We start from the raw sequence: 276664 nt of genomic DNA on the forward strand, positions 1-276664 counted from the left end.
AAATTATGGTGTAATTTTATGTGTGTGGTGTAGACAATGGAATAAAGATAAAGTGAAAAGAAAAGAATTTCAAGTGGAGCCTACCACTAACTCAAAATAATAGCCTAGACTCTTTTTTTTTTTTTTTTTCTCTCATTTTCTTTTTGTCACCCCGCTGAACTCTCTCTGCTCTCTAATTTTCTTCATTTTCCATTTCTTTTAGAGACCAACCTTTGAATCAAGGTATCTCACTCATTGTTTATCAGAATAAGGTGCCGTTTGAGGCAAAACGACGAGTGCGACAAGCTCTACGTACTAGTACCAACAATTTCCAGCTTTGAGCTCTCCTTGTAGTTCGAATTTGAGACCCATTTTCTAGAGTTTTGGTGCAATTTTGAGGTAGGGGCATCTTAATCCACTCCTTTCTTGTTCTATTGTGAATTATGACCCTATTGTGTGATAATATGCTTAATTTGAGAAAATACTTGCTTCCATAATGTATAAATTATGTCTAGAGAATTTCATTACTTTGATTATAACTTATATCATATGACTAACATGTTTAGATGATGACCTTGTTGTGTTAAATGTGTTGATGATTTAATTGAGGATGTTGAACATGATAAATGCCTAAATGTGTAGTGATGATGTATTGGAAAGTTTCTAAATGTTAAAATGTTGAATTTTTATGTCTACTTTGTGTTAAAATGCTAGAAATGATGTATGAGAGCATGTTTATTTAGATTGTGCCAAATTTTCCCTTTATCATAATATTTTAATCATTTATACATTCATGCACATGTCATTGGGATGCATAAAAAGGGAAGAATTGGTCTTGAAATGAAAATGAGGGATTTGGGAGATGATAGTTTTTGTGAAATGGTTTTGATAAACCCGGTCGCTGCGGAGTTACCAACGGGCCGGAGGTTAATGTAGCCTAGAGGGAACTAGGGAGAGTACCCTAGCGTGGTTGAGCTATTCGGGTCCCTCGACGGCGCTGCGGAGTCACCAAAGGCCTAGGGACGGTAGCCAATCCTTCTCTCATCGCGGCGGAGTTACCAAAGGGGGTTACATTAACATTTGGAAAGTGATGGTTTTGAGAAAGAAAATGGGGAGTGGCATTAGCATGTATTGCACTTCATTGCATTGCATTGATTGTGGTTGGAGTTGACTAGTATGTTGCATTGATTCCCTACGTTGCATGACCCCCATTTCCTATTGGCCTATGCTTTGTTTGAATTCACTAGGACACAAGAATTGTGTCTTAAGTGTCACCTACTGAGCTTTATGCTCACCCTATCATATATATCTTTTTTTCAGGTCTTGGAAAAGAACCGGTGGGCGACAACCCACCTCAACCATGAATGTTGCTAGAGGAACATTTTGTTACTTTTGTACTAGACTACACTTTTGTATACTCTTTATTTTTGTAAAACTTTGAGTTCTAGCAAAGTGTACCTATTTTGTTAACTAAGGAGATGTACTTTGGATCATGACGATGAATTTAAAATAATGTAAATTGGGACTAAGTGAATTTTCTTTGGTAAATGGACACGAACTTATCTTTTATTTGATGTAAATGAAACTAATGGAATCATGGTATATATTTCCACGCAATTGTATTATGTAACGTTGCAAGACATGGACCTTAGATCTTAACCATGTATTTTGGGACTATAATCATGATAATTTGGATTAATTAGTGTGTGGATGTTCCACCATGAGAGGAACTATCTTAAGATATAATGAACGGATGAATGGGATGCTGGAGTATATTATTTGTTTTGTGTGTTGGGACAGGTTGTTGAAGGACCATTTTTAGGGGAGGTCATGCCAAAATTTTTGTGTAAATGGTTTCAGTTTAGGGTCGTTACAGTGCAGAGGGGAGTTGGGTTGTTGAAGAATTAAGTTGGTTTCTAGCAATTTTTACCAATTTGATTTATTATTCCTTTTTGAGATTCTTTTCAAGGTTTGGTTTTTGATGAGTTTTATTTGCTGGAGGTCTTCTACTGGATTTTGATGAGTTTTGAGAGCTGAATCTGAAGAATTCTAATCTTTTTTTTTTTAAAAAAAAAAAAAAGTAGAATTCTAGTTTATGGTTTTATCCGTAGTGGGTTTGGTTTGATGTATGTGTTACAGAGAGAAAATGCATATATAACACAGAAAAATAAAAGTATAGTTGTCTTTAAGGGTATCTGAGTAATATTCAAATCAAATGTAAGGATGGAAATATTAGATAAGGGCAAATGTGGTATTTCATGCTCAAAATAGGCTGGCATCATCAAAAATTGATATTGACCGGCATTGACCATCACCAGAGGGGGTAAAGTGTTACAACTGAGTGAACTTTAAATGAGGTTTTTGTAATTTTTAAAATGTTAGGGGTACTGTTTGTAATTAAGTCTAACCTTGAGGGAAGTAAGTGATATTTTCTCTAAATAATAATACGATTTGGACAATTGAACGTAAGCTTATATGCTTGTCACAGAGGAGTGTGTCTGTTTGCTTGAACTCTTTCTGTATATGCATGTTGCTTTATAAGTGTTCTATTTACAGCATATCAGAGGATAGTATAATCGTATAAAACTCTTTGGTTTGTTCTGATCATTTATAAATTCTCTGATTCAATGATACAGGTATAATCAAGTAAGAGAATAACAACACAAACATACAGAAGAATCTTGTTCCAACCTCAGAGGAGAAGAGAGGGTGGGTTTAGGGGGGATTTGCAAGGATTGAAGGCTTCCTTCCAACATTTCTACCACAGTATTCATTGATGAGCGATCTGTTGGATTCGTCTGAATGCACCACAAACTCACTATGTTCATTTTCCTTACAGTTACTTTTTCTTCTTCAATTGCAACACCATAGGGTCTTAGATCCTCACCATCTTCTAACTTCTCATATATTAAGTTCGGAAAATATTTTTCACTTGAATGGATTATTCTGGCTTCAATATCATTTCTTCCACCAATCATTTCAAGAATCACCATTCCATAGTTGTAGACACTTATGAGAGACCCTTCCAAAATTCCTAGAAAGTACTTCTGGAGCAATGTATCCAGCAGTTACCTTTGCATCCTCCATCGACATAATACTCGTTTTCCTCTGGCCTAATTTTGCAAGGCCAAAATCAGTGATCTTGGGACATAAGTCATTATCCAAAAGAATGTTATGAGGTTTTATGTCAAAATGAACAATCCTTGTACTGCAACCTCGATGTAAATACTCTAGCCCCCAAGCAACTCCAACGGCAATTCGGTACAATATTTTACAATCTAGATGAGAGTTTGAATTCGGATGTCCATCATTATAGATGAACTTGTCCAAATATCCATTGCTCATGAATTCATAGACTAGAGCTCTTATTTTCCTCTCATAACAGAAACCTAAAAAGGTGACTACATTGACATGGGAAGTTCTACTAATGGTAGCAATTTCATTAATAAAATCCTCTCTGTTACCTTTGTTCTTGCTCAAGACCTTCACTGCCACAAGCTAACCATCTACTAGCTTTTCTTTGTACACGATACCATATCCTCCTTGACCTAGTTTGTTTTTGAATGAGTTGGTCATTATTCTAATATCAGAATAATTATACAGCTTTGGAACATAGGAACCATAATTCCTAAAAAATGCCTCCTCATTTTGATTTTTCATGGTTTTCTTCCTTCAGAAGTATTTTCTTCTAATGTAGTAGATCATTGGAATAGAGATTAATAGTATAAGTCCCATAGCAGAATATTTAGAAAGCTTTATAGTTTTAGAAACAGATCCGTGTCTTTCTAACTTTACTTATTTTAACAATTAAATAATTAATCTCATGCAAAATAAAATAAAACAAAGTAAAGAGTTAAAGATGACACAAGGATTTTTAGCGAGGAAACCCAGTTGATAAAATAGATCTAATAATCAATTTGGTCCCAAGGTAAGGATTAACCTGTTACACCAAAAATTGCAATTAACATAAGCTAGAACAAAGCTGCAACAATTTGACCTACAATATAGCCTCCGCCATCCCTCAGACCAGCAAGGGGTAGTATAGAAATATTCACATGTTGTCTATCAATTTCGTCTTTCATCTTTCTGCCTGATCGTAGGCCCCAACTCACCCTCCTTGCCTCCATGACGAGGGAACTCTCTTGAGAGTATTACTCTATTAAATTTATACAGCCAAATTTGATTATCTAAAAGACTTGTCCAGTTTATTTCGTTTGGGTGCATGAATCTATTTTTTTTGTTAGTCCATTCTTCTAATTGGAATTAATGTTGACATCGGCTTGCTCCTGTCGACTGTCCATGTATTCTTTGGCCCCCTAGGGACCATGCTGGTCTTCAAACCTGCATTAAATTGGTGCAATAATCAATCTTGTTCACATATTAACCAAATCATTCACTAATCTTCTACATGCTGCAAATTTGATGGTTCTTTTAATGAAATCTTGATGTAATCATCCACTAACATCTCAATGATCCTTGACAAAATGACAATGACATTAGAAAATACTTACTTGAAATTTGATGGTTGTTTTGAAAAATTCTTGATGGAAGTATCCACTAACATCTCAATGATCCATGACAAATGACAATGATATTAAAAAAATACTTTACTTAAAAGTTAATAATGTTAGCAAGCTTTGTCTACCACATATGGAGGAACGCAACAACAGAATCTTTCGTAATTTGAGTGGTGCTCCATCAAAAACACTCAATACAATTGTCAATTCGATAAGATAACAAACTATTCTCCATCAAGAAATGTTCAAGTCCACATGTTCAAGAAATTGCAAAAGATTGGAACCTACTCAGCTCATTCTACGAACCAGCCCACTCGAACCTCTTCTACTCATTTCCCCCACTTCCCAACCACAACCAGCACTACAATTGCCATAGCCAATTCCCAAACCTTTTATACACTTTAGAACTTGTTGATGAATTCCCGCCCATGCTTATCCATTGAGTTTGATATTTTGAGACTCTGATATCCACATTGGTTCAAAAAAAAAAAAAAAAAAATCCATATTGGGCCAACTACTTGGACAATCTGAATGTGTTTTATTACTTTGGACTTATTGCCTTTTTTATTTTTTATTATTTTTTTGTCATTTTATTTTTGCTTGGGCTTATGGCCCAATGTTTTTCTTTTATGCTCCATTTGGTGTTTAAGAATTGAATTGAATGCAAGTGGGAATGGAATGAGAATGGGAATGGAATGAAATGGCCATTCTCATTCTGTTGTTTGGTTGTAAATATGATATGTGTAGGAATGAAATGATAATAACCATTCTAAGTTTGGTTGACCAATTTAAATTTTAGAATGGAATAAATTTCAAATTGAATTTTTCAAAATATCCCTCTAGTAACAAATAAATTAAATTAACAAAATGACATTCTCCAATAATTTTTTAAAAATAAATGGTGGCAGTGGCGGTGGTAGAGGTGGAAAGCGGTAGTGGTGTTGGGTGGCGGTGGCAATGGTGGAAAGTGGCGGCGGTGGCATTGGTGGAAGGTGGCGACGGCGACAATGGTGGAAGGAGGTGGCAGTAATATGATGGTGGTGGTGAAAGGAGATAATGATCTAGGTGGCAGTGGTAGAAGCCCATGGAGGTGACTATGATAGTGGTGGAAGGTAGTGGAAGTGGTAGTGGTGGAAGGTGGTGGCAGTAGTGGAAAACTGTGGCGGTGGTGGTGATGGAAGGTCGTGGAAGGCGATGCAGTGGAAGTGGTGAAAGGCGGTGGTGGAAGGCAATGGCGGAGGCGGCGGCGGCGGCGGTAGTGGTGGAAGGCGTTGACAGTGGTGGTGGAAGGCGTTGACAGTGGTGGTGTAAGGCGGTGGCGGTGGAAGGCAGTAGCGGTAGTGAAAGGTGGTAGTGGTGGCGGAGGAAGGCGGTGGCAGTGGTGGTGACAAGCGGTGGTGATGGCAGCGGTGGTTGCGGCAAAGGAAGGCGGTGTCAGTGATGAAATGTGGTGGCAGTGGTGGTGAAAAGCAGTGGCGGGGCGATGGTGAAAGTCGGTGGTAGCGGCGGTGGTGGAAGACAGTGGTAGTGGTGGTGGTGAAAGGCGGAGGTGGTTGTGGTGGAAGGTAGTGGTAGTTTTTGGACTTGAAAATGATGGTTTTTTGGGAGATTGATTTTTTTAAAAAATTAACTTGGGAATGGAATGACCATTCCATAGGTTTAGTTGTGGAATTGATTTTCATTCTCAGGACTGGATTTTCATTCCAATGGAATGGTCATTCCCACTTTAAATGGTATTCCAAACAAAGGAATAGTTGGAATCGACATTCCATTCCATTCCATTCCTGCACACCAAACGTAACATTATGGAATGCCCCTATGTACATTTGTAATGTTTTCTCTTTCAATGCATACTTATTTACCACCAAAAAAAAAAAAAACATGAAAAATGCCATAATGTGACTAGAATTTTGTGTGGAATTAATTAATTAATTAATTTAGTGACATTCTCTTTCCTTTATTATGTTATAGTAGTAACTCATTTGAAAACACCTTTAGAATGGTCTGTTTTGTAGTTAATATAGTCCTAGCTACCAAATTTATGGACATTTTAACAATTTTGAATTGGATTTTGGATTCCATGCACTGTATGAGGCTGATTCGTTATTTATTTATTTTTATTTTTTATTTGAATTAAATAGTAATAAAATTTTAAAATTGCTCCCACAGAAATTATAAAAAAAAAATCACTATTGCCCCCACAACATAGGCCACCCCCTACCTAATTTTTTGAGTCGTCCCTGGTTCAAATAGATCTATTCTGATTTTCAAAAGAGAGTTAAATTGACTACAAAAAAAAAAAAAGAAACATAAAATTGCATAGATGTACTTCAAAAAGAGCTAGCCAATGTCACATTCCAACAAGGACCATTAATTTTACAACTTGAGTCTCTCTCAGTCTGATATTTGATACAAGCCAATGCCTAGCTGAAGGTAGTGACTCCATTGAACCGATTAAGCGAAGCACTTCATCGACAGAGCTTCAGTACAGAAGGAGGTATTTCACTCAGTGAAGACCTGAACTTCTTCAAAGAGTTGATATGGTTCTTAATTTCAACTGGTTTTTGTGCTCAGTTGAAAGAAAATGAAGAGAGAATGCTGAAGGAAATTCAGAGAACTTTTATTTATCTATTCAGTTAATAGAATTGTTGTAGTAAGCCAGACAACAATTCTACTTTTGCTACAATTCAAGATAAGAAAAGAGGAAAAATACAATCATGGAGAATCAGTATCAAGACAAAAGAACATCAAAAGGAAAAAATATAACCATAGAGCTCATTGGCATTAGCCATTCAATTTTAAAACTATGGTTTTTAGTCTGTACTAGAACTTTGTGCTAATGAAGAAGAACCTTGTTCCAACCTAGGAGGAGGAGCTAAGACGGGTTTAGGTGGAATTTGTAAGGATTGAAGGCTTCCTTCCAACATTTCTACTATAGTAGTCATTGATGGCCGATCTGCTGGATTAGTCTGAATGCACCACAAACTCACTATGGTCATTTTTCTTGCCGTTTCCTTTTCCTCTTCTGTTGTAACACCGTTGAGTCTTAGATCCTCACCATGTTCCAATTGCTTATAAATATAGTCGGGAAAATATTTTTCACTTGAATGGGATGTCCTAGTTTCAATATCATTTCTTCGACCAACTATTTCAAGAATCATCATTCCGTAACTGTAGACATCAGATTTATGATAGACACCTCCAAAATTTCTCGAAAATACTTCTGAAGCAATGTATCCAACAGTTCCTCTCGCACCCACCATGGACATAATACTCACTTTCCTCTGGCCTAATTTAGTAAGGCCGAAATCAGCGATTTTGGGACAGAAGTCATCATCCAAAAGAATGTTCTGAGGTTTTATATCAAAATGAACAATCCTTGTGTTGCAACCTCGGTGTAAATACTCTAACCCTCGAGCAACACCAACTGCAATTTGGTACCGTGTGTTGCAATCTAGATGACAATCTGAATCCGGAGATCTATCATTATAGATGAACTTGTCCAAAGATCCATTGCTCATGAGTTCATAGACTAGAGCTCTTTTGTTCCTTTGATAACAAAAACCTAAAAAAGTGACTACATTGACATGGGAAGTTCTACTGATGGTAGCAACTTCGTTGATAAATTCCTCTCCATGTCCCTTGGTCTCGCTCAAGACCTTCACTGCCACAAGCCGACCATCTAAAAGCTTTCCTTTGTACACGACACCGTATCCTCCTTGACCTAGTTTGTCTTGGAATGAGTTGGTCATTCTTTTAATATCTGAATAATTATATCGTTTTGGAATATATGATCCGTAATTCCTAAAAAATTCATCGACACTTTGATCATTCATTGTTTTCTTCCTCCATAAGTTTTTTCTTCTAATGTAGAAGAATATCAAAATAGAGATTAATATGAGTCCAGCCACAATTGCAACGATGCCGCCTGTATGAAATGAGTGGAGAAAGGTCACATATTCAAATTTATACTAGACATTCACCATATCTTAAATGGGCTTGTGGATGAGTAAATGGACTTAGAACTTATGCTGAAATATAGATTGCTTTAAACAATTTTTGGCGCCGAATAAAGGGAATTAGCTAGATTAGTTTATATAACTAAAAGTACGTGCAATATGTAAAAAGATTGTCTTCCCAGAAATGTTGAGCAAAATGTAAGGAGCAAAGAGACATTAATTTTCTATTATATTATGTTACCTACTATAATCTTCAGCCGACTTCTAGTCGATCCTGTAACATAAGAGAAAAATTAGTTGGATGAGTACTAACATTAAATTAACATCTATAATGCATTACAACTGCAAATGAAGATGATGCTGCTCACAACCATAACATAGAAGTACTTTGTGATGGATGGTTAATTTTGTATTTACATTTGAATAATAAAATTATAGTTAAAACTAAATAAACAAGTACTTTGTATGCAAGGAGCACAGACTATTTTTCTGTTATATATATATATATATATATATATATATATATATATATATATATATATATATATATCTCACCTGTTACAGTGTTTGGCTGGTTTGTAGAGTTGGGCTGATTTCCAAAGTTGGGCTGGTTTGTAGAGTTGGGCTGGTTTCCAGTTGATCCTGTAATGTACGCAAGAGAAAAATTAGTTGGATGATTAGAATCATAGTTCAGAACTCCGAAAATTAGTTAATTTTGTTGTATTTACATTTCAATGTTACAAAATTATACTTTATACTAAATATGGTAAATTGCAAAAAAACCACTTCAACTATTATAATTTCTTAGATATTCCCCTGAACTTTCGTTTTAGCACAAAATCCCTTTTAACAATTCTAAACTAGAGTAATACTATGATGGGTGATCAGAACCCTTGGCAAGTCTGTGTGTTACACCCTTTTTTTTTTTTGACACATTAGTCCGAATGGTATAAACTCTCCTTCCCAAATGGGGAGGTTGAGTGAGTGTTCAAGACTCGGAGCACGTACCGTTACTGTTGCAGTGGAATGCACGGGGCTGATCAGGGCAAAAGCAAGTAAACATAGTGGAATTGGAATCAAAACCGCACCGTCCACCTGATTTTACAAATTGTTCGCAGTATGTATCATTTGCTGTCTGGTACCGCAACCCGAAGCCACCATCAAGAGCTTCTCCTATGCTTAACGAATAATTGCTTTTTAAAGCCTCAACTGCTGATCTAAAAACCGCAACAATGACGCTGCCTTCGCATTTTCCCAGGAAAATGTTGGTGTTTGCCCTTAAATCCGGGGACACGTAATAAGCCTCGTTGTTGGTGGCACCATTCCCGGTCACTGTGCAATCAAACTCAATGATCGGCACCAGGGATTGGGATTGGGATGCCACGGCGCAATTACCATAGAACAAAGTCATGTTCTGTGTATCCGAAGTGTAATCGAAGAGTTTGCTAGGAGTTAAAGTGGTGTTATTGTTGGGAAACGTGCTAGTTTTAAAAACTTTTCGAGGGATTTAAATTCATAGATCTTGATTCATCACATAGAGACAAGTTTTATGCAAAAAAATAATAAAATAAAATATGATGTATTATTCAACTAAAATATTGAATACTTACATCAAGGTTTGAGTAAACCTCAGATCTCTCCTCTAAAGTGAATGTTCTCACTTATTGTAGATCACTTTTGCTAGACATCTTTTCCATGGATCTCCATCTTCTTGGTAATGGTCTTGCCTTTAGGAATCACTCATAAGCCTCCTTGAATGACCTTGGAAAACTAGGCTTGTGGGAGCCTCCATTAGATGAGAACATAAACCCTAATTTTCTAGAGAGAGAAAATTTATTCCTTATTCCTTCTCATAAAAATCACACCCTAAAATATACATAGACCATGTATATTTATAGGCAACATAAAAATAAAGAAAAGGAAACACCAAATCCTTCTCCATCTCTAATTCATATGTCTCAAATCTAATATGATTCCAATATCAAGTTGGGCTATGAGTGAGAATCCATTGGGCCTATTATTTTATTGGCTACAATGAATTAATAATTGGCCCGGTCCATGGACCCAATTCAATTAATTCATAAATTAATTTCTACTCCACTAAAAGAAATTAATTGAACTCCAATTAAATAATAAATAACCTCTAAGTCAATATTGCACTTTGACCACTCTATGCATAATTAGTTATCGGATAAATATAGCCATCAATCCGACTACTTAATTAATATATTTATTTTGGTACCTTTGATTATTTCTGGCTCGATCACAATAAAACATTTGTTTGACAAAAATAATAATTTAAATAAATAAATATATAATAAATCATTTTGTCTAAAAACACACGAAAGCCTTCGAATTTACTTTGTGATCAACCATAATCAATACAAAATAAATACAAGTAGCAATGATGCAAATATTGAAAATATAACCCTCTAACTATTAATTACATAACTACCCAAAGTGTCGGTCTAAGGATCCCGAAGAATCCGCCGAACAAATCAAAGTAATTATTAATTAATAAAAGAGTCTATACTTTTCTCATGCTTAAGAGTCAAATGCCATGACGGTGATAGGGAGTAATTGCATACGACGGCTCTCGCAATATATCTCAACCTAACGCGGATCCAGTTCAAGTCTTAATTAATTATGAGTCCATCCATAATTACCGACTATGAACAATTTATAATTACTATTTATATATCATGCATTGATTGTCATCACATACATATATATAAATATTTCTTGTAATTAACTGGACACTATCAATTTCATAGTGAATTGAAACATAATACATTGAATTCACCAATTATATAAATCATAAATATTTCAGATATGTCAGGAACATATGTCAATACAATCCAGATAGGAATTTGCTATGCCAGGGCATATAAATCCTAACAGTTATATGTGGGACAAGTATTGTGCCACAGGTCCTCTCTAGCCACGGTGAGAGTCTGTGTCGTGTTCTTGATTTCGAGAACTCGGTATGTGACGGACTCAATTTTGAGCTGTGGTACTGAGGCATCGCTGCTGCTGTTTTGGCAATTAAGCTCGAATTCGGGATGACCGCAGTATTGTGGCCGATTAGCTCCCCAGAAAGGATAGCCTATGTTGGATATGTTTCCACACTGAAAAAACTGACCACATGTTACATATTTCTCGTCCTCGGCGCACCGACATCTTGGTACATGGAATAACATTAAGATCAAGATCAAGATCATTAACCACAGACAGGAGGTTGAGTAGAAGTGGGTATGCATTTTTCATGGAGGAGAAGACAGAGAATGGAGACTAATGACTTTCACTTTCCATTGGTAATTTGGCAAAATGTAAGTATGTCGTCGAACAATAAAGGAGACTTGGTCTAATTTCCAAAGCAGGATAACCGAAGTCAACCTTCAAAGGCTCCGGTCTCTTATGAGAAATAGTGTTATGTCTCGTTTAGCTAGTGATGCAGGATAAAAAATAATAATAATAATAATAATAATAATAATAAATAAATAAAATTGTGATATTTAGTCTTACATCACAATATTTTCTCATTTATATTTTCTATTCTTACATTTTCATCTCAAACTAAAATTATAGTAATTACTTTGATTTATTTATTTATTTTTACTTCTTTTATTGAATGTGTGTATTACAGTATTAGTGTTCCAAAAATCTCTTCTTCGAATTTGTGGAGATTTTGATCCTTTACGAATCTATATTCGAAGTTGCGACAAGATTTTTATATGTTTTAAAAAAAGAAAAAATTGATTAATTCAATTAGGAAGAAAATGAGGGTAATGGGAATTGGCAAAAATGTTCTCTCTTTTATTTATTTATTTATTAATAATTAAGAAAGAAAGTTATTATAGTCTCTCTAAACTCTAAAGGAATACCATTTTCTAAAATTCCTAAAAATTTAAGAGCCATTTATTAAAAATAAAGGTATTTTTAACTCGATCAATACCATCAATCTCAAACGGACAGGCTAAGGTCGCCGAACAGATTTTTTTAGTGGGCATTGTGGAGGTCCCATGTTTGAGTCAATAGGACCCACCAAATGTTGGAAATGGAATGATAGAAAAAGGAGTAGTTAATTGCGTAATTTGCGTGCATTAAATTGAAGAAGAAAAATTCAAAACCACCGAAAAAAAAAGTAGTGAATTGCTTGCTTTAAATGGAGTAAGAAATTAAGGTTTGGTTGTTTAGCAATATGATTCAAAATTTAAATTATTAAGTATTTTTAACATCTAATCTATATATACTTAATTATTTTTTCATTCAAATTTAATATGGGACAAAGACTCTTCTTGTAACAGTGAGTCAATAGTCAAGTGTGAGAGTTCCAAACCCTCTACGGGCTTTACCTTACACGTCCGGAACACATGTTTGGGTAATACACACTCGGGCATATGCCTTTATATGCTGCAGTGCAGCACGAGTCGTGTATTTTGGTTCCAAGATTGAAAATGTCTAGAAGTCACGGATACTTTGATCTTTCAAAACAAGGAATCAAATGAGACGCTTTTGTGATTGAACAAATCTATGGATTTTTCCTAGACGTGTGTCACTTTGTCAACTTAAACTCAGCCATAATTGACGGCTCACAAAATCTTAGACTTTAATTAATGACATATATAACTAATACTATCCGGAAAAGCACACAAGTTAATAGAACCAATTACACATGATAATACGATTTGGGCATTAGCTCATATGGTACGTTCTCTCCTTATCACAAAAGAGTGTGTCCGTTTGTTTGAACTTTTGGTATGTACATGCTGCTGCTTTAGAAGTGTTCTATTTACAGCAGATCAGAGGAAAGTATAATCGTATAAAACTCTTTGGCTTGTTCTGATCGTTTATAAATTATCTGATTCAATGATATAGGTATAATGAAGCCAGAGAATAACATCACAAACATAGAACCACTTGAGGTGCAATTTGATGACAGATTACTTGATATAATTAGAGATACAATATATATATATATATATATATATATATATAGAGGACCACAACCCCGGAAGCTACAACGTTTTAGTTTTCTTATCAGGCTACTTATAGTAATGGTAATTTAGAGTTGATGAATCATCAGAGTAACAGTAGTTGAATGGCACAAACATGGAGTAACTACTGTCACAAGCCTAAAGCACATCAAAAGGTAAAAGGACAACCAAAGAGTTCATTGATATTATTCTTCCATTCAAATTGAAAATCCTTTTTTTAGTTGGTACACGAAATTTGCGGTAATTTACCTAAAAAAAATACAGAAGAATCTTGTTCCAACCTAGGAGGAGAAGATAGGATGGGTTTAGGAGGAATTTGCAAGGATTGAAGGCTTCCTTCCAACATTTCTATCACAGAATTCATTGATGGGCGATCTGTTGGATTCGTCTGAATGCACCACAAACTCACTATTGTCATTTTCTTTACGGTATCTTTTTCCTCTTCAGTTGTAACACCATAGGGTCTTAGATCCTCACCATGTTCTAACTTCTCATATATGTAGTCCGGAAAATATTTTTCACTTGAATGGATTGTTCTGGCATCAATATCATTTCTTCCACCAATCATTTCAAGAATCATCATTCCATAGCTGTAGACATCAGACTTATGAGAGACCCCTCCAAAATTCCTAGAAAGTACTTCTGGAGCAATGTATCCAGCAGTTCCTCTTGCACCCTCCATCGACATAATACTCGTTTTCCTCTGGCCTAATTTTGCAAGGCCAAAATCAGCTATCTTGGGACAGAAGTCATCATCCAAAAGAATGTTATGAGGTTTTATGTCAAAGTGAACAATCCTTGTGCTGCAACCTCGATGTAAATACTCTAGCCCCCGAGCAACTCCAACGGCAATTTGGTACAATATTTTACAATCTAGATGACAGTTTGAATTCGGATGTCCATCACTATAGATGAACTTGTCCAAAGATCCATTGCTCATGAATTCATAGACTAGAGCTCTTATTTTCCTCTCATAACAGAAACCTAAAAAGGTGACTACATTGACATGGGAAGTTCTACTAATGGTAGCAACTTCGTTGATAAAATCCACTCTGCTACCCTTGTTCTTGCTCAAGACCTTCACTGCAACAAGCTGACCATCTACTAGCTTTCCTTTTTACACAACACCATATCCTCCTTGACCTAGTTTGTTTTTGAATGAGTTGGTCATTCTTTTAATATCGGAATATTTATACCGCTTTGGAACATAGGAACCATAATTCCTAAAAAATGCCTCCTCATTTTGATCTTTCATTGTTTTCTTCCTCCAGAAGTATTTTCTTCTAATGTAGTAGATCATCGAAATAGAGATTAATAGTACAAGTCCAGCCATACTGGTTGAGATTCCTACATGAAAAGAGTGAAGACAGGTGTTGTATTCAGATTTATAGTTATATGAATCCATATCTTAAATGGACTTGAGAATGAGTAAACAGGTAGAGAGCTTACACTGATTATAGATTCCTTTAAACAAGTTTTCGGGCAGAGTAAATAGAATTAGCTTAGTTTAATTTGCTCGAAGTATGTGTTTTAGGAAAAAAAAAAAAAAAAAAAAAAAAATACTCAAACTATGTGCGATAATATGAAATGTTGAACAAAAATTTAAGGAGCACAGAGACACTAGTTCATCTGTTATTATGTTACCTGCGGCAATCTTCAACCCATGATTGAGCCGAAGTGTGGTTGATGCTGTAATATTTGAACCTGTAACATAAGAGTAAAATTTGTTGGATGCCTAGAGAACTTTGTTACTTAAATTAACATGTATGGTACATTTGATGGTGAATTGTGATTCTTAAAATGTAGAACGATTATGATTTTTTTTTAAATGTGAACTCCAGAAAATTGATCATAGCCCTCTCGATCTCTCTTGAAAGAACAGAGAGATTGAGTTGAGGCTACAAGTGTGGTATGCTATGCAGAAGAAAGCTTAGGTTTTCAGATTTAGCCGTTGAATATCGGTGTTTTTGAGTCTTAATGGTTCCTGGTGGGCTTTTGCTATCAATTGGGCTTCGTCCTCTTATGTTTGAATTGTAATTGGACTCTATGAGCTAGTTAAATTCTATTTGGAGGCAGTTTGGGGCTGAAGACCCTTTCAAAATGGTGAAAGTAGCTCAAAATCTGTCTCACTTCTTTGGGTGGAGGGGTGTACTTATATTTCACTATGAAATGATCATTTTGAGTGCTTGATGATGGGAAGATAAATATTTTAAAAAGCGGGATTGAGCAATGTGATCCGACGGTCCAGAAGTTCTATTTTCATTCTAATGGTGAAAGTAATCTAATCCAAGTGGAATTTTGAGTAATTTTACAGAAAATGACCTGAATTTCATTATGAAATCATCAATTTTGCGAGTTGATGATGACAAGATAAAGATTTAAAAGTTTAGAAATCTGTAAGGCTTCTATATAAAATGAACTGAATTTCACTATGAATCAATCATTTTAATTGCTTGATGATGGGAAGATAGAGAGATTTAAAAATTTGGAATTGAGCAACGTGGGCCCCCAGAACCTTAATTTTGCAATTTGATTTATCAAATGATACAATTCGATAAATTATGATCCAAATTAATGTTTTAAACCAATGATGTTAACGGCTGATCATCAGATTTGTTAATGGGCTCTTCATTGTCAAATTTCTGATGTTGAATGGGAGGTGTGGACTTCTTGGCTTCGCCTTCTCATCGATGTAGACTTTTTTGGTCGTGTTTAATCTTATATCTTTCTTTTCGCCAAAAAAAAAAAAAAAAATCCACCTTAGGGGTCATTTGAGAGACTCTAATTGGAGTGATTGATGGACACCTTTTGAAGTTTGGAGTGCGTTAGTGCCTCCGGTGAATTTTAGAGTGCCAAATTTCAACTCTTTACATTTACTAATCTAATTTTTAATTATTCTTGCCTCTAAAAAAAATAATAATTAAAAAATAAATAAATTTCTAATGACGAAAATATGCAAACTAGGGGTGGAGCAAATTGTGGTGTCTACACTCTTGGTCATTGGCCCAAATGGTTTAACCTTCCCTTTTCAATGGAGGGTGAGAGTTCTGGCCACATAGTGTGTTGATGCGTGGCTATTGAGTGGAATACAATGAAACAAGACCAACAAGGTTAGGGCAACGTACCTTTAATGTTGTTACACAGGAATGGATAGGGATGATCAGCGCAAAAGCAAGTAAACACGGTGGAATTGGAATCAGACCCGCATCGTCCACCGAATGTTTCACATTACTTACAGTATGCATCATTTACCGTCCACTGCAACCCGAAACCACCATCAAGAGCTTCTTTGAAAGAAGTCGAATTGCTTTTAAAATCCTCAGCTTCAGATCGAAAAACCGGAACATCCAAGCTGCCACTGCATCTTCCAAGTTCAGAGTTACTGCTGGAACTCTGACTCAATTCCGACGACACATAATAATAAGTACGGTTGCTGGTCAAACCGGTGGTGGGATCCTTCTTCACTGGGCAATCAAACTCATTGGCCACCCGTATTGGGCCAGAAATGGAGGGGCAACCATAGTATAGCTTTAATCTCTCTGTACTGGAAGTGTATATAAAGAGGGTGGGATCTAAAGCTTGGTTGTGGAGATATATGGGACAATTATTGATCCACTCTCTAACCACGGTGAGAGTCCGACTGGAATATTCGATTCCGAGGACTCGATAGGTGATGGAGTCAATTTTGAGCTGTAGTAACACTGATAAGGCATCACTGTTTTGGCAATCGAGCTCGAATTTAGGGTGTCCACAGTATTGTGGCCTGTTAGCTCCCCAGAATGGATAACCTATGTTCAAAAATTCTCCACATCGAATCAACTCATCACGACATTTTACGTATTGCTCATCAACCTCGGCACACCAATATCTTGGTACATGGATTAGGATTAATATCAAGATAATCAAGAACAGAGGAGAAGATGGGGATTGGAGACTAATGAATTTCTGTTTCATTTGGTAATTTGGCAAAATGTTTGTACGAGGAAGGAATGAATATTGAGACTTAGGTATAATTTTTTTGTTAGTCAATTGGTTCGTCAACTCAAAAGATTCCTAACAACCCCCTTCCTACTTTCCACCCACGAAAGTACGCACGAAAGTAGAATGAAAATGGCATTCAATCAAAAGACTTGAGCCAAAGTCTTTGGCTCTATCCTAAAAGGTAAATATAGTATTTTGGTCTTATTATTATTATTTTTTAATGTGTATTTGTTAAAAAAAAATCTGTTTTTAGATAATTATTTTAAAAAATAAAAATAAAAATAATATTATATTTTTTTGAATTCCTTAGAAATATATTTTAAGTTATAAATTAAGCAAGTCCAGTTTAATTTTTTTTTTTTTCCTTTGAAAATAGAAAACTGAAACAAACAGCCCAATTCTCACTCTCCTTTTTTTTTTTTCAATAATTAAGAAAGTGATAATACTCTCTCCAAAGAAGAAAAATACCAAATGGGGGCATTCAAAATGAGTACTAAAGATAAGCCTCTTAGTAAAACCAATGTTCACCCAATATATCGATTCGATACTCTTAAACATAATATTAACGATTCCTTAGTGGTTTCCAATTGGTATTGTTGCTCTATGGGATGTGGATCATTCAAACATGGTTTCTATGCTATGTTGGAAGAACATATACTGAGATTTGGTGTGAAGAAATGTGGAGCATAATTGTTGGAATGCTAAAATTTTTATATTTCATCTACACTTTAAAATGGTAAGGAAATTCAATGTAATGTCCCGAATTTTTCTGATTTTTTTTAAATTTTTATTTCATTTATTTTTTATGCATCGTTTTGCGTGTTACACGCCTCCAAGAGTCGTTAGATCATTTTCTTGAGCTAAGAGCTCTAGGAGGGTATTTTTAATGAGGTAACGTGATTATTTTTATAATTTTGCAGGAGTCGGGACGATTTCCAGGTTCGAGAACTCTTCTCGGTTTTACCATTTTTCTTGAGGGACATTATGGACTTTTCACATGAACATACATATGTTTGTAGATATATATTTTATTAGGAAGATATTTTGTGGGACATGAAGGGTATGAACCACCATTGAGTAACACTGCGTTGTGGACCAAGGCTTCAAAGCTGAACATACATAAAAGAGGGAATTCAGTTTTCAATAGATATGATTCCTCATTTGATCCTGTTCTTTTTGAGTAAATTTTGGTCTAAAAAGTATTGAATCATCCCCCCGCCCACCCATCTGATTCCCCTCCATGACCAAGTGTCTTCTTAGGGTTCCAAATGCCAAAAAATAGTTAGACATTCTATTAATTATTTCATTCCATGAGTGTCCGAATTGATTTTGGTTGTACATTTATTGTCACAGCCTCTTACAGGCCCAACAATGTTTCCATGTACAAGACTACAATATAATTTTTTTTTTCCTGATATATGTCGTTCTTCGGGTCTGTAAAGTGCAAAAAAATATAGGGGCATGACTGTCTCAATTGCACTTGCTGTCTGGTTTTAGGAGTACTTTTGGACGCTATTGGTTAGATTAGAATATTCCATATGTGACAAGTATACAGTACTGGGCTTGTCAAATGGGGCGTTTAAACTGGATGGCCCAGTCAAAGCCCAAATTCAGTCTAGCTTCATGCATACCTAAGAGCAATTTTTGTGTGTGCCTATGTAATGAGTATAAACTTTTATTCAAGAAAACAAAAAAGCATAAATCACTTGAAATTCTTCAAAACTTTCTACTTTTACTACAATTCATGATTAAGATAAGAGGGGGTAAAAAAAAAATCCGTAAGTATCAGCATTAAGACAAAAGCGCATCAGAAGGAGAAAAATCTTCTTCCAAAGAACATATTAATATTATTCTTCCATTCAATTTGTGGAGTCAATACTCGAACTTTGTGGTAATAATGGAGAAGAATCTTCTTCCAACCTAGAAGGAAAAGATGCGACGGGTTTAGCTGGAATTTGCAAGGATTGAAGGCTTCCTTCCAACATTTCTATGACAGTAGTAATTGATGGACGATCTGCTGGATTGGTTTGAATACACCACAAACTCACAATGGTCATTTTCTTTGCTGTTCCTTTTTCCTCTTCGGTTGTAAATCCATTAAAATCCTCATTGTGTTCCAACTGCTCATAAATGCAGTCCGGAAAATATACTTCAGTTGAATGGACTCTTTCAACTTCAACATCCTTTCTTCTGCCAATCATTTCCAGAACCATCATTCCATAACTGTAGACATCAGATTTATGAGAGACTCCTCCAAAATTCCTAAAACATACCTCTGGAGCAATATATCCAATAGTTCCCCTTGCACCCACCGTCGACATAATACTCTTTTTCCTTTGTCCTAATTTAGCAAGGCCAAAATCAGCGATTTTGGGACAGAAGTCGTCATCCAAAAGAATGTTCTGAGGTTTTATGTCGAAATGAACAATCCTTGTGTTACAACCTCGGTGTAAATACTCTAACCCTCGAGCAACACCAATTGCAATTTGGTATAATGTTTTGCAATCTAGCTGATGGTTTGAATTCGGAGATCCATCATTATAGATGAACTTGTCCAAAGATCCATTGCTCATGAATTCATAAACTAAAGCTCTTTTGTTCCTCTCATAACAGAAACCTAAAAAATTGACTATATTGACATGGGAAGTTCTACTAATGCTAGCAACTTCATTGATAAATTCCTCTCCGGTACCCTTGGTCTCGTTCAAGACCTTCACCGCCACAAGCTGACCATCTAATAGATTTCCTTTGTACACAACACCATATCCTCCTTGGCCTAGTTTGTCTCTGAATGAGTTGGTCATTCTTTTAATATCTGAATAATTATACTTCTTTGGAACATGGGATCCATAATTCCTAAAAAATAACTCAACATTTTGATCATTCACATTTTGACGATTCATTGTTTTCTTCCTCCATAAAATCAGAACAGAGATTAATACAAGTCCAGCCACACCGACTGCAATGCCTGCATGAAAAGAGTGGAGAAAAGTCATATATTCAGATTTATACTTAGATAAGCGCCATATCTTAAATGGGCTAAGGATGAGTAAATAGGCTATGAGCTTATGCTAAAATATAGATTGTTCTAAGCAATTATTGGGGCATAGTAAAGAGAATTAGCGAAGTTCAACTAAAAGTATGTGCAGTATATAGAAAAATTGGCTTCCCTAAAATGTTGAGAAAAATACAAGGAGCACGAAACGTTTATTTTTCTGTTATTATGTTACCTTCTACAATCCTCAGCGAGCTTCTAGTTAATCCTGTAACATAAGAGAAAAATTATTTGGATGACTAATCAATATTGTTACTTTAACTAACATGTATAACACATTACAAAGGAAACTGAAGATAATTCTGCTCACAGTAACTTATCAAAAAAAAAAATATTCTGCTCACAGCCACAGCATAGGAGGAACTTTGTGATGAATAGTTAATTTTGTATTTACAGTTTTATGTTAAAATTATACTTAATACTTGAACATACAAAGATCAAAACTAGAAAAATAGATTCAGAAATCGCATTTAAATAAGGAGTATATGTAATGGTAATTATGGTAGGACATGCCCCGTGTTAAATATAGTGAGAACCTTTCTTTAAAATGTATGCTGAAAAGTCATGTAGTTGGTGGTTTCACACAATTTTTCTTGCCCCTGCTATTAGACCAACTCAAGTTGTTTGTTTTCTTGGACTTCACAAGGAAAAACAAATTTATGATGAAACAAATTTTTGCTGAAAAATTAATGCCTACTATAAGTTAAAATACAAAATAAAATAAAATAAAATAGGCCTGATAATGAAACAAGACCAACAAGGTCAGTCAGGGGCACGTACCTTTACACTGGGATGAATAGGGCCGATCAGCGCAAAAGCAAGTAAACATAAGCCAAGTAGAATTGCTTGACGAAGAATTGCTTGACCAATAATCAAACCCACATCGTCCGCCTGATTTTACACATTGGTCACAGTTATATGTATCATTCCCTGTCGAGTACTGCAACCCGAAACCACGGTCAAGAGCTGCTCTTATGCTTAACGAAGAATTGCTTTTCAAAGCCTCAACTGCTGATCGAAAAACCGGAACATTGATGCTGCTATTGCATGTTCCCAAGTCAATGTTACTACCGTTAGCCCTTAATTCCGGCGACACAAAATAAGTACGGCTGCCGGTGGTACCATTCACTGTGCAATCAAACTGAAGGGGCAACGGTTGTGTTTGGCTATGATTGAAGGCCACGGCGCAATCATAGAACAGCGTCAAGTTCTGGGTATTCCAAAAATTGTAACTGAAGTAGCTGGAAGTAAAAGCAATGTTATTGAAAGATGTGGGACAAATATTGTGCCACAGGTCATCTCTAGCGACGGTGAGAGTCCGTGTTGCATATTCGATTCCAAGGACTCGGTATCTGATGTGTTGAATTGTGATCTGTGGTGGTGAGGCATCGCTGTTTTGGCAACTAAGACCGAATCCTGAGCGACCGCAGTAGTTTGGCCGATTAGCTCCCCAGAATGGATAACCTACGTTTCTAATGTTTCCGCATTGAAACAACTGACCACATCTTACATATCGCTCATCCTTGGCACACCAACATCTTGGTACATGGATTAACATGAAGATCAATAACAGACAGGAGGTTGAGTAGGTGTGGGTATGCATTTTTCAGATACATATACATATACATACATATGTATAGAGAGAGAAAGATGAGTTGAGAGATGTAGTTTGGAGACTAATGACTTTCAGTTTCATTTGGTAATTAGGCAAAATGTTAGCTATAACGAGATTTGGTCTAATTTTTCTAAGCAAGGAACTGAAGGAGAAGCTTCTCCTTCAATTAAAAAAAAAATACAGATGTATTATTAGTCAATTGATTCGTCTATTTAAAAACAAATCGGTCAACTTCATTGATTCAATAATACACCAGATAATGTAAATTAATATTAGCAGTACTATATACAGACCCGTTCAATTCAAGTTAATATTAATGTTTGCTAGTTCTGCATTTACTGGGGGAGGTAGTGGGTACAGGAAAATGGATAAGGGTAAAATTGTCATTTTACCACCTCCGGTTTTATCAGGCCTGGTATGCCAATATTATTCTTTTGCTTGTAATTATACTAGTAATTTTCTATGGTGGAGGTTATTGTAATTATCGCCTTTAATTTGATTGATTGGTAACATTTGTGAACACAGGCTTTCGATTTAGTTTAGACAGTTGAATCAATTCGATTCAATTCCATTTTTTTATAAAATTTCTTAAAATTGGTCGTGTTTGCATTTATTGTCTAAATCGAATCAAACCATTACAAATAATATTTAATATTTTGAGGTATAGATGACGTATCTTGCTGCATTTTGTGAGAATGGTAAAAGCTCAGTTTCATAGATTCTCATATTAGGTGACACACTTTACAGCATAGGGAGAAAGAAAAGTTACAAATGCAGAATTTCTTTAATTTTTTTGATATATTTTTGCACAAATAGATTGACGATAATTACTATAAAGAATCACACTCAAATAAGTTAGGAATTTATAGTTAGTGTTCATAAGTCATTTCAGAAAAAAAGTAATTAAATACTAAATTACTTTGGACAAGAGCTAGTGTAATTTTAAGAATGAATGCTTGCGTCGTTACAAATTTATATGTACTTGGTAAAAAAAATCAATGTATGCACAAAAGTTGGTCCATAATTAAAAATAATAAAAAAGTATTTTTATTTCTGGTCATGGAACATGCTTAGAATGAATGCGTGAATTATTTGAAGTACCCAAGTCATATTATTTTTGGTTTTATAAACTGCGAAAGCTTGGGCATTTCCTTTGTCCTCCTTTTTCCTTCTCCTCCGTGGGAAAAGAAGGCAAAATAGATTACACTGTTTGTCTCAGAGAATTTAAAATAGTAGGTAGAGTTAACACTCAACTCATATATATTAATGTCATTTTTCATTCGGATTCGATGTGGGACAAGACTTTCTTGTAATATTTTTCCCCAGCCAAACTTACAACGTCCTTGTTATAGTCAGCCACCTTACCTACCCAAGGTGATTCACCAAAAGCGTCCGAACTAGACGCCAAGTATGACACCGAATCAAGAATTGAGTCATTGTAACAATTACAATATTGAATTTTAGGAATGCTCTTGGACAAGACAATATTGGTTAGATTATTACACTATACCATGTGTGACAAGTATAGTACAAGTATACTGGGCTTGTCAGTCAAAAGCCCAAATTCAACCTATCTTCATCCTGTATGCCTTGGACCAATTATTTGTGTGCATGTGTTTTTATACCATGCATTGGCACAAATCAAAAATCTCTTGGACTTGGCCCAAATTTTTTAGGCCAATATTTAACGCGTCTAACAAATTTTTTTTTTTAGCAAGAAAAACGCGTCTAACGTTTGCTTGTGGCAAGACGAATTAAAAAAATAAAAATAGAATTAAAAAAAAAGACGAATTAAATATATGGGACCAGTTTTATGTAAGGTCTTGACCCTAGAAATGAACACAGTTTTATGTAATGTCAAATTTTTCATGCCCTAATGAAATTACAATTGCATTGAATATCAAATCTCACTTTCAACTGTTAGAGCTCGAACTTGAGCCGAGTCCAACTTGGGCACAAACGTGGAGTAACAGGAGGTTGAGTAAAAGTGGGTATGCATTTTAATAGAGGAGGAGATGGAGATTGGAGACTAATGACCGTCCAATGAATTGATAAAGAATAAAAATCTACGTCAATTCATTCGTCAACTTAAAAGACTCCATGGGTGTAAAGACAACGAACCCATTGTTACGTTTCCACATTGAAGTGATAGGACAGGAGAATGGTATTTACGCAGTAGACTTCAATGAAAGTCTTGGACTGTCCCAAAGTGAAATATGTGTGGTGTTGATAATTTTTTGGATACCAAATTTAATAGTCCATACCCTTAATTAGATTGCAATTGAAGTGAATCAAGTCTCACATTCAATTGTTTGAGCTCAAACTAGAGTCCAGTCGAACTTTTATTGTTTGAACTCGGCTTGGACATATGAAGAAATCGGGTTAGGAACGTGATTTTATTCCAAAGTTATAATTCTACTGGGGATAAATGTTGTCCTAGAGTGGGCTTATTGGATTTTGTAGCATAAGAACATATGAAGAAAATCGGGTTAGGAACGTGATTTTATTGCTGGAGTAAGCCAGCAATTCTACTTTTGTTACAATTCAAGATCAAAAGAAAAGAAATGAAAAAAAAAAAAAAAAAAAAACACATGGAGTAACAGTGCCAAGCCAAAAGGGCAAAAGATAATCAAAGAGCTCATCCCCCATTCAATTTTAATACCCTTTTCTTTAGTCGGTACTCGAACTTTGTGGTAATAATACAGAAGAATCTTGTTCCAGCCTAGGAGGAGGAGGAGCTAGGATTGGTTTAGGTGGAATTTGTAAGGATTGAAGACTTCCTTCCAACATTTCTACTACTGTAGTTATGGATGGGCGACTTGCTGGATTGGTTTGAATGCACTACAAACTCACTATGCTCATTTTTCTTGCTATATCTGTTTCTTCTTGGCTTGTAACACCATCAAGTCTTAGATCATCAGCATGTTCCAACTGCCCATAAATGCAATCTGGAAAATATTTTTCATTTGAATGGACAGTTCCAGCTTCAATATCATTTCTTGCACCAACCATGTCAAGAACCATCATTCCATAACTGTACACATCGGATTTATGAGAGACCTCTCCAAAATTTCTAGAAAATACTTCTGGAGCAATGTATCCAACAGTTCCTCTTGCACCAACCATCGACATAATACTAACTTTCCTCTGGCCTAATTTAGCAAGCCAAAATCAGCAATTTTAGGGCAGAAGTCATTATCTAAAAGAATGTTTTGAGGTTTTATGTCAAAATGGACAATCCTTGTACTGCAACCTTGGCGTAAATACTCTAACCCCGAGCAACACCAACTGCAATTTGGTACAGTGTTTTGCAATCTAGATGACTGCTTGAATTCAGAGATCCATCATTGTAGATGAACTTGTCCAAAGATCCATTGCTCATGTATTCATAGACTAGAGCTTCTTTTTTTTTTTTTTTTCCCCCTCATAATAGAAACCTAAAAACGTGACTACATTTACATAAGAAGTTCTACTAATCCTTGCAACTTCATTGATCAATTCCTCTCCGTTACCCTTGGTCTCGCTCAAGACCTTCACTGCCACAAACTGACCATCTAATAGCTTTCCTTTGTACACGACACCATATCCTCCTTGGCCTAGTTTGTCTCTGAAAGAATTGGTCATTCTTTTAATATCTGAATAACTATACCGCTTTGGAACATGGGATCCATAATTCCTAAAAAATGCCTCCACATTTTGATCATTTGTTGTTTTCTTCCTCCATGAGTATTTTCTTCTATTATTGAAAATAATCATAATAGAGATTAATGTAAGTCCAGCCACAACACTGGCTGAGACCCCTGCATGAAAAGAGGGGATAAACATCATGTATTCAGATATTCTACTATAGAAGCGCCATTATCTTAAATGGGTGAAAAAAAAGAAAAAAAAAAAAAGAAAAAAAAAAGAAGAATTATAGATTGCTTTAAACAATTATTCAGTTGGAGTAATGAGAATTGTGATACCCCTTGGATTCGAGATACGGGTTGATCAGGCCCAAGCCCGAACCCGAGGGAAATATCAAACAATTAATATTTAAAACGAACACGGATTACAAAAATGAAATAAGAAATAAATGATTAAGAGCTAAAAGAAATCTAAGTTTAAAAATCCTTGAATAAATAAAATTAAAAATCCAGAAATCCAATCCTCCATAAAACCTCCAATAATTAACAACTCGGGAATCCATCACTAGTGGACCCCTAATAAAAATTCAAACTGAAATGAAATTACAAAAAGAACATCCAAAGTAAACCATGGAGAAAAGTCCTACGTCGTCTGAAGAGTGAGTGATAGTCTCTGCTTAGCACGATCAGGTCTAAAACTGGAACTGGCAAATACCTGAAAAATAGAAGTGGGTCAGGCCCACGAACAAGTTATATCCTACTACAATCCGAACAGAGACTCGATACGTATGTACACCCTAATCAACTCAACAATAACTATGTAGTCCGTACATATATATATATATATATATATATATATATATATATATATATATATATATATATATATATATCCACACTATCGGACTCTTACTAGACTATGATGAGAGTCTCAACCTGAGTAGAAGGCATCATGCAAAACGCACCTTAGTGGGCATGACTACCTAAGCCTAACAGGGTATACCTCAACCAACATAGTCAGCTACGCATCCTACTGCATATACGCTCCCTAACTGTCGACTCTGAGACTCAAGCTCATATCGCGGTACCATAAAAATATATTTAAAGTCCTATCCTATCCATCCATAAGAAATCTAGTAAGCCGTTCAGCTTGTTCAGCTGCACTGACTTACACATCCATAGCAAGTAATCCAGTTAGTCATTCAACTTTGTTTCAGCTGATCTAACTTAAATATAAGTAAGATTTATTTTATAATCCATTCCCTTATTCTATATAGGTAGGATGTAGTATTTTGAAACTAATCCGTCCCTAGTATGCCACCGTCCCATACCGGTGCATACAATCCATACATCTAGCAGTTGACAAAACAAATATTAAATGTACATATCAACTGATCCATAATAAGCGTAAGAGAAATATATAAATTAACATGCTTATTCCAGTAATTGATGACTCTAAGTAAATGTATACATCAATTAATTTCATGACAAACATAATAAAAATAGATAAATTATCATGCTCATCCTAAACCACTGATATAGAATTATCTAACACATGGTGATGAGCGCTGAAAAGTGCGCATTTAAACCCCTTAAGCTTAGGTATTCTAGAACCTTTATCTATTTTATTTTCCCGCTTTATATTGATTTCATGTTATTTTCATTTTCAGGTACTTATCCCTAAAATATGCTAACTCAGCCAAATAAGAGCATAAATGAAGTAATTCTGGGATGAATCAAAGAAAGGAGCAAAGTAGAGCAAAAGGAAGCAAAAGGTGGAATTTTAGCAACTTCGATCGATCTCAAGAAAAGTTCAAACGATCCAACTTTCATCGATCTCAGCACTTCCAGATGGATCTGAGCCATGTTTGTCCCTATTCAAAGATCTCAGAGTTCGATCGATCTAACTTCATTATTTGATCGATCGAACCATCTTGTCCTTATCCAAATGATTGATCTTATCCAGCTGTACTACCCTACCAACCACTTTTGTCCTTTTCCCAAAAATATCTTCAAAATATCTCAGATTTGTTTTTATCCAAAAAGGCGCAGCCATAGAGTATAGATCCAGCTTCAATTCGATAGATCTCAGCCATGTTCGATCGATCTCACCACAAGTTTGATCGATCAAACTTCCCAAATCCTGAGAAAATCCAAATTCCAGCTCATTAAAAGTTGTCTAATATCCAATCATTGGAGGAATATTTGGTGTACGAGCCCAGCTCATTTTGGGTGATATTTGACCTACCTATATAAAGAATATGAGCCACTTTTTGAGAGAGACTTAAAGGGGAGATTTGGAGAGAATTCTTAGTGAGGAAGCAAAGGAGAAGAGGAGGCTAGAGACACCATTGGAGGCTCTTCATCAACCAAGGAGCAGATTTCTTCCATGGAGCTTGCCCTTAAGAGTTGGAAGACATCATCCATGAGTGACCAGACATCCTCTTGGGGTTAGAGTTAACCCTAAGCATACTTTCTACATCTTGATTTATGTATTTTTTAAGGGGATTTGTATTATGATACATGTTTTGACACTTTTATATATATATATATAGATCTTGTTTATTCAATGATTTGTATGATTTAATGCTTCTAATTGATCATTTTATTCTATCCATATGTCTATGTATGCTAGAATAGATGTTCATGTGTTTGTCTCTATTTCTTGTGTTGTTGGTGCATGTCTATGTGTATTAATGCTATAAATCTAGAGATTCTTAAGACATAGTGCTTAATGGAATGTTCTTGTGGTTTATTTGATGGTTCATACTTATTTCTTGATGGATTGTACCTCTCCCTTAGTTTAATTAGTTTAATTTCATGTCATTAGCTTAATTGTAGTGCAGTTGTAGTTTAGATGTTAAATAGGAGGACAATCCATGCTTGTTGTTGATGTTCCATACTTATGAAAGCAAGTAACATATATCTATAACCTTGTGATGTGTTTAGATTGTGAGCTTAAAGAAAGGATTAATGGCTTAATTTGATATGTTGTGCTATCCACCATGTTGTTTAGACAATATATGCTCAATTTGTCATCCATGCTTGTTGAAACAACTACACACACACATTTTGTTGCAATACATATTTTTCCCCTCATTAATCATTCATTAAGGGTATAGAAAAGTTATGCTTAGTGGTGATCTCTAAATCCCAAGATCTCTCTCTTTCTTTTATTCTCTTTATTACTTTATTGTTTACTCTAGTTTAAATTGCATCGTAGTGTAATTCAACCACCAACCAATCTTTTGATCACTCGACCTACTAACCCTAATCTTGATTCCTCAACCTAGTACGACTCATTAATCCCTTGGGACGATCCCTACTTGCCCTAGCTATATTTTTAGTGAAAGGTAGTAGTGGCAATTTATAAATGTAAAACTTGGCCACATTCATCATAGCTCTACACCATTATTTTTTAGGGTAAACTTTGGGTCGGTGTGCGACAAACCCACCAAGTTTTTGGCGCCGTTGCCGGGGATTGATTGATTGGCAACGTCGTATTTGTGGAATCAATTAAGAATTAGTACTCTTTTGATCGTGTCTTTACTTTGTTTTTTATTTTTCTTTTAAGTACTCATTGTGTTTGTTCTTGTTTGACTAGGAGTATTGAGTTAGAAAACAAGCAAAGAAGCATTCAAGCAAATGAGCTAAGCAAAAGAAAGAAAAAGCTAAAATCATAAAATAAAATAAAATAAAAAATTGTTAAGCTAAAAGCTGAAACTTGGAGTTGAAGTGCTAAAGGACCTTTGTGAGTTTTTCTTTACTCAATCCCTTAGTTAAATCGTCGGCCCACGTGGAGGCTTATATTTCAATTCATAGATAAATCGTGAGCCCGCGTGGAGGCATTTTTATTGTTTTTTGCATCATTGTTTACAAGCATGGGAGTATGGGATCATTATTTATGGAGGAAGTTTGATTATTGACTTGTTGTGAAGGAGAAGTGCTTGCTTGTTTTGTTGTTATTTGTGTGTTGCTAGAAGTCTTGGGTAGTCCTTGTCATATCATTCGTCCTAGGCATTCACATGGAAAATCTAGAGGGTAATCTTGGCTACTTAGACCCATGTTTCATGCAAAACCCCCCTCTTAATCAACATGGCCCCGGAGTTCAAGCTCCAATTCCTCCAATGGTCCTTCGTGATCATTACAATCTTCATGCATTGTGTTGCCTAATTTTGAGGCAAATCAATATGAAATCAAGCCCAAGACTATTCAAATGTGTCCACTCTTTTATGGCTTAGATGATGAGGAACCCTATAAACATCTTAATGAATTCTTTGAAATATGTTCCACCGTACGATATATGGATGTCCCGGAAGAAGTTCTTAGGTTACTTCTCTTCCCTTTCACACTTAAAAATAAAGCAAATTATTGGTTCAATACTTTTGGGGCAAATTCAATAATATCTTGGGCACAAATGCAAAATGAATTTTTGAAAAAATTTTACCCCCTAAGTTTGACTAATATAATGCGTGCTTTAATTAGAGAATTTTCTCAAAGGGAAGGAAGTGGTTACATAAGGCTTGGGAAAGATTGAATGACTTGCTAAGCAATGTCCACATCATGGCATTCCGAAATGGCAAGTGGTTCAATATTTTTATGAGAGCTTATCCGACATTTATAAGGATATAGTTGATACATCATGTGGAGGATCATATTTTGGTAAACATGAGGATGACATATGGCACCTCTTTGAGAAAATGAGCGAAAACTCTTTGCAAAAATATTATACTTCTCGGTTTGACCATAGTTCAAAGGAAAAGAAGAGAGATTTGCAAGTTTGTCAAATAGAGAATCCATTAGAGATTGTAGCCGAGGTTAAGACTCTCTTTCCAAAACTTGATCAATTCTTGTTGAGTTAAAAACCGGTTATAAAATCACCTTCTTTTCATCATACTTCTCATCTTAGTGAGCCATGCATGACATGTTCAAGTGTTTTACATATCACTTTCAATTGTCCCCATGGACATGCATTCAATGAGCACTTTGAACAAGTCAATGCTACGTTCGTTCACCCTTACTCAAGTGCATATGTTCCAATGTGGAATGAAAATTCGAATTTCTATCAAGCTAAAAAGTTTTAAGGCAAATATATTCCACCTCATAGAAGGGAAGGAGGTTCCTAAGGATTTATTTCTTCTTCATCTCATCAAAGAACTAATCACTTTTCACATCCTCAGATGTATGATTTGCAAATTTGCTCTCATTATCCTCATACACTTTCTAGCAATTCTACATTTGAAGATAAGGTCTTGATGGCCTTGGGTAGCTTAGAAAGGAATACCAACTTGTTGCATTCCCACTCTCAATCCATATCAAAGCTTGAATCCCAAATTGGGACCATAGCTAATGCATTGAATGCAAGAGAAATCGATAAATTACCTAGTTAACCCGAGAGGAATCCAAAAGCCCAATTTTGTGTGGAAGCAAACCCTACAACAGGGTGTTCTTCCCAAGCTCAAGTGCAAGCCATCACCACTTTGAGAAGTGGTAAACAAGTGGACAATAGGGTTGAACTACCAAAGGAAGATAGTGAATCAGTGCAACCAAAAGTTATCACCCATCCAATTCCCAATTCCATTCCTACTTCCTTAAATGAAAATGTTCCTAACCGAAATTCTTAATCATCTCCATCATCTCCTCAAATTGCAAAGTCTTATGAGCTAAAAGCTCCATTCCCTTATGCTTTAAAAGAAACTTCGCCTTATAGGAGGCAAGAAGGGAAAATACATGATATGATGGAAGTTTTTAAGCAAGTCAACATAAATCTTCCTCTTTTGGATGCCATTAAGCAAATTCCACCTTATGCAAAATTCTTGAAAGATCTTTACACACAAAAGAAGAAGACCAAGGGACCAAGCCCTAAAAAAGTGTTCTTCACGGAGCAAGTGAGCTCCATTATTCAATAAAACACTCCACCTAAGTTCAAAGATCCCGATGCTCCGACTATTTCTTGTGTAATTGGAAACCATGAAGTTCATAGAGCCCTTCTTGACTTAGGTGCAAGTGTTAATTTGATTCCTTACTCCGTGTATGTCCAACTAGGTTTGAATAAGTTGAAGCCAACCTCGGTGGTGCTTCAATTGGCCGATAGATCCGTCAAAACACCTAGGGGCATGGTTGAGGACATCCTCATCAAAGCTGATAAGTTTTACTTTCCGGTTGATTTTATAGTTCTTGATACCAAACCGGTTGCCAATCCCACCAACCACATCCCAATCATCTTAGGAAGGCCATTCCTTGCTACCGCAAATGCAACCATTAATTGTAGATCCGGGGTTATAGACCTTTCTTTTGGTAACATGATGGTCAAGCTAAATGTTCTTGAAATGTATGGAAATTGTGGGTTTGATGATGAAAAATCAATGAATGAAGTAAACAATCTTATGGAATCTGTTGCAAGCTTGGATTTTCCATCTTGGAAAACTCCAATAGAACCTCTTCCTCCACTCTTTAGCACTCTACCGGTCTCATCTTTAGTTTCTCCACCAACTCTTGAGCTTAAAACTCTACCTTCCAATCTCAAGTATGCATTCCTAGGACCAAAAGAGACTCTTCCGGTTATCATTTCTTCAAGTCTTGAAAAAGACCAAGAAGACGCTCTCTTAAATGTGCTTAAAGAAAATAAAGAAGCCATAGGATGGAGTGTGGCGGATCTTAAGGGAATTGACATTTCTATTTGTATGCATCGCATACTTATGGAAGAGGATGCAAAACCCTTTAGGGATGCCCAAAGGAGACTTAACCCCAACATAAAAGAGGTAGTAAAAAAGGAAGCAGTCAAGCTCTTAGATGCCGGGATCATTTACCCAATCTCCGATAGCAAATGGGTGAGTCCAACTCAAGTAGTTCTCAAGAAATCGGGGATTACCGTGGTTGAGAATGCAAAGGGTGAGGAAATCTCTAAGTGTACCGCCAATTCATGGTGTGTATGCATTGATTACCGCAAATTAAATGCTGCCACTAGAAAAGATCACTTCCCTTTGTCATTCATTGATCAAATTCTAGAAAGATTGGTCGGACAACAGTACTATTGATTCCTTGATGGCTATTCGGGTTACAATCAAGTAGCCCTTGACCCATTGGACCAAGAGAAAACCACCTTTACTTATTCATTTGGCACATTTGCTTATAGACGAATGCCTTTTGGTTTGTGTAATGCCCCCGCCACATTCCAAAGGTGTATGATGTCAATTTTCTCGGACATGGTGGAAGAGTATCTAGAAGTGTTCATGGATAATTTTTCTGTCTTTGGGTCATCATTTGATGCATGCCTCAAAAATTTGGATCTAGTGCTTAAGAGATGTCGTGAAACAAACCTTGTTCTTAGTTGGGAAAAAAGTCATTTTATGGTTCAAGAGGGTATCATTTTGGGTCACGTCATCTCAAGGAGGGGGATTGAGGTAGATAAAGCGAAAGTGGAGCTTATTGCTGCCACCTTCAACGGTGAGAGAGGTTCGCTCCTTTCTAGGTCATGCCGGCTTCTATCGCCGATTCATAAAAGACTTTAGCAAAATTGCTCGACCCTTGTGCAATCTCCTTGCCAAGGAAACTCCTTTTGTCTTTGATCAAGCATGCCTAGACGCTTTTCATAAATTGTGTGATTTATTGTGATCTGCTCCTATCATGCAACCTCCCAATTGGTCATTGTCATTTGAAATTATATGTTATGCTTCTGATTATGCCATGGGAGCTGTTTTGGGCCAAAGAGTAGGAAAGCTTCCTTGTGCCATATACTATGCAAGTAAAACTTTCTCGGGAGCTCAATTGAATTACTCCATTATCGAGAAAGAATTACTTGCCGTAGTGTATGCTCTTGATAAATTTCAATCTTATCTTTTAAGTTCTAAGGTTGTTGTTTACTCCGATCATGCTGCCTTGAGACATCTTTTGACAAAGAGAGAAATAAAACCTAGATTGATTAGATGGATTTTGCTTCTTCAGGAATTCGATTTTGAAATCAAGGACAAAAAAGGCACCGAGAATGTGGTTGCCAATCAACTTTCAAGATTATTGATAGAGCCTTCCCCTAACCCACCAATTCATGATTCTTTTCTGGATGAACAACTTTTTCACATTACGAATGGACAAATGCCTTTGTTTGCCAACATTGTGAATTATTTGGCAATTGGCAAGCTCCTAACTTCTTGGTCAAGGAACGAAAAGAACATTTTCTTTGCCAACATCCGGAATTACTATTGGGAAGACCCCGTCTTGTACCGTTATTGTCCAAATCAAATTGTGAGGAGATGCATTCCGGAGAGCGAAATTCCAAGTGTCCTTGTGTTTTGTCATACACTTGCATGTGATGGGCATTTTAGTGCAAAGAAGACCGCCTGGAAGGTTTTTCAAAGTGGGCTCTTTTGGCCCACTATCCGTAGAGATGCCTACAACTTTTGCAAGTCGTGTGAGAGATGTCAAAAGATGGGGTCCATGTCAAGAAGAGATATAATGCCCTTGACCAATATACTTGTTATTGAAATCTTTAACATTTGGGGCATTGATTTTATGGGTCCATTTTCTATGTCCTATGGTTTTCAATACATTCTTCTTGCCGTAGATTATATTTCCAAGTGGTTAGAGGCTTGTGCTACCAAAATAAATGATCATTCCATGGTTATTCAATTCATTAAGTCTAATATCTTTGCTCATTTTGGTATGCCTAGGGCTATGATAAGTGACGGAGGAAAGCATTTTTGTAATCAATTCCTAAGGCATTTATTTCTTAAGTACTCTGTTACTCATAAAGTGGCCACTCCTTACCATCCTCAAATAAGTGGGCAAGTAGAAGTTTCTGACCGAAAAATTAAGCATATTCTTGAGAAAACGGTTAACACCACACGGAAAGATTGGTCAAGAAAGTTAAATGATATTTTATGGGCTTACTGGACGACATATAAGAATCAACACATTCGCCGCAATACATATCATTTGCCGACCACTGCAACCCAAAACCACCATTAAGAGCTGCTGCAATAGTTATAGATGGCATAACGCTTGCCAAAGCCACAGCTGCCGATTGATTGACTCGAACAATTACACTATTTTCGCATGTGCTATTAATAGAGTTGGGTAATGTAACACTACTAGTCACTTAATAACTTATGGTGTTACTGCAATAAAACTGATTGGAAAGCACTTGTATGACAACAGAAGGACAACCATAATAGAGCGTTAACTCCTGTGAATTGGTGCTGTAGGTGCAATTTGTTGTGTCTAAGGTGGCGTTGTGGAGATCTGTGGGACAAGTGTTGTTCCATAACTCATTTCTAACAACTGCGAGGACCCTGTATGTTGTTGACAGGATTATGAGCAGGGGTGCATCGGTCGGGCAAGTGAGCTCGAACCCGGGGTGACCACAGTACTCCGGCCGGTTTCCTTCCCAGATAGGGTAGCCGATGTCCGGTATGCTTCCGCATTGGAGCAGCTGAGTAGAGTTCACATATTGCTCATCATCGGCACATGAAGATGTTGGGATATGGATTAAAATGAAGCTTATGAACAAGAATGCAAAAATGGAAAATTGGGGATTCATTTTTATTTTACTTTTTTAGTCAATTGATTAGAATAGGAAACAATAATGACACTGAGTCTAATTTTCGAAGCACCGAATTGAAGGAGAAAATTCTCCTTGAATAAAAATCTACCAATATTTTAGTCAATTGATTAAAATAGGAAAATGATATCTAAGCAGAAGTCTTGGACTGCTTCTAGCATATTCTCAAAGTGAAATATAATAGTAGTTTATATGTATTAATTTTTTTCTTTTCAGTTAAAATATTTTTTATTTTTTTATATTTGACAAATGTTTAGGTCCAAGTTGAAGTAGAGTCTATTGGATTGCCATGTAAAATGACCTTTCGGAAGTTGATGTATATGTTGTTTTTGTTAGGTTGTAAGAAAATATTTCTTTAAATTTTTTACAACCAAACATGAAAAAATAAAAGAATATTTTACATCCAAACAAAGCCTTAATGTGTAATATTTTACATCCAAACAAAGCCTTAATGTGTATTGGTGTTTCAAAACCCTGATTTGCATATTATTTATAAAAAAAAATAAATAAATAAAAGAAAAAAAATTAATTAATACAAATTTTTTTTTTTTTTTTTTGGTGAGGGTGATTAATACATTTCTTATGTACCCGTAGATGTTTCATTAGAAATTGCAATCTAAACAAAAAAATGAGAATAATGAGTAGGAGTGTCTTAAAAAAAAAATTGAAAGCATGTTTGAAAACTATGTTTTGATGTGAAATGTTTGGATTTGTGTTGCGCTACTATTATGGTTTTGGGCCATTAATAGTTATCAAAACAAGAAAAACAATTTTTTAGTGTTTTAGTTTTGCATCACTGTTCACGAAGTGTTTTAGCAATGTGTAAAATAAAACAAGGACGTACTAAATATATTTTTGTTATCAAAATCGACATTGTAGCAATCCAAAAATAAAAAAGCAGAAACAAAACTGTGGAGGGAAAAATCTCCCTTTAATGAGAACTGTACACGTCATCGCAATGTAAATACCCATCACAAATGTCAGAGGCCCATCCTGCTCAAAGCCCAGTCCAAGCTCGTTGACAGCCCAAAATCATAAGACACTAACCCAAGGTTGCTAAAATAATTGATCTCTATAGCATTGCTCAAGCCCGAAACAAGAGATCCAGCCCGTTAGCAATGTCACATGGATCAGGTTACTTATAGCCCAAATCCATTAAAAGGAAATTAGTCCTATTAGAAAAAGGATACAACAAATAAAGAAACTACTACACAAGGAAAATTATACAAAGGAAGGAGTTCTATTTGTAAAAAATTTCTGTAAGGAAAGAATTGGAGGACAAGCAATGCGAGTCCTATCATAATTCAACCAATCTTTTGTGTATAAATAGAGGCCCAGACCTCCAATAAAAGAATCAAGCAATTCTACGCTTCTCTATATACTGTTCTTGTTTATTTTTATTGTTTATTGAGTGAGTTGTGTTATTTCTCCTAATCATTATTGGTTGGGCAAAATTTTGCACCTACACTTTGGCGCCGTCTGTGGGAAACGTGTGCAAATATATTCCCACACTTTTTTTTGGTTTCACAGGTGAATCCTGTAGCTACCATCCAGAATGTCGAACGGAGGATCTTCAACGGATCAACAGACGGAGTTGATGCAGAAGATGCGTGAAGAGTTTCTACACCAGTTTGACATACTTCGTCAGGCAAACGAAGCAAGTGTGGCTCAGATCGCCTTGCTTCAACAGCAAAATAACACTCTGCAAATGGCGCTGGCTCAGTTGGCACCACCGCCACCAGTGGGTGACATAGCAGCACCCCCTAGTCAGAATATTCCTTCGATTATTGGACTTCCGCCTGATGGGGCTCCACCTAATGGGGCATGACCCAATGAGGCTCAGCCGAATGAGGTTCAGCAACAACGGAGGGCAAGATCCGAGGCTGTGGCTTCAGACAACATCCCTCGTCGCACACAGGATGAGCAAGTCGAATCCAGCCATAAGCTTACGGTGTGGTCCAATGGAATCCCAGATGGTGCAGGTGTTTAGGATGCCTTTGACGAGAAGAGACTCCTAAAGATTCAGACACTTGCCGAGATGGCTAGAGAACACAAAAATTCCTTGGTCAAAACTCCTTTCACTGACGATGTGTATCTGGTTGAGAGGCCCAAGAAATTTACCATGCCTTCTTTCACCCAGTTTGATGGAACAGGGGATCCTTCTCAGCACCTAGATCATTACGCTCAAAAGATAGATTTGGATGATCGTAATGACCCTTAGATGTGCAGAGTTTTTCCTACCAGTTTGACAAGAGCAGCACTAAAGTGGTTCAGGAATAAACCGCATAAGTCCATCCCGGATTACGTAACTCTATGCACCATGTTCCTGGCACAGTATTGCGGAAATAAGAAGCAAAAGAAGAGCATTGCTAGCCTCTTCACCATAAGGCAAAAAAGAGGGGAAACATTGCAGGATTTCTTGTCAAGATTCAACATGGAAGCCTCAGAAATAGCGGATTATCATCCCGCAACTGCTATAGAGACATTTAAACTCGCGATGATTCAGGGGACGAAGTTCCACACTTCTTTAGTCAAGTATTCTCCTTCCGACATGCAGACTCTCAATGCCAGGGCCCAGATCTACATTCGGCTTGAGGAAAATATAGCCCACCGAGCGCAGCACGCCACCCTCGTGACAGTGGAAAACAAGCCTCGAGAAAGAGTTCTAATTAAAAAAATTCAAAAGAGCCAACATTCCTCAACGCCAATCACCCAGGCACCTGAAAAAAGGCAAAGGGTAGAGGAAGGATTTACACCTCTCCGAACTACCTTGGCTCGGCTCTTCCAAGAGAATAAGGTGAAGTTCACAACTCCGCAGCCAATAAAGTAACCCCTGGAGCAAAGGGACAAAAGCAAGCATTGCGCTTATCATCGAGATTATGGGCATTCAACCAATGATTGCAGATCCCTCAGGCGACAGGTGGAGAATATGATCGCCAGAGGTGAGTTGACAGATTACCTCATGACAATGGAGTATGCAAAGCCCCACGAGGTTTATCCCCGCAAAGTGGAAGGTACGCAAGTAAAAGTCATCCATGCAATACATGGAAGGTCTGAAGATGATCAAGAGTCCGAGGAGGTATACAGATCCAGATTGAGGGCAGCCCACAAGCTCAGGAGGATATCCTCGGTCAATGCTATCGCTTTGGGTAACATCAATATTGGATTCGGAGATGGCGACCTATCCAGAGTTCAACTCCCCCACGAGGATCCATTGGTCATCAGTCTTTTAGTGGCCAATTGTATGATCCGGAGGGTTTTGATAGATCCAGGAAGTAGCGCCAACATAATCACAAAGACGGTCTTTGAGCAGCTAGAGATCCCGTCATCATCTATTCGACCTACCTCCAGCCCGTTGATGGGGTTCGATGGCACAAGAGTAGATCCCCTTGGAGTAATAGACTTGTCTGAAACCACGATGAAGAGGACTCTGAAGGAGAACTTTGTTTTAACAGAGATCCATCCTTCTTACAATCTCATTATGGGAAGAAGCTGGATATATCGGATGAGAGGAGTTCCGTCCACCCTTCACCAGGTGATGCGGTGCTTATCTCCAGACAGGAAAGAAGAAATTAATCTATGGGGCGATCAAGTCGCAGCGAAGGAATGCTATATGTTGACACAAGTTGAAGCAAAGAGGGTGTCGACTCACCAGTAACCAGGTGTGGCTTCCAAAACTGGACCCAAATAGCAATTACAGAGCCCTCTGCCCAAGTATCTTAAGGTAGAGAAGGAAGAGGAAATTGCAAAGCCCACCGAGGAAACCCTTGAAGCCGTAGAAGTTTTCCTCGGCGACCCTCAGAAGGTTACCTATCTAGGCTCTTCCTCCGCGTCCGAAGAAAAAGAGGCATTAATTGATGTTATCCGGAGCAATGCAGATGCTTTTGCGTAGGATCACTCGGACATGTTAGAGATCGATCCCTTAGTTTCCTGCCATAGTCTGAAGGTGGATCCGGAGTTTAAACCGGTTAAGCAAAAACACCGAAGGTTTGCCCCCGAACGCAATCACATTATAGCTGAAGAAGTGAGCAAATTGTTACAAGCAGGTTTCATTCGAGAAGTGCAATATCCACAGTGGCTGTCAAACGTGGTAGTCGCACAAAAGAAGAATGGAAAGTGGAGGGTTTGTGTAGACTATACCAACCTTAACAAAGCCTGCCCTAAAGATAGCTTCCCTTTGCCCAAGATAGATCAGATGGTTGATGCTACCACCGGCTACGAGAGGCTGACATTCCTAGATGCATACTCGGGATACAATCAAATTCCTATGAACCCCGAAGATGAAGAAAAAACGACTTTCATTACAGAAAAGGAGACTTATTGTTACAGGGTCATACCCTTCTGACTGAAGAATGCTGGAGCTACGTATCAATGCCTTGTCAACAAGATATTTGATAATCTGTTGGGAAAGACAGTTAAAGCATATATAGATGGCATGGTGGTTAAAAGTGTGAAGAAAGAAGATCATCTGAAGCATCTACAGGAAGTTTTCAATACCTTGAAGAAGTACAACATGAAGCTGAATCCATCCAAGTGCTCCTTCGCGGTATCATCAGGTCAATTCCTCGGCCACATAGTGAATAAAGAGGGATAGAGGTAAGTTCGGCTCAGGCTAAGGCCCTCATCCAGAATCAGGAACCAAAAAATCGTAGGGAGGTGCAGGTTCTTACCGTTCGGATCGCAGCCCTCAATCGGTTTATATCCCGATTGTCAGATAAGTGCAAACCATTCTTCGATACTATACGACCTAAGAATAAAGATATATGAGGACCTCAGCAGTAGGAGGCCCTCAGTCGGTTGAAAGGTTACATGGCTGAACCACCAATTCTATCCACTCCAAAACCCGGGGAGGTTCTTATTATGTATTTGGCAATTTCTAATATAGCGACAAGTGCAGCATTAATTAGAAAGGAAGGAAAGAGGCAATACCATGATAGATGCGGAGACACGATATAGTAAAGCAAAAAAAAGGAAGCTTCGGCAAGAGGAAGCTTCGGCATTATGCCAAGAGGAAGTTTGGGCATTATTTTGAATCTCATAGCATTATGGTACTCACTAACTATCCTATACGGGGTATACTCTCTAAGCCTGATCTATCTGGGAGAATTACCAAGTGGGCTATCGAGCTTAGTTCCTTCGACATAACTTATGAGCCAAAGGTGTCGCACAAAGGACAGGCCATAGCAGACTTTCTTCTCGAATATGAAGACACTCCCGAAGAGCCGATACACCCTGAACCACAGTGGGAACTTCGAGTCGATGGCTCCTCGAATCAAGCAAGTGCAGGGGTAGGAGTTGTAATGTCAACACCCGAAGGCACCAAGCTGCAGCAATCTATCTGTTTGAGGTTCCCGACTACGAACAATAAGGCCGAGTACAAGGCGTTACTTACTGGTCTTCGATTGGCCAACAACCTCCAGGTACGTTGCTTAAAGGTTTTTAGTGACTCACAGCTTGTTATAAATCAAGTAACAGGTCAGTACCATCCCAAAGAGGAAAGAATGAAAGCATATAAAGAAGCTGTAGAGAATGTTGCACGGGGATTCGATCAGATCGAATTCTATCAGGTACCTCATGTTGAGAATGCCGAAGCAGATCAATTGGCGACATCAGTGTCATCCTCAAATGAAAATCTGACTTGGATTGTGCCGATTGACGTCCTGGACGAGCCCAGCATTAATCCTCCGCAGGAAGTAATGGTGATTCCAGTTGTTCCTCAAGAACCATGCTGGATTGATCCATTGGAAGCCTACCTCAAGCATGGAGTTCTTCCAAACCAGAAGTCCGAAGCACGGAAGCTCCGTCTCACCGTAGCTAAATATGCCATCATTAACAATCAGTTATATCGAAAGTCATTTTCAGGTCCTTACCTGAAATGTTTAAGCCCTACTGAAGCTCTTGTGGTGTTAAAACAAATCCATGACAGAGATTGTGGCAACCATTCTAGGGGTAGATCCCTTGTGCATAAAGTCCTGACTCAAAGTTACTTCTGGCCGTACTTAGCCCGGAATGCAGAAGAGTATACTCGGAGGTGTGACAAATGTCAATGTCACGGTCCTATGAAGCATCAACCTGCCGAAGATTTGCATACAATGGAAAATCCATGGCCATTCACACAATGGGGGATTAATATGGTGGGCCCGTTACCCAAGACTGTGGAACAAAAGGAGTACGTTCTACTGGCTACAGATTACTTCACTAAATGGGTAGAAGCCGATGCCTACTCAAGTGTGACCCATGAGCAAGTAAAAACTTTCCTTTGGAACAACGTCATTTACCGGTTTGGGGTCCCAAAAGTCATTATGATGGACAATGGTAAGAACCTCGACAATAGAAGTATAAGAAAATTCTTCGTTGAGCATGGAATTATATAAAAGTTAGCTGCAGTTAGTCATCCACAAGGGAATAGACAGGCTGAAATAACTAATCGAACCATTTTCAGTTGTTTAAAGAAGAAATTGGAGAAACTCAAAACGAAATGGTATGAGAATCTCCCTCAGGTGCTTTGGGCGTACCGAACCACACCACGGCGACCCACGGGGGAAAGTCCCTTTGCCATGGCTTATGGATCCGAAGCAGTGATTCTAACCGAAGCGGCGATTCCAACCCTTCGGATATCCTTTTTACTTGAAGGAAACAATAGTCAGCAGCTCGAACATAGTCTCGACCTCCTCGATGAAAAAAGGGATGCTGCAGCAATTAGGCTTGCTTCATATCAGCAGCAGCTACGCAATAATTATAACAAACGTGTCAGATTCTGGAGCTTTACGGTAGGCGATTGGGTTCTGAAGTAAGAGACAGCTCATGTAAAGAAACTGGAACCTAATTGGACCGGACCCTACAGGATTACCGAAGTAGTGGGGAAGGGAGCATATCGTTTGGCCGAAGCTGACAGACGTCCCATTGCGCATCCTTGGAATGCAATACACCTTAAACGGTATTTCCATTAGTTAAGTTTGTCAATTTTATTAAGAATTCTTCACAAATAAAGCTGCGTAAGCCCACAGTCAGCTATGCTTTACTTTACTTTGCTTCTATTTGTTTCTTTCCATTAAAATGAGGGCCATACCACCATTCTATGATTATGCAATTTTGCGTCGCAGTATGCATTAGCAATTTTTATGCAAAAAAAGCAATTTTTATGCAAAGAAAAAAAATTTGAAAATTTTTATACAAAGAAAGAAATTTGAAAATTTCATGCAAAGAAATTTTCATACTACACTATGATTATGCAATTTTATGCTTTTATGCAAAGCAATGTTGGAAGCAAGTTATTAAAAAGCATGCGTTTTGACCTATGGTTAAAACTCTTTGTCCCACATCGGATAAAAATAAAAAGGAAATGTGGTTAATATATGCGTAGTCCATTATATTTGGTTGCCAAGAAGGGAGTATCAATGGAGGAAAGTCTCCAAAGTAAACAAATAGGAAATTTCCCAGCCATTGTTACTCGCTTTCTTGGCCTCCTATCATTTTTGAGTCCTCGGCAAGTTGTTTAAAAAATAAAAAAAAAATAAAAAAAAAACGATGAAGAGAAGAATATATGTATGAAAACCTCCCTCCGGCTCAGCGCCGGGGAGTAATTCATTCGCCTCGGACCCTAAGTGTCCGGCTTGGCAAAATCTTGCCTTGGACACTGAGTGTCCGGCTCGGAAAACCTCTTATTTATTTTGCTTCGGACTAAAACAAATAAGGAACCTTCAGGCAGAGTACCTTCCTTTTGTAAAAAAATAAAAAAATCTCTCAACAGAGTGAGTGCAATATCAGAAGCATATAAGCATACTCAGTCGAAGCAGAATAAAAGAAACACAGCTTAAAAAACAAGGTTATATCATTCAAATTTATCATTCTCAAAATTGTTTCATTACAAGGGAAAGGAAAAAATAAAAATAAAAAATAAAAATAAAAATAAAAAATAAAGAATTTGCTTGATCCTACTTCCTCTTCGGATTAAACGGGGCAGATTCGAAAGCATCTACTACAGCTGGACTTGTAGGTGGAGGAATTAAAGAACCAGGAGTTACAGGAGTTGATGAGCTTGGAAGATCTTCCGGGTGAGCCTTCACCATTTCAGCAAAAAACACCTCAGCCTCCTGAGCCTTCGGACCCTCAGTATAAGGGAAGGACACCCCCATGTTCACATCAAAGGCATCAGGATCCATCGTTTTGGGGCCTGAGCCTTGATTGAAGCAGGACCGGTAAGCTTTTACACTTGACAAGCGCACCAGACTGGAGTAACGACCTTGCATCTGCCTCCCGGCAACGATGCAGGTGCTAAAGGCATCATTCAAGCGCTGGACTTCAGCCTCCAGTGACTCGACTTTGGCATCAGAAGCAGCCAGACACTTTTTGTAAACATCCCGAGCCTCATATGCAATTTGTGCTTTGGCAATGGCATGGGATGCCTTCTTCTCAGAATTACTGAGATCTTTCTCCAGCTTCTTAAGAGAAAGAGACTGAGCCTCAGCAGTAGCACAGAGGGCCATAGTATGATACAAGCCCTGTGTCATGAGATAATAACAATATAAGAAAATTTGTAAGACAATTATGACAATGAAAATGAAGGAAGGAGCAAACCTCTATGGGTCGAACAAGGGCAGATGGGAGTAGCTGTTCCAACCCTATTCTGCCGATAATTTCTTCATCCTTGGGGAGCCACATTCCCCGAGCGACGGCCAGTGCTGCAGATGGGTCAGTGTTCATAGAATCACCAACATGGAGGATGGACTTGTCAGCCTTCGAGAAGAAAAGAGTCCAAGGTGCCCCAGCCTCGGAAAGGACGTAGGCGCTAACCTCATCCTCAGGGTTAATCTCCTCGGTTTTCTTCCCTTTGCTTTTTGGGTTGGAAGCACCCTTGGGTTTCGTGGTTGAAGAAGGGTTCAGCCTTGCCCTTTTGCTCAAAGGGACTTCGTCAATCTCCTTCTCCTGCTCGTTTGTACGCAATATAGTCAGCGGAGCATTCTCTGCAGCTTTCCTCTTCAAGGTTTCAGCCCTCTGTTTTTCTTCCTTAGTCATGGGGAAGCTGTCGAATGATGGAAATGAGAGGTCCATGAGATCAGCGGTTACAGCTCTGAAAGCAACTGCTTTAAGACTCGCAGAAGTAGGATCAAAACCTCTTCTTGGCAGCCGAAGAAGGAAACCTGCCCTTTCAGGAAGGAAAGCCTCTTCTTGGCAGCCGAAGAAGGAAATGTCGCTGAAAAAACACCAAGAAACTCATAAATATATCGAAAGAATAAGACTCGACATGGGAAACAGCCAGAACAATCTTCATGAAGAAAGGGGGGATGTTCTATACCTAACTTCCCGAACTTCCGAGGGATTGGGAGTTTGCTCGATTGGGGCACAGCCCATCTCCCTTTAACAATTATCATCCTCTCTTTCCACTTCTTCTCAGAAGTAGAGAGGTCTGTACATATCCTCTGGTGCAAGGGGGAAGTGAAAAAGAAACGACAAGGTTCGGTCCCATGCTTAGAAATAGAATAAGTAATCAGCAAGTCAGCCAGAGTCAGGTCAAGACTCTCCTGCCACCAGCGAATGAGAAGTGCCGAGATTACTCGAAGGACGTTAGGGTTTACTTGCAGGGATGCAATCCCCAATTTATTGAAGACTAAGTGATAGAAAGGATGAAGGGGGAACCTAAGAGCGTTGAGGTGCCCAACAGAGAGGAGCAACTCGTCTTCTCCGACGCCCTCGCCGGCGTAAAAATCAGCGCATTTGGGGTATTATGCAATTTCTACCCCCTCGGGAATCTCAAATTCTTCCATTACGAATTCAATAGAGAACGGGATGCGACGAATAGATAAAATTGCATTTCTTTCTTCCTTAGTGAGGATATTGTCCGACCCAGAGGTGGATGTTTCAGCCTGGATCGGGGAAGCACCCGGCTAATTAGCCGAGTCATTTACAGGTTTAGGGAAGTTCGAAACCCTAGGTGGGGGAACCCTAATGAGATTAGGGGAAGACGAGGGAGTGGACTCAGAATCTACGATCTCTATACTCTCAGGAGTAGTCGAAGTACTCATAATGCAAGATCGAAGAGAAAAAGATGAAGAACTAACCTGATAAGACGACGGAATGAAGAACGCAAGAAACGTAGTGAGAGCAAAAGTAACCCTTATGGAATCTCTTAAGGCAGAATGACAATGGGCAATCTTCGAACCGTCTTTTTGTAAAATAGACAACCGTGCAACTTCAATTCCCTTTTTAATAGGAGCCGCAATCCAATTAAAGAGGGAATTGGGGGCAAAGTGTGGAGGGAAAAATCTCCCTCCAATGAGAACTGTACACGTCATCGCAATGTAAATACCCATCACAAATGTCAGAGGCCCATCCTGCTCAAAGCCCAGTCCAAGCTCGTTGACAGCCCAAAATCATAAGACACTAACCCAAGGTCGTAAATAATTGATCTCTGTAGCATTGCTCAAGCCCGAAATAATAGATCCAGCCCGTTAGCAATGTCACATGGATCAGGTTACTTATAGCCCAAATCCATTGAAAGGAAATTAGTCCTATTAGAAGAAGGATACAGCAAAGAAAGAAACTACTACACAAGGAAAATTATACAAAGAAAGGAGCTCTATTTGTAAAGAATTTCTGTAGGAAAATAATTAAAGGACAAGTAATGCGAGTCCTACCATAATTCAACCAATCTTTTGTGTATAAATAGAGGCCCAGACCTCCAATAAAAGAATCAAGCAATTCTACGCTTCTCTATATACTGTTCTTGTTTATTTTATTGTTTATTGAGTGAGTTGTGTTATTTCTCCTAATCATTATTGGTTGGGTGAAATTTTGCACCTACAAAAGTGCATGCTACCATTGATTGAATTCAATTAGTGCCAAAAACTCCCTCTTATTTAGAATTCAAGAGATCCTTAAAATTCAGACATTTACAGAGAATTAATAATCAGGGCCTCTCATTTAAAGGATAGAGAAAAAGAGACAGGGGATATAAGAGCTTTTCTTTCGCATTTCATTCAAAATGCATTTCATTCAAAATGCAAAACGAGATCAATTCTTAATTCACAAACACAAACGAAGCTGCAATGATATAAAATTCGATTTGATGATTAGGCAACTTTATGTAATTTTCAATGTCCCCTCATAGACTAGAAAAATAATAATAATAATAATATATATATATATATATATATATATATATATATATATGACCCGTCATAATCTGTGCACCTCCAACAAAACTACTGGAGCAATACTCTATTTCTATTATAAAATAAATAAATTTAAAGTAAAATAGAATAAACAAAAAAGTTTAGAGAAACATGGAGGAGGAATTAGGTTAGGAATGGTTCAAGCCTGAAACCAAGTCTAACTAGGTTGGCGTTCAAATATATTCAAACGTGTATTCTCTCAAAAGACATATATTGACTGTTAATTATATTTCCTTTATCTCCTTGAGTGAAAAACTAAGAGTTTAAGTCACCAAAAAAAAATTGTAACATTAATTTTTTTTTTTTTTTTCCTTTACATGATTTTCAAGTTCAAAAAATAATACTAGATTATATAAACGATGTTTGGTACCATTTCTCGACTCAACTTATAATTATTTTCATTCTAGGACAACCATGCCAATTTATAATTTGATCAAGTTGCAATGCTTCTTCACATTTCAAATTAGTTAAAAAAAAAAAAAAATCCATCAATCAAAAAGCATTCACCACTCACTCACACACAAATTTTGCCCCTTTGAGATAGAGAAAATACGATTAAGTTAATCTGCCAAAATTAAATATGTTATTTGCATTATCCGTACATTTCAAATTACTTAAATAAGGTAGTAATTTATGGTTAATGTGAATGTATCATTTATGAAAATGTATGTAGTTGAATATTAAAAAAATCTCTAGGGTTTGATTCCTTTAGGTGAAGACGAACTAGAAAAGTCTACAATCTGGGCTTACACGGCAAGTGTTACGGGGTTGAGACTTCGCTCCACACATGGCCTAAGTTAGAAGGCATCTTGACTAGGCCCGTAACAGCCTGCATGGGGCACAAAGGGCTGTCAGGTGCACACTTAATGCGGCAGTTGCATTTTCGTAAATATATCAAAAAATGAAGTTTGTAGTTTGGTCATGGGAAAATTACGTGAGCTTCCTTGAAGTCTTAGAAGTCTACTGGTGGAGACGGATTTCAATTTGGAGGTACAGAGAATTTAACTTGCTCATTATGATTCCTCAGACATAAAGTATGTCTACTCATGCCAGATTGTTGATTTGCCCTTCAACATAATTAGAGGGTGTATGGCGCACGCGCTCAAGGGTGTGTGCATGCATGCACAATTGTGGGGGACGCCAAGGGCAAACAATGGGCATGGTGCGCGCACTCAAAGGTGTGTGCGTGCGCTTGTGGGGGAAGCCGAAGGCGGGCAAAGTATGCTGCACGCGCGTGCTGGTGGGCAACTCTGGGCAGCTGCGTGTGCACTTGTGGGCATGTTGTGGGCATTGTGCGCCATGCCCACAAGTGTGCACGTGCTTACAGCAGCAAACTTTAACTTGCCTATGGGCAAGGTCATGGCTATGACCGACTCAAGGTGTGGGCATGGCTCAATTCTATGTCCCAACACACTAAGACGCAGGCTAGGCTTGGTCAAGGCTAACATTGCTAACAAGGGTGTGTTAGGTTTGTAAGCATTGCTCGACAAGGGCGAACCCTGACTCAGTTGGGCTTACTCAAATGGTGCATGGGCGTGACTTGGTTCAATCAGTTGCTAGCCACTTCCCACTACTTGTGCAAACATGAGTTAGTGGGAGAAATGGGTTGCAACCACCCATGCAATGTGGCATAGTCTGGGCTTGCCAGCATATAGAAGTTGAGAGCAGTTCCACTTATTTTTGAAAATATGGGACATGCGTTGAAGATATGGGAATGTTGTGTAACTTCCTTGTAATGTGGCAGAGCTAGAGTGTGCCAGTTGTATCCTATAGTGGATGGGGTGTACGTCTCCACTACCTTTGTTATAGTTATAAACAGTTTTGTAAAGGGGTCTATATATATTGTAATGAATGGGTCTGTTAGTAGATCAGAGTGAGATACACTTTGTGAGCTTGTATCACACATTGAGGATCCTTGTACTATTTCGTGAAATAATAGTGAAGGTTGGAGGCTTTTGCCTCTGTAAATGTTGTGTGTCCCTTGTGCCTTATATTTATATGATGTGCATGTGTTGAGTGGCTGACTAAGTCAGAAATCGAAGGTGTTCATTTGTGGCTTAGTGCCATCATAAGGTGAGGATTTTAATGCGAAAAATTGACCCCTGTGAGAACAAGCCAAAGCATTCTAAGCTCTAAGTTAGGACATAAAAGTATACAAGAGTACCTTAAGTCCACAAATACTTGTCAAAACAATAATGGAAGCATCTCGAAGGACATCAAGTTGGGAGAGAAATTATTACATAGTCTTGGGTCAATCTGATATAGAACTAATTGCTTAACTCTATTTGACCCCTTTGGACAGCCAGAGGGCCAAATAAGTATTTTGATAGATTTTTTGGCCCGATCCTGAAGTGTGTTTTTGAATTAAAAGGAGAGTTTTTGGACTGAAAACCGCCTAACCATGACATACACTACTTTTAGGCCCAATACCATTATTTGGGGCCTTAAAATGAGATTTTTCTATCATATAGGAGGCGTGCTTAATATTTCTTAATTTTTTTTTCATTGTCTAAACTAACTCAGTTGTTACCAAATTTTAGATTTAGTAGTTTTATTCATTAGGATTCTTATGTAGTTTTATTCATTAGGATTCTTATGCTATTTTTTCAGAATTATTAGATAAATTTTATTTTTCTTATAATTTAGGGCTTTTCTTTCATTATAAATACATGAAATGCAGAGACCAGAATCATTAATTCAATTATCAATACAATATCAAATTTTTTCTTGATTTATCTTCTGCTTTGTGAATTCAAAGTTGTTATTTTGTTAATTTAAAGTAGTTTATCGTTCCTTGTGAATAAATCTAACTTTCGCTATGTCACAATCATGAACCAACGTGTAAGTCACGACTTTTTATACTTTTAAAATGGATTTTGTAACCAGAGTGTATCGAGAATAAACTTTTCTTCAAGAAAATAATAAGGCATAAATCACAAATTCTTGAACAGTAATGAGTATTACAAGATTGCTGAAATAAGCCAAACAACAATTCTACTTCAGCTACAATTCAAGATAAGATGAGAAAATAAAAAAAAATAATAATAAAAAATAAAAAACATACATAACATGGTGTATTAGTATCCGGCCAAAAGCACATCAAAAGGAAGAGAATAATTGAAGAGCTCATTGTTATTATTCTTCCATTCAATTTGAACAAAACTTTTAATTCAGTCAATACTCAAACTTTGTGGTAATAATGCAAAAGAATCTTGTGGCAACCTGGGACGAGAAGATAAGATGGGTTTTGGAGGAATTTGCAAGGATTGAAGGCTTCCTTCTAACATTTCCACCACACTAGTCATTGATGGTCGATCAACTGAATTGGTCTGAATGCACCACAAACTCACTATCATCATTTTCCTTGCTGTTTCTTTTTCCGCTTCAGTAGTAACGCCATGAGGTCTTAGATCCTCACCATGTTCCAACTGCTCATATATGCTATCCGGAAAATATTGTTCACTTGAATGGACAGTCCCAGGTTCAATATAATTTCTTCCAACAACCATTTCAATTACCATCATTCCATAGCTGTAGACATCAGACTTGTGAGAGACTCCTCCAAATTTTCTAGAGAATACTTCTGGAGCAATGTATCCAATTGTTCCTCTTGTACCTAGCATCGACATAATACTCTCTTTCCTCTGTCCTAATTTAGCAAGACCGAAATCAGCAATTTTGGGACAGAAGTCATCATCCAAAATAATATTATGAGGTTTTATGTCGAAATGATCAATCCTTGTGCTACAACCACAGTGTAAATACTCTAACCCTCGAGCAACACCAACTGCAATTTGGTATAATGTTTTGCAATCTAGATAATAGCTTAAATTCGGAGATCCATCATTGTAGATGAACTTGTCCAAAGATCCATTGCTCATGTACTCATAGACTAGAGCTCTTTTGTTCCTTTGAAAACAGAAACCTAAAAATTTGACTACATTGACATGGCAAGTTCTACTAATGCTAGCGACTTCATTGATAAGTTCCTCTCCGTTACCCTTGGTCTCGCTCAAGAGTTTCACTGCCACTAGCTGACCATCTAATAGCTTTCCTTTGTATACGACACCATATCCTCCTTGACCTAGTTTGTCTCTGAATGAGTTAGTCATTCTTTTAATAACTGAATAATTATATCGCTTTGGAATATGGGATCCATAATTCCTAAAAAATGCCTCGACATTTTGATCATTCATTGTTGTCTTCCTTAATAAGTGTATTCTTCTAAGCTTGCCTATCATCATAATACAAACTACTATAAGTCCAGCCACACCGGCTAAGATGCCTGCATAACAAAGAATGGAGACCATACGTTGGTCATTTATTCATATATTATTCTATTTATGTGCCATATCTTAAATGGGAGATTAAGGAGAATTACACATAGATTTATTTAAACAATTATATATTAATTAAGGCGCGCAGAGTAATGAGTATTAGCCTAGTTTTTAACTCAGAGTAATGAAAAAAATGTAGGGAGCACAGAACAGAGATATTAGTTTATCTGTTATTATATATGTTACCTACTGCAATCTTCAACCTATTATGTATTGTTGATTCGGTAGCATTTGTAGATGAACCTGTAACATAAGAGTAAAATTAGTTGGTTGATTATCAAGAGAACATTTTTACTTAAACTAACATGTATACGACATATATTACGACCGCATAAGATGATTGCTTTTGCACACAGCCATTACATATATGGGGGGAACTTTTGTGATGGATGGTTAATTCTGTATTTACATTTTTATGTTAAAAGTATACTCCATAAATACAAAATATACAAAGAGATGAGAACTACAAAAATATAAAATATAAAATAAATAAAAATCAGAGATCACATCTTAAATTTGGAATACTATATGCAATGAAAAAAAAAAAAAGAAAAAAAAGAAAAAAAAGAGAAAAAGAAGTTAAGAATTTGGTTTTTTCTTCTAACTCATTGGTGTAACCAATCCATCTTCAAAAAAGAGTTTTTGAGGGGTGGAGTTCGAGCCCACTTTGGGACAAACGTGTGTAATGACCCAAACTCTTACTTTCCATTTTAAAATATAGAGATAGAGGATATATCACTATATTACAATTTTTGATTATTTTTTACTATTCTATAAAGTACTTTTGGACACTATTGGTTAGATAAGAATTTTATTTTTTATTATTTATTGTTTACTTTTATGAGTTAGGTTAGAAAATACCATGTGTGACAAGTTTAGTACAGTTTTATTGGGCCCGTCAAATGGGGCATTTCAAAAGGGTGCCCCAGTCAAGCTCCAAAATCAGTATGGCTTACTGTATACGTTTGACCAATTTATGCGCGTGAACGTAGAAATGAACACAACTGTCAATGCCAAATGCAACTTTTAATGCAATACAAAAACCAATATCCAAACTTAACCTGGGCAAACTAAATTTAAAGCTGGGATATAAAAGTAGGACGAACTGCCCAAAAAAACAACTCCGATAACTCTTTAAAGCTGGGATATATCTGTTAGTAAAAAATTCTTCTTATGAATTATTTTAGCAAAAAAAAAAAAATTTCCCTCAATTAACATGAGAGGGTATTTTAACTATAGTCTATTTAAGAGATTATATTTTGAACAAAAATATCACTTAAACAGTTAATTGGTCACCGTCAACACGCGTCCTTACCAAGTGGTCTTCTCCTACCATCACCAGTATTTTACAACCCAATAAAAGTAAAACTAAGTTTAGGAATGAGTAGCATAAGTCCATCCACATCAATCAATCAAAATATATGTATATATATATATATATACCGGTGAGATTTGATAGGTGGGGCAGGCTAAGGGGTAAGCTCATGTCAAACCAAGATTTTAAAACATTAATATGGGCTAGCCCCAAATTTAAGTGCAAAAAATTCATCATGTCTTATCCCGTGCCATACGGTACAGATTTTATGAGTTTTTCAATTTTCTCGGCCATTCCAAATTTTAATAATTTACTAACAAATAAATATTAAAAAAAATAAAAGATTATGTTCACGTGCCAAAAGTGTGACAAAAATCAACCAAATTATGTGATGGATGTATAATTTAAATACCCATAATTAAGGAAAGATTACTACTAAATTAACGCCCTATTGAGATAGGCTCTGCAGATTACGATAAGGATTACAGATTAAGATAAGCTTTACAGATTACGATAAGGATTAAAGATTGTGATAAGGATTAAAGATTACGATGAGAATTAAGTCTACAGATTACAATAAGGTAATTCTACATGACATCTTAACCTAAGCCCTATAAAAAAGGCGGGAAAATCAACGTTTTGAGGTACGCAATAAATCCTAATTCAATTTCTCGATTTCTCCAGGGAGATTATCATTCACACTGACTTGTTCGTCGGAGCCTACTCCACCGGTAACACACCGGTGTTCGTAAGATCACTTTTTCTTCTCTTTATTCAGGAAGTCAGATCAGATCCAGGTTGCGCAGAATCCATCATCAACAGTTGGTGCCGTCTGTGGGAACGATTTTAGTTCTCTAAATAAAGTATGGTTCGATTGCGATCTGGTCTGGTTGCTGGCGAATACGAAGCGTTGCAAACTTCTGATCAAGGGGACTCGACGAGGCAACCCCCCGCCGTCCCAAACGATCAGGAACGCGTCACAGCGTTGGAACAACAGGTTTAAACCCTAAATAAGGGAATGAACCAATTAGTCCAGAAAAATTCAATGATTCTACAACGCTTAGCCGCCCTTAATGAGGTGGAGAATAATGAAGTACCCAAGAATGACTCCCGTAGGATTGACAACGACGCTGAGCTTAGTCAAATAGGGGGTCAACAGAGAAGCCATCACCATCGGTCTCTTGAACGGAATAATACCAGGCTCCGTGCAGGTACCTCTGGTTGTGTTGGTGACAAGACTGAAGATGTCACTTATTTCAATCTGTAGATGTAAGATCTGAGAACTAGGGTCAAAGACGTCATGCAAGCAATGAAAGGGAAGGGCCAGGCCACAGTGAACGATCTGGTACAGAAGACCAACCTAGCATTTAGTCTCGCTGTTATGTTATGAGTTGTCCTCTACCTAGCAAATTTAATATGCCAACTCTTGAGAGCTTCGATGGGACGCGGGACCCTCTCGATCATTTGGAGACCTACAAAGCTCTTATGTATTTACAAGTCGTACCGGATGAGATTATGTGCAGGGCTTTCCCTACCACACTAAAGGGTTGGGCTCGTCCTTGGTTCAATAAATTAAAGCTAGGCTCCATTGAAATCTTTAATGAGTTGAGCAAACAATTCATTGGACACTTCATCGCTAGGCAGAGGCATAGGAGACAGCAACACACTTATTGAATGTGAAACAGCAGAAGGGAAAGTCTCTCCGTGGTTACATAAGTCGTTTTAACGCTAATATGCTGCAAGTAGAAGAGGTGGACGACAAGGTTGCCCTCACAACCTTTATGGGAGGACTACAGACTTCTAAGTTCCTATTTTCCTTATCAAAAGAAGCCCCTACAAGCATGACAGAGTTGATGGTTAGAGTATGGAAGCACATGAACGCTGAGGATGCTATGAATGCACGAAAAAACAAAGATGGTGAAGATAAGAGGTCGGAGAAGAAGAGGCCAGCACCTAACACTAGGGAGGAAAAGGAATCGAAGTACAAGAAATTCTCAAACAACCAGGCTGACAGATCGTTTCGCCGCCCAGCGAGCCCAGGCAGGTATAATAACTATACCCCCCTAAATACATCTGTACAGCAAGTCTTTCTGCAGATTCAAGATGACGCATCATTGAAATGGCCACCAAAGCTAAAAGCTGATCCAACAAAGAGGTCTCGAGATAAATACTGTAGGTTTCACCGGGACCATGGACATAACACAGCGGATTGTTTCGACCTCAAAAACCAGATTGAGAACCTTGTTCGTAAAGGTCATTTACGCAAATTCACAACTAGAAATGGAAAAGGAGGCTCCAACCCAGCCCGGGAGGGCCGAGATGATCGCCCTCCTCAACACCAACCAATGGGTGAGATTAAAGTTATATCGGGTGGCTTCGCTGGTGGTGGTGAGACGAGTTCAGCTCGGAAGGCTCATGCTAGGAGAATTCGGAGTTTTTCAGAGGTGAATGAAGTTGGAATGACAAGTCCTCCAACCAAATTACCTCGAGTTGAGGAGCCGGTCATAACCTTTTCTGAAGAAGATGACAAGGGAATTCACCAGCCCCATGATGACCCTCTGGTAGTTTCCATGGTCGTTGCTAATTTCACTGTTCGACGAATACTAATAGACAATGGTAGCTCGGCTGACATACTATTTCTTAGGGCGTACGAGAAATTGAAAATTGGCCGAGAGAAGCTCCGACCCATGAAGTCACCACTGGTGGGATTTTTAGGCGACAAAGTATATCCACTGGGGGCAGTTACCCTTCCAGTTACTGCAGGAGCCAATCCAAAGCAGGTCACTGTAATGATGGACTTTGTAGTGGTGGACTGCCCATCATCATATAATATTATCCTGGGGAGAACGACATTAAATGCTATGAAAGCAATCACGTCCACTTACCATCTCCTGATGCGTTTCCCAACTGAATATGGTATGGGAGAGATAAGAGGGGACCAAACAATGGCTCGCGAATGTTATGTCGCCTCTCTCAGAAAAATAAAATCGCAAGAGGCATTTACGATTGAAGGGCTGGAAGGGAAAGATAGACCAGACTTTCATAGAGCGGAACCTACAGATAGACCAGAATCAAGACGTATTTGCATGGGTACATGAAGGCATACCGGGTATAGACCCCACTATCATGGAGCACCACCTAAATGTAAATCCTGACTTCAAACCTGTCAGACAAAAGATGAGGACTTTTGCTCCAGAAAGGAATCAGGCTATATCAGAAGAGGTGGAAAAGCTCTTAAAAGCCGACTTTATTCAAGAGGTGTACTACCCCGACTGGCTGGCAAATGTGGTCCTAGTGAAGAAGGCAAATGGAAAATGGAGGCTATGTGTGGATTTCACCGACCTTAACAAAGCTTACCCGAAGACAGCTTTCCTCTCCCAAGAATCGATATGCTCATTGAGGGAACGGCTGGACATGAACTATTAAGTTTCATGGATGCATATTCTGGATACAACCAAATATCTATGTACACCTCAGATAGAGAAAAAACGGCCTTCATCACTAATAGAGGTTTGTACTGTTACAAAGTAATGCCGTTTGGGCTCAAGAACGCTGGTGCAACATACCAGAGGCTAGTGAATGCAATGTTTAAGTATCAAATTGGTAGAACATGGAGGTATATATTGATGACATGTTGGTGAAAAGCTTAAAAGCTGAAGACCATTTGACTGACCTGCAGGAGACCTTCGAGGTACTTATGAGTCATAAGATGAAACTCAACCCCAGCAAGTGTGCCTTTGGGGTTTCCTCAGGAAAGTTCTTGGGATATATGGTAAGCAGAAGAGGAATTGAGGCCAATCCAGAGAAGATCCGAGCAGTCATTGACATGAGATCGCCAAGATCAACCAAGGATCTACAACGACTAACAGGGAAGATTGCTGCCTTTAGTAGGCTAATCTCTCGGTCAACTGACAGGTGTCTACCTTTCTTTCGTGTGCTAAGGAAGGCTTTTGAATGGACCCCAGAATATGAGTAGGCATTCAAAGAACTAAAGCAATACCTTAGTTCTCCCCCACTACTATCTCGAACCATACCGGGAGAGGAACTATACATATACTTTGCAGTCTCCACGACAGCTGTCAGTTCAGCTTTGATACGAGAAGAAGAAGAAGGGGTCCAAAGGCCAGTATACTTCGTGAGCAGAGCACTTAGGGGTGCAGAGGAAAGATATCCAAGGATGGAACAGTTGGCCTTTGCTTTAATTGTGTCCGCCAGGAAACTGAGACCATACTTTCAAGCGCATACGATAGTGGTCCTAACAGATCAACCCCTTCGATAGGTTCTACACAAGCCAGAAAGCTCTGGTCGACTGATGAAGTGGTCAGTAGAGTTAGAAGAGTTCGACATTCAGTATAAGCCAAGAACAGCAGTAAAGGCTCAGGTGTTGGCTGATTTCTTAGCTGAGTTTACCCCTCCAGAAGAGGAGAAACAACCCCAATTTTCGACAGAACCAGGTTTAAGTGAGCAGATGGGCCCAGAAGTAGTCTGGGACTTGTTCGTGGATGGGTCATCTAATGTTCAGGTTAGCGGAGCTGGGCTTGTTCTTGTTTCCCCAGAGGGAGAAAGTATACAGTACGCACTTCGGTTTGGTTTCAACGCAACCAACAACAAAGCAGAGTACGAAGCCTTGATAGCAGGATTAAAAGTGGCAAATGCCCTAGGGGTTAAGCAATTACACCGACTCCGAGCTGGTCACTGGACAAGTTCAAGCGGAATATGAGGCACGAAACGAGAAGATGAAGAGTTACCTACAAAAGATGAATGAATTAAAGAATCACTTCCAAAGATTCTTAATTCATCAAATACCACGAGAAGAGAATGGGAAAGCAGACGCTTTAGCCCGGCTAGCTACTGCATTGAACCTGAGATCAATAAGAATATACCACTGGAATATTTGGACGAACCATCTATATCTCAGGAGAGACAAATTGAAGTGCAACAAGCGATATTGAGTGTGGAATGGGCAGATCCTATCATCAGATATATCAAGGATGGGGTGCTACCAACAGACCGAGTAGAAGCTCGAAAGGTCAAGATGCGGGCAGCTAGGTATACACTTATCAAAGGGGTGCTCAACAAGAGAAACTTCTCCATGCCGTATTTACGATGCGTTTCTAGCGAGGAAGCTGACTACATTTTAAGGGAGATCCACCTAGGAGTTTGTGGAAACCATGCTGGGGGTAGGTCACTTGCTAACAAGGCCATCCGACTAGGATACTATTGGCCCACCATGCAGAAAAATGCACTTGACTTCGTTCAAAATTGCGACAAGTGTCAACGATTTGCCAACATCCCGAGACAACCGTCAGAGGAGATGACTCCCATGTCAAGACCATACCTCTTTCCCCCTTAAAAGAATGAAGGGTCAGCTTCATCTTCTTCCCTCGATAAAAAGATGAGGGGTTAACTACTTCCCTTGTTAAAGGGTGAGCTGAGTGAAGCTCATATTAATCTACTTCCCCTGTTAAAGGGTGATCTGGGTGAAGCTCGTATTAATCTACTTCCCTTATTAAAGGGTGAGATAAGTGAAGCTCATAGTAATCTAATTCCCTTGTAAAAAGATGAGGGGTTAACTACTTCCCTTGTTAAAGAGTGAGTTAAGTGAAGCTCATAGTAATCTACTTCCCTCGTAAAAAGATGAGGGGTTAACTACTTTTCTTGTTAAAGGGTGAGCTGAGTGAAGCTCATAGTAATCTACTTCCCCTGTTAAAGGGTGACCTGGGTGAAGCTCGTATTAATCTACTTCCCCTGTTAAAGGGTGACCTGGGTGAAGCTCGTATTAATCTACTTCCCTTGTTAAAGGGTGAGATGAGTGAAGCTCATAGTAATCTACTTCCCTCGTTAAAAGGTGAGTTGGGTGAAGCTCATAGTAATCTACTTCCCCTGTTAAAGGGTGAGCTAAGTGAAGTTCGTATTCATCTACTTACCTTATTACGAGTTAAGTGAAACTCGTCTTAATCTACTTTCCTTATTAAAGGGACTAGCCGACTAAAGATGTCAATAAAATCAAGTATAAAATAACGGTAGCATGTCAGCAGGGCAACTTGCCAAATAATGGGAGCATGCCAGCAGGACAGCTTGCCAAATAAAGGCAGCATGCCAGTAGAGCAGCTTGCCAAATAACGGCAGCATGCCAGTAGGACAGCTTACTAAATAAAAGCAGTATGCCAGCAGGGCAGCTTGCCAAATAAAGGCAGCATGCCAGCAGAGCAGCTTGCCAAATAACGGCAGCATGCCAGTAGGACAGCTTACCAAATAAAGGCAGCATGCCAGCAAGGCAGCTTGCCAAATAACGGCAGCATGCTAGCATAACAGCTTGCCAAATAAAGGCAGCATGCTAGCAGGGCAGCTTGCCAAATAAAACAGCATGCCTGCCAGGGCAACTTGACAAATAACGGCAGCATGCCAGCAGGACAGCTTGCCACGGCAGCATGGCATGGCAGCTTACCACATAACGGTAGACTACCAGCATGGCAGTTTGCCACATATACGAGCTGCCAATGTGGCACTACGACAAATATACAAGCTTGCCAATATACGACAAATATACGAGCTTGCCACATATATGAGCTGCTAATGTGATACTATGACCCCCGACTGTATTCGCGAAATGACAATATAAGTCAGGCTAATAGACAAGGCTCTGCAATTCTAACTATATATTATTATGTGATATTTTGGAATTAACGTTCCGGTGGTTTGACAAGCAATCCTCCGAAACGGGGGGCAACTGATGGATGTATAATTTAAATATCCATAATTAAGGGAAGATTACTAAATTAACGCACTATTGAGATAGGCTCTGTAGATTACGATAAGGATTACAGATTGAGATAGGCTTTACAGCTGACGATAAGGATTAAAGATTGTGATAAGGATTAAAGATTACGATGAGGATTAAGTCTACATATTACAATAAGGTAATTCTACGTGACATCTTAACCTAAGCCCTATAAAAAAGGCGGGGGAATCAACGTTTTGAGGTACGCAATAAACCCTAACTCAATTTCTCGATTTCTCCAGGGAGATTATCATTCACACTGACTTGTTCGTCTGAGCCTACTCCACCGGTAACACACCGGTGTTCGTAGGATCACTTTTTCTTCTCTTTATTCAGGAAGTCAGATCAGATCCAGGTTGCGCAGAATCCATCATCAACACTATGTATAAAATAATCTTATAACAATAATATGATCCCGTATGATGAATTCATGATTGATGATAGTATTAATAATCTAATTTTAAATATATGAGTTATCAATTATCATTATATTTCGGAATCTTTGGATTTTTTTTGTTCTTCAGGGTACTAAAACATTTGCCAAAATTTCATCCAAAATAAACTCGGGCCCTAAAGTTAAAATTGAGTCTCATCCTACGGTCTCAAGTACCTTACCCAAATTTGTTCTTCGGGGTACTAAAACCTTTGCCTAAATTTCATCCAAAATAAATTCGGGCTTTAAAGTTTAAATTCAATCTCCTATAAGTGGAATTCATGATTGATGATAGTATTAATAATCTAATTTTAAATATATAAGTTATCAACTATCATTATATTTCAGAATCTTTGGATTTTTTTTGTTCTTCGGGGTACTAAAAACTTTGCCCAAATTTCATCCAAAATAAATTCAGGCTCTAAAGTTTAAATTCATTCTCATCCCACGGTCTCAAGTACCTTACCCAAATTTGTTCTTCGGGGTACTAAAACCTTTGCCTATATTTCATCTAAAATAAATTCGGGTTTTAAAGTTTAAATTCAGTCTCTTATAAAATTTTTGGATGAGAATCGAATTGCTCGGATTAATCCCCACCCCATATATACATATACATTCAGAGCAATTCGATTCCCGTCCAAAATTTTTTTCTTAAATTCTAAATTTATTTTATTAAAAAAAATTTGAATTCTAAAAGGAGAATCAACATTTTCTTATTTTTTTGAAATGATTCAAGAAAAAAATATATTTTTTTGAAATGGACTAGGACCTTGGTTTTTCGAAAAAGACCTTTATTAAATGCGTAATCAAACATTACAGAATTATAAAAAATGACTTCTGAAAAACTAGAAGGACTTTTTGAGACACAGAAGCACCTCCAAACAGCTATTGTCAATTATTATTATGTTTTTTAAAACAAAAAATAGTTCATTTAAATCAACCTAGTTAAACCTAAGTCATACTATTTTTTTTAATAGGTGTCGCTCTCACGTTTCGAACACCCTCCCACTTTTACGCACAATTCTACCAGTCTCACGCTCAGGCTTTCAAATTGGCTCCTGCTCCCGCTTTATATCATTTAACTTGAACCTCCAAAATTCAGTGTATTATACACCATAATAAATAAATAAACCCATTAGTTAAGGCAACTGAAACGCACCTTTCCGACAGCCCAAACCGGCCGGAAACCCGTCACCGACGAACCCTTCTAAGCACCGACACCGATATCCCTTTCCGACCGGTGACTCAACCATACTGCAATTCGCATTTGGAGAACAGTCACAATCTCCTTCAAGCCACCACCCCAATTGAACCGCCTGAACATCAATCGACACATCTAAATTATTCCCCAATGACTCTAAAGAGATGGCCGAGAAAAGTGACACACAACCACTCTGTATCACCTTAGTATAGTCAACGAACCGACTCTGATTATTCTGCTCCGAGTAACAGCTAATATTATTACCCTTTTCCGAAACACAATCGAGCAATTCGAAGTGGGTTTGAATCGTGGTGGTCGGAATCAAACATGGCTTGATCGGTAAGCTGCAGTTTTGTAGCAGAATTCCGTTACACGACGTTGGAGCATAGTTCTGGCCGAAGAGGTGGTGGAGGGCGGTGATGGGTCGGTCGCATTTTGCCGGTAAATTGATCAGAATGACGTCGGGAGTGACCTTTTGGACCGGAAAGTCATGAATGAGAATGTCGCCGGTTGAGGTGCAATTCAGACGGAATGGGCAGCCGGCGGAGAAGCCGAATGGGAAAGGGAGGTGTTTGGCTGACGAAATGCCGCACGATGCGTTGCACTTGGTTGGGGTTTGAGCTATGATTGTAACTGGAACTATACATATAGCAAATATTATTATAATTTGGAGATTTAATAGCATCTTCAACAATTTGTAAACAAGCTTATTTTGATATGATGACATTTGAGGTTACTGGAGACCGAGTGAGCTGAGAGAGAGAATGCTCCTATAGAGTGTAAGAAAATAAGAATGTTGTAAACAATTGTATTTCACAGTGTGGATGTATTGTGTATCAGATACAAGTATATATGGAGTGCAAAGAAAGACTCTAGAAAGCACACGCAAGAAGATGCATGGTAAATACAATTAATTATATCCTATACGTATGAGACAGATTCCTGAAAATATGGCTTCATTGCTTGACGATGGTGATCTTCCTTGACTGATAAGGATCTTGCTTGATTGTAGACTGTTGTTAGCATTGAGTTTCCTTAATATAGAGGAAATATAGAGAGAGTTTTGACAGCCTGAAAGGTGGTGGGGGATTAAGTAAAAGGTTAAAAGTACAGTTAACACCCTTATATAAAGTAAATATATATAAAATAAATATATTTTTAAAAGGGTAGAAAGGTAAATAAGCATATTACAATTATTTTATGTGATTTGTTTTGCATAACTGAGACTGTTATCCACAAATTTTAAAAGATAAGAGGTGGTGACGTAGCACATTTTAAAAAGTAAAGGTGAAAGTTGGTTAATCATAGGCCAGAAAACACCCCTAAATAGGTTTACAGTTCATATCACATTCTGTAGGTAAATTTAAACTCTAAATTGATTAAATTATCCTTATTAAATTATTTTATAAAAAAAATAATTTTATAAAATGATTGAAAAGGACATTATTGGTGATGTCCTTCTCGTGCAAAAAATACCTATAAAGTTTCAATTTGGTGCAAATAAGTTTCTCTGACAAATTTAAACCATAAGTTGATTAAATTACTCTTAATGAATTATTTTATAAAATATATAAAAATAAATAATTTTATAAAATGACAGAAAATGATACTATTGAAGGACGCCGGTAATGGACAAGTAAAGATAAAAATAAAAAATAAAAAACAAAAATAAAGTACGAAAGGCATGCTTGGTTTGTATCTCTGAAAATAGTTCTCAGAAACTTAGAAAACTGAGAACTGTTTTCAGAGAACTATAGAAGACTGTTCTATAAAGACAGACATTTTTCTAACTAAGTTTTTAAAAAATAGTTTTAAGAAAACTAAAACAAACAGAATTTTTTGTACAGTTTTCTGTTTTCATTTTTCCAAGAACAAAAAACAGTTTTCATAGTTACAAACTAAGCAAGCCCAAAATTTTTCCAAACTCTGAATTTTTTTTTATTTTTTATTTTTGTTGGTTAGAGTGTTGGTATGAAAAAATATAAAAAATAAAAAATAAAAAATAAAAAGTTTAATAAAAAAGAGTAAACTAGATTCCCAAAAAATTCGAATTCTTGTTTGACAAATTCAAAAAAAAAAAATTATTTAGAGATATATATAAAGAAAAAAGTTTCAAATAATAATAATTATAATGAGGTAATGTGCACATAATACCCCTATATTATGAGATTAGTAGTATAAAGAGTAAAAAAAAAAAACAAATATTACGTACATCACTAATTTATGTCAAATGGTGTATTTTTGCATAATGTGAAAATAGTAGGAGTATTTTTTGCACATCTTTTTAAATATAGAATAAAAATATTACGCGAAATATACTTCAGGTGTGTTCTCTGCACTTTTCTCTTAAACATACTTAATTGTTGTAGTTCAATTCTTTTTGGGAGCATGAATCTATTATTTTTGTTAGTCCATCATGCCAGTTGGCATTAATGAATGCTGGATTAAATTGGTGCAATAGTCAAGTCATGTTCCCATATGGAATTCCAACTAGTGCTCCGTCGAGGTGCACATAGTTTGGTTGGGTGCACATAGTTTGGTTTGGATCGATTTAAGAGTGTTTTTGAAACCAAATCAATTCTAACGGATTCATAAAATTTGAAACTAAATCGAACCATTTGACCAAAGAAACCAAATCGTGAAAAATCGATTTGGTTCAGTTCGATTCCACTTTATTTATTTATTTACAGAAGTATTCATATTTCAAAATTCACGTACAAACTATAAACCAAGTTACCAACACATTCAGAATTATTAATATATTCAAAACTTTTAATTCATTTTTTTCTATCACTTCTGTAACTAAAGTAAATAAATTCAGAATTTCTAATAACCTAATAGATTTAGAATTATTAATTTAACAACAAACAATTATATATATATATATATATATATATATATATATATATATATAACACAACAGTTTGATTCGGTCTAGTTTGGTTTTAAACAGTATCTTTACGGTTTTACAAATTTAAAACCGTAACCAAACTAAACCATTAGCAAACCAAACCAAATTGTCCGATCCAGTTTGGTCCAGTTTGCATTTTCGGTTTGACCAAATTTTTTTTTTGCACCATGGTCCAAGGCTCAATTCTTTTAATAAATTCGTGATCTAAGCATCCACTCATACCACAATGATCTTTTAGAATAATAAAGTTCGTAGAATATTGTGGATTTGCAATTAAAACCATCTACAGTAAATAAATTAATTCATGATAATGACACATGTAAACTCGCATTATTTGACTAGAATTTGATGAAACCATATTGAGACTTGTTCTATTTTTTCATAGCAGGAACTGAAGGAGACTCATTGAATATAAAACTACATATTTTTTATTACTCAATTGATTAAAAGAGAATCCCCATTGTCATATATATTTGATTAAAGACTGGTTGGGTATAAAAGAGACCGCACGCGGATCTTCTGCATTTGGTCCCTGCACTTAACGGACCGTCCTTATCTGTTACTACTCCATCCAATAAATTTTAAACTCCTTTGGTTAACTCAGAATGCTCGAGTTAAGTTCCTCTCTCTTTCTCATCACTGCTTTATCTTTTTTCTTCCTAACATATAAATAATATAAACCCTATGAAGCACGGACAACCCTGGTTGGGTGTCCGTCCCACACGGACACACGTAAACCAATATCTTATTATTATTATTTTGAGAAGTTGGGTGTTCGTCCGACAAGAGTGTTTTTTTTTTTTTTTTCTAATGTTGTCCGACAAGAGTGTTGTCGTGGCGGCGGAGCTTTGGTATAATCCCAGACCAACATACGTTACAGAGAACTCTTAATAGCATGGCCATGGAGATTTGGTAATAATCTTTTGGTGTTAATTACGGACCCAAAGTCCATGTGTTGGGAACGTGGGTCCATGTGATATAATTTGTCCTTTAATATGAATACAGGTGTTGGAAATTCTGTAAAAGTTATTCTCTTGTGGGTTATAGTATTGTTTATTTCAAACTTTAATTATTTTATAATTTGAATGTAATAACGGTAAAATGGAAATATTTTAAAATATAATGCATTGATTTTAAAAATAAACAACTATTTGTGAGACTAATAAAACTAAAAATATGGACAAACGGACAAAGTTTCCTCTATATGCACTTCCAAGACGCTCAAGCTGAGGCCGGAGTCCAACTTTTAGTGTTTGATGTGGGACTAGCTCGAACATATGAAGAAATCGGGTTAGGAAGGTAATTTCATTCCAAAACAATTTAGCTGGGATAAAAGTTGTCCTACGGTGAGGTCATTGGATGTTTTTTTTTAAGTAAAACAGAGTGTAATGAAAAATAGTAGAGCAAAAATCACTTGAAATTCTTGAAAAGTAATGAACGTTACAAGATTGCTGTAATAAGCCAGACAACAATTATACTTCTGCTACAATTTAAAGATAAAATGAGAAAAAAACATACATAACTTGGTGTATTAGTATCAAGCCAAAAGCACATCAAAACGAAGAGCATAATCGAAGAGCTCATTGACATTCTTCTTCCATTCAATTTGAAAAAAAACCTTTTCTTTCATTCAATACTCGAACTTTGTGGTACTAATTATGCATAAGAATATTCTTGTGGCAATCTGGGAGGAGAAGATAAGATGGGTTTAGGTGGAACTTGCAAGGATTGAAGGCTTCCTTCTAACATTTCCACCAAAGTAGTCATGGATGGGCAATCTAGTACTGGATTGGTCTGAATGCACTACAAACTTACTATTCTCATACCCCTAATTAGAATGCCTGCAATTGAACCGAATTAAGTCTCACTTTCAACTGCTTGAGCGCAAACTCGAGTTGAGTCCCACTTTTAGTGTTTGAACTTGGCTTGAACGTATGAAGAACTCAGGTTAGGAACCTGATTTCGTTCCCAAGTTTTAATTAGGCTGGGGATAAAAGTTGTCCTAGCTAGAGTGAGCAGAATGGATTCTGTCGCATAAGAATACAGTTTGTATCAACCCAACTATTTTCTCTGCAAACTCTGGCACATCCACATTCATGATCGTAAATGGATTTTGTAATGAAACAGAGTGTAACGAGAAAATAATATGCATAAATCACTTGAAATTCTTGAAATGTAATGAGATATATAGGATTATTCCTGTAATACACAAAGCAGCAATTCTACTTTTGCTACAATTCATGATAAGATAGAGGACAAAAAAACAAAACACAAAGAAACAAACAAACATGGAGTATAGTATTAAGCCAAAAGCACATCAAAAGGAAAAAAAAAAAAAAAAAAAGACAACAAAAGAGCTCATTCTCATTATTCTACTTTCATTCAGTTTTAAAGCCCCATTTTTTAGTCAGTACTCTTAACTTTGTGAAAATGATGCAGAAGTTCCTTGTTCCAACATAGGATGAGAAGCTATGACGGGTTTAGATGGAATTTGCAAGGATTGAAAGCTACCTTCCAACATTTCTACTATTGTAGTCATTGATGGGCGATCTGTTGGAATGGTCTGAATGCACCAAAAACCCATTATGGCCATTTTCCTTGCTAATTATTTTTCCTCTTCAGTTGTAACACCATTAAGTCTTAGATCCTCTCCGTGTTGTAACTGTTCATATATGCAGTCCGGAAAATATACTTGACTTGAATGGGTTGTTCCAGCCTCATTATCATTTCTTCCACCAACCATTCCAAGAACCATCATCCCATAACTGTAGACATCAGATTTATGAGAGACCCCTCCAAACATCCTATAAAATACTTCTGGAGCAATGTATCCAACAGTTCCTCTTGCATCCACCAAGGACATAGTACTCCTTTTCCTCTGGCCTAATTTAGCAAGGCCGAAATCAGCGATTTTGGGACAAAAGTCTTCATCCAAAAGAATGTTCTGAGGTTTTATGTCAAAATGAACAATCCTTGTGTTGCAACCTCGATGTAAATACTCTAGCCCCCGAGCAACACCAACTGCAACTTGGTACAATATTTTGCATTCCAGATGATAGATTGAATTCCCAGATGCATCATTATAGATGAACTTGTCCAAAGATCCATTGCTCATGAATTCATAAACAAGAGCTCTTTTATTCCCCTCGTAACAAAAACCCAAAAGAGTGACTACATTGACATGTGAAGTTCTACTAATGCTAACAACTTCGTTGATAAATTCCTCTCCGTCTCCCTTAGTTTCACTCAAGACCTTCACTGCCACAAGCTGACCATCTAATAACTTTCCTTTGTATACGACACCATATCCTCCTTGACCTAGTTTGTTTCTGAATGAGTTGGTCATTCTTTTAAGATCTAGATAGTTGTACTGCTTTGGAGTAAGAAATCCATAGTTCCTTATTGTTGCCTCAACATTTCGATCATTTATTGTTTTCTTCCTCCAGAAAACCAATGCATTACCTGAGAAGTCATTTCTTTTACAGTAGTATATGATCATCACAACAGAAACAAATGTAAGTCCAAACACACCAGCTAAAATACCTGCATGAAAAGAGTGGAGGTAGGTCTTATATTCAGATATTTTAGTAGATAAGCCCTATCTCAATTGGGCTTATAGATGATTAAAGATGCTGAGAGTTTATGCATGGCCATTTGTAAATTTCTTTCAAACAATTTTTGGGGCAAACGTAAAATAATTTAGCTCAGTTTAACTCAAATTATATGCAGTATTTGCAAGATTGTCTTCCTGGAATGCTAAATAAAATGTAAGGAGCATAGAGACATTATTTTTCTATTATTATGTTACCTATGATAATCGCTAATCTATGCTTGTTCCCATCTCTAGCTGATCCTGATCCTGTAACAATATTAGGTTAAAAAATTAGTTGGCCGACTAGGAGGATGTTATGAGTTCCAAGTGTAAGTATTAATGCGAGAGGCACTTTAATTGTGACAAAACTAGCTACAATCGATCTACAATTTTATGTTATAAATTGCACCTACTAAAAAAAATTATGGGTGAGAACTAGAAAACTAGAAGCAGAGAACTCCCATCTCAAATACGCAATATATGTAATGAAAGGATTTGCCTGACGTCAAATATTTATTTTATCCAACTAAGCCTCACCTTCTCCAAGGAAAGGGGTTCTCCCGTTATCTCCAGTTGACCCTGTAACATTAGGGTAGAAAATTAGTTGAATAACTAAGAAAATATTTTGAGTAACTTACACATTTAATACATTATAATGGAAAAGGAAGATGATCTTGCAGACAATCATAACGCAAGAGGAACTAATTTGTTATGGATAGAGAATATTATGTTACAATCTAGGTACATTTTTATGTTATAATTGTACTTAGCAAGAAAATACTATTAAAGTGTTTCTCAAGTTCACAATAGTGTTTTATTTGAGGTGGAGAAATTTCAGTTGAAGTGGAGTTATGAAGAGATCCTTATTTGAGGTGGAACTATATTAGATAACATACGTGTAGGCATAGTTTGATCAAGTGTTGATTACGTAAAAAATTTGGATGCTCAAAGGATGATTTTTTATTTTTTATTTTTATTTTTATTTTTTTAATGAAGTTAAAAGGAAAGCTTGTAGATAGAAATAAAGTTTAGAATGTACATGAATTGCTACACTAAGCACCAAAGTTGACCCGGTTCAAGTGTAAGACTTTTGGCTACTTCCAAAGTTGAATCTCTTCAAATGGGGTTGGACAGGTTCAACTTGGATAGTGAGTTATTGGAAGTTGTCAGAAACAATTTCATAATCAGTTTTGGAAGCTAGAAGACTTGGAGAAAAGGCTGAAGATTTGGGGAAGAAGTTGTACCTACTATTTTAGAGTTGGAAATGGATATGGTAACTCCTTATAGTTGTGGAATATTTGTCCAACGTGGAATTAAGTTTTGAAGACCCTATAAATAGAGATGGGTTTAGAGAGAGAGAGGAGAAAGAAAAGATGTAAGGGGATTAAGGGTGAATGTTGTAAGGAGAGGGGAAAGTATATGTAATTCTGTAATGTATACATGTAGCCTCAAAAGAAATATTTAGTGAGTGAGTGAGATTTTGACATGTGGTTATATATTCACTTCATTGATTCATAATAGTGGAAATCGCTCTCCCCATGGATGTAGTCCAATAATTAGGTGAAATATGTAATATATTATGTTGTGCATGGATGTATTTGATTGTTATTTCTATACATATTTTTGTTGATGTGATGTGAATGTGGAATTTAACTTTCAATAATATCAGATAGTTGAGTCGGTTGATGGAAATTCATTATCCGCAACAAATACATGGATAAGAGAACTAAAAAATTAGATGCAGAACTTCCATCTCAAAAAGCAATAAATGTCATGAAAGGACATCAAATATTTATTTTCTCCAATTAGGCCTCACCTCCTCCAAGGAAATGGGTGATATTTATTGTCTGGTTATCTGCGAAAAAAGGGGTCTTCGAGTACCTTAGGAAACACCCGACCTCAAAAGCCCTACCGTATGCAGCTGGTACACAATAATATAAGTCGTCATGTGCCACTGTCAAGCAATATTGGCACCTACTCTCATTTAATGTTTTAATGCATTGTGCCACCGCGTACACTGCTGCACTACCACCAGCCACTTCACTCTTTGCTGCTGCAAATGAACCATTAATAATCTTGGGTGTCGCGACTTTAAGATCAGCTAATAATTGTTTTACAGCTGCATTAAAAGCAGTTGCCTGAGATTCACTTTGATTGCCACATTTCCGATGAGGAGCCGCCTCAGCCTGGACTGCCTGGTCATCAAACTTGTAGATCTCATACCTTTACAAAATAAGTAAATAGTGAGAATTGAGAAACTTTCGACCATGCAACAAATTTGCCTTGCTCATCATCACTTATTGAAGGCTATATATATATATATATATAAGTTTAAACATTTCAGATAAGGAAACTTGAATTCAAGACCGAATAATGTTAGGCTACCAATTGCCGTATACGAACTTAAGCTCTAACAAAGACACAAGTTAGGATAACTGTAGTCCAAGAATTGAGATTTGAGATTCGTTGCAACAACACCAGCAAAGCACAAACACCAAAGAATGGAAAGAAAATTAAACTTACTCGCAATGGCGGTACCAGTCTCGATGTAACTGAATCGGCCTTACATCGGGCCTGGATTCGCATAATGTAACGGATTCAATTATTGCAATCGTTAATTTTTTTCAACCATGCACATGGTGCTCAAAGTGCACTGATATGCAAAATTTTACAACATAATTCAACAAAAATCATTTTTTAATGAATTTTAGTGATTTTTATTGAATTTTAGAAGATCATTTAAGGCAAAAAAAGAAAGAAAATAAGAAAGGTATTCATGAATTTTTTTTGTAAATCAAGCCGTCACCTCGTCGTCGCAAATCAATCCCAAAATCATCCACACAATCCCAATCCTAGCCCCAACCCACCGATCTCGGACTCAAGCCATCGTGAAGCCATAAGCTTCCATGAACGGAGAAGGTCCTGCTTGAAGCTATATTGGTGTTTTACTTTTGATTTGTAGATATATATATAATATATAATATATATATATATATGTGTATATATTATAGAGAGAGAGAGTGGTGGAAAAAGAGGCGCAGTTGAGAGAGGGGGGAAGATCGGCGCGGTGGAAAGAGAGGAGATGGTGGTGGTGGAGGCGCTGTGTATTTCTGAGTAATTTTTATGATTATGATTAATATATTCTGTGGTATCTTCAAAAAGTGAGTAATATTTATTATTTAATGGTGGCTATTTGTAAACCGTTAAAAGAAAGAGTAATAATAAGGGGATCGAAAAGAAATTTACAAATTAACACCGAATATTTGTCATTGGTTAAATAATTATTTTTTAAAAACTGTTTAAGTATATGAAGTGGACAAAAACATTCGGTTAATTTTTTGATCTCCCTATCATTATTCTTAAAAAAATATATAATAATTGAGCAGGTTGATTTGGACATTTTACAATAAAGAAGGTTAGTTTTAGTATTTTATTTTTTTCAACTGACTTTTGATATGGATAACGGTCAACTATCTGTTTTGATTTTTTTATCCAGGGAAAAAGGAAACCTGAGAGGGTATTTCCCAAGTATAAAGTTGGTTTAAATGGAGAAAAAAAATAATAATAATAATAAAGTGGGTTTAAAAGATAGTAATTTACACTCAAGTGATATGGGCCAGAATTGGCCTGTTTTGTGCAATGGACTTGGGCCTGACTTCTGGGAGTGGGCCACATTTCATGTCTCTCAAGACCCCAACTCCAATGTCTATGGGCCCGTTTGGCGAAGCTTTTGAAAGAGAAGTGCCATCACTTTTATTTAGCTTATGTGTTAGTGTTTGGAAACTGCATTATTGAATAGATTTTAATGTTGTAAGAGGTTTTTTTTATCTGTTAGGCAAAAAGTTTATTGAAGCTCTTCTACTACTAACATAACTATTTTTCCTTCATTCAATTTATCTGTAACAACCCATATATAATAATAATAATAAAAAAGATTGCAAAACCTATTTTGCGTTTTAAGAAATTTCCTACCAGTGTTTCAATATGCCATTAAAAAATCAATCAAATGAGCATTTTTACGATGTAAACCAGTGAAACAAGTCCAAAACAATGGTCTAAATAACAAAATTAAGTTATTTTTTAACATGTAAACCATTTTTACCAAGTTATGTTTTTTTTAACATGTTGATGCCCATAAAATGATCTAAATAAATAAATTAATTCTACTCTAAAGAAATTATTCCTACAGTCAATTATTTAATTATTTTTCTTTCCTTATTTATTTTCAACATAATATATATTTAACTTATTTTGTAATTATTTTCTTCTATAGTGTTTTGATAAAAGTTCACTTTTTCCCAATTCAATTTTGAGGTGAAACAAAAATTAATGAAGGAATTTTATTTTCTTTATTTTGTTGGCAGTGATCGTCCGTCTTTTATTATGCCTTAGCCCTGGAGATTTTTTTCATAACTATCATCAAGTAAATCATATAAACACATATATTACCTGTATATACACCCATAGCTTCACAAGCAAAACTGAGATAAAATAAAATTGAAGTAAAAAAACATATGATGGTTGGTAATGAATCTGAGAGGCACCAAAAAAAAAAAAAAAAAAAAAAATCAAATTATAGATTGCAACATGCACACACACACACACACACACACACACACACACATATATATATATATATATATATATATATATATATATATATTGTTCTTATCCTTTAGTGGCTTACTTAGGATTCTGCAATTCAATGATTTTATTGGAGCTTAAACAACAAAGAAGAGAGCCAAACAAGAATCTTCTTCTGGGTTTTCCTCCAGTTGAATGCTCTATTATATCAGTCTTTTGAATATATATAAAGGGGATATGTAACAATTTTTTTTTTTTTTATTTGAAAGAGGAAAGGCGAGATTTGTAATACTAGGGTTTGGAAAGAAAAATAAAGGGACTTTTATAGGAATACGCTTGGAATTATATTTTTTTTGTTAGGTAATAAAAAAAGGTATGCTTGTCATTTAAAAAGTTTTATTAAAATACCAACTCTTCCCGTATTGTTTCAAGAAAGCGTTTTGAAAATGTTGGGTCTCAGCTTCTTTAAAACGCTCTTTCAAGGACCCAAAACTCTTCTAAATTTTTTTCCAAACACGGCTCAAAATAGCTTTTTACTCCAAAAATCTAAAAGCAACGTTTAAAAAACCTAATCCAAACGGGGGCCTATATCCATGTCATGTATAATATCTCAACACAACAACTCAAAAACTAACTTCAGGGATTAGAAAAATAAGAATTTGAATTAAAATTAGCTATTTTCCATATAATAGACCGTTCTCACTCAAAATATATATATATATATATATATATATATATATATTTGATGGAAAAAGGAGTAAAGAGAAGGAAAAACTCACAAGGGGAATTATATAATTTTCAAAAAACATACATTTAAAAGTAATTAAAAAAAAACAAAGATTTCAGGAGAGCACGTCCCTTCGCAGTGGGCACTAATTCCCTCTTGTCTATAATGTAACAGTGCTTCATCTAAAAGTAGAAGGTTGATAGTTGAACTCTCCATGTGGTAAGTGAGTGTGTGACTTTCTTTCCTTATCTCTCCTCTTTGATAATTAAGTCACACTTACAATTAGGCCGGTAAACGGATTAGATTCGGACTAAATTAGACTGATATGAATTTGATAAACTTATTTTCAATCTTATAACATGGCAAATAATTTATGAATAAATTCATATTCGATTTGTTATTAATAAGATACAATTCCATAACCCTATTTTATTTATTTATTTTTATTTATTTTTACACGATAACCCAATTTATTAAGGGTGTAATTTTTTTGTTTAAAAATTTAGGGAAAATTACAGAACAATTGAAATCCCTTAATTATCCCTCCTTTTACAAAAATGGTACACACGTGTATAAAATATGGTACCCAATTGCACAAAAGTGATACTTAATTGTACAAATATAATACTACATGTTTCAACTACCTGCTATCAAAAGGGTGTGTAAATTTTGATCATCGATTGTCATAGTGAGACTCTTACTAACATTTTATAGTATAACAGGTTATCAAAGTATTAGTTCTTTTATTGGTCACCGGTAGTAAAAATGTTATGCACAAAATATGGTTCCTACTTATACTAAAAATGATACCAAATTGCACAAAAATAATACATAAGTGCACAAATATGGTACCTAAATGCGTAGTCCGTTACAATGGACTCCAGCTTCTTCATTTACTCATCCAACATGGTACATTGTGCCACCTACTTTTGAACACCATTAAATATAGAAATACTAAACTAGACTATTTTATGGGGGTCACTGGGCTGGGTTTCTCATGGGTTGTGCTCATATATTGGGCTTGTTTCCAGCTTGCTGGGTTGTTTTGGCCCAAGGTAACTACTTTTAATTTATATAATTTGCTTAATTATTCGGAAAAAAATATATAAAAATAAACAAATGTGGTGTACAGAATTGACACCCATATGTACAAAAGATGATACCTAGTGCTGCAAAAGAAAGACCTAGTACAAATATGGTACCTCATAAAATATAGTTATAAAAAGGGGTAATTAAGGAATTGCAGTTGAATAGTAACTAGTAAGAGGGCATTTAAAGAAATGAAATGTGCACATCCATGTTCATAACAGGGGTGGCAATTCTTGTTCGTAGGTCATAATCGTATCGTGTTGATGTAAAGGTATTATATTAAATAGGTAAACTCAAACTCGACCTATTTAATAATTGTGCCAGGAACCCTCAATGCTAATCCAATCGGTTTATTAAACGAGTTAATGACCTGTTTATCAGAACGAGAAATTTAATATTCAATCAACTAATGAATACTAGAAAAAATTTGTTATAATTAATCCAAATATTCAAAATAAGAAGAAAAATCATAATGTACAGTCAAGGTTAATGTTGAAATGACTTAACTACTCATAATAATTAAGTTTAAATAGGTAACATAAAACATATGTCATATTCATGATTATGATATATTCAGTTAAATGGGTATAAACGGGTTGAACTCGTCAATCTTAACCTGACACGGTTAAGTAAACGGGTTAATCGTGTCAACCCGTTTATAATCCAAACCCATTTAAGGTCAACTCAAACCCGCTTATCTCGTATTATATTCTAGTCATGTCGTAATTTGTCACCCCTAGTTACAATGATTTGATTTTGGAAAGTACTATCGTAAATATGCTCCCAAAAGTCCACTATTATGTAATTTTTCTAATTTAGTAAATAAAAATTATTTAAAAAAAAACAGGGAAACCAGAGGAGAAAAATAAAAGAGAGCGCATGTTTACAAAGGAAAGCTACCTGAGGAAGCAGCCATCGTAGGTGATATGAGCACCTATGGAAGACGGGCAGGTACGTAACTCCGACACCGCGGTATCAAAGCAACCGACACAATCAGCAGCAGAGAGGTAGATCCTGCACTGAACCATGATATAGACTGTAGGGAAGTCACCAAGGGCAGTCTCTCTGATGGCATAGTGCGTGTCCTTATTGGAAAGCTCTCTTCGAATATCTGCGAAGAAGGAGTCCATGCTGTTCAGGTTGGTGAAGACCGAGGCAGGGGTTCCGCTGCATGCTTTATGGATCAAATAAATTTGTGGGTCAGAGGTTGTCATATCTAAGATCAAAGCAACCACCACGAAAACCACCATCATCAGCCGCTGCCAACACGACCACCATCTTATTTTCATTGTTCGCCCAACGCCTAAGGAGACCTTCAACAATCACATCTCAAAAAATTTCAACTAAAATTGTAAGTACAAAAATTAAAATATTAATTAACAGTATATCTATTCCGTATATTTTTTGAGATTAAATCCATTTGAGGATTCACATTCAATGGATTAATAAAATAACCTAGTTTACTTAAATTGAAGATATGCTGGGAACTCCATGATAACATATTTCATTTCAAATATAAGTAAAATATTATATGTATAATTAATTCATTTTATTAGTAAGTTTCATTTTAATTATTTATTTTGATAGAGTCTAAAAAAATTACTAAAATAATCCAAATATTATTTAATTATATAACTTCTCTAAAAACTCTAATTAGTTCCTAACTAATCAAGAAATAATCAAAAGAAAGAAATAAATAAAAACAAATTAATTAACCTGATTCTCACGTGTTCCCGAAACCACCACTCCCTTCTCTTTCTCCTTCTGATCTCACCGGTGAGAACTGAATTCTCTCTCTCTCTCAAATAAGAAAAGCCGAATCAAAGAGAAAACCTCCTAAGGTGAAAGCTGATGCAAATGCTAATAATTTATATACATGGCGAGTCTACACGTCAAGGCAGATTAAATGTATGGGAACCTGTAGCTTACATGCATTTGACTTTTTTGAAAGGAAAACAAATTGAAGTTTGATTTTAAAAAAAAAAAAATTGACTTTTTTTCAAGAAAATTAAACGAATATGAAAAGTAAAAAAGAGAAGAAATACAAAATTTAAATGAGAATTTTAGAAAATAAAAATTTTAGGGAGACATTGTATGAATTTTTTCATATATACACATAAAAATATATAAATTTAGTATATGTATTAAAGTAAACGGGGCAGGCGAGGAGGGGCATGTGCCCTCGGCATACACTGGCCTGCATGCATGTGTGTAAAAAGAGATATAAGTACTTGAGAGATGCAATGACATACGTGGAGGAGAAGATGTAGATGGAGATCGGACTTTAATCAGTTTCATTTGATAATTTGGCAAAATGTTAGTATGAGGAGAAAATGAGATCCAGACTTGGACTACTTTTTCAAAGCACGCGGGAGAAGTTTCTACTTGACCTTGACTAATTGCCAAGTTAGAGAATGAGCTCACAACCGAACAAATGAGGCAGTTTAATTACATTGTACGAAATCCATACGTATGAAACATATTATAATTGATAAATTTCGGTGTGAAAACAAATTCAATCGTAATTTAAGGTTGAATTTTGAGTCATTCGGAACTTAATTATTGGAAATTTGGAATGCTAAAATTTTTCTGTTTCATCTATATAATGGTAAGATGTAATTTTGTAATTGACAAATTTCGGTGTGAGAACAAATCCGATCGAATTGTAATTTAGGCACCGTTTATTTGAGTGTAGGTGTTTGTTAGTTCCAAATTCGGGAAAAAATTCTTTTACGGAGTTCGGTGTTGGGTTTATTTCCTTCTATATGGAGGAAAGCCCAAGTGAGTTTTATTAAAACCCAAAGCCTAGCTCTTTAGGGTGTATAACCCTAAGGAAGTGAAAAAAAAAAAAAAGAAGCCGTAGCTTTCATAAGAGAGAGGAAAAACACAGTTTTTCCATATATTGCCCAGATTTCATCAAACCTCTAATCTTGCTTCGTCCGTGGTCCGATCGAGCTGAAATTTGGAGGAGAGGTTCACGACTCAATGATTTAGAATCTGAACGGTGGAGATCGGATTTTGAGCTCGGGAACAGTGATTCGTACCTGTGAACAGTAACCGGGTTTATGGTATTTTCTCTTCAATTCTCTTTATATTTGCCAAGATTGTTGATATCTTGATGAGATGTATTGTAACCTCTAATTGCAATTAGAAAAGACTTTGTGTACCCATTATTTGGTTGATAGTGGAGATTTCAACTGGACTAGGTCCCGTGGTTTTTTTCTTCCTCACATTGGGGAAGTTTTCCAAGTAAAAAAATTGCTTGTGTTCTTGTGGCTTGGTGTGATTGATTATTTTTCTATTATTTTCAGCACATATAAAAGTAGAGATACACTATATTTGCTTGCATATAGGGAGAAGAGTTATTCCGTTGTATTTGTTTATTATTATCTCTCCCAACAAAGTGCTATCAGAGTGCCATGTTGACAGATTGCCAGGTTGGCAGTTTGAGTAATGGAAACAAATACGAGTAGAATGATTAATCTCAATGGTTCAAATTATCACATATGGAAATGAAAAATGGAGGATCTTCTTTATGTGAAAGATTATTACGTACCGGTGTTTAGTGCAGAAAAACCAGAAAACAAGTCTGATGTGGAATGGACTTTGTTACATCGACAGGTGTGTGAGTATATGAGGCAGTGGGTAGATGATAATGTTTTGAACCATATTAGTGGAGAGACAAATGCACGTTCTCTATGGAGTAAGCTTGAACAGCTATATGCTAGAAAGACTGGAAATAATAAATTATTCCTGATTAAGGAGATGATGGCTTTGAGATACCAAGACGGGACTCATTTATCTGATCACCTGAATACATTCCAAGGAATTATTAATTAGCTAGCTGGAATGGGTATTAAGTTTGATGATGAGATACAAGGGTTATGGTTGCTTGGTTCATTACCGGACTCGTGGGCGATGCTCAGAACTTCATTGTCTAACTCCGTTCCAGAAGGTGTAATCACAATGGATATGGCCAAGAGTTGTTTGCTAAATAAAGAGATGAGAAGAAAAACACAGGGATCCTCTTCACAGTCAGAGATCTTGGTTACAGAAAAGAGGGGAAGAAGTAAGAGCAGAGGTCCGAAGAACAAAGATAACAACAGAAGTAAGTCCAACAAGTTTGCAAATGTTGAGTGTTATCATTGCGGGAAAAAAGGACACATCAAGAAATATTGCAGGCAATTGAAGAAAGAAAACAAGAATGAGAAAGGGAGGGGAACGAAGAATGGAGATGACAAAGATGGTGATGACAGAGTTGCTACCACCACTCCTGCAGACTTCCTCATTGTTTATGATGATGAGACGATAAATGTTGCATACCATGAGACCAGTTGGGTGATTGACAGTGGTGCCTCTATTCATGCTACATCTCGGAAGGATTTCTTTACATCCTATAAATCTGGTGATTTTGGAACAGTAAAGATGGACAACGATGGTTTGGTTAAAGTCATTGGAATTGGGGATGTGTATATGAAGACGAATAATGGCATGAGGTTAGTTCTCAGAGATGTGAAGCATATTCTTGACATTCGTTTGAATTTGATTTCTGCAGGTAAACTTGATGATGAAGGGTATTGCTGCACTTTTAGTGATGGCCAGTGGAAGCTCACTAGGGGTGCTATGGTTGTTGTGATACCCCTCGAATCCGAGACACGGGTTGATCAAGCCCAAGCCCAAACCCGAGGGAAATATCAAACAATTAATACTTTAATGAACACAGAATACAAAGTGAATAAGAAAAATATAATGAGCTGGAAGAAACTAAAATAATAAATTTAAAAATCCTCAATAATATAATTGTTAAAATCCGATAATCCAAACTCCATAAGTTTAACAACTCGGGAATCCATCCAGTGGACCCCTTATTAAAATCTCAACTGAAATTAATTGAATACTAAACATAGAAAAGATTCCTACGTAGTCGGAGGAATGAGTGTTTGTATCTGCTCTGCACGTCCAAGCTCTAATTTTGGAATTGACGAACACCTGAAAAATAAAGAGTGGGTCAGGCCCATATGCAAGTCCTGATCTACTACAATCCAAACAGGAATCCGATATGTAGATACATCCTAGAAAGACTCAACAATATCTAGAGTAGTCCATATATGTATATACAGTACACACTATAGGACGCTCGCTAGTCCAGTAGGTTTGTCTTAGCCTGAGTAGAGATACCATGCAAATCGCACATAACGTGGTCATGAGTACCTAGACTTACCAGGGAACAACACCTATATCCAATTATCCATCCTAGGCGATATACGCGCCCTAACCATGGTCCTAAGACTCAAGCTCATACCATGTCACCATATAATAGATATATATAAAATCCGTACTCCTAATACAAAATACCAACCATCTATATTATGGTTTGATATATGTAACAAATCCATCCTAAATCCAAAGTAGGTCATTCAATTATTTTATTGATATGACACAAGTAGGTGATGGACTTAACCAATATGGTTAATCCATACCTTAATCCAAATTAGGTAGAACTTAGTGTTTGAACTAGTCCATACCTACTATGTCACCGTTCCATACCGGTACATACAATCCTCCAGTTAACGCAGTTGATCATATAATATTATATAGTCATCAACTATACTCTAGAATATGCACAAGATAAATTTAATGCATATACATAAATAACAGGCATTCAATATAGAGCCTAAAATCCAATTCCAATAATGTAAACTGCTATATTAAATTCAAGCATTCACATCCTCCAACATAATCCATGAATTGATATAATTAATAGAAATTTAAGTATCAATTAAACTCAAACTAAGCATAGGTAATTTTAATTAATTCACTATACTTAGAATCCTGTGGAAACATGATTTTACATAATTAAATCATCCATAAAACTTGCTAAGTTCCAGTGGATACAACAGTGCGCAATTGACTAAGTTTTCTTTAAACTTTATATTACTCCTTCAATTAATCCCAGTTTAGATTAATGTTCCTCTATACTAAGTTTAGGTCTAAAACAGTTCCACACAATATTTAAAACAGTTTAAACGAAGTCCCAATACTCTGTACAGTCCAAACCACGTACAAAAATCACAGAGTACGAAATTTCTGGGCAAAAGCAGGCTCTAAAATTTGACAGCCTGCTCTATTAAGGTGAGAGCCGGCTCTAAGGCTCCAAGAGCCTGCTCCAAGGCTGCAAAAGCTCGCTCCCCACCCTTGGGAGCCGGCTCTAAGAGTAGGAAGAGCCTGCTCTTCCTCCCTTAGATGCCGTCGTCCGTTTCTGCATCTTCTTCTCTAACTCCGATGATTAACAAAGCCTCTATAGTGTTTTTAAATCCTTGTTCTAGGTTCAAACTTAGTCCTAGGTACATCTTAAACCATTGACATCCCACCATAACATGTATTGAACACAACCTTTTGAAGCAACGACTACAGAATATCAGTTAAAAACTTAAGCGATTCAAAACAGATTTATTCAGTGAAGTCGAATACTATTTTTAATACTTGATTCAAGGTTCAATCTTAGACCTAGATTAATTACAAGTCATCAATATATAATCATGTTCTCAATTTTAATCAAAGCTTAAACGCAACCACCGAGAAGAACAAATAACAGAAACATCAAGGATTATGCAAATCACTTATTTCAACGAGATTTATATAATTCATACATGCATACAAGACTTGATATAATGTTTGTTTAATCCGTTTTTAGCCTTTAATTAATCCCTGGAGTCTAACTAGGCATGCACAGAACACGAATTAAAGGGAAAGAGAAGAACAGAGACTTGCCTTTTCAAAGTTAAAACATAAATTCCACGTCTCTAAGTTTTCCCTTGCTCTGCTTTGCTATACCCCCTTGCTCACTCTCTATTTCTTAGCAATCCCTTGTGTTATAGATGTAAACTTATGTATTTCTAAAACCCTAAACCCCAGTAAGCGTATGTATTTATAGGCTTAGACATTAACCCTAATCCATGTATAACTCAGCCCATAGAACAATCTAGGTTATAATACAACGTTAGTTGAACTGAAACCTAATATAACTCTATGTGCCACCTTCCATACAATCACGTTGAAAACATAATTAACTGTAAATAAAATAATTCACTTTAAACAATTAAAGTAAACTCATTAAACCAACCATTTAAGTTAAGTAAAGTAAACCAACTAAATAATTAATTTCAATTACAACAATTAAATAAATTAAATAAATAAAATTAAAACAAGTAAGTAATCAAATGCAACCAAAACAATTAAAACAATTAAATCAAACCAAATAAATAATCAAAAGCAATTTTAAACAACAAATTAAATACCAGAACTATCCTTTTGAAATTAGGGGTATTACAATTGTGGCTCGAGGCATGAAGCACTCTACAATGTACGCTCTGCAAACAAAGATCTCCAACGACATTGTTAATGCGCTGGAGGATAATGATACAATAGAGTTGTGGCACAAGAGACTGGCTCACATGAGTGAGAAAGAATTAGCTCTACTAGGGAAGAAAAGTCTACTATGTGGACTGAAAAGTACACTTCTGAAAAGGTGTACTCATTGTTTGTCAGGGAAGCAGAGCAGAGTCTCCTTCAAGAATTCCCCTTATTCAAGAAAGTCAGAGATACTGGATTTGGTACATTCAAATGTGTGTGCCCCTATGAAGACGAGAACACTTGGTGGCTCCAGATACTTTGTGACCTTCATAGATGATCATTCAAGGAAGCTGTGGGTATATACCTTGAATTCAAAAGACCAAGTGTTAGCAGTGTCCAAGCAATTTCAAGCCCTAGTTAAGAAACTGACTGGGAAGAAACTGAGATGCATTCGTACTAATAATGGCGGAGAGTATTCTGGCCCTTTTGATGAGTACTGTAGACAGCAGGGTATCCAACATCAAAAGACAACTCCTAAAACTCCTCAGTTGAATGGCGTAGCAGAAAGGATAAACAGGACACTGGTTGAGAGAGTAAGATGCTTGCTTTCACAAGCCCAGTTGCCAAAATCCTTTTGGGGGGAGGCATTGACCACATTTATTCATGTGTTGAATCTTACACCCTGTGTTCCTCTACAATTTGTTGTGCTAGACCGAGTTTGGACAGGTAAGGATGTGTGACGACCCTGGTTTTTAGGCCAACGTGTCCTGTGATGAACCGAAGGTTGACCCGATAACAGATCCGATAAGCGAAAGTGAACACAGAAAACAAGACTCTAAGAAGTCAAAGTGACCTTTCATGAGGTCGTGGAACTCAATGAGAACTGATGCGGAAGCAAAAGGTCAAAAATATGACAAATAAGCCCCCAGGGGCAAAATAGTTATTTTTGAAAAATGTGGATTCGGGTGCCACCGAGCACACCGCTGGAAAGATAGCGAAAAATTAACAAATCTAGACTCAAGAATCACTTGATTTAGAGTCCGGATGAAGAAGATATGAAACTCCAAAGTTTTAAAAAAACCAACTTTCGGGTTTTAAAACAGTGCGGCAAGGATAATTAACAAGGGGTAAAATGGTCTTTTTAGACAAAATTGGATGCAACTGAGCATACCGATAGATAGACTAGGAAAAATTAATGAATCTAGACTCAAGAATCACTTGGTTCGGAGTACGGATGAAGAAGATATAAAACGTCAAAGTTTAAAAAAGAAACCAACCTTTGAGTTTAAAATCAGTGCAGCAAGGGTACTTTACAAAAGGTAAAATAGTCTTTTCAGACAGAATTAGATGCAACCGTGAATACCGTTGGATAGAAAAGCAAAAACTAATAAATTTAGACTTAAAAATCACTTGATTTGGAGTCGGGATGAAGAAGATATGAAGCTTCAAAGTTTTAAAAAATTAGACTTATTTTTCGGGTAAGAAATCTGGGCAGGAATAGTGTTTTAACAGCAAGCACCAATTAAATTTTTTTCCAGAACTGAGGCTAAAAACGGACCCTTAAACGAGTTTTTTTGGAAAAACACGAAGAAGAAACCCCCCTTAAAATCACGTTTTCTACCCTATTATGTAGAAGAAACCAAAAAAAATATTATGTAAAGTCCCTAAAATGCCCCTTGAACAGCCTAGGTCAAGATGGACACAAAAAGCTGCTACAAGCATTTTTTTTCCAAAAAATCCAGAACAGAGAGAAAAAACGGGCTAGTAGATGAATTTTTCTGGAAAAACACAAAGAAGAAACCCCCCTCAAAATTGAGTTTTCTATGTGACACGCAAGAGAATTAAAAAAAAACGTAACGCAGAATGCCTGAAATGCCCCTCCATGAAATCTGGTCATGGAGGTCCAAAAAGCTGCTAAAAAAAAACAGAAAGCTGAAATTTACGATCGATTTCTGGCACCAAGACGATATTTTCTGGAAAAACACGAAAAAGAAACCCCCCCTAAAATCACGTTTTCTATTCAACCATGTTGTAAGAAGGAAATAAAATTGAATTAAAAATTCTAGAATGCCCCTACATTAGAATATGCAACAAAAACGCAAAAGAAATCGTAGGAGGCTCAAAACACAAACGATGAGGTTTTTCCCAGAAACAACTATACACACAAACGTAACTTACCTATTTAGATGCGCTACAATGGTTCATGACTTAAAAATACCACCGATACAAAATCCGACCCCCCAACGGGCAAAAAGGCAAAAATGGAACTTGGAATGAAAACTCGAAATCCAAAAATAAAAAACGGGGTCAAATGACCGTTTGGCCCTTGGCCACACTTCAAACATGATTTATGAGACCCTATGAAAGAATGAGAATGGAATTCCCACACCCGATGCAACCATGGTGAAGCAATGACTTGCGATTTTTAAAGATTTTCACAATATTTCGTGAAGTTAAAAAGTACATAGAATACAATATAATGGTCATTGGCCTCCGGCCTCATCTCATACATATCAAATACATTGAAAGGAGTGTACTTAAGTACACATTACATACATGGAATCAAATATACATATTTTGACATATAAGTCTACAAAATGACATTTCATGCTAACATTCGCATTAAATGGAAACTTGAAAGCTACACGACATCCAAGGAATGCTAGGCGTCACGAACCAAGTCTTCGTACCTGAAATATGCCCCAGTATCGTAGGGGTGAGTAACATAAAGTTACTCGTAGGAGATGAACATGCATCGACCTAGCATTTTACAAATTTATCACCTTAAGGTGAAACATGTTAAAGGGGTTCATGCCACCTAACGTCAATATTGAAATGAGACTCAGGGAGCATCCTAAGCCACCTTAGAGTGTTTTTAGCATAAATCACATCATCTATGCCATTTAAACAATATGGAAGCACGTTATACAAAGCAACGAGATATAGTTCTTAAAGGTATTAACTTGCAATCTCGAATACAGAAACAACTAAAGTAATCATGTCACCTAACGTCTATGTTCTAAATAAGTTTAAGGAATCATCCTAGGCCATGCTAAACAATCAAAACACAATTTACAACTTCAATGCAATCTAACCACATAAAAGCATATTATACAAAGCAACAAAATACAATTTCTTAAAGCTATCAGCTTGAAATCTAAAGCATGAAAACAACAGAAGTGGGTCATGCCACCTAACGTCTAAGTTATAAATGAATCAATAGGATCAATCCTAAGCTTTGTTAGAACGTCAAAACAAAATTTTCAATATCGATGCAATTTAACCAACATTGGAACTTCCAATACAACGCATAAGCACAATTTCGCAAAGTTAACATCATGTAACTTAAAATGGAACGACAAATAAGAAATAACAAGTTATAACATCATTTAATTATCAACTTGAAATGAAATGCGAAATCAAACAAAGTGGATACTCGGACGTCACGCCGGATCAGATCGACAACAAAGTTACTTTAGGGTTACTAGCCCAAGGGAAACCTCCCTATGTGCGCACTAGACTATATATAGAGGGACTATCCCCCGTACTAGAACCACGTCCTAGCCATAGCCAAACAACGACGTCCCCAAGTTTCCAAAATCAACAAGTTGTGCAACAACATATATATCAACAGGAAGATGCAAGATAATCAACTATCTACCAAGCACAACCAAATTTGGAAACCTATACAATACATGCTCTAAGTCCACAACTAATATGATGTGATGAATGTCGAATCTTCAGTGTGCGATTCGTTACACGCTATGCATGAATGATGTTAAATACGAAGTGTGCAAATCATTACACAAGGCAACAATATATTCAATAAGAAAAACATAATCTCATGAGTACAAACATAGCAACTATGTTATCCAATATTCAAGACATAACCAAATGAATATACAACAAGTCTAAGTCTATGATTTCAATATAGAAATCACTTCTAAAACACAACTAAATCATGGAGCAAATTGATAGAATTTAAATAGATAAACACAATTAAATTCTTTAGATTTCCGATTCAATTTCAATTAACCTCAATTTAATACATATTAAATGGCATGGCAAGGTCATCACCTATATCCATTCTAAAACTCATTTAGGTTATTGAAACAACAAAGTAGAACTCTAATTAAATCATGCTAATTTAATTACCATGGTTCTAAAGTAACTTCAAATGGTCCACAATTAATATATACTAGTAAACAAATCATAGCCAATACAAATATCAAGTTAAAATCTTAATTAAACTAATGGGACCACAAAATAGATTTTAATTAATTTTTTTAATTAAAATTTCTAGATTTTCAAACTTAACCAAATGCTCTCAATTTAACATATCTTAGAGAACATGCCAAGGACTAATGTAATATCACATTACAAGCTTATTTCATGCAAGTTACACCTATGTAAATTAAACTTTCACTAAAGTTAAATATAAAATAAAGGTTGCAATTCTCATGCAATTAATCCCAATTTAATATATGCGAACAACTACACCAAAGCTTAATTTTCTAACATGTCACAATTCAATTCCAAGTTGTATATCACCATGAGGATTAAATCTTAAACAAGGAAATTAATTAAATGAAAGGTTTCGAAACCTCACCGAATATTCTAAATCAAATATATGTGAAGCTATAAAGCATATAGATCAAGAATATCAAGTCAGAATTTAAATAGAGTGAATAGTGCACTCGGGGCAAATTAATTAATCAAATTAATTAATAATTACTAATTTTCAAAACACCTCCAACTACTTTCAAATTGAGCTATGTTGGAGAGCATGCTAAGGCCTAATTTAATATGCTAATACATATTGATTTTAAGTTAGTTAAGGCCATATGATTTAATATTTTATTCAAGATAAATATTAAATAAAATCTTTAATACTTGTTCAAATGTTCCAATTTTAATACACGACAATGGGCATATCAATGGGCAATATAAAATCATGCTACATGTTGAAACCAAGTCATGAGCAACCGGAAAAATTAGATCCCGTACAAGAAAAATAAATAATAAAATCTCTAGATTTTATATTTAATCATGCAAACAAGTAGTATAAGCCTCACAAGTATGCTATATAACAAGAATTAAACCTATAACATTTCCTACCTCAATTTGAGATGAAAATCTCAAAAGCCATCAAAATGGAACGGTTCCAAATCCGACGAAACTACTAGGTTTTGTCGGGGGCAACGCCGTGAACATAACCCCCATCAAAGCCCCATCAAAATCATAACTTGACCTCAAAACCAAACTCAAGAAATGGTCAAAACTGAATTTTAATAAGGGGGAAAGGCAGAGCACGGCGAGGGGAACAACAAACGTTAAGGCCGAAGACTTTCCATCAAGGAAAAGTGAATCAAAAGAGGAAAGAGAAGATGGCAGCACCCCTTGGGCTGCCATGGGAGCTCCAGGTCGTGCATGAAGAGGGGAGAAGATGAAAAATGAAATATCTCACCCCCTTTTTATAGAAATCTCAAAAAGTGCCCTGAACGGGCTCCGCCGGGTCCGAAAAAGTAAAATTTGAGCAGACGCGCTCAAATGGCACAACTTTGTGAACGAAAAAGATTCAAAATGATAAAATATGAATAACAGAAGAAACAGCGTTGAAAACTGAGTCCCAAGGAGAAAGTTATGCCCAAAACAAGTTTGGCGCAAACTGGGGCTAGAAACCCTGAAACTGGAAAACATCGACTAGGAGGAAATTCCAAGAGTACACAACTCGACGAAATGTGAAAATGAATCCCGTACGAGGATCTAGCCTCCAGATGAGATATTTTGGCAATAACTTTCGTTAATTGCACAATGGCCCCTACAAAAAGGGTTAACTGCGAAATTGCCCCAGAATGAAAATATGTTCCAAAAGATATTTTCTTAGATGCTCCTGAAATAAAATATCTTCAAAAGATAGTTACGAAAAAGACCCCAAGAAATGAAAAAGATTCTGAAGAATTGTGCATCTATGCCCCTGTGGACACCGGGAGCAACCAGAGTACTTTCTTGCAAAAGTAAAGATACGCATTTCGAGGAAACCACTCAAGATGAAGGCACGTGAAGTCAAAAACCAACTCTGAGCATGAGAAGTGAGGTTGTGCCAAAAACTGACAAACGGAGATAAGACGAAATAGGGAAAATGACAGAATAGGGAAAAAACGAAATAATACATAGTGTCCGAAAAACGAAAAATACGAAAATGACTCGGTCCTCAAAGGAAGTTGTCAATTCACACGAAAGAGTCTCAGAAACCAATTCCGAGCACTAGAGATGACACTAAACGACACGAAACAGAGCTCAGAAAAGAAAATTAAACGAAAAAAAAAATTCATTCGTAAAATTTCAGGAAAAAGGAAAGGAAGGCAAATGACTGGGTCGTTATAACCTACCCTCCTTAAAGGAATTTCGTCCTCGAAATTTGAAACATACCAGAGAGAACAGAATAATGACCGAACAAAAGGTCAAATCAACGGACAACTCACAACGCACTGAAGGACAAATCTTGAAGTCTAAAGATCAACTGAAGGAACACGAAACCATGAACTGAGACAACACCTCATACAAACCGGCACGTTAACTCAACGTCAACCACCGAGAGAATCCCAAGACAAAGGAACATTGAATCACGATGAAAGGAGAGAGTGACAAGGCAGTACGAATAGCAACCAGAACCCGCCCATACTTACTCGTCAATAAGGTAGCATGACGGTATAAGGCACTAGTCCGTAACATACCCCAAACCAGGTCAACTCTGAGAAACCTATTGATACGGATGACATCAATGTCAAAAATGATCATTACCAAAAGCACCACGAGAACCAGGCATCTGTGAGAGTTGGGGTAGCAAATCCCAAAACTCTGACAATAATGACACTGGCACCAACGCTTAAGGCCTTAGATCTAGAAGCCACAAAGGAAAAGGAAATGAAACGGTGTCTCCCTGGCACACGTCTCACTCCACCAGACAAGGATTGCGATTCCACGCTCACATAAGCTTTACTTGCATCAACAAAACAGACAAGAAGGTTTCCGACATGGGCCCTTGCAGAATGAATTTCTCCTATCCAAGGAAGAAACTCGTGAAAAAAGAATGTATCCAAGGAATACGACAAATCCTATGAGATAATGTCAAAACCTGACACAAAGGAAGTAGCTAGCATGCAACATAGCAATGGAATATCTACTCAAGGTGCCACATAAGCAAACAGATATGTTATCAAATCAAAACATGTTATCAAGAGCATATATACACATAAAGTATGCTTAACAAATAATAGATGTATCAAAACACCTAAGCATGTGAACATGTTATCATACAAGACATGTTATCAAATAAGGCATGTTATCAAGATATAAATGACACATCAAAGTAAAACAACGTGAGCATGATATGCACCAAAAACCCGTCGTCCTAAGGTTTTCGAACCTAGGAGCTCTGATGTAAGACCCCTAGTTTTAAAAGGGTTATAATTGGAATTTTAATATTCCTTTTATTGTTTTCATTATTTATTTTATTTGTTTTTGGTATTTATGTGGTTAGGCTTTTCTGAATTAAATTAAGTGTTGGGTGAATTTAAATGGTTATACATTAAATTGATTTGTTAGTTGTTTTATTTTTCCTTGGTTTAATTGGTAATTGTGATATTTAAATTAATTAGATTTTTATTTTATTATTTGAATTGTTGGACCTATTTGTAATTATTTGAATTATTTACGTTAATGATATTATTATTTGACTGAATGGATTTATTGGTGATTATTGGTATTGGTTGCGTTAATTTCATTATTGGGTTTAAATTATTGTAATTAAGTTAAGTGAGTTTTTAGACGTCACCTAAGTGTAGCCGACATAGATTTTAAACGAAGGCTCTGTTTATGGGTCGACTAGTATTTAGATTAGGGCTCTGTTTTTAATCCTACAGGGAATAGGGTTTCAATTAAGTCTATATATATATAGAGCAGTATGTCACCTGAGGGTTTTAGCAATCACAGACCCTATTTACGTTCAGAGTATTGAGAGAACAACAGAGAGGAACAGAGAGGGGTCGTGAGAAACAAACAGAGCTACTTTGGTGAGGGTTTGGCCGTGGCTTACAGGACGGACGTAGGAGAAGGGAAGATGGAGCAATAGGAGATTTAACAGTGAATGGGATCGCCGGAAAAACTTAGAACGACGGCAACAGAGTTTTGAATCCAAAACTGTAAAGGCAAGTTCTCTCATTTCTCTCTCCCGTTGGCCTGTGTTCTGTGCATCCTAGATATCTCGAGGATTTTAATTGGATATTAAATGGATCTTACATGCTTTATATAGGTTAAATTAAGTAGTTATATGTGTTGAAATTAAACTGAAATTGTTCTGGAAAGTTTGGGTCAGTGGTTGATTTGTAAGCATGTTTGAATCGGTAATAGTTTATATGTTTCTTTTGAATGCAAACTGTTTTAAATAAATAACTGGAATGATGTAAGATGAAATTTAGACCCTTAGGTTTAGTTTTAATAAAGAACAGAGGAGGTGGAAGCGGCCGGAGACGGTGCAGAAGGCCGTAGAAGTGGCAGAAACACAGACGGTTCTGAGAGAGGGAGAGAGCCGGCTCCATGGAAGAGGGAGCCGGCTCCCCCCAAGAATGGAGCCGCCTCTAGGGAAAGTGGAGCAGGCTCCACCCTTCTAGAGCCGGCTCCAATAAATATTGGAGCCTGCTAAACTAGTTTAAGAGCAGGCTCCCCTTTTATGCGTGAAATCTGATGGTTTGGGCATTGTTTGGAACTTTAAATTGTCGCAAGGACTGAAATAAAATTTTTAAGAGTAATTTCAAGGGGTTTTAAACTCTCTAATTGGGAAATTTGGTTTATAGAGCAATTAGAATAAACAGTAAAAATAAGCAACTTTGCACGCTGCAAACGAATAGGAAGGACTAATTTGCTAAATCTTGTTTTAAAAATTTAACGGATTGTAGTGTAGACTCCAAATATTATAATGGGTTGTTTTAGAGCCTAATATGCATAATTAGTGTCCTTGTGCTCATGGATTTAACCGTAGAGAAGAATACAACGGTGTAGGCTGCTAACGGATGAAGGGGGTTTAATTGCCTAAATTAGTTTTAGCAATTTAACGGAATATGTATATATTTATAAATCTTGTTGGGGTGGCATGCTAGGATCATTTAATTAACAAGTTTGATCTAGGCATATCCTGGATGTTAATTGTTGAAATACTAAATACTTTTCTGGAATGCATGGACTTAAGCTTGTAATCTTAATTGCGGTAATATTAAGCATTTCACTGCAATTACTTGGATTAGGGTTTGGACTTAAATTGCTGAACTAGTACTTAGGTTCTGTCAATCTAATTGAATGTTGGCCTGGAATTAATTGAAGAATTAAATATATATTTTCTGTCAATTTCATGGATGAATGCTGGATTATAACATGACGAATTAGTAAACTTTGTCTCGTTTAATTACATGGATGGATTCTGGATATTTAGTTGATAACTTGTTTAAATTCTGTGTTTGTCAACTATATGGATAATGTGGACTTTATTTGATGGACTGCTTATCATGTTGCATCATTTACGGATCATTTGCATATATGTACCGGTATGGGACGGTGACATATCAGGGATGGATTAGATCAAAAAGCTAAGTCCTACCCCTTCATACATACGGAATGGATTAACTAAAACAGTTAAATCCTACATGGTTTCATGTCCTGTCGACAAAAATAGTTGAACGACATACTGGATGGTTGTTTATATTTCTGCATTAGGATGGATAGGGTTTTAACTAAAACGTTTAAATCCTGATTATATGTTGTGTCTTGACCAATGAACTATTGACTGGCACAACATTGTATTTGGAAGGAACTTATATATATAATTGGAGTAGGGATTTAATTAAAATATTTAAATCCTAATTTTATGTCGTGTCATGGCAATGAATCAGTTGAGCGGCACTACATTGGTTTGGATGGGAATTTATATATAAATTATGGTACCGCGATTTGAGCTTGAGTCTCATAGTCGACGGTTAGGGTGCGTATATGCAGTAGGATGCGTAGCTAGCTATGTTGGTTGAGGTATACCCTGTTAGGCTTAGGTAGTCGTGCCCACTCAGGTGCGTATTGCATATTACCTTCTATTCAGGTTGAGACCCTCAGCATAGTTAGTGAGAGTCATGTAGTGTGGATATATATTTATCTGTTACGGACTATATAGATATGATTGAGATGTCTAGGATGTATCTGCGTATCGGGTCTCTGTTTGGATTGTAGTTCGAATAGAACTTGTTCGTGGGCCTGACCCACTATTATTTTTCAGGTAACGGATGGTTCCAGGTCTTAGAGCTTGTTCATGCTGAGCAGAGACGACTACTTATTCTACCGATGATGTAGGGGGGGTTCTTCATGGTTCAGCAGTGGACTTCTTTTTAGTTGTTAGCTTTCCAGTATTGGCTTTTGATTAGGGGTCCACCAGATGGATTCCCGAGTTGTATTATAATTGGAGAAGTTGGATGTAACAGACTAGTTCTTATTTTTTTAATAAAGGATTTTCATTTAGTTTCTTTCCAGCGAATTTTATTTACTCATATTTATCTTAATTATATTCTGTGTTTATTTATTGCTAATTTGTTTGATATTCTCGGGTAGTCGGGCGTGGGCCTGGCCAACCCGCATCCGAAAATCCGGGGGTATCACATCTGATACCACCTATGATGACTTTAGTTTTTAGGCCAGCGTGTCCTGTGATAAACCGAAGGTTAACCCCATAACGGATCCGATAAGCGAAAGCGAACACAGAAAACAAGACTCTAAGAAGTCAAAGTGACCTTCCACGAGGTCGTGGAACTCAATGAGAACTGATGCGGAAACAAAAGGTCAAAAATATGACAAATAAGCCCCCAGGGGCAAAATAGTCATTTTTAAAAAATATGGATTCGGGTGCCACCGAGCACACCGCTGGAAAGACAGCAAAAAATTAACAAATCTAGACTCAAGAATCACTTGATTCAGAGTCCGAATGAAGAAGATATGAAATTCCAAAGTTTCATAAAAACCAACTTTCGTGTTTCAAAACAGTGCGGTAAGGGTAATTGACAAGAGGTAAAATAGTCTTTTTAGACAAAATTGGATGCAACTGAGCATACCGATAGATAGACTAGGAAAAATTAATGAATCTAGACTCAAAAATCACTTGATTCGGAGTCTGGATGAAGAAGATATGAAATGTCAAAGTTTCAAAAAAAACCAACCTTTAAGTTTAAAATCAGTGCAGCAAGAGTACTTTACAAAGGGTAAAATAATCTTTTCAGATAGAATTAGATGCAACCGTGAATACCGTTGGATAGAGAAGCAAAAACTAATAAATTTAGACTTTAAAATCACTTGATTTGGAGTCTGGACGAAGAAGATATGAAACCTCAAAGTTTCAAAAAATTAGACTTATTTTCCGGTTAAGAAATCTGGGCAGGAATAGTGTTTTAACAGTAAGCACCAATTAAATTTTTTTCCAGAACCGAGGCTAAAAACGGACCCTTCAACGAGTTTTTCTAGAAAAACACGAAGAAGAAACCCCCCTTAAAATCACGTTTTCTACCCGACTATGCAGAAGAAACCAAAAAAAATACGATGTAAAGCCTCTAAAATGCCCCTTGAACAGCCTAAATCAAGATGGACCCAAAAAGCTGCTACAAGCAATTTTTTCCAGAAACAGCCAAAACAGAGAGTAAAAACGGGCTAGTAGATGAATTTTTCTGGAAATACACAAAGAAAAAACCCCCCTCAAAATTGAGTTTTCTACGTGACTTACGAGAGAATTAAAAAAAAAACGCAATGTAGAATGCCTGAAATGCCCCTCCATGAAATCTGGTCATGGAGGTCCAAAAAGCTGCTAAAAAAAACAGAAAACTGAACTTTACGATCGATTTCCGGCACCAAGACGACATTTTCTGAAAAAAAACGAAAAAGAAACCCCCCCTAAATTCATGTTTTCTATTCAACCATATTGAAAGAAGGAAATAAAACTGAATTAAAAAGTCTAGAATACCCCAAGATCAGAATATGCAACAAAAACGCAAAATGAAATCATAGGAGGCTCAAAACACAAACGATGAGGTTTTGCCCGGAAACTACTATGCATGCAAACGTAACTTACCTATTTAGACGCGCTACAATGGTCCATGACTTAAAAATACCACCGATACAAAATCCGACCCCCCAACGGGCAAAAAGGCAAAAATGAAACTTAGAATGAAAACTCGAAATCCAAAAATACAAAACGGGGTCAAATGACCGTTTGGCCCTTGGCCACACTTCAAATATGATTTATGAGACCCTATGAAAGAATGAGAATGGAATTCCCACACCCGATGCAACCATGGTGAAGCAATGACTTGCGATTTTTCAAGATTTTCACAATATTTCATAAAGTTAAAAAGTACATAGAATACAATATAATGGTCATTGGCCTCTAGCCTCATCTCATACATATCAAATACATGAAAGGTGTGTACTTAAGTACACATTACATACATGGAATCAAATATACATATTTTGACATATAAGTCTACAAAATGACATTTCATGCTAACATTCGCATGAAATGGAAACTTGAAAGCTACACGACATCCAAGGAATGCTAGGCGTCACGAACCAAGTCTTCGTACCTGAAATATGCCCCAGTATCGTAGGGGTGAGTAACATAAAGCTACTCGTAAGAGATGAGCATGCATCGACCTAGCATTTTACAAATTTATCACCTTAAGGTGAAACATGTTAAAGGGGTTCATGCCACCTAACGTCTATATTGAAATGAGACTCAGGGAACATCCTAAGCTACCTTAGAGTGTTTCTAGCATAAATCACATCATCTATGCCATTTAAACAATATGGAAGCACGTTATACAAAGCAACGAGATATAGGTTCTTAAAAGTATTAACTTGTAATCTCGAATACAGAAACAACTAAAGTGATCATGTCACCTAACGTCTATGTTCTAAATAAGTCTAAGGAATCATCCTAGGCCATGCTAAACAATCAAAACACAATTTACAACTTCAATGCAACCTAACCACATAAAAGCATATTATACAAAGCAACAAAATACAATTTTTTAAAGCTATCAGCTTGAAATCTAAAGAATAAAAACAACAGAAGTGGGTCATGCCACCTAACGTCTAAGTTATAAATAAATCAATAGGATCAATCCTAAGCTTTGTTAGAACGTCAAAACAAAATTTTCAATATCGATGCAATTTAACCAACATTGGAACTTCCAATACAACGCATAAGCACAATTTCGCAAAGTTAACATCATGTAACTTAAAATGGAACGATAAATAAGAAACAACAAGTTACAACATCATCTAGTTATCAACTTGAAATAAAATGCGAAATCAAACAAAGTGGATACTCGAACGTCACGCCGGATAAAACTGACAACATAGTTACTTTAGGGTTACTAGCCATGGGTAACCTCCCTATGTGCGCACTAGACTATATATAGAGGGACTATTCCCCGTACTAGAACCACGTCCTAGCCATAGCCAAACAACGACATCCCCAAGTTTTCAAAATCAACAAGTTGTGTAACAACGCATATATCAACAGGAATATGCAAGATAATCAACTATCTACCAAGCACAACTAAATTAGGAAACCTATACAATATATGCTCTAAGTCCACAACTAATATGATGTGATGAATGTCGAATCTTCAGTGTGCGATTCGTTACACGCTATACATGAATGTTGTTAAATACGAAGTGTGCAAATCATTACACAAGGCAACAATATATTCAATAAGAAAAACATATTCTCATGAGTACAAACATAGCAACTATGTTATCCAATGTTCAAAACATAACCAAATGAATATACAACAAGTCTAAGTTCATGATTTGAATATAGAAACCACTTCTAAAACACAATTAGATCATGGAGCAAATTGATATAATTTAAATAGAAAAACACAATTAAATTCTCTAGATTTCCAATTCAATTTCAATTAACCTCAATTTAATACATATGAAAGGGCATGACAATGTCATCACCTATATCCATTCTAAAACTCAATTAGGTTATTAGAACAACAAAGTAGAACTTTAATTAAATCATATTAATTTAATTACCAAGGTTCTAAAGCAACTTCAAATGGTCCACAATTAATATATACTAGTAAGCAAATCATGGCCAATACAAATATCAAGTTAAAATCTTAATTAAGCTAATGGGACCACAAAATAGATTTAAATTAATTCTTTTAATTAAAATCTCTAGATTTTTAAACTTAACCAAATGCTCTTAATTTAATATATCTTAGAGAACATGCCAAGGACTAATGTAATATCACATTACAAGCTTATTTCATGCAAGTTACACCTATGTAAATTAAACTTTCACTAAAGTTAAATATAAAATAAAGGTTGCAATTCTCATGCAATTAATCCCAATTTAATATATGTGAACAACCACACCAAAGCTTAATTTTCTAGCATGCCACAATTCAATTCCAAGTTGTATATCACCATGAGGATTAAATCTTAGACAAGGAAATTAATTAAATGAAAGGTTTCAAAACCTCACCGAATATTCTAAATCAAATATATGTGAAGCTATAAAGCATATAGATCAAGAATATCAAGTCGGAATTCAAATAGAGTGAATAGTGCACTCGGGGCAAATTAATTAATCAAATTAATTAATAATTACTAATTTTCAAAACACCTCCAATCACTTTCAAATTGAACTATGTTGGAGAGCATACTAAGGCCTAATTTAATATGCTAACACATATTGATTTTAAGCTAGTTAAGGCCATATGATTTAATATTTTATTCAAGATAAATATTAAATAAAATCTTTAATACTTGTTCAAATGTTCCAATTTTAATACACGACAATGGGCATATCAAGGAGCAATATAAAATCATGCTACATGTTTAAACCAAGTCATGAGCAACCGGGAAAATTAGATCCCGTACAAGAAAAATAAATAATAAAATCTCTAGATTTTATATTTAATCATGAAAACAAGTAGTATAAGCATCACAAACATGCTAAATAACAAGAATTAAACCTATAACACCTCCTACATCAATTTGAGATGAAAATCTCAAAAGCCATCAAAATGGAACGGCTCCGAATCCGACGAAACTACTAGGTTTTGTCGGGGACAACGCCATGAACATAACCCCCATCAAAGCCCTATCAAAATCATAATTTGAACTCAAAACCAAACACAAGATATGGTCAAAACTGAATTTTAATGAGGGAGAAAGGTAGAGCACGGCGAGGGGAACAACAAACGTTAAGGCCGAAGACTTTTCATCAAGGAAAAGTGAACCAAAAGAGGAGAGAGAAGATAGCAGCACCCCTTGGGCGGCCATGGGAGCTCCAGGTCATGCATGAAGAGGGGAGAAGATGAAAAATGAAATATCTCACCCCCCTTTTATAGAAATCTCAAAAAGTGCCCTGAACGGGCCCCGCCGGGTCCAAAAAAGTAAAATTTGAGCAGACACACTCAAATGGAAAAACTTTGTGAACTAAAAAGATTCAAAATGATAAAATATGAACAACGGAAGAAACGGTGTCGAAAACTGAGTCCCGAGCAGAAAGTTATGCCTAAAACAAGTTTGGCGCAAACCGGGGTCAGAAACCCTGAAACTAGAAAACATTTACCAAAAGGAAATTCCAAGAGTACACAATTCGACGAAATGTGAAAATGAATCCCGTACGAGGATCTAGCCTCCAGACGAGACATTTTTGCAATAACTTTCGTTAATTACACAATGGCCTCTACAAAAAGGGTTAACTGCGAAATTGCCCCAGAATGAAAATATCTTCCAAAAGATATTTTCTTAGATGCCCCTGAAATAAAATATCTTCAAAAGATATTTACGAAAAGCACCCAAGAAATGAAAAAGATTCCGAAGAATTGTGCATCTATACCCCTGTGGACACCGGGAGCAACCAGAGTACTTTCTTGCAAAAGTAAAGATACGTATTTCGAGGAAAACACTCAAGATGAAGGCACATGAAGTCAAAAACCAACTCCGAGCATGAGAAATGAGGTTGTGGCAAAAACTGACAAACGTAGATAAGACAAAATAGGGAAAATGACAGAATAGGGAAAAGACGAAATAGCGCATAGTGTCCGAAGAACGAAAAATGCGAAAATGACTCGGTCCTCAAAGGAAGTTGTCAATTCACATGAAAGAGTCTCAGAAACCAATTTCGAGCACTCGAGATGACACTAAGCGACACGAAACAGAGCTCAGAAAAGAAAATTAAACGAAAAAAAAAATTAATTCGTAAAATTTCAGGAAAAAGAAAAGGAAGGCAAATGACTGGGTCGTTACAGGATGTCTCCTATAATCATTTGCGTGTTTTTGGGTGCAAAGCATTTGTGCATATTCCAAAAGATGAAAGGTTCAAACTTGATGTGAAAACGCGACAGTATATATTCCTTGGCTATGGCCAAGATGAGTTTGGGTACAAGCTGTTGACCTTAAGGATTTCATCCAATGACAATCTAGGTGTTTTGATGATAACAAACTATTAATGGTGTTTAAGGACTAATGTTTACATTGAGTGTTATATAGATTATTCACATTCAAAGAATGACCTCAATGAAGCATTAAAGATCATTCAAAGTATTCCATTATTCAAGATCACATCAAGGAAAGAAATGGATACAATGAAGACATGAAGTTGCAAGGAACAAAATGCAATGTCCAAAGATAGCTTGGACTTCAATGAGCAAGAAAGCAACTCAAAGGAAGAAAGAAAGCAATACTACCTCAAGCCTAAACGATCATGGATAATGCATGAAGAAAAGGGGTAGATAGGATGATGAGTGTTTTAGATTCAATGTTAAAGTATTTATGAATCCATTTGAAGCTCATCTCTATAGGATCATGCATATTATCATCATTCACATATTCTTATATCCTTAGTAATAGACTTTGCACTTCATTCATAGATATTGTCATATGAAGTCTTTGCTAAGAAAGGGTTAGTTCAAGCTTGCATAAGCTTTGAAAGAACTCGCAACTTGAGCTAGAAATGCTAGGACCATGCACATTAATCATAAGATTTACTTTGGTGTCTAGAAAGAAAAGGAAAAGGCATTGAACTTAATATTTCATCTTTAAAGCCTTTGTTGCCATAATTTAGTAAATGACTCTAGGACACAATGAACTTGATATTTATCATCCTTATATGTCCCTAGACTCTTAGAAATAGGTCTTGAACTAAATTGAACCATTCATCAAAGTCCTAGGTGCTAGAAAGATGGTTATCTCAAAAGAAGTAATTTTCAGCCCAGAAAATTTCCAGACCAGCCTATGCTAAAACTGTTATAACTATTTTTGTAGTTGGAATTTTTAAGTAAGGCTAGGTGCATTAGAAAGCTGACTTCGATCTCTTGAGTTTAGACTCAAATTTCACCTAAAAAGGATTTGAATTGAATGAGATATGAGCATTACAAAATGCATATCTCTGGTCTACGAAAATTCTGACCAGGTTGCACTAAAACGACCATAACCATTTCTGTGGTTATAATTTTTGAGCAAGGGCAGTGGATTGTAGGAGCCGCCTCTTTGCACTCCAGTAGCCAAATTGTGTGTCGTAGAATGCATTTTGTGAATTGGAGCCTCCTCCAATTTTTTGTAGAGCCGGCTCTTCTAAGTTATTTGAATCTACAACGGCACTAATCTGCATTTAAGTCTTCCAACTACTTCTAACAGACATATTAAGCTACGGCTGTCTATATAAGGAAGGCCCATTTTGCTGAAGCAAAAACACCACCATTTTTTAGAGACATAATATTACATTTCAAGAGAGCTTTTGTTCTCTCATCTTCTCTTCTCTCTCATTTCACTCTTATTCTATTTTGAGAGATTTAATTAAGCACTCAAAGGGCTTTTGCTCTAACTTTTATCTTCATAGAGTTTTTTCTCTATTATACACTTGAGAGATTGTAAAAGCTTATTTTCTTCACATATTTCATCTTCTCTTATTCATTTCATTCATAGAATTTGAGCTTCAATCTATTCATCTATACTCTAGTTATGAGCCTTGATTTGCATATCAATCTTTTGAGAGATATATTTGTATGCAACAAAATTGAGCTTCAATTTGTAAAGGCTTGTGTGGCCTAAGGAAGAAGAAGCAAGCTAGCTTCAATTTGTAAGGGTTAGTGTGACCCAAAGGAAGACTAAGAGGGGTTGTTCTCTTAGCAAGGTGAAACAAGGAGTTACTTCTTGTAAAGGTTTGCTCTCCACCCGTAAGGAGGTGCACTAATGGATTGGGAAGTCTCAAGAGGAGTCTTGAGCCGAGGAGTAGGAGTTTCCGAACCTCGCTAAAATCGCCGAGTCATTGTTTGAAATTTCTCTTCCCTTATCTCTTTTACAATTGTGCTATTAATTGTTTAATTTAATTATTGCATAATTGCTTAAGTTGTTGATTAGAAATTATAAATCTATAAATTACGAAAATTGGCCATTGACTCTATTCACCCCCCTTCTAGAGTCAATTCTTGGTTAACACAAGCTTTATTATCCAGTTGAGAAGAAAATTGTGAAAAGCAGAGATGTTGTATTTGTTGAAGATCAGACAATTCAGGATATTGAGAAAGCTGGGAAATATATGTCTCAGCAAGGTGATATCTTGATTCATGTAGATCCAGCTCCTCTGAAGAATCTGCCATCTCAGGTTGAGAATGATGTTCAGGATGACCACCAGTGTACATGTGATGTGGATGTTCCCCTATAGGTTCAAGGAGATGTTAAGACTAATGAGCAGTTGACAGCGCCAAAGATTCCACCAGAGATTCCATCCAGGAAGTCTCTTAGAGACCGACGTCCTTCCACTTGGTATTCAGCAGAGCAGTATGTGTTATTGACTGACGGAGGAGAGCCCCAGTGTTTTGCAGAAGCCATAAAAGATGAACACAAGACAAAGTGGGTTGAGGCTATGCAAGATGAGATACAGTCATTGCATGATAACCACACATTTGAGTTAGTAAAGCTACCTAAAGGAAAAAGAGCTTTGGAAAACAAGTGGATTTACAGGAAGAAACCAAATTGGTTCTCTTCACGGCCACGGTACAAAGCTAGCTAGATTGGTTGTCAAAGGGTTCGGTCAGAGAAAAGGTATTGAATTTGATAAGATCTTCTCTCCAATCATAAAGATGTCATCGATCCGTATAGAACTCGGCCTAACAGATAGTCTTGACTTGGAAGTTAAGCAGATAGATGTGAAAACTGCCTTCCTTCATGGTGATTTGGAGGAAGAGATTTATATGAAGCAGCCAGAGGGTTTTAAAGTGAAAGGGAAAGAGGATTATGTGTGCAAACTGAAGAAAAGCCTATATGGTTTGAAACAAGCACCGAGACAGTGGTATAAGAAGTTTGAGTTTGTTATAGGGGAGCAAGGCTACAAGAAGACAACTTCTGATCACTGTGTATTTGTTCAAAAATTCTCTGATGATGATTTTATTATTCTACTGCTTTATATGGATGACATATTGATTGTTGGTAGGAATGCTTCAAGGATTGACCAGTTGAAGAAGCAATTGAGTAAGTCATTTGCTATAAAGGATTTGGGGCTCATGACATGAGTGTCAAGAAGTTATATTTTTCACAAGAGGAGTACATTGAAAAAATGCTTCAGAGGTTCAATATGGACAACACTAAAGTGGTTAGCTCTTCTCTTGCTACCCACTTCAGACTGAGTACAAAGCAATGTCCTTCTACAGATAAGGAAAAGGAAGACATGGAAAGAGTTCCTTACACCTCAGTAGTAGGAAGTTTGATGTATGTAATGATTTGCACAAGACCAGATATAGCCCATACAGTCGGTGTAGTTAGCCGATTCTTGTCAAATCTAGGAAGATAGCATTAGAATGCAGTGAAGTGGATCATGAGGTATCTTCGAGGCACTTCCCGTTTGAGACTTAGTTTGGGAAATAGACAACCATTGTTAGTTGGCTACACAGATGCAGATATGGCAGGGGATGTGGATACTCGTAAGTCTACTTCGGTTTATTTGATCACTTGCAGGTGGGGCTGTAGGTTGGCAATCGAGACTTCAAAAGTGTATTGCTCTTTCTACGACAGAAGTAGAGTTTATTGCAGCAACAGAAGCGACTAAAGAGTTGCTATAGGCAAAGAAGTTCTTGAGAGAACTTGGTTTCAAGCAGCAGAGGTATGCATGTGTTGTTTTGTGATAGCTAGAGTGCTATTCATCTTGCTAAGAATTCCAGTTTTCATGCAAGATCTAAGCACATTGATGTACGATACCATTGGATCAGAAATGCGTTGAACAATAAGTTACTTGAACTTGAGAAGGTTCACACTGATGATAATGGTTCTGATATGGTGATAAAGACCCTACCAAGAGAAAAGCTTGAAGTTTGTTGTTCGATCGCTGGGATGGCGATTCCCTCCACATAGTCGGAAAAGGGGAGATTTGTTGGGTTTATTTCCTTCTATATGGAGGAAAGCCCAAGTGGGTTTTATTAAAGCCCAAAGCCTAGCTCTTTAGGGTGTATAACCCTAAGGAAGTCATAAAAGAGAAAAAAAAAAAAAAAAAAAAAAAAAAAAACAGAAGCCGTAGCTTTCAAAAGAGAGAGAGAGGAAAAACGCAATTTTTCCATATACTGCCCAGATTTCATCAAACCTCTGATCCCGCTTTGTCCGTGGTCCGATCGAGCTGAAATTTGGAGGAGAGGTTCATGACTCAATGGTTTAAAATCTGAATGGTGGAGATCGGATTTTGAGCTTAGGAATAGTGATTTGTACTCGTGAACAGTAACCGGGTTTATGGTATTCTCTCCAATTCTCTTTATATTTGCCAAGATTGTTGATATCTTGATGAGATGTGTTGTAGCCTCTAATTACGATTAGAGAAGACTTTGTGCACCATTATTTGGTTGATAGTGGAGATTTCAACTGGACTAGGTCCCGTGGTTTTTTTCTTCCTCACATTGGGAAAGTTTTCCACGTAAAAAAAATGTTTGTGTTCTTGTTGCTTGGTGTAATTGATTATTTCTCTATTATTTTTAGCACATATAAAAGTAGAGATACACTATATTTGCTTGCATATATGGAGAAGAGTTATTTCGCTATGTTTGTTTATTGTTATCTCTCCCAACAGTTGGATCCGCGGAGTTGGGGCTTGGTATACAGTATCTATCAAGCTCCACACTACCCATCAAGGTGGTGGTATTGTCAGTGATGGTGTTGGTGGTGACGGTTAAAGGTGGTGGTGAAGGTGACTGACGATGGGCCGAGTCCAAATTTTAGTGTTTGATGTGGGACTAGCTCGAAAATATGAAGAAAGCGGGTTAGGAAGGTAATTTCATTCCTAAACAATTTAGCTGGGATAAAAGTTGTCCTACGGCGAGGTCATTGGATTTTGTAGTATTGCAATACTATTGCATCGATTCTATTAATTTTCAACAAACTCTGATACCACATCTATGTTTATAATCAAAATGGATTTTGCAAGCAAACAGAGTATAATGAAAAATAATTAGGCAAAAATCACTTGAAATTCTTGATAAGCCAGAGAACAATTATTCTTCTGCTACAATTCAAGATAAAATGAGAAAAAAAACATATACAACATGGTGTACTAGTATCAAGCCAAAAACACATCAAAAAGAAGAAAATAATCGACGAGCTCATTGATATTCTTCTTCCATTCAATTTGAAAAAAACCTTTTCTTTCATTCAATCCTCGAACTTTGTGGTACTAATGTAGAAGAAACGTGTGGCAATCTGGGAGGAGAAGATAAGATGGGTTTAGTTTGAACTTGCAAGGATTGAAGGCTTCCTTCTAACATTTCCACCACAGAAGTCATTGATGGACGATCTACTGGATTGGTCTTAGTGCACCACAAACTCACTATCCTCATACCCCTAATTAGAATGTAATTGAACCAAATCAAGTCTCACTTTCAACTGCTTGAGTGCAAACTCAAGTTAAGTCCCAATTTTAGTGTTTGAACTTCGCTTGAACATATGAAGAACTCAGGTCAGGAACGTGATTTCATTCCCAAGTTTTAATTAGGCTGGGGCTAAAAGTTGTCCTAGCTAGAATGAGCATAATGGATTCTGTCGCATAAGAATACAGTTTGTGATGATTATAATTTAATTACCCGTGGATAGGGGAAGATCGTTAAAGTAATGCGCTATCTCATAAGATTGAGATAGGCTCTACAGACTAAGATAAGGACTACGACTAAGATAAAGGTTACAGATTACGCTAAGAATTGCAGAATACGATAAGGTTTAGGCCAACAGATTATGATAAGGATTAAGGACGACGTGGACGCTACGTAACATCCTGATCCAAGTCCTATAAATAGGGAGGGCTAATCGACGTTTGGAGGTAGGCAAAAAACCCTAACTCAATATCTCGATTTCTCCAGAGAGATTATCATTCACACTGACTTGTTCGTCGGAGCCTATTCCACCGGTAACACACCGGTGTTTGTAGGATCACTTCTTCTTCTCTTTATTCAGGAAGTCAGATCAGATCTGGGTTGCGCAGAATCCATCTTCAACAGTTGGCGCCGTCTGTGGGAACTTATTTTTGTTCTCTAAACAAAGCATGGTTCTATTGCGATCTGGTCTGGCTGCTGGCAAGGGCGAAGGGTTGCAAGCTTCTGATGCAGGGACTTCAATGGGGCAACCCCCCGTCGTCCCAAATGATCAGGAACGCGTCACAGCATTGGAACAACTGGTGAACCAGTTAGTCCAGCAAAATGCGATGATTCTGCAACGCTTAGCCGCCCCCAACGAGGAGAGAAACAGTTAAGTACCCAACGATGACTCCCGTAGGGTTAACAACGATGTTGAGCTTAGTCAAATAGGGGGTCAACAGAGGAGCCATCACCATCGGTCCCCTGAACGGAATACCACCAGGCTCCGTGGAGATACTTCTAGTTATGTTGGAGACAAGACTGAGGACGCCACTCAGTTCGATCTAGAGTTGCAGGATCTGAAAGCCAAGGTTGACGATGTCATGCAAGCGATGAAAGGGAAGGGCCAGGCTGCAGTGAACGATATGGTACAAAAGACTAACCTAGCTTTTAGCCCAGCTGTTATGAGTTGTCCTTTACCTAGCAAATTCAAGATGCCAACTCTTGAGAGCTTCGATGGGACGCGGGACCCTCTCGACCATTTGGAGACCTACAAAGCTCTTATGTATTTGCAAGCCGTACCGGACGAGATTATGTGCAGGGCTTTCCCTACCACACTCAAGGGTTGGGCTCGTCTCTGGTTCAATAAATTAAAGCCAGGCTCCATTGAAAACTTTGAAGAGTTGAGCAAATAATTCATTAGACACTTCATCACTGGGCAGAAGCATAGGAGACCAGCAACACATTTACTTAATGTGAAGCAGCAGAAGGGAGAGTCCCTTCGTGATTACATAAGTCGTTTTAACACTGAAATGCTGCAAGTTGAAGAGGTGGACGACAAGGTTGCCCTCACAGCCTTTATGGGAGGACTACAGACTTCTAAGTTCTTATTTTCCTTATCAAATGAAGCCCCTACAAGCATGACAGAGTTGATGGTTAGAGCGCGGAAGCACATGAACTCTGACGATGCTATGAATGCACGAAAAAACAAAGATGATGAAGATAAGAGGTCGGATAAGAAGAGGCCAGCACCTAGCACTAGGGAGGAAAGGGAATTGAAGTACAAGAAATTCTCAAACCAGGCTGACAGATCGTTTCGCCGCCCAGCGAGCCCAGGCAGGTATAATAACTATACCCCCCTAAATACATCTGTAGAGCAAGTCTTTCTGCAGATTCAAGATGACGCATCATTGAAATGGCCACCAAAGCTAAAAGCTGATCCAACAAAGAGGTCTCGAGATAAATACTGTAGGTTTCACCGGGACCATGGACATAACACAGAGGATTGTTTCGACCTCAAAAACCAGATTGAGAACCTTATTCGTAAAGGTCATTTACGCAAATTCACAACTAGAAATGGAAAAGGAGGCTCCAACCCAGCCCGGGAGGGCCGAGATGATCACCCTCCTCAACACCAACCAATGGGTGAGATCAAAGTTATATCGGGTGGCTTCGCTGGTGGTGGTGAGACGAGTTCAGCTCGGAAGGCTCATGCTAGGAGAATTCGGAGTTTTTCAGAGGTGAATGAAGTTGGAATGACAAGTCCTCCAACCAAATTACCTCGAGTTGAGGAGCCGGTCATAAACTTTTCTGAAGAAGATGACAAGGGAATTCACCAGCCCCATGATGACCCTCTGGTAGTTTCCATGGTCGTTGCTAATTTCACTGTTCGACGAATACTAATAGACAATGGTAGCTCGGCTGACATACTATTTCTTAGGGCGTACGAGAAATTAAAAATTGGCCGAGAGAAGCTCCGACCCATGAAGTCACCACTGGTGGGATTTTCAGGCGATAAAGTATATCCACTGGGGGCAGTTACCCTTCCAGTTACTGCAGGAGCCAATCCAAAACAGGTCACTGTAATGGTGGACTTTGTAGTGGTGGACTGCCCATCATCATATAATATTATCCTGGGGAGAACGACATTGAATGCTATAAAAGCAATCACGTCCACTTACCATCTCCTGATGCGTTTCCCAACTGAATATGGTATGGGAGAGATAAGAGGGGACCAAACAATGGCTTGCGAATGTTATGTTGCCTCTCTCAGAAAAATAAAATCGCAAGAGGCATTTACGATTGAAGGGCTGGAAGGGAAAGATAGACCAGACTTTCATAGAGCGGAACCTACAGAGGAGCTAGAAGAGGTCATCCTTGGTGAGCCCAAAAAAAAAAGTGAGTATAGGGTCTTTACTCCCCCCAGGTATCAAAGATGAACTTACTCAATTCCTCAGGAAGAATCAAGACGTATTTGCATGGGTACATGAAGACATGCCGGGTATAGACCCCACTATCATGGAGCACCGCCTAAATGTAAATCCTGACTTTAAACCTGTCAGACAAAAAAGGAGGACTTTTGCTCCAGAAAGGAATCAGGATATATCAGAAGAGGTAGAAAAGCTCTTAAAAGCCAACTTTATTCAAGAGGTGTACTACCCCGACTGGCTGGCAAATGTGGTCCTAGTGAAGAAGGCAAATGGAAAATGGAGGCTATGTGTGGATTTCACCGACCTTAACAAAGCTTGCCCGAAGGACAGCTTTCCTCTCCCAAGAATCGATATGCTCATTGAGGGAACGGCTGGACACGAACTATTAAGTTTCATGGATGCATATTCTGGATACAACCAGATATCTATGTACACCTCAGATAGAGAAAAAACGGCCTTCATCACTGATAGAGGTTTGTACTGTTACAAAGTAATGCCGTTTGGGCTCAAGAACGTTGGTGCAACATACCAGAGGCTAGTGAATGCAATGTTTAAGCATCAAATTGATAGAAACATGGAGGTATATGTTGATGACATGTTGGTGAAAAGCTTAAAAGCTGAAGACCATTTGACTGACCTGCAGGAGACCTTAGAGGTACTTAGGAGTCATAAAATGAAACTCAACCCCAGCAAGTGTGCCTTTGGGGTTTCCTCAGGAAAGTTCTTGGGATATATGGTAAGCAGAAGAGGAATTGAGGCCAATCCAGAGAAGATCCGAGCAGTCATTGACATGAGATCGCCAAGATCAACCAAGGATCTACAACGACTAACAGGGAAGATTGCTGCCTTGAGTAGGCTAATCTCTCGGTCAACTGACAGGTGTCTACCTTTCTTTCATGTGCTAAGGAAGGCTTTTGAATGGACCCCAGAATGTGAGCAGGCATTCAAAGAACTAAAGCAATACCGTAGTTCTCCCCCACTACTGTCTCGAACCATACCGGGAGAGGAACTATACATATACCTTGCAGTCTCCACGACAGCTGTCAGTTCAGCTCTGATACGAGAAGAAGAAGGGGTCCAAAGGCCAGTATACTTCCTGAGCAAAGCACTTAGAGGTGCGGAGGAAAGATATCCAAGGATAGAACAGTTGGCCTTTGCTTTAATTGTGTCCGCCAGGAAACTGAGACCATACTTTCAAGCGCATACGATAGTGGTCCTAACAGATCAACCCCTTCGACAGGTCTTACATAAGCCAGAAAGCTCTGGCCGACTGATGAAGTGGTCAGTAGAGTTAGGGGAGTTCGACTTTCAGTATAAGCCAAGAACAGCAGTAAAGGCTCAGGTGTTGGCTGATTTCTTAGCTGAGTTTACCCCTCCAGAAGAGGAGAAACAACCCTAATTTTTGACAGAACCAAGTTTAAGTGAGCAGATGGGCCCAGAAATAGTCTGGGACTTGTTCGTGGATGGGTCATCTACTGCTCAGGCTAGCGGAGCCGGGCTTGCTCTTGTCTCCCTAGAGGGAGAAAATATACAGTACGCACTTCGGTTTGGTTTCAAAGCAACCAACAACGAAGCAGAGTATGAAGCCTTGATAGCAGGATTAAAAGTGGCAAATGCCCTAGGGGTTGAGCAATTAAAGGTGTACACCGACTCCCAGCTGGTCGCTGGACAAGTTCAAGCGGAATATGAGGCACGAGACGAGAAGATGAAGAGTTATCTACAAAAGGTGAAGGAATTAAAGAATCACTTCCAAAGATTCTTAATTCATCAAATACCACGAGAAGAGAATGGGAAAGCAGACGCTTTAGCCCGGCTAGCTACTGCATTAGAACCTGAGATCAATAAGAATATACCACTGGAATATTTGGATGAACTATCTATATCTCAGGAGAGACAAATTGAAGTGCAACAAGCGATATTGAGTGTGGAATGGGCAGATCCTATCATCAGATATATCAAGGATGGGGTGCTACCAACAGACCGAGTAGAAGCTCAAAAGGTCAAGATACGGGCAGCTAGGTATACGCTTATCAAAGGGGTGTTCTACAAGAGAAGCTTCTCCATGCCGTATTTACGATGCGTTTCTAGCGAGGAAGCTGACTACATTTTGAGGGAGATCCACCTAGGAGTTTGTGGAAACCATGCTCGGGGTAGGTCACTTGCCAACAAGGCCATCCGACAAGGATACTATTGGCCCACCATGCAGAAAGATGCACTTGACTTCGTTAAAAAGTGCGACAAGTGTCAACGATTTGCCAACACCCCGAGACAACCGCCAGAGGAGATGACTCCCATGTCAGGACCATGGCCATTTGCTCAATGGGGAATGGACTTGATTGGCCCTCTCGTCAAAGGCAAAGGGCAGACTAAGTATGCCATTGTTATGGTTGATTACTTCACTAAATGGGTAGAAGCTAAGCCTCTGGCCAAGATCACAGAGAACAATATAAGGAAGTTTGTTTGGAAATCAATAGTTTGCAGATTTGGGATTCCTAGAATGATTGTCACATACAATGCAAAACAGTTTGATAACTCTGACTTCAAAAATTTTTGTTCCGAGCTCGGGATTCAAATTCATTTCTCATCGCCAGGACATCCCTAGGCGAATGGACAGGCCGAAATCACTAACAGAACAATCCTTCAGATGATCAAGACTCGACTTGATGCTGCAAAGGGACTGTGGCCTGAGCAGCTGCCGAGTGTACTGTGGGCTTACCGTACTACTGCAAGGACTCCCACAGGGGAAACCCTTTTTCTTTTAGCATTTGGAAGTGAGGCAGTAGTACCTGTAGAGATTGGCCTAACAAGCTTTAGGACAGAGCACTACGAGCCCAAGCAGAACGAAAGGGAGTTGGAGGTAAGCTTGGACCTAATCGAAGAAATGAGATACCTAGCCTAGATTAGGATGGCTACCTATCAACAGAAGGTTTCCAAGTATTATAATGCTCGGGTCAAGCCTAGGAGGTTCTCAGTAGGAGATTTAGTACTCCGCAAAGTTACTCAGGCAACTAAGGATTCAACCATAGGGAAACTAGGTCCCAAATGGGAAGGGCCTTACAAAGTTACGCGATGTCAGCGACCAGGAACATACTGGTTGGAGGACATAAAGGGAAAGCCACTGCCTCACCTATGGAATGTTGAGCATCTAAAGAAATATTATCAGTAAACAATTTCAGTTTAGTCTCAATTTTTTATTTATTTTTGTTAATACTTCCAGTTGCAATAATTACTTCATTCTCTACGAATGAATGTCTTCAATAGCCTTGTTATCAACTTTGGCTTTAATAAAGTATTCCCTACTTAGATCAGTTGTTTCAAATAATTCATTATTATTTTGATATGTTAAGATATTCATGTTAAATGGGTGAGCTGGGTGAAGCTCATAATAATCTACTTCCCTTGTTAAAGGGTGAGCCGGGTGAACCTCATAGCAATCTACTTCCCTTGTTAAAGGGTGAGCTGAGTGAAGCTCATAGTAATCTACTTCCCTTGTTAAAGGAGGAGCTGAGTGAAGCTCGTATATATCTACTTACCTCATTACATAGACGAGCTGAGTAAAACTCATCTTAATCTACTTTCCTTATCAAAGGGATGAGCCGACCAAAGATGTCAATAAAATAACATAATGCGGCAGCCGCAATGGCAAAACATAACTGTCCTTCCTACTTATCAACCCTACAAATATAAATGGAAACTGATTGTAAAGAAAGAGAAGTTTCAAGCACAAAGAGAAACATGGGAGCAAATAAATGAATGGCTACGCATCTATCCTATTCGGAATCACTCGCTTCATCTAGTTGAATGACAGAGAAGTCTTGGTCTGCAAATTCAAAAGCAGCACGATTCCGAAAATCTTCGAAGCCGTCAAAGTAGGCCTTCGACATAATCTCCTTGAAGGTGGGTGAGGCTTTAAACTCACCCACTGCATTGGCTCTTTCCACCATTAGTTTCTGGGACATCTCCTTGTTGAGTTTTTGCACATAAGATGCATGACAAGCTCATTCTGTTTCTAACTCAGCACGCATTGCTTGTAGAGCGACCTCATGTTTATCACGTTCCACTTGTAAATCGGCTTGGTGTTGGGAGCGAGTAGAACCCAACATATTGGTATAATGCTCTCCTCCTTTTACAGCTAGACACGACAAGTAATACGTGTGTGTATTCACCTGTACGCACGTGGGAATAAAAAGTTACAATGAAGAGGAAAAGAAAAGCTAAATAAAAACAGAGGATGGTGCGAGAGTTAACCCGTGCGAGATCATGCATGAGTCGGTCTACAATCTCAATTGGAGGGCGTGAATTCAGATACATCATATCCTCCTTCGACAAAGACTCGCTTATCTTCTTAAAAGCAAGTTGAACATTGCCTAGAACAGATGCTGCTGAAGAGTAGGGATCTGAGGGGAGTACCGCTGCTTCAGTAAGGAGTGGCATTGTCCCATCCACAAGCTGATGAGGGAATTGCGAGTCGGATTCATGTGGAGAAACAACTGAAACAGGTAAGACCCTTTGTGCTGTAATAGTAGGCTTCTTTTTTTTCCTCTTGGCGGGGAAAGTAGGTGGGAAGTCACTTGAGCCTTCTTTGAACTGAGCTAGAAGCCTCTTATTAAGTTTTCGGGATATAGTTACAGAGGACTTGCCAACTGGCTGAGGACCAATCCCATGGGTAAACAAAGTCTGAGGTGTCACGAGTGAAGACCAGTCCCTCACTGGGTAGTTAAAGGCTTCCTTTATTCGCTGGAGATCATCAGATGAAATGGCAATCTCTTTAACGCCTGAAAGAATAACAACTCTGTTAATAACTCAAACAAAATTTACTTTGAGTTTTAAAACATAAGAGGGTATCATTATAGACAACTCACCGGTGGAATTCTGATTACACCACGCACGAGGAATGGAAGTCCCTATTCGTAGGAAAGCACTTTCTTCAGGAAAGAACTCCCAGCCATCACCAGAAACGAAAAAGAAACTGCTTTTCCATGGTTTGTGCTTAAGGGGAATTCCAAAGATAAGAATTCTATCCCGTGGGGAGAAGTACAGCCAGTCACCCCTTTTGGGAATGTAGCAATGAAGAAACTCTTGGATAGTGAGCGAGGTATTACAACAAGCTCGCCATAGAACTAAACAACCCATCATTGTTTTCCAGGCATTCGGGGAGAGTTGAGTTGGAGCAAGATTAAGGTGACGCAACAGTTCCCTAATAAAAAGAGGGATTGGAAAACGCAATCCGGCAATGAAAGCAGACTCATAAAAACAAATCTCAGTTGGGTAAAAGGAGGACGCTCTATCATCAAGTGAAGGAAGTCTGAGAGCAACACTAAAAGGATTAAGGATTAGGCCAACAGATTATGATAAGGATTAAGGACGTCGTGGACGCTACGTAACATCCTGATCCAAGTCCTATAAATAGGGAGGGCTAATCGACGTTTGGAGGTAGGCAAAAAACCCTAACTCAATATCTTGATTTCTCCAGAGAGATTATCATTCACACTGACTTGTTCGTCGGAGCCTATTCCACCGATAACACACCGGTGTTTGTAGGATCACTTTTTCTTCTCTTTATTCAGGAAGTCAGATCAGATCCGGGTTGCGCAGAATCCATCTTCAACAGTTTGTATCGACCCAACTATTTTCTCTGCAAACTCTGGCACATCCACATTCACAATCGTAAATGGATTTTGTAATGAAACAGAGTATAATGAGAAAATAATATGCATATATCACTTGAAATTCTTGAAATGTAATGAGTATATAGGATTATTACTGTAATACACAAAGCAGCAATTCTACCATTGCTACAATTCATGATAAGATAAGAGGAAAAAAACAAACAAACATGGAGTATAGCATTAAGCCAAAAGCACATCAAAAGGAAAAAAAAAAAAGACAACAAAAGAGCTCATTTACATTATTCTTCTTTCATTCAGTTTTAAAGCCCCATTTTTTAGTCAGTACTCTAACTTTGTGAAAATGATGCAGAAGTTACTTGTTCTAACGTAGGAGGAGAAGCTATGATGGGTTTAGATGGAATTTGCAAGGATTGAAAGCTACCTTCCAACATATCTACTACATTATTCATTGATGGGCGATCTGTTGGAATGGTCTGAATGCACCAAAAACCCACTATGGCCATTTTCCTTGCTAATTCTTTTTCCTCTTCAGTTGTGACATTATTAAGTCTTAGATCCTCGTCGTGTTGTAACTGATCATATATGCAGTCCGAAAAATATACTTGACTTGAATAGGACGTTGTTCCAGCCTCAATATCATTTCTTCCACCAACCATTTCAAGAATCATCATTCCGTAGCTGTAGATATCAGATTTATGAGAGACCCTTCCAAACATCCTTTAAAATACTTCTGGAGCAATGTATCCAACAGTTCCTCTTGTATCCACCATGGACATAGTACTCTTTTTCCTCTGGCCTAATTTAGCAAGGCCGAAATCAGCGATTTTGGGAGAGAAGTCTTCATCCAAAAGAATGTTATGAGGTTTTATATCAAAATGAATAATCCTTGTGTTGCAACCTCGATGTAACTAGTCTAGCCCCCGAGCAACACCAACTGCAACTTGGTACAATATTTTGCATTCCAAATGATAGATTGAATTCACAGATCCATCATTATAGATGAACTTGTCCAAAGATCCATTGCTCATGAATTCATAGACGAGCTCTTTTATTCCCCTCATAACAAAAACCCAAAAGAGTGACTACATTGACATGTGAAGTTCTACTAATGCTAGCAACTTCATTGATAAATTCCTTTCCGTCTCCCTTAGTCTCACTCAAGACCTTCACTGCCACAAGCTGACCATCTAATAGCTTTCCTTTGTGTACGACACCATATCCTCCTTGACCTAGTTTGTTTCTGAATGAGTTGGTCATTCTTTTAATATCTAGATAGTTGTACCACTTTGGAGTAAGAAATCCATAATTCCTTATAGTTGCCTCAATATTTCGATCATTTACTGCATTGCCTGAGAAGTCATTTCCTTTACAGTAGTATATGATCATCACAACAGAAACAAATGTTAGTCCAAACACACCAGCTGAGATTCCTGCATGAAAAGAGTCGAGGTAGGTCATATATTCAAATATTTTAATAGATAAGCCCTATCTCAATTAGGCTTATAGATGATTAAAGGTGCTGAGAGTTTATGCATGGCCATTTGTAAATTTCTTTCAAACAATTGTCGGGGCAAATGTAAAATAATAATTTAGCTCCGTATATGCAAAGATTGGCTTCCTGAAATGCTAAATAAAATGTAAGGAGCATAGAGACATTATTTTTCTGTTATTATGTTACCTATGATAATCTTTAACCTATGCTTGTTCCCATCTCTAGCTGATCCTGTAACATTAGGGTAAAAAATTAGTTCGACTAAAAGGATGTTATGAGTTCCAAGCGTACGTAATGCACTATAAGGGAAAAGGAAGATGATCTTCAGATGACCATAATGCGAGAGGCACTTTGTGATAAAACTAGCTACAATCGATCTACAATATGTTATAAATTGTACTTAGTAAAAAAAATACATGGATGAGAACTAGAAAATTAGAAGCAGCTAGCTAGAGAGCTCCCACCTCAAATACGCAATATATGTAATGAAAGGATATGCCTCACGTCAAATATTTATTTTATCCAACTAGTCCTCACCTTCTCCAAGGAAAGGGGTGATATTAGTTGTCTGGTTATCTGCGAAAAAAGGGGTCTTCGAGTACCTTAGGAAACACCCGACCTCAAAAGCCCTACCATCTGCAGCTGGTGTACAATAATATAAGTTGTCATGTGCCACTGTCAAGCAATGTTGGCACCTACTCTCATTTAATGTTTTAATGCATTGTGCCACCGCGTACACTGCTGCACTACCACCAGCCACTTCACTCGTTGTTGTTGCAAATGAACCATTAATCTTGGGTGTCGCGACTTTAAGATCAGCTAACAATTCTTTTACTGCTGCACCAAAAGCAGTTGCCTGAGATTCACTTTGATTGCCACATTTTCCGATGAGGAGTCGCGTCACTCTGGACTGCCTGGTCATCAAACTTGTAGATCCCATACCTTTACAAAATAAGTAAATGGTGAGAATTGAGAAACTTTCTACCATGCAACAAATGATCACAAAACTTGCAGGATGTGCCTTGCTCATCATCACTTATTGAAGGCTATATATATATATATATATATATTAGTTTAAACATTGCAGATAAGGAAGCTTGAATTCAAGACCTAATAATGTTAGGCTACCAATTGCCATATAAGAACTTAAGCTCTAAACAAAGACACAAGTTAGGATAACTGTAGTCCAAGGATTTAGATTTGAGATTCGTTGAAACAACACCAGCAAAGCACAAATACCAAAGAGTGGAAAGAAAATTAGGTTCGCAGTGGCAGTACCTGTCACAATGTAACTGAATTGGCCTTAAATCGGGCCAGCGGTCATCTAACGGATTCAATTATTGCAGTGGTTAATTTTTTTCAACCATGCACATAGTGCTCAAAGTGCACTGATATGCAAAATTTTACAACATAATTGAATAAAAATAATTTTTTAATGAATTTTATAAGATCATTTAAGACACCAAAAAAAAAAAAAAAAAAAAGATATTCATGAATTTTTTTTGCAAATCAAGCCGTCACCTCGCAAATCAATTCCAAAATCATCCACACAATCCCAATCCTAGCCCCACCCACCGATCTCGGACTCAAGCCATCGTATACTGCAAAGTGTACGGGACCATGGAACGCCATAAGCTTCCACGGACGGAGAAGGTTCTGCTTGGAGCTATATTGGTGTTCTACTTTTGATTTGTAGATATATATATATATATATATATATGTTAAAGAGAGAGAGAGTGGAGGAGAAAGAGGCGCAGTTGAGAGAGAGTGGGAAGATCGGCGTGGTGGAAAGAGAGGATATGGTGGTGGTGGAGGCGCGGTGTATTTGTGAGTAATTTTTATGATTATGATTAATATATTCTGTGGTATTTTCAAAAAGTGAGTAATATTGATTATTGAATGCTGGCTAAATTTAAACCTTTAAAAAAATATATAATAATTGAGCAAGGTTCATTTGGACATTTTACAATAACTAAGGTTAGTTTTAGTATTTTACTTTTTTCAACTGACTTTTGATATGGATAACGGTTAACTTTCTGTTTATATTTTTTTATCACTAATTTAATCTGCGATGAAAAAAAGGAAACCTCAGAGTTAAGTTACACTTACGATTAGGCCGGTAAACGGACTACATTAGGCTGATATGAATTTGAATATAGACTTATTTTCAATCTTATAACATGACATATTATTTATGAATGAATTTAAATTCAATTTGTTATTAATAAGATACAATTTCATATTTTAATTTTCCTTTACACGATTACCCAATTTATTAAAGGTGTAATTTTTTTGTTTAAAAATTTAGGGAAAATTATAAAACAACTGAAGTCCCTTAATTATCCCTCCTCTTATAAAAATGGTACTCAGGTGTATAAAATGTAGTACCGAATTGTACAAAAATGATACTTGTACAAATGTAATACTACATGTTTCAACAACCTGTTATCTAAAGGTGTGTAAATTTTAATCAGTGATTGTCTTAGTGAGACTCTTACTAACATTTTATAATATAACAGGTTATCAAAGTACTAATTCTTTTATTGGTCACTGGTAGTACAAATGTTATTTAAAGAATTTGAAATGTGCAAATCCATTTTCACAATGATTTGATTTTGGAATTACATAAAAAAATAATAATAATAATAATAATAATAAAAAATTGATTTGACTTTGAAAAGTATTATCTTAAATAGGTTCCCAAAAGTCCACTATTATGTAATTTTTTTAAATTAGGAAATAAAAATTATTTAAAAAAAAAAAAAGGGAAACCAGAGGAGAAAAATAAAAGAGAGCGCATGTTTACAAAGGAAAGCTACCTGAGGAAGCAGCCATCGTAGGTGACATGAGCACCGATGGAAGACGCGCAGGTACGTATCTCAGTCACCGCTGTATCAAAGCAAACGACACAATCAGCAGCAGAGAGGTAGCTCCTGCACTGAACCATGATATTGACTGTAGGGAAGTCACCAAGGGGAATGGATCTGATAGCATAGTGCGTTTCCTTATTGGAAAGCTGGCTTCGAATTTCCAAGAAGATGGAGGCCATGTTGCTCAGGTTGTCGAAGACCGAGAAGTGGTTCCGCTGCATGTTTTATAGAGCAAATAAATTTGTGGGTAAGAGGCTGTCATATCTAAGATCAAAGTACCCACCACGATATAAACCATGTTATATACATTGGTTTATTTAAGGCTTTTGCATTATCAGTTTGTTATTCTCAAAAAGCCTTAAAAATAATTTTGTCTCAGAAATTCTTAGAGAATTTACTGTTTGTCTTTCTAGAACATATACACATAAACACTTGAGTTTAGAGTTGTGTTGTTTGAATCCTAATCGTGATCATACAGTTGTATCTACATCGATCAGACAAAAGCAGATCTACTTCTACATCGAATTCAAACGATTGAAGAATAGAAGTAAAAGCAATCACACTTTGAAAGGGCTGGAGCATTTGATGAGTGTTGTCTAATCTACCTGCTATTCTTTTACAAATATCAAGCATAAGCCTGAGGTCAAATTGTTGTTGGATGGGGAGTCGCAAAGCCAAAGGATTGTCAACAATTGGTGTTTGGTAGAACGATAGGGTAGTTGAAGTTGAAGTTGAAGTTGAAGAATTCCTTTTTTTTGCATCTTTTCTAACTTTTGTACTAGATGGCATTTTGTAAACTTGGGCCAAACATCATGTTATTTTGTAACTGTCTAAATGGCAATGTAACTTATTGTTTCAGAGTATATAAATATCAATCCTAACCATTATTTTTTTGTAATATTTCTCATGAATAAAATGTTACATACTATGTGGTAGCCAAGGGGCTTTTATGCATTTCTCATTATGGACATTTATGTATGATGTATTATATCTTCAATTTATGTTCATGCATGTTTTTTGGGCAAGTTTGCATAATAAGTAAGTTCACAAATGAACCAATGAAGTTGCCAATGACCCGAACACTAAAAAGGACATTAGAGTCATGCCCAGTAGAGAACCGGTCAACGTGTGGCAACCCAGACGTCAACTGGCCGGTATCTCCATTTTTTTGGGTAGTATAGCCAAAGCCACTGTGTAGGACCCAAACCAGTCGATGTCTATGATCCAAACGTCGACCGGTTTACATGAACCGGTCGACCGAGTTCTGTATCTTCATTACTTATTCTTCTCTCCCTGCGTTGTCCAATCTCGACCAATCCAATAATACTAAGGTGTACTATAATGACTAGTATGGTGTATTATTTACATTTGGACCTTGGAAATGACCGTGTTACCCCTATTTGACCTCGGGTTCAGTAAATGACTCGGATAATGATTCGGACCCTCAGATTTGGGTTGTTATAGCAGCAGCGTTTTCGTTACACCATCAAGTTCACAGCTAGACTGTCCGGTTCTTAACAAAAATGCCCGTTTCTATTCGAAACAGGCTGGCTGGCTCAAATTTTATGGTTCCGGAACATCCTTTCCTTATTTTCTTGAAATCACCCTTAGAATGATCTGTTTTCTAGCTAATATCAATCATGGCTACCAAGTACAAAATTACAGACATTTAACAATTTCATAAATGAATTTTGGATTCTGTGCGCTTTATGAAGCTGATTTATTACTGTTGCAAAGGTTCAACTACATCAGATGCTGGTTTATAAAGAACTTTGAGTTGTCCAAAAAATCAAATACGTTTCTTTTGGTAAACATTTATTATATATGATAGATCGAAGACCTAATATTCAGAATAAAACTTCTTGAAAAGAAACTTGTAAAGGGTAGTGGCACATCTTGTAAAGAGGAAACAAAGAGCCCCGGTAAACATATTTGGAGAGAGGCAATGTAAAATCCAATGTGGTAATCATATTTTGTACGCAAACAGTGTAATGAGTATAAACTTCTCTCTTCAAGAAAATAATAAGGAATAAATCACTAAAAATCTTTGCAAAAAAAAAAATGAGTCTATATATATACAAGATTTTTGTAGTAATCCAGACTAATTCTTTTTGTAACAATCACAACTATTGTTTATACATCGACAACCATGACAACGTGTATCAATCATGTTTTCTATGAAAGGATACGTTAAAATACCGATCAACAACATGGCTTAAATTGTGTATACATAACTCTGCATGGAACAATATGCAAACATTCACACGATATATTCATGTTGCACAATATACAATTCACATGCAGTCTAACGTGGTACACACAGGCATAGACAAGTTTCATTTACACGTACAAACACTAGTTTTCACAACTAGTTTCCAACAAATTATACCGCTTTGGAACTTGGGATCCATAATTCCCAAAAACTAACTCAACATTTTGATTGTTCATATTTGGATCATTCGTTTTTTCCTTCCTCCATATCAGCAGAACAGAGATCAACATAAGTCCAGTCACAACGGATATGATGCCTGCATCAAAAGAGTGGAGAAATGACATATATTCATTTTTTATTAGATACGTGCCATATATATCTTAAATGAGCTTATGGTTGAGTAAATAGAGGCCGGGAGCTATATGCTGAAATATAGATTGCTTTAAACAATTATTAGGGCAGAGTAAAGAAAATTAGCTTAGTTTAACTAAAAGTATGTACAGTATATACTACTATATAAAAAGATTGGCTTCCCAGAAGTGTTGAGCAAAATCGAAGGAGCACAAAGACATATTAATTTTCCGTTATTATGTTACCTCCTATAATCTTCAGCAGGCTTCTATTTGATCCTGTAATATAAGAGAAAAATTATTGGATGACTAGAGAATGTGAATACTTAAACTAAAATGTATAACACATTAGAACGGATTTAAAATAAAGATGATTCTGCTAACAGTCATAACAAATGAGAAACTATGTGATTGATATTTAATTTTGTATTTACGTTTTTATGTTAAAAATTATGCTTAAAACTACAAATACAAAGATCAAAACTAGAAAAATGGATTCAGAAATCACTTTTAAGTAAGGAGTAATTATATGTAATGTCAGGACATGGCCCGTGATAAATCTCTCGATCTGTTTGTGAGGAACAATGTCTCACTTGCATAAGTTTGAGATCTCTGTGTGTTAAATTGAGTAGGACAATAAATTCTTTACCAGTCTTGTAGTCCAACGAGCATTAATGGGATATCAAATTTTTTTCGAAATTTACCTTTTATTTGTAAACTTCATATTGAATAAGTCCACCAGATTGTGAATGCGATCCTTAGTTTGCATGTTAACGAGAGCCAAACAAGCAATACAAATACATAATTAAACATGAAGAAAGAGTGATTACCTGCAGGTGTTAACCATGGTGAAGTTGGGTCTGTAGCTGGAAAAGAAAAATGAAATTTTAAAAATAATTAGTTAATGTGTATATGTATACTGTTCTGTATATATACAACTCCTTGGAAAAAATAAATAAATATAATAATAACAATAAAAAATAGATGGACTTAGTGTGAGTTGGGATACTTAGCTGATGAGTTGAGACATTACGATTATGTAATTTGCATTGTCCTAATTGGAATTATGGCACAGTGTACTCTCTATAACTAAATTTTCATACAATTGAAAAGAAAATTTTAATTATTTTGTTGTACCCTAAGAAAATTGTTGAGCTGAATTCAGATTCAAACAAAGCATTTTTTTTATTGGCAATAATTTAGAAAATTATTTTAAATTTGGAAGGAAAAGTAAGGGTAAGCTTTAGTTCAATTTCATACACTTTTAGCTGATCAAATAACTCAAAAGTAGAACAAATGGATACTTGAATTTCTTACCAATGAAAAAATTAATTAATTAAAGCTGAAGCATACAAATATTTATAAATTCATTTGAAGGCTCTTTTTTCAGCTGTTGAATTAGAAATAAAAACTAAAATAAATAAATAAGCTCACAGACTAGTTCATAATTCTAGTCTAGTTGGTATAAGCCTCTTTTTTCTTTTCTTTTTTTCAGAAAGATTTGAGTGTTCAGAGTAGCGCGCGGACAATATATTCAGTGGCCATCAAAATGGCATGAGAGAGAATGGTTATACACATAGCTTTAGAGTGTAAACACTCATAACTGTGTAGACATGTCAACTTAACCAAAATTGCGATCACTAAAGGAAAAGTGTGCAAAACACGAACAATATTGTGTGAAAATAATTTAGATTAGATCGAGATTGAAAGACCACAATTCATGAAACATTATGTATATGTATGTGCTTACCATTGACGCAGGCGCTGATATCAACGGGGATGCCGCAGCTGGCTGGAAGAGAAAGCATATCAGTGAGGTTGATGTTGATGCCGATGGAGGGCAAGAAGGCAGGGGTGTTGTAGAGATCGCAGAGACAATCTAGCTCTTGTGTCACTGCTTCTCTAAGTGGCTCACAGCACGAAGCGGGTGGCTTTGTTGAGTTCACGTAATCTTCACACGGCACCAGCTTTTGCGCGCACGGTGGCGTTGATTGCCCCTCCGGAACCCCCATCATCACCACCGAAATCACAAGCACAACCCCAACCCACACCCAAGAAACAATTACTATTTGCATCAAGGAGGACATCTTAGGAGTATAACACATCTTTCTCTCTCTCTAAAAAGTGTTTCTCTCTGTGTCAAAATTTTTCTCCTGCTGGTGGAGGCAAGTGTTTGCTAAAAAAATAAAAAAATTTGATGCACTTTTATTTCTGTGGCCATTTTTAATGCAATAGAAGATCATATATATTATCTTGTGAGGACCATTATGTATGGTCAAAATTGGAATATGCCAACGGACAATTGTGCTTTTGATTTGATGACTAAGCAACTTCTTGTACTTCTCAATGTCCCGTCAAAATCTATTAGACATCAAATCAAAAGCACAATTGTCCGTACAAAAAAGAATAAATGGCCACAGATTTATGGGTCCCGTCAAAGAAACTGCTGGACCCACAAATTTATCCACTTCTTCATCTCTTACTCTTTTCGTACTAAAAAAGAATAAATAAATAGACGGATTTCTTTCTCCGAAAAGTCTAACAGAACAAGTTTTTATTCATTTCATAAAATAAATAAAGAATAATGCTTAGCTCTTTATCGGTTAGTAGTTTTACCTATTCACTTTTTACATATTTTAATAACAAAATAACATATTAGATTTAATAACAAAATCAGTAAAATAATAAAAAAAGTCTTGTACGTTTATTCAATAATTGATCCTAAAATTTTTAGAGAGGATGTGGATTATTTTGTTATTAAAGATGATGTGTTATTTTGTTATTGAAACAAATAAGGGGTGAGTAGGGTAAAGTTACTCACCGATGAGTATCTAAACCCGTCCATAAATAAATTCAAATATAAACTTTTTGACCATACAAAAAATAGAAACTCTTCTCAACCAAAAAGAATCAATCTAAATAGTATTACTCTTTTCACAAAGACAGAGCAGGAGGAATTAGGTTAGCAATGGGTTCCAATCCCGAGACCGAGTCCGACTGGATTGGGAATGAACTTATAATCAGAAGCAGTTGGAGTGGAAGCTAGGAGTTGGGATGGAGTGATTCTCAGTGAATTTCTCATCTTAATTCTGTAAATTAGCATGCATGGTGTCGTGTCAACGACTACTACATAATGATGGTATCTTTTCACCTTTCAACAACGATCAATACACATGAAGGAGGAGATGGAGATTGGAAACTAATGACTTTCACTTTTATCCGGTAATTATGTTGGTATTTTCTCTGATATCACTTTCTGACTTTATTTTAATACCACTTTGTTGAAAATAAGTGGACTAGACAAACAAATACAATTCACTATAATTTGGTAGAGAAATGGAGGATGAAGTATATTATTTCAATTAATCTCAACTTATTCTTATTCTAAAATGACTAAAGCACATGATTATATAGGCCTCACATATGTATGCATAACCATTACATTTAAAGGCCTAATTACACCCATTATTCCCACTAACATAACCATTAGTAACATAACTCCCACTAACATTATATTTAGGAGACTTATTTCACATATTTCGTAGTCTTACATAACCTTCTCCATTAATATCATTTACTACCCTACTAACATGAAATGCACACATGCATCATGTATTCCAAATACTTGAAAATATTAATTACAACTAAAATTCTTAAATCAAATTTATTTTCAACAAATTAGGCAAAATGTAAGTGTGAGGAAACAGTCCTGAGAGTCTGACTTGGTTGATTTTTCAAAGCACGGAACTGAAGGAGAAGCTAGTCTTTGAATAAAAATCATTTATTAGTCAATCAGACACACGGGCACGCCAAGTTTGAGTGAAGTTGTGAATTCTGTGATGCCGAATAGTTTGATGGCTTTTATTAGTCAATCCTCTGAATTCTGGAATGCCGAATAGAAGATATGTAAGTAAAGGTGTCTATATAGATAAATGCAACTCAGTCTGAAGTTTGAACAAGATAGAGTAACCAGTTAGTTTTTATGTCTTAAACATTTTCTGTTGGAATATTTTTACAAGAGGAAATTATACTGTGTCACAAAGTAAATCTTTTTGGGATACAGTCTTCTTGTTACTGAATGCCTTGAATAAGACTGGAAGAGGATGTGGTGAACGGACCAACTGATTTCCTTTCCAAAGAAAGTAGAGGCTTGGAAGCAGGGCGGAGCTAGGATTTTATTTCAGAGGAGACACAATGCACTTGTTGAAAAAAAAAAATTAATAAATATGACAACTAGGAAGTATAATTTTTTAAAATAAAAAAGACAAATAAAAAAAAAATAGTTGTAAAATAATATGCTAGATAAATACTGTAAAAAAAATATATAGTTACAAATATAAGAATCAAAATATTAATTAATAATATTTTAATTAAATACAATCACAAATGTCATCGATAAAAAGAAATGAGTTAAAAAAAATAGAAAAATACATAATTATACATAAGTGAAAAAAGAATTTTTTTGAAAAAGGAAACAAAAATTAGAAAAGGAAAAATATATTGTATACTTAAAGAAGGGATACATGTAACATTTTTTTTTTTTCAAAAGGAAATCAGAAAATTTTGAAAATTTGAGGGGGGGCACTGTTTAAAATTACCATGTAAGTATATATATATACCAAAAAATGTACATATGTATAATAGGTTGGAGTAAAGTGAGGAGGGGCACATGCCCCCTCTGGGCCTTAATTGGCTCCGCCCCTGCTTGGAAGGAACTAGAAGAGATCCATGGATCTTTTATAACGCATCCACTACCTTACTCATTGAATGCTGATACTTATCCTCTATTTGGTTGGACGGATGAAAAAATAGAAAGAAGGATAGGACAAATCTTTATGAACCAGAAACCCACTTATATTAATAACTGCCTAACTTTCTGAGAAAATAGTCGAAGTATAAGAATACAGCTTGAATCTATTCCATCATTTCCTCATCAAACTCAATCACATCCATATTCACGGTCGTAAACATATTTTGTAGACAAACAGTGTAATGAGAATAAACTTCTCTTCAATAAAATAATAAGGAATAAATCACTTGAAGTCTTGAAAAAGAAATGAGTATATACAAGATTGTTGTAGAAATCCAGCCAACAATTCTATTATTGCAACCATTCAACATAAGAAAAGAGGGAGGAAAAAAAAATATGGGATATGAAGCCAAAAGCACATCAAAAGGAAAAAGGATAACTAAAGATCTCATTGTTATTATTCTTCCATTCAATTTGAAATCTCTTTCTGTTTTTTCAGTCAGTGCTCGAACTTTGATGCAATATTGTAGAAAAATCTTGTGCAACCTAGGAGGAGAAAATAGGATGGGTTTAGGTGGAATTTGCAAGGATTGAAGGCTACCTTCCAACATGTCTACAACGTTAGTCATTGTTGGGCGATCTACTGGATTGGTCTGAATGCACCATAAACTCACTATGATTATTTTTCTTCTTGTTTCTTTTTCTGCCTCAGTTGTAACACCATTAAGATCCTCATTGCGTTCCAACTGCTTATATATATATGCATTCTGGAAAATACAATTCACTTGAATCGACTCCTTCAACTTCAATATCCTCTCTTTCACCAACCATTTTAAGAACCATCATTCCATAGCTATACACATCAGATTTATGAGACTCCTCCAAAATTCTTATAAACTACTTCTGGAGCAATGTACCCAACTGTTCCTCTTGCACCGACCATCGACATAGTACTCTTTTTCCTTAGTCCTAATTTAGCAAGGCCGAAATCGGCAATTTTCGAGCAGAAGTCATCATCTAAAAGAATGTTTTGAGGTTTTATGTCAAAATGAACAATCCTTGTGTTGCAGCCTCGGTGTAAATACTCTAGCCCCCGAGCAACACCAACTACAATTTGGTTCAAAGTTTTGCAATCTAGATAACAGTTTGAATTTAGAGATCTATTATGAGAGATGAACTTGTCCAAAGATCCATTGCTCATGAATTCATAGACCAGAGCTCTTTTATTCCTTTCATGACAGAAACCCAAAAGAGTGACTACATTGACATGGGAAGTTCTACTAATGTTAGCAACTTCGTTGATAAATTCCTCTCCGTCTCCCTTTGTCTCACTCAAGACCTTCACTGCCACAAGCTGACCTTCTGATAGCTTTCCTTTGTATACTGAACCATATCCTCCTTGACCGAGTTTGTCTTTAAATGAGTTGGTCATTCGTTGAATATCTGAATAATTTTACTGCTTTGGAGTAAGAGATCCATAGTTCCTTATTAATGCCTCAACATTTCGATCATTTATTGTTTTCTTCCTCCAGAAGACCATTGCATAACCTAATAAGTCATTTCTTTGAAGGTAGTAGATGATCATCAGAACAGAAACAAATGCAAGTCCAAACACACCGGCTGAGATTCCTGCATGAAAATAAACCCCATCCAATTTGACTTTTAGATGAGTAAAGATGTTGAGAGTTTTTGGCTATTCGTATATTTGTTTCAAACAATTGTTGAGGCAAACCTAAAATAATTTATCTCATTTTAACTTAAATTGTGTGTAGTATATGGAAAGATTGGCTTCCCTGAAATACCAAATAAAAATATAAGGAGCATAGAGACATTAGTTTTTCTGTTGTTATGTTACCTATGATAATTATATTTAACTTATGCTTGTTCCGATCTCCGGTTGATCCTGTAACACAAGGGTAAAAAATTAGTTGGATGACTAAGAGGATGTTGTGAGTTGCAAATGTAATACATTGTAACGGAAAAGAAAATTATGTTGCAGTCATAAGAGTAACTTTGTGATGGATAGAGATGATTGTAACTAGCTACGATCGACGTTTTTATGTTATAGTTGTACTTAGTAAGAAAATTAGATGTAATGAAAATGAGCAATATGTGTAATGAATTTATATGCCTGTCAAATATTTATTTTCTCCAACTTGGCCTCACCTCCTCCAAGGAAAGGTGTGATATCAGTTGTCTGGATATCTGCAAAAAAAGAGGTGTCCGAGTACCTTAGGAAACAACCGACCTCAAAAGCCCTACCATGTACATGTTGAGCTGGTATACAAGATTTTATGTTGCCATATGCCACTGTCAAGCAATCTTGGCAACCATTCTCACTTACTGTTTCGGCGCATTGTGCCACCGCGTACACGGCAGCACTACCACCAGCCACTTCTCTCTTTGTTGCTGCAAAGAAACCATTAATCTTGGGTGTCGCAACTTCAAGATCTGCTAATAATCCTCTTGCTGCTGTGTCAAAAGCAGTTGCCTGAGATGCATTTTGTTTGCCACATTTCCAATGAATGCCCCCGTCAAACTGGATTGTCTGGTTATCAAACTTGTAGCTCTCATACCTTCACAGAAGAAACAAATAGTGAGAATTGAAAAACTTTCCACCATGCATGAGATGGCCAGAAAACTTGCATGATATATTCCGCAACATTAATTTCTCGGGTACAAAGTTTAGTACTGAGCTCATGTGCATTTCTCATAACAATGAGAAGTGTGTAGCTTGATAAATACCATACATCTTAGCCCAATTTTACTGTTAGTTTGCAGTGTTGTAGGGGTAGAGCCCTACTCAAAAGTAATTCACATGACATTAATGGCCTTAATTATTTCATTTTGACAAGTAAATCTAACTAGTCGGCTTGAATATGATGACTCTTATTCACACATGACATCAATGATCTTTATTATTTCACTTTGACAAATAAGCCTAAGTAGTAAGCTTGAATATCATTTTCCTTTAAACAACCTTGAATTGAACCGAGCATGACTTGGCTACAAACACAAGTTGAGCCTAAACAATTTTATGAATTAGTTCATCAAGTGAGCCTGAACATCCGAGAGTTTGATTCGACTCGCGCTATATTTGGAAGCACCAAATCTGCATTTTGGATTTAGAGTCAAAGGAATTTGTATTAATTCCAATTCCAAATTCAAAGCACTACGCAACATCAGCTTTTTTTCCTCTAATGCTTCAAGGAGATAAAATCAAAAAGGAAAGGGGGGGCATGTTTGTAAAAGGACAACAACCTGAGGAAGCAGCCATCGTAGGTGACATGAGCACCGATGGCAGGCGAGCAGCAGTGTATCTCAGACACCGCGGCGTCAAAGCAAGTACACACTTAGTAGTAGAGAGAAAGTTCCTGCACTGAACCATGATATAGACAGGGTGGTCAGAAATGACATTGAATACCGTAGCAAAGTGCATGTTCTTATTGGAAAGCAACTGGCTTCGGATATCCAAGAAGGTGGCGTCCAGGTTGGTCAGGTTGCCGAAGAAGGGATCAGAGGACGAACTGCATGCTTTATAAATTGTGGTTCAGATGTTGCCATATCTAACATCGATACAACCACCACGAAAACCACCGTCATCAGCCGCTGCCAACATGACCCCCACCTTATTTTCATCGTTCTTCTTGTTATTCTCTTTGCGCCCGTCAGCTACGGAGACCTTTAACAATAATATCATCAGAACCAAAACAGAATATTAAAATTATTTATTAATAATTTTTCTTTCCGTATATTTTTTTCATAATTGTGTTCAAATTTATTTAAGAATTCACATTCAATGGATGAATAAAATAACATAGATTACTTAAATTCTAGATATGCAGCATAACATATTTTATTTCAAAATATAATATAAAATAATATATGCATTTATTAATTTTTTTATTAGTAAGTTTCTTTTAAATTATTTATTTGACAAAATCTGACAAATTTGCTAAAACAATTTAAATAATAAATAACCTCTGTAACTAGTTCCTAATTAATAAAGTAATAATCAAAGACAATCAAAAAATAAATTAGTTAATTCACAAACCTCTGAATTGTATTGCAACAAGTTACCGAAACCACCACCTCCTTTTCTCTCTCTTTCTGGACTCGTTTTTCATCTTAAGATAAAACCTGACGCAAGCTCTTAACCTAAAAATGAACACAAACTAATTGCAATTTTTAATGTAATAGAAAATTAATATCTTGTGAAAACGACCATTATGTATATAAAAGTATATATGAGTACGTAGGCCATGCTTATTTGAGAAAACAATAATGGAAACATCCTGAAGGACAAAACACAGGTAAAGCTGCAATGAGATAGAAGTTTCGGTTTGATTATTAATCAACTTTTTTTACTTTCCCGTCATAATCTATGCACATAGAACAAAACTACTAGAGTTACCGGACGGCAAATTATTCCATTTCTTCATCTCTTACTCTTTTCCTATTCAGAAAAATCAAATTAAAGTAAAATAGAATAAATAATAAATAAATAAAAAAAGGTAAAGAGAGACATATATGGTGGAGGTATTGGATTAGGAACGGTTCCAACTAGGCTGGCGTTGAAATTTTCCTGTCCAAAGGAGTTGGTATGGAAGTGCAAATAGTAATATTTTGTTGAGGAAAATATTTACCTATTCACCAATGCGTAGGTACTCTTTACTGATCACTAAGTGATACAGTCCAATTTTTTACTGATATATCACATTTAGTTATTAATTAAAACAAAATGTGACCATACATGTGGAAAAAAAATAATCATGATCATCATGAATGGTACTACGCTTTTATTTTCTTGTTGTCAAAGTTCATTCTGCCCCGCCTTTGTGGGCCTTACCTTGCTATCACATCATTTTTTTCACTTCCATCACCTTACATTTCTCTTTCTTGCTTTCTAATAAATTAAAAAATTAAAAAACTCTCTTTCTCATAGTATCAAATTGACATAAAAAATCGTTAACAGATCAAACATTTAAAAGTGTGGTTGGGATGCCCTGTTTATGGAGAAAAACTTGGTTGCACCCATTGTATAGGTCAAACCGTCCATGTAGCGCGGTAATGAACGGTCCGATGCACCCGTTGCACATGCAATGCAATGGACGCAACCAAGTTTTTTTCCTGCTCTTGGGTATTTGAACCCTAATTGAATGCATTAATGAAGATGTCGATTCTCTGCAACAAATTGTTGGCCCTCGCATACACAACCTGATTTTCACTTACATACATACATATACACACAAACACACTTACACAACCTGATCTCATTGTAGCCTTAATTTGGGGGTCATAACGCGAAATACAAATTCATAACAACACATTACAGTATTACTATCAAAGTTGTTGATCAATTAAAAATTTAAAAGAGTGTATATATTTATCAATCACAGTGTATCTCTATAATGTTGTGTCATTTCTCTCCTTAATTGTTCTTTGGGTTCTCTCCTTTCTCCCATTCCTTTCCATAATTTATGCTAGGGTTTCTATCCTTTCTCCTATTTTCCCTCTTAAAAATTTACTCCTAAATTACACTTGGCTGTCAACTCACATGTCATCATTCATGATATTTATCATTTCTAAAGTTGAAAAGTAAAACAAATGGAAGTCTAGTCAATCCTGGTTTATTTTCCTTATTTATTATTTTTTTAATTTAATAATAATTAAACAATATGTATACATTTGTTATTGAATCGCATCAACATGGTTAGTATACTTACTCATTAATGAGTAAATAAGTATTATCCATTACTAAATCACACACACAGTGTTATGTATTTGAGTATAATTAATATTAATTAAGAAAAAAGGCCAAAAATATTATCTGCATTATCACTACATTGTAATGCAATTGAAGACTGCAGTACTATCTTGTGAGGACCATTATGTATATATGGTATAAATTTAACCATGAGCCCTAAATTAGAAGTTGGAATATAAAAGTATATATGAGTACCCCACACGTTATTTGTCAAAACAATAATGAAAACATCTCAGAGGACAAACACAAAGTCCGATTCAATGAAGCATATCACTTGGTGAATCCCTAGACTTCTTCACAAAGTTATCAAATTTTAATGATTCCTTAGTGATTTCCAATTAAAGGGTATTAGTTTGCTCTATCGGGTGTGTTGTGAATCTTGTGACGTGAAGAAATGTGAAACATATAAAATTGTTGGTGATGATGCTAAAATCCTCACGACTCGAAACGACGGTGTTTACCAGCAAAACAAAGGGACGTCACCTCGAAGGGCACCGGTGAGGTACCAGCCGAGGACCCTCCGACAATCAAGTTAGTCCTTGTAATCCTATCAAATAATCATTATGTAATATTCCGTTTAAGGGTTTTTTTTTCATACCTTCTTTAACGGCTCGGTGCCCTATTTATGGCTATCAATTGGAATCAAATTAGTCTCGCAGGAAATCCGCTTATGCGAGATCAGAGGAGATCGTTTGTTGCCAGATTTGTCGAGGATATGATTTACTCCTTTGACTTTCTCAAATTTTGCCCAGGTTATCCTTACCTTGTTGAACCACGTCGTCATTCATTATCCTGGGTAAGAAATGTCATCATTCTTATCCGATGGAAATCTTTATCTCTGATAACGAAATATATCGAAGAGGTCTGGCGGCTGGTCAAGGTAGGTTAGGTTTATTTTTCCCTATCAGTTGCCCCCCATTCCCAAACTTACTCGTCTAGCTTTGGGAATGTAAAATTTTATTTTATTTTTTTATTTTGCCCTGGACACTGTTCCCTCAGGAATAGTGCCCGCGGGTACTGTTCATGTGAACTGTAACTTCTTTTTTTCTTTTCTTTCTTTCTTTTTTTTTTTTTTTTTTTTTTTGGCCCTGGGCACTGTTCCCTTGGGAAGAGTGCCCGCATGTACTGTTCATGTGAACAGTAACTTTTTTTTTTATTTTTTTTCGCCCTAGGTACTATTCCCTTGGGTATTATTTTTGGTACCCTTGGATAATCTTCCCTTAGTAACTATTTTTAGTACCCTTTGGTACTCTACCCTGGGGTACTATTTTTGGTACCCTTAGGTACTCTGCCCCTGGATACTATTTTTGGTACCCTTGGGTAATCTTCCCTTAAGTACTATTTTTAGTACCCTTGGGTACTCTGTCCCTAGGTACTATATTTGGTACCCTTAAGTAATCTGCCCCTGGTTACTATTTTTGGTACCCTTTGGTACTCTGCCCTGGGTACTATTTTTGGTACTCTTCCCTTGGTAAGGGAATAAATTGTGCGAGCTTTACTCAAGTCATCATTCCTTTAATAAGGGAATTAAATTTTACGAGCTTTACTCAGCTCGTCCCTTTAGTAAGGAATATTTATTTACTATACCTCATAGTAAGGGAATATTGATTACGGGTGACGAGGGCCGCTTGTAATACGCCAAACTGAATGTAATGAATGTGTGGTTCAAGAAAAGCCTTTTATGTCAAATTTAAATTTATAAAAACCACTACTAACACCACTACTAACGTAGCAAGAGTGAGTAGGGATCGTCCCAAGGGATTATACGTGTTGGAATTTCAACTTCGACTCTAGCGTACCAAATGATTGCAAAAGAGAGTTGGGTTGGTTGATTACTTCTAGAAAAGAATTAATTAAAATGCAATAAAAATAAAACTAAGTAGATATAGGGATTTAAGAGATGAGAAGAAAAGGTCTTGGGGTGTAGAGATCACCACCAAACAATACTATTCCAAACCATAATCAAGTGACTAATGAGGGAAATGAATGTGTTGCAACAATGTTGTGTGTGTAAAAGACATTCAATTGGTAAGGGTGACTCAACAAGTGCAAATTGTCTCAATCAACATGTGTGAGGCCACAATACATCTATTGGTAGAAGAATATATTGTCTAAACATCATGTGAAGATAACAAAATAACAATTCAAGTCATTGAACCTTTCATTAAGCTCATAGTCGAAGCAATCCATAAGGATGACTTAGTTAAACATGCATTATCTAAACATCATGTGAGAGGTACAAAATATCTATTGGGAGAGGAATAAATTGTCTAAACACATGTGAAAGATACAACATATCATAACTAATCATTAATCCTTCATTAAGCTCAAAATCCACTACACCACAATATTAGAGCATATGCTTCTTGCATTCAAAAGCATGGAACATCAAACATCAAGAGTGGATTGTCCTCCCATCTAATATTACACTACAACTACACTACTAGCATGAAAATAAACTAAGGGAGAGGTACAATCCATCAAGGAATAAGTATGAACCATCAAATGACATAACAAGAGCATTCCATTAAGCATATTATCTTGATAATCTCTAGATCTATAGCATCAATACACATAGACATGCATCAAAAACACTAAATCTAGAGATAAGCACATGAATATCCTACTCTAGCATACATAGACATATGGATAGAATAGAATAGTCAATTGGAAGCATTAAACCATACAAACCATGAAATAATCAAGATTTATATATACATGAATATCAAGATGTATCATACAACACTAATCCCTCAATAATACACAAGATTAGAGTATAGAAAGCATGCTTGGGGCTAACTCTAGCCCCAAGAAGATGTCTAGCCACTCATGGTAGTGATGATCCAACCCTCAAGGGCTAACTCCATGGCTGCTCCTTGTTGGTGAAGATCTCCTCCAATGGTGCTCTAGCTTCCTCCCTTCTTCCTTTCCAAGAGTAGTCTCCAAGATGATTTTCAATGTGTGACAAGAGACTCTAGACTCCCCCCCAAAAAGTGTATCATAGTCCTTATATAGGTAGGTCAAATACACCCTATGATGAGCTGTGGTCGTGCAAGGCATATTCTCCAATGATTGGGTGAAGGACGGAATAAATGAGCTAGACTTTAATTTTTTCTCGCTGGAGGAAGTTCGATCGATCGAACCTTAACTTGGATCGATCGAAGATGGGTTCGATCGATCGAAGTGGTCTGACCCCTCCGGATAAGGACAAGGCTGAGATATTTCGAAGATATTTATGGGGAAAAGGACAAAAGTGGTTGGTAGGCGTACAGCTGTGGATAAGATCAATCATTTGAATAGGACAAAATAAGGTTCGATCGATCGAAGGTGATGTTGGATCGATCGAACTTGGAATTTCAACAAAGGCCAAGGTTGGATCTATCGAGAAGTACTGTGATCGATCATAGATGTTCGATCGATCGAACTCTAAGTTGGATCGATCGAACTTTTCAGCTGCACAACTTTGATTCCTTTTTGCTCCTTGCTTTCTCCACTTTGCTCCCTCCTTTGGTTTATCTCAGGATTGCTTCAATTAAGCTCTTATTTGGCTGAGTTAGCTCAATTTTGGGATTAGTGCCTGAAAATATAAATAACACGTAATAAGTTTAAAACGGCAAAGTAAGATAAATAAAGGTACTAGAATGCTTAAGCTTAACGGGTTTAAATGCGTACTTTTCAGTGCTCATCAACGGGATTCATTCAGCCCGGGTCCTTGTAGTACATGACACTTATTTATTATCCCTTATAATACGGGGATATTAATTACGGAATTCATTCAGCCCAGATCCTTGTAGTACAGGACATTTATTTACTATCCCTTATAGTACGGGGATATTGATTAAGGGATTTATTCAGCCCAGGTCCTTATAGTACAGGACACTTATTTATTATCCCTTTATAGTACGGGGGTATTAATTACAGGATTCATTCATCCCGGGTCCTTGTAGTACAGGACACTTATTTACTATCCATTATAGTACAGGGATATTAATTACGGGATTCATTCAGCCCGACTCCTTGTAGTATAGGACAATTATTTACCATCCCTTATAGTACGGGGATATTAATTACGAGATTCATTCAGCCTATGTCCTTTTAATACAGGACACTCATTATCATCCCTTATATCCGTTTAGAAAGGGAATTAGATTTTTGTTAAGCGTCGGGAATGCCAAGTCCTACTGAGCTAAGCATGCTTGATGATTACTTTCTTGCCCCTTTTAATAAGGGAAATGGATTTGCTCAAGCGTTGTGAGCTCTCCCTTTAATAAGGGAGTAGTTAACCCGTCGTCTCTTTACCGAGGGAAGAAAATGAAGTTAACCCTTTGTTCCTTTATGGGGAAAGAGGTGCAGTCTAAAGGAGGGTGACCCCTTTAATACGAGAGGTAGTCATCTCGTCTTTCTAGTAAATGAAAAAAGCTTTGATTATCTCACCCTTCTGTGTAGAAGGAGTAGTCGGCTTCTTATCCCTTTAATGAGGGAAGAATGTGTTGTTGGTCTCTCATCCTGGACGACTAGTGCCCCCGAGGGGTCACTAAAGGAGAGAGACTAGAAACCCGACTAGCTCGATGTACCAAGGTTGGTACGTCAATCTTCTAGACCTTGTCATCATATACATATCGACGATTGATATCGTGTGATCCACTATTCTGCCCCCGATGGTGGGATCTTGGGTGATAACCCATTCTATAGATGTTTATACAACGGACGGGGTGCCTGGTGCTCAAACAATTTACAGTTGTCTAAAAATATTAAATTGTGTTTGAATGATTACTGAAAATTAACCTGCGATGGATTATCAATCCAAAGTTCTGTATAATCTGAAGTCGATAGGCAATTCCTATAAAGGAAGAGAGGTGACGACTGTCGTCTGGTAAGTAGAGGCTTGGTGTCCAGCGATTGGCGTGATGGGGGCGTGGTACCCAACGGCTGACAGATGATGGTCTGGTGGCTAGTACCTTGTTGGGTCCAATGATCGCCCTTCACTTAGGAACCTCCTTGGAAATATAGACCTCATGGGATTTGGAGGGACATTAGACCTCCTTAGACCTGAAGGCCTCGATACATTCTTGGGTGTAGAAGGCCACCCTAATTGCACGAACGGATGGAATAACGAGACTCTGTTGCTAGAGACATCCTCAGTGGTACAGGCTTTACTAGTAGATAGAAACCCCCTTATTAGTAGTGATCCTCTGGAGGGGTGGAGACCAACTCACTTATATAGGTGCAGAAGAACTAGGCCTTAGTCTTCAACGATCAGGCCTTGGTAGTTGGCTGCTGCCAGATATGATATAAAGTTTGGTCTTAGATGACCAAACCTCAGTAATGAGGGGACCAAGCATCGCTAGATGGAAAACACCACACTAGACTACCTAGGTCGACGTGCCAAATTTTTATTATTGTCATCGTACACTGGGTGGCATCACGCAACCCACCGTTTTGCCCCTAATATGATGGACGGGTAATCATGATGTAGAGATCCGTCCTTATATAAGAACATTGAAATCCGTTGTCAACTGATGACTTTGGGATGGTTTCTATGATCCGAAACTTTCGTCTTGCCATCCGAGCCAAGTCGTGTCAGGATTATTATTTCTTCAAAAAACTAATCGGTTCCCACAGACGGCGCCAGCTGTTGATGCAAAAATCCTCGCGACTCGGAACGATGGCATTTACCTACAAAACAAAGGGACGTCACCTCGAATGGCACCAGTGGGGTGCCAGCCGAGGACCCTCCGACGATCAAGTTAGTCCTTATAATCGTATCACATAATCATTATGTAATATTTTGTTTAGGGGTTTTTTCTCGTACCTTCTTTAACGGCTCGGTGCCCTATTTATGGCTGTCGATTGGAATCAAGTTGGTCCCGCAGGAGATCCGCTTATACGAGATCAGAGGAGATCGTTTGTTGCCAGATTTGTCGAGAATATGATTTACTGCTTTAACTTTCTCAAATTATGCCCAAGTTATCCTTACCCTATTGAACTACGTCGTCATTCATTATCCTATATAAGAAATGTCATCATTCTTATCCGATGGAAATCTTTATCTCTGATAACGAAATATGTCGAAGAGGTCTGGTGACTGGTCAAGGTAAGTTAGGTTTATTTTTCCCTATCAATTGTAATACTAAGATTTCTCTGTTTCATCTATAAAATTAGCATGCTGAAGGAAATTCATTGAACTTTTGATTATTCATGTGGAAAAGAAAAACTAAAAGAGCTCCATAGATCTTTTATAACACATCCACAACTTTACTCGCTGAAGGCCGACACTTATCTTCCGTTTGGTTGGAAGGATGGAAAAATGGATGAATGGTTATTGAATCAATATCTATGCACCACAAGTCCACTTATCTTAATAACTGCGCAACCTTCTTGGCCTTTCGTGATCATAGTATAAGCATACTGCTTGTATCTGTTCCATTTTATTTCCTCATCGACTCTGGCACATCCCCATTCACAATGGTAAGCGGATTTTGTAGCCAAACAATGTAATGGGTGTAAACTTCTTTTCAAGAAAATAGTAAGACATAAATCACTTGAAATTCTTGCAAAGAAATGAGTATATACGAGATTGTTGTATATATGAGTATCTTGAATTGTAGTAAAAAAACAAACATAGGGTGTAAGTATCAAGCCAAAAGCACATCAAAAAGAAAAAGCTAGGATAACCACCAAAGAACTTATTGATATTATTCTTCCACACAATTTGAAAACCCATTTTTTTTAGTCCGAACTTGAACTTTGGGGGTAATGATGTAAAAGAATCTTGTACCAATCAAGGCTGAGAATATAGGATGGGTTTAGGTGGAATTTTCAAAGATTGAAGGCTTCCTTCCAACATTTCTACCACATTAGTCATTGATGGACGATCTGCAGGATTGGTCTGAATGCACCACAAACCCACTATGCTCATTTTTCTTCTTGTTTCTTTGTCCTCTTCAGTAATATCAACATCAAGTCTTAGATCCTCATTGCGTTCCAACTGCTCATGAATGCAGTCTGGAAAATATACATCACTTGAATGGCCTATTCCAGCTTTAATATCTTCTCTTCCACCAACCATTCTAAGAACCATCATTCCATAGCTATACACATCAGATTTATGAGAAACCCCTCCAAACCTCCTATAAAATACTTTTGGAGCTATGTATCCAACAGTTCCTCTTGCACTCACCGTCGACATAATACTCTTTTTCCTTTGACCTAATTTAGCAAGGCCGAAATCAGCAATTTTGGGGCAGAATTCATCATCCAAAAGAATGTTATGAGGTTTTATGTCGAAATGAACAATCCTTGTATTGCAGCCTCAGTGTAAATACTCTAGCCCCCGAGCAACACCGACTGCAATTTGGTATAATGCATTGCAATCTAGAGGACAATTTGAATTCAGAGATCCATTATTATGGATGAACTTGTCCAAAGATCCATTGCTCATGAATTCATACACCAGAGCTCTTTTACTCCTCTCATAACAGAAACCCAAAAGAGTGACTACATTGACATGGGAAGTTCTACTAATGCTAGCAACTTCGTTGATAAATTCCTCTCCGTCTCCCTTGGTCTTGCTCAAGATCTTCACTGCCACAGGCTGGCCTTCTAATAGCTTTCCTTTGTACACGACACCACATCCTCCTTGACCTAATTTGTCTCTGAATGAGTTGGTCATTCTTTTAATATCTAAATAGTGCTACCGCTTTGGAGTAAGAGAGCCATAGTTCCTTATTAATGCATCAACATTTCCATCATCTATTGTTTTCTTCCTCCAGAAGACCATTGCATAATTACCTGACAAGTCATTTCTTTTATGGTAGCAGATGATCGTGAGAACAGAAACTAATATAAGTCCAAACACACCGGCTGAGATTCCTGCATGAAAGGAGTGGAGGTAGGTCATGTATTCAGATAGTTTACTAAATAAACCATTTTCTCAATTGGGCTTATAGATGAGTAAAGATGCTTAGAATTTGTGGCTATTTGTAAATTTCTTTCAAACAATTGTTGGGGCAAACCAAAAATAATTTAAGCTCAGTTTAACTCAAATAAATTGTGAGGAGCAAAGAGATTAGTTTTTCTGTTATTATTTTACCTATGATAATCTTTAACCTATTGTTCCGATCTCCTGTTGATCCTGTAACACAAGGATTAAAAATTAGTTGGATAACTAAGAGGATATTATGAGTTCTAAGTTAGGAAGATTATGATAGGACTTAATTTCTAATAAAATAGAGAAGATTGTAACTAGCTACAATCTACATTTTATGTTATAATTGTACTTAGTAAGAAAAATACATGGATCAGAACCAGAAAATTAGAAGCAGAATTATAATCTCGAATAAGCAATATATGTAATGAAAGGACATGCCTCGCGTCAAATATTTTTTTTCTCCAACTAGGACTTACCTCCTCCAAGGAAAGGGATTGTCTGGTTATCACCCGTTGATCCTGTTACATTAGGGTAGAAAATTAGATGGGTGACTAAAAGGATGTTATGAGTTCCAAATGTAATACAGAATAATGGAAAAGGAAGATATATAATCTTTGCGGACAACCATAACGTTAGGGGAACTTTGTGATAGATACAGAATATTGTAACTAGCTAACAATATATCTACATTTTTATGTTATATTTGTACTTAGAAAATTAGATGTAATGAAAATAAGCAATATGTGTAACGAAAGGGTATGCCACATGTCAAATATTTATTTTCTTCAACTAGGCCTCACCTCCTCCAACGAAACTGGTGATATTAGTTGCCTGGTTATCTGCAAAAAAGGGGGTCTCCGAGTACCTTAGGAAACACCCGATGTCAATAGCACTACCATCTGTGTAGGGTGAACAACTCTGAATGTTGGGAAATGACACGTTCAAGCAATCTTTGCAACCATTCTCAGTTAGTGTTTCAGCACATTGTGCCACCGCGTACACTGCTGCACTACCACCAGCCACTTCTCTCTTTGTTGCTGCAAAGAAACCACTAATCTTGGGTGTTGCGATTTCAAGATCTGCTAATGATGCTTTTACTGCCTCGTCAAAAGCATTTGGTTGAGATGCAATTTGGTCGCCACATTTTCTAATATTGCTGCCCCTTACAGCCGGCTGGTTATCAAAAATGTAGTTCTCATACCTTTACAGAAGAAGCAAATTGAGAAACTTCATGAGATAATCAGAAAACTTCGCGAAGGACCGGCCAGAGCCTTGGGCCACTTAGGCGGTCCCTAAGGCCACGACCAAGGTCCCAAAATTTTTATCTCTTTATATTATTACCTACTAAATAAAAATAAAAAATAAAAAATAAAAAATAAAAATAAAAAAAAAAATCTTATATTTTAGACCCCAACCAATAGCAAAGGTAAAAAAAAACAAACTCACACACCAGTTTGTAATTTCTTTTGAACGATCTCAAAATGAACCGAACATGACTTAAGCTACAAACACGAGTTGGTTCGACTCAGCTCATTTCATTTGCATTATTCTAGAAGCTGTAAAGTGATAAATTCAAAATGAAAAAGTTAAGAGAGGGACAATTGTAAATTTGGTTTGTGAGTATTAGAGTTTGTAAACCATTCGAAAGTTCAAAATGACAAGCGAGTGAATTAATTCTTTGTTCCAAGAGAACAGAAGAACAGAAACGAGGCAAGTTAGCAAATGACAGTTACCTAAGGAAGCAGCCATCGTAGGTGACATGAGCACCGATGGAAGACAAGCAGGTACGTATCTCAGACACCGCGGCATCGAAGCAAGCAATACAATCAGCAGTAGAGAGGTAGTTCCTGCACTGAAACATGGTATAAACATTGTAGGACGAACTGTACCTCTGTGTGGTGGAAAAGTGTGTATTGTTAAATTTGTTATTGGAAAGCTGGCTTCCGACATCCAAAAAGGTGGCGTTCAAGAGCCTGAAGAATTCTGTGGTGGCATCGGAAGAGCTGCATGCCTTGTTGAGAATATTAATTTGTGGGTCAGATATCGTCATATCTAACATCGATAAAACCATCACCATAACCACCATCATCCGCCGCTGCCTAAACCACCACTTTGTATTCATTGTTGTGATAACTGAATTCGCTATCTAATATTTCTGGTCACACCGGTGAGAAAAGCCAAATTTAATGAGAAAAAATGCTAAGGTGAAACTTGATGCAAAGAAGACAATGCATTAGCTAATAAGCACAAATGAATTTTTTCATAGGTAGATGAAGTCCAACTTATAAGACTACACCGTCTGAGTCTACTGCGTCTTGACTTGTTGGACCAGCTAATATTTGTCAATTTCTATATACTTGCGGCGTGAATGGCGGATAAAATATGAGAAATGTTTAGACGGTTCGGGACCATTGGTCCTGCCCAATTGTCATTAGACATGAAAGTAAAAAGCTTGGACACAATTATTTATGTATTTAATACTCTAATGGTAATTGACGCGGGATCAATGGTTCCAACACCATGGAATACCATCTCGATAAAATATTGGAGACCTATCATAAATAAGGTAAGAATAATGATACAAAATTCGAAAGTCAACCCCTTCTCCCTTCCTTTTCTTTGGGCAGGAGAAAAGCAAAATGCAATAGGTGTATAGAATTTCACACCAAGAAGTTTTGATATTGAATTAGTTATCCCGAAGAAGTAAAGAAGTTGAATTTATGAAACTGAGAACTAACAATAAATTTGTAAACCTGAATCAAAGTCTAAAATTTAGACACTTTTTAGTTGAAATTTTCTTTCCAAATGATGTGTAATTTTTCATTATCACACGTAATAAGCACTTACGTAGTATTAAACTTAATCAATAACACGCAAGGAAAAAAAAAATGATGCATACCCGAAATACAATGCAAGGTTCCTCTAACGATCTAGATTTGGGCGACATGAATTTTTCCTACACAAAAAGGAGAAAAAAGAGTAAACAGTCTTGTATGAGACTTTTATATAGATATATATATATTTTGGGGGAAGTTTGTATGAGAATTATATTGATTCCCTAATTTGTGACTGTTCCGAGTACTTGCTTAAAAAGTGCACTTCATTTCCTAGAAGAGCTTAACTCAAAAGCTGGGTAAAACAGTTAGGGATGGCAATTTTCTCCAACCTGCTGGGTTTTCGTCCCGCTCCGTTTCTAATGGGACGGATTTGGTAGCTCCATAAATGAATTTGGGGCGAATATAATAAAAGAATTGAAAACCCGAAGAGGGTTTGGAGCGAGGGCGGATTAAGTGATGCCCACAACCCACCCCCACACCCGATTATATATATATATATATATATATATATATATATATAAAGTATATATTTAAGCTAAGTGTCCATTAATATATTTTGACTAAATATTTACTAGAATCACTACTTACTAAAATTCCACAATTGTGCACGTGATTCAATCTTCAAGAATCGATCAAAGATTTAAGATCTTAGTATTCAATCCTAAATACAGGAATTAATTCAACAGTTTCAAGTTTATCGCAATTAAACGGAGTATGCAGAGCGGAATCGATATTTTGCCTACCGAAGTCTATATCGCGACTAAAACAAGAATTATACGACAACAAACCATGTGTACAAATAAATTCAATATATGAACATAATTAGGTTGTTGACAGCTCCATTTGCAATGTACATTTCCTTTAAGCTTTGTATCTCTAAAAAGATGCATCATATTTATCTACTATATAACAACAAAATAGAATAAAAATACAATGAGATTCTAAGTTCTAACCCACTCGGTGTCTCGGCGACATCTGATCATGAGAATTAACAATACTATTACACTACATTTAACATTCAAGCAAAAAAAAATTAAGAAAACATCAACTGCTAGAATGAGGTGTAGACTCACTACCCCTTTGCTCTGTCGCCACTGATTCTGGTGACATGGGGGGAAGGTTAGACTCTAAAACCCCAACATCATCCACTAAAATGTCCACCACCTCTGCGTTTTGTCCATTCAACATTTCACTCTGAATTCTTTTCAAAGCCTCCAGCGCTTCTTCCATCGAAGGCCTCATCTGATTCTCATGCTGCAAACATCGAAATGCCAGCTCTGCCACCAACGTGGTCATCCTTCTTACAGAACTATTCATTTCAAACTCGAGGGAAGGATCGACTAACTCATGTAATGTATGATTTTGAATTCTGCTGATGGCCATATTAGCCAAATTAATATCATGCCGGTGTCTATTAGTGTCCACGGCTTGTTTTGATGAGATGAGCTCAATCAAGACCACCCCAAAGCTATAAACGTCGCTCTTGCTGGTGAGTTGGTAGATTTGGTAGTACTCGGGATCTACATAGCCAGGTGTACCTTGTGGAGCGGTTGACACATGGGTGGCGTCGGTGGGGAACAGTCGGGACAACCCAAAATCAGCAACCTTTACATGAAAATCTTTGTCTAGGAGAATGTTGTTGGTTTTGACATCACGATGTATAATATCTGATGCATGGAGGTAAGCCAGCGCTTCAGCTGTCTCTACGGCAATGCTCAACCGAACAGGCCAGGAAAGCGAACCAGAATTTGATTGTTTTCCATGAAGATGATCAGCCACTGTTCCATTAGATATATATTCATAAACAAGGAGGAGTTCTCGGCTTCGTTTCGACGTGCATCCATGCAGCTTCACGAGATTGTTGTGCCTTAAATGAGTCAGGATCTCAACTTCATTCATAAACTGCTCTACACGCTTAAAATTGTTCTCGAACATGCGCTTCACTGCAACTTCACGGCCATCATGGAGCTTGCCTGATTACAGAGTTCATACAAACAGTTCAGAAAAGAGACAATTATCAAATGCCTAGTTACATAGCAAACTAACAGAGATATACAAAGGTTTATCATCGTACCATAGTAAACAGTGCCGAAGCCACCTTCTCCAAGTTCTCTTGAGTGGTCAAAATTGTCTGTAGCTTCTTCGAGTTCAGCATAGCTGAAGACATGAGCTCCAAAGTAGGTGCTCCCCTTTTCAAGGTCAGACGACTTCAAGGACAGAGAGGGATAAGATGGAATGCTTTGAGATAAATTGGTTGAAGGAACAGTAGTAGGGGCTTTGCTTGAAGAAGGAATCAAAGAATCTTTGCTTTTAGTTTGGTCAGATTGAGCAGCTAGTCTTCTTTTCTTTCGTTGTCTCCAAGAGAAGATACACCATCCTACGCCAATACCAAAAATGGCAGCACCTGCTAGGGCAAGACCTGAAAGTGAAAGAAAAGAGTAAAATTTTTCTTTTCCGAGCCACTAACAATGTTGGAAATAGAAACTGTTTCTAACAGAATGACAAAATACCTATTGTAAGTGGCACATTTGTCTGAGTACCAGAACCCCCTGCAAGAACGATGTGATGCAGAAACATTAGTTGAAACATTTATGACCGAATCAAAATATAGAACAGGGTGATACACAGGTAAATGACATTCTGCTTATCACAATATGTGGGACACCGTTTCATATTGCATTGCCCAAATTGGTTCATATTCAACATCTCCACATTTTGTTATCTATTAGTCAGTGTCCAAAGACTCCAAACTGCCTGTCAAGAAAGGGGGAGCAAGTGACAATATCTCAAAAGTAATTGGAGAAGAAAACTTTAACCTAAAATACTAGTTGTAGAATAACAACTTAAGATTGCTTCTTAATCTAATTAAGTATGTTTGAGAGGTCGTTATTGTATGACTATAGCAGTTAACTCCAACAAGGTAAAGGACCATGGTAAGTTCAAAGCTGTCTCATATCGCCAAAATGAGATATCAAAAAAAATGCAAAAATTTTATCATTTAACAATAGATTCTTGTCTTCCTTTACAATCATCACCATTGATCATTGTTGTGCAAAATGTTTGATCATTACCCCATCTTGGAGCTGAAGGCAAAATGAAGCTGGTGACGTCTTCACAAGATGGAAAGAGAGTACTTTATGAGATCAAGAAAACAAAGAGAAGAGCGATGGACCATAAAACCAGATTAGAACTGATAAACACTGTAAGCAAATTGGGGACCACCCATCTCATACAGATACGGAAAAGTAATCGCTAGAAATTCATTGACGAAAACCCGTAACAACCCATCTCACACAGACAAGAAAAAAAAATCACTAGAACTTCATTGACCAAAACCCCTCTTTTTCATTTTGATTTTGTTTACTTCTTTTCTTATTTTATTTACTACATATACCAGATGAAATGCTTTGGAATCAAACAAGTCAGTATAATGGCTACCGAGGACCTGTGGGAAGACAGGATGTCACATTTAACTAGCAGTTATTCATGGGGTAAAACTCCTTTTAAAGTACCCTATGCTCCACAGAGAGGATCAACAACAGAAGAAATTGATAAGGATTAGGAAATAACTAGGATTTCATGCTTCTATTCTGAGTACAGTCAAGACTGAAAGATAGAACAATCATTCAGCAAGCCCTCCAGCCTCCCAAAAAAAAGGTGCTTGATACATCAAATAATTACAAAATCAGAAGTTTCAACATGTGTTCTAATTGCTATAAAATGAAGACAACATTGATGAAGGTAGTTAGGTACAATCGAAGTTTTGTACCATATCTACAACTCCCTCATCCCATTTTCGTTCTCCCTTTTGGGATTCTAATAACTTCTTAAGTGGACATGCTGACATGCATTTACTAATGCATTGCCATTTTGAAATTCCGAAACTAATCGTTATAGTTTAAAATTTCATACTATTATCAATTCAAGATATCTTTCAAAACTTGAATTTTTTTGGAAAAGATGCAACCTTTTTCTTTGACTTTTCAAACATGAGTTTTGGGATGGTTAAAAATGAAAAAACAAAAACAAAACAAAAAACAAGTATTTCGCGATGGGGGCTGGATAAGTTCTGTCCTAGTTGCATTTGTAAAACACCATACAACATAAAGATAGATCTATGTAAGGAACAAACACAATAAATTAATAAGAACCTCTTTGTCCAATAAAATGAAAATGAAAAAACAGAATAGTAGTATCCTATTGTTCAATAGTAGTATCCTATTGTTCAATAATATACTCTCTAACCCTAGCCAATTCCGATTTTGGGCAGAACAGATCCACTAATTCTTCGATTCCAGTTAGTAACACGGATCTTGAACTAAGATATAGGCCCCAGAAGCTACAAAAGGGTATCCTAAGCAATTGCAATAATTGGGTTCATTGAGATTCCTGATATAGTAGATGCTATCCTGATATTGTAGATGCTATCAAACATACAATCATACACAATTCGATGATGGAATTGCTTGATCGATCTTAAAGAAGATCTTGTATAATTTTGCACGTGAGCCAAGTCATTAATAACTTGATTGTTTTTTCTACTCTAACGACAATGAATCATCACAAAAGCCTTACTAAGAACTATATATATTTGCAGTTTCACCAAAGGAAGAAAAAGAAAAAAAAGTTCAAGTACCTGTTGCAGGACTTGGTACAGAACAAACTCTATCGCCGTCGCAAATACAAACAGGTTCGCCCAAATTCGAACTAAATCCACATTGCCCACCAAACCCAATACATTCCAAACACTGTTTATCATAGGGATCGTTATAATTGACATTAAAACCCTCCATCAAAGCCTCCCCAAGTGTCGTCCGGTTGCCGGCGAGCCGCTTGCTGGCGTCTCCGACCACCGGAACCGTGACACTAACATTGCACGCAAATAATTTCAGTACGGGATCACTCGGAACCGGCCCATTCAAGTAAAACGCATCACTACCATTGACACCACTCACATTGCAGCCAAAAAGATTGAGAGGCTTAACGGTCAGAATCGAAGAACAGCCGTAGATCAAGGTGAGATCCACATTCCCCACACTCGTATCGAAAACCGAAGAATTGAGAGTGGAATTGATGAATTTCCGGGGACAAGTGTTGTTCCATAGATCTGACCTGGCTAGGGTTAGGGCTTTCTCACTCTGGTTGATTTGGAGAACACGATAGGTCACCGAATTGGTGGTGAACTCGGTGATATTGTCGCGGCAGCTGAGGTGGAAATCCGGTAGTCCACAGTGGTCCGGGCGGTCGCCGCCGGTGAACGGGTAGGTGATGTTTTGGAGGGAACCGCAAGTGAAGGTGTTGGTGCAATTTGGGTAAGTGACATCGTCGGCGGCGGAGGAGGTGGTGAGGTGGGCGGAGAAGAGGAGGAGGACGGCGGTGACAAGTGTAGAGAAGGAGAGAGAGAGAGTGGAGGAGAGAGAGAGAGGCATTTGTGGACAGTGAAGAGTCATTGAGAGGTGGATTATTTACTACTAAATGAAGTAGTTGGTATTCTAAAAGTTGAATAATAATTTGGAGGGTGGCTTTAGTTGACCTTAAGACTGTTGTGTCATATATGAGGTAGGTTGTTTGTTGAAGGCAATATTGTAGGGTTATCACTATCCATCACATTTCTTCGATTTTTCAAAGTTGGTATTCAACTTTTCAATGCTGTGGGGGGTTGAACATACATGAGACTGTTCAACTACTTGACAACTTCGCGTGGAATGTTAGGGTTAACACTATCGCAATTAATACTGCAATTACAAATTATGATTTGAATACAATCACTTATTTGATCCATTTATGTTAGGGTTTGATTTAATTTATAACATATCAAAAATATAATTAGAGGAATGATACTTATATAGACTATTTTAAATTGAAATTTTTTGTCATGGAAAGAAAGATATGTTTTTAACGGCGTAGTAAAAGAGCTCAATACCACAATTGTCCCATAAAAAGCAAAAACAAATATGTATATGATTACTATTTAATCATTTCATATTCTATTGTAAACAAGCAAAGTTTAAACCATAATTTACGACATCGGTCGCGATCACAATGTAACAGTTTCGGACAAAATTAGTGTAAACTGATCAAATCAGCCGATATAAAATCCTTAAAAAAGGGACGCGTATCAAGCGATATAACGAACCATGATTTAATTTAATTATAAAATTATATTGCATAAGTTCATAATAGTGTTGGCAGGACAATCAAGACTCACTCTTAATAAGTTATGCAATTAGTGTAGCTTACAATGGACTGACCGTCACACACACAAGGTTTAAGTACAGGGTTGAAACCCTTTCTAACACCAATTAATTTTAGAAGATTGGGTAATATTAAGTTAATAAACACAAGTCCTATATTTATTTGCGTTTTTTATTTTTTATTTTTGTAGTTTTTATAAAGAAGATTTCAAGGTTTTCTCTAATATAATAATAATAATAATAATCATTATTGTATTATACATAAACAATTATCTAATAATTAGAGAAAAAACTTTGGGCACATGGACTTCTGGTTTGTTTTCCAACTCTGGTCTTCTCCGATATAATATAAAAAAGAAATTATTGTTTTCATGATCCAAAAGGGTGGCTTAAATAGAAAGTGTCAAACTTTTGAGATTCAAGTAATGTTGTCATAAAGACAGCTCCAAATTACAGTATTATTTCTAATGACAGCTAATCTAGCAGCTATGTACCATATGTATTACTTTTTTAATCATACCATATATTATCTCAAGTTCTCAACTGTTAATTTAGCTGTGTGTGAGAGAGAGAGAGAGAGCAAAAATTATATGCCATGTCTAAATAGCATTTTAAATATGTCAAAGGAACAAAAAATTGAATTTGTCAAACTTTTGGGTTCCAAATAAGACGTCAAGAATGGCAGCTCCAAATTATAATATTTGTAATGATAGCTCATCTATATACGTATTTTTTTTTTTTTAATCATAGCACATATTAAAAAAAAAAAAAAATTAATGTAAAATAATTTTTTTTGCATATAGCTATAGGCATGAAAATAGGTTTTCTTTAAAACAACTATATGAGTTTGTTATTTTAACTTCAAATTCTTGCAAAACAAAATTCAAAAAGTGTGGTGGGTTTGTGCAAATAACTCACTCATCAAGTCGACAACGTTTTTGACTAAAAATTCGTAATTACTAATTTAGAACATGATTTATTTATTGATTCGTTGAGAGTTAATTACTAACATTTTTTTTTCTTGAAAATTCAAGCAATTGTATAAAGTTAAAATATGTTTAAAATGACATAGGGACTCTATTAGCAAACAAGGCATTAGGCCCAACAAAGTTCAGAGAACTAACAAAAACTAGGAGACAGGCCGAAAACAAGGACCACTTAAAGAGGCCCATACAAGGCAAGCTAAGGACTACTCAAATACTCCGTAGTCGTTTGCAATGGATATTCAATTTCTACGAGAAGTAGGTATTCAGTGCATTCGATATATTGTGTATTGGGCACATCATATCTTATGTATTTTCTTCCACAAGTTTTAATGGCGGACAAGTACATTTTCGAGGCACAGCCCAATCAACCTCGTGCTCAGTTTTTCATATATATTAAGGTGGCTTAAAATTCTTGGTATTTTTTGTTATGACATTAAGTTTTTATTTTTATTTTTAATTAAGTAAGTTACGTGCATACATTCATAATGATACTTTGACGGATGAGAAATAATTGTTCTTGATAATTCTCATAAGTTATTAATCAGAAGAAATTACTAAAATCTCCTAAACCCTAATTACTTTATTATGTAGCATAAGCTATAATTATTAAATAAACGTCAAATGAATAAAAAGAACCCAAACGTTCAAAAAAGAGCCGGCTGTGAGATCCAGAATTTAATTAATTGAAAATAAATTAAAGGGTTAATTCCATCAACACCCTTGACCTTTGACCATATCCCACTTATATCCTTCTAGGTTTCAATATTCCACGCACACCCCTTGATCTTTGACCATACGTAACAAGTTACCCCCAGCTGTTAAATAATAGATGGTTAGTGCTAATGTCAAGAAGGATAAAAGGGTATAAGGTCAATTTTGCCCTCACAATAACTGAAATGACATTCTTAACCTCATTGATCGTTGTAGAGTTACAAAACTACCCTTATCTTATTAAATAAATTTTAGGATGGATTTTTTTTTTTTTTTTTTTTTTTTTAGGGCGAACCCCACCTCCCAATCACCACCACCATTACCAGTTGCTGACGAAAATCTTATATACTGCGATGATGGTAGATTCCGGTGATTTCAACGGCAATATGAGAAACCCGGCGACTAACCGCAAACCTATGCTCTAAAGTCTGATCAGTGGCCACAGAAAACCAAACGGCGAGAGACATGCCGAATAAGCAAGGACTAAAAACGCGAAGGCGAATAAAATTTCTCCGGCGACTGTGGGATATGGCGTTAATGGAGGATCGAATCGGAACAGTGGCCACAATTGAAGGCCATGTTGCCTCGAGACCGGCAAAATTGACGGCAGTAGAGAACTTGATTTTTTGACTGAATTGAAGAGCAAAAAGGACTGCACGACGAGCAAGGGCGGATCCAAGGGTGGGCGAAGCTGGGCTTCTACCCACCTCAAAAAAAAATAAAATAAAATAAAAATTTACCATACTACTTTAAGCCCAACCTAAAAAAAAAATAAAAAATAAAATAAAAAAAATAAAATAAAATAAAATAGTAATGATAGCCCAGTCCAAAATTAGCCCACCCCGTTTAGAAAGGCTGGATCTGCCCTTGACAACGAGGACGACGGCGACCACAATAGCTACAACGAGGACGGCGGCAACCAAGGATTTTGACTAGACTGTTCTTACTGGCGATTCAAAGATGTGCGACGAGGGTCTGTTCTTAGCTTCTTAGCTCCGAGAAATGGGTCTGAACTGAACGGCGGTGAAGAGGATTGAACAGAGATGCAACGTCTCTTACCGATGAGCACGTGAGGACAACGGCGACATCAACCTAAAATGGTGGGGTTCTGATCGTCAAGCACGTTCTCCATAGCCACCGTTTAAACAGCCAGAGACATGGTAACCTTCTCATTCATGCTATATGAGTTTGTTCAAGTTGGTATCTGTGGTAGCTTATTTCAAGTTCAACAAGTCTTGTAGCGCCTTATTTATTTGATGGGTCTCAATCTTCTTCTTTTGTATTCTTCAGTCTCTCCTGGCTGGTATGGCCGCATCAGGGGCTCTAACCTCTGGTTTGAGGTTAATCACTAAAACAGCATTTGATAATTCCAAGGATGGTCTTGGCAAGGGAGCACGTACACCCAAACATCCTTACTTCGTTGATTTTGTTACTATTATTGCAAATATATGGAACAATTTATTGCTACCAGCCTCCCACGAGTTTACAATTTTCTGTTTATATGATGAGAAAAAGAAAAAATTTGGCTAGGACGGCATGTTTGGCAACCTAATTTGGCAGAGTAGAGGTGGTGGTGATTAGGTAGAGGAAAGGAGAAGATTGATTCCTTAAGGGTAAAATAGTATTTCACCCTAAATTTTATCATTAGGAAGTCTCTTTTTCAATGCATTTCCCAGTGGTGCTTGTTATATAAATATTAATATATAATTGATGAGCAATACTGTAAATTTACATATTTTTGTTAATTAAGGGTACGGCCGTCGCTCTTAGGGCCTGTGGATGAAATATTAAAACGTAGAGGGAGTGTAAGTGGGATATGGTCAAAGGTTAGGAGTATAGGTGGAATTAACCCTAAATAAAAAAACAGAAGGTGAGATGTCGTGTATCCACCGACCCTAAATGGGGTTGTTGGCATTGACTAAAGAAATATGCCAAATAAAGGCTGGACCGTATGTATTTGATATTAAATTATGGGAGTTTCCTAAAGGTCCTGACACCACCAACATGTTAATGAATTACACTTTGAAGACATACCTAAAATTTGGGTGCAACGAAACTCTATACCTCATATCCTCGAACAAGATAAGGCTCATCGCACTAACATTCACACTCCAATTTTATTTTTCATATCTAAATAAAATTGCCTATATGCACAAAAATTAATCAAGATTAGGATGAGCACATACCACATTTTAACTCATAAGGTTGATCCGAGCAAAAGCAAGCAAACGAGCTGGAACTCGAATTGTACCCACACCGCCCACCGGACCCAACACATTCTTCGCAATACGTATCATTTGCCGACCACTGCAACCCAAAACCACCATAAAGAGCTGCTGCAATACTTATCGATGGCGTGAGGCTAGCCAAAGCCGCAGCTGCGGATTGATCGCCTCGAACAATTACACTGGTATTGCATGTGCCATAAATAGAGTTGGGTAATGTAACATTACTAGTCACATAATAACTTATGGCGTTACTGCAATAAAACTGATTGGGAAGCCCTGGCATGACAACAGCAGGACAACCATAATAGAGCGTCAAGTCCTGTGAATTGGTGCTGTAGTTGAAAATTGATGTATCTAAGGTGGCGTTGTGGAGATCTGTGGGACAAGTGGTGTTCCAGAATTCTTCTCTAGCAACTGTGAGTGCCCATGTTGCGATTTCAATTGTGAGGATTCGGTATGTTGTTGAGTTGATTGTGAGCAAGGCTGCATCGGTCTGGCAAGTGAGCTCGAACCCGGGGTGACCACAGTACTCCGGCCGGGTTCCTCCCCAGAAAGGGTAGCCGATGTCCGGTATGTTTCCGCACTGGAGCAGCTGAGTACAGTTCACATATTGCTCATCATCGGCACATGAAGATGTTGGGATATGGATTAAAATGAAGGTTATGAACAAGAATGGAAAAATGGAGAATTGGGGATTCATATATATATATATATATATATATATATATATTTTATTTTTTTTTTGTTTGTTTGGAGAGAGAGTTGTGGAAGTTTTGAAGACTACACAGTTTTCACAGAGGGGTTATAGATCTGAGGTTCAAAGGGAGGAATTGGAATGGGAATTGATATTTATTTGTTTTATTCCACCATCATTATTTAATTTAGATTAAGATTGAGTCAATTTAGTGGAAGTATTCAAAGAAAGTGGAAGCTGTGTTGGAAAGGTCAGTGGTTGACTTAGTCCAATACAATACAAAATTACATTGCGTTTTCTATACGAAATCTGGATTGAATTTAGTCATGCTGGTGTTTGTGTCGACAAGAACAACCACTTCCATTCTTCTCGTTAGACAATCCGTCGCACTCATAACTACAGCTCTAACTCGATTGTTCTGGTTAGTGAGGCGACTCTCGGACGAATTTTTAATGTATTTGGAGAGCCCGTTAATAATTTAGGTTTTATAAATACTCGCATAACATCTCATATTCATAGATTTGCGCCCACCTTTATACAGTTAGATACAAAATTATCTATTTTTGAAATAGGAATTAAAGTAGTAGATCTTTTAACTCCTGATCGACGTGGAGGAAAAATTGGACTATTCGGAAGAACTGGAATGGGTAAAACAATACTCATTATGGAATTGATTAACACTATTGCCAAAGCTCATAGGGGTGTATCTGTATTTGGCGGAGTAGGTGAACGTACTCGCGAAGGAAATGATCTTTACATGGAAATGAAAGAATCCGGAGTGATTAATGAACAAAATATTGCGGAATCAAAAGTAGCTCTAGTTTACGGTCAGATGAATGAACCGCCGGGAGCTGGATTGAATTTAGTCAATCCAAGACAAAATTACATTATCAAATGCGTGATTGAATTTAGTCATGCTTTTTCCCTCAAAAATACGTTGGTGACTATGTTATCTACTATCCTTCATAAATTACACTATTCTTTCAAATGGCTACCATTTTCACATTTTGTGTGCGTTTATGCTCTAACGCTATGTGTAGGGGTGGTAATATTTGACACGACACGCTAACACGATACAAGATAAGAGGATTTGGATTTGGGCTACTTGTGTTAGTGTCGTAATCATATCGATGCGAATTGACTTGCTAATTAAATATGTCGTGTTTGTGTTTGATGTGTAAACACAATTATAACACGATTAACCCGATTAACTAAACGTATCATTTTCGTGTCAAAAATGACCCATTTAGCTACACTTGTCATGTTCGTGTCAAAAATGACTATTGCAGTTAACTCCAACAAGATAAAGGAGTAACCGTGGTAACTTCAAAGCAGTTTCATATCGCCAAAATGAGATATAAAAAAAATGCAAAAAAATTATCATTTAACAATAGATTCCTTTCCTCCTTTACAATCATCACCATCTTGGAGCTGAAGGCAAAATGAAGCTGGTGACGTCTTCCCGGGATGGAAAGAGAGTACTTTATGAGATAAAGAAAACAAAGAGAAGAGCGAGGGACCATAAAACCAGATTAGAACTGATAAACAGTGTAAGCAAATTGGGGACCACCCATCTCATACAGACGCAGAAAATTAATCGCTAGAAATTGATTGACCAAAACCCGTAACAACCCATCTCATACCGACAAGAAAAAGAAATCACTAGAACTTCATTGACCAAAACCCCTCTTTTTCATTTTTATTTTGTTTATTTCTTTTCTAATTTTATTTACTACAAATACCAGATGAAATGCTTTGGAATCAAACAAGTCAAGCGAAGTATAATGACTAACGAGGACCTGTGGGAAGACAGGATGTCACATTTAACTAGCAATTAGTCATGGGGTAAAACTCCTTTTCAAGTACCCTATGCTCCACAGAGAGGACCAACAACAGAAGAAATTGATAAGGATTAGGGGAAATAACTAGGATTTCATGCTTCTATTCTGAGTACTGTCGAGACTGAAAGAAAGAACAATCATTCAGCAAACCCTCCGGCCTCCCAAAAAAAATGGTGCTCTAATTGCTATAAAATAAAGCCAACATTTACGAAGGTAGATAGGTACAATCAAAGTTTTGTACTATATGTACCATATCTTCTACTCCCTTCATCCCATTTTAGTTCTTCCTTTTTGGGATTCTAATAACTTCTAAAGTGGACATGCTGAGATGCATTTACTAATAATGCATTTTGAAATTCCGAAACCAACCGTTATAGTTTAAAATTTCATACTATTATCAATTCAGGAAATCTTTCAAAACTTGAAATTTTTTTGGTAACTTTTCAAACATGAATTTTGGGATGGTTAAAATTGAAAACAAAAAAACAAGTATTTCACAATGGGGGCTGGATAAGTTCAGTCCTAGTTGCAATGTAAAACACCATACAACATATGAGGTAGGTTGTTTGTTAAAGGAAATATGGTAGGGTTATCACTATCCATCACATTTCTTTGCTTTTTCAAAGTTGGTATTCAACTTTTCAATGCTGTGGGGTTGGACATACACGAGACTCTTCAACTACTCGAGGACTTGGCATGTCGATATTTATTCGAGTCTGTTACATTGCGATTGCTATTGATATTGCGACTGCGAATCAAGATTTGAATACAATCACTTGTTTGGTCCATTTATGTAAAGGTTTGATTTAGTTTATAACATATCCGAGTCCGTTACACCGCGACTGAAACTCTTGAAAAAGGGTTGCGTATCGGCAGATACGGTGAACCATGATTTAAACAAATTATAAAGTTATACTACGTATTGCACAAGTTCATAATAGTGTTGGCGAGACTGTCAAGATTCAATCTTAATAAATTTTGTGACTAGTGTACCTGACAGTGGACTGACCGTCACAAACACAAGGTTTAAGTACAAGGTTGAAACCCTTTCTAACACCAATTAATTTTATCCTTTTAGGAGATCTGGTGACATTTAGTTAATAAACAACAGTCCTATATTTATTTACGTTTTTATTTTTTTATTTTTGTAGTTTTTATAAAGAAGATTTTAATTTTTTTTTTTTAGACCGGAACAATTGCATTCTCAGAATGTTGGTCTTACTTAATTTAGAATTAATCATCACAATTCGATTATCATACTTTCAAGTTAATTTGAAATTTAAAAAATCTGTTGACAAACTTATTTTACACGAGTCTCTCCCTTCCATTTTTCCATTTGTCTTAGGAAAACACTACTAGTAATACAAATCAACAACAAAATAATAATAATTATTATTATTATTATAGTATTAGTACATAAACAATTATCTAATAATTAGAGAAAAAACTTTGGGCACATGGACTAGCGATTTGTTTACCAACTCTGGTCTTCTCCAATATAATATAAAAAAGAAATTATTGTTTTCATGTGATCCAAAAGGGTGGCTTAAATAGAAAGCGTCAAACTTTTGAGATTCAAGTAATGGCGTCAAAAACACAGCTCCAAATTATAGTATTATTTCAAATGACAGCTAATCTAGGAGTTATGTACGTTATCTATTACTTTTTTTATCATACCATATATTATCTCAACTGTTAATTTAGCTGAAAGAGAGAGAACAAAAATTATATGCCATGTCTAAATAGCATTTTAAATGAGTCAAAGGAACAAAAAATTGAATATGTCAAACCTTTGAGTTCCAAATAAGATGCCAAGATTGGCAGCTCCAAATTATAATATTTGTAATGATAGCTCATCTATATACGTATTGTTTTTTTTTTAATCATAGTACATATTATTTTTTTTAATTTAAAATACTTTTTTTTGCATATAGCTGTAGGCATGAAAATAGGTTTTCTTTGAAACCATATGAATTTGTTATTTTAACTTCAAATTCTTGCAAACAAAATTCAAAAAGTGTGGGTTTGTGCAAATAACTCACTCATCAACTTTCGACTAAAAATTCTTAATTACTAATTCAGAACATGATTTATCTATTAGTTCGTTAAGAGTTAATTACTATCTTTTTTTTTTTTTTCCTCGAAATTTCAAGCAATTGTATAAAAGTTAAAATATGTTTAAAATGGCATATGGACTATAGCCAGCAAACAAGGCATTAGGCCCAACAAAGTTCAGAGAACTAACAAAAACTACGAGACAGGCCGAAAACAAGGACCACTTAAAGAGGCCCATACAAGGCAATCTAAGGACTATTCATGTAGCCGTTGGTAACAGAAGAAGCTTATGTGACCATTTGCAATGGATATTCAATCTCTAAGGGGAATAGGTATTCGGTGCACTCCGTATACCGTGTATTAGACACATATTAGATATTTTCTTTCACAAGCTATAATGGCGGACGAGTGCATTCTCGAGACACATCCCAATCAACCTCGTGCTCAGTTTTCCATATATATTAAGGTGGCTTAAACTTCTTGGTATTTTTTTATTATTTTTATTTCTTATTAAGTAAGATACATGCACACATATGGGTTGTTCCAGCTAATTCCCCTAAGTTATTATTTAGAAGAAATTACTAAAATCTCCTAAATCCTAATTAGTAGAATGAGTTAACCAACTAATTCAAAGAGCTCCAAGACATTTAAAATGTAAAGTAAACGCTAGTTGTGATATCACTTAATTAATAAATCACATAATCACATACTTTACTATGTAGCATAGCTATAATTAGTAAATAAACATCAAACACATAAACAGAACCCAAACGTTCAAAAAAGAGCCGGCTGTGAGATCCAGAATTTAATTAATTGAAAATAAATAAATAAAGAAGGTGAGATGTCACGTATCCACCAACCTTTGAAGGGGTTGTGGGGCATTGACCAAAGAAATGATAAATTTTTCAGTAATCGCAAGATGGGACGGCATGTATTTGATATTAAATTATGAAAGTGTTCTAAGAGATCCAATACTATCATTTTCTTAATGAATTGCACTTCGAAGACATATCTAAAATTCGCCTAAAGAAACGTACCAAATAATTTTTCCAATAATTGCAAGACGGGACGGTATTTGATATTAGATTATGAAAATGCTCTAAGAAGTCCGACACCATCTTCGTCTTAATGAATTGCACTTCAAAGGCATCTAAAATTCGCCTACACCGAAACTCTATACCTCATGTCCCCAAACAAAATAAGTCTATCACGATAGCATTCACATTCCAATTTATTTTTCATTTCTAAACAAAATTGCGTATATGCATAAAAATTAATCAAGATTAGGAGGAGCACATACCACATTTAAACTCATAAGGTTGATCCGAGCAAAAGCAAGCAAACGAACTGGTACTCGAATTGTACCCACACCGCCCACCGGAATCAACACATTCGCTGCAATACGTATCATTTGCCGACCACTGCAACCCAAAACCACCATTAAGAGCTGCTCCAATAGTTATCGATGGCGTGACGTTTGCCAAAGCCGCAGCTGCTGATTGATTGACTCGAACAATTACACTGGTAGCGCATGTCACAGAGCCATTAATAGAGTTGGGTAATGTAACACTACTAGTCACATAATAACTTATGGAGTTACTACAATTAAACTGATTGGGAAGCACTTGTGTGAGAACAGCAGGACAACCATAATAGAGCGTCAACTCCTGTGAATTGGTGCTGTAGGTGAAATTTGTTGTGTCTAAGGTGGAGTTGTGGAGATCTGTGGGACAAGTGTTGTTCCAGAACTCATTTCTAACAACTGTGAGCTCTCGTGATGTGTTTTGAATTGCGAGTACTCGGTATGTTGTTGAGTTGATTGTGAGCAGGGATGCATCGGTCTGGCAAGTGAGCTCGAACCCGGGGTGACCACAGTACTCCGGCCGGGTTCCTCCCCAGAAAGGGTAGCCGATGTCCGGTATGTTTCCGCACTGGAGCAGCTGAGTACAGTTCACATATAGCTCATCATCCGCACATGAAGATGTTGGGATATGGATTAAAATGAAGGTTATGAACAAGAATGCAAAAATGGAGAATTGGGGATTCATTTTTTTTTTTTTTGAGAGAGAGAGAGAGAGAGTTGTGGAATTTTTGAAAACTACACGGTTTTCATAGAGGGGTTATAGATCTGAGGTTCAAAGGGAGGACTTGGAATGGGAATTGATATTTATTTGTTGTGTTCAACTATGATTATTTAATTAGAATAAGACTCAGCCAATGTTGTGGAAGTATTCATATAATTAAGTGGAAGCTGCGTTGGAAAGAAGGTGAGTGACTTGGTCCAATACAATACAAAATTTCATTATCAAACGCGTTTCGTATACGAAATATGGATTGAATTTTAGTCATTCTTTTACGCTGAAAGATGTGTTTGTGACTATTTTATCTACCGTCCTACATAAATTACATTATTTTTTTAAGTGGGTACCATTTTTACATTTTGAGTACATTTATAATCTAAGGCTCTATCACATGTGATAATATTTGACACGACACGAAATAAGAGGGTTTGAATTCGGGCTACTTGTATTTGTATCATAATCGTGTCGACACGAATTAACCAACTGACTAAAAGTGTCTTGTTCGTGTTTGACCCTGTAAATACGATTATGACCCGATTAACTAAACGTGTCTTGTTCGCGTCAAAAATGACCCATTGAGCTAAATGTGTAAAATAAGTATGTCGTGTTTGTGTAAAAAATGACTTAAACGTGTATTTTTGTACCATATCGTATCAAATCTTGACTCATTTATTAAACAGATTACGCGTGTCATGTCGTGTTATGTTACACATGTAATAATCGTATCGCGTTTGTATTAAGGGACTTAAACACGATTAATAATCGTGTCGTGTCGTGTCGTGTTGTATTCGTATCGACTCTAATCGTGTTGTAATTACATCGACACGAATACAACACGGCACGCCAACATGTATTCTGACCCATAACACTGTGCGTATTTTCATACACCCACTTCACTCGTAGTCTTGCTTTTTGTGACCTAAGACTCCTATGTTGTGATTTGTTGAAATTTCCTTGTTCTTTAACTATGTAAGAAGTTAGTGTTTTATTGTATTTGATGCACTTAGGTGTGACGGTCAGCTTGTATAGATCATCGTCTAGAATTTTCTTTGCTAAGATTTTCAAGGGGTTTTTTTTTCAATAAAAAAATAAAATAAAAATTAGTCCGAATTATGTTGTTAGAGTCTTTGTCAAGAATTTTTAGGTCTTTAAATGTTGTTCTAGGATCCATTTATGCATTATGTTCATTATATTAGGGTCAAGGAAAATCAATTCTGGCGTGCAAAATGATGAATGGAAAATATACCTTTGTCAATTTTTGATGGAATGATCTATTTAAGCCAATTAATCTATTATTCCGTTGACTTTTCTAGAACATCCTTTAAATATATGTCCAGGCCCTTCAATGGTACACAGTCAAATACTACAAATTTCATTTCTTGATGTATATCTTCTTTTTATTAATTAATTTACTCAATCTTTCATGCTTTTTTTTTTTTTTTAACAGAAATCTTCCAAGCAATTACCAATATTCTCTTATTCTGAGCAAGTCGGTTGAGTATGCTCTTAATCTTGCATACTACTCGTATCACATGAAAATGAACCATATCATATTAGTTTATTATAAACATTTTTACAAGCAAGTCGAACAAATTTTATTGGATAGTACATTTCTATAAAGTGTGATATATCAATCATCCGAATGCACCCTACAGCTCATTCATCCTCAACCTCTAACACCGGGCGTCATACATGTAGTGTAATGTCATGATCTCTCTACATTCAACTCTAGATTGAAAGGTTTATTAAATGATTTATTTAACTTTTTACGTATTTCAAAAAAAATATAGAGAGTTCATGACTCGTGTTATGAAAAGTCTCTTTTGATAAAAATAGCATTACTCATACAAATATATATATATATATATATATATCTGCAGGACACAGCATAAATCATGATGGTCAATTGGAGTTGATGCATTTTTTTTTTTTTTTTTTTTTTTTGACGACAGTGGTGGTGTTGAGCCGCTTGGAACAGAGCATTCTAAAATCCACCAAGGCTCATTCAGCACCCCTCCCAAGAGCCCACAGAAACCAAACTCGACAGCAGCCCAAATAAAAAATACAGACTACGTAGATCCAACAATATCCACCTATGCCAGCCCAGATCAGACAAGGTATAGGTCAGCCCACCCAAGTTTCTGCGACTGCATAGCTCAAGGTTGCGTTAACCTAGTCAATATCAGGCCCATTTAGATTATGACCAAACAACAATTGGGCCTAGCTAACACATTAACTTGGTTCTGGATCAACAAACTCACATCCTCACACTTATTAACCCACTTTTACCAATGAAATATGGTTCTCTAATAACCTTTTAAAAAAAAAAACGGTTCCTTAATATTAAAGTTTAACTACTAAATTTAAATTCAATCTATACTGTTTACAATTTTAATAATTAATTTTTAATTTTATTACACCACACCTAAATCTCCACAGGGAAGTAAATCGTTTATTAAATAATAATAAAAAGTTTTTAAACAATGAGTGTTTTTTTTGTTTTTTTTTTTCTTTTTTAAATGACGTGAAAATCCTCACAACCACCGGACTTTAGACTTGTGGTTGCCAAGTAAACTCCCAAATATGAGCAATCGCCCGCAAGCCACACTTATCGCTGTTTCAAAAAAGGTCGAACACAAAACCTCCTATGTGCAAAGCTTCTATGTCCAGTTCCAGGCCATGTGAGTAATATTTCTATTCCAAATTCCCTTGAATGCCACTTGGATTAGAGTTATGAAGCAAAAGAAATACAAGAAGCAAATCTAATTTTTCATAATCATCATTGCCAAAAAAAAGGAGGGGAAATATAGTGACAAACTTACAATAAAGTGAAAAAAAATAAAAAAAATAAAAAAATAATAATGTAGATACAAACTTAATAAAAAGACAAGAACATTCAAGCTTCATGTGATTCCTCAAAAAGACACAGGTGAGATCTATCTGCCAGGTGCCAACCAAGCATGCCCTCAACATGTGGAACCAGAAAGAATGGAGACATCTTATTGAGGACCAAGTTCATTGACAACGCCATGAAAGCTTTTTCTCCAAAACTTCAGAACAAACACGCCCCATCATGTGATAGAATGACGTCAGATCTGACAACTGTTCAACAGACATCTTCCCCATCATATTTCTAGCTAGCCTCTCTCTCTCCCCATTCAACTCCAATCTGTCCAAGTAGGATGATGCATTCCTCACTGTTGCACCCATCTGCTTCAGCCTGTTCTCTTGTTGCAGACTCAAGGCTGTGTTTGACTGCAAACAAATCACAAAACCTATATTAATCACCTATGTGTTTATATATATATATATGGTAGAAAATAATTTTAATTGAGTAAAGAAAAAAAAGGGTATGAGCTCCTGTCATTGTAAGTTCTAAAAAGGGCATTGTTTTTAGTTTGAAACTCGTGACCTCAAGATCACAAAAGAACAACCTTATCGTTGCACCAAGCCAGTCATCTTTATAAGATATGGAGAAAAGTAAAAGTTCAATTAGGTTTAAAAAAAATAATTCTATTCTAGTTCAATGAATTCAAGAACCCAAAAGATTATATGTTTTATATGAACTTAATTGCTATAAAAAATTGGAAGTAGATCAAATGAATTCAAGAATCCAAAAGAGTATATGCTTTAAATTAAATGTGAAGAAATGCTTTATATGAACTTGCAATAAAGAATTGGAGATAATATAAATTAAAGAACAAATTAATGAACCTTATCCCTATGGGTCTTAGACTCTTAGGCAACCACCTTAATGGTTTAGTGATTGAGGTGCTCATATTTATATGATAATCCATTACATAGATATTGCAAGCTCAAGGCTGTGTTTGACTGCAAACAAATCACACAACCTATATTAATCAAATGTGTGTGTGTGTGTGTGTGTGTGTGTGTGTGGTAGAAAATTTTATTAATTAAGTAACCAAAAAAAAAGGTATGAGCTCCCGTCATTGTAAGTTCTAGAGAGGGCATTGTTTCCAGTTTGAAACTCGTGACCTCAAGATCACAATAGACACAACCTTATCCTTGGGTCAAGGCGTAGTCATCCTTATAAGGCATGGAGAAAAGTAAAAGTTTAGACGAAATTAAGTTTTTTTTTTAAAAAAAAAAATCTTATCAAGTTCAAATGAATTCAAGAACCCAAAAGAGTATATGCTTTATATGAACTTAATTGCTATAAAAAATTGGAAGTAGATCAAATGAATTCAAGAATCCAAAAGAGTATATGCTTTAAATTAAATGTGAAGAAATGCTTTATATGAATTTGCAATACAGAATTGGAGATAATATAATTTAAAGAACAAATTAATGAACCCTTTTAATGAACCTTATCCCTATGGGTCTTAGGCAACCACCTTAATGCTTTAGTGATTGAGGTGCTCCTAGTTTATATCACAATCCATAACATAGATATTGCAATAATAACCCGAGTAAATAAAATATCATTAATCTTTGGACAAGGTTCAAGTTTTGGTATCTTACTTGACAAAAAATGAAATATCAAACAAATTGTGTGTGTGTGTGTGTGTGTATATAGCTGTACCTCAAGAAATTCTGCTCCAACTTCAAGTTCAGATTGTTTACAGGGTTGCATTCCACGGCCTCCCACATATAGATTTCTAGCAAGAGAGAAGCTTTTAACTAGAACTTTTCTCTTCTTCTCCACTTCTTGATCAAGTTTTGGTGACTTGATCACACTTACTGAGCCACTAAGCTTCTTTTGATAAGCAATCACTGCCTTCACAAATTGCTGCACATAAAAAACAATCAAACAACTTTGGAAAAATAATTGTTAAATCGATTTCTCAAATCAACACGGATAGCCGAATGGGTTTTTATTAAAAAAAAAATTTCTTAATTGGTACACACACTTGTCCCTTCAAGACTTGAACTCCTAACCTCCCTTTGAGAAGTAAGAGGTTGATACCCACACTTAAATAAAAACTCCTTCGACTACACAAATCGGCCAGAGAAATAGGTCCAAATAGCATTGTTCAACAAATTAACATTTCTTTGTATAATTCACACACAAACCCCTCAAGTAAAATAGATTTATCACCTTATAAGCAGCAGGACACCCTGGATAATCAAAATCATCAGAATCTGATCCCCTCATCCTCTCTGGATGAAACTGGAGCCCCATTATAAACTTACCCTCTTCAGGATTATAAGCATCTGGATCATAAAACCCTTCGATCAGACCGTCCGGCGCAACCGCCATTGGAACAAAACGTTGAGCAAGTTTCTTGACACCTTGATGATGATAGCTATTAACCCAAATCTGCATTTTCTCATCATCCAAAGAATCATTAAACCATTGGTGCAAAGGAGTGTTCTCTAAAACCCTAACCACATGCCTATGACCATCATAGTTGTTGTAGTCCATATGCACCACTCTCTTCTCTTCTGGACACTTCTCTGATAGCTCTTTCCCTATGTCCTGATAAAGGGTACCCCCACATGCAACATTTAGGACCTGTGACCCTCTGCATATTCCCAAGTAGGGTATGTTCCTTTCGAGGCAAAGCTTCGCGAGTCTCAATTCAATTGTGTCCTTTTCTCTGTCTATGGCTGTGTCACTTGCATGGACTCTCCTGATTTCTTCCAGCTCTTCCGGTGATAAATTCGGTGTTTCGGCTTCGTAAAAAGATGGATCAATGTCTTCTCCTTCACAGAGGAGGACACCATGGATTGGCTCGAAGCTGTTCAGTAACATGTGAACTCCGGTGACTCGGGGGACGATGACTGGTACAGCTCCATATCCTACTATAAGATCTAGATGATATTCACCTGAGAATACAAAATATATACATATATAATTCAATTAATTAAGGTATATAATAAGAATGGTCTCCATCTTGTAATTGCTATGCTGAGGATCACTAAATCAGCACCATGAAATTAGAATTGTAGAAAATTTTCATTCAAAATTTCAATTAATTTTTTAAAAATTTAATTCCAATGCACATACAAATACAACAAAAATGTAGAACAAAAAAATCCAAAAGCTAAGGACATGCTGAGTTCGGTTTTTTTTCTTTTATTTATCAAAAACTATATAAAATGGTTTGAAACCTCTGAAGATTCCTTTTGTTATTGGAGTTATTGAAAATTGTTTTCAAAGAACTGCATAACCAAACAATTACAACTTACAATTGTTCTAATTAATTTATTCACCTACGATTACTAGTGTATATTATATAAGGCATATAAGATCAAGGGTGAATTCATTTCCAAATTATTTACAATATTGTGGGATTTGATCAACTGATTAATGACGATTGACATAACATATATATATATACCGACATTTACATACATATACAGACATGAATGTGTATATAGTAACCGACAGATTTAATTGGTGAATAAATTATTTCCACACCAGTAATCAAAAACAATATAATATGTGTGTGTGTGTGTGTATGAAAAGTAGAGAACATACCCACAAAATCTACAAACTTGTTCTTTCGAACGGTTCTTCTAGAGACAATGAGGACACGAGGTAAGATGACAGAGAGATCTGTGGCCATGGAGCTTAAAAATGAGAAGATGGTTGAAGGAAGGAAGGGTTTGAAGGCTTTAGGTTGTGTTTGGTTGGTATTTATACTGGTAAAGTTGTAGGTCTACAGGGTTGTAAAGAAATTGAGATATATAGATATAGAGATAGAGAGAGACAGAGACAGAGACAGATGGGCAAACACTAGGCGCCGCGTAAACAATCCACCAGTTCCAAGAGTTAGGGTTTGTTTGTTTGGGTTATATTCAAGGGAGGTACACGTGGTTTGTGGATGGTTCAGGATGGCACGTTTGAAACGGGTCAAAGCTGAGAGTTGCTGACGTTATCCTAAACTAAATATTAGTGGATACACCTCTAACCTTAACTTTATCTCATCATGTCTGACGTGGACTCCCATTCCTATTATTAAATTGGAGAAGATAAATATTACCAATCCATTCTTGTTACTCACAGTGCACACAGTACTCACAGTACTAAATATGGTTTAAATTTATCCGGAATTTATCCGAAATTTAAACCTCTGTATGACAAAGCACTTCTATAAGGAAACATAGTTGAGAATATTAACTAATCATAAAATAGAAATTAAAGTCACATAATGATTGAAATACTATAAGTACTAAATTATGTATGTATACAGTGAATCATAACAATGATAATTTGTATTTAAAAACGTAGACATTTATTAAATGAGAATTTCTAAAGGAGAAAAATCCCAAAAGAGAGCAGAATTTTTTCTTTTTAACAAAGGACAAATCAATAAATCAGACAGTAGGATAAAAAGTAAAAAAGTTATTATGGTAATAGATTTTTATATCCAGACAAACAATTTTAAAATTATAAATGATACGGAATAACTGATTCTTAGACTAATACAACAAGCAAAGCCGTTTACATATTTCAGTACTTCTAATTATTATAATTGGATTGAGTAGAAATTTTCAATCCTTAAATTTTATAATTAATGTGATACAACTGTTCATTAAATGCACCAAAGAATATTCTTATCCGATTAGGAGTAATATGAGGCTGATCGCTCTATGTAATCTTTACACACACTTGAATATTAGCAAAAATAAATAAATAAATAATAAAAACGTACAAATTACAATGATAAAACTTGCTTTGGTGGCGGTCTTATCTAGCGTAGAGTGGATGGTTTAAAAAGAGACTCAAAAACTCATACCGACATTCAAAAATTGTGAACAACATAACAACCATCAAATACAAACGTACCCTAACTCAAATAATACAAAAAAAAAACTAATAATAAAAAATATTATCGCTTGCAAGATGAATGGAAACATAAATACTATGTCCTAAACATGCTTATTTCGTTGCCATTCTTAAGATACAGAACTGAGTTATTATATAATAACAGTCTCTTTATGTGAAAGTAAGGTTCCATATATTTTTAACCAAAAAAAAAAAATTCCATATATTTGACTCGCTTTAGACTATCGTGCACTATATTTGTCCTCTATTATAATTAATGGATGAAGCATTAATATTTAATATATATATATATATATATGAAGTGTCTCAAGTTTTTTAAAAAAAGAAAATTAAAAATGTGGACTTACCCTAGTGGGATGTGTATCTAGTGGACCAATCTAATACCAAACAACACGTTCAATGTTTCTCATGCTATATTAATAATTTTTAAATTATATGAAATGATCCAATAGTCCTCCTTCTTAGAACATGGACAAGTTTCTTAATCTGCATGTCACACTAATTTTTTTATTACAAGTGTATATAACATAAACTGGTCCAACAGTCCACTTTCAAACTCCGACATTATCTTCTAGTTATTTTTATTTGCATGGCAAGTTAATTTACAATATTTTATTGTTTAAAAACGCTTTCATGCTCAATTATCACAAAAAAGCAGTATTAGATTACTACATTTTTGAGAGGTAATTGTGCTTTTTTTTTTTTTTTTTTTGTAAGAGGACAAAAATGAAATACGAATATCATATCTTAGAGAAATTTAGGTAAATAAATTGTTAAATTATTCTTATTTTAATTCTCAGAAAAATTAAAAATACTCCGTATATATATATATATATATATATATATATATATATATATATATTCTGTAGTATATAAAAAAATAAAATTAATGCTTGCTCTAGGTAGGAAGCATTAATTTTAATTCTCAAGAAAAATATAAAAATAGCATGTTTCAAATTTTTAGAGTAGTAGTAGCATGTTTTGTGTATGAAAAATAACAATATTTATATTGATCCAAAAATATATCAGCTGTAAACCATATGCAGAGATAAGATTAAGAAGCCTCATAATTAGGTGCAGATGTGGCCGGTTTACCATTTTCTAACTACACTCTTTTCTATAAACTTTGGATTCTGCCTTTTCAACATTACCAAGAGCCAGATTCCAACAGTGTGGACAGTGTGGAATCTGCCTTTTCAATATGGGCAAGAGTCCCTTTTCAAAAAAAAATAAATAAATAAAAATAAAGGATTATTAGAATGTACTCCGTATATATATTCGTTGTAGACTTGTAATAGATTTTTTTATCGGGCTTAGCTAATACGTAGTAATTTGAGCCCAAATGGGCTTTGGATAATAATAAGTTTAGGGGTGCAATTTGGGCGGGCCAACCCGATTAGTCCAAACCCAACTCAAAATTTTTAAAATTTGGATTTTCAATTCACAAATCGAGTCTAATTCAGGTTGAGTTTCTCCAAGCCCAGTCATATTTGGGTTGGGCTCAGGCTCGACCCGAACCCAACCCAAAACCAGAATTTTAAAATACTTCCTTTTTTCTTTTTCTTTTTTAAAAATACCTTCTAAATCTTTGATATATACATATCTTGTATATATGTACAGTATGTGTTGGTCTTTGATATAGGAGTTTGTATATGTATATGTATATATGTGTGTGTGTGTGTGTGTGTATGTGATCGCAACGAGGTGGTCGTTGCTTTTCAACCCCTCTACTTTTTCTGGTTGGTCTCTGGCCAGCTGCTTGTGTATACGTATAGTTTTAGAGTTTTTTTTAATAATATAAAAACAAAAAAATTATTTAATAACAAATAAAAAAAAGATTTTTTATTTTTATATTTATAAAATAAAATAATGTCAAATTTATTTTTTGTATTAATAAAAATAAAAATAGAGTTGGAAGTACATAAAAATTAATAACCCTTTCGAAAAATAAAAAAGAATATTAATGAATTAAAAATTTCTCTAAATAATCTATATTTCAAACTGGAAAAAGAAACAAATACATTTGCATATTTCTGTGTGAAAAAAAATAATAATAAATAAATAAATAAATTTGAACGGGTCAACCCGTCCGGCCCAAAAACAATTGGGTTCGGGTTACTAGCAGAGCCCATCTTTGTTTGGACATCGGGCCAGCCCCAACCCAACCCGACTTCTAGGTGAAATTGGGTTGGGACGGGGCTGAGTTGGGCTTGCACAACTTGCAGCCCTAACATGTTTTACGTGAAAAATATCTTCTTCTTTTTTTTCTCGGTAGTGATAACTTTGTAAAAACTCTCGCAAGTTCAGGGCGAGGGCAGGGGGTCACTCACCCCGCCTAGTTTAGGGATTGTTTAGATTATTTGGGAGGAAATGGTTTTTATTAATTAAAAACTCGCGCGAGTTCAGGGCGAGGGCAGGGGGTCACTCACCCCGTCTAATTTAGGTAGGTAAATTACTAAATTACTCTTATTTTAATAATATATATAGTTAATTAGTTTTAAAAACCTTACGTCACATTCATTCACTTTCTGAGCCGTTTTAGAGAGTGACAAAGCCCTATGAATTAAGAACGCTCGTACCCATGAATTTTTATGTTAAATTATTGATTGCCAATACGTGATAGGTGCCCGCATGGATGAAAAAGTTAAATGGGGAGGGGATGGAGTAAAAAAGCCCCCGTTTAAGCGGTTTTGGATAAGAATTAGGCAGGACTTTCTAAACGATTGCAAAAGTGAGAGAGGAGGATACAACTGCCCAAAATCGTACCATTGCCATCTCTACAGCTTGTAATCACATCATCAATCACCTAGTTTATTATATTACATACCTTTAAAAATATAATTATTTTTTTCTTATCAAAAAATTCACTCCTATTTCTTCCTACAAAAACTTAAACTCTCATAGAGAATTACCCACAAATTACAGTCTTTGATGATAATAATTTTAATTGAAAAGGGGTTTGCTAGTCACGCATTACTCGCCCATGTGATTGACATTTCAAAGATTGGAGAGATACCATTAACTCATTAAGTTAAAACTTTTCATGGTGCATGGAACTGACATCTTAAAATCTAAACTATTTTTCCCCCAATTTCATATCTCCAAACCCAATGTAAACAATTTAAATTGAAAATTGGCCATTGAGCCTATTTATTGTGTGAGTGAGCGAGAGAGAAAGAAACACCAAAATATATATCATTAAGCACAATTAAAACAGCTAGCATAGAACATTTTCAAGAAAACACGGATTACAAATAACAAAACATTATTCTTAGTTCATATATATATATATAAATTACTCGATCCATAAATTTTACTACTCTTAAAGTACTGCTTAAGTGCATCATTGCTAGTGAAATACATAGCATATATATATAGAAATATATATAATTAAGGCAGCTAGCATCTTGGGGTTGGGACACCACAGGTGCTAGCAACCCTTTTGGCACTGGGGGAATTGACATACTGCTTGAGGTTAGGGTCCTTGAGGTATCCACAGAAGCAAGGCCTCTGCTCCCTCAGCTTACTGCAACACTCGCTCGACGGCGGCTGCGACGACGTGATCGCCGCCACACATGGGCTCAGCTCCAACGGACTGCAAGTCACCGCCCTCGTGACACCCACTTCACCCAAAAGCACCACCACCACCACACAAACAACCGCAACAATAAAACAGCCCTTCTTCATCTTCAACCACACCACAATTAAATTGTGCAAATTAATGAAATATATGAAGTGAGAGACAGAGAAAGTGAGATGATATGTGATGCAATTGGGGTTTTTTCTGGCTAGTGAATTTATAGATGGAGGTTGGAGACAATTTCAAAGTCAATGCCCAAGTCAAGCGAGTAAATTTTGTGGTGGAGGATACATGTACGTTAGAATTAAATTCTATTAATCATGATTTAATGTTTACTAATTAAATTATGTTTATGGTGATATTGTTTTAATCATAATTTTCATTATTATATTGGACTTGGATCCTCTAAGTTAAATATTCTCTAAGTTATTATAAGTTAAATTCCCTACAGAATGACAAATAACATTAAAAACTTATCCACTAGTGGTGTTAAATCATTTAAAGAAACTTTGAAACTGCACCGTTTTGAGTTAAGAAAAATTCACTATACTCTAACTATATAATTAACATCGTTATCTCTCCCTCATTTTTTCCGAAAAAAGATCCTCCCTCTCTCTCTTCTTTATTCATATCTGAAACAAGTCGCGTCTCTGCTATGGCATGGTTTAAATCTTTTTTCAAAAAAAAAAATTTTAATACAATATATAGAATGATGGCAATACAAATACATGATATCTTGATCTATGTTACTGCTCCAAAATAGTGTTTGTAGTGATATTAACCATGCCTATAATTGAGTTGAATCCTGCTTTAATGGATCCATTACCTTTTTATTGTATTACCCAAATCAAAAAATAAATGATAAAAAAATCTAAAATCTAAAAATTTCATACAAACAATCCTTTGGAACTAGGATTGTACGAGTACAAACTAAAAAAAAAAAAATCTAAAATTTGTTACTATTTAAATGAGAAATAAAGACGCGACTTGTTTCAATTATGAAAAAGAGGAAAGAAATGGAGGATCTTTTTTTGAAAAAGATAAGGGAAAGATAACGATGTTAATTGTCGTTAGAGTATAGTGAATTTTTCTTAATTCAAAAAGGTACAGTTTTTAAACGTTGGTAAATTTTTCTTGTTTCAAAACGGTGCAGTTTTTAAAGTTTCTTTAAATTAGTTGACGTGGTTTAACTCCAACAGTAAATAGGTTTTTAATATTACGTGTCATTTTGTAGCGAATTCAACCTACGATAACTTAGAGAATATTTAACTTAGAGGATCCAAAGTCCTATTTCCCTAACCGTTATGTATCACAGACACGCGCATGTGAAGGATGCATTGTCCTCGTGAGTATAACGGCGTTGGCGAGAATTCGGAAGGTAATTCTTTGTCCATGTCTCGCTTTCGAACCGTAACTTAAATAATGCTTGTATTGTGTAACCGATACACATTTTACACATAATTTAATTCAAATAAAAAAAATAACGTAATGTATCAAGAAAATTATTGGAGATGACCCAAATCCGTGTGCTTTCCATTATTGTTGGTTCACTATTTTTGAAATGAAAAACATTATTGTTTCAATTTTATGGAGATATTGAGGGATTGATAGCATGACTTATGTGTTTTATTGAATTTTGTCATTTAACCTCGTATATGAAATGTGGGTCCCACATTCTTAAGGCTTTTGTCTAATGTAGGTGACCACCCTAGCCGATACACGTTTTACCCACAAATTAATTCAAATAAAAAGAAATAACTGACAACTTTCCAAAAATAAATAAATAAATAAATATAAATAAATTAAAAAAGGAAGAGGAAGAAGAACTGACCACATTCTGAATGGTATTTGTCTAAGGTGACCACACTAGCCGATACACGTTTTACACGCAACTTAATTCAAATAAAAAGAGAAACGCAATGTTTCAAGAAAATTATTGGAGATGACCCAAATCTGAGTGCTTTCCATCATTGTTTGGTTCACTATTTTTGAAAGGGCTAAGCAGAGGAAACCTCCTCGGCTTGTATTATTTTTTTAATAAATTCTGTTCATGTAATTTTTTGTCAAAGAATTCTCTGGACTTGTAACTTTTTTCAATAAATTTTCTTTTCTAATTTTTTATTAAAGAATTTCCCTCAACTATCTAAGAAGATAAAAAAATTAATATTTGGACCAAAATACCATTTTATTTAAATATTAATTTTTTCAAACTTCAAAAATTCATATTTCACAAACCGTACATCCAAATATTGCAAATAATATATGCACATAAAACTTATAAAATAAGAATTTCAGAAATATAAGATTTGTTTAACAAAACTTCATAACCAAAGAGAAATAGCCAATCTAAAAATCTACTACTACAATCTTATTTTATTTTATCACGTATCTCTGTTGTACTTTACTTGTCTGACAGTATAGGAAGGAAGCCCATGAGCGGCTGCAAAGCTGTAAGCCCGAAAGAGCTGTACAAAATATTCGGGTTATTTGCAAGAAAATTTTTAGAATTATTCATTTTCATATGAATCCTAACGTATAAAAAAAAATTAGCCTTAATAGAGATCGAATAATCATTTTTATATATTTTTTAAATGGTGAATCTATAAAAGAATGAAAATACCAACATACCAATGGCTTAGCAGTATCAAGCGCCTATTTTTCAAAGGGAGATCAGGGGTTCGAGTTTCGGTGGAGGCATGTGTGTGTGAGTACCCATTAAGAAAAAAATATATATAAAGAATGAAAATACTTTGACCCAAAATATGATATCTCATAAAATAGATCTCTGTTGGGGCTAAATTTTTTATATATTTGGCTCCATATGTAAATGAATATTTTTAAATTGCCTATTTATCTCTGGTTATGAAGGTTTGTTGTACAAAAATCTTATATTTTTGAAATCTTTATTTTACAAGGTTTTCATGCATATATTATTGACAATTTTTAAATGTAAAGTTTGTGAGATATGAATTTTTGAAATTCGGAAGAATTAAAATTTAAATAAAAGGGCATTTTGGTTCAAATATTAATTCTTTTACCCCCTTCAGATAGTTGAGGAGGGTTTTTTGGTAAAAAAATAAGACAATGTGGGTTTAATGAAAAAAGACTACAAGTCGAGGGGGTTATTTGGTATAAAAAATAGATAAGAAAAATTTACTGAAAAAGAATACAGATCGAGGAGAGTTTTTTTGTACTTTGTCCATATTTGAAACGAAAAATATTATTATTTCAAATTTGTTGAGTTTTTTTGTACTTTGTCCATATGTGTTTTATTGAATTTTGTCATTTGCTTCGAATCATTAACAGATGGGTGACCCCCCTAGCCTCATCAATAACGCCATTAGAGATTTGTCTCAATTTATTAATGAATCATTGTTTTACGTACAAAGCAAGGTCCCATTTCTTCAATGGATCAAAGGAAGGCAATAACTTTCACACCCAACTATTGTTATGATGCTCATCATCATCTCATTTCAACCAAAGGAAATTGTTTAATATAAAGATAAATCTTATAATATAATTATAATTTACACATACATAAAAAATAAATAAATAATAAAAAATTAGGCCACTTTTGTTCGGTCCTATTTTCAAATAAAACATAAAATATTTAATTGTCAATTTTTTTTTTTACAGATTGTTCAAATTTCCGTAAAAACAAATGGTGAGTTTCTTGCAAAATAAATAAATAAATAAAAATAAAAAAATAGAAAATTCATAGATCTTTTTCTGTCTTTCCAGTAACATTCCACCTAACTCAAACGGCACTTGATAGTTGATAGGTTGGTTGGTGTGAAATATGCAGCCGAAACGACCAGGACAACATCATATTTCAGGACTCGGTAGATAACGACCAGGACAACATCATGTTTCAGGACTCGGTAGATAACGACCAGGACAACATCATGTTTCATGTTCGAACTCGTCTATTTTTATCATATACCTTGACTTAAAATGCTATTAGCAGGTAGTGCCGAGTTTCATCTCTATTATATATCTAGACTTAAAATGCTATTCGTACTGTTGAACAAGGGTGAGTAGTCACTTATTTACCTGATAATTATAAATCCAAAGAGTGAGTAGTTGTGAGGGTTCTCACGTCATATATATATATATATAATAAAATAAAATAAAATAAAAATATGTAAGGAAATTCAGGAAACAATGGCAAAATTCTATATTCAACCATTGACCAGAAGTCAATTTCTTTGAAATTAAGTGTCAAGCAGGTCAAAGTCTTGAGCCAAATTGAAAGACTTAAGTGTTGTTTTTATCAACTTAATTATGCTTAGTCTGGTGATAATCCACTTCTTTTTTTAAAACTTTAGAAAATTGATGACCACGTGCTTCTTTAATTATAAGTCAATTATATACGATCTCCTTTCCCACTTACCTTTTTTTGGCGATGGATACTAAAAATAAATAAATAAATAAAGATATTTTATTTTTCAAACTTATAACACTTTTTTAGTATTTTAATATATTTGTTTTAAAAAATCTTACAACAAATATCGAACACATTCCAAAACAGAATAGTTGCTTTTGTTTCAAGTCAAAAATAAAAACACTAAGGAAAAGCGGTTTTCAATTTGGCCCTACATATTTTTACTTAGCTTTCCTTTTTGAATCTCTCTGTTTTTTCTCTTTTACTTTCTAAATGCTAATCAATTTCCCTTTACTTTTTTTTTTCCCCTATATTTTTATAAAGAAGTTTGCTTTTGTTCGAATGTGACTTTCTATTTTTTCTTTTTTCATTATTTGAAATTTATATATACACATAAGTATGAAAAAATTATTTTCACTTCTTCTCACAAAAGCTTAAATTACACATAGTATTTTTGTATTTTAAAAAATTAAACACAATAGTGTGGGATGGATAGTTTAAAAAAGAGACACTGAAACTCATATCTAATACAAACAAATTATTTATGCGATACATATTAATAGTAATTTAGTTATTATAATTTTTTTCTTGTCATTTCTTATTCATGATCTTTTATATTATTGTACCGATGAGAACAATACATCACAGTAATTTAAAATTATTTCAGAAGAATTGTTTTTTATTCATAAATATGAATAACAGAACAATCAAATACAAACCTTCTCTAACTCAAATAGTAGAAAAGAGTTTATAAATAAATAAAATATCACTTACTAAACTGAATCTATAAGAAATTACTCTTTATTAGGAAAGTATATTTTTTACAATTCAATCGAATCTTTTTACATGTCTTGGCTTTTTTTTATTTATAGAAGTCGATCCCTACTTGCCCAAAGAATTCTTGGTCATATCCAAACCTCAAGATAATATGGGCTTAATTCGTTCCTCCTAAACGGACTGGTTCTTTTCTTGAGCCTCACCTTCAGTCAGAACGGGCCTTGCTCATGGTCAAAATAGGTCTTGAATTAGAGTCAACGGGCTGGATGGTCGTCGGGCCTCCCTTTGGATTGATGGGTCGCGCTGGACTCGGCTCAGTGGGATTTTATGCCCCTTCATAAACGAATTGAAATAAAAATAGTCTGTCCCAGACATGCCTTGTTGTCATCTCTAAGATACAAAAGTGAGTCACATATATTCATGTGTATGAATTGTTTTTTAGATTATTAGTGGATGTAATATTGAAATTCCCAAAAAAAAAAAAAAAAAAAAATTGCTTCTAACACACTGTCACACAATTTCTAGATTTCATTTTTTAGTGTAACATAAAGTAGTTCAACAGTCCACTTTCAAGCTGTGACATGATCTTCTTGTTAACACAAGAGTGAAAGGTTCAAGGTATTTTAATTTGGATGGATTATTTTTATGTGTTTAATTATATATATATATATATATATATATATATATATATATATTCTCATTTTCACAAAACAAGAGCCATGATGATGCTTCTTAACTTAGTTTATTTTATTGTTTAAAAACATTTTCATACTCAATTACCACAAAATTAGTATTACATTGCAATTTTAAGAAGAGGACAAAAGTGAAATACGAATATCATGTCTCCAAAAAAAATTTAAATCTCTTTGATATTTTATTTTTGATACACAAGTAAATTGGTTGAATGACTAAAATATTTCATTTATAAATAAAATGAAAAAAAATTTATTAAAAAAAAATTATTTTCTAAGAATATGGACATAATACAATGGAAAAATCACCATGCACTATAATTTCATGGCAGAAATAAAGCTCTACCTCGAATCTCAATAAAAATGGACATGGTGGGAGGTTAGGCCCGGCCCACAATTAGCCCATATTACTGGGCCTGGCTAATAATAAGAGGCCTGATTTATTTTCAGGCGCGGACTGGGTTTTGTTTGGTTTAGGCCCAATTAATCCTTACCTGGGCCCTAATGTGTTTTTTTAAAAAAACACTCTTTTGTTGGTGGTGATGACAGACAAGTTTCAATCACCAAAATCTCCACTCTCATTTCTCCTAAGTACTTGATCGAGAATATGTTTAGTGTAGCACATAAGCATAAACGAAAATGATTTGGACTTCGAAAATCGAACCTCCTTACGTGCAATTAATCATAATTGTCAAAATATTGAGCTCTCTACCACTATTCATGATAAAATTGTGAATTACACTCACCTCTCTAGCAAAACATTTTCTATGAATTCAAAATTACACTATAAATATTTGTAAATTAACACGGGATTTGTTTGTCACTAAAATTAAATTATAAAGCACCAAATTTGCCCTTGTATTTTCGATTCAACTCCGTTCTTCGCCTAGAGTAATACAATTATCAGATGTAGAATGCAAAAAGGGTAAGACTACATTCGATATATGTTTACGTGTTTCACCCAAATGTCTGAAAGGGACAATGCCATTTTTCTTTTCTTTTTTGTATCAAGAGATGAATATAAATTAACCAAAGTTTATAATAGTTAATGAAATTGATAATGAGATTTATAAGATCTACTTTTTATTATTATATGATAATTAATTCCTTTTTGTCATCAGTATTTAGCGTGTCAAATTGAGCAAGCTCTTTCATATTCCATTTGCAAACTCAGTGCATGTTCAACCAGTGCCATTTGAGTTTGTAGTATTAGTCATCTACATTGATCGAAGAAACTACTTTATCTGAAAATTCAATTGATTCCTTGTTTTTTGTCAACAATTTTTAATTGGTTGATTGTGACAAAATGGCCCATATATTGGAAAAATGGAAACCTTTACCTTATCAGCTGATTCGACCATATATAAGAGTGGGCAAACATACATATATCTATATCTATATCTATATCTATATATATATATATATATATATATGAATTCACCTACTAGAAACCTCTCAATTTGATGTTCACATTATCATAAAACCCTCAAAAAAATATTCATCATTTCATACTAAAATCGGCCAAAATATTTGAACTTCGTAAATTATCTTTTATTAATTACTAATCAGTTGTGAGTTAAGGTTATGTTTGGAAGCATAGAATCAGTCTATTATATTATATCTATTTTTGATCAAATTCCGTACCCCCAAAATCCATTGTAATTAAGCAATTCTAATTCAAAATATGACATTGTGTGTGTGTGTGTGTGAGAGAGAGAGAGAGAAAGAGAGCAACATCACCATATATCATTAAGCGCAATATATAAAAACAGCTACCATGCACAGACCATTTGCAATATATATAAAACAAGGATTACACATCACACATACATATATATATATGTATGTAGCAAAACATTATTCTTAGTTCATATATATATATATATTAGTACTCAATTACTCATTGAGTGCATGCATGGTGGTGAAATCTAGGAGTTTAGCATTTGGGGGTGGACACACCACAGGCGCTGGCAACCCTTTTGGCACCGGGAGAATTGACATACTGGCTGAGGTTTGGATCCTTGAGGTAGCCGCAAAGGCAAGGCCTCTGCTCCCTCAGCTTACTGCAACACTGACTCGACGGCGGCTGAGACGACGTGATGGCCGCATAACATGAGCTGAGCTCCACAGCCTTGCATGTCACGGCAGTTGTCACGCCTACTTCACCCAAAAGCACCACCATCACCATACAGACTGCAACAGCAAGACACGCCTTCTTCATCTTCTTCAACCACACCACAATTGATGTGCAAATATAAATGTAAATATGAAAAGAGAGAGAGAGAGAGAGAGAGAGAGAGAGAGAGAAAGAGGCAGAGAACTAAAGTGAGATGATATGTGATGCACTGAGAGGTTGGCTAGCCACTGAATTTATAGATGGCCAAAAGGTTATAGTTATGAATAAGGTTGAGGATAAAACCGTATTAATGCACAAGTCAATGGCCAGTCAAACAAGTAAATTGAGGATAAATTGTGGTTGTCATTCACTTTGAAAAGCGAGGATATATATATATACACACATATATATACCAAATTAAGGTTTTATTTGGTAAACATTTTGTTTTTGTTCACATACTGTAACAGTAAATAGTGAAAAAATATGTTTGATAAAAATTATTTTGTTGTGCACATTGTTGAAACCTTTTGTATACAGTGAAAAAAAATTGAAACACCAACTTTATTATTATTATTTATTAACCCGAGATATTCGGGATGATACGATCCCTTAAAGCCCTCAACAACCGACTAATTCCTGAGAACTCGAAAATTCGCCTTCTCATCCGGGTCAGGTAAGTCACTACAGGGCAATAAAGGTTAGCCACAAAAAACATCCAGCGAAACTCGAACCCCAGACCTTGGACTTGCTAAGTTTTAAAGTCCAGCGAGTTAATTGCTGGGTCATATCCGAATTGAATTGAAACACCAACTTAATGATGCCTAATCTTTCACTTTAAAAGATACATGGGATACCACTATTTGAGAAATCTCACTAATAATAAGCCAATTTTTCCTAGTTTAAATTTAAACTATATATGGGATACCCGATATTCCAATTTCTCCCAAACTAAATTGAAAATTTTGCCAAGTTTTATTGTCGTTATACTTGGAACATGGTCAAGATCAACATTATGATGCCAGCAAAAACACGCAAACTTATAAGAAATTCAACCATTTAATTAACATCAACATCATCAAAGTTTGTTCAAACTATAATATTACATTGTATACCACACATTGACGCCCACCATGCTTCATTAAACTAAAAATATTATTCGTCTGATATACGTTTTGCACATGTGATATACGTTTCTTTATTTTTCTCCCAACAAAGCTCATGGATCAACAAAAATTAAAGGTGGCTTTTTTATTGAGTTTTTTGTTTGGCAAAAAAAAAAAAAAAAAAAATCTCACAACTTATTTACTTTTATAAGAACTAATCCCTCCCATTTTATTTTAGAAGTTAAAGAGGAAACGGATTTGGTTTCTTTTATTGATAACTAAATAAATGTGTGAATGCGATGTTAATATAATTAGTCCTGATACCACCTCTCACTTCAACAACATTTTCTTTTACCTTTTCACACTTCAAATTGAGTAATAATGGAGGATATGAAAATAATCCCAAAATGGAATTGAATTTTTTTTTTTTTTTTTTCCTTTCACATGGAATTGATTTTAGGCGGGTGCAATATCAACTTCTTTTGAACGTGAATTTATTTTGGTTGAGATTTTTTTCACTTTTCAGAGTGTTTCTGTCAATTTCAACAAAGAAAATTATCAAAAATAAAAAATGGTTCGAGTTTTTTTTTTTTTTTTTTTTTTTTTGTGTCATAAAATAAAATAAAATATAAAAAAAAAAAAAAAAGGGTTCGAGTTGATATCAATTTGACCGTTACCAAAAAAACAAAATATCATTTCTCATCAAAATGTAATGACAAAATGATCCTGGTATTATTCATATAAAACCTCGACAAAATCATTGATGATCCTCGTTTTATTGCTTTTGTCGGTTAAAGAAGTAATGGATCGAGGGTGTGAAGGGTTTTTGAAAAGGAGGAGAAACACACCACCCATTGTGGGACTCACAGAGTTGTGTACCATAGCTAAGTGAACACCTGTATTAATATCAACTATTAAATTTAGTTTGGAAAGAACTGGAGAGATGGTTTATGGAGAGGATCCCGTGTCCCATGAATGACAAATCTAAGAGAAGTGCCGCTAATCTATTCAATTACATAACGCCATCACAGTCTGTGTATACTATATAAAACACGCCCCATTTTTTCAATTAATCATAGCAAATTTTTTTTTTTTCTTAGAATAAATGTAACGGCGCGCAATACACTCGATCACTATTCAAGTCAGAAGTGTTATTCGAAATCAAAATTTCAAAAACTTAACGAAACTTCAAGGACTTGCCTTTTGAATATCTACTAATACCGCTATACCTATCGGATATTCACTAGAGCAATTAAGCCAACAACTTTCAAACTTAATAATAATAATAATAATAATATTAATTATTATGGTCATCTTCTCATTTAAACCAAAAGTAGTTGTTTGATAGTAGAATGGCAAATATTTATAGTATAATTATAATTTATATACTATTTTACTTGTCGTTTTTTTAACATAAATGACAAATTTAAGAGAAGTGCAGCTAATCTTTTTCTTTTTCTTTTTCTTTTTTTTTTTTTTTTTTTTTAAGTTAAGAGCATTTATGTCATTTCAATTTAAGAGTGGAGTGCATTTAGTTAAAAGATGAATGATTTTTTTGTTAGAATTGTCGAATTTTTAGTTTTTTTTTAATGTGAAATGTGAGGTTTCAAGTCTTCGAATGAATATGTGAGCTTTTTTTTTTTTTTTTAGCAAAATTAAAAAATCGTTGATCTTTCCTCTATCTCCACTCAACTCAAACGCACTTGAAAAACGGTTGGTGATTTAAAATATATTTTTGAAAATTCAAGAAACAATGGGAATTTTCTATATTCCACCATTGACTTGAAGTCAATTTGGTGGAAATCAAAGGGGTCAAATAAGTTGAAGTCTTGAGCCACGTTTTGTTTGCCGTAATTATAGACTTTAATTATGTGGTAGTCTGGTGATAATCCCATTTTATATTTTATTATTATTAATTTTATATTTTAATTTTTTCCAAAACACTTTGGCAAAATAGGAGTTTAAGTCTATAAAATGCGTACATAAAAAAAATATAATTAGGATCACGGGATTGAAACTGAGTCTAAACTTTAGAATTTGAATATATTTATATTGGTGGGAATTGAACAATGTTTTTACTGATCCAAGCAACATAATAAACTTGGAATACAAGAAAAAGTTATCACTCATTCCTATGTTACTTTTTAAGTAACTTTGAAGCACCTACACGTTTTTTTTTTTTTAAGCAATTCTAATTCAAAATATGATATTGTGTGTGTGAGAGAGAGCAACACCACCATATATCATTAAGCTCAATATATAAAAACAGGTACATGCACATACCATTTAAAGAAAACAAGGATTACACATACATACATATATGTATGTATGTAGCAAAACATTATTCTTAGTTCATATATATATATATATATATATATATATAGAATATTTTAGTACTCTTTGAGTGCATGCATGGTAGTGAAATCTAGGAGCTTAGTTAGCATTTAGGGGTGGACACACCACAGGCGCTGGCAACCCTTTTGGCACCGGGAGAATTGACATACTGGCTGAGGTTTGGATCCTTGAGGTAGCCACAGAGGCAAGGCCTCTGCTCCCTCAGCTTACTGCAACACTGACTCGACGGCGGCTGGGACGACGTGATCGCCGCATAACATGAGCTGAGCTCCACCGCCTTGCATGTCACGGCGCTCGTCACGCCCACTTCTCCCAAAAGCACCACCATCACCACACAGACTGCAACAGCAAGACACGCCTTCTTCATCTTCTTCAACCACACCACAATTAATGTGCAAATATAAATGTAAAATGAAGAGAGAGAGAGAGACAGATATGATATGTGATGCAATGGGAGGTTTGCTAGCTACTGAATTTATAGATGGCGAAAAGGTACTAGCTATGAATAAGGTCAAGGATAAAACCGTGTTAATGCACTGGTCAATAGCCAAGTCAAGCAAGCAACTAAATTGTGATGAGGGTTCCCATCATATGCTTCGAAAGACGAACACACACACACACACACGTAGATATTTGTCTTGTAGAGGTTTGGCTCCAACACACAACCTCTTCTTAAGATATAAAAAGTTACACCAGATTTGATAAAGAGGGAAAATATAATTAGATCATAGACCTTCGTTTTAGACCTACTAATTAGTGAAGGTTGGTTTTATTATTATTATTTTATTTCTTTTTTTAACGAGAAGAAACTTCCATAATCATTTACTTTTATAAGAATTTGATATATCACCTTTCACTTTAAAAAGATATATGAGATATCACTATATATGTGTGTAAACTTTAATTTTACACAATATTGTTAATATAATTACTTATTGGCACCATTCTCACTTCAACTTAACATTTCCTTTTACCTAATTTTTGAAAGAAAAAAAATAAAAATAAAAATAAAAAATAAAAAATAAAAAATAAAAAATCTTTACCTTTTCACACTTCAAATTGAGTAATAATGGAGGATATGAAAACAATCCCAAAATGGAATTGCTTTTAGGCGTGTGCGATGTCAACTTATTTTTTATTGATTCATGCAAGTATAAAGTAGGGTTAGGAAGTGATTCAATTTGGGTTAAATCAAGGGTTTGAAGTGCATTATATGATATATTTTTTTAGTTAACTAAATATAAATTTAGACATACTCACAAATGTCTATTATAAAGTTTGAATGGTATGATATTTCAACGTATGTTTAACCTAATTAATTTATTGTTGAAACTTTTTCCAGTTTTCAATGTAGACACGTGAATTTTAACAAAAATTCATTGAAAATGACAAAAAAATGCAGGTTCCAGTTGAGTTCAATTTGAACGTTACCCTCAATCAAAGTATCATATAATGTAATTGACAAAAAAATTCTTGTATATATATTATTGATATATATACATACATGCTAGAAATCATGATTCATGTTTTATTGATTTTGTCAGTCAAAGAGAAGTAATGGAGGTGTGAATGGTTTTGAAAATGAGGAGAAAAACACCACCCATTGGGTCCCACATTCTTATTGGTATTTTTATCTGATTAGTGGGGTTCTCTTAGGGCATAAGTAACGTGCTAACCACCAAGTCCCAACCTATTTTAAAACGTAACGGCATCACATTCTCACATTTTAAGTGCTTAATTCATTGTTTTACGCACTAAAAACAGACACCGTTTCTTCAATTGATCAGAGCAATTAAGCCAACAACTTTCAAACCTAATTATTTATTATTATGATGGTCATCATCTCATTTAAAACAAGTTTGTCAGGAAAAAAAAATCTCATTTAAAACAAAAGTAGTTGTTTGATAGTAGAACGGTAAATATTTATAATATAATTATAGTTTATATACACTTTTACTTGTCTTTTTCTTAACAGAAATAACAATTCTAAGGGGAGTGTCACTAACCTTAATTATATATATGTATTTTTTTTTATGAGTTAAGGGCATTTATGTCATTTTAATTTAAGAGTAGAGTGCATTTGGTTAAAGGAAGAGTGCCAATATTATGAAAAGCGGGCCATTTTTGTTCTTTTTTATGGATTAAAATCATAAAAATTAATTTTGATCATAAAATTCTTAACATGTTTTACAAAATTCCTACACTAACCAAAATATCAACCTTTGACTCAATGGTATAACCTTCCCATTTTCGAAAGAATAGGGGAAGGGTTCGAGTCCTGACATGAACAAAAGAGTGTGTGTGTGTGTTTACTTTACCATCAAAAAAAGAATTCCTACCCTAAATTTTTAAAAAGTAATCACATTGTCCAAATATTCATGTCCTACCTATTAAACAGGTTATATAATGATAAATTTAACTTAATATTTAATATTAAATTAAAAACTAAAATTTATATTTTAAAATTTTAAAAATATCCTTTAATCTTCTTATTCGCCCCACTCTCTAAAATTTTTGTTAGAAATGTCGAATTTTAAAAAAAAAATTTGATATGAAAGGTGAGGTTTCAAGTCTTAGAATTTTATTTTATTTTATTTTATTTTTTTTATTTTTTGCAAAAATAATAAATAAAAAATAAAATTAAAAATTATTTGATCTTTTCCTCTATCTCTACTCAACTCAGACGGCATTTGAAAAAGGGTTGGTGACATGATGTGATATAAAATATATTTTTGAAAATTCAAGAAACAATCGGAATTTTCTATATTCCACCATGGACTTGACGTCAATTTCGTGGAAATCAAAGGGTCGTAAGTAGAAGTCTTCATTAACCAAACAACAACAAAAAGATAAAAATAAAAAAATAACGTAGAAGTCTTGAGCCACGTTTACAAGACTTATGTGCCGTTTTTATCGACTTTAATAATGTGGTCGTCTGGTGATAATCCAATTTTATATTTTATTATTATTATTAATTTTGTATTTTATTTTCTGCAAAACACTTTGGCAAAATAGGAGTTTAAGTCTATAAAATGTGTACATAAAAAAATATAATTAGGATCATGGAGTTCAGACTGAGTCTAAACTTTAGAATTTGAATTCGATTTGAACAATGTTTTTACTAATCCGAACAACATGATAATCCCGGAATACAAGAAAAAGTTATGATTTTTATTTTTGTTAATGGTGTAAAATAAAGTTAAAATTAGATGAATTGTAGTATTATAGTAATTAATCTAACTTTGAAGCACTTGCTTAAAAAATTTCAGTAAAAAAATTATGATAACTGAATTTTTGTTTTTAAAAAATAATAATAAAGAATATATTATTCTATTTTTTTTTTTTTTTTAAATTCTAGTAGGAATGAATATTATCAAGTCCCATAAACTTTGATGGTCCAAAGCCCAAAAAAAACCCTGTTTTTCACATGATATAAGCGATTTTATTGTGTATGTAATTATATACTTTAATTATTTTTCGGTTTCGCCCATAAGGTTAAATATGTTTTTTTTTTCGGTTAACATCTTCGTCATGTGCCCAATGACATGGGTAAATCTCTTACATAAAAACAAACCTTACGCAATCTAGTTTAAATTATAAATTGTTGTGGTTACCCATAAAAACTACAATATAAATTACATATTGAATGACAGCTTACTCAAAGTCAAGATGGCCGAGTTGGTCTAAGGCGCCAGTTTCAGGTACTGGTCCGAAAGGGCATGGGTTCGAATCCCATTCTTGACAACTTTTATTTTATTTTTTCTTTTACAATTTATGGAATTGTTTGACTAATAAATTTTTTTTTTTTTATTTATACAATTTGTGGAATTGAGTAGTTGGACTTCATAAAATTATTTTCATAACATTTTTAAATTGGAAAAAATGAAAGAAACCATTCCAATTAATCATACATGTCATATTATTTCCAAATTTTACCTTTATCTATGATTTTTTTATGCACTGCCCAAAGAAACATAACTAGTATTTTGAGAACCAATGTGTAGATGCTTGAACCCAGAAACTAATTTTAGGGTCCATATTATTAGTGGCTTATTTTGTCATTGGACTTTTGAATCACACACACACACACAAGTTTCAAGAGTTTCAGCAGCGTTTGATCTAGTTGACCATTGTTGTATCACATTGTTAGGGTTTTGGCTAAGATCAACTCAATCTTTTAGGGTGCACTAATGGTGGAAATCACCCTACTAGCAAGTAATCTTCACCATTCGGAATGTGCTTGGATTTTATAATCTCGCGCTTGGAGGAATCCTATGCATCTAACCACATAATTTTAATACATAAATAAAGAGTTCAACGCGAGTCATGTATTGAACCTAAGATCCGTACTATGCATTAAAATAACGTAAATTTGATTCATAGGACCCTCCAAACTTTGTAATGCACTTAAAATGATCACTGTTCCAGCAAATCATGATTGGTTTTGAGGTTTTAGGGTGCATAATGATTTGGTTTTATAGGAGGAAAAAAAAAAATTATTTGGTTTTATGGTGGTGTGACAGGATTGGATTTTGTGAGGCTCATGTTTATTTTTGGTTGTAGATGGATGTGAATCTTCCTTTTTTAAAAAATAAATTTGAAAAGTGTGAGTCCAGCTATATTAGTAATAGGAATATGAGTAAAACTAGCACAAAAAAAATAAAAAATAAAAATAAATAAATAAATAAAAATCATGTGTATGGGCATTACAAGAATATTAATTATATTATTAAAAATACCAAGATAAAATTATGACAAGAGATATATTATTTGCATATAGTATTGCAATGTCTATTTATTATCATATTTTGTTATTTTTCAAAAAAAAAAATAATAATAACAAACCGAATTGAAAAAGTGATGGAATGAATTCTAAGAAGATTTCGCGCAAGAGAAAGTACTCATAATTCATGTCTATTTGTTTTCGATCTTAATTTCTGATATTAAAGATAAGTACATAGTTTAAACCAAATGCATTTAATTATTTAATCAGTTCAATTTAGTACAACATTTTAAACAAATTATTGATAATGGTCCGTTATGAACACGTGATGTTATAATTTTGCATTATTGAAAAATGAACGAAATTGATTGGAACTTTTAAAAATTCTAGATAATGAAGTGGTTAGACTTGGTAACCATTCATATATTTCTTAATTTATGGTCATTTTAAAGAAATTTGTTACAAGATTGGTTATTTTAGACAGTGAACTAACGAAAAGGGGTGATATAAAAGATTTTTAAAAACATCAAAAATATTATAATAATTTTTTAATTGAGGGAGTCAGCCACAGTGTAGGAGACGGATAATTAAAAAGAAAGGAGAAAGTAGTTTTTATAAACAATAGGAAAGTTTTATAATTTGAACTTTTTTTTTTTAATTATTACGTGATAAATAATTCTCTCATATTTTTCCTACCCTATTTACTAGCCTTAAACTCGTTTTCGCTCAAATCATAATACAGGTCCGAAAAACCGTTTTCGACGGGTCGGGCTAATTTACCATCCCTATCCTTCTCTCCCGTCCATGTATATAGATTTCATGGTTACCACATGATTTCGTAAGAATATGGTTTTAGGGTCCCATTCGAAACCCTTTTTCTCCAATTGCAAAGCTTCACCTCAAAAGTCAAAACCCCACAGGTAAAGCTTTTTTATTTTCACCTGTTCATCTTTTTCTTTTTGTTTTTTTGGTTTTTAATTATTATAATATTTGTACTCTCATAGTTGGCAGATAAGACTGTCCATGGACATTAACTAACAACTAGGAAGCTTCTCTCTCTCTCACTATTTCGTTGATCCTAGTTTCATAGCATAATACTCTATTTTCTGGGATTAATCGAAGGACCCACGATTCATCATCTATTGTTTTATTTTCGTTGATTCACAAAATGTCTTGGTGGGATATAAGATCTGTTTCATGGTTTAGGAATTTCAGGGGTTCCTCTCAGGTTAGTGGGTTTTATTGTTCTCGTATTGCGGTTGTCTTTCTGCTGATGATTGTTAATTGCTGAATTGGGTTTGGAGTTCTTATATATTATGTTTATATGTATTTATATAGGCACATTATAGATTTTTATTGGGAAACTTTTTGTGGGTATGACTTCTTTTTAATGTTTGCTTGAACTGTATGCATCTACTTCTGTATGGTGGGTTTTTATAGGTTTATGATTATGTTGCAGCAGGTGTTCATGGATCAAACTAAGATGTGAGCCCTTATTTTATTTTTTACTGTTATTTTTAGCTGAATTTCAGTAATTCTTTACATTTAGGAGGTCACAGTTAAAGATCAGTGTCCTATTTGGTATTTCTTCTTATATATAATATATATACACACCTATCCTGTCATGCCAGATATATTTAGGGGCCATTGATTGATTCAAGTGTTTAGCAGTAAAATATTGGGGCTTTGATCAATATTGCGGCTTTGATCAATATTGCGGCTAGGTATATATATATATATGCTATTATGTCATGCTAGGTATATTTAGGGGTCATTAGTTTTTGGAATGAATCTTTGAGGCCTAGCAAGAATTCTCTGCTGGCTGCAAACTGAGATTTTATATTTGGATACTTGATTTCACTTTTAAAATTGTTAAATTGAGACGATTCTTTGAAGTTTATTCTTATTAGATTGATGCACTCACTGTTTGCATAAGCCCACCCTTATGACCTGGAGAAAAGAAAAGGTATTAGTCAAAATGTATAGCTCTAAAACTTTTGAGGTTTACTTCGCTTGTAGTTTTAGGTTTAAGTATCAGTCATTTTACAGGGCCGCCTCAGTTTAACGTGGTATTGGTAGTAGGATGACTCAAAATTGGTTGAGACCCTATAAAATAAGAAAAAAAGAATATGCAATCAGAAAATGAAATGGATGCAGTTTTCTTTCTTTTGTTGGTGTTGGTGTTTATAATACCTTTATACAAGATAAAAATAATGATTGCCTTTTGAATTGGTATCCCATGATAAAAGGAAAGAAAGGAAGAATCAACCAAGAATGCATAACAATATAACATAAAATTGAAAGATGAAATCTGGCGGCAACCTAATATGCACATACACTTCTACAAAGGTGACATATTTTTGGGAACATGTGTTGGACATTGACACTTCACACAAACTACTAGACATGTGTCTAACACTTCATGGATGTGTCCATAAAATGAAACTAACTTAACCAACGCATTCTAATACAAGTCTTATATAATACAAACACATTTAAGATCAGTCCTGTCCGATAATTTTGGAACTACACCTCAAAGCGTCCAACCTTTATTTTCTTTAAGAAAGGATAACAAATTTCAATCATGATGTCAAATGATGCAAATCAACAAGGATAATGACAATAGGACCACCAACAACAACAGCAATGACTTTTGTATATGCACAGGAGTTATTGCACTCTGTGATGACTTCCATGTAGTGAGCTACAAATAACAGGCAACTAAAAGCAATAGATAAGAAACGGAACTGGACCAAATAGAACTTTTATTGATAGCCACAGTGTACTGCGAGCTTCAATAGGCTGAACTAGATGCGAGCGAGAAGAGCTATATGCATACATATATATATATATATATATATATATATATATATATATTTTATTTGTCTACTCGCCTTGGTAACCTTAGTTTTTAAGCTTCTGAAATAACAAAGTTGAGTTGTCTATACATTCATAGTGGGTGAAAGCGGACTTCAAATAACAAATTGCAGATCTCTACTGGTTTCTGGCTGCGAAAAATTATATTTGGAACACCAGAGAAAAATGTCCTCTTGGGTTATGGACTGCTGAGTTTTCTGATTAATAATAAAAAAAATAATAAGTATAAAATTTACCAAAAGATTACTGCTTCTGGATTCTTGGAAGACATAATGTGTAAACTGCATTGTTTGAGAAGAGCTTGGATCATTTTTGACTTTTCTTCATGGGAGGCCCTCATGAGTTGGTAGTGGCAACTGTACATATGGATTCCTAGCGGTACAAGGCTCCTACTTCCCAGAGGGAGGTCAGGGGTTTGAACTTTAGTGGAGGCAGTGTGTGTGAGTCCCAACTAAGAAAAAAAAAAAAAAATCCAAATTCTTGTTGAGATTTTAGATAGTATTGTAAAGTACAACTACCAATGTTTGCACTTAAAATTTTCTATGAGATGTTGTTTTTAGGTGTGTTGAGTTTTTTCTGTGTAATATATGATTGTATTGTGTATTTTATATACCAACGACAGATAGCATATGTTTTGAACCTTGTATTGGTCCACAGACCCTTAAGAAGTTAGATCAACGTTGAGAAGTTGGACCAATTTCATCATCGATGAGTCCTATACCAATAAAGTTCACATTTGAAGTGAACTTTTAAGAGTTGGGACTTACCCAAAAATAAAAATAGAGCTAGGGAGTTTTTTCCATAAAGATTTGATTTGTTGAGGGTCATGTAGGATGTAGCAAGCCAGAGGCTGGAGCTTTCTGCAGTTACTAGCGCTTGGTTTTCGCCCCTCCACTTTCCATTGTTAGAATACAAGAACCAAGAGGTATTATTATTTTTTATTTATTTTTGTTTAAATGATTGTTGCTGATATCTGGAATGATGCACTTATGGTGGGATCATTGGTTTGTTATAGACTTGTAGTTGAGGGAAACAAACAAGAGTTTAGTCTCTTTGATGTAAATTAGGAGATGAAAGTTCAATATTTTCAGATATCTTTGATGTAAATTGGGAGTTGAAAGGTCAAATATTATCAGATGTTCCAAGCTTTTTTGTATGGTTATCTCTTTTTCAGGTATTATATCTAATATATGACATCGTAGTATATAAGAGTCCATTCATTGACCTCTTGAATAAGCCAGCCATCCCAGATAATTTGAATGTGATGACAATTGTAACACTGTTTAAAAATATGTTTCTTTGTTCACAAGGTTCCGAGGTTGGATTTTCTGCACTTCTTTTTCTTTCTATATGCGGATAGACTAACAGACTGAGCATCAACTGTCAAAAGGCTTCAAGTTTAACAATACTGTACAACCTTGAGTACTTTTTAACTGTTCGAGATAGTTTTACTTGCTCAGAACCATTTATTAGTTAAATTATGTTCACAGAGACATTATTTGGCATTGATAAGTTTCCGTAAGTTGTTTATATCATTTTATATACTGCTAAAATACTAACCGTGGCATATATATGCAACGGAAAAATGAATTGTAGCCTTCTCAATGATCACAGTAGAAATGAAAATAGTCAATGTTTCATATGTAATGGAGATTTTCAGCATCTGAGTTTATATGCTTCCTAAAGTTGCCCAGAAATCCCAGCATACATGCAGAACGACATTATGGATTAATAACATGTGAAATCATTTAAAATATAGGTTGAACTAACTGTTTATTGGGTCTCCATGTGCAAGATATTTATATTGCTCATCTACTAGGTCTTATACTCTCTTTATGCTGTGTCCAGTTGATTGTGCTTAAGAGTAGAATTATCTGGTATTCCAATTGTAGTATATACTTCATATATTGCTTATAGGCATCACGTCTTCATAGTGTTTTAACTTTTAACTGTCACTGCAGTTCTTGATGGAAATACAACATTCATATATGCTGTCACTTTTTCTTGTGGTTTACATTTTCTTTATTTTTTTTTTCCCTTGACAAAAGAATGATTTACATATTCTATGCCACAGTTATTATTAGGATTCATGTTATCATCATATTGACATTGGCATCACTGTCATGACTTAGGCAGTTGTTGCATTTACCTATGACATGCCAAATCAGTGTACTTTGGGACTTTATTGGTCTTTCTATAGGAATTATTAAAGAAATTGCTGATCGTAGTAGTACTTATGTAAGATACAAACTAAACATGATTAATTACACAATTGCAGCAGCAGATGATTATTTATTCATTTTTATTTACTATTGCTAGCAATCAGTCTTTTTAGAGTTTTAACCTTCCTAGCCTTTGCTAGGGCAGCTGCTTGCAGTTTGACTCTCTATACCCTAATTCTCTTTTTGGCCTGTTGTATATTTAATAGGAAAGAATGAGAGAAGTCCAGCTTGGGTCGCATACTGTAAGGTCCCATGGAGTCACAGTGGCAAGGACACACTGTTATGACTGGCTTATACTGATGCTTCTTGGGGCAATGGTTCTCATTCTGAATGTTATCAATCCATTTTATCGCTTTGTTGGGAAAGATATGATGACTGATCTCAAGTATCCCTTGAAATCTAACACCGTTCCTATATGGGCTGTTCCTGTAAGTTACTATCTGCCATCATTATTTAAATACCACCATAGTTGTATTGCCGTATGAATACTGCCACCGGTGAGTTCTCTTACGTTCATCTTTTTATTTTTGTTCAATTAGGTGTATGCAGTTATATTGCCTATGGCCATTTTTTTTGGTTTCTATATTCATAGGAGAGACGTCTATGATCTACATCACGCGACACTAGGTGACAAAATCTTTCAACTCGGTTCTGTTTTTATCAAGAAATACTCTTCATGCTTGCAATCAACAGAATGAACCATTTTCTCAAAAATAGAACTGATAATCGGAATTTGTTTGTAGAGCAGGTATTTTATTCGCTGCTCTGGTAACGGCGGTTATCACAGATTCAATAAAGGATGCAGTGGGTCGGCCTCGTCCAGACTTTTTCTGGCGTTGTTTTCCAGATGGAAAGGATGTATGCTCCACTACGATTATAGATCTTCATTAATTAATTTTATCCCTCATGCTGCACTATTTTTTACGATACTTTATATTTGATTGCTTCTCAGCTTTATGATCAATTGGGTAATGTTATATGTCACGGTGAGAAAAGTATCATAAAGGAAGGGCATAAAAGTTTTCCAAGTGGGCATACTTCATGTAAGCAGCATCTGGCACGGTAGCACCATATCTGTATATTTAGATGGTAGAATCTAGCAACATACTGTATCTCTAGATGGTTATTTTATTCTTTTACTGTTTCATTTCACTATGGTTGGATATTATATTATTTGGAGCAATTAAATTTATTTATAAAATATAAGGTCTCATAATGGTAAAATGTATAATTTCATCTATACGCAATAGCGAAGCTACGTTCACCATAATTTTTCTTGCAGACTTGTTAACTATGTGGATTTGGGTTTGGGATTCAATTTGCAGGGTCCTTTGCTGGTTTGGGCTTTCTGTCACTGTATTTATCTGGAAAGATAAAAGTATTTGATCATAGAGGCCATGTTGCAAAACTATGCATTGTTGTTCTTCCTCTACTCGTTGCATCTCTAATTGGCATTTCTCGAGTAGATGACTACCGGCACCATTGGCAAGATGTCTTTGCTGGAGGTCTCCTAGGTTGGTTCAATTTTTCTATCATGTTCTGTCATTTCTATTACTAATTAGTAATTAAAACTTATAGATGCTTACTGCACTGAGTTATATATAAATATATTCTTTTTGCAGGCCTTGTAGTGGCCACGTTTTGCTATTTGCACTTCTTTCCACCTCCGTATCATGCTGAAGGTATGCTGGTATTTCTTTTCTTTATCTTTTTTCTTGTCTGTTCAGGGAAAGTCGGTGGTAGAAATGGCATTTAAAGATCCATCAGGATTGTGCTAGCAACAAGTTACATCGTTGATTAGATTTTACGGTTCTTCGAAATGATTGAAAATGACTATCTATTTTAATTTTTGGGATTCCATATACAATGAAAAATTAGGTTCTTTGTATGCATCAAATATACTTAATAAATAAGAATTATGTTTGTAATGAAGTGAAACTCTGGAAACTGTCTGATGCATCCAAAAAGTTCACAATTTAAGAAGGGTTTTGATATCATATGCAGCGGATAGCAGTGGGAGTAGTACTATACGTTTTTTTTTTCTTAGGCAAGAAACTCACACCCCCATTGGGGACCAACGGGGACTCGAACTCTCACCTCCGACTTTGGGAGATAGAGATACCACTAGGCTACAGCCTTTGGCGGTGGAGTAGTACTTCTATAATGATATAAATACCATCATGATAATTGCTGAGCTTCATTTTCCAACTTAAGCACTTGTTTGTATATCAATTTCAGATAAATTAATCAAATTTATATCTTATTTAATATAGAAAGAAAAGATATACTTGTGGAAGAGGTACCTTATACTTGACACTAAAAAATTGGTTCACTGGACATGGTTGGACATTTCGGTTGTTCACATGGGTTGGTGAATCCAACATCGATATGTAATTTAAAATATGCAGGTGGTACAGTAATTGGTTAGGAAGCTATCATATGGAGTTTCTTACAACTAAAAAGAGTACCATTTTTTGGTGTGGACCTTGTTTAAATGGTGCAATGGTCATGTTAATTTTTTATTCTCAGCCGGGCAGGCTTCTTGACGTCAATGTAATAAAGTTTGTAAATGTTATTTCTCCGAGTGGTCCGCACTCTAGTCAGCAGAATGCTTGATATTCTAATAGGTTATCGAGATTGAAGCGGTGTAACGCTGGTTGTAATCTTATTAATGCTGTGGTTATTGGTTCTTCGATTAAATATCCGTGACCTAAGCTTCTGCTTGTTGCTATGTATAGGCTGGGGACCTTATGCTTACTTTCGCGTACTGGAGGAATCCCGTGCAATGACACATGCAGTCACAAACTCACACAACGGGGTGACTCCAGAGGCTGAAACTGAAAATCAGCAGGAAGCAAGAAACAGCGATGCATTCATGGGCAGTTTGGCAGTGGAAGATGTGGAATCTGGGAGGAGGCAATTTTGAAAATTTATTCTAGTTTTTAGCTTGAAACCCTCGCCATTCTACTATAGATACACGAAATATATTAAAGTATATGCATGAAAGAGTACATTTTTTTTTTTAAAATGCTAGAATGGGCTTATAATGCTCTACATATCAGTTGTATAGAAAGATGAACTATGCATTTGTGGCATGGCAAAAAATGTTGTGTGATGATTTTTTGCTTAGAGATTTGGATGGCCCTGAGTGCATGTTGTCAAGTACCAATTCAATCCCTTGTAGATTTTTTGTTTCTCACTTTCTCCCCCAACTACTTCACGTACGATCCATACTCTCTCTCACCGCTATGCCATTACTTGAGCTGGTTGAACATGATTGATATGAATTTCAAAAACTTCTCAAAAATAAGATTTTGAAAGTTTATTTATTTCTTCACTATCTAGACTGTGCTTATGGAAAAATTGGTGCATTAAAACGAATAATAAATAAAATGAATAATAAATAAAAAAGGACCAAAACGAATAATAAATAAAATGAATAGTAAATAAAAAGAATAAGATATGAAATTGGTGCATTAAAAATGAAATTAGGATAAATTTAGTTTTTGTACAATTTTATTTTGTTCAATTTCACTCATCATTTCTATATGGAGACCTCCAAATTTTTTTTAAAAAGTAAGTTTTATGGATGATGTTGTTTACAAATGAAACATCCTTACCTTATATAGGCATTTTATCTACTTTCTAAAAACGTCTTATATAAATATGTTAATTTTTACCCTCTACAAAACCCTACTCTTTCAGAAATTTCTCACTTTTTACAAATATCTACATCACTCTGATATTTTAGAATCTTTCAAACTCTCTTTATAATACTTCACAATAATCTAGAAGACTTTATCACTTATATCGAGTCTTTCTTTAGGATGTGACAATCCAAGTGTAAAAATCTGAAATGTGAATATTATGTATAAAAATATATGTATCCGATGTTCGATTCGCATTCAATGAATTGAAAAAATTTAAATTCGCTACCAATCTGGTAAATATTAAATGATGGATCGGATCAAATGCTCGTTTCGCTCTTAATGGATTGGAAAAATCTGAATCCGCTATTAATCTATAATTCGGATTTGATTAGATTTTGTCTTAAATAGTCCAATATTTTTTATTTTTTAATCATAACTCAATAAATAAAATTTCAATTTATCAACATTAATTCTTTTTTTTTTTTTAAATAATCATTAACTAATACATTATTTGAATATATATATATAAATCTCACGAATCGGATTGAATTTTAGTGCTCCAATTCGTGATCCGATTCGTGAGTTATGAATTCGATTTTTTGAATTCACCACCAAGAATTTTTTAAAAAGTTTAAAATAAATTTCTCATTTCCAAACTTGTAATGTTCCTATATTCTCAATATCAATATAATAATAATAATAATAAAATACTACAAATCATCATCTTAAAAGGCTAGATTCTCAAAAAGGAACATTATTTTTTTTTGGAACGGAAAGAGTATTATTTTATTTTTGTCTTAATACACACTTTGCGTTGCTATTAGAATAAATAATAATAATAATTAAAAAATAAAATTAACGATTTTGTTAGTAAAAATTGTTGTTGCAGACAAGCATGTTAGGCATTTTGGTGGTACATTATAATAAGTACGTACTTTTCATAATTAAATTATTTTTTACTTTTTTGGTAACAATATTTTTAAAACAAAAGACTTATATTGCTAATTTTAGAATAGTAATTTTTTTTTTTCTTTTCCTAGTTGATACTCACCCCTCACACATACCTCTATTAATGCTAGAATCCCTAACCTCGCTTTAAGAAAGAGTCTGACACCACTTTCCTCTTTGTTTTAATTACTGACCCGCTGTTAATAGCTAATTTATAAATAAAGGAGTGTAATTGTCTTTATAAAAATAAAAAAGGACAAATTTGTTAGAGAAAAAAGAATTGCCTAAAATATTTAATGTCTACTAGGAATTCAGTTTTAAAATATTTAAATTTTAACTTCATTCAAAAGTCTACTAAGTTAAAATTGGTAATTATTAAAAACGTTTTTAATGGTTACTAACACATTTTTACCAAATGTTTTGAAAAACAATCCAAAGGGACTCAAGATTTACTCCCAAAAGCCTCGTATCATGTGGAGTGTACCGTTACAAATGATATTAGAGTCTAATTTAATTGAAAGTGTGGTCAACGAGCAAGTTAACTCCTAAAGAAGGTGAATGCGGCCACCTACGTGGTGCAAATGTGCATGGGCAGGTGTGAGGTGGCAAACTATATGTGGACAATTCCAAATTGTCAGGTTGTAAAAAGGGGATTGTTATACACGTAGGATTGGCACACAAGTATATCTAAACTTAATTTTTTGAAAAGCTATTTGGAAGGGCTCTCAAGATAATAAACAAGTAGTCGAGGATATTTTCGTCAACCAACCATTAAAACAAGGACGTTTTCGTCCTAAAAAGCTAAACCCTACCCGAAATTACAGCTAACAGTGAGTCAGACTCCACTTACCCAACCAATACCAGTAGGTGACCAATCTCTCTATAAATAAATACCATAGCCAAACTTCAGTGTCTCTATTGCTAGATTTAGATCTGATGCAAGGAGAGGAGAAACCTCCTTCTGTTTTCTCCAATTTTTCCATGGATATATATATAGAGAGAGAAATCTATACATATAGAAAGAGAAAGCTATTTGGAAGGGCTCTCAAGATAATAAACAAGTAGTCGAGGATATTTTCGTCAACCAACCATTAAAACAAGGACGTTTTCGTCCTAAAAAGCTAAACCCTACCCGAAATTACAGCTAACAGTGAGTCAGACTCCACTTACCCAACCAATACCAGTAGGTGACCAATCTCTCTATAAATAAATACCATAGCCAAACTTCAGTGTCTCTATTGCTAGATTTAGATCTGATGCAAGGAGAGGAGAAACCTCCTTCTGTTTTCTCCAATTTTTCCATGGATATATATATAGAGAGAGAAATCTATACATATAGAAAGAGAAAGCAAGAAATGGGAAAGGGAGATATGGGTGCGGGAAGTTGTGGGTGTGGGTTGTTTTGGCAAGGAAATCTGTTCGATGGTTACAAGATTTCCAAAGATAAATGCTTGCCAACTCCACCCATACCCATCGTTTTCTGCCATTCCTCTCTATCCCTTGTTTTTGTCCTGCTTAGATCTCATCTCAAGGTAACAATTTTTTTTTTTTTATTACTATTATTTTTTCATTCTCTTTTGGGGGTTGAAATATATGGTGTAAACTGGTTAATTAATGATAGGTAATCAGATTGTAAAATGCCGTGCCCCTCACAAAAAAAAAATAAATAAATAAATAAATAATAATAATAATTATTATTCAGCCAAATCATGTTTTTCCCTTTTTATATGCCACACAACACTAATGATGGGTATGTTTGATTTAATCGGCGGTGTTGTATTTTGATATAATATATTTATTTTATTTTCAAAAATTCTCGTCAACACATATGTCACGCTGATGTAAGACCTTTATTTAAAGGACAGATAATAAAGTAAATATTTTTTTGTTTTTTTCTTCAAAGTAAATTTTAGGACCTTTTCCATTGAGGTCGGGTAAATGTATCTTAGGAGTGACTGTTATTATTGTCAAAGCAGTATTGATTGTTGTTAAATGAAATATCTTATTGTCGACTGTTTACCAATTGTCTACATTATTTTTTCTAGTGTTTGGCTGAGTTTTTAAAAATATTTTCTGAAAAATATTTTGTGCTGTTTGGCTCCTAAGTATGTTTTAAAGTGAAAATCAAAACTCTTTATGAAGATTTAACTTATTTTTAATACCAAAACTTTTAATTTGTCCAAGTAACTTTATTAACCGATTTCTCTCTCCACCCCCACCCACCTCTCTCTTGCATTTATGCTTTGATAATTATTTGACAAAAAAAAATTAAAGACTCATGTATTTTATTTTTTAGAGATTATTTCTTACATTCATATCACAATATCAATCATACTCAAAAACTCACCTACTAAAATAAAATAAAGAACTTTAAAAAAAATAATAATAACAAAGAAAGTTGCTTTAGTTGGAGGGTCAAAAAGAGGCCAGAGATCCACAAACTTATCATGAACTCATTAGGACTAAAGAAGCAGCAGGGTTCACGCTTTTGTTCTCATTTCTTCAAAACCTAAAGACAATTTTTGGCTTGTGAAGCACAAATTCAATTGTTGAGGCAAGGAATGAAAGGCCAAGAACATCTCAAACGGAGGCTCTAAAATTTATTTTTGCTATCCAGGTGCTCCAATGGTGTAATTTTGCTCTTCAAAAATATTATTTTAATAATTTTTTTTATTACTTTTTCCTAACCGCAATATGTATTTATTTATAAAGATGAAAACAAAGGTAAAAAAATTATTGTTTAAAATAAATTTCATTTTGTTAGGAAAAAACAAAAAAAACGAATTTTTTTTTTTTTTTTTGGCGAATATAGCCATTAAGACCAATTAATGTTTAAAACGGCTATAATGTTATTTTTAATAGGAATTTTGAATTTTTTTTTTAACTATAATTTTCTTATTTTCTTTATTTATTTTTTTGAACCTAAGACCAATTAATGTTTAAGACTGATTTCACCTAGGCTAGTTTATCCAGAAAAAGGGCAAAATTTGATGAGTATATATCTATATAATATGTATGATTTTCTATATATGTAACATGCTACCATAATTTTTTTTTAAAATTTTTTATTATTTTTTTATTATCACATAATACATTACATCCCCACTAATTCCCACACAACACAATCTTAAATTTTCTATAGAAATTCCAAAAAAATTATATATATTATCCAGAAAAAGCACTGAACCTAACACAATTACTTTATGGAATATTTATATAAGAGAAGATAGATACAAGAGAGGATAGATAAGAGCAAATATCGAAGATGTTTCTTCGTTTCAATAGCTCACAATATATAGAAAATAAAAAGTAAAAAATACTATTGATGAACAAGTAACCGAATCTATCTTTTTTACTGTTGATGAACAGTAAACGAATATACTTTCACTATTTTATGAACAGTGATTTTGACTTTTTGTACAGTAACTTTCTTTTCCTGTGCTGAAAGGATTGCAGTCCATCGGAGAAATGTTTACTGTAGTATCAATCTTCCATAGCATTAATGAGGTTAGTTGTTGAATCCTTTAGGTCAGTTTGGTTCTACGGCAAAAGGAGGAAAGGAAAGAAAAGGTGATGGACAAGGATTAAAAATTTATGTTTGGCAAAAATTATTGGAAGAAACAAAAAGAAAAGGAAAGCGTTTGAAGGTTAACATAAGGTTTCAACAATAAATTTCTTCCCATTCAATTTGTTCCATGGACCATGGTATAGTGTCGAGGTAAAGGGACAATTTTGGTATTGTCTTTTTATAGAAAGCGACTTTGTAATTATTTATTTCTTCATGTGCTTCTTCATAAAACCTTTTAATGATTGAATGATGATCTTCCAATTTTTCTGAAGATAAGTTGAAAAATGTGTTTCGGAAAAACATCTTCATCTTTCGTTTTTTCGTGAAGACAAATATGTTTTATTTTTTCAAAAATTGTTTGATGAAAAATTATTTTTAATTAGTTCTGCTAGTTGCAAAAACCAATATAAAATAAAATTTTCTTATTGTTAAACTTGTTTAGCATCTTTGTATGCCTTAAAGCATGCACCAAAAAATTTATTTATTTGTGCATGACATTCAAACCATGTGGCGTATGACATTCAAACCATGTGGCCTAGATTCCTGGTTGGAAACCTGCGAAAACAACAAACCATTTGTTTATGGATTGTGATCGTAAAGTTGGTGACCTTGCCTTTTTAGCAATAGTAACCCAATTGTTCTGAGGCTGTTTGCCTTTTTCCTTATCCATCTGCAAAATAATTGAAAATAGTTAATCAATTATTTTCAATATAATTTTTGCTAAGAAAGTCTGCAAGAAAATTGTTGGTGCTTTTTATATATTCAATAGTAAAAGAATATTGGGTAATAACATTGTACCATTTAAGGCCTCTTCCTTCTAAACAATCTTTTTTGTTTATTAAGAAATTTTTAACTACGAAGTCTTCAAGAGCAAAATAAATGTGAAAACATTTAATTGCAAGTAATTGTTTTTCATAAATAATATAATTGTGTTCATTTGGTTAAATTTTTTAGAATTATATCCACTGATAAGTTCTTCCTTTTGGATCTTTTTTGAAAGAACTTTATTGCGTGATCCAATTTGATGTATGTTTTCGTCAACTTCTTTCCATTTTTCTTTAGGAATGGCTTTAAAACACGTCCCCAACAGTAAGAATAAGTTTATCTCATGTTTGAGGAATATAAATTTTTAGAATAATATCAGGACTTTGCTTAATGTCTTGTATTATTTTGGTGCCATTTTAATAGTATATTTTTTCAATTTCTTTAATAAGGAATCTCCTTTTGAAATAAGTTTTTGAAAAAAGTACTACCATAATTGAGTAAACCGAGAAAGTTTGAAGTTGCTTTTTGTCTTTTAATACATCAGGAAAATCTCTTATTTTTATGATGTGGTGTTGTAGTTTTATTCTTTTTCTATCTCCATCTTTTTTATCGATAAAATAATAACGTATCGATGAAACTTTTTGTACAAGATTTTTAAATGCTTTTGGTAATCTTCTTTTGTTTTAGAGAAGATAAGAATATCATCTATGTAAACAATACAAAAATCTTTTAGGTCTTTGAAAATATGATCCATCCATCTTTCATAGATTTGTGGAGTAGTATTTAATTCAAAAGGCATTACTCTTCGTTGGTAATGTTCTTGAGGTGTACTAAAATCAGTTAATGGTTTAGACTATTTTGTCAACCTTAATTGCCAAAATCATGATTTACAGTCAAACTTGCTGAAAATTTTTTGACTCACGAGTTTGATGTATAAGCACATCTTTTCCAGGTATAATATAACTATCGAATATAAGATGCTTGTTTAGTCTCTTATAGTTAATGACCATTCTGGCCTTTCTTCTTTTTATCTCACTATGGTTTCTTACCAAAAAAAAGCCGGACTTGTATGAGGACTATTAGTGGTTTATATCAGTCTTTTCCTTTGTAGCTGTTGTATTTGTTCAGAAAACTCTTCTACATCTTTTTTGAGGTGGATCATGGGTTTTACCCTTATAATAATTGAAGAATTTTTAATTTTAATTTACAGTAGCGAGGGCTTCGGTACCATAAAGTTAGAGGGTTTTTAGAAAAAATATTTTTAAGAATCGTATATAGCCAGTGTTTTTCATTGAGGCTCAAAATTTGTGAATCTCTTTTTGGGGGTGAAAAAGTTTTATCACAGATATAAGAAAAATGTTCAATAAGAGGAATTTCTTTTAGTTCATCTTTTAATGTAAGAGAAACTTTTTCACTAACAAGCATATAAAGTCTAGTTATTCATAACTAGAACATTTTTAAGGCTTTTATAGGTTGATCTATACCTTTTCTATAAAGAGAAATAATCTTGATTTGTAGGATACCAAGATGTATGTATCGGATCTCAGGATACTACTTCTTCCATCGTGCAATTTTTTGCATGCTAAACAGACCTAACTCTGCAGTTCCTTCTGCAGTACATTGTGCTCGGGTGTGTCCATTACATTGTTCGAAAATTCTTGTGGTCCAGAATTTTCATCATCTTCACTTTCTTCTTCACTGGAGATTTCATATAGAATGTTTTCATCAGTAAGATCTTCTCCATAGATGACACAAAGATTTTCTTCTTCTACCATCTTGATCATTTTTTAAGTTCATTGCAAATATAGCATTTACATTCTTTCTTCTTTTTAGAAGTGTCTTTGGAAGTTTTCTTTTTGATATACTTCTTTTTCTTTTGAACAATTTTTTTTACCTGGCTTCCATTTCTTGTAGATCAACGTTAGCCTTCAAACACCCCCACATACATTCGTTGGCGGCAACTAACGCACTGGCAAAGGAGATGGAATAGGAACAGACTGATAGGAAGCATGAATAATTTTTGAGTGAACATTATAAAACTCCAAAAACTGCACAACAACAACTTCAATGATCTTTTGAACAGACCAACCAAGTCCACCAAACATCATTGCGAGACTTCCATAAATGCCAACATAAGTTTGCAGCAATTCTAGTTAATACCAATTGTTATTGTTGGAAAATATTATTATAGGAATCTTAAATTACTCCACAAAATATTGTTCTGAGAATATTGTGAGAGTGATTTTAGTCCATATATAATAAAATATAATTAGAGTGATTTATCGGATTGATTTTATGAATATTCCATTAATGTATTTTTCATATTTATTGCTTTGTTCTTTCACCTATAAATAGAGGTACTCACTATAAACAATCTTAAGAGATAATATAATAAGGGTGTTATAGCCCTTTGGGCTTTGTGTGTCTTTCCTTGTGTTCTTCATATTTAATTTCTCTCTTCAATTTTACATAAAGAGATCAGGGGTTCGAGCCTCCACTCTCAGTGGAGGTATGTGTGTGTGAGTACCAACTAAGAAAAAAATTTCTCTCTTCAATTTTTATATCTTTCAACATGCCTTACTCTATACTCTACTCGTCTCAGATCTCCGGATCAATTCGTCTCAGATCCTTGCAACTCGTTTTGAACTCTTAACAACTTCGTACTTAGTTTCAAGTTGGACACTTGATCGAGTTAAAATCTCTGTGTGTATCAACTTGAGGGAGGGTGTTGGAGAATATTATTTTAGAGGAATCTTAAATTACTCCACAAAGTATTGCTCTAAAAATATTGTGGGAGTGATTTTTGTCTATTATAAAATATGATTAGAGTGATTTATGGGATTGATTTTATAAATCCTCCATTAATGTGTTTTTCATATTTATTGCTTTGTTTTTTCACCTATAAATAGATGTGCTCATTGTAAATAATCGAATATAATAAGAGTGATGTAGCTCTTTGGGCTTTCCTTGTTTTCTTTTCAAGAGTTGTCTTTCAATCCATTCCACGAATGAATTAAGTTCATCCGCGCCATGTACAACCCCTAACTGAAGATACATCAATTTGTAACAGGGCAGCCTTCCAAACCATTATTGCTGGGTAACAATCACACTGTAGGTGTTTCAAAGTCTCCATCTCCAAATCACAAGTTTTACAATGACTATCCATGGACATACCTTTCCTGATTAATTGATCCGAAGCAGTAACTCGATCATGAAAAAACCTCCAAATAAAATGTTTAATTTTGGACTTAACCATCATTTTCCAATTTTTAGGCCAAAAAACTGCCTAGCCCTTATAGAAATATTCTCTTCATGATTAACCACCGGAACTGAGCGACCCCTCTTCAATTGTAAAGTTAAATAATAAGTTGATTTGACAGAAAAAAAAATCCCACCAGCATCTATCTATCTTCTTGATCTTTTTGGTTCAACCGGATTTGAAAAATCTTGGCGCGACATTTATATACCGGCCATTACCAATCTTTCACAATAGCCCTTTGTATAAAACACTTAATTCCTGCAAGCATACTACTCCACGCCCATGATTGTGTCGACCCTTTTAAATCGGCTATGCCTACTAATTATGAAATTGGCTTGATGCGGGCGTGCCAAAACCAATTTGCTTCTTTCGATTGAAAGAGATTGGTCAAGTTGGGTCTATTTTGCGAATATAACGGAACAACCGATGAATGAGAGAGAGAACATAAAACTCTCAATTGAGTTCAATTTGCCTTTAGTAAGAACAAGACTTAAAAGGAAGAACAATTGCAAAGAATAAAACTAGAATGAATTTTAAGCAAGAATGAAGAGCTATGATAATTACTTAAATCGAATTAAATGCAGATAAACTACTAAGAATAAGAATTCAAGTTGCAGAAAAGAAATAATAAAGGAAATTGCACTAGAAATTAATCAACTAATGGAAAACTGAATTAAAATTAGAAAGGATATTAATTAAACTAAAGAAAACATGATTTAGAAAAAAAGAATTATTCTATGCGATTGTTTGAGAGGTGTTGGACCCCTTACAAAAGCAACTTCTACCATTATTTATAGAAAACTTAAGAGAGTCCTAATATAATTTTACTAAAGAAAATAAATTATCCTACTATCTTGCAAACCTATCTAACAAATACTCCCAATCACTATAAAACTCATTGTCCATCTTCCATACTACTCCCTTAAATTAGAATAACTTATTGCCACATCACCTTTGCCGAGCCCTCATCATCTTGCCACATCGTCGCCACCTTTCTTGCCAAATAGGGTGTCAACAGATTGATTATGAGCTTTCCCCACATGCATAAAATAGAAAAATGGAAAATACTTTCCTTTTAATAACTCATAAAATAAACCATGTCTCTCCTCTTGCAATCATCAACCAAATTAGCAAGCAAATGTAAATTAAAGGCCTACAAATTTCTAAACCCCAACTATTTTTTTCAAGACTCCACTAGCTTGTCCTGAGCAATCCAGTGGATCTTATGCAAATCATCACGATCATTTACACAAAATAATCGTCCCAATTTAAAATCTAATATAATATTTTTTTTAATATTTCTAATTTATTTTTTTGCCTAGATGTTATAAAAGTATGTGGACTCATAATAAAAAAAAGTATATTTAGAAATTCATTCCCTAACACTGTAATAAAAAAAGAAAAAGAAGAAAAGATGCTTTGCAGTAAAGAAATCTAACCTTGTATAATAAACTCGACTTTTATAACAAATCAAATATTTACTAAAAATTTGATAGTCACCGTTTGAGACACCAAGAATTATATAAATTATTTTTTCACAGATCTTCAATTTTATCCAATGAACCTCACCAATGGAGTTACACCTCAGTTTTTTATAAAAGTTCTGACTAGATTTAGGCAAATAGGTACGGAAGATTGGATATAACTTATAAGACCCCCAACCAATGTTATGAAAGAGGGAGTCAATGTTAATATGTAGAGTCCTATGCTTTAATTAATTAATTAATTTATAGTAATTTACCTATTGGCATTAAAACAATACTTCCTGTACCCACCTAAGCCATGGAAGAATTCTTGTTGTGCGAAGCGAGTAGTGCAATTTTTTTTTCCTTGTAAAATATATACTATATATATATATATATATATATATATATATATGTTTGTGTTTTGTTCTTATTGAAACTCCAATTATAAGCTGCAACCTCCTTCATTTCAAAATCTTTGAAATTTGTAAACATACACACGAAAGAGAGACGCAATGGAGGCGCAAGGGTCTGCTGCTGCTAAAAGATGGATGTGCTAGGTTTTTCGTTAGGGTTCCAAGTAGTGGTAATTTAGTCTCATAAATTTCATTCATTTTTAACTAAATAATAAAGTAATTTGACAAAATTGGCTTTAAAATGCCACTTCTATTTTTTATCCAAAGCAAGAAAAGTTATTAGTTAAATTAGTAGATGCAGAGAGTCAAAACATGTCACTCTAAAGTCGATTAAAGATACTAACTCACTGACATATCAAGGCATCTCCAAAACGGTCACTTACTATTTTACTAGTAATTAAATTTTATATTTGATGATTGTACATTTTTTATTTACTTTATGATCACTGCAGAAAAAAAATTATATTCAGGCCTACTTGTTTAGTGAATCAATTTAGGCCACTGGATTGTCTGTGGTCTAAAATGGGTGGCATTTCAGGCCATTAATCATTTCATTTTGATAAGTATATTTAACTTGGGGGCACCATGTAGGTTATGGGGGTGAAAATTGTATTTTAGATTAAAGGGTTATGGTTGGGCTAAGTTTGGGCCTACTTGGAGGGGAATTGCCGAATTGGGGTTTGGTTGGCCCAAAAGCAGCTTTGTTTCCATTCCCCGGCACTCACTCGTATTCACTGGTACTCTCAAAGCCGCTGGACTCACAGTGTCTTGCGAGAAAAAATCTAGAGAGAGAAAGTCAGAGAGAGAGAGGATGAAGTACAACCCGCGAGTTTCGAGCTCGCGTCGCAAGTGCAGGAAGGCGCATTTTAGCGCACCGTCTAGCGTTCGCCGGGTGCTGATGAGCGCACCCCTCTCCGCTGACCTCCGGAACAAGTACAACGTCCGGTCAGTCCCCGTCCGCAAGGACGACGAGGTCCAGGTGGTCCGTGGGACCTACAAGGGCCGCGAGGGCAAGGTGGTCCAGGTGTACCGCCGCAAATGGGTCATCCAAGTGGAGCGGATCACCCGGGAGAAGGTCAACGGGTCCACGGTCAACGTCGGCATCAACCCCTCCAAGGTCGTCATCACCAAACTCAGGCTCGACAAGGACCGAAAGTCGCTTCTCGATCGCAAGACCGAGGGTCGAGCTGCTGATAAGGCTAAAGGGAAGTTCACGGCTGATGATGTTGCGGGTGCAGCGTCTCTCCAACAGGTCGATTAGATGTTAACATTCCCCGAACTTGTGCTATTTTTTAATTTTTCTTATCTTTTTTAATAGGGTAACTGTTTTGGGTAAGTGATTATTTAGTATTATTTGCACCCAACTGATATAAATTTCAATTAGAAATAATTACGAGTTGTTAATAGATGCATTGTGTTTTTTAGGTTTTGCATTAAGTGTTTCATGGTTTTTTTTTTTTTTTTTTTTTTTTAGAGCATTTGGAATGCTTAAATGCTGTTTTTGTTTTGAAGCACTCGGGAGTTTAATTTTGTTTTGTTTTGTTTTTTAATCTCATTTATGATTTAATTGTTAATTAATGATTTTTTTATAGCATTTGGAATGCTTAAATGCTGTTTTTGTTTTGAAGCACTTGGGAGTTTAATTTTGTTTTGTTTTTTAATCTCATTTATGATCTAATTGTTAATTAATGATTTTTTTTGGTAATGGAAACTCTTATTATTCTCATAATATGTAGTTTTTTTTTGGGACTGGGATGTGGAGATTAAAGTTGGAGTATGTCATTTGTATGCTTTGTGCGACGCGGTGGATCATCAATAAATACAGAGGGTAATCAGTGATGTGGGCACATTTCTCGATTGAATTAAAAGTCTCTCGAAACATTTGCTTCAAATTTTAAGAAGCTAAACTATTTTGTAACCTTGAAAAAAGTTGATGGCATAATTTATTTAAAATAAGAGTTATAGGTCTAGAGAAAGTTGTGAGCATTATTAGGTTGGTTCCACGATCTCTCTTGCCAACTACGTAGTGTTTGAAGACGAGCTCAACTGGTCCTAACTTGTGCAGGTATCTTTAGTTTGAGCTCAACTCTTCTCCCTGGCACTTGGTTGCTTTAATTGAATTCTCCTGAATTGGTAGATCAGTGTAGCTTTCGCGAAGAGTCATTAGGCTTCTGTAATTGTGGGCTAATTGTATTAACGAATTCAGTAACTGAATGAAACAATTAATGACTTTAGCAAGCAAGGGAAATGTATGACCTTTAGGAGAATATCTTTCTTGCATTGGGAGTATCATGTCAACGGTGTTATCAACTAATTATATCTTATCACATAAGTAAAAAACATCTATTTCAGTGGTCCTAATACTACCTGTCAGTATTTAGTTAGTGGGTGAAACCATGTCATCGGTATTTTTCAAGTTTTTTCCGATCTTTAAATGTTTGTTGTTTAGGTTTCATGTGGATTTACAACTTAAGATTGGGTTTTATTTTAGTGGTGGATGGTGGAGCAGGATCAGAAAAATCCAACTAAAGTAATTGTTACCTGCGGTTTTGTTGTTGTAAGGTGCTTTATTCCGCCGCTAAATATTATTGATTGGTGTAAATCTTCTTTTTTTTTTTTTTTTGTAATGGATTTCAAGATCCTCTAAATGTCCTTTTTTACCCTTCTGAACGGATGAGAAGCATGAATACACATTGGATAGAGTAAAGCATGCCATTTGTGCAGTGATTAATTAAGTCTATGTATTCATGGGACCATAACATACCCCAAATGACTTTATTTCAGTTAATTGACTACTCACATTTCTACTATATGCAGCTTTCTGAATTGTGCTTGTCCAGTATGAGAATGAAAACACCTGAAACTCTACAGTTTTGCTTCTGCCTATGTTTTTGGATGAAATTTTCCTAATATAATTCATTACCTTATTCTCTTATCCAAAAATAAAAAATAAAAAAAAAATCATTACCTTATTCTGATATTAGATTGGATATTTATCAATTTATCATGTTAAGTAGCTTTAACATTTGCACCTACCTTGGATTTTTACTCGTCATGATGAAGCATATATCAATTGGGCCATGGTGGGAGTTGGATATGGTTGCTTTTGTGATGGTATTTGTATCACAATGTGACAGTAGGTGGAAAAATGATTCTAAATGTAAAGGGATTTGATATTTCAAGATTCTAATTTGTAGGTCCGGCGAGCAGTTTTTTGCCAGATTAGCAATGCAATTAGCCTTTTAGTGAATTTTAGTTTGTTGCCATGAAATTGAGGTCTGAAGGTCGGTTTTTCACAAGTGTGCTAGAAATTAGGTGGTCCATAGATCTTGCTACTTCATTGTTAGGATTAGGGCTTGGTGGAGAAGTTCGAATTAGGTGTATTATGTAGAACAAGTTAATTGATTCTGAAAAGGAACTACTGTGGTCCATGCCTCCATGGCGCATGGACCGCATGATTTTCTGTCTAATGATGGGTTATATGTTACTTAATTCATGTTTAGAGAACATCATGGTTTATTATTATTATTATTATTTTTTATGTACTATAATTCAAAAAGTTTGCTGCCTCCTTGAATATAATTTTGTACATGAAAATTACCGTTTTTCTCACTGGCATTTCTTTAGGAAGCTAATTCTTGATTAAAAATTGTTGCTTGAAAGGAAATATGGTTAGCTTAGCAATGATGTATGATCATGTGTGCATCAAACATGTGTTTCATATGGGTAAAATTAGTTCATATTTTGATGATTCTAACATTTGCTCGTCGATCGTGTGTCCCCTGTGGCCGTAGAAATTAGAATTTATTATGACCTTGTTCTGTCTTAATTACCATACTGCATAAGATTGTGAAGTTTTGTTTCATAAGCCTTTCTAAATTATTGTTGAGGTTGATGCAAAATCTTTTATGATATTGTTTTAACAGAATGCCCTCCATTTTCAATTCTTATGCATTATTTACTATTAGTTAGTTTATTTACCTTCCTCTTTTTTACCAGTTTTGTTTCTCAGTAGCCCCTAATATGTCCACTTCTGGAAAATTTCTGCTCTTCTATACTTTTTAAAGCTGACAGGCAACACAGTCTATCATTTTTACTTTATGGTATTTGACATTGATTGCTTGATAGAGTTTTCTGTTGCAATTCAAACAAAAATGGCATGGTCTTTTTTATTTTATTTTATATTTTATTTTTTGAGGTGGTTCTGCTACTAATTGTTGTAATGATTTTGTATGATTCCTCTCATATTTCTTCTTCCTTAATTAAAATTAGAAATTAATAAAATTTCAAAATATGGTAAAATTTTTGTTCCTTCCCTTTAGTACATCTTTTCCATCTCAGTTTTCATAATAACTTGAAAATGGGGCTTGATTTCACTTGAACTGTGATCCCCATTAAGATACAAACATGGAAAACATTGTCCTGTGCCTAATGTAACAATTTCATTTTATAGTGTAAATGCAACAATTTTAACAGTGTTATAACGTTGCAACAAAATGTAGCATGTTGCATGAATGTGTTGTATCTTCAATATAAATGTGTTTCATAATTTTTTAAAAGTTGTCGCATAATTATTGTATTTTGTGATATTGTTGTGTTGTACCCGTGTACAGAATTTCTATAGTAAGGTAACTGAAAAAAAAAAAAAAAAAAAAAAAAAAAAAATTTCAATTTTCCTGTTTTTTTGAAACAAAAGCTACTTTTTATGTTATCAATTAAGTGGTGGGTGCTTATTTTAACCAGACAGTTCAGAATCTTGAGAAGTGAGATTTGTGGAGGCAAGAGGGCCATATAGTTAGTTATAAGTTGTGAAAAAGAAGCAACTAAGACTGATATGATTAGAGTCTTACCTAAAACATGCTCAATAAGTCTTTTCCTAATCCAACTCACCATATGGAATAACAAAATCTTCAATCTCAAACCACCTACTTATTAGCTCATTATACCTTCCATGTCAAGCAATTATACAATGAAACACACTTTGTTTTAATTTTTTTTGCTTATTTTTAATTGACCTGAGAGATTATGTCCCTAATTATAGGGTGCTCTAAGAGACTAAACATGTTATTATTGTGCACGATAATAATTACGGTTCGAATTTATTAAAAAATAAAAAGAAAAACAAATAAAAAATTAATTGAAAATCTTTATATGATGATTGACTGAGATGTGGTCATTGTTGTGATTCACAATATATGAAATTATGCATACAAACAGATCACTTCTTGTGAGAAAAGATTAAGACTGAACCAATTGAGGAGAAAATTTTACTAGGGCCGGCTAATCACATCAGCTATGTATGTGATTGTGTCAATTTCTTGCTTACATGTCCTCATAAAAAATTAGTCAATTTTATTCGTTGCTCTCAAATTAATTTTAAAAGAGTGCCAAATCAATTCATATACAAGATGAGTTTGAGATTTTTTTTTTTTTTTATTCGTTTCGTACTCACAGTTTTTAAAGCGTGCATTTTTAATTAGAAATTAACTTTGATACTATTTATTATAGTCAAATCATGTTACACAGATATTGTTAGATTTTCACACCTTTTATATTTACGATTTTCAAAATACATTTACATAATAAATTTTTTTCTCCAACACTTTGTGAAATGTCACACAATAACCGTTGGTATATTTGATGTATTTCTAATCTAAGTTACTAATAAAATGTCACATTAATCAACAGAATAGTGGCCGAGCAATACCAATATCTTACTTTTCAAAACGAGATCAGAATTCGAGTCTCAGTGGAGGCATGAGGCATGTGAGTGAGTATTAATTAAGAAAAAAAATAAAATGTCACATTTATATCCAAATATGTACAGCTGACTTGGCATTTACTTACTTGAAATTGCTCGTATATGGTGACATGGCAAGTCATTTTCTCAAACTAACAAAAGGCATACTCAAGCTGACATGGCAGGGGAATTTAACTAACTGCAGTGTCTGAACTGTAGATAATACAATCACGTCGATGGAAACCGTTAAGACGGTGAGTGGAAGCTCCACTATTCGTTAAATCTCGAACTCTCCACAAATCATTTCCTTCCACGTCAGCATAAAACGAAAACCATATTCACTTCGAAATTCTACTTTTACAAAACTTGAAAAACAAAACACCCATCTCTCGAACAAGATTAGTGGATGCAAATAATTCCAGTGGTTCGAAACACACCTGATTCTTGCCCTTGCTCTTTATATACCATACCTTCCACATCATTCCCATTTCACACTCTCTCTCACAAAAACAGAGCCTCTTCAAAGTTTTGGTGAGGTATGTTTTCATGCTGTTATTGAAACAATACGATTTTCACATTTGAATTCGATTGATTTTATTTGTTCTTTAGGTTAATTCGTATGTGATTGATGTGTTAATCGATTTAGAATTTCAGATTTTCGGATTATCTCTGTTTAATTGATTTGAAATGCACGTTCTAATTTGAGTTGATTTCAATATGTTCAGATTCTTCAGAATGAATTTCCTGTTGAAGTGATTTGAATTACATGTTCTGATTTGAGTTGATTTCAATATGTGATTGATGTGTTAATCGATTTTGAATTTCAGATTTTCGGATTATCTCTGGTTAATTGATTTGAATTGCATGTTCTAATTTGAGTTGATTTCAATATGTTAAGATTCTTCGGAATGAATTTCATGTTGAATTGATTTGAATTACATGTTCTAATTTGAGTTGATTTCAATTTATTGAGAATGAATTTCAATCGATGAATCTGATTGTTGTTTCTGTGATTTGTATACAGCAAGATTGTGATCAGTTGAAATGCAGAAGGAGATTTCTCAATCCAATGTCGACAATGACAACAACAATTCCAAGTCCAACAACTCATCACCACAGTACCTATCTCAAAATCCACTTCTCTCTCCATCGCAGAACCAGACAATCGATTTCTTCCCCTCCTTCTCTCCGTCGAACTTCTCCGACGACGACGGCGTCGCTTTGGCCACCGAGATTGAGAACCGCCTCTATCGGCCGAGCGTCATGCTAGAGTACCAGCAACTGTACAATCGCAACGCAATGTGTCTCGCTCATCTCCAGGAATCGATGAAAGAAGTTGACGCTCTTCGTCTAGAGAATGATGAACTCCGATTGGCTAACACGGCTCTGGTCAGGCGTCTGAGCCTCTTCTCACAGGCGACGATTCAGAACTGTATGCTCTCCTCCGGTCATCCTCCTCGGTCTTTCTTCAACGATTTCCATCGTCTCGATATGGGAGGCATTGACAGTCGCGTCGCCGGAGAAGTTTCTGATGTGAGTCCGACCAGCGTGATCGAGCACAACCGGGGAGAGCGAAGGAGCGCCGAGAGAGTTTCGCTGCCGAAAAGCATTTCCGTTCGTTCCAGTGGCTATCTGAAGATGAATCAACGCGGCAGAGAGAGTGTCGGTCCAAGTCGCGGCGCCACCAGTCACCGCCGTGTCCCGAGTCCAGTCCCTAACGAATCGGTGAGTCAACGCGATCTCTCTCAGTTTCAACGTGATATCCCTCTTCTGATCATTTTCACGTGAGGTTCAGCACTTTCGTTTCGTGTATTTTGGTAGCATGTTAATTTCCAAAAAAGCCTTTAGGACTCTACAAAATTTGCATATTATACCCTTCCCAAAAAAATCAAGAGTCTAAATTACAACAAAGGCTAATAGCCTAAATATAATTTGATGGTGTCTTAAAAATTATGAAATTATTTTCATAATTAATTTCACAAAATACCTAAAATTATAAGAAATTTGTCACTGCTTCGCAAAGCATGTAGTAAAATAATTTTAAGGCGTGTTAAGTAATTATTCCAAAATAAATTGAGACATTTCAAAGTACCAATGTTTTCATAGTTTACTTCTGCAGAATTTGGCAAGTACTTTATTAGAAAGGGGACATGCTTCCCTTCAAAGCAACATGTGATATGTAAAACAGTGATATTATTATTAATTGTTGAATGAACTATTAACGTGAAATCTTATGTTTGGAAGCACAAAATCGTTGCATTGAATTTAGAAATGGAAAAAATTTCAAAATAAAGTGAATGAATTATTATGATTAATTTGTTGATGTGATGTGTGGAAAACAGCAAAGAATGTATGTGCCAAGAGGGAAGAAAGAGGAGGAGGCACTGGAGTTCGAGGTGTACAACCAGGGGATGCAGAAGACAGAGCTGTGCAACAAATGGCAGGAGACCGGGGCGTGCCGGTACGGCGACCAGTGCCAGTTCGCTCACGGCATCAAGGAGCTCCGTCCGGTGATCAGGCACCCGCGCTACAAAACCGAGGTATGTCGCATGGTTCTGGTTGGTGGCTCCTGCCCTTATGGCCATCGTTGCCACTTCCGTCACACCCTCACTGAGCAGGAGAAACTCTTGGGCCACTTTTGACGGTCTTGACCATAATCAGAATTAATAAATTGTAAATGCAGAAAACACACACAAAAATTAAATATATGATGATGTGGTCAACAACTATGGATATTTTGGGTACATTGCATGAACTATGTAAATGCTGGGTTGGGTTTTTCAGATACTGATTCTAATGATGATATTTTCACATGCCTTGACATGCAATGCATGTTTCATTGCAGTTATTCTCTTTTTTTGGGTTCTATATTAATTAGCATAGACTGCATGTGAGTAACGGTGTGTATTTCTCACCATTATTTAAATAAATTATTAGAGATATTACAAATCAATTGAAAAAATTGTCTTTGTATGATTAAAAGCTTCGATATATTAGTAATGCAAAATGAATTATTATTATTATTATGCATTATTATTATTATTATTTTCGTTTACTAAATGATTGATTGATTAATGTCATTGCATGACTCTGTGTAAATTGTGTTGGGTCTCTCATGCGACATATGATGGTTGATATATATTTATATATATATATATATATATATATAGCCGGTACCAATTTAAGTAGGAAAAATGTTGCTTGGGAAACAAGAGTTGGCGTGGGTGATCATGGATGCTTTTGGTTAGTATTGTGCGTCAACAACCGTTTGTTGGTGAATCCTGACCGCCCCTTGTGTTTCATGTTCACGTCAATGCGGTTGTTGTGAAAGTACACACTTCTATGTGCACCTAAAAGGCCAAATCCATCTCTCGAATCTGGACCACAAGTCCACTATTCATAAATCATAATACTCTCCCCTATATGCTAAAAACTATTCCATTAAGTATTATTAGAAAATAAGTAAAATTACTAAAATGTTATGTTTGGAAATATCAAATAATCCGTCGAGCATAGACAATCACTTTGTGAAATATCTAAGGTTAGGTCTGAGTCTCTTTCCTAGGACCCTGCTATAGCGGGACCAGAACTGTGTAATGTTTCTTTATGTTCCTTTATTAACTGGCCAATCACACATAAACATATATGCTATGTTTACATTAAATGTACATAAAGAGCAAGAGTTTTGGTGTAATAGTAAGGTCGTCTCATTATGACTTTCAAGGTCACAAGTTTTGAAAACAATCTCTCCGTATGTGACGATAGAAACATCGTACATCTGTCCCTCCTTATACTCCAAATTGAGGGAGCCCGTGAACTGGGTCTAGCCTTTTTTTCCAATTATATTTAGATACAGGATGCCACCTCTTTGTAATGTAACGTGGCTTCATGCAAATAGGACAAGGAGATGCATATAATTTTTCCTATTTGCCTTGGTAACTACCAAGGGTATGAACCAATTAAAAAGAATATTACAAAGAAAGGCTCCCCTTGTACCTACAAGTACCATCCTCTAACCATCTGCTCTTATTCAAAGAAAATTCTCTCCTTAACCAGCTCCCATCTTAATTGCTCCCTAATTTTCTTCAAAACTCTAGGCAAATAATGGGCGTCACCGCTTTCACCGAGGAATATGCCAACGCCATTGCTCCAGCAAGGTTATTCAATGCATCGAGGTCGGTCCTCGACTCTCACAAAACTAAAGCTCATGCCATAGCCTATCAAAAGCATTGAGATCACCTTCGACCAAAAAAAAAAAAAAAATGAGATCACCCAAGGAAATGGAGGGGCTGGCAGCATCAAACGGATCAGAAACATAATACTAATAACATCTGGCTAATGAGAGGTGGAAATGGAGCTTGCAGTCATACCTAAAGGAAAGTTCTATCATTTGAGAATCCATCAGATGTCCAAAAAAAGTACAACAAAGAAAGAACCCAATGAATGAAGTTCAGTCGGGCAAGAATAAACTTCATGAATAGGCCATGAAACAATTCGATCCAGTCTTTTGTCACTGGAATGATCGTTAGATCGAGACTCTAGTCCAACGCAATAAGCACAAGTGAACACTGCCAAAGGTTGAATTTTACCTGCTTCCGTTCTAATGAACTGAACTTGTGTAGAAGATAAGCTTTCATGTCCGTAGCAGCTGGTGGATTTCCAATGCCTACAACCAGAAAAATGTTTTTAAGTTGGAAACAACTACAGGCTACAACTCTGGAACTTCAGGAGACAATATTGCTGCAAGCAATCAAAGTTCCAAGAAACCAACCTATGCATAACCTCGAAAATTCTCGACGACATTCCAAGTGGTCCATCACACTCTTCACTCTGCGACATTCCAAGTTCCAATAATTAAGAGGACTTTACAATAATTAAATTATAATAACCTTAATGCTACGTTTGGTGTGCATGAATAGAATGGAATGCAAGTAGGAATGGAATGGAATGGTCATTCTCATTCTATTGTTTGGTTGTAAATATGAAATGTGTAGGAATGGAATGATAATAACCATTCTAGTATTTGGTTGGACCAATTTAAAATTTAGAATGGAATAAATTTCTAATTGAATTTTCCGAAATATCCCTCTTAGTAATAAATAAATTAAATTAAATTAACAAAATGATATTTTCTAATAATTTTTTAAAAATAAATGGTGGCAGTGGCGGTGGTGGATGGTGGAAAACGGTAGTAGTGTAGGTGGTGGTGTTGGAAGACGGTGGTGGTGGCAATGGTGGAAATTGGTGGCAACAGTGGTGGTGGAAGGTGGCAGTGGTGTTGGTGGAAGGCGGTGGCAGTAGTGTGGTGGTTGTGGTGGAAGGAGATAGTAGTGTGACTATGGTGGTGGTGGAAGGCAGTGGAAGTGGCGGTAGTGGTGGTGGTGGAAGGTGATGATGATGGTAGTGGTGGTGGAAGACAGTGGAAGAAGCGGTGGTGGAAGGCGGCGGCGATGGTAGTGGTGGAAGAGAGTGGAAGTAGCGGTGGTGGTGGTGACGATGGTGATGGTGGTGGTGGTGGTGGTGGTGGAAGGCGGCGGCGATGGTAGTGGTGGCAGTGGTGGTGGTGGAAGGCAGTGGCGGTGGTGAAAGGTGGTGGCGGTGGTGGTGGCGGTGGTACTGGCGGCGGCGGCGGTGGTACTGGCGGCGGCGGCGGTGGGGGTGGTGGTAATAAAAGGTGGTGAAAGGCGATGGCGGTGGCGCTGGTGGTTGTGGAAGGCAGCGGTGGCGGTGCTGGTGAAAGGTGGCGGTAGCGATAGTGGAAGGCGGCGGCGGTGGTGGTGTAGGGTTGTGGCGGTGGCCGTGGCGGTGGTGGAATGTGGTGGTGGTAGTGAAAGGCGGTATCAATGGTGGTGGTGGAAGGTGGTGGCAGTGGTGAAAGGCAATGGTGGCGGTGATGGTGGAAGGTGATGACAAACAATAGCAGTGGTGGTGGTGGAAGGTGGTGGCGATAGTGGTGATGACAGTGGCGGTGGTTACGGCAAAAGGCGGCGGCGGTGGTTACGGCAAACGGTGGCGGTAGCGGTGGTGAAAGGCGGTGGCAGTGGTGGTGATGGAAAGTGGTGGGCGATGGTGAAAGTCGGTGGTGGTGGAAGGTAGTGGTAGTGGTGGTGGTGGTGAAGGCGGAGATGATTGTGGTGGAAGGTAATGGTGGTTTTTGGACTTGGAATATGAAGGTGTTTTAGGAAGTTGATTTTTTAAAATAAATTACTTAAAAATGGAATGGCCATTTCATAGGTTTAGTTGTGGAATGGATTTTCATTCCCAAGAATGGATGACTATTCCCACTTTAAGTTGCAACCAAGCAAAGGAATGATTGGAATGCGCATTCCATTCCATTCCATTCCTGCACACCAAACGTAACATAAGAGAATAGAAAGGGGAGAGAAATAGATATAGAAAGAAATAGAAAGGGAAGAGAAATAGATATAGAAAGAAATACAAAGGGAAAGAGAATTATAGAGAAAGAAAGAGATAGGAAAAGAGAGAATAAAAGAGATAAGAATAGAGAGAAAGAGCAAGATGCTATTCTGGAAAAGAGCTTGAGAAAGCAAACAAATAAATTAAAGGATTCTAAGGGTGCTAGACCTCTAATACAACATCCCTCTTTGATTATTCATAGAATAATTCATAAAAACTGAACCCTACACACAAGCATCCTACTTATAGTAAAATTCTAATCACAATTATACGACAATTCAAATTAAATTAAACTACAAATAACCCTAAAGTTTAACTGCACCTAAATAAAAGATAAAACTACCATTGCGAACCCTATTTGTCATCTAATTCAAAATAAGCCTTTGCATGCAATTTGGATTCCACGTGGAGCTGTCAACAATTCCTTTAATCAAGCACCCAACCATGTAATTGGTCCATATACTCCATTTACTCAACCGAACCTCTTCTCAAAAACCAAGCCCTTGCCATGCCACTATATATCCAACCCAATTGTAATATTCTTTAGCCTAATTACAATCCAAGTCCAATTATCAAAATGGGTGTCAACAGACATATATATATATATATATACATATATATATATATATGTGCAAATGGATCATGGCTGGTGGTCTTAGTAGGTTGGAGGATCTTACTCCTCTATTGTGTTTAAATTCCTAATGAAGAGCTTTTTAATTCTATGGTAATACATATGTTTCCAAGACATGAACTTCTTGTAGCAACTACGCAGAATTTTGTAGCCGAATAGTAAGCCTGAGCTGGGCTTGGTCCTTCCCCTTGTTTGGTTGGGGGAGAGGGAGGGGGAAAGGAAAGTAGAGCCGGAAAGGAAGGGAAAGTAGAAAGGGAAGCAAGTTTCCCTCCCTTTTTCAGACTTTTTTTTCTTTTCTTTTTTATCCCCCGTATATATGATAGACCATACCTACCTATTTACAGTAGTCTTAGGTGAAATAACTATAGATATACAAGTTGACATCCCATGTTACACAGTGTTGGTGGATACCAATAAGAAAAACTAGAGTATCAATGGGCTACAATAACAGTATCGGTCTCTTATTTTTCAAAGAGATGTGAGGGGTTTAAATCTCAGAAGAGACATGTGCGTGTGAGTACTAAGAGGAAGAAGAAAAAAAATATAAAATAAAATAAAATAAAAAACTTGGCCAACAGCACTAGAAGCAAAAGTTAATTTATATTAGAGAGAAATACTACAAGTATCAATAAAAAGTATCACACTGGTTGAATCTATATATTAGGTACATAAGAAGAAACTGATTGTTTCTTTAGTTTAACAGATGGTAATGAAATGCGCTGTTTGTCGGTATCGAAACAAAAATGCGTTCCTCCGTATCTTCCGGAGGGTGAGGTGCAAAAATTTCATAGCGTTAGGATTGTTCACTGTCAATTTATGCGTTTGAGTATGATTTGATTGGCGTTTGTGTAAATTGAGTAGGATTTGATCGACGTTTTCTATTGGATTTGACCCTTGTCTCTCATTATTTGGCTCTCTGTCACTCGAGCTTGTCACCCTACTAGCTTCCTAGTAGAGTTTAACCTCCATCTATTTATAAAAAAATCCCAGCTAATGGTTGAAACATTTCTATTAATATTCATAATCCTAGAAAATTCCCTACTCATCTAAAATATTCTCTACACTCTATAAATATCTACAACCTCTCTAACATACTCTACACTCTACATATATCTACTATGCTATTAAAGAAAATTAATAAGAAACAGAAAAACAGGGGTAAAAAAAAAAAAAAAAAAAATTGTATAAGTTAGTTGCTAATATACACACTTACCCTTTAACTAAAAAAAAATAATATTATATATATATATATATATAAAGCATGTGCCAATTTAAGTAAGAAAAATGTTGCTTGGGAAACAAGAGTTGGCGTGGGTGATCATGGATGCTTTTGGTTATGCAGTAATATTGTGGTGTCAACAACCGTTTGTTGGTGAATCCTGACCGTTTGTTGTGGAAGTACACACACTTCTTATGTGCACCTAAAAGGCTGAATCCATGCTCTCGAGTCTGGACCACAAAGTCCACCATTCCCAAATCATAATATTCTCACCTATATGCTAAAAATATTTCATTTATTACTGAAAAATATGTAAAATTATTAAAATGTTATGTTTGGGAATACCGAATAATTCGTTTTTGAACATAATTATACAAAATAAAACAAATTTATATGTGTGCATATTTTTTAGGGTATTCCTCATCCCCTCTTCCAGTATATTATTAAGAAATTTTTCAACAAGTCAAATTAATTAAAAAAATTTGCAAAACTTAAAAAGTCTTTGTTTGCAACAATTAAAAACTAATGAATGAAACTTGTTCTTATACTTTTCAATTAGGTTCTCCAACTGAAGAACCAATATAAACTATCATCAATAATATTGTGAGAGTTTTTTGCAAGGACAAAAATAAAATTATATGAGTTTTAATATGTTTATAATATATTTTTGAACCCTTCTAAAAATGTTTTGAAAAATTTGTCCCCATTTTTTAAATATATATATATATATATATATATATATATTACAATCACCATTTTGATTGAAAATCTGAGCACAACCCCAGTTGCAAAGTTAGTACTCGTTCTTTTACACCAAACGGGTTCGGGGCTGAGCATCACTTCCGATTAGCCCAGTCTATATCTCAGTGGGCTTTACCCATTTTGATTCGATTTAAAGGGCTGAGCATCACTTCTGATCAGCCCAGTTTATATTTTAGTGGCCTTTATCCATTTTGATTCGATTTAAAGGGCTTTGCATCACTTTTGATCAGCCCACTTTATATTTTTGTGGCCTTTGTCCATTTTGATTCGATTTAATGGGCCGACAGTTGTTTTCACATCAACATACATCATTTTTTTTTTTTTTTTTTTTTAATGTATTTAATATTAATATTCAAAGTAGAAAAAAAAAAAAAAAAAAAAGATCAATTAAAAATTTAAAATAATGGATTAGATCTAATAGAATTCTCATTCCATAGGGAAGGATGCCAAGGAGCTTTTCTGAACACTTTTGGCAAAATGGTCCACAAGCATATTTAGACTTTTTCTTCTTTTCATGTGTAATTTCAACTTTAGTCCTCAGTGCTTTCAGAATAGATAAAACACCAATCATCTTTGTCTTAATAGCTTTGAGTCATTTCTTTTAGATTTCAGAACAAGGTTTTGAGCAATGTCGCATGATTCTTCTTAATGTCTACGGTTTTGCATGTTTCGCATATGGTTTTGCTCTTGTTTTCCCTATGTACGAGTTAGATTTCACTACTTCCGTACTCACGTTCTCACTTTTGCACTTGCTCTTGCATGCAGTTGTGTGACTTAAGTTTTGAGACGGAAATTTCGAAGCGCAGTTGCGGATTCAGTAAGAAAGGTAAAAAAAAAAAAAAAAAATCACCAGCCGGTAAGACTGCATTGGAAAAAGTTCAAAATGGAAGGATGACTAAGCTCATGCTCATTAGTCGGATTCCCAAAATATTCACCAACAATAAGACGTCATTAAGAAATAGGTCAAAGTGGAAGGATGACTCTGCAAAACCCACTATTTTGGGTAGTGGGGTGAAGATGGGTCCGTTTGGGTATAAAGAGAGAGGCCAAACCTCTTTTTCTGTTCCACCACATTGTGTGGTGTTTGTCTTCCTAGAAAATGGCACGAGAAAGAAGAAGAATTTGAGCAGAGGGAATGGGAGATTGGAGCTTCTGGGAGTTACAGGAATGGGGTGTTTGGAATGAAAATATTGTCTTTTACATCGTTCTGATTCATAATAAAGAGGAAAATATGGGGCTGTAAATAATTTTCTTTCCAGACCCTCCCATTCCTATGATTTCCAGTTGTTCCTCCCTTTCCCTTCTATCTCAAAGCTTGAAGTGTTCCTCTGCGGCCTATTAAGCCATAGGTGAAGATCCTTTCTTTTTCTTCTTCTTCCAAATTTTTCCTTAGATTGTTTTTCTTACATATATATATATGTGTGTGTGTGTGTGTGTGTGTGTGTGTGTGTGTGTGTTATGAAACTGAGCTTTTAAATAACTTGAATGAGTGTCTCAGAGCTCCAACTTTCAGATCTACATGATTAAAGGAGTTGGTTTTGATTTTGAGCTTTTAAATGAGTGTCTCAGAGCTCCAACTTTCAGATCTACATGAGTGTCTCAGATCTACATGATTAAAGGAGTTGGTTTTGATTTTGAGCTTTTAAATGACTTAAATGAGTGTCTCAGAACTCCAACTTTCAGATCTACATGATGAAAGGAGTTGATTTTGATTTTTTTTTTTTTAAGGGGTGGTAAATAGAAGAGTACATAGGTCAATATATATATATATAAAAGTATTGTGTACACACATACAAGGACTAATTGCACAAAACCCTTGAACTTTATAAATAATTTATGCCGTTTGTAAATAAATGTAATGGACTAATTTTGGAGATGTGATAATTAGACTTGACTTCGAAATTAAATCATTAAATTGTTATTAAGGTTAATTGCACAAAACCTTCGGCGTGTAAGAAATTTGCATGTTACTCCTTCACAAACTTGAAATAATATGCATATTTTTGTAGTTGAAGGGAGTTTTTAATATTTTTACATAATTGATTCAGAAGAGTAAATGTTATGCAATTGATTTAGGGGAGTAAATTGAGAATTTCAAAAGGTACAAGTGCTTTTGAAGTATATATATATATTTGATAAAATGTCAGAATGGGGTTTCTTGCAAAAAAAAAAAAATTGATATTTAGAATTTTAGTGTAGCTATTTGTTGAAAATTGAGTATATGTGATGGTATGGTATGCAAATATGCGGTGTACAAATTTATGGCTTAAGTGTTCTTGTTAAAACTTACTCCTGCAACTGATATGATATTGTCAGTTTTTGGTCCCAGTATTAAATAATTTTGATCTTGGATTTTACTCTCAAAAGTCTTATATCAATTGTAGAGTAACAAGTTACAAATATACCAATTGTAGAGTAACAAGTTACAAATTCTACGTATGTACTCTCTCTTTCCAGCTGATGTGAAATTATGCACATGTTGTAGTTCACTGTGATAGTCTGCCAATACTTTTGGGGGCGACTCTGTGACGAGTGCAAGAGATACTGACATAACATATTACATTGAGCGGCTAATTAATTGTATCATGTGGTATTGAAAAGGTGCACAATCTCACATTACGTGAAAAAGAAAAGTGTTATATGTATGGTATTTGTTATTCCAATTGCGTGAAAAAGAAAAGTGTTATATATATGGAATTTGTTATTCCAATTAGTAGGAGGCATTTTGTGAGTAAGACTTATATTTCATTTTAATACATGGAATGGTTGATTTCACTCTAATTTATCAGACAATCATAAATATTCGCTCATACGAGTCCAATCATAAATATTCGCTCATACGAGTCCAATTTCAATGGATCCAACAATTATCAATCATTTGTCAAGTTAAAATATTTACTGATATTGATATGATTATAGATTAAGTTACATAGGGCGGGAGCGACAAAATTTAAATTTAAATGGCCGAGTTAAAACGAAAATCAAAATGTGTTCAAAGTATGATACCGACATATATTTTAAAAATTTGTGTAATTCAACTTACATAAATGATGTGTAGACAACAAAATGTAGACTGGTCGTTACTTGGTGGCTAAGTATAAGACCTACTCCCTCAGTCTTATGCTTTATTTTTTTATGTCTTAAAATAGTTGTCATTTTTTTTTTTTCAAATGATATATTTTACATCTTTTCATATATGTCTTTGGAGTTTAAAATTTTAAACTTGAATATTCAAAATTTTGGAAGACAAATTAATAACTTTCTAAGAAAATAAGGAATTTCCCACATATCCCTTTAAAAAATTTTACTTTTCAAAAGTGACATTTAAATTGAAATATAAGGAGTATTTGAATAAAGATGGTTGATTAAAAGACGTGGTCTACCTAGTTGGTGGCAAAGTTAGAGAAGCTTTTAGTAGAAAAATTATAAGTTAATCACTACGTAACATTCAAACTGTTTTGTTTAATAAAATTATAAATAATAATTTATATTTATATTAATTGTGTCCTGTCATATTTTATTTTATTTTTTTAAAATTAATGATTGCCATATCTCGAATCTTCTATGTACCCATCCGATTTTCTTAGTGCAGAAGTTACGCCATAACCTCATCCATTTGAAAGGGGAGTGGCACTGTGCTAGGTCCCAACTTAGTCATGGCCCATGCTTTTCATCAACCAGTCTTCTCATCTTTGTACGCGTGACCGACCTAAAAAATTATGGAGAGGAGATAAATTTATTTCAATAATTTAAGTGAGGGTAATTTAAAATATTTATAAGTATATAATAAAAAAAATAAAAAAAATAAAAATTCATACTTACAAAAACAAAAAAAAAATAAAATTAAGTAGGGAGGGATGCCTCAACTGGGTGCATGGTGGTCTATAAATCTGTCTTTGTACGTAAGTCTATTAAGATGTCAAGAATTACCAATTCAAATACAAACATAAAGTTATACAACTCATGACCATTATTGAAACATAAGTCATCAAATTAACAAATAATAAAAAATTAAATAAAAAGAACATAAATTTTTTACAAAAGAGTTTCTATAAATTTTGGACTCTTTAGAAACCTATAACATTATTTATTCTATAATTATTATTTATTATTTAAAGAGATCTACAAAGTTTGGACTATTTAGGAACCTATAACAATCAAAATATAATAGTAATAATTATATATGAATCATTATTTACGTTTCTATTTATCATTTGTTTTTATTCTATTTTTTTTTTTTCTTTAGTTATTTATTAGTAGTATTTTTTAAAAGTGTTTCTATAAATTTTAGACTCTTTAATTATTCATTATTATTTCTATAAAAAAAATTAATATTCTTATAAAATTATTGTATGTCGACTCAAAATTGTTATACATTAAAGATTTAAAGTTGTTAAGGTAACGCGGAAATAAGAGAAATCCTCTCCATTCAAATTGTAATCAGTGACGTCAACATTACTTTTCATTTGACCGACTAGTCTATCAACTACTCGTCTACAAATACAAATGTTAATCTACAACCTTCTTCCATTTATATATATATATATATATATATATATATATAAAGAAGTCCCAACCTTAGGTTCTTAGCATATTTCTTCCACAGCTCTTCCTCCACTCATATTGCTACAAAAGTTTCTGAGAAAAAAAATGGACCACCACAGGCATCCTCCACCACCGGGTCCGCCACGTCCGGATCCTTTCGGACCACCACCGCCACGGGGTCCGCAACACCATCCTCCGCCGCCACCGGGTCCGCTCCACCACCATCCTCCGCCAATGAGGCCACCAGGTCCACCACCTCCGGATCCTTTCTTCCCCCCACCGCCGCACCACCATCCTCCACCACCGGGTCCACACCACCACCCTCCGCCACCGGGTCCGCGCCACCCACCTCCTATGCAACCGGACTTCTTTGGCCACCCGCCGCCACCACGTGGACCACCTGGTCCTCACCCTCCACCACCTTATTAGTACTGATGTCTTTTTTTTTTTTTCTTTTTCTTTCTGTAAAAGTAAATAAATAAAATTGGTGATGGGTGTGTAATATATGCTGAATTTTAATGAAATATTGCTTGATTTTTGTTTTATTGGAGTTCTAATCTTCTGATCAAGGGTATATAATATGGTATTGAAGGTTCATTATTACTGTGAAATTTCCACCAATCATAATTTCTATTATGCTTTGATAGAAATCACAAGTTTTTGTCATTTCGGGGACCAAAAAATTGTAAGTTATATTTCCAAAATTTGTGAATAATTAATTTATTTTTGTAAAGTTTCATATTCTCTCTTTTTAGTTGACCAATTTATGATACTATGAGAGCATAAACAGACCAACAAAAAAAAATGAAAAAAAAAGGTGTGTGTATAAAAGAGCAGTGTTGGACTTCTCAAAAAAAACAAATTCATATCACAAATGATAAATATAATTCTCCATTTTCTCATCTTTTTTAGATTAGTTTCTATCTCTTAATATTTTCTTTTCAAAAGTATAAAGATCATAACTTTCCTATATATACCAGTCAACATTGAAACTCATCAAAGTAATCATCCTCCACCTGTGCATGTATAATTGTCCATGACTAATTTTATTTAGGCGCCTTAAATTTTTTTGAGTAATTATTTATAATCCTAAACTTTAATTATGTTGAAGAGATACAAACAAAATTTTAAATTTTGAAATTATAGTTTTAGACCAACACATAAAAATTATTTACATATTCTCATAATTAATTATACATAACTTTAATTATATACTTTGACTAAAAAAAACTGCAATATATATATATATACACATGTGCGCGCACATGGTCGCAACCGACAACTTTCAAATGAAAATTTAAGAATGATTAAAGAAAAAGAAAATTCGCTCCCAAAGGAAAATTTGAATAGGCATTTTCTCACTCGGACTGCCAAAAGAAAAACTAATTATGTCGTCTCATTACTTTCATGACGCCTATCATTTTCTTATATAAAAAAAAAAAAAGGAGAATTCAAATGCCATATATGTTTGAACAAAAACAAGTTAAACTGTTTAGGATTATCTAGTGGATTAGGTTTTGGTTTGTCCCAACATCGTTGTTGGGCCTCTACCTATATCTTTTCTTTGGGCTTCTGTTTGGAGGCTTTCTTGTACATTATCCTAAATATATATATATATATATATATACACACACATCGTTGTTGGGCCTCTACCTGTTTCTTTTCTTTGGGCTTCTGTAGAATAATTAAATTAATTAAATTATTGTTTGGCGGTCCATTTCTAGAGTTATTAATGTTGGGCAATTCTTTGATATTAATGTCTAAAAGTATAGGTTTTCAATTTTGAATATATTAACAGTCTTTGGTTCTACAGTATTTCCTTTTTGATGGTTGAATAATTTAATTGTGCATTTTTCCAAGTTCCTAAAGTGAAGCGAACAAGCTCCAGTTTACCTTTTCTTTACATATTGTTCAAGCATGGGAGTATGGGACCCCCAAACAATCACAAATCCTTCACACAAGCAATCCCATCCTCCATTGATCAAAAATTGAAAGAAAAAGAGGGTTAGACACTTACCCAACAATGGAGAACACAAGGCCCATTATTTGTGGTTAATGGAAGATGTAGATGAGAGATTGATGGATGGGTGGATAAGCATGCATAGGGAGTGGAAGGAAATGGATAAGCATGTATGGAGAGGTGCATGCATGCATGCATGGTGGGAAATGTGGGGTGGAAGTGGTGGTGCATGCATGAATACATTTCCTTGTGTGGTGGTTTGGTTATGGAGGGATGGAGTGGTTGAGTTGCAGAGAGGGAAAGATGGGTTGTGTGTGGGTTGGTTGGTTTGTGTGGATGTTGGTAAGGCTCGGTTAAGAGGGATGAGTGGTTGGTGTTGGGCTCGAGCACTCCAAATGGGAGTTGGAGTGCTCGAGTTTTGGGCAGTGGGTTCAGGATTGTGAGGATGGTGTAGTTGGTTCACACTTCGAGCACTCGAAATGGGACTTCGAGTGCTCGAAGTCTTGGCAGTGAGTGAGGGAGATGTGGTAGTGAGGTGGTGGTTGGTCGAGAGTTGGAAAACAAAGAAATGCTTATGCCAAGGATGGACTTGGATTTGATCCTCACAATAAAGACTCTTGTTTATTGAAAAAGAGAGAACCTTTGAACAATTACTTTGTTAAAAATTCATCTTTTGGGTCGGAGCTTCTCTCGGCCAATTTTTAATTTCTCGTATGCCCAGGGGGTCATCATGGGGCTGGTGAATTCCCTTGTCATCTTCTTTAGAAAAGGTTATGACCGGCTTCTCAACTCGAGGTAATTTTATTGGAGGACTTGTCATTCCAACTTCATTCACCTCTGAAAAACTCCGAATACTCCTAGCATGAGCCCTCCGAGCCGAACTCGTCTCACCACCACCAAGGTAGGAAAAGTGTTGGCTTACATTAATTCGACCATTCAAATGAAATAGCCGCTGAAATGAAGTCTTTATCTCAAAGGTCTGATCAATTTTTGATTAACCAAAACTCGGCGAACCAAGTATCTTCCTTCCTTAACCATTCTCATCGTGCATTGAATGAATCATGTATGACTTGTTCTAGTGTTCATGGCACAGATTTTTGTGTTTCTGTAAGTTTTGGTGCACATATTATGGTTTAGGTTTTTTGGTATGTTGGTGGTGCACAGATCATGGTTTAGGTTTTTTGGTATGTTGGTGCATAGAGTTGTGGCACAATCCATCAAGAAACAAGTGTGAACGATCAAATAAATTGCAAGAGTGTTCAATTAAGCACTTTGTTTTGATCATATCTAGATTAACTTCATCCATACACATAGACATGCATAAATTCCATTAAATCTAAAGAAAAGTACATGAATCATCCATTCTAGCATACATAGACATATGATTAGAAATAGATAATCAATTGAAAGCATTAATCCATACACATCAAGTAGGAACCACTAGATATATATACAAATCCAAGATCAAAACATTTATTACAAGTAAATGCCCAAAACTACACAAAACACTAGGTCTAGGAAGCAAACTTAGGGGCTACTCTAGGCCCAAGTAGATGTCTAACCACTCATTGAAGTTGACATTCAACCCTCAAGGGCTATCTCCATGGTAGGCATGACCTCCTTCTTGATGGAATAATAATAAACAAATAATAATAAATGGAAATAAAATCAAGAATTTTTTTTATTTTTAAGAAACAAATAAAAAGAACATGTATATATAACCTACAAAACAAAATAAATAAATAAAAAAAATAAATTGGGCTAAGTTTAATGTCTCTAACAAGACGGAATGCTACTAGGAATTTTTTTTTTATTTTTTTTAATTTAAAATAAATCAATTCAAATATTTTTTTTATTTTAAAAAAATATATATCAATGAACTTATATATATATATATAATAAGGGTTTATAAAGTTCCATCACAATAGTGTACCTCCTGATTCTGATAGCCTCCTCCAAGCCCGAGATTCTCTTCAAAGCAACAAAGAATCGCTTCTGCAAATGTGACTTTTTTCCTAAATTGAACACAATACAACAAACAAAATAGAAATAAAACCCAGGATTCAAATTCTGTCAAAGTGATTTCACAAATATTAGTATCACAAACTTAACTTTTACAAATCAAAAAGTAGTTTCATTTTCAAAAGACATTTAATAGTTAAATGTACATCAATAGATAAGACAGAGCATGCTCTCAACATTCCAGTAGGCTTTTTAAACGAAAAATTAATTCTTCCAACCAAAGAGCAGGCTCCCAAAATAGGGAGCAGGCTCTAAGAGGTTGGGAGCCGACTCCATGCAATGGAGAGACCTTTTGGCTAACCTTTCTCGGCCTTTTGGTGTTTCAAATTATAGAAACTCTAAAAATTATTACCTAATAAAATTCAAATAAAATATTTATTAAAACTCTAACACAAAAAATATTTCAAATTATAATTCAGCTGAATTAACTTATTTTGGGGATAAGTGTCTGAAAAGGGAAATAACACGAAATTAGACTAAAACGAAAAAATAAGATAGATAAAAGTCCTAGAACACTCAAGCTTAAGGGGTTTAAATGCGCACTTTTCAGCATTTATAATGATTAGAACATGCAGTGGTCAGAGGATCCTTTAAGGATATCACCCATTTCGGTTTGAAATAACCATCTTACCCCTAGTTCATTTCTTTTCGGGTTTGGAATCCTTGCTTCAGTACTTGGCTCATTTGAGTTCTGTGGCTTTATAGGGAGTCATTTTGGTGCCTTAGGGATGACGTACATATCTAGAGGCCATTTTACTTCTTTTACTTCCGTATTTCGGATCCATTATCGGGTCATCTTTTTGTAATAAATGGTTCAACGCTAAATCCGCCGGACTTTCACTCTCCTCGACTAGTGCTTCAATATTATCCCTTCCGGTAGGAACACCTCTTGGGGTAATCAATTCCCATGGTCTTAAATTGAATGAAATAAACTTTTAATGTGATATTATATTAGTTCTTAGCATGCTTTCCAACATAGGTTAATTTGAGAGCATTTGGTTAAGTTTGAAAATCTAGAGATTTTAATTAAAAGAATTAATTAAAATATATTTTGTGGTCCCATTAGCTTAATTAAGGTTTTAACCCTTAAATTTTTAATCTCATTTATTCCTAAGCCTACACTTGTCAACCATCCAAACTAACAAGTGCACCAATCCTAGGCCAATAAGTGGGTGAATCTCCACCCTCCACATGTCACAAGATAATGCTTCCAAGTGACTCCACCCCAATGCCGACAAGTGGCTCCATGGGATTACATTGTAGATGATTTTGAGGAGATAGTTGAGTGTTGAACATTTTGGGTTTTATGCTCATTTTTGTTTTAAGGATTTATTGGCATGGCATTGTCGTATGGAGGTTCTTTTCTAGTAGTAAATAGTGGCCGTTGTGGGGCAGTATCGAGAGTGATGCTTATTCTCTTGTTATGATGGTGTTACCTTAAGGATGTTTCATCTTTGAAGTACCTTTACCCTTGTTTGGGCAATTAGGAGCGATGTGGCCTTCTTCATTGTAGATGTAACATTTGCATCTTTTCTTTTTGGAAGGTGCGTTGCCCTTTTTGGATTTAGAAGTATTTGGTTTGATATACTTCTTCTTTTGGACAGGCTTCTTGCCTTTCTTCCATTTGCGCCATTTAATTCATTTTTTACGAGAAGAACGCTGAGTATAGGATTTGCTGGGTGAGCAACCTATTTTCTAGGTTTCTTGTAGAATCTTATCGCAACAGTGTTGTCCTACAGAGGCGATGTCAAAACTATGTTTTGACTTTTCTCTTCCATCCGGACTCCGAATCAAGTGATTCTTGAGTCTAACTTGATTAATTTTTTGCTGTCGTCCCAGTGGTGTGCTCGGTAGCACCTGATTTTATATTTTTTTGATATGACCATTTTGCCCTTGGGGCTATTTTTGTCCAGTTTTCTTGTAATTCGCTTCCACTACTTTCTTTTGAGTTCTGTGACTTCACAGGAAGTCACGGATGTGTTTCGGAAATGATATACATTCTAGGGACATCGTTTTTGTGTGAAATGACTATTTTGCCCCTGGGGCTTATTTGTCATATTTTCGATCTTTTGCTTCCGCATCAGTTGTCATTGAGTTCCACGACCTCATGGAAAGTCGTCAAAGTGTCTTAGAGGTGTGTTGTGCCTTGGGAGACCGTTGTCTTGTTTCTTGTATGATTCTTGATTATAATTTGTTTAAATTATGCATAAGAGGTTTACATAATGTTTAGGGTTATTCTGGACTTAAAAGAGTAGCCTTAGTACTTTAACGGAAAAAGACGTAGTCGCCGGAGCCGTGGAAGATGAACTGACACAGTTTGGTCAACCGGTTTAGTGCACACGTCGACCGGTTGGCATGAACCGGTCGACACCTTGAAAAAATAAGAGAGAGATGGTGGCTGTGATAATATGGATATGGCGATAGTGGTTGAGATTGCAAAGATGGAAAAAATTGAGGAGGAAAGCGTCGAAAAATTTACTCCTAAATGGCATTCATAAGGCATTTAAGGAGTATTGGACTCTCAAGTCAAGTAATTTTTAAATTTTAAGTAATATAGTCATCAAAAGATCAAAATTATAGCTAGGTATGGACCAATCATAGAAATATCCCTCAAATACACGAGTCATGCTAAAAGTTTGAATTTAAAACTATCACTGTAGAGCACCATTCCCCCCAAACTTAAATTGCACAATGTCCTCAATGTGCAAAGAGAACAAAGGAAAGAGTATACTAGTCCAACTGAGCAAGAATGATCGGGACTGAAGTATCCAAAGTGGGTGGCATGGCCCCCAAGAGACTGGTGGGGCCCAGACAAAGCCACACCAGCTGTCCACGAACTCCATCTCCGGCGAAAAGAGCCACTACTTAATACCAAGCTAGTGACTTAAGCATGCTCATGGAACCATTGAATGGATTTTAATTAATACTTTGAATTAAAATCTCTAGGTTTTGAAATTCATCTAAATGATCTCAATTACCTCTTACAATTGGTATCATGGAGAAGAATTTGATCCTCTCCAAGCAGTCCAACAAATGAGTCAATTTTTATATTTTATTTCTTGGATGGATTGATTGATATCAAAGTTTGTGAAATCAAAGTGAGACATACAAGTTTCAAGAGATTCCTTGCTTAGAATGAAGGGGAGAGATTCTTCGACCACTTTATCTACCACATCAATGAGAAAACAATCATCCTCTTCGGAAGGATGTTGAGTTGCATGGAAAATGTGGAGTTTGACTTGCATATTTCCAAAGGCGATATCCATCACCCTGGTTCGGCAATTTATTGAAGCATTAGCTTTAGCATATCAGTGGTTTAGATATGTTTGGCTTTCAAGCTTTCTAATACGGCGAGCAAGAGATTAAAATAGAAAAAAGGGTATTTTTGTGTTTTTAATTAATTAAAAATATAGTTAAACTGTCTGAGGAGAATATTGGAACGTTATAGGTAATTAATAAAGGAATTGTCGTATTTATAGGAATTTAGGAGGTGTCATTTTATATAGAGAAAGGTAGTAGTGACTTTCTATAAATGTAAAACTTGGCCACCTCCTAAATTCACAACTCTTCAAGCTTGACTTGGTATCGCGACCATAAAATTAAAGCTTTGAACTTTAATTAATATTTAAGGCAAATAGGAAGGGGAAAAAAATTACTGAACATGCTAAACTGCTTTGAATATGTTACATTTTCATATTCAAATAGTAAAGGGAGGATAATATGCATCCAAACCATGACTCTATTAAATCAGTGAAATCTTTTTGTTATATCAATATTAGTGAATTAGTCAAGTCTATCATTGACAAGTGCACAGCCAAACAATTTTAACATTATTGTAACCAATTGAATGGGACTTTTTATTCTGGGTTAAAGTGACTTTTTAAATGTGAATGTGCTCTCTTTTTGTTATTGATTCCTTGAGTACAGCAGAAACGTGGTAGTCCAAAATGCATAGTTTATAAATTGGGAAAAAAATAAATCTATAAACAGTTCAATTTAGTATGGTTTAGAGGGTAAACCATAAAAATAAAACAAAAAGTCCTGACGGTTCCCAAAAGATTGGAACTAAACCGAACCGATGGAACCATCTAATTTTCCAAACCAATAAGAACGGTTTGGATCAGCTTGGTTTCACAGCACACAAAAATGTAATCTTATAAGACATCTTCTAGGAGCAAAATGAGATGAAATCACTTCGTCTCATTCCCAATGCCAACAGTATGCCCTCCTCTTCCACCTCCCCCTCAGTATGCCCTCCTCTTCCACCTCCCCCTCATTCTCCTCCTCCTTCCTCCCTCCCCTCCCCTCCCCCCTTTCTCTATCTCAATCCACCAAGTAGAGGAAAACGTTGTCGCCGAAAACGTTGTGGGTCGATCAATTTAAGCAGAGGCCCATTAATGGTAAATTCCTGAAGCGCTGCTACCCATGAAGGCTATGCTCCTAATTGTATGAGCTTAAACTGTACTATGCTCTTGGCCCGCATGAGCTAGAACTATATACGGCCCCAATAATAATAATAAGTTATTTTTAACCGAACTACGTCATTGACTTGATCCCTATAAGGGTACGTAGGCAGCTTGGAGGTTTGTTCCAAGTTCAGTAACCCAAATCTGATTAGAACGAATTCTTCACTATACAACTCAGCATCTGTATGGTAAACCCTTGCCACAAATGGCCGGCTATCAGCTTCCACCACTTTTACCTCATCTCCATCCCAAAATATTAGCATTTGATGGAGCGAAGATGGAATACAAAAATTTGGGTGAATCCATTCGCGGCTTAAGAGCAAATTATAAACTGCTGTTGTAATACCCCGTAATTTTAAAGAATGTATTTAAATTAATCTTGTGTTAGGTTAATTAATTTTATTTATTTGTGCATACTACATTATTATATTAAGTTCATTTAATTGTGCATGTAAATTAATTGTGTATGTTAAAATAGTAAATTTATTCATTTAATTATGCATGTATTATTAATAATAATTTCATTTGTTGGTTATGCTTAAATTAATCATTATTAGTTAATTAAAGTATTATATTTGTGTTATATAGTATTATGATGATATAATGTATTATTTTGTAATAATAATAATTATATTAGTTTAATAATAATAATAATAATAATAATATAATAATAATAATAATTATTATAAAAGTTTATTAATAATAATATAAGTAATAATAATAATAATATTTATAATAATAAAAATAGTATTAAACCAAAGTCATGATGAAATTAGAGATTAGGATAGGATTGCATCAATGGTTATGGTTGGAATTAAAGCCATATAGGTAGGAATATGAGAAATGGGTGAGAAGTTATTATAAATTAGATATTTGTAATATTTATATTATATATTTTGTATATAAATTAACTAGCTTGCCTTAGAAAAAAAATAAAGGGAGTTAGAAGCAAAGTATAAATTCTAGAGAGCTATTTTATAAGAGTGAAAGGAAAAGAGAAAGAGAAAGAAGCTTGGACCGGTGTAGGCAATTTTACCCGACTACGCGCAGACCGGCGGATTTATTTTAAATCCAAAAAGGCAAGTTATTATCTACTTTTCCCCTTTGAATTAATAAATTAATTGTTTAGCTTAGTTTTATGCATAGAGCCAAGGTTTAGAGGTTAATAAATTATTAATTTTATTTTATTCAATTAATGGAATTTTAATTATATAGGATGGTATATATTTATTTAATGTCCTATGAAATTAATAATGGCTAAAAATAATTAAATAAGACTTTAGGGATTTTTCTAGAATTTTCTAGATTTTTCCGGGCATTTTCTGCAATTTCCGGCGACCTTCCGGCGAGTTTTCCGGTCGCCGGCAGCGGGGGAGACGACCGGAGTGATCCGGTGCAACGCGGCGCACCATAGGAGGGTGTACGCGCGCATCTTGGCCATTAGTGGAGTCTGATTGATCCGGTGCATCGCGGTCCATGATACCGCGGTACACCCGGATCTGTGGGCGTTGGATGGAGGGAAGATAGGGTGAGATGATCCGGTGTGGCGCGCATGTAGGAAGGATGATGCAGCCAACCAACCGAAGAACGCCACGTCAGCAGGAAGCCATCAACGCGCGCGTGGCAGCGCGTGCGCGCGCGTGGGACTCTCCAAACGCGCGTGGGAGCGCGTGTGCGCGCGTGGCTGACGCCAGACGCGCGTGGAGGCGCGTGGGAGAGTGGGGAAGGTTGGGCTGCGCGTGGGGAGGCTCTGGGAGGCGCGTGAGGGCGCGTGTGGGGTCCCTACAGCTGCTGGAAATTACCAGAATACCCCTAGGGCCTGTTTTGTAAATTCCAGAACCTTAAACTTGGATTTTTAGGTACTGTGTTGGTAATTACGGGTTTAACGGGCCACGAAATTATTATTTTAATACCCGTTACTTATTCTTATGGCCGATTAATCTTTTCTAAGCATTTATTGGCTCGTTCACAGTACAGATACTAATGTGATTTATTTAACGACATTGTTAAATATAAATAGTGTTATTATCGTATTTAATGGTATCAAACATTACTGTTAAATTAAATAAGGCCATGGTTTTAGTCAGATAAATTATCCATGATATCTTATAGGATGTTTATACTGTTAATTGATCTATAAACCATGATTATTATGCTGTGTGCATTTCAGGAAATAAATGGACTGTTTAATTATGTCGCATTTATATTATATGGATGTGTTGCCATATAGAACCATATGAGCTGGCTAATAAGTTTAGACTCATTTATACCTTATGCATTCGTTGCGATAGACAGATGTGTGGCTGTCGGGGTATGTGGTTTAATATTATTGGCATGTGTTGCCCAAATGACATACTCGGTATATTTATTAATATTGTTGGCATGTGTTGCCTAATTTATATGCTCAGTATATTCATCAGTACTTTGCGAGGTGTTATCACTGTGTAGTTCGTTATAGTCTGTGTTGTCAGTACCGTGCACCATGTATAATAGCTGATTTCCCGGGTAGGGAAAGGCGACACTTAACCACCTAGTGTGAGTCTAAGTGATCACCGTCTATTCTGGTTGAGGTCATGTTATACATCGGATAGTTCCCGTAGGATGTATACAGATATAGTACTCATCCGATTCATAATGATTAATTTATTTGATTCTCTGATTTGGGTCATAGTAGAGAGGACTTGCTCGTGGGGTTGACCCACCATTGTTGTTATTTCAGGATACGGTCAGTATCCGTTTCAAGGCTGAGGTTAGCAGTGTGGGACCATCATCCGAACTCATCTACTCCTACGATCCAGTGCAGGGTAGAAGTTTTATGTAGTATTTCAGTTTCAGTTTTTATTTACTTTTGACGTTGAACTCTCAGGGTTATATTTAAGGATCCCTGACGTAGAATTTCCAAGTTGTAATGAAGTACTGTATTAAATAAAGGATGGATGGATGTTGTATTATTTAGTGTTCCTTTCCGGTCTAAATTCTTTTATTATCATCATTTTGTATTCCATGCTTGTATATTGCCAATTGTTTTTGATATCCCTCGTTTTTCGTGTATAAGCCTGATCAACTTATGCGTGGAAAATGTGGGGGTGTTACAGTTGGTATCAGAGCATTCCAGGTTCGAGTGTCTTAGGGATCTGTGATTACTATACTTCCGCGTTGTGTATTCTGATAATTAGAGCCTAAGTATTAGGGTTCTTCGTATTCTTTTAGTCGGTCCATTATAATGTACTGACGTTAGATTTTTCTAAATTTAATAGAAGGATGTCTCGGCGTGGGACAAGGAATGCGAACCGTCATCGCAGTATTTCCCCAACTCAAAATGAGAATCAGGAATTTTCTCCTCAAGTTGCTGATATCATTGCACGAGCTGTAGCAGCAGGAGTAGCATCTGCTCTACGAAACCAGCAACCTCCTCCGATAGTACCTGTTCCTGAACCAGTGGCACAGCCAATGTCATGGGACAAAGTTCGTCACTCGTTCATCCGGGGAAATCCACCGACATTTGCGGGGTCCACAGATGTCCTGTTAGCATATCAGTGGAAACAGGAGAGCGAGCGTCATCTTCGGATGGTAATCTGTACCGAAGTGCAGAAACAGATGCTGGCTACGTTTATGCTGATAGGCAATGCATTGCAGTGGTGGGAGTCTATTACTACTGTCGATGAGAGGACCAGATTGACGTATGCTGAATTTCAGACTCGCTTTGACGGCAAGTATTTTCCTATGTCAGTAAGATCAGCGATGAAGACCGAATTTCTGGATCTGCAACAGGAAGATATGACTGTGGCTGAGTATGAACAGAAGTTCATAAATTTGTCATTATTTGCACCAGAGGAGGTCAATACGGAAGAAAAGAAGAGAGACCGCTTTGTGAAGGGATTAATATGGCCGATTAAAGTGGTGATCTTAGGTAGTCCTGCATATACTACTTATATCCAGGTGGTTAATGCCGCCTTACAGCACTGCCAGATGAGAAGTGATTACCGGAAGTCCAAGGGAGATAAGCGGACTAACCGAGACTACCAGACAGGGGAGAAAGGAAGCAGCAGTGGTGCCAAGTCCAATGATCGGGGCAGATTTCAAGGACATCAACCTTGGAAGAAAAACAAAGGAAACCTAGATGTGCAGAGGGATGGAGTCCCTAATCAGGGTAGACAAGGTGGGATACCTCAGACCGGACAGGAACAGTGGTCGGGAAATCAACAGAGAAGGCAAGCAGGTCCTTTTACGGGACGTTGTTATCACTGTAGAGAGATTGGGCATCCGGCCAAGATGTGTCCCAAAGCTAAGCAGGGACAGTATGGGCAGCCGAGACCTAATCAGCAGTTACCTCTACCGGCCCCACCGATGCCACGTGGGCAAGTTCAGAATTTTCCGGCACTTCCAGCACCACCATTTCCTCCGGGACAACCTCCACAGCAGTTGCATCATGGCAGAGTTTATAACTTCATGCCACATAATGCGCAGGCTCCTCAGGCTATTGAGGGTATGTTTTCTATACATGGTAGAACTGCTCGTATACTGTTTGACACTGGTGCATCACATTCTTTTGTGTCTAGATCTTTTGTTATCTTATCTGGTATGACGACTCAGTTATGTGACCAACCTCTTAATATTTATACACCATTGGGAGTTGGCGCAATTTTACGAGAGTATAGCGGTGATATCCTTATAGATATGGGCCGACTTCGATTTCTTGCAAATTTGTTAGTGTTAGATATGCATTCGTATGATGTTATACTTGGGATGGACTGGTTATCTCAGTACCATGCTCAGGTTAACTGTTACGAAAAGTCTATTGGATTTTCTATACCAGGACAGGAGATGTATCTTCTTGTTGTACCACAACCTGATAGAGGGCCTAGCACTTATTTATTCGTTCTTGAGGAGGACTCACAGGAAGCGACTGCGGTATCTCTTGACAGCATCCCGGTAGTACAGGAATTCCAGGATGTATTCCAGGAAATTCCAGGCTTGCCACCGAGTCGAGAGATAGATTTCGTTATTTATTTAGCTCCAGGCACTACGCCTATTGCTAAGGCGCCGTACCGAATGGCACCAGTGGAGATGCGAGAGTTGAAAGATCAAATTCAACAGTTGCTCAGCCAGGGATTTATTCGCAGAAGTACTTCACCATGGGGAGCACCAGTACTGTTTGTCAAGAAGAAGGATGGATCTCTTCGTCTTTGTATTGATTACAGAGAACTGAACAAGGTCACTATTCGCAACAAGTACCCGTTGCCCAGAATTGATGACCTGTTTGATCAGTTGAAGGGAGCTACTTACTTCTCAAAGATCGATTTGAGGTCTGGTTATCATCAGCTACGAGTCAGAGAACAAGATGTTCCAAAGACAGCATTTCTCACAAGGTACGGATCTTATGAGTTTCGTGTTATGCCTTTCGGTTTAACGAACGCTCCAGCTGTCTTTATGGACTTGATGAATAGAGTATTCAGAGAATACTTAGATCAGTTTGTCATTGTTTTCATTGATGATATTCTGGTTTACTCCAAGTCGGAGAAGGACCATGCCAGACATTTACGCACAGTATTGCAGACACTTCGAGAACATCAGTTGTTTGCGAAGTTTGAGAAGTGTGAATTTTGGCAGAAAGAGGTCAAATTTCTGGGACATGTAGTGTCAGAAGAAGGGTTAGCAGTAGATCCAGCCAAGGTTGCGGCCGTTATGGAGTGGGGACAGCCTACCTCACCGACAGAGATTCGCAGTTTTCTGGGATTAGCGGGGTATTATCGCCGGTTCATCCAGGGATTTTCCAAAATTGCGGGTCCACTTACTCATCTGACTAAGAAGAATGTACCATTTGTATGGGATGATTCTTGTCAGACTGCTTTTGCTGAATTGAAGAGTAAGTTAACTTCTGCACCTGTCTTAGCCACACCTCAGAGTGGAATCGAGTATTTAGTATTTACCGACGCTTCTCTGAAGGGTTTGGGTTGTGTGTTGATGCAAGAAGAGCGACCAGTTTCTTATGGGTCTAGGAAGCTTAAGCCTCATGAGCTTAATTACCCGACTCACGATCTAGAACTCGCAGCAGTGGTTTTTGCCTTGCGTATTTGGAGACATTATCTTTTGGGGGAGACTTTTCGATTGTTTAGCGATCATAAGAGTCTACAGTATTTATTCACACAGAGGGAACTGAATATGAGACAGCGCAGATGGTTGGAGTTCGTGAAAGACTATCATTTCTCTATTCAGTATCATCCAGGGAAGGCGAATGTTGTAGCAGACGCACTCAGCCGCCGACCCTATGTCAGCCTTTCAGCTTTGTTTACAACAGAGTGGGATGCTTTGAAGACGGTTGATGAGTTAGCAGACGCTTTTATGGCATGTGTGGTAGTAACTCCTTCTATCATTCATCAGGTCATTCAAGCGCAACTCTCAGATCAACAGTGTATTGATCGGGTTTCGGAGTTAGCCTCCGGAGATGTTCCTTTTTATTCTATAGGGACTGATGGAGGATTGAGGTACAAGGGACGTTTAATTGTGCCTTCAGCTGACAATTTGAGAAATGTTGTGATGAGAGAGACACACACTTCTCAGTTCTCGGTACATCCAGGGGGAGATAAGATGTATCAGGACATGAAACGCCAGTTTTGGTGGGCCGGCATGAAAAGAGATATAGCTATCTTTGTCTCTAAATGTAGCACCTGTCAGATGATTAAGATTGATCATCAGAGACCGCCAGGATCGTTACAGCCACTTCCCATACCAGAGTGGAAATGGGAAAGTATTTCCATGGACTTTATAGAGGGATTACCTACTTCACAGCATAATCACAACTCTATTTGGGTCATTGTTGATAGATTGACCAAGTCCGCTCACTTTCTGCCTGTTCGTTCAAACTTTACGTCAGAACAGTATGCTAAGCTGTATATTGCAGAAATGGTGAAACTTCATGGTGTACCATTGTCCATCGTATCAGATAGAGATCCGAAGTTTGTATCAGGATTTTGGAGGAGCTTTCAGCAGGCTTTGGGTACAGAACTATATCTTAGCACTGCTTATCATCCTCAAACAGATGGACAGACTGAGCGAGTTAATCAGATTTTAGAAGACATGTTGCGGGCATGTGTTCTTGATTTTAAGGGCAATTGGGAGGAATATTTGCCGCTTTCAGAGTTTGCTTATAACAATAGTTATCAGAAAACTATTGGTATGGCACCATTTGAGGCTTTGTACGGTAGACCGTGTAGGTCTCCTGTCTGTTGGCTTGGAGTTGGTGAGAACAGCTTTCTGGGTCCTGAATTTATTAAGGACACGTCAGAAAAGATCGCTATCATTAGGGATCGGATGCGTACAGCTCAAAGCAGACAGAAAAGTTATGCTGACCGTCGAACTCGTGCTTTGGAGTTTAAGGTTGGTGATCAGGTTTTGCTTAAGGTTTCTCCCATGAAGGGAGTAATGCGGTTTGGGTCAAAGGGTAAGTTATCGCCTCGTTTTGTGGGTCCTTTTATGATTACAGATCGGATTGGGGCAGTAGCTTATCGTCTGGCTCTACCCGATAATCTTCATAGGGTACATAATGTTTTTCATGTATCTATGCTGCGAAAATTTCTACGGGATGAAGATCGATACCAACACATTGATGTGGGTGAGATTGAGTTGCAACCCGATGCAACCTATTTGGAACAACCTTACTGTATTCTCGATCGTAGGAATCAGATACTGCGCACGAAGACTATTCCATTAGTACGTGTACAGTGGAGTCATCATAGTGCTACAGAGTCTACTTGGGAACGGGAAGATATTATCCGTGCCAAGTATCCAGAACTTTTTACTACAGGTATGTAGTGAATTTCGGGGACGAAATTCCTTTATTAGGGGGGGAGAATGTAATACCCCGTAATTTTAAAGAATGTATTTAAATTAATCTTGTGTTAGGTTAATTAATTTTATTTATTTGTGCATACTACATTATTATATTAAGTTCATTTAATTGTGCATGTAAATTAATTGTGTATGTTAAAATAGTAAATTTATTCATTTAATTATGCATGTATTATTAATAATAATTTCATTTGTTGGTTATGCTTAAATTAATCATTATTAGTTAATTAAAGTATTATATTTGTGTTATATAGTATTATGATGATATAATGTATTATTTTGTAATAATAATAATTATATTAGTTTAATAATAATAATAATAATAATAATATAATAATAATAATAATTATTATAAAAGTTTATTAATAATAATATAAGTAATAATAATAATAATATTTATAATAATAAAAATAGTATTAAACCAAAGTCATGATGAAATTAGAGATTAGGATAGGATTGCATCAATGGTTATGGTTGGAATTAAAGCCATATAGGTAGGAATATGAGAAATGGGTGAGAAGTTATTATAAATTAGATATTTGTAATATTTATATTATATATTTTGTATATAAATTAACTAGCTTGCCTTAGAAAAAAAATAAAGGGAGTTAGAAGCAAAGTATAAATTCTAGAGAGCTATTTTATAAGAGTGAAAGGAAAAGAGAAAGAGAAAGAAGCTTGGACCGGTGTAGGCAATTTTACCCGACTACGCGCAGACCGGCGGATTTATTTTAAATCCAAAAAGGCAAGTTATTATCTACTTTTCCCCTTTGAATTAATAAATTAATTGTTTAGCTTAGTTTTATGCATAGAGCCAAGGTTTAGAGGTTAATAAATTATTAATTTTATTTTATTCAATTAATGGAATTTTAATTATATAGGATGGTATATATTTATTTAATGTCCTATGAAATTAATAATGGCTAAAAATAATTAAATAAGACTTTAGGGATTTTTCTAGAATTTTCTAGATTTTTCCGGGCATTTTCTGCAATTTCCGGCGACCTTCCGGCGAGTTTTCCGGTCGCCGGCAGCGGGGGAGACGACCGGAGTGATCCGGTGCAACGCGGCGCACCATAGGAGGGTGTACGCGCGCATCTTGGCCATTAGTGGAGTCTGATTGATCCGGTGCATCGCGGTCCATGATACCGCGGTACACCCGGATCTGTGGGCGTTGGATGGAGGGAAGATAGGGTGAGATGATCCGGTGTGGCGCGCATGTAGGAAGGATGATGCAGCCAACCAACCGAAGAACGCCACGTCAGCAGGAAGCCATCAACGCGCGCGTGGCAGCGCGTGCGCGCGCGTGGGACTCTCCAAACGCGCGTGGGAGCGCGTGTGCGCGCGTGGCTGACGCCAGACGCGCGTGGAGGCGCGTGGGAGAGTGGGGAAGGTTGGGCTGCGCGTGGGGAGGCTCTGGGAGGCGCGTGAGGGCGCGTGTGGGGTCCCTACAGCTGCTGGAAATTACCAGAATACCCCTAGGGCCTGTTTTGTAAATTCCAGAACCTTAAACTTGGATTTTTAGGTACTGTGTTGGTAATTACGGGTTTAACGGGCCACGAAATTATTATTTTAATACCCGTTACTTATTCTTATGGCCGATTAATCTTTTCTAAGCATTTATTGGCTCGTTCACAGTACAGATACTAATGTGATTTATTTAACGACATTGTTAAATATAAATAGTGTTATTATCGTATTTAATGGTATCAAACATTACTGTTAAATTAAATAAGGCCATGGTTTTAGTCAGATAAATTATCCATGATATCTTATAGGATGTTTATACTGTTAATTGATCTATAAACCATGATTATTATGCTGTGTGCATTTCAGGAAATAAATGGACTGTTTAATTATGTCGCATTTATATTATATGGATGTGTTGCCATATAGAACCATATGAGCTGGCTAATAAGTTTAGACTCATTTATACCTTATGCATTCGTTGCGATAGACAGATGTGTGGCTGTCGGGGTATGTGGTTTAATATTATTGGCATGTGTTGCCCAAATGACATACTCGGTATATTTATTAATATTGTTGGCATGTGTTGCCTAATTTATATGCTCAGTATATTCATCAGTACTTTGCGAGGTGTTATCACTGTGTAGTTCGTTATAGTCTGTGTTGTCAGTACCGTGCACCATGTATAATAGCTGATTTCCCGGGTAGGGAAAGGCGACACTTAACCACCTAGTGTGAGTCTAAGTGATCACCGTCTATTCTGGTTGAGGTCATGTTATACATCGGATAGTTCCCGTAGGATGTATACAGATATAGTACTCATCCGATTCATAATGATTAATTTATTTGATTCTCTGATTTGGGTCATAGTAGAGAGGACTTGCTCGTGGGGTTGACCCACCATTGTTGTTATTTCAGGATACGGTCAGTATCCGTTTCAAGGCTGAGGTTAGCAGTGTGGGACCATCATCCGAACTCATCTACTCCTACGATCCAGTGCAGGGTAGAAGTTTTATGTAGTATTTCAGTTTCAGTTTTTATTTACTTTTGACGTTGAACTCTCAGGGTTATATTTAAGGATCCCTGACGTAGAATTTCCAAGTTGTAATGAAGTACTGTATTAAATAAAGGATGGATGGATGTTGTATTATTTAGTGTTCCTTTCCGGTCTAAATTCTTTTATTATCATCATTTTGTATTCCATGCTTGTATATTGCCAATTGTTTTTGATATCCCTCGTTTTTCGTGTATAAGCCTGATCAACTTATGCGTGGAAAATGTGGGGGTGTTACAGCTGTAGACTTAATAACAAAAAAGGCTGTGATGGAAGTTCTATCCCCCACCGTTAACTGCAATGGTAGGATTCCTTGCGTCTTCACTATTCCTCCCGTGAATCCACTAATGGATACATTAGTTGGAATGATATCTTCAGGAGACTTTTTGAGCATGCGCATAACATTGACTGGAACAACATTCAACACTGAACCATTGTCCACCAGAACTCTTGCCAAGGGCCTTCCTTCCACTAGCACACCCCAATCCATGATCCGATTCATGAGTTATGGATTCGATTTTTTTGAATTCGTCACCGATACATGGGTATACCAATCCAATCCGATCCGCACGAATTGGATTGGATCGGATTCGCAGATTCACGGATTATTTGCCCACCCCTATCACTTATATACAATGTACTCAGACAGACTAGCACATACAATATACTAGAGCAACAACCATATATATATCATGCTAAGACAGTTAAGGTAACTTTCTAAACGTACGCTCATATAGCTGGTAACAGAAGCGTATGAGACAGACCAGGAACCAAACAGTCCTCCTATATATGAATAGACCTCCAGTCGCCCACAATCCATCGAGAACCGGCCGCAATGAGAGATTGAGTAGACCATATACTCCGCTACTCTCACTGGACTATGGAGAGGGCCTCAACCTGAATAGAAGGCAACATGCGAAAACGCACCCATAGGTGGGCATGAGTACCTAGACCTAACAGGGTACACCTCAACCTCTCATATCCAGCTACGTATCTTACTGCATATACGCGCCCTAACCAATGAGCCTAAGACTCAAGCTTATCTCGTGGTGCCATAAAAATATATTTAAAATCCATACATATCCATCCACAGGACCTTAATGTCCTCAGATAGATGAGGTGAGTAAACAACTTTAATGCTTTGCCACACACTTTGATATACATTTGAAACCATTATTATGAAGTGTATGAGGAGAATGATGCTCCGTTTAGAATTCATACATTTGAGGATGTGAAGAATTATTCATTCTTTGATGATATGAAGGAGTGAACCCTTGAAAACTTTCATTTCTCTTGTGAGGTGGAATGTACTTGTTTTAAAAATTCTGAGCTTGAAAAGAATTTGGATGTTCATTCCACCTTGGAACATAAGCATTGGAATAGGGATGAGCAAATGTAGCATTGACTTGTTCATAGTGTTCATTATAAGCATGTCCGTGGGGACCTAAATGGTATTTTGTGTACCAAATATGGCCTACGCAGAATCTTTCTTCCTCATTTTTGTCAAGTGGACACGAACAATTAACCTTTCTATCTTGTTATATATATATCATTATATTTTATCTTTTACTTTTCTTTTTTACACATTAATATATAAGTATTATGTATCTATACCCCCTACTTATCTGAGTACGCGGGTAATTATGTAATTAATAGTTAGATGGTTACATTTTCAATATTTGCATATTTACTATTTGTATTTATTTTGTATTGATTATAGTTGATCACAAAGTAAATTCGAAGGCCTTCGTGTGTTTTTAGACAAAATGATTTATGAACAAAAAAGATTCCAAATGAGAAAATATGAACAACGGAAGAAACGGCGTAAAAAACCGAGTCCCGAGCAGAGAGTTATGCCCAAAACAAGTTTGGCGCAAAGTGGAGCCAAAAACCCTGAAACTGGAAAACATCGTCCAGGAGGAAATTCTGAGAGTCCATGACTTGATGAAATATGAAAATGAATCTCATACTAGGATCCAGGCTCAAAACAAGGCCAGTTTGATGTGCCAGACCTAGTTTAGACTTTTAATGAGCTGGAAATTGAATTTTCTTGCACTTAGGGAAGTTCGATCGATCGAACATTCTCTGAGATCGATCAAATATGGCTAAGATCTATCGAACTTAAGCAGTGATGGGTACAGCAGAAGACCAAAAGGTAAACTTAGCTACATTTATGTTCAAAAATGAAGCTAGTTATTGGTGGGACACGAAAAAACATTTGTTGCTCACTTCAGGAGAGAAAGAGGTGATATTCTGGAATCCATTTGTTAAAGCTTTTTATAAGAAATATTTCCCTCCCATTTACAGAAAAGAGAAGGAACGGGAGTTTATTCTCTTAAAACAAGATAGAATGTCTGTAATTGATTATGAAGTTAAGTTTATTGCTTTATCGAGGTTTGCACCCAAGTTTGTACAGAATGAAGAAGATAAATGTATAAAACCGAACTGGACAGAATACTTTCTGAAGGCATGTTTTTAAAGGTTGGTTGGTTCGGTAAACCGACTTGAGGCCATCGGTCCACCGAAATAGAGTTTCGGTCGACCGAAACTCCTCGAAAAGCTGTTGTAAGGCTGTTGAAGGTTTTGATTCCTCAACTTAGTACGACACCTCAATCCCTTGGGACGATCCCTTTTCACTCATACTACATAGTATAGGTGTTAAGTGGTTTATAAATTTAAAGTATGATACCTACTTGACACAAATTTTCAAACTCAAAGTGTTGTGCATTATTTTATACACACATTCGGGTTAGCATCAAGCCACTACCAGAAAAACTCAAGTATGCTTTCTTGGGTTTAAATGACACCCTCCCGGTGATCATTGCTTCGAAAAACTATAGATTCGGGTGCCACTGAGCACATCGCTGGAAGAAAATGAAAAACTAATCAAGATGGACTCAAGAATCGCATGATTCGTAGTCCGGACGAAGGAGAAACGACATGACGACGAAAAATGGACACTTAAAGCTTTAAGGGCAAACTGGTAATTATATAGAAATATCCAGGTGTAACCGAGCACACCGTTGGATAGATGACGAAAAATTAATCAAGTTCAAAAAAAAATTCACTTAAATCGGAGTCCGGACGAAGGAGAAATGCCCAAAAGAAGAAGACCCGGTTAATGGTCCGGACCCACGAGTTAGGGTTTTTACAAAATTGGTATCATAGCAATGGTTCAAATACTATTAGGACGACGGATAGAGGCCTACTTAGGTTGCATATATTATATCAAAAGTGCAAGATGAGCAAGACATCATCAAATAGAATTTAATTAATTTAAATCAATTAAATCTCTAGATTTCAAAAGTCATTCCAATGACCCCAAATTAATATATATTAAGCACTAAGTTATGGTCATACCATATATCAAGTCCAAAATGGAATACAAGCAAAACACAATTTACTAGAATTTAAATCAACTTAAATTCATTAAATCTTTATATTTGAAAACTCATTTAAATCACCCCAAATTAACATACAATAAAGATCAAGTAGCTCCTTAAGCTTGCATAAAAGAAAATATTGCTATGATACATATATGTGTGTATATATATATGGGCTATGATATTGTTGGAATTCCATTGTCTTATTATTTGCATAAAAGAAGCAATCTCAAGCTAAATGGAAGAAAGGAGCAAAGTAAAGCAAAGTGGTGGAAAACAGCAAGTTTCGATCGATTAAACCAATCTTCGATCGATCTCACAGTGATCGATCCAGCCTCACCAAGATGGATCAAACCCCTTGTCCTTATCCTCAAAAATTTCCATCTTTGATCGATCTAACTTTTCTTTCGATCGATCGAACTTCTTTGATCTTATCCCCACCTATCACTTTTGTCTTTTTCCCAAAATATCCCAAAAATATCTCAGATTTGTCTTATCCCAAAAACATATATATAGAATCAATTTTCCGTTTCAGGTTTTTTTGATAAATTAATGCTAAATACATATATTAAAAAAGCCTCATTTATAGAGTTTGCTAGCTTTTGCATCAATTCTATCATGTGCGTAGATGCCTAAAGACATATTACACAGAGGTATACTCTACATGCCATTTGAGAAAGAGGCAACAATCTTGAATAATTCTTGATCTAAATTGAGTTATAATAATTAATTATACATAAAAACTAATTGGACTACCTATGTGTTGGTGGCTTTGAATTTTAACTCCTAAATTCCTACGTTCTGCTGAGGATTTAGTTTGCAGTCATCAAAGAGCCTTGAATATATAGCTTGAATACAGATATAGCTGATTTAGTCTGACTCTTTTTGTAGGAAGATACAGATATAGCTGATTTTACATATATATTATTTTCTAACGGAGTGAATTGATACTACTCATAGCTATCGACCAATATTGTGGTGTGTATTGGTTGTAACTGACAATGTGAATTTAAAATTTCAAATGGATATAACCATGGTCAGTATTATCGTAACTACCTTGTGATACTTTAGTTTAATTAGTATAATGTTGTAAAGTATGGACTTTTAATTCTAGCTACATTTTATGGACTGTAATTTGATGTAACTTAAGTGGGTTCCATGTTTCGATGAGATGGAAGAACGAGACTTTTGTATGTATGTAACCATTTTGGGAATGTAGTATAATATCTGAATTGTGCGTTGGGACAGGATAAGTTAGATTTAAGGCCCAGTGAGGCCACTGCATTTATTTTTTTGTATTTCAACAGGTTGTTGAGGGACATTTTCTGCGGAGGTCATACCAAAATTTTTATAGATTTTTATTATTATGTTGGTATCTTTTCGGGTCGTTACAAATTTGGTATCAAAGCGATGGTTCGAATACCATTAGGACGACGGGTAGAGGCCTACCTAGTACTTGCATTGTACATATTCTTTCCATTTGTTTTACATTGTACATATTCCTTTTTCATTTCTTGCATTGTACATATTTTTTCATTGCATTTTGCCTTATTTATTTTTCTTTTTGTATTTTGTTCATGTATTTTATTCTTTGTTTTTCTTACATTTTGTATATACTTGCTTTCATTAAATGAAAAATATAAAAAGATCACCATTGTGCCCTTATGTGTAGTCATGCATACTTTATGATTTATTTTGGGTTTGATCTCATATCTCTTACATCTTGTGTTATATTGCTTTAGAATGCATGATTTGATTATTCCTAACCCATTTGATATTTGATGTGAATTTGCTAGTGTGGTTATTCAAGTAGGTTGTTGATTCCAAGTTTGGGGGAGACATCTTTCGAACCAAGTCTTCATACCTGAAACAACCCCCCAGACTAAAGATTGAATCTTTGAATGAAAATGCCTCAATCAATGAACCTATTATGTCACTAGACCATTTTAATGTATAAATATTAAATCTTTAAAAGAAAATGAGAGGTTTGAGTTAAACTTATTTGAGTTCCCTTTGAGATCACGAAGAGTGTTTCAGTGAGTAAAGATTGAATCTTTGAATGAAATTACTTCAATCAAGGTATTAACTATGCCACTAGACCTTTTAATCGTATAAAGACTGAATCTTTGAAAGAAAATGAGAGCTTTGAGTTTAACTTGTTCAAGCTCTTCAGATATATATATCTCTCTCTCTCTCTCACACACACACACACACGAGGAAAAACAAAAGTTTTTGTTTTAATAATTATAAGACAACTTGATTTTCAGATAACTCCAAGAGGTCCCAAATCGCAGATTGATACTTGAATGGTATAACCAATCTATCATGTCCATTACACGATTCGAAAGCCCAAATGTCTCTTCTGCAATAAAAAAATTCTTTTAAGCCATGGGACCCACAAAAATGTTTTAACCATTATAGAGGCCATAAGGCCATTACACAGAATCATTGTTTTCTCTCTCTCTCGGCCCAAAAGTTTCAGATCAGTCGTCACACTTTTCAAAAAAAGTTGATGAATAGTACCAAGTACATTTGCACTAAAAATTATCAAAATACGAACTTGAAAAACAAAAAGGTGAAGAAAAGTATAAATTTTAACCAGAAAAGGGAGTAGGCAAGAAAGTCTTCACACACCTGCTGCAGCTCTACTAGCACCAAAACTAGCACTCGCAGTAGAGAATTGTAGTTGATGTTCTATTAAGAATTAAAGCTAACCACTAATTTTGGCTACTATTATATTTAAAACTGTACCGATTGTTCATGTGCTTGTTTTAATAAAATATTGGTATCAAAGTACAGTAAGTTAGCTTTCAAACAGATTTGGATTCATGTAATTTGGATTAATATGCTATTTTTGGTGAATTTTCAAAGAAAACGTGTTTCTGCAGAAAATTGTACATAAGTCCTGGGACAACATTATTTTTAATGAATTTTAATACATATCTATGGTTGGATTTTCTTCAAAATTTTTAGAGATAATAAGAAAGATTTAATTATTTGTAGATTGATCAACTCCAATTCTACTAATAAAATTCGCTATACTACTAGCAATTCAGATCACCTCGCGCAATCATCCCTTTTCAAGATTTAGTACCCTCTCTATTGCAATAAAAAACTCTTGAACAATTAAATCATTCCAATGTAAGGATGCAAGTTCATTAACTACATTAATGGAGCTAAGTTGCAACAAGTCATAATACATGCTAAAAAGGCAAAGGCCCCATGAAATAAATGTCCAAAACATTAGAACACTAAGTAGAAATTAATTAATCTAATTAATTAATTTCTCTAGAAATTAAAGTTGTCAAAAAATTATCAAATTGATGGTTTGTTGTTGACTGATAGTGCTTAGTTTTTTTCTTTTTGGTAATTAGGCTGCAAAAACTGGGTGTTTTTTCATGAATTTTTTGAGGGTGTGTTCGGTTGCATGAGAAAGTAAATGGCTGAATTGAAATAGTTGACAATGATCTAATCAATTGCCATCAAATTGAAATAAAGAAATTGATAGGAAAAAAAAATGACGTAGAGTCAATTGAAAACATTTTTAGTTGAAATAAAATAATAATATAATGTCCCGTTAATTCTAAAAATGCCAACCTGAGGCCCCAAAATGTATAGTAAAGGTGCTGGTAATGACAAAACAGTCCCTAGGGGTATTCTGGACTTTTCCAGCAGCTGCAGAGGCCCTTCACGCGCCCCCACGCGCCTCTCAGAGCTCCCCACATGCGCCGCCAAGCTTTCCCACTCTCCCACGCGCCTCCACGCGCGTCTGGCATCAGTCACGCGCCCGCACGCGCTCCCACGCGCGTCTGGAGCGTTCCACGCGCGCGCACGCGCTGCCACGCGCGCAACCGAGCACACCGTTGGAAAGACAGCGAAAAATTAATCAAGTTAAAAAAAAAAGTCACTTGAATCAGAGTCCGGACGAAGGAGAAAAGCCCAAAAGATATATTACACAATAATAAGATCAAGCCGCATTTCATAACTGATCATTTTTTAACCCTAGAATTTCATAACTTGTGAAATGCTGAGATGACCCTTATGATCATGCAAATAAAAATAACTCTAGAATCCTTTTTGAGTGGTCCGGCATCACATGTGTTGCTATCTTAGCCAACTAAAGAGTTAATCACATCCTTACCCTCAAACTAGCTAACATCATTCATGCATAGCGTGTAACGAATCGCACACTGAAGATTCGACATTCATCATATCATATTAGTTGTGGATTTAGAGCATGTATCGTATCTTAAGTCCTTGGTGAGGATTTAGTTGATTTTGGTCGACTTACTTCCATGTAGGGGGTGAAGTCTTTGACATTGTTGTCTTTTATTTCAGAGATAGAGTCATGGTGTTGTCCTTCTTAGGACTAGTGGTTCCTTTTCTTTCGTGTCTTCCCTTGGGAAGTTTTGCCGTAGTTGTTGACGGGTTGTGGTGCTCAGAGTGAGTGAATTGGTGTGAGATCATTTTAAGGGGACTTGTGTCCATATCAGTGAGGATTTGTTTTCTAGCCAACGTAGCAAGTGTTAGGCCAACAATTCCCAAACCAGATGGCTTTAGGGTGTTAAGTGTAGAGACACTCCAAAGGGCTTAATAGCTCAAGTTGGAAAGGCTACGAACTCCAACGAACCATGTTTATTACAAATTTTTTTGAATGACCGTGCAATGTTTAAGTCCTTTAAGCTTTCTAACCACCCAAATTGAGTTTGATACTAGTCCAAGATCACTGTTCACAAGCCCAATACTATTGTTATATGACCTTCAGCCCTGTTGAAGCCCGAATTAAGAGATTATCAGCCCAACATGTTAATATTTAACATCCGGTCCGTTACTCAAGCCCAGCCGGATCAAAGTATGTTCAGCCCAGTTACTTAAGAATGCACAAGTCCTACCAGTTGAAGGATTTACCGTAGAAGGAAAATTCTGAAGACTCTGTGTGAGAGCACAAATTCAAAATTAAGGCATCAAATGTCTAGTTGAAGTGGTTCACCAGCATTCTGACATTGAAATGGATTTGTGCAAAAGAATCAATCAAGAACACTATTGATTTTGGAAAATTCGATCCATATTCCATACCCAATTTTGTTCACATAATCTCGTATAATAAAATTGTATATATACTAACATGTTAAAAGCAGAGTGTTGACAACGTAAAGAGTCTAAACAAATCAAAAAACAATTTTATTATGCGTGTAGACAAATAGATTTTCCACCCCAGTATGGCTGTATGCCTCAGAAAAATTACAATTATAAGCATAATAAACCTAAAAAATATAATCTGCGTAAAAGCAAGACTACAAGAACTTTCGTAATAAAAAACCATATGTCAGAACTAACCCTAGGCAATTTAGGAAGCGGCCTTGGTATAAAAAGCAAAAGATAAATAAAGACAACAAAGATAAGGATAATAAGGTAAACACTTTACCCACAAAAGTCTCCTTATCTCTAAACCTTGTTTACTTTAGCATTAATTTCAATTGCATGTATCCAAATAGTTTAATCAATCAACCAAACTTTTTTTCAATCTCACGTCCATTAATGTCGAGTTATATTCCATCCCATAATCCTTGAGGCACCGGTTGTTCGGATTGATACTTGGGAGAAGGCTAGGAGTTCTTTCACAAAGGGGAGCCCACCTGAGTTCACAGGCTCCACCGATGCGAGAGCAGCTCATCAGTGGAAACAGGACATCGAGCGACATCTTCGCTTGGTTCAGTGCACGGAGGTTCAGAAGCAGATGCTTGCTACTATCACAATCCACCTCCTTTGGAGGCCCGATGTCCCCGTCGGCCCACTTCCGGCTGGGTTAGGCTCTGATACTATTTGTAACGACCCACTCCACCACATGGTATGATATTGTCCGCTTTGGGCCTGAAAAAATAGAAGTGGGTCAGGCCAACGCGTAAGTTCTATACTACTACAATCCAAACAGAGGCCCGATACGCATGTACATCCTAAACAATTCAACAATAGCTGATCAAAAAGTGCCCCGCTGGGTCTTAAAAAGTGGAATTTGAGCAGACGTGCTCAAATGACAAAAATCTGTGAACAAAAAAGATTCAAAATGAGAAAATATGAACAACGGAAGAAACGGCGTCAAAAACTGAGTTCCGAGCAGAGAAATATGCCCTGAACAAGTTCAGCGGCACTTAAATTTCCAACTTAATAATCATGTGATGTTTGCATCTCATTGTGCTATGTTAAAAGTTCCAATGTCATTTTAATAGCATGGACTAAATTTTAAGGAATTGTAAACTTTGTAATAAATTAAACTTATGCATGCTTATTTCCTATGAGTAAATTTGTTTACTCACCCCAAAGTTACTGGGTGTTTTTCATCTCAGTTTTATTTTCTTCTTTCAATATGGTTGCTTACAAAACGTGATTTTAGGGGGGGTTTGTTTTTTGTGTTTTTCCAGAAAAGGTCGTCTTGGTACCGGAAATCCCTCGGGAAGTTTCAGCTTCCAATTTTCATTTAGCAGCTTTATGACCCTCTTGTTCAGTTCTGATCTAGGGGCATTTTGGGAATTTCACAGTGAGTTTTTTTTTTTTATTCCGTCTACACTGTCAGGTAGAAAACTCGATTTTAGGGGGGATTCAAGGTGCAAGTGGGCTGAAATGTTTCTTCGAGCGCTCGAAGAAGAGGCTTCGAGTGCTCGAAGATGGTCATGGACCATTCTACTCAAATTTCGAGTGGTGTAAATTACAAGTAAAAGAAAATGGAAAAAGAAAGAAAATAGAGGTGGGACCCACCACTAAACCAAATATGGTCTAGAGACCACATTTTTGGGTCTCTCATTTCTCTCTTCCCGTCATTTTCTCTCTTCTTCTCTTTCTTCCTTATTTTCTTTTTTTATTTTTTGCACCAACTTTGAATCATGATAACTTCTTCAATTCTTGGTGATTTTGGAAGCCGTTTGAGGCAAAACGGAGAGCACGACGAGCTCTACGTGTGTGTACCAGAAATTTCTGAGTGCACCATCTTTAGGTCTGTGGTTTTCAATGAGTTCATCAGCAATAGTGATTACAAAACACTCACTCTCATCCAGAGAAAGATGCACAACATTGAAAATATTGAGCTTAACATTCGAAAATATTCCTGATCGATCGAAGATCGCTGATTTCCACCAATTTGCTTCCACTTTGCTCGATTCTTCCATTCAGCTTGAGATTGCTTCTTTTATGTTCTAATTTAGCTGAATTGACTTATTTTGGGGATAAGCACCTGAAAAAGGGCAATAACACTTGTCATGAATCCAAGTAAGCTTCCAAGATTAAATATTAACCCTACACTTGTCAACCATCCATGCTGAGATGACCCTGATGATCATTTTTTCCCTATTACACTTGAATCAGTGTGTGTATTGAACTCATTTATATTGCTAGTCCCTAACAATATTTAAGTTTGGGGGTGTGATGAGTGCTGAAAAGTACGCATTTAAACCCCTTAAGCTTAGGTATTCTAGAACCTTTATCTATCTTATTTTTCCACTTTGTATTGATTTCATGTTATTTTCATTTTCAGATACTTATCCTGAAAATAAGCTAACTCAGCTAAATAAGAGCGGAAATGAAGCAATTCTGGGATGAATAAAAGAAAGGAACAAGGTAAAATAGTCATTTATGAAACTATGGATTTGGGTGCCACAAAGCACACCACTGGAAAGCCAACGAAAATCTAATCAAGATGGACTCAAGAATCACATGATTCGGAGTTCGAACGAAGGAGAAACGGCAAGACGAAGAAAAACAAACACTTAAGGCTAAAAGGGTAAACTGGTAATTATCTATGAAGATATGGGTGCAACTGAGCACACCGCTGGAAAGACAGCGAAAAATTAGTCAAGTTTTAAAAAAAGTTCACTTGATTTGGAGTCCGGACAATGGAGAAACGAGGGTTTAAAGTTGAGACATCGCGGCGGCCCGACGAAGGCCATGTATCTCATTTCAATTGCATGAGTAGCTTAGGATGCTCCCTGAGTCTAACTTTTGACATTGACATTAGGTGGCCTGACCACTTTGGAATTGTTACAAGTTAATGTAAAAATCTCTAAAGAAATCGAGTCGATGCATGCTCATTCTCTATGAGTAAACTTGTTTACTCACCCCGAAGTTACTGAGGGATTTGTTCAAGTATGAAGACTTGGTTCATGATGCTTTCACCTATATGAGGCCCATACTCCCAAAATATAATCAAAAATCAACCATATATACAATCATATATACACACACATATATATATATACAAAAAGCTTCAAGCCTCATTAATGGTGATTTTCAACATTAAAAGAGCATGGATCTAACATTTAAAGCAAGTATATATCAAATCAAAGCTTGAATCAAAAGGATGGATTCGAATCTCACCTAGAAATCAAGAGAGAGAAGTGGAAGGGATATAATTCCCCCCCAAACTTGGATCAAACAATTCCTCCATTCACAATTAAAACCCAAATGCAAGAAAAAATTGGCCTCAACAAGGGCCTATGCTTGGACAAAAATTTAGCAATAAAATGAGTCTCAACAAGGGCTATCACAAGCCTCTTTCTTACGGGAAAACCAGATCTAAGTAGGAACAAGCCTAAGACAGAACTGAACTGACCCAGTTCCGGCGAGATTCTAGTGTCGGCGAAACAAAACTCAGTTCCAGCGAGCTCCAAGTAGCAAAACCCAGTTCATATCGGCGTGTTCCCAAGCGACGACAAAGCAAAGACGGGCGTCTAGTTAGAGCAATCAGCGATGACGGCGTCGGATGTGGCTATGGGTTGTGGATCTGTGATGTGGTGGGCCGGTAGAGGTGGTATATGGTGTGGGTGATATATATATGTGTGTGTGATTTGGTGGAAAATGGGAAAGAAATCCTAAATCGAAGAAAGAAGACAAGGGTTCAACGTCGCCAGAGGCTTTGACATCATTGCCGTCTTCTCCACTGTCGTCGCCGTTTCATGTCTTCTTCGTCCGGACTCTGAATCAAGTGATTCTTGAGTCCAGATTTATTAATTTATCCTGTTCTATCTAATGGTATGCTCAGTTGCATCCAGTTATGTCTAAAAAAACCATTTTACCCCTTGCGAAGTACCCTTGCTGCATTGATTTCAAACCCAAAAATGTGATTTTTATGAAACTTTGGAGTTTCATATCTTCTTCATCCGGACTCCGAATCAAGTGATTCTTAGGTCTAATTTGATTAATTTTTTGCTGTATTTCTAGTGGTGTGCTCGGTAGCACCCGGTTTTATATTTTTAAAAATTACCATTTTGCCCTTGGGGGTTTGTTCGGTCTTTTTTTTTATCATTTGTTTCCGCATTAGTTCTCGTTGAGTTCCACGACCTCATGGAAGGTCACTTTGAGTTCTTAGAGTCTTGTTTTCTGTTTTCGCTTCCGCATTCGGATCCGTTATCGGGTCAATATTCGGTTCATCACAGGACGCACATAAGAATGGTTATTATCATTCTATTTCTACACATTTCATATTTACAACCAAACAATAGAATGAGAATGGGAATGGATTCCATTCCCACTTACATTCTATTCCATTCCTACACACTGTTGTCCAAAACAATGTCTAAGTATACCATATAATATAATATTACTATTTAAATATTATTTAAAATCTCCCTTCCTTTCTTCCAGACAACATACACATTACTATTGTTTATGTTCATGGTGCCCCTTAGAATCAAACCCTAACATAATCCCACTATTTAAAGGTTCTAATAGGTAAATTTTTAATTATTTAGAACCCCCTTAATTTTTCAGAAACTTCGTTTAAGGCCCCAAGGGCAAAATAAATACCGAAAATACCCCCGAAGGGGTATCTGTTCAAGGGAGCCGGCTCCCCCCCATGGGAGCCGGCTTTTCATTATCCAGGCAGCCCTTATGATCAATCAAGCCGACACTCAATTGCTTCATTCTCACTCTCAATCTTCCATTTCAAGCCAAAAGGTAAAAGGTCTGCACGATATACTATAAAAAAAACCTCAAACGTTGTCATACCAATGTCCTTGTGCCAACCATAGGACAGACAAACCCTAAAACCATCTGGTTTGGGAGTCATTGGCTGAAAGTTCGTTACATGGGTGATTTAGAAAGCTTAATAGACCTGAGCATTGCATAATACCCTTTTTGAAAAATAAAATTATACCAAAAGTCATATTCGCGGTAAAAAGACGAGGGGTTAACTACTCCCTTATTAAAGGGTAAGCTCACAAAGCTCAAGCGAATCCACTCCCTTATTAAAAGGGGCAAGAAAGTAATCATCAAGCATGCTTAGCTTGGATCTTGGTTTGCAGTTGTATGAGGATGTTTCACCGGCTATTTTATTTAGCCTTGTGGCTCAACCGGCTCTTGTTAACAGAGTTATTAAGGCATGTGATATCCAAACTATTCAACTAAAAAAAACTGGATTCATAACGTTTGATAAGATATTAAAAAAATAATAATAATAATTTTTAAAAAATGAACAGTATTTTGAAAAATAAAACCTCTTCACTTTCTCCACCTAAATTCTCCTGTACAATTGGTATGCTATCCAATGATACAGTAATCCCCTCCTCCGCCCTTTAGTGCATAGCACCGAGCGTCGGGGCCTCCTTTTGCATGCCTTATCGTGTTCTTTGGATTATACCAACCATGATTCGTTTCATACACGTATGTATATCATGATTCTTGTTGCTTAAACTCTAAGGTAGCTTAGGATGCTTCCTGAGTCTCACTTGGACATAGACGTTCTAAATCAGGAAAAGGAAGAAGAATTTCTAATTGAACTTGTGGTCAATCCAAAAGAGAATTCTATGAATGATGAGTTTACTTCGCAACTCTATAGGGAACTCGAAAAAGTTAATCTCAAAACTCTAATTTTCATTCAAAGATTCAATCTTTATATGTTAAAAAGGACTAGTGACATAATAGGTACACTTTTCTTGTATGCAATGCTGAAGATGAAGATGAAGGCTTTGAAACATTGTTCATAATCCATCATCAAAATCGTCTTTGTCTCTTCCTTCCTCAATAGATCTCCCCCAAAAAATCACAAACCCAGAAAATATAATCTATATGTGTGCATATGAATATGACTGGAAATGGGTTTTTGAAGTTCAAATAAAAGCCAAAGGCCATCGGTCAACTGAAATGAAGCTTCAGACGACCGAAATGGCTCGAAAACATACTGAATGTACATTATCCTATATATATATACTTGAAATTTTGAACAAAAAATAGTAATCAAGCCTTTTCCAATCACATGATGTTGGCTGTGTTTCATTCGGTCCTATTTAAGGCTATATATAATCTCAGTCAATTTATATACTATTATATATTAATTATTTACTAACTCCATTTGCAATTTTTCTCTACCTTAAGAATTATTCTCACGGACTTTATATTATTTTTTTAATCAGGTTTTCCTCGCACATTTTGGATCCTTGAATATATATATATTTTTTAATCTATTCCAATCATTTTTCATATATGATGATCATTTCAAATTATAATATTTTCTACATTCATCTCAATATTCGCATTTTTTCTCACACCAAACATTATTTTCAAATTGTAGAACATTTGATATCATAAAATACAGCTGAGGAATAGAACCTAAGTTACATAAAGTGAGTTTGGGAGCGAGAAAGAATTTGAAAGCGAGAACGACAGAATTAAATTATAAACAATGAAAAATTAAATGAGGGCAATACGATAACAATAATTATTAAAAAGAATTACGTAACTTAAAAGATAAAACTACCGACATACACCTACTACGCAATATAGTCTCCATTCAATCGCAAAGTCTTTATTATCCTTCCATATGAATTTTTCATTCTCTTAACCTCTTGCGCGACGAAATGGAAAAGGAGAGTCTAGAATAAGATCTAACCATTTTCATCTAACAGTTTTGAACTCCAAACTACCAGTCCGTGACACGTAGTATATATCTAGAATATTCTCATGTATATATATCCTCTTACTCATTCCCAATTTCCAATCAATAAACTTACTTCACCAATCAAAGAAATGGCATTTTGGGGACAACTACCTCCACACCAACATCCACCACCGCCGCCGGATCCTTTTGCACCTCCACCACCACCACCGGACCCCTTTGCACCTCCACCATCGGCTGCATACGCTCCACCTCCTCCGCGTCCCGACTACTATGCTCCTCCTTCACCACCTCATCGACACCCCGGTCCACCCCCACCGCCCTATGCACCGCCTCCAGGTCCACCTCCACCACCATATTTTGATCCCTACGCACCGCCTCCTGGACCACCCGGTCCACCTCCACCACCATATTTTGATCCCTATGCACCGCCTCCTGGACCACCCGGTCCACCTCCACCACCCTACTTTGATCCCTATAGACCACCACCACCACCTTACTAGCATAGTCTGAGAGACGAAACACGCACACACACACACACACGTGTTTTAGCTTCTCTGTGTTCCCATGTTTTGTCCCTTTTGAAGAGTGAAGGAAGTGATGTACCTTGCCATGTCACATGTTTCATTGTAATATAAGTGTATTGAAGTAGTTTATGTACCAAAACTTTTGTGTAATCTATTAATTTTAATTAATCAATAAACTTACACTGATATGTGGGTTACTTTTATAAATTTTATATTGTTATTGAATATGGGATTTTTTATTTTACACTATCCATATAAGCAATTTTCTTCATGTATAATAAGAGATGTCTTAAAAGGACAAAAGCACAACATCAAGTAACGACAGTGAAATTGAACCACCTTCGATTCAAAATATGCCCAAAATATGCCCCATGCCTACACAGGATCACTTTTGTGAAAATTTGAGACAAACTAAATACAATGTGGATGTTCGATTATGTTTAATCACTTTCCACTCCAATTGTACGCGAATATAACTCGCAATTCGAACAATTATTTAGAATTTTTAGAAAATATCTCAATTTTGATTAAAGCAATGTAATCAATAAGTTATAAGTGTAACGATGCAACAGCAACTATATAAATTGGGTTTTTTATCGTAACAATGATAAATGTACGGATACTTGACTAATAAGGTGTCTCACAAACTGTGAGGCCCACCACAACAACTATAGTGAGCCCACCACAACAGCTATTGCCCGCACAACTCCTGTGATATATGTGATAAATGAAAAAAGATTTGGTACAAAATTACGGAGTTTTACAAGTGTCATTCTCAGCTACAAATAGACTTCAAAATACCCTTTTCCTAGCCTTAGCTACCTGCAACATTTGTAAAAGAAAAAAAATTAAGTCATCATCTACGATTTGTGTAGCAAGCCAAGATTATATGACTTTTCAAAACACATAATAAATCTCTTCCTTCCGCATTTTATGCAGCCAAATTTGTAGTAATGGAAGAAAACACTTGAGAGACAATAAGTACCTGTTTTTGCCAATTTGTGAAGCCTGTTATAAGAGAAAGCAGAGTAGCTTGTACTGTCAACCCCATTGCTATCCCAATCCAAAGGCCTTTTCCTCCCAAATGCAAGGCAAAACCTAATACTACAGCTACTGGAATTCCCACTATATAAAATGCTGTAAGATTCACACAGGCCCCTAGATGCTGCCTCCCACTTCCTCTAGCAACTCCTGATTCAAAGAAGAAATTTAACAACGTTAAGTGTTCTCGGGACCAACTCGAATGTCTTCCACTAATAAAATCTTATGCATCATCGTTTTGACGAAAGAAAATGGTGGCATTACAGCCTTTAAGCTGCCAGTTCTAACAGAGTTCTTCTCTGTGACAATCGGGCCATTGTCCCACGTAGTATAATCTCCCGTCCCAAAGTGGGAGGTGAGGGTTTGAGCCACGTAGTGGGCACCGTGGGGGCGTCTGAGTGTGCGTGTTACTGATAGTCACTAAGTGTAAATCATCATAGTAATTGAAGAATATTTGGCTACCTGACTAGTCCAGTAAGGCAGGACTTGGTAGCTAATTTCTTCTCAATATGCTCACTAGTACATCTATATGACCAGAGCTGATTTTCCATGTTATTTTGACAGTAGACATATCTGTTAAGACTATAGGGCTCCTTAGGAGTCCAAACACGCAGTAATGGATATATAAAGCACATACTAGGCATTGCTTGAACAAAAACTAATTGTGGAAGAGAGGGAGGTAAGACAATCACCACCAAGTACTGCTTGTAAACCATCCATGATAAAAGAGAAAGAAACAAGAGGAGTCATTTCTTCAACATAACCGACGACTTCCTTCTCATTAGCGTATGCATATCCCAGGACATGACGGCAGCAGAAGAGGGTTGTGCTTGCAATTAACACCTCTGCAAGTCCAAGAGCCAACACAACCAAGACAGACACCCGAGCTGCCTGTGGATTCCCAGCTCCTAATTCATTCGAAACCCGAGTGCTACAAAAATGGTTTAACCAATTCTTTCAAAAGCATTCAAGAAATTATACTCCCTATGCTCATAAGCATAAATCATAGGTATTCAGGTAGATGCATTAGCAAACAGTTTTAGAGCAAACCTTGCAGCAGCACCAACAGAATACGGTATGTGATAGTGCAATGTAGTTGTTGTGAGGCTGCTTGGAAAAATTATTGAAGAGATCATAAGAAATTCTATTGCAAGTTTAATTCCAAACGATTTAATACTTGAGCAGAGCAAAGAAAAAGAAGCATACCATATTGAAAGCACTGAAGTCTCGAGTTTTGGATTAGACAAAAGCCCGGAAAGCAATATAACTATCTCAACTGACCACCATTCAAGACTGAAATCATTGGCATCAGAAGAAAATATCATATCCCAAAAGATACTAGGACAAACAGAAAGCAAAAACACTATTCTGTTGATAAAAAGAAGACAATAAAATTACCAAACCATGACAGCAGAAGGGATAGCAAGGTGGAAGAACTCTGGAATACTTAGAAAAACATCCTTCGAGAATGAGACACGAGCTTTTTCACAGGCTGAAGAATACTTGACATAAAGCCCGAGCAAGATCACGTTCAACCAATAAGATAAACCAATGGCCAATGCTGCTCCAGTGTTTCCTAGGTTCATCGTAAATACTAGAAACCAACAAACAGCTACATGGAAAGATAGTGTTGCAATTGAGCATACGAGCATTGGAAGGATCAAACTCTGAGTCTGCAGGAAGCGTACAAGTGATTGAAGAATCGCGTAGGGAAATAGTGCAAGAATGAGCCAAACTGAGTATCTGCCAGCTTCAAGTGAGATTAAAGGGTCTTGGCCTATGAATATTAGTAGTTTGTCCAAGAATATCCACAGAAGAGACACTGGTATACAAACTAGAATGAGAGAGACAATAGCCCCATATGTAAAGATTCCAAGCTTCTGATATTGCTCTGCTCCATAAGCTTGTCCACATAGAGTTTCCAATGCACTAGCCATTCCCAACTGCTTGGAAGATTCAATATTCAATTAGCCATTGTAGGTATTAAGACTAGCTTTCCATGATTCAGCAAATTTAGAATCAAAACATGAATGGGAGGATTGTTGCAGTAGACAGGAAAGTAGTCTAAAAGCATCGGCCATAAACGGCGTCAATGATACAAAACCGGCAAGAATTCCATCTTTGCCTCTATGCCACAGCTAAAAGATGGGACACCTTTGCTCCTAACATTATTAATTTCAACAATGATTTGTAGATACTAGTGCATTGCTTCTTCCAATGAAATTAAGTTTGTTTAAAAACAATAGTTTTGAAGAATCTGTTAAAATGAAAGGGAATTAATTGACTTTTATTTATTTATTTATTGATTTTAAGTACTCTGTTAACATAATTACATGAACATTCATGATCATTTCATCGGCAAGTTGAGACAATAAAACTGGAACCTAACAACTATCTCAGAACTGAACACCTCCCACATGCATAATCACTGCAAATATTCAATGAACAATTTAGCCTTTTGAAACCCTAGTTGCACCTGTAAATTTTATTTTTTTCTCATATACTCACTGTATTATATATTAAATCACTTAAAATTTCTGGAGCAAGAACTAAAAGATCAGATTGCAAATAACATTCAGTCAATAAAATTTAACAGAACACTATGTCACAATTAACCGGGGATGGGAAACGCAAATCATCAGGAATTAAGAGGGGCAATCATTAAGATTTGTTGCACACTTGCATCTACTAAATGAATAGTTCCTAGTGAAATGGAATATTTATGCAGGTAACACCCTTGTTATGGTAACAATGTTATTACTAAACAAACAAGAGCTAGGGCTAGGGCTAGCCCAATGCACGAGGCTCCTGCCATTAGTTTATCTATCAAAATTCAACTTTCTTTTCTGACTTATTTACTCAGATAAACATTTCAGATTGTATAACACTGCTTTTAAGTCTTAACTAAAACTCGGGGAGAAGAAAGGAGACTTACTAGGAGACTGAAGCCGGTGACATTGGTAAGAGAGGTGGCGATGGCTGCACTGGAGAGAGACAGTGTACCAAGGTGCCCCACCATTACCATTGACACAACCCGCAAGAGGTACTGCGACACTGTCACCACCACCATAGGCATTGCTATGCAACTTACCCTCTTCAGCTCTTCCACAAACACCTCCCATGTCACCGCCCTTTCGATCCTCTCCTTTTTCTCGGGCAACAGTGCTTCTTCCATCAACCCCCTTGTGTGTCAATTGGCCTTCTAACACAACCAAAAAATAAAAGAACACATAATGAAATATTTTCTCATAATATCAACTCATCATCCCATTATAGAGTTTTAAGGCCGACTCAATTTAATCTGTGTGTGTGTGTGAGAGAGAGATCTGGTTTTTGGCAGCCTAATTCTAAAGCTAATTAGGCACAAGGAAGGCCAGTCACTCAATAAATTTATGTGGATCCATATCAATTGATTGAGAAAAGACGAGATCCAAATGCAAGCAACCAACTTGGAAGAGTTATTCAAAAAATTCTTTTGTATTTTTGTGCTTGTCACCTTTTTTGTACTTTGGAGGATCAAATCAATCTGGTAGATAAGCACATGTGAAAGGGGATGAAAAATACACGTGTGCAGATGCTCTCACCATAAAAATTTATAAACTACAAGACAGATTTAGGAAAGGAAAAAGATCAGAAGGGAAAGGAAAAGAAAAAAGAGATCATGTGATTCCATGAAAATGATGCTGAACAAAAAAAAATGAACCAGAAAAAGTAAGAACGCATGTGTGATTTCCGTTTCCTTCTGAAATCATGGGAATTTTTAGCCTAATGATAATATGATCCACCAAACATACCTATTATATCTATCTATTGTGTTGTATTATATTATATTATATTACCTCACTTTAGGATCAATTAGCATGGTTTTATATTTATAATCTAAAATACTTAGAAAATGTGATAGATGCATTGATAGAAATTTATAATATATTCATCATTTATAATGATATCCTATAAACTATGTTAAATGATGAAGATATCATTATAAATTTATAGCAAAATTGTCGAATTCATTGCTTAGTAATGCATGATTGATAGAAACGGCAGGCCTAGGCTTCCTCTGGTCTAATCCACCATACCTTTAAGTCATGTTTTCAGGATCTCAGTCACAACGAAGTAACCTTTTTTCTCCTGGTGGAGAAAGAATAGTCGAAAGATCGCAGGCATTCTTACGAAAGGCGTCAGCAAAATCGTGTTTGAGACTAGATTTTGTACAATTACAAATAAACGATACAAACTATATGAAATATTCACCAAATGTAAATCAAAATGGAATAGCTTCACTTCTATGGGACATCAAAAAAGGGAAAAAAAAAAATATCTAAAGAACTTTATGTACATTACAGTGAAATGATTTTTTAAGTACTATAGGAAGTCCTTTCTCTTTAGCTAAGCTGGTACCATGTAAATTTTTTCCTTTTCTCATTCAATTTTCATCATCTCCCAAAGATCTACCTTGAAATATCCTCTCCCTTGCCTTGGTTGCCTACAAAAGAGACCCAAAATTAAATTATCATTCAAAAAGCCGGTTTCAATTCAACAACCGTTGAGATGTCATCAAAATTTTCCCTCCAATGTTTGCCATGTGAAGGGAGGAAAATAAATGATAGTTTGGGATGTCACAAAAATAATTCTCAAGTGCTTATGCTGAGTGATTGTATGACTTCAAATTTTCTTTATAAAGAAAGGGAAATTTTAAAAGAGGTGAATTGTTAGCAAAGAGAACTGTAAAGAGAGTGAGAACTACGAAGAACCTGCTTTTGCCAATTTGTGAATCCTGTTATAACAGAGAGAATGGTAGATTGTACAATGGATCCGATCACGATTCCAATCCAAAGGCCCTTTGCTCTTAAATGCAGAGAAAATCCCAGTATGACAGCCACCGGAGTTCCAACAAGATAAAACGCCCCAATATTGACATAGGCACCAATATGCTGCCACCCACTCCCCCTAGCAATACCTGTTTCAAATAAGAATAATGATTTCACAGACATGTTTGTAATCAACTTTCAGAATATAGAACTTCTAATGAGATTGCAGTACTTTTTTCATATTGTTTTTGTCTTTACAAACAAGCGCGACAGTTGATTCAGAACATTCTTGGCTGGAAAATGATACATACATGAAAAATGAGGGAAACTAACCAGAAATAACGGCTTGTAAACTGTCCGTGACAATTGAGAGACAAATCAAGGGAGCCATCACAGCAATATAATTCACAACTTGCTTGTCATTGCTGTAAGCATACCCCAAAACATACCGGCAACAGAAGAGAGCTATGCTCACAATAATCGACTCACTGACAGCAAGAACCATTACAGCCCAAACAGCCACTCTAGCGGCTTGAGGATTCCCAGCTCCCAGTTCATTCGAAACCCGAGTACTACATAACATTCAATCCAACATCTTAGTACAAGCATATATACATACATATAGTCACCAAACGTACAATATACACAAGTATATGCACAAGGATTAATGTCTAGAGTAAACCTTGCAGCTGCCCCAAATCCATATTGTATGGTAAAGTGCAGTGTAGAGATTGTAAGGCTGATCACAGAGATTTTGAAACATTAGAAACATTTGAATTATAAATTTCAAATGAATTATAAATCCCCAATTCACCAACCACAAAATTAAGGATTGAAATGGAAGCATACCATATAGATAGTACTGAAGTTTCAAGCTTTGGATTTGGTAACAGGCCTGACAGCAAAACAAGTAGCTCAAGTGACCACCACTTAAGACTATTAATCGTCGACACAAAAGGAAAAAAAATTAGCATGATAAAAAGGTGAATAAGAGATTCAAATCTTAGAAAAAGGGAATGAAATTACCAAACCATTACAGCAGATGGGACAGCAAAACTGAAGAATTCCCCGATACCAAAGAAGGCATCCTTTGAGAAAGGCATTCGAGTTTTCTTACAGGTTGCAGAGTACTTCACATACAATCCAAGCAATATCACATTCAACCAAGTGGATAAACTGATGGCTATAGCCGCTCCGTGAATTCCCAATTTGAACTTAAAGATGAGAGCCCAACAGAGAGGTAAATGTAAACACAGAACAATGAAGGAGCTTCCAAGCATTGGAAGAGTTAAACTCTGGGACTGCAAGTATCGGACTAGAGGTTTAAGAATTGCACCACCAAACAGAGCTGGGATGAGCCAAATGGAGTATTTGCATGCTTCAAGTGAGATTGAAGGGTCTTGGCCTACGAGAATCAACAGTTTGTCCATGAAGATCCATAAGAGAGAGACCGGGAAACACACCAAAACGAGAGAGATGATGGCACTATAAGTGTAGATTCCAAGCTTTTGATATTGTTGTGCCCCATAAGCTTGACCACATAGAGTTTCCAATCCACCCACCAATCCTGACTAATTGGCATTTACAAACTGTAATTAGTTACTAATACTGGTATGATTTTATGAGTAAGCAATGTGTTCTAGTTAAGACTCTTGTTCCTCAACAAACCTATTCTACCCTTGCATTGCTTGATTTATGGAGACATTGTCCACACAGTCTGTCTATGTTGGCAGGTAGCCAAGGTCCACCCTTAGTAAGCTCTGTGGCTGGCCGGTGTACTCAATGGACTAACCGCCACGAACACAAAGTTTAAAGTACAAGGCTGAAGCCCTACCTAACACCAATTGGTTTTAGGAGAACTAGTGGAAGTTGAGACCAACAGTCTAGACTTGTGTTCATAAACATGAGAACATATTAGATCTGGAAAACCACATTATAAATGATTTTATCAATTGAGGAGCTGTAACCTGTTGTGTAAAGAGGAATGCTAGCGACAATCATGCACATACTGCATGACTGACTATCATAGCGATTGTCAATCGTTGGATGTTGTGAGTTTTATTTCTCTTTCGTAAATTACCATGACAACTACTTTTCTTTATGTTCCTAATTGGCATTATAATTTGACATTTTAGCATAACGGTAAAAGTATTACTTACAAGAAGACTGAAGCCGCTGACATTGGTTAGAGAGGTGGCGATGGCGACACTGGAAAGCTCGAGCTGACCAAGGTGTCCTACCATCATCACTGATATGACTTGCAAGAGGTACTGCATTACTGTCACAGCCACCATCGGCGCCGCAATGTAGCTCACCTTCTTCAGCTCTCCCACAAAGACACCCCTTGTAACCACCCATCTCCTTTCACCTCCCTCTGGCATTGGCACCTCTTCCATACTGATATGTTTCTCTCAACTCTCTACCACTAAACCATTATTTATTTGACTCTCAGTCAGATATGCATATGAACTTTGATGCTTATCTTGTAATATAGCATTTAGAGTGTTGACTTCCTTTGTAACGCAACCATTTTTTTGGGGTAAAAAATAATATATAGTTTGATGGTTGTATTGTTGTATAGTATTAGCGTGAGTTTAATAGTTGCATGGTCAATGACTCCAATGACAACATGATATATTTAATGTCAACTTTTAATATTAACTGCCGTAACCCAAACGATAAAATAAAAAATAATAATAATAATAATAAAACAATGGGCAGTGAAGACCTATCATAATATTGTATCAATTATTTCCAGTATTTTTGCTATATATTTGTTTCCTAACCTGTGGTACAGACAGGAAAAAAAAAAAATTTGTGGTACAGACCAATAACATTGTTCTTGTACAAAAACTTCAAAGGAAAATTCTACATAGTCCGGCATTCAGACTAACGACTCTAGAGTTATAATAAAACGAGCAAAAATTTGAAACATCCGATCATATTTATACGATCAAATGTATGCTTCAACCCTCAAATCACTTACTATTTTCAATGAGTGAAGGTGTGAGCGAAGAAGCTTTGTGCGGCCGAGCAATTGCTCGGCCTGGCCACTGGCGGTTGACCGGAACCGTACAACCACAGCGTAACGAGCAATCGGACCGAACGTTGAGCGTAACCCAACCGCATTGGCATTGTGTACGCACAGATGAAATGTGGCCGGCCTTCCCCCCTCAGTATTCACACACTCCATGCACGTAGATGGATCGTTTGTCACACCAGTCGAAGCCATCTAACTATCTTCATTTCTTGGTAACGAATTCAAGTCCAAATTCGAAATCAAACTCACATCCATTATCAAGTACTTCTCTCTTGTACCACGGCCTGTGTTATTGAAGCCTCACTGGGATCTTGAATGTACCGCTGCCACCAATCTATTAACTAGAGAGAGTATAACGGGCAAAAAACAAAAATCCCAGAATTGCATTGCCAAAAATCCAATTGTCCCTAAGCATTAGAGGGGAGGATACAATTCCAGAGTTGACAAAACTGAACATTTTTTTATTTTTTTTGCGAACCCTTCGCGTTCAAGCCGAAAACACTACTTGCCAAAAAAAACATAAAATGCCACAACTCCGCATAAATTTAAATGCTATTTCTCTGTTTCATTTTACAGTTTCCCGTCCGAGCTCGCACAGAAGCAAGCAAGCTGTAATATTCTTCAATTCTCACTTTTACGCCTTCTCTTGGCTGGGTTCTTTGTTAATTGTCCTGCTTTCCCTGTATCCGAATCTTCTCCCATATTCTGCTGTTCACATTAAGAAATTTGAACATTACATGATCTTGCAACCAAATGTACATAATGCAATCGCTAAGGTATGATGTATATACCTTCTTTAACCTCTTCCTCTCTCTCTGTCTCTGCCGCCCTTTGTTTTTCCTTTTTGAAATTACCGAATTCTGGGTATAATTAACAGAAAATAATCACCTATTTAGACATTGACTTCACTTTACGCACTCATGTCAATAAGGATCTCAATTGCAGATATACCAACCTGTGCAGGAGCCATAATTCGAGCATGCCTCTCTGCATGAGTCTCTCCGTCAGTATCCCCATCACTGTTGAGCATGTGCTTAAGCCTCCCTTCACTCAGTAGTTTTTCAGATCGGGCGTGTCTCTATAACAATATAAAAGGAGTCTTCAATAGATCAGATATAGAGAGCATATGGGGCAACGAAAATTGAACATATATATAGGTCACCCGTGATGATTGCTGTTCTTGTTTCCTTTGAGAATGATGGAAGTAAAAGAGTACATTTTAGCATTAGTTGCACAATTCCTCCGTTGAAAGGTTAAATCTGAACTTGTGTTTGTAAGTTAGTTCATCATAGTGAATAATTCATAGCAGTAATAAATACAGTATAATGGCTGAATGTGGAGTGGCTGTTACTCTGTCCCTGAAGTAGGAATATCTGTAACTTCCCAATCATTGCCCAACCACCCCTGCTCCAACCCAAAAGGAAAAGGAGGGAATAGTTGGTGAGGTGGAAGGAAAAATAGTTGAATATACATGGGTCAATCGTTCAGTATCACACTTTAACTAGCACCTTAATTCTTAACTCTTATTTCAAACTGAAGTAGGACGTTTTAAAATCTAGCCGTTCAATGACAGACTAGGATTCAGGATTCAGTGTGCCATAGCTCAAATAGGCCGAGAGTGGGGTTAGGTCTGTTATGGACTTGGGATTTGATAAAAATGGTCAAACAGTTTCATGTGTGGTTTAAAGCAAAAAACAAGTGTTTAATCATTGAGAACGTAGACAAAAGGCACTTATCAAAAAACTGAAGAGAAAATCAAAAAGCAGTGCAACGGACAAATAAAGATCACATCCTAAACATAACTTTTAAGCTGCAGCTTTCATAGAATCCTTGATAATTTCAAAGAATTAATTGCAAGCATTTTTAGTGTTGACAATCCACATGACAATGTCCAACAACCTTCAAATCAATCAATCCCAGCCAATGACCAAACCAACTACAAGTAAACTAAGGAAGACAGTAAAACCCTCTTTAGTCCGTGGCAACTTGCCACACTAGCTTGGAGCCCACTTTGCCACAGGTAGTTACGATTCCTAAAAGAAACAAGTGCACAGTTCCCTCACCCCAAACAATAATACATGATTTCTTGTGATCTGGAGGTCATAGGTCCGAAACCGGAAACAGCCTCTCCATGTGGAGGTAAGGCTTAGTACATTTGACCCCTCACAAAACCCCGCAATGGCGGCAGCCTTGTACACTGGGCTAGCCCTTTATATATATATATATATATATATGAACATGACATACCAAATCAAACTCATAGCAGATTATCCGAAGGACTGAGATGAGCACAAAAACATTCATCTAGGAAGAAAGAGACTTCTTCATTGATGTGGGAACACCCCCTCATTTTGGGCTTCCAAAGGCTACCACATTTGTCAAACTAGATGAGAGGCAAGACATGGATTTATGTGCACATTGTGTAGTCCTATTCTTTCAAGATAATTAGAAAATTGAATGAACCTACAAAGTTGACATCAGGCAGCGGCTATAACGCTTGAAAACATAATGGAATCTTAAAGTTGATGGCTATTTGATCTGTTGATAATACTAATGCTATTTTGATAACTAAATGCTATATCATTAATGACTGTAAAAAGGGAAGCTCCCCAGGTTCCCATGTCCGTAAAAGTATCCAAAAAGCAAGAATCCAAATATCCCTGTAAAGTAACAGAAAGGAATCATGTTTCTCAAAAAGATTTCAAATGCCCTGAGGGAGAAATTCACCACCTTAGTCATCCAACAATTTTACTCCTAAAAAGTGCTCTTCAATCTGTGGACCAGATCCTTTACCATTTGAAAAAATGCTTATTTTGCCTCCACCCAAATACACCATATCAAAAACAGGAGCAGCATTCCATGTCTTCAACTTCTTCCTATTAACTTTGTCACCTCTACAACGAAGAAGAAACTTTGCAAATGATATGGGAAAAATTCAAGACAAACAAGGGCAACAGAAACCACATCTCCTTTGCCTCTCTATAATAAATAAGATGATCCAGGCATCTTTGAGTGAGGTCTAAACCATTGTGCAATGTAATATTCACCCTCTTGATTATCTGAATTCAAATACAAGTTACCATATAATATAAAGTACCAAATATTACAGATTTCAATAGAAAATTTGTTTCATGACAACACAATGAGTGAAGTTTAATAACCTCTTATTTCCAATTTTACTTAAAGCCCAAATTTGTTCTCTCAAACAGACACATACTTAAATATCACAAAAAAAGAACAGTATCATTATATGATTTAGTACAGAATATACAAAAGTAAATAGAAGCAACTCATATTTGAATAATCAGGAAGAGATACGAAGGAGGTCTGTCTCATCAACATTCACAACAAAAAGATTTAATATGTAACATCTCATGACTAGAATCATGGAAGAAATTTCCTGTTAATCCCAAATACTGGGGATGATATTTTGAGTGATGATTGGGGTTTAAATAGAGAAAGAAACATAATATATGCCAGTTTACCTTAGATTTGAGATGAGCCTTTAAGCTTTCCTCGGTCAAGCAGACAATTCTTGGGCACAGCTTGCACCTAAAAACTGATTTACATTTCAAGATACAGCCTGCATCATCAGATGGGACTGAATCCTTTTCGGCCACAATATCAGACTGCATCTTAAATGGTTCAGCATCCTTTTTAGCAGATGGACTTCTATTAATGTTTGTTCTGTCATCTCCACTTCCACTGTCATCATCATTTTTCAGTAAACCTGCCAATACTTGCAATTTTAGATTCCAGTATATTAAAATTCTCAATAGCAAAGGCAACTAGAAAGCATTTGCTCATCGTTCTCGTTCACACTACTAGACAGGCATTATCACGTGTTAGTGTCTAGTGAACCTAAAAGCTGACTGTTTACAAGACCAGTTTGAAGCTGTAACTTGACAATCATATATTATGCGCACATGAAGATAAGGAAATTCCTTACGACAGTGATACGATTGTTAGGGATATAGAGAAAATGGTTTCTTCATAGTTCTTAACCAACAGAAAAAGGTTCTGACTTCTGAATTCTGACAGTGATAGTATAGCAAATGTTACACAGACAAATGAATACATAGTCCTCAATATCAAAGAATAAAATTTCTTGTAGCTAAAAAGCATAGCATAACCGAATTTATTCTGAACACCTGTTAAAGTGGTAAAAAGCTTAATCTCTAAAAAATAAAAATAATAATAATAACTACAAAACTTACTAGAATTCAAGTTGCAAAACCAAATCTTACCTGATGAGTCAACATCAACTTCCTTTGCTGAGCCATCCTCACTCACATACCCTGAAAATTAAATTAAAAATAAAATAAAATAAAACAAATCTTGGGTTAATTCACAAAAGAAAATTTCAAAAATATCCATATGAATCCAAACCCATGATTGATGCATAAAGAAAGAAGAAAAGTATGTGAGTTGTGAAATAATTTTGGAGAATATTATGACAATGGTATTAGTAATGTAAATAAAATAAGAAAGACAGCATCTCTCATTATGTTGTATGTAACAATATATCAAACGGAAACACAAACATTCCAATTTGAGTAAACATGGAGGGAAGAAAATCTCAAATGCTACAATTATGCAACTTTTCCAGAGAAATTTAAACAAAAGAAACAATAAATTAATTTTCTAATACCATCCAATTCACATAGCTGACTATAGCGAAATTCCGAGAATATTTAAAAAGATGCAACCCTTTATTCATGAGCAATAAAGCACGGAAAATTCAGTAACTTCAATTGAGTTAATCATAAAGAGAGAACTAGTGACAATATAAAAACCAGAAGAAGTAGAGCAAGCTTCATCCTTTGCCCTCACTTCAGCAACTACATCATCATCTGCTTCTGTTTCTTCTGCCTCTACTTCGGAATCCGAAGAAGATGAAGAAGAATCTGAGTGTTTATCTGCATCGCCATGTTCTAGCTTATAGAATCGCCTTTTTATCATTTTTTTAGATCAACTGGGACAAACTGAAAAAAGGGTCATGAAAGTGAATTACTAAAGAATTCAAATATACAAATCAAGTGATGTAAACATCCATCTTTTAATCAGTTATGAGTGTTCCTAAACCTCAATGTGTATGAGAAATTTTGATTAAGAACCAGCTTAAAAAAAAAAAATCAAACCCAGTATAAGTTTCAAAAAATGCAAAAAACGACATGATTAAACAAATAGTAGGATTTGAGTCTTGAAAGCTAGTGTTCGCAGTGCGTATATACATATATATACATATATCGTTGTGATCGACATCTATGGTAGAATTAGCTAATTCACTGTAATCCTATACCTAGTTTTGAATGATGCCGAAAAAAACGAATACAAACATTCAAATCAAAACAAAAACAGAACAAATTCATGTCAATCTTACCAAAACACTGCTGTTGTTTCAATAATAAGCTGCAAATATATCACCAAAAAGATATACACACATACACATACATGGGCTTGAGAGAGAGAGAGTAACCTAAAGAAGGTGAACGGCTGCGCTGCGATTGGCGAAGGAAGCAAAGGAGGGTTAGGATTGTCTCTCAGTTTAGAATTTAGATGCTTAAAATCAGATGTGGTCGAGTTCAGTTGAGGCAGATGACGTGTCGGGCGTACATTGGATAAAGTTGTTCATTTATTTTCAATAGCCCAAAAAGTACCTCCCTAAAATTTTTATTTACTTATATTACTACACCCCAACCAATAAGAAAAACCGCAAAAATTTATTTTTTTATATATCACTACTATTACTTCCCTAAAATTTTTATTTATACCATTCAAAAATAATAACAATAATAAATAATTAATTAATTGTTTACTTATATTTTTAGATCTTACGAAAAAATTAATGGATAGTTGGGGCCGCCCAGGTCATCTAAAGCTTCAAATCGATCCATTGGACTGTCATAACTTTTTGTTTTTTTGATAAGTTATTGGACTGTCATAACTTTACCAAACCTGGCATGATGAGCTCATCAGATGAGCCATGGTACATTGCTATGCATGATGTAAATGAAGACAAATAATTATATATATATATTTTTTTCATGACAAATACTTAAATTTAGTTTTTTGTATTCATTCCTCAAACCGTCCAATTACACATTAGTATATGTCTAATTTTTATTTCTTTCATGATATTTTCTTTTTCTTTATTATTATTATTATTATTATTTACTTCTTGTATACAGCACTTTCCTTTTTTCTTTTTATTTTTTTTTTTAAAAAAACTTCTTACATGTATATATACACACTATGCAGAGCTTGCTATTGCTGTTTTGCCCATCCATAAATCCAAATGAGAGCAAAATTCGTGATTTTTTAAATTTATTTAAATATTAGAAGTTAAATAAATGATTTAAAAGAAAAGAAAAGAGACCACTGCACAACAGATAATTGGGACATGGATGGGATTTCCTATGTTCACTTGCTGGTATGGAGATCTCACTATTGTTGGATAATCATAAATTGATATCTAATAATATTTATAATTTTATATAATGAGGATTATGAGGGTATATTGGTAAAATTTGTATCTATATCTATATATCTATTCTAAAAGTGTAAGAAATTTCTTAATATATATATATCATACAATATCTAATTATTCATACCTCATTTACATTAATGTGCCGGAGTAAAACGTTAATTTCAATTTATGTCATCTGCATAATATTCTAATGAAAAAAGTGTACATTATAATTCTATTAAAAAAGTTGAGAGTTAAAACATTATAATTCTATTAAAAAAGTTAAGAGTTGAAAAGTCAGCAGTTATAACTGTTTTAATTGCCCAATAGTTACATATATATCTCTCTTTCCTAACAAAATATACTCTGCTACATTATATATTTTGGGCATTCCCACTCTTTCATTAGTATTTGTTATATATATATATATATATATATATATATTGTGTGTGTGTGTTTGGTGTAGATGTGTTTTTTATTTTTTTTTCATGGATTCTAAAAGTGTAAGAAATTTCTTAATATTTTTATTTTTTTTCTATAAAATGTCTAATTAACTATATCTAATTATTTATACCTCATTTACATTAATGTGCCAGAGTAAAAGGTTAATTTCAATTTATATCATATATATACTATTCTAATGAAAAAAGTGTACATTATAATTGTATTAAAAAAGTTAGGAGTTGAAAAGTCAACAATTACAACTGTTTTAATTACCCAATAGTTACATATATATCTCTCTTTCCTAACAAAATATACTGTGCTACATTATATATTTTGGGCATTCCCACTCTTTCATTAATATTTGTTATAAATGTGTGTGTGTGTGTATATATATATATATATTGTGTGTGTTTGGTGTAGATATGTTTTTTATTTTTTTCATGGATTAAAAATCATTATTTCGTTTTGATAAATTATCTTGGAGATTGAACATCTTGTTATGTGTTCTTGTTTTGGTTAGAATATTGAATTAAACTTCATTACACTGCATTGTTGTTTGGAGGATGGGAAAGGAAAGAAGAGTAGAGGAAAAATATTGAAGCAAGGCTTGAGAATGTTTGTTTTATAAACTTTTTTTTTTTCATGGATTAAAAATCACTATTTTATTTTGTTAAATTGTCATAGAGATTATCATTTTGTTATGTGTTCTTGTTTTGGTTAGAATATTAAATTAAGCTTAATTACACTACAAATGATTGTTTAGAGGATGGGATGAGAAAGTAGAGTAAGGGAAAACATTGAAGCAAGGCTTCAGAAGGTTTGTTTTGTTATTTTTATTATTATTATTATTTTTTTATTTTTTGAACATATTCTAATTTTTATTTTTATTTTATCATTCATGAGGAAAGAAGGCCTAAGAAGTAGGAAAAAAAAATTGAAGGTATATTTTTATTTTTTGAAAGGTAAGATAAGTGGAAATTACTTAGTAAAGAAGTTCCAAAGATATTAAAAAGCACTGCAAATGATTGTTTGGAGGATGGAGGGAAAATATTGAAGCAAGACTTCGGTTTGTTTTGTTAAAATTTTTTATTTTTTTCCGAACATATTTTGATTTTTTTTATTTCCTTTTTTGTAGAATCATGCCATGCATTAAGAAAGAAGGCCTAAGAAGTGTATATTATATCATTCTAACAATTGCACTCAAGTTTTAAACATAAAGAAAAATAAACAAGTTTTTAAGGACAAAAAAAATTATATATTTATAATTTAAAATATTTATTTCATCACGTGCATTGCACGTGTATTATGCTAGTATATGTGTGTATGAGGGAGAGTCCTCCAATAGCGGGGATACCCATAGCGCTGTCATCTCTCTCCAAATTACCAGTTTAACCCTCATCACTCTGTGAATGTTAATTACTACTGTGGTACTGATCACTCTCTGAATGTTGACTACTCTTTTGGTTGTGTTGATTTTGACCACTCTAAGCTTTACAAGCTTTACATTCAAAGGTTACTGATCCGAACATATTAAATGTTCATGGTATGCCTCTGTATTCAATTGACTCCACAAGCCGAGTATCACCATGACGGTGACATAAGATCCGATAATTTTTTATTTTTTCTATCCAGGATCATAATAAGAAAATTGCCAATATCAGTTACTGGAGTCATATACATCGATATCGGCCATTTTAGCATTTCGATGAATCTCATTGCTTAGACTATAGCAATGGTGATTATACTTAACAAGTCTGTGACAACGAGACATTTAGACGTAAAACGTATAGTTTTCGTACAGCAGTTAAATTGAATGTACCCAAACTGGCCATTATGTTATAAAACCTAATTTTCTCTACTTGATTGTGATAGGCGTATATTTATGAATTTGTCATTGTAAAATTCACTCTATACAAAGAATAAATACCTACGACTATTTAACTAAAAATGTCTCATGGCAAGTAGGGTGGAATCACGTATTCAAGTAAGTTTTTGTTTTCAAACAAAAGATTTTAAAACATTGATTTTGGAATTTGTCACTTACTAGAATTAACTCAAATCATAAAAATATGAATACTGAAAAATAAATATTTAAAGCAATATTAGAACAAGAAAATTCAAGTATATAAATTGAGAGCAAGAAAATGATAAGTAATAAAACAACAATGCATTGACTGAGAATGAAATTACAACTAGAACAAGAAGAAAAAAAACTCTCTAAGAATCTATTCTATCTCTACCTCTTTGAACGCTCCAGAGTTAAATTGTGTATCCCCACTTGTTCCACTTGCTGACTCTCTGACTTATTTCTTCCTTCACGTCACCTCGCTACACACTTCAACCTGATCTGACCACTTCTATATCTACAATTTGCATTTTCTTCCTACCTTTGTTGACTTTTTTTTTTTTTTTTCCTTCTTTCTTTCTCCTCCTTTCTATTCTTCACGTGCCTAGACATCTCTATACACAATATAGCTGACGTGGCATGTGACTAGATGTGTACCAAAAATATAACATTATTGTGTTGTACTTTGATTTTGAACTTGAGACTCTTAGAAATAGATTTGTACAACACACAAACTTTCTTGTAATGCTCCTTGTGTATATTTTTTGTTCTAAATAAATATAATCATCATTTTGCAGCTAATTCTTCACTTATTTTCCCTTTTTGTTTCTTTTCTTCTCATTCTATTTATTTCATCACATGCATCGCACGTGCATTATACTAGTACATAGAAATATGTGTGTGTGAGGGAGAATGCTTCAACAGCAGGATACCCACAGTGCTGTCATCTCTCTCTAAATTACTAGTTTGACCCTCATCACTTTGTGAATGTTGATTACTGCTATGGTGCTGATCACTCTCTGAATGTTGACTACTTTTTTGGCTGTGCTGATTTTGACCACTCTCAGCTTTGCAAGTTTCACATTTTAAGTAGTAGATGACCCGAACATATTAAATGTCCATGGTGTGCCTCTGTGTTCAATTGAGTCCACAAGAAGAATATCACCATGACAGTTGTACACACAAATTTTGTATCTACAAATTAATAACGAAATAGGGAGCAAATTATAATTTATTGATTTATGAAAATCCGAGTACAATCCTCTGAGATATTCTTTACAAAATAAAGAAAATATCCTCTGATTCGATCTCATTTGTTGGTTGGATTTAAAGGTTGTTGGAGTCTGATCTTGAATCAGGTTGTTGATAATCTTCTTCAAATATTTGTAGTTGAGGAAAATCGCCAATGATTTTTTATCGAGGGCTAAAGAAGTTTGATCTTGAACAGTATCATTTGATGATTCTTCAAACTTGTTGAATCGCATGGAAAGAAAAACACGATTATGATGTGCTTATTGTTCTTTGTTGAATTTGAGAAAGAACGATACGGTTTTGACGTGTTTATTATTCTTTGTTGAATTTGAGAAAGAACGACACGACTTTGGATTGGATGTGCTTGTTGTTCTTCGTCTTCAGTGAATTTGTTGAAGAATGGCACGGCTTTGGTTGTGCTTGTTGCTCTTCTTCTTCTCCTTGGGTGTTGGGATGAATGTTGGCAGAACTTCTGTATTTTACTCTGAAATTCTGGATTTCTAGAATTCTCAATTTCAAATATATTTTATTAAGAATAATTATCTTTTTGTTTAATCATCTGAGCTAGGCTAATTAAATAATTTAAGTGGACCAAGTTTTGGACAATTAAATAATTTAATTAAACTTGAGACCCATATTTGATGGGTCAATTTGTCACAACAAAAATTCATGAAATTTTAATGTCTACAATGGTGACATAAGATCCGATAATTTTTATTTATTTTTTATCCAGAATCATAATAAGGAAATTGTCAATACTAGTTACTGGAGTTGCATACATCGACGTTGGCCATTTTAGCTTTCAGTGAATCTCATTGCTAAGACTATAACAATGGTGATTATACTTCACAAGTCTATGACAATGTGACCTTCACGCGTAAAACGTACAGTTATCCTACAGCAGTTAAACTGAATATATCCAG

General features: G+C 35.8%; 24 protein-coding genes, 1 non-coding gene and 7 pseudogenes across 32 annotated transcripts; 9 read left to right on the forward strand and 23 right to left on the reverse strand.

The window, feature by feature from the left end:
• Window positions 1-2621: 2621 nt before the first annotated feature.
• Window positions 2622-3639, reverse strand: LOC132316227 (LEAF RUST 10 DISEASE-RESISTANCE LOCUS RECEPTOR-LIKE PROTEIN KINASE-like 2.1; annotated as a pseudogene).
• A 3669-nt stretch (window positions 3640-7308) lies between these two features.
• Window positions 7309-8420, reverse strand: LOC132267450 (LEAF RUST 10 DISEASE-RESISTANCE LOCUS RECEPTOR-LIKE PROTEIN KINASE-like 2.4). The gene has a single exon (XM_059768611.1). It carries the CDS (start codon window positions 8330-8332, stop codon window positions 7310-7312), a length of 1023 nt encoding a protein of 340 aa, XP_059624594.1. The 5' UTR covers window positions 8333-8420; the 3' UTR covers window position 7309.
• A 262-nt stretch (window positions 8421-8682) lies between these two features.
• On the reverse strand, window positions 8683-9893 carry LOC132316228 (LEAF RUST 10 DISEASE-RESISTANCE LOCUS RECEPTOR-LIKE PROTEIN KINASE-like 2.1). Its single transcript, XM_059814736.1, has 3 exons — window positions 9464-9893; window positions 9011-9097; window positions 8683-8729 (listed from the first exon to the last, which is right to left on the reverse strand). The coding sequence occupies exons 1-3, from the start codon at window positions 9864-9866 to the stop codon at window positions 8683-8685; spliced, it is 537 nt and encodes a 178-aa protein (XP_059670719.1). The 5' UTR covers window positions 9867-9893.
• Window positions 9894-13466: 3573 nt separating this feature from the next.
• Window positions 13467-17514, reverse strand: LOC132316104 (PR5-like receptor kinase; annotated as a pseudogene).
• Window positions 17515-19166: 1652 nt separating this feature from the next.
• LOC132316105 (LEAF RUST 10 DISEASE-RESISTANCE LOCUS RECEPTOR-LIKE PROTEIN KINASE-like 2.1) lies at window positions 19167-21176 on the reverse strand. Of its 2 annotated transcripts, XM_059814618.1 has the most exons (2): window positions 20664-21176; window positions 19167-20401 (listed from the first exon to the last, which is right to left on the reverse strand). In XM_059814618.1, exon 2 carries the CDS (start codon window positions 20334-20336, stop codon window positions 19293-19295), a length of 1044 nt encoding a protein of 347 aa, XP_059670601.1. In that variant the 5' UTR covers window positions 20337-20401; window positions 20664-21176; the 3' UTR covers window positions 19167-19292. The 2 variants fall into 2 exon arrangements, with proteins under 2 accessions (XP_059670601.1, XP_059670600.1); XM_059814617.1 differs by lacking the exon at window positions 20664-21176 and having other exon boundaries at window positions 19167-20640.
• Window positions 21177-21254: 78 nt separating this feature from the next.
• Window positions 21255-22251, reverse strand: LOC132316229 (LEAF RUST 10 DISEASE-RESISTANCE LOCUS RECEPTOR-LIKE PROTEIN KINASE-like 2.1). The gene has a single exon (XM_059814737.1). It carries the CDS (start codon window positions 22089-22091, stop codon window positions 21255-21257), a length of 837 nt encoding a protein of 278 aa, XP_059670720.1. The 5' UTR covers window positions 22092-22251.
• A 2522-nt stretch (window positions 22252-24773) lies between these two features.
• Window positions 24774-34721, reverse strand: LOC132316230 (PR5-like receptor kinase; annotated as a pseudogene).
• A 2411-nt stretch (window positions 34722-37132) lies between these two features.
• Window positions 37133-39177, forward strand: LOC132316231 (uncharacterized). The gene is made up of 4 exons (XM_059814738.1): window positions 37133-37267; window positions 37621-38111; window positions 38190-38730; window positions 38986-39177. Exons 1-4 carry the CDS (start codon window positions 37133-37135, stop codon window positions 39175-39177), a joined length of 1359 nt encoding a protein of 452 aa, XP_059670721.1.
• A 1045-nt stretch (window positions 39178-40222) lies between these two features.
• LOC132316232 (uncharacterized) lies at window positions 40223-41659 on the forward strand. The gene has a single exon (XM_059814739.1). It carries the CDS (start codon window positions 40223-40225, stop codon window positions 41657-41659), a length of 1437 nt encoding a protein of 478 aa, XP_059670722.1.
• A 7625-nt stretch (window positions 41660-49284) lies between these two features.
• LOC132267452 (PR5-like receptor kinase) lies at window positions 49285-50583 on the reverse strand. The gene has a single exon (XM_059768612.1). It carries the CDS (start codon window positions 50566-50568, stop codon window positions 49627-49629), a length of 942 nt encoding a protein of 313 aa, XP_059624595.1. The 5' UTR covers window positions 50569-50583; the 3' UTR covers window positions 49285-49626.
• Window positions 50584-53841: 3258 nt separating this feature from the next.
• On the forward strand, window positions 53842-55206 carry LOC132316234 (uncharacterized). Its single transcript, XM_059814740.1, has one exon. The coding sequence runs from the start codon at window positions 53842-53844 to the stop codon at window positions 55204-55206; it is 1365 nt and encodes a 454-aa protein (XP_059670723.1).
• Window positions 55207-60461: 5255 nt separating this feature from the next.
• LOC132316235 (wall-associated receptor kinase-like 14) lies at window positions 60462-61208 on the reverse strand. Its single transcript, XM_059814741.1, has one exon. The coding sequence runs from the start codon at window positions 61206-61208 to the stop codon at window positions 60462-60464; it is 747 nt and encodes a 248-aa protein (XP_059670724.1).
• A 4642-nt stretch (window positions 61209-65850) lies between these two features.
• Window positions 65851-66933, reverse strand: LOC132316106 (LEAF RUST 10 DISEASE-RESISTANCE LOCUS RECEPTOR-LIKE PROTEIN KINASE-like 2.1; annotated as a pseudogene).
• A 220-nt stretch (window positions 66934-67153) lies between these two features.
• Window positions 67154-75272, reverse strand: LOC132316107 (cysteine-rich receptor-like protein kinase 42). 2 transcript variants are annotated; one of them, XM_059814619.1, is made up of 5 exons: window positions 75143-75272; window positions 74327-74739; window positions 68843-69249; window positions 67564-67605; window positions 67154-67293 (listed from the first exon to the last, which is right to left on the reverse strand). In XM_059814619.1, the coding sequence occupies exons 2-5, from the start codon at window positions 74713-74715 to the stop codon at window positions 67220-67222; spliced, it is 912 nt and encodes a 303-aa protein (XP_059670602.1). In that variant the 5' UTR covers window positions 74716-74739; window positions 75143-75272; the 3' UTR covers window positions 67154-67219. The 2 variants fall into 2 exon arrangements, with proteins under 2 accessions (XP_059670602.1, XP_059670603.1); XM_059814620.1 differs by lacking the exon at window positions 75143-75272 and having other exon boundaries at window positions 74327-75136.
• Window positions 75273-104240: 28968 nt separating this feature from the next.
• Window positions 104241-105647, forward strand: LOC132316236 (uncharacterized). The gene has a single exon (XM_059814742.1). It carries the CDS (start codon window positions 104241-104243, stop codon window positions 105645-105647), a length of 1407 nt encoding a protein of 468 aa, XP_059670725.1.
• Window positions 105648-107067: 1420 nt separating this feature from the next.
• Window positions 107068-108240, forward strand: LOC132316237 (uncharacterized). The gene has a single exon (XM_059814744.1). It carries the CDS (start codon window positions 107068-107070, stop codon window positions 108238-108240), a length of 1173 nt encoding a protein of 390 aa, XP_059670727.1.
• A 3090-nt stretch (window positions 108241-111330) lies between these two features.
• On the reverse strand, window positions 111331-115851 carry LOC132316238 (LEAF RUST 10 DISEASE-RESISTANCE LOCUS RECEPTOR-LIKE PROTEIN KINASE-like 2.8; annotated as a pseudogene).
• Window positions 115852-117881: 2030 nt separating this feature from the next.
• LOC132316108 (non-specific lipid transfer protein GPI-anchored 9-like) lies at window positions 117882-120405 on the reverse strand. The gene is made up of 4 exons (XM_059814621.1): window positions 119943-120405; window positions 119023-119058; window positions 118439-118471; window positions 117882-118158 (listed from the first exon to the last, which is right to left on the reverse strand). The coding sequence occupies exons 1-4, from the start codon at window positions 120295-120297 to the stop codon at window positions 117986-117988; spliced, it is 597 nt and encodes a 198-aa protein (XP_059670604.1). The 5' UTR covers window positions 120298-120405; the 3' UTR covers window positions 117882-117985.
• Window positions 120406-123106: 2701 nt separating this feature from the next.
• LOC132316239 (PR5-like receptor kinase) lies at window positions 123107-124467 on the reverse strand (annotated as a pseudogene).
• Window positions 124468-135324: 10857 nt separating this feature from the next.
• LOC132316110 (LEAF RUST 10 DISEASE-RESISTANCE LOCUS RECEPTOR-LIKE PROTEIN KINASE-like 2.1) lies at window positions 135325-136559 on the reverse strand (annotated as a pseudogene).
• LOC132316241 (cysteine-rich receptor-like protein kinase 46) lies at window positions 136403-138689 on the reverse strand. The gene is made up of 5 exons (XM_059814749.1): window positions 138373-138689; window positions 137440-137840; window positions 137116-137190; window positions 136802-136843; window positions 136403-136581 (listed from the first exon to the last, which is right to left on the reverse strand). Exons 1-5 carry the CDS (start codon window positions 138687-138689, stop codon window positions 136403-136405), a joined length of 1014 nt encoding a protein of 337 aa, XP_059670732.1.
• A 1577-nt stretch (window positions 138690-140266) lies between these two features.
• On the reverse strand, window positions 140267-162842 carry LOC132316242 (LEAF RUST 10 DISEASE-RESISTANCE LOCUS RECEPTOR-LIKE PROTEIN KINASE-like 2.7). The gene is made up of 10 exons (XM_059814750.1): window positions 162712-162842; window positions 161326-162056; window positions 160810-161016; window positions 159318-159521; window positions 155486-156116; window positions 149554-150384; window positions 144113-144934; window positions 141987-142025; window positions 141551-141895; window positions 140267-141449 (listed from the first exon to the last, which is right to left on the reverse strand). The coding sequence occupies exons 1-10, from the start codon at window positions 162797-162799 to the stop codon at window positions 140521-140523; spliced, it is 4827 nt and encodes a 1608-aa protein (XP_059670733.1). The 5' UTR covers window positions 162800-162842; the 3' UTR covers window positions 140267-140520.
• Window positions 162843-167195: 4353 nt separating this feature from the next.
• LOC132316111 (non-specific lipid-transfer protein 2-like) lies at window positions 167196-167809 on the reverse strand. The gene has a single exon (XM_059814622.1). The coding sequence runs from the start codon at window positions 167707-167709 to the stop codon at window positions 167422-167424; it is 288 nt and encodes a 95-aa protein (XP_059670605.1). The 5' UTR covers window positions 167710-167809; the 3' UTR covers window positions 167196-167421.
• A 7424-nt stretch (window positions 167810-175233) lies between these two features.
• LOC132267453 (non-specific lipid-transfer protein 2-like) lies at window positions 175234-175800 on the reverse strand. Its single transcript, XM_059768613.1, has one exon. The coding sequence runs from the start codon at window positions 175674-175676 to the stop codon at window positions 175392-175394; it is 285 nt and encodes a 94-aa protein (XP_059624596.1). The 5' UTR covers window positions 175677-175800; the 3' UTR covers window positions 175234-175391.
• A 3115-nt stretch (window positions 175801-178915) lies between these two features.
• On the reverse strand, window positions 178916-179489 carry LOC132316127 (non-specific lipid-transfer protein 2-like). The gene has a single exon (XM_059814635.1). It carries the CDS (start codon window positions 179394-179396, stop codon window positions 179112-179114), a length of 285 nt encoding a protein of 94 aa, XP_059670618.1. The 5' UTR covers window positions 179397-179489; the 3' UTR covers window positions 178916-179111.
• Window positions 179490-182692: 3203 nt separating this feature from the next.
• TRNAL-CAG (transfer RNA leucine (anticodon CAG)) lies at window positions 182693-182773 on the forward strand. Its single transcript has one exon. It is a non-coding gene; the product is annotated as a tRNA-Leu (tRNA).
• Window positions 182774-184648: 1875 nt separating this feature from the next.
• LOC132316147 (putative lipid phosphate phosphatase 3, chloroplastic) lies at window positions 184649-192020 on the forward strand. 3 transcript variants are annotated; one of them, XM_059814656.1, is made up of 9 exons: window positions 184717-184980; window positions 187462-187554; window positions 189058-189279; window positions 189391-189478; window positions 189600-189709; window positions 189804-189894; window positions 190177-190365; window positions 190474-190533; window positions 191590-192020. In XM_059814656.1, the coding sequence occupies exons 1-9, from the start codon at window positions 184921-184923 to the stop codon at window positions 191775-191777; spliced, it is 1101 nt and encodes a 366-aa protein (XP_059670639.1). In that variant the 5' UTR covers window positions 184717-184920; the 3' UTR covers window positions 191778-192020. The 3 variants fall into 3 exon arrangements, with proteins under 3 accessions (XP_059670641.1, XP_059670639.1, XP_059670640.1); XM_059814658.1 differs by lacking the exons at window positions 184717-184980; window positions 187462-187554 and adding an exon at window positions 184649-184672; XM_059814657.1 differs by lacking the exon at window positions 187462-187554 and having other exon boundaries at window positions 184721-184980.
• An 11532-nt stretch (window positions 192021-203552) lies between these two features.
• LOC132316165 (large ribosomal subunit protein uL24z-like) lies at window positions 203553-204434 on the forward strand. Its single transcript, XM_059814678.1, has one exon. The coding sequence runs from the start codon at window positions 203732-203734 to the stop codon at window positions 204179-204181; it is 450 nt and encodes a 149-aa protein (XP_059670661.1). The 5' UTR covers window positions 203553-203731; the 3' UTR covers window positions 204182-204434.
• Window positions 204435-209158: 4724 nt separating this feature from the next.
• LOC132267455 (zinc finger CCCH domain-containing protein 15-like) lies at window positions 209159-211626 on the forward strand. The gene is made up of 3 exons (XM_059768615.1): window positions 209159-209196; window positions 209685-210385; window positions 211003-211626. The coding sequence occupies exons 2-3, from the start codon at window positions 209705-209707 to the stop codon at window positions 211300-211302; spliced, it is 981 nt and encodes a 326-aa protein (XP_059624598.1). The 5' UTR covers window positions 209159-209196; window positions 209685-209704; the 3' UTR covers window positions 211303-211626.
• Window positions 211627-257391: 45765 nt separating this feature from the next.
• Window positions 257392-261293, reverse strand: LOC132316222 (protein DETOXIFICATION 3-like). The gene is made up of 7 exons (XM_059814728.1): window positions 260816-261293; window positions 259279-259823; window positions 259087-259173; window positions 258931-258987; window positions 258573-258811; window positions 257825-258030; window positions 257392-257661 (listed from the first exon to the last, which is right to left on the reverse strand). The coding sequence occupies exons 1-7, from the start codon at window positions 261053-261055 to the stop codon at window positions 257632-257634; spliced, it is 1404 nt and encodes a 467-aa protein (XP_059670711.1). The 5' UTR covers window positions 261056-261293; the 3' UTR covers window positions 257392-257631.
• Window positions 261294-262083: 790 nt separating this feature from the next.
• On the reverse strand, window positions 262084-265952 carry LOC132316224 (protein DETOXIFICATION 12-like). The gene is made up of 7 exons (XM_059814733.1): window positions 264851-265952; window positions 263718-264262; window positions 263541-263627; window positions 263374-263430; window positions 263025-263263; window positions 262635-262840; window positions 262084-262366 (listed from the first exon to the last, which is right to left on the reverse strand). The coding sequence occupies exons 1-7, from the start codon at window positions 265085-265087 to the stop codon at window positions 262307-262309; spliced, it is 1431 nt and encodes a 476-aa protein (XP_059670716.1). The 5' UTR covers window positions 265088-265952; the 3' UTR covers window positions 262084-262306.
• A 137-nt stretch (window positions 265953-266089) lies between these two features.
• LOC132316223 (uncharacterized) lies at window positions 266090-271259 on the reverse strand. 4 transcript variants are annotated; one of them, XM_059814731.1, is made up of 7 exons: window positions 271211-271259; window positions 270528-270716; window positions 269979-270029; window positions 269217-269461; window positions 266687-266809; window positions 266523-266591; window positions 266090-266439 (listed from the first exon to the last, which is right to left on the reverse strand). In XM_059814731.1, exons 2-7 carry the CDS (start codon window positions 270691-270693, stop codon window positions 266353-266355), a joined length of 741 nt encoding a protein of 246 aa, XP_059670714.1. In that variant the 5' UTR covers window positions 270694-270716; window positions 271211-271259; the 3' UTR covers window positions 266090-266352. The 4 variants fall into 4 exon arrangements, with proteins under 4 accessions (XP_059670714.1, XP_059670713.1, XP_059670715.1 ...); XM_059814730.1 differs by having other exon boundaries at window positions 271115-271237; XM_059814732.1 differs by lacking the exon at window positions 271211-271259 and adding an exon at window positions 271034-271101 and having other exon boundaries at window positions 266090-266436.
• Window positions 271260-276664: the final 5405 nt, after the last annotated feature.

The sequence above is a fragment of the Cornus florida genome, unplaced genomic scaffold, assembly GCF_030987335.1.
Source record: "Cornus florida cultivar Cherokee Brave unplaced genomic scaffold, ASM3098733v1 CherokeeBrave_3.0.0_Hap2_Chr07, whole genome shotgun sequence".
In the NCBI taxonomy this organism is placed as follows: domain Eukaryota; kingdom Viridiplantae; phylum Streptophyta; class Magnoliopsida; order Cornales; family Cornaceae; genus Cornus; species Cornus florida.

What these genes read in the sequence shown, in the direction of transcription:
- LOC132267450 (XM_059768611.1), bottom strand. Translation starts at nt 8,332, where the DNA reads ATGAATGATCAAAGTGTCGATGAATTTTTTAGGAATTACGGATCATAT.
- LOC132316228 (XM_059814736.1), bottom strand. Translation starts at nt 9,866, where the DNA reads ATGACTTTGTTCTATGGTAATTGCGCCGTGGCATCCCAATCCCAATCC. An exon ending in ATTCCACTGCAACAGTAACG is followed by an intron (nt 9,098 to 9,463) that starts GTACGTGCTCCG and finishes CGTACATTACAG; the next exon opens with GATCAACTGGAAACCAGCCC. An exon ending in CCAGCCAAACACTGTAACAG is followed by an intron (nt 8,730 to 9,010) that starts GTGAGATATATA and finishes CTTATGTTACAG; the next exon opens with GATCGACTAGAAGTCGGCTG.
- LOC132316105 (XM_059814617.1), bottom strand. Translation starts at nt 20,429, where the DNA reads ATGACTTTTCTCCACTCTTTTCATGCAGGCATTGCAGTCGGTGTGGCT.
- LOC132316229 (XM_059814737.1), bottom strand. Translation starts at nt 22,091, where the DNA reads ATGCATACCCACACCTACTCAACCTCCTGTCTGTTATTGATCTTCATG.
- LOC132316231 (XM_059814738.1), top strand. Translation starts at nt 37,133, where the DNA reads ATGAGGTTCAGCAACAACGGAGGGCAAGATCCGAGGCTGTGGCTTCAG. An exon ending in ACAACTCCGCAGCCAATAAA is followed by an intron (nt 38,112 to 38,189) that starts GTAACCCCTGGA and finishes CAATGATTGCAG; the next exon opens with ATCCCTCAGGCGACAGGTGG. An exon ending in GGACTCTGAAGGAGAACTTT is followed by an intron (nt 38,731 to 38,985) that starts GTTTTAACAGAG and finishes TAGCAATTACAG; the next exon opens with AGCCCTCTGCCCAAGTATCT.
- LOC132316232 (XM_059814739.1), top strand. Translation starts at nt 40,223, where the DNA reads ATGCGGAGACACGATATAGTAAAGCAAAAAAAAGGAAGCTTCGGCAAG.
- LOC132267452 (XM_059768612.1), bottom strand. Translation starts at nt 50,568, where the DNA reads ATGACTAACTCATTCAGAGACAAACTAGGTCAAGGAGGATATGGTGTC.
- LOC132316234 (XM_059814740.1), top strand. Translation starts at nt 53,842, where the DNA reads ATGCTGCAAGTAGAAGAGGTGGACGACAAGGTTGCCCTCACAACCTTT.
- LOC132316235 (XM_059814741.1), bottom strand. Translation starts at nt 61,208, where the DNA reads ATGCTATTAAATCTCCAAATTATAATAATATTTGCTATATGTATAGTT.
- LOC132316107 (XM_059814619.1), bottom strand. Translation starts at nt 74,715, where the DNA reads ATGAAAATAAGATGGTGGTCGTGTTGGCAGCGGCTGATGATGGTGGTT. An exon ending in TACGATGGCTGCTTCCTCAG is followed by an intron (nt 69,250 to 74,326) that starts GTAGCTTTCCTT and finishes TATTTTGTAAAG; the next exon opens with GTATGAGATCTACAAGTTTG. An exon ending in CACCCATTTCCTTGGAGGAG is followed by an intron (nt 67,606 to 68,842) that starts GTGAGGCCTAAT and finishes CTAATGTTACAG; the next exon opens with GGTCAACTGGAGATAACGGG.
- LOC132316236 (XM_059814742.1), top strand. Translation starts at nt 104,241, where the DNA reads ATGCTGCAAGTTGAAGAGGTGGACGACAAGGTTGCCCTCACAGCCTTT.
- LOC132316237 (XM_059814744.1), top strand. Translation starts at nt 107,068, where the DNA reads ATGGGCCCAGAAATAGTCTGGGACTTGTTCGTGGATGGGTCATCTACT.
- LOC132316108 (XM_059814621.1), bottom strand. Translation starts at nt 120,297, where the DNA reads ATGTGTTATACTCCTAAGATGTCCTCCTTGATGCAAATAGTAATTGTT. An exon ending in TATCAGCGCCTGCGTCAATG is followed by an intron (nt 119,059 to 119,942) that starts GTAAGCACATAC and finishes TTTCTTTTCCAG; the next exon opens with CTACAGACCCAACTTCACCA. An exon ending in ACCATGGTTAACACCTGCAG is followed by an intron (nt 118,472 to 119,022) that starts GTAATCACTCTT and finishes CTTATATTACAG; the next exon opens with GATCAAATAGAAGCCTGCTG.
- LOC132316241 (XM_059814749.1), bottom strand. Translation starts at nt 138,689, where the DNA reads ATGACGATATCTGACCCACAAATTAATATTCTCAACAAGGCATGCAGC. An exon ending in TACGATGGCTGCTTCCTTAG is followed by an intron (nt 137,841 to 138,372) that starts GTAACTGTCATT and finishes TCTTCTGTAAAG; the next exon opens with GTATGAGAACTACATTTTTG. An exon ending in CACCAGTTTCGTTGGAGGAG is followed by an intron (nt 137,191 to 137,439) that starts GTGAGGCCTAGT and finishes ACATCCTTTTAG; the next exon opens with TCACCCATCTAATTTTCTAC.
- LOC132316242 (XM_059814750.1), bottom strand. Translation starts at nt 162,799, where the DNA reads ATGGCCACAGATCTCTCTGTCATCTTACCTCGTGTCCTCATTGTCTCT. An exon ending in GGTGTCCTGCTGCTTATAAG is followed by an intron (nt 161,017 to 161,325) that starts GTGATAAATCTA and finishes TTTTATGTGCAG; the next exon opens with CAATTTGTGAAGGCAGTGAT. An exon ending in TGTACCAAGTCCTGCAACAG is followed by an intron (nt 142,026 to 144,112) that starts GTACTTGAACTT and finishes TCGTTCTTGCAG; the next exon opens with GGGGTTCTGGTACTCAGACA.
- LOC132316111 (XM_059814622.1), bottom strand. Translation starts at nt 167,709, where the DNA reads ATGAAGAAGGGCTGTTTTATTGTTGCGGTTGTTTGTGTGGTGGTGGTG.
- LOC132267453 (XM_059768613.1), bottom strand. Translation starts at nt 175,676, where the DNA reads ATGAAGAAGGCGTGTCTTGCTGTTGCAGTCTGTATGGTGATGGTGGTG.
- LOC132316127 (XM_059814635.1), bottom strand. Translation starts at nt 179,396, where the DNA reads ATGAAGAAGGCGTGTCTTGCTGTTGCAGTCTGTGTGGTGATGGTGGTG.
- LOC132316147 (XM_059814656.1), top strand. Translation starts at nt 184,921, where the DNA reads ATGTCTTGGTGGGATATAAGATCTGTTTCATGGTTTAGGAATTTCAGG. An exon ending in GTTTTCCAGATGGAAAGGAT is followed by an intron (nt 189,710 to 189,803) that starts GTATGCTCCACT and finishes ATTGCTTCTCAG; the next exon opens with CTTTATGATCAATTGGGTAA. An exon ending in TCCAAGTGGGCATACTTCAT is followed by an intron (nt 189,895 to 190,176) that starts GTAAGCAGCATC and finishes TTCAATTTGCAG; the next exon opens with GGTCCTTTGCTGGTTTGGGC.
- LOC132316165 (XM_059814678.1), top strand. Translation starts at nt 203,732, where the DNA reads ATGAAGTACAACCCGCGAGTTTCGAGCTCGCGTCGCAAGTGCAGGAAG.
- LOC132267455 (XM_059768615.1), top strand. Translation starts at nt 209,705, where the DNA reads ATGCAGAAGGAGATTTCTCAATCCAATGTCGACAATGACAACAACAAT. An exon ending in GTCCAGTCCCTAACGAATCG is followed by an intron (nt 210,386 to 211,002) that starts GTGAGTCAACGC and finishes TGTGGAAAACAG; the next exon opens with CAAAGAATGTATGTGCCAAG.
- LOC132316222 (XM_059814728.1), bottom strand. Translation starts at nt 261,055, where the DNA reads ATGGAAGAAGCACTGTTGCCCGAGAAAAAGGAGAGGATCGAAAGGGCG. An exon ending in ACTTCAGTGCTTTCAATATG is followed by an intron (nt 258,988 to 259,086) that starts GTATGCTTCTTT and finishes TTTTCCAAGCAG; the next exon opens with CCTCACAACAACTACATTGC. An exon ending in TCACAAATTGGCAAAAACAG is followed by an intron (nt 257,662 to 257,824) that starts GTACTTATTGTC and finishes CAAATGTTGCAG; the next exon opens with GTAGCTAAGGCTAGGAAAAG.
- LOC132316224 (XM_059814733.1), bottom strand. Translation starts at nt 265,087, where the DNA reads ATGGAAGAGGTGCCAATGCCAGAGGGAGGTGAAAGGAGATGGGTGGTT. An exon ending in CCATCTGCTGTAATGGTTTG is followed by an intron (nt 263,628 to 263,717) that starts GTAATTTCATTC and finishes GACGATTAATAG; the next exon opens with TCTTAAGTGGTGGTCACTTG. An exon ending in TCACAAATTGGCAAAAGCAG is followed by an intron (nt 262,367 to 262,634) that starts GTTCTTCGTAGT and finishes TCTCTTTTGTAG; the next exon opens with GCAACCAAGGCAAGGGAGAG.
- LOC132316223 (XM_059814731.1), bottom strand. Translation starts at nt 270,693, where the DNA reads ATGATAAAAAGGCGATTCTATAAGCTAGAACATGGCGATGCAGATAAA. An exon ending in AGCTTGCTCTACTTCTTCTG is followed by an intron (nt 270,030 to 270,527) that starts GTTTTTATATTG and finishes TTTAATTTTCAG; the next exon opens with GGTATGTGAGTGAGGATGGC. An exon ending in AGGCTCATCTCAAATCTAAG is followed by an intron (nt 266,810 to 269,216) that starts GTAAACTGGCAT and finishes ATATTGTTATAG; the next exon opens with AGACACGCCCGATCTGAAAA.